The following is a 280,307-nucleotide window of genomic DNA, read 5'->3' on the forward strand; positions in this document are numbered from 1 at the left end:
TGTTCAGGCTGGTGAACTCATGAGCTCAAGTGATCTGCCCACCTCGGCCTCCCAAAGTGCTGGGATTACAGGTGTGAACCACCATGCCTGGCCAATACATTTCTTTAAATTAAAAGCTAAGAGCTAGAAATCTTTATTTTAAATAAATGTTTATTTTTTGTATTCCTTAAAAACAAAACAAAAATCACAAGTTTAATACTAATCCTTTGAAACATTTTACATCAAGCAAAGCCATCTTACTCAGGCAGCAAGTCGGTCTGAGTTCTCTTCTGTTTGCCAGATGATTCTCAATAATTTCCGCAAACAGATTCTTCTTCAAGAGATTATATGCAAGAGATAAAAGCTGGCCAGCAACTTTATGAAAATAATGTGAGCCATAGCAAAAGAGGTCCATTTTCTCAACTCGAGCCCCATGCCATAATCAGATTCATTAGCAAACGGCACAAAAGTCATCATTTCCTGAATGGGAGAAAAGCTTTTAGTCTCTCCTCATCACTTACAGCCTCAATTATTGTCTTGCAAATTCTCTTGAGATCAGTGGTAAAAGGCCTAGAAATCCAAGTCTGCATGTACCAAAGACATTCCTTGCACAAATTCTTTCCTGATCTCCCAAAGGACGCAAGTATAACTGTTACGTGAGGTCAGACCTCATGAGGCTTTGACTCCATGGGCACAGGTTTAGGGCCTGGTCATTTAGCCCTGCAGATCTGCCCCATTGACAGCCTAATGTCGAGAGATGCTGGACTGCTGAAAACTGTAGTACCCTACGTGAATTTACGAGACTGTACTGGAAAGCCAATTTAGTCATTTACAGTGAGAAATATAACTGTCAAGAATGATTGGAAATTCTTGTAAGTCTTCACATTCTTTCCTTAATAGGGAAGCATAGTTGAGAAAATCTAATTACATTCAGGAGTTTGCTTAATAAAAAAGGAATGAAATGGAAGAAGAGCAACATAGAGTCCTCAGAAATATTTTAAGCAGACCATGGTAGCCTGATTAGTCACCTTCTTCCTTTAATAGCTATCAAAGATCAGCAACCTTTTTCTGTAAAGTGTTGGATATTCTGTATTTTCAGATTTTGCAAGCCATCTCTGTCAGAACTACTTAACTCTACAGTTGCAGAGGGGCGTGGGTGTATGTAAATGAGTCGGCGTGGCTGCATTCTTACAGGACTTCCCCTGAATATCATGCAGACTATAGCTCCGTGGGGGTGACCAGATCTCTCCCCTGCACAGTCTGAAGATGACACATTCTTACTCTCAGACTTACTTTCTTCATTTCAGTAACCTTTAATAATGTCTTTAAGCTCTGAGACAAGAGAAAAATTGATCTGATTGTAGTTCTGAGTATCTGGGTTAGATAAAGAAAAATATCTTAAAGTCCATAGTTAACTGGCTTCCAAATCATACTGTATGGAAAGTTATTTGGGAGTTTTTTTTTTTTTTTTTTAAGACAGAGTCTCACTCTGTCACCCAGGCTGCAGTGCAGTGGTGAGATCTCGGCTCACTGCAACCTCTGCCTCCCGGGTTCAAGTGATTCTCCTGCCTCAGCCTCCCGAGTAGCTGGGACTACAGGTGCACGCTGCTACGCCCAGCTAATTTTTTGTACTTTAGTAGAGATGGGGTTTCAATGTGTTGCCCAGGCATGTTGCGGACTCCTGAGCTCAGGCAATCCACCCAGCTCGGTCTCCCAAAGTGCTGGGATTACAGGCGTGAGCCATCGCTGCCGCCTGGGAGATTTTTTTCATAGAGGCAATGGGCATACAAATGATGAATGTAAGTTCTTGTGTCTTGTTAGAGAGTAGATATTCTTCCTTCCTTCATCCTTCTTCCCTCCTTCATTTCCTTTCTTTCTTCTCTAATGGTCTCCTTCTTAAGCCTCTGAATTTCCAGTCATCATTGTTAATGTCTTATTTGTCTTTACTCTAAATGTTTTACAGACCTTTTGAGATACATTACAAGCATCTGGTATACCCAGTTTTCCTTTGAAAAGTGGTTACAGCATTTGTGATCACTGGGAGAGAAAGGTTGCCAGTGTCAAATACGCACTTGTGTTGGGCTGGGAGGTACAACTGGGGAGCTGTCTAGCAGAGATAATGTAGGCTCCATCTGTAGGGAATGCATCCTGTCCACCCTGAAGATGTCTGTGCCAACAGTTACCAAAATGCTTCCCAGACTCTGTTTCAACCCCATTAGAGGGCAAGATGCTGTTTCTATATGATAAAGTGAACTATTCTCCTTTCCCCCTAGTGTCACAGAGCCCAAAATCCAAGACAAAGCAGATTTTTAGAGGAATACCATATGGTCAGATAATTCAGGAATGGTAATTGCTCCTTTTTCTAATCCCCAGGAGTCCCCAGTATTGATTCCATAAACCTGCTTGCTTGGGATTTTATCCTGGGATTTCCCAGGATATATTTTTAAACTGCTTACTCCCTTTTACAAATTCATGTCATATTGATCCAGAGGACTGGCTTCTTACAGATATCTAGCCCCAGTGAGAGTCACAAATCTGAAGGGGATTGAGACCACTCGTGTGTTCATTGATGGGCCAGGTGCTCTGAACAAATGAAGTTTATTCATTGAAAAATATATATTTTGGCCAGGCACGGTGGCTCACGTCTGTAATCCCAGCACTTTGGGAGGCCGAGGTAGGTAGATCACAAGGTTAAAAGATGAAGACCATCCTGGCCAACATAGTGAAACCTCATCTCTACTAAAAATACAAAAATTAGTTGGCCGTGGTGGCGCGAGCCTGTAGTCCCAGCTACTTGGGAGGCTGAGGCAGGAGAATCGCATGAACCCTGGAGGCAGAGCTTGCAGTGAGCCGAGATCATGCCACTGCACTCCAGCCTGGCGACAGAGTGAGACTCTGTCTCAAAAACAAAACAAAACAAAACAAAACAAAACAAAATATATATATATATTTTATACCTGCTACATGCCAGGCATTGTTCTAAGTGGTAGGAACCCTGCTGTTAATGAAACAGCATGTTTTGCTTTAATGAAGCTTATGTTATGTGAGGTGGGGAATGAGGAATGACACAAAACAAATAAATATACAATGAGTCAAGTAGTGATACAAGCTATGAAGAAAAATACAGCAGGACAAAGCAGGTAGAGACCATTAGAAGTAGGAGGGGTTTCTAGTTAGTTAGCAGGGTGCTGGGGGAAGGCTTCTCAAATATGGTGATACTTAAGCAGGGACTTCAATGTAGTGAGAGAGGAAGCCATGTGGGTACAGTGTGGATACAGGGGGAAGAGAGGCCTGGGCGGAGGAAACAGCGACCACAAAGCCCCTAAGGGCTGATCTATCTCAATTGTACCCTCAGGATTTTAATTTATGGTGGCTGAGTGACAACCTGGAGAGGTTAATGCCATTGAAAGAAGAATTTATTACTTATAGTTTCTGAGAGGAGGGGGCAGGCCAGGCCACACTGGGCCATGTGGGGAAGCAATAGGTGTGGTCAGGAGGCAGGAGCAAGGGGAAAGCATGGTTTAGAGCCTTTATTGGCATTTTTGCAAGCAAGGCAAGGCAAGGCAGGGCAGGGGAGATTGCTTAGGAATGTCTAGTTTAAGTAATGTCACTGAGCTTTGGGCTATAGGGGTTGTCTTTAGTTGTCTGGTACCTGGCTCTGGGTGATTTAAAGCAGGGGAAATCCTGGTGTGGTTTGTACAAGTTAGATAAGAAGGTGCTTCAGAGTATGGGATCTGGATCACAGGGGGAATGGAAACAACTTTGGCTATTAGTCTGACACTGTTAGACAAATATGGAATCTAAGAAAGCACAGTTAGAATGTGATCATGTAGGGCCTTCCGGATCTTGTTAAAATTCCTACTCTGTGCAAGCTGGATACTCCTGGGAGGGCAGGAATACTTTGCTCACCACCAACCACAGTGAGTAGAGTGACAGCCATGCAGGGGAGTGCCAACTGCTGGTGCTCAGTTTTTGTTAAAATTCCTACCTGCTTCCTGACTTCTGTTATGCTCTATCCCCGTGGTAATTTGTACAAGTAATTATAAGTTTTATCTGACTAATTTTGGCCTCCTTTAACATGCTTTGCCTTTTAATTTATATCCTATATATGTTATTGTCCCAACAAAAATAATAGTGGGACTTGTACCAGTGAACTTTCTAGAAAAAGATGTCTGTTGATCAAGATGTCAGGAAGAACTTATTCATTTTGTTCTGTCATTAATCTTTCATTTCATGGAAGAATGTTTCATGAGATTGTTGCTTACTCACGCACAAGGACAATTTGAGGTTCTTTCTGTATACTTACAGATACTTAAAAATTGAAGAGCCTATCTCATAGCCTAGCTGTCTTTGTCTTCACTTCTTTTCACTGCAATTGAAAACTACAGCAATTACTTAATACAGGGAACTGGAACAGCAAGAACTAACGTTTGAATCATAGAAAATGAAAATATTGCTTCCCACTTGTTGCATTCTAGCTTATTTAGTCTGAAAGCTAAAAAGGCAAAATAAACAATGTTTTCCAGGAGCTGTCTCAGTTCAGATGACAAGGAAATGTCAGTTGTAGATCTAGTCACAGAAAGACCAGAATTTCATTCATTCAGCAAATATTTATTGGGCATTTGCTGTATACCTGGCACACATAGGACATAATGCTGAATAAAACAAACTTTGTCCTTGCCCTCATGAAACAGAAGTCTAGTGAGGGTGACTGACATTTTAAAAAACAAAACAAAACACCTAAGTGCATATATAATTACAAATTGTGATAAGTGTCATAAAAGAAAAGCAAAGAGAGGGAAATATAATTTAGACCGTAGAGGAGATAGCTAAGGAGATGTCTTGGAAGACATGTTTTTTGAACTGAGCTCAAAAGATGAATAGGAATTTCCACTTACCTATTGTTGCATAATAAACTATCCCAAACTTAGTGGCATATAACAATACCATTTTATTATGCTAAAACATTTTTAGGTCAGAAATTCAATGAGGCATGGTGGAAATAGCATATCTCTGCTCTATAATGTTTAGAGTCTTAGCCAGGAAGACCTGAATGTCTAGGGCTAATGCAAACAGCTGGGGGCTGGAATCATCTCCAGGCTTCCTCACTCATATTTCAGGTGCTATAGTGGGCTAAATAGTGACTCCAAAATAATATTTTCAACTCCTTTTTTTTGAGATGGAGTTTCGCTCTTGTTGCCCAGGTTGGAGTGCAATGGTGCGATCTCGGCTCACTGCAACCTCCGCCTCCCGGGTTCAAGCAATTCTCCTGCCTCAGCCTGTGGAGTAGCTAGGATTACAGGCATGTGCCAACACACCCAGATAATTTTGTATTTTTAGTAGAGATGAGGTTTCTCCATGTTGGTCAGGCTGGTCTTGAACTCCCGACCTCAGGTGATCTGCCTGCCTTGGCCTCCCAAAGTGCTGGGATTACAGGCATGAGCCACTGTGCCCTGCTGTTCAACTCCTAATCTCTGGTACCTGTCAATGTGAAATACTTATTTGGAAAAAGGGTCTTTGTAGATGTAATCAAATTAGATTCTCAAGATCATCTTGTATTGATGGTAGGCCCTAAATCCAATAACTGGTGTCCTTAAGAGAAAAGAGAAGGATATTTGAGTAGAGGAGAAATGTGAAGGAGAAGGCAATATGAAGACAGAGGTGGAGGTGGAGATTGAAGTAATATGTCTATAAGCCAAGTGTAGGGGAGGAAACACCTCTTCTACTCTCTTAGGTTCAGAAGCTGAGGCCTGCAAATCAAACTTGGAGAAGACAAGTTAACATGAGAAAAAAAACACAGAGTTTACTTATGTGCACAACATGCATGCATGAAGGAGAACTGAGTGATAAATAACTCAAAAGGGGTGGATAGAATTTCAGGCTTATATACCATTACCATCTAAACAAACAGCAATGGGTTTATTGAGAAGTGACAAGACAGGAAAAGGGATTTGGGCTTCTAGAGTCAGTAATTTGTGGGAAAATAAATATATGGAGGAAACTTATGGAAGATAAAGTTTGTTTGTGCAGACAGAAATCTGTCTGATGTTCTGTCTCTGGTGATAATGGTTGTTCTCCTCCTGATATGGTGGCGGTGCGGGGCCAGGAGGGGCGGTGGAGGGGTGCAGGGCAGTGGGTCGTAACACCTTCAGAAAGGGAAATTTGTACGCTGCCTTTAGGCAGAAATAGGGAGAATAGAGAGCTCCTTTTGCATCTGTTGTGTCTCAATTGCCTTCAGCTCAAAATTATCCTTATGTCTAAGTGGCATGTTTTGGGTGGCATATTCTGATTCCCTGCATAAGGAAGGTTAAAGATTGCCAGCTACCACCAGAAGCTAGGAGGGTATGGCACCTGCTATCCCCTCCCAACACTTTGAATACACACTTCTGGCCTCCAGAACTGCAAGAGAATATTTTAAGCTACCAGGTTTGTGGTAGTTTCTATGGTAGGCCTAGGCTGGGATGCAGCAACTACATGTGATCTCCTGTGTGGCTTCAGCTGCACGCAGTGGGGTGGCTGGGTTCTGAGATGCAGCTTCCTGGGGCCAAGTGCCCCAAGAGTATGACCTTCAAGAGGCCAAGGCAGAAGCTGCAAGGCTTTGTCTTACCTAGCCTTGGAAGTCACATAATGTCACTACCACCATTCAGTCACAAGCCCACCCAGATTCAAGGAGAAGGGATAGAGACCCCATCTCTCAACTGGAGGCATGTCAAAGAATTTATGTTCATGGTTCATAGCCACCTCAAGGAGTTAGCCATTTGGGGAAAGCAGTAGAGTAGAGCCACATTAATTAATTTAAATTAATTAAAATAAAATAAAAAATCAATGCGTCAGTCACACCAGTCACATTTCAAGTACTCAGTAGTTACATGTCTGCGCTGCCATATTGGACAGCACAGACATAGAACACTTCCATCATGGCAGGCAGTTCTACTGGACAGTGCTGCCCTAGACAGAGAGAACAGCATGGACAAAGGCTCTGAGTTAGAAAATAACTTGGCTCGTAAGAGGAACAGAAAAAAGCTGGCTTTGGCATCATCCTGGTACCAAAACCTGGCAGAGATACAACAACAAAAAACTTTAGGCCAATATTCTTGATAAACATTGATGCAAAATCCTCAACAAAATACTGGCAAACCAAATCCAGCAGCACATCAAAAATCTTATTCACCATGATCAAGTAGGCTTCATCCCCAGGATGCAAGGCTGGTTCAACATATGCAAATCAATAAATGTGGTTCATCACATAAACAGAACTAAAGATAAAAACCACAGGATTATCTCAATAGATGCAGAAAAGGCCTTTGATAAAATTCAACATCCCTTCACGTTAAAAACTTTCAATGGCCAGGTGCGGTGGCTCATGCCTGTAATCCCAGAACTTTGGGAGGCCGAGACAGGCAGATCACCTGAGGTCAGGAGTTTGAGACCAGCCTGGCCAACATGGTGAAACCCTGTCTTTACTAAAAATACAAAAATTAGCCAGGCGTGGTGGCAGGCACCTGTAATCCCAGCTACTCGGGAGGCTGAGGCAGGAGAATTGCTTGAACCCGGGAGGCAGAGGTTGCAGTGAGCTGAGATCATGCCATTGCACTCCAGCCTGGGTGACAAGAGCAAGACTTCATCTCAAAAAAAAATTTGTTTTTTCAATAAACTACGTATTGAAGGAACATGCCTCAGAATAATAGGTGCCATATATAACAAACCCACAGTCAATACCATACTGAATGGGCAAAAGGTAGAAGCATTACCCTTGAAAACCAGCACAAGACAAGGTTGCCCTCTCTCATCACTCCTATTCAACATAATATTGGAAGTTCTGGCCAGGGCACTCAGGCAAACAGAAATAAATAAAAGGTATTCAAATAGGAAGACAGGAACTCAAAGTATCTTTGTTTGCAGAGACATGATCCTATATCTAGAAAACCCCATTATGTCAGCCCAAAAGCTTCTTAAGCTGATAAGCAACGTCAGCAAAGTCTCAGTTTAGAAAATCAACGTGCAAAAATCGCTAGCATTCCTATACACCAACAACAGGCAAACCAAGAACCAAATCACAAACGAACTCCCATTCACAACTGCCACAAAAAGAATAAAATATCTAGGAACATGGCTAACAAGGGAAGTGAAGGACCTCTTCGAGGAGAACTACAAACCACTGCTCAGAGAAATCAGACATGACACAAACAGATGGAAAAACATTCGATGGTCATGCATAGGAAGAATCAGTATCGTTAAAATGGGCATACTGCCCAAAGCAATTTAGAGATTCAACGCTATTCCCATTAAACTACCATTGCCATTCTTCACAGAATTAGGAAAAACTATTTTAAAATTCAAATGGAACCAAAAAAGAGTCCAAACAGCCAAGGCAATCCTGAGCAAAAAGAACAAAGCTGCAGGCATCATTCTACCTGACTTCAAACTACACTACAAGGCTACAGTAACCAAAATAGCATGGTACCGGTACAAAAACAGACATATAGACCAATGGGAAACAATAGAAAACCCAGAAATAAGACTGCACACCTAAAACCATCTGATCTTTGACAAACCTGACAAAAACAAGCAATGGGGAAAGGATCCCCTATTTAATAAATAGTGCTGGGAGAACTGGCTGGCTATATGCAGAAAATTGAAACTGGACCCCTTCCTTACACCATATAAAAAAATCAACTCAAGATGGATTAAAGACTTAAATGTAAAACCCTAAACCATAAAAACCCTAGAAGAAAACCTAGGCAATACTATTCAGGACATAGGAACAGTCAAAAATTTCATGACAGAGACATCAAAATCCATTGCAACAAAAGCAAAACTTGACATATGACTAATTAAACTAAAGAGCTTCTGTACAGCAAAAGAAACTATCAACAGTGTAAACACACAGCCTACAGAATGGGAGAAAATTTTTGCAATCTATTTATCTGACAAAGGTCTAATATCCAACATCTGTAAGGAACTTAAACAATTTACAAGAAAAAAACAAACAACCCCATTAAAAAGTGGACAAAGGACATGAACAGACACTTCTCAAAAGACAAACATGCAGCCAACAAACGTATGAAAAAGAGCTCCACATCACTGATCATTAGAGAAATGCAAATCAAAACCACAATGAGATACCATCTCACACCAGTCAGAATGGTGATTATTAAAAAGTTAAAAAACAACAGCTGTTGGTAAGGTTGTGGAGTAAAAAGAATGCTTTTACACTGTTGGTGGGAGTGTAAATTAGTTCAACCATTGTGGAAGCCAGTGTGGGGATTCCTCAAAGATCACAGAGGCAGAAATACCATTCAACCCAATATTCCCATTACTGGGTATATATCCAAAGAAATATAAATCATTCTATTATAAAGACACATGCATGTGTATGTTCATTGCAGCACTATTCACAATAGCAAAGACATGGAATCAACCTAAATGCCCATCAGTGATAGACTGGATAGAGAAAATGTGGTACATATATCATGGACTACTATGCAGTCATAAAAAGGAATGAGATTATGTCCTTTGCACAACAAGGATGGAGCTGGAGGCCATTACCCTTAGCAAACTAATGCAGGAACAGAAAACCAAATGCCGCATGTTTTCACTTATAAGTGGGAACTAAATGATGAGGACACACGGAGGTGGGGAGGGAACAATACACACTGGGGCCTATTGGAGGGTGGGGGGTGGGTGGGTGGGAAGAGGGAGGGGGATCAGGAAGAAAAGCTAATGGATGCTGGGCTTAATACCTGTGTGATGGGAAGATCTGTGCAGTAAACCACCATGGCATACATTTACTCATGTAACAAACCTGCACATCCTGCATATTGTGTACCCCTGAACTTAAAATAAAAGTTGGAAATTAAAAAATAAATAAAATTTCAATGTGGAATCTGAAATTATATAAAAATAAAATTTTTGTATTTTGTTAAATTACAAAAAATAAAAAAGCTGGCTTTAAGGGCACATTCTGTGGCTGTATTTTGCTGCTGTATGCCCAGTGCCTAGCATATAAGGCCCTCACGAGATACTTGTGGAATGAAAGAATGCATGCAAATGGCTCAAGTGTACCAAGTGTATCAAGCTGTGTCTCTTTAGAATTACATATATACAGGCTGGTATAGTGACTTTATAATAATCAGAAACCCAGGCTTTTAGTTGAGGTTTCCACCTCGTTATCCAAGATATTTGCTTTCCAGCCAGTAGAAAGAAAAGGGAGGAGAGCTGCCACCCTTTGTATCCAGGATGATCTCTTCTTGAAATCCTTGATTTAATTATATCTGCATGACCCTTTCCCCAACTAAGGTTATATCCACAGTTACCGGGGGTTAACACTCGGACATCCCTTATTTTAAGAACATGTCTCAGAAAGTTGCACAAAAAACTTCTACTACATCCCATTGGCCAATACTTCTTACATGATGACACCTGCCTTGCAAGAGAGGCTGGGATATGTACTCTTTATCCTGAGATGCACACGCTCAGCTTAAAAGGAGGGTTCTATTATGCAAGAAGGAGAGATGAGACATGAGGAGCAGTAACAATTAATCTCTGACATAGTTGTTTACACATACGCATTTCCCACCAGACTAGAGTTCCTGGAAGAGAGGGAGCCGGTCTTACTCATCCTCAATCCCCAGCACCTAGCGTGGTTGCTAGCATCTAATAACTCATCATCACTGATTGTGTGCTGAACTGCATGCTTGCTCAGATTTACAGTTGTTTTTGAATCCCAACATCTTTTTCGGATTTATTTCCTGGAAGCCACAGCTTTTTTCCCCTCCATCTATTGGAAGCATGAAGAAATTTTTCTCCAGTCTTCACCCTGAGAATTTGGTGGGGCCCGTGGAGATACAACAAAACCTGGGCTGTGTGCCCTAGAACTGGGGCATCTGGAATTTTTAACTCAATACTGCCCACAGTGAGCGTTCGGAAATTTGCCAATTTCAGTTTCAGTGCTCCTACCTGTGTGCTCCAGATGTGGGCTTCTATTCTTGTTAAGTTGGGATCCTCTTTATTTGCCTGTGTCTCCAATTTTCAGAGTGAGGTTTGTCCTGTGATTTCAATTTTCTGATAGATCTAAGAAAAGTATTGGTTTTCAGTTGGTTCAGCTTTTTTTCTTGTTGAGAAGATGCTTTAGGAAGGGGGTGGATTGGCAGGGACAATAGAGAAAAGGGAGAGCAAAGGTGAGGGACAGCGAAGGGAGACAGGGCATGCAGAGGAACAAAGACCTTCCGGAGCCAGGACCTCCACTTTCCCGTGACCATGCTTCACCTTTCGCCCGCCAGGGATTCATCCGCTGGCCACCCAATTCCTGCTGCCACTAGAGCCTCCAATGGGGTGGTTTTCACTGATTATTCATTAGAATCTCCTGGGAGCTCCTACGAATCCCTGCACCTAAGCTTACCCTAATAAAAAGCAGCCTAGAGGGTTTTAATATGTAGCAGGTGCTGAGAAGCAGTGATCTAGATTCTTGTGTTTTAAAGAGGGGTGGGTCTATGGACCAGCAGCATTGACACCACCAGGGAGCTTGTTAGAAATGCAGCACCTCGGCCGGGCGCGGTGGCTCACGCTTGTAATCCCAGCACTTTAGGAGGCCGAGGCGGGCGGATCACGAGGTCAGAAGATCGAGACCACAGTGAAACCCCGTCTCTACTAAAAATACAAAAAACTAGTTGGGCGTGGTGGCGGGCACCTGTAATCCCAGTTACTTGGGAGGCTGAGGCAGGAGAATCACTTGAACCCGGGAGGTGGAGGTTGCAGTGAGCCAAGATGGCACCACTGCACTCCAGCCTGGGCGACAGTGCAAGACTCCGTCTAAAAAAAAAAAAAAAAAAAAAAAAAAAAAAACAAGTAGAAAGGGAAGGATATTGATTTTCCAGGAAGCGAGGGACCTGGGATAAAAAGCTCAACCTACCCTATTGAAAACTACTTCCATAAAGTAATCAAGGAAACAAGAGTATTTATCTTATTAATCTTAGAGAAGAAACCAACCTGAAGTAGGACTAAGACAGGGAAATCCTGGAAGATTCTTTGAGACTTTACCAAATTAAACGGCTTAAGTTCATGTGCCTATATTGTGTATAATACACATGCTGAATTTCTTTTACACTGAAGTGAAATTAACTCTGCTCTTTAAATAAGGGGCAAGTGCCATAAACTGAAAGAATCTTCGTGGGGCATCAGCAAAACCAGAGAAAGGAAAGCTCATAAAGTCCAAGGGTTTGGGTTTTTGGAGCACATTTTATTTTACATTACCAGAGAATCAACATCTAGTAGTAGCATAATACAAAATGAAACACCAATCTATTTAAAACTCATGTAATGGGAACTGTATTTCAAAAATGATAAGAAAACAAAACAGGAGATTTAGAGACCAGTCGATATAAATGTATAAAAAGCCCCCAAAACTCTCATTTCATCATCAATGCAAACAAAAATCATTTATAATAACATACATAAGAATACATTCACTTACATTCACAAAGTGGATTATCATTTTTATTTTCCATGAAATATGTCAAAATATATGCAAGTATATTTTCACATTCTGAAGGGCAAGATAAATCTTCAAATTTAAATATGTACATTTCACTTAAATTAACCAAAATATTAAAAATAGCAGCAACACTGGTCTTTAAATACGTCTAATATCACAAGAGATTGTTCACACAATATAGACTATTTTGGTAGCTCTTTCATTATTAATATTGTTTAATATCCACATACAGTTTAGAAACTCTAAGGTTCTGGTCTGATCTCTGAATAACTTAAAGTCTAGATTCAATAAATACAAAGAATAATTATAAAACACAGACTGCAGGACATTCTCAAGACCAGGGAGGAAATCATACCCAAAGGTTTTAGGGAAGAATCAGATATGAAGGCGTAAGGAAATCTGTAGGATTTCCAAGGCAAAAAGGTGTGATCTGACAAGCTCCCTGAAATGTTAACAGACTGAGTCCAGAGAAATATGTGTATGTCTCGAAGGCACTTTCTCCGCTTCATCCTTCCATGTTCCCTTTGAATACGGCATTTAAGTGATGAACAACTTTGGAAATTTCCCAAAAAACAGGGGATAGAATCATTTCTCACCAGGAGGCAAGACACTGGATCAGGAGATTATTTGTTTTTCAGCATTTACGTTTATTCTGATGACCAAAGGCATAAAAACCAAGATTTCAACAGGATTTTGTGTATTTCATCCTAGATGGTGGGAAAAGTATTTGTAGTCCCATTCTCAATGTAAGTCACTGTACCAACCTGTAACCGTATTGGCTTAGAAAGAAACCCCAAATGGGATTACGGGAGTTTCCTCAGATCTGGATTTGGTTACAGAAGTTGCCCCTGTGACTGGGGCCTCTTTTTATATTTCAGTAGTTTTTCAGAAAAGGTAAATGTTTAAGTCTTTCAATGAGGTTGGACCTTTGTTTGCCTTATACTACTACAGGTATCACTCTCTGACACTGAAATGTCAATAGTTTGTACCTATTTTTAAATCACTTCATATACTATTTCAATCGATTCTCACACACAAAAAAAAAACTTGTGTGGAAGCAAGGATAGGCATACAAGTGCTCATTTCAAAGATCTGGAAAACTGACGTTCATAGAGACCAAAGTGACCTACCTGTCCATGGTCACACACGAGTGAACGGGTATGGATCTTTTGCAGAACTTAGCTGTATACAGTGTTTACTTATTTTGAAGAAGGGGGCTTGGTAATAGTTATTTCTGAAGAATGAAGTAATTTGAAGGGGCAAATAAAAAGGGAGAAAAATGAGTTCAAGAGAAGGGAGTGAGAAGTGGTGTCAGTTGGCAGTTAGTATTATGAACTTTAAAATGAGCAAAGTGCATTTCACATTTAGAACATAAGACATTTAAAAAATATGTAATACTTAAATCTTCCAAATTGTCCTATTTTGGGCTTGATTTACTACATCTTTAAATATAATATCTGAGGCTACATCTTTATTTAATGAGGCTGCTATTGAGACATATGATGACCAAGAAATTTTTACATGAGTTCTACAATTTCCCAAGAGACTGGTGAAAATGTTATTGCCTATTCTCAGAGCCACATTCTTACCCCATTTTACTTCTAGAACAATTCCATTATATATATTATATATATAATATATGTATATATGTATATATTATATATATATGTATATATGTATATATTATATAACATAATGTATAAGTATATATTATATATTATATTATATATGTAATGGAATTTTTCTATATCTAATATATAACATAAATATATATTACATACATATAAAATATATATTTTATATAGATTACATGTATAAAAAATATATTATATATATATATTTGACTCATTTGGTGGTTTTCTCAAGTGTGGGTTTTATAAAATATCCTTAATGAATATTCTTGCTGTGTCCTTAGGAAAATTAGCTTTTTTCTCTCTGGAACTAAGCTGAGAAAAAGACTTCAAGAAACTTAGAGCTTTTATCACTTTAAATCTGGATTCCAGTTGAACAGTTGCCAGAGAGGAAAATATTTTAAATGACTATAAAAATTAATTTAGAAAGCTGTCATATTTCACCCAACCTTTTCAAGAAAATTTAGTGACTCTTAGCTTGATAGTTCCATACAACAGAGTTATAATGATTCCATAGAAAGTATTCCATTGTAAAGAAACTTATCTAGAATGATAACTTATGAATTGAGGACTTAGGCCTAATGTTCTGGTGTGTGACACTTGGAGCTATTGGTCAGTTCTTATTTTAAATCAGTAAATGCATTTTAAAGAAACAGTTGAATTAAAAAGGAGGCCATTCATGATACTGTTTTGTAACATGATAAAAATGTTGTATAAATCCCTTCGCTCCTCTTTAGGTACTACCTGTCCCAACCCATATCCTCACCCCCTTCCTTAACTTTCATACACTATAAATGCCCCCCAACAGTCTTCTCAACCCTGAATTGACCAAGTAATGCACCAAAAGGCAGATTATGCTTTGGCAAGCAGGAAATTGGACTATTCTTTGAGATTTTTCTGAGGTAGTAAGTCTTTCCTCCTCTGCTCTAATGGTTAAGAAATGTCTTGGAAGCTGAGCTAAGAGACAAGTGGAGTGTTGGTCACAGTACTTAAGCACTACTCTGAAATGGGTGGTTCATATGATCGGATGATTACCACAAACTTCAGAAGCTTCTTCAGTAGAATCCTGACTATTACATGGAGAACTTAAAGATACCGAGGTTGCTATGATGAGGATAAGCTGCAGTCTCTAAAAAAGTGCCTGTCATACAGTTAGGTGCTCAATAATGTTTGATGACTGACTGAATGTTTAAGATCTCTGATTTAGCTCAGTGAGATTACAAGCAAAAACAAACATTAAAAAAACCTAGCCAACTGCAGGCTAATAACATCAAAGGCTAGATCACTTTCCCTTGTGTATGGAATTTTGGACACCTTTTAAAATATGGGAGGACTGAGTTTAAACAGTATTGGGCATAGTGTAGTATTCAATTCCATACTGACTCCATTTATCAGGCACCCTCTTATTTCCATCCTGATTTTACTATCATGATGTGGTTGTGAGATTTCTATCCATAAACAACTTTTCTGAGGACAAAGTGATCCAGTTTCTCTGTTGTTCTTCAAGCTTTTCTGCCAAGCATTTAATCAAGATAGGGTCCACCTTAGAATCAAATTTATTAGCAAACCAGTGTCCATCTTTGATAAGCCACCTTAATTCTGCAGCTCCATAAATACACACACTTCGAAGGTGAGATCCAGTACAACCGGGATAGAAAAAGCCTTCATAGTAATTCCATTTGACAAGGCGGGTCTTACTCTGCAGATCAGACACATCCTGGGCTGATCTGGAAATCTCCCCAGGTATTCCTGGAACCCGAATCAAGGTAGCCCAAAAGTGCTCATCAGGAGAGTATGTGTCTTTAGACCAGGCAAAAAAGTCTTGAATGACGGAGTTGTTGAAAATATATTTAACAAATGCTTGACTTAAAACAAAATAAGCACTGCCAACAAATATCTGAATGTTATGGGGGGGTGCTTCCTTGGAGATGTTTGTCCTTATTGGTAGTTTCACATATTCATAAGGCACCCGTCTAAGTTCATGATGGTAAGTGAATCTTTCCAATTTACTGTTTGGGGGTTTCACTGTCTCCAACATATTTGCTCCATTGAGTTTTTTCAACTCTGACACTAATTCAAAATTTGACTTCAGGGGAAAATCTTGCCCACACAAGTTGATAACATATTTCCACTGGACTGAAGACTTCAGAAGGTCCGACAAGCAATTTAAATCAGCTTGGAGTCTGGAAATGTGGGCATATTCCACAGCCTCTAATTTGGAAGCAATGAAAATATTGGAGAAGCACTTAGCTAAATTGTTCATGGCAACTTTGAAGGTATCAGGTGCCTTACGATCATAATGGATGCAGTAAATATTGTGCTGGTTGTATATAGCATGGATAAGCCTTTCAACCATAATTGCATCTTTGTGGACAACCAAAGAATAGGCTATTGGGAAGCTTTTCTCCTCCTTTGAGACAAGCTTTTGAGCATAACCTCTTAGAGTCTGATAAATGTCACAATCACTGGTCATTGCCACAACATCATCATCCTCCAAGTCAATGATGTCCCTTCTTCTTATTTCCAGACTCTTGCCGATTTCCAAAGGCTCCTGTTCATAGATACCCGAACAGTTAACTTCATACCTGACTTCATCCTTAACGTGAGTGTATCTGTTTCTTACAAAAGGCGAGGTACTTAGGGAGTACTCAACCAAGTAAATGTCTTTTTGCGGAAAGAGTCGTCTCACATTTAGAAGCTTTAATAAGGAGAGCAGCCATAGGGTTAAAAACAGGATGAAAACTTTCTGCTGCAGGGTATGTTTACAATAACATTTGAATATCTTCATTCTGTAAGAGGAGAAAGAAATAATCCAGTTGGAATATTAAGAGAAAATCAGGTCAGTTTATCCAAAATCTACTGGGCGCCTACCACATACTAGGCAGAATGCTGGCCCCAAAGATGAATGAAACAACGTTTTTACCCTTGAAAGAATCCAGAAATAAGGAAATGGAATCATGAAGAATGGTGGTATTTTGGGGTATTCTGTGTTAACTATACCTAATTTTGACAGATGTTGGTTTCCAAATAGAAGCGAAGGTAATGTAAACTCCTAAAATATAAATATAGTGTGTCTTGTATTGTCTGCATTTCTGCTTAGCATATTTGAGGAGGGACTGCTCTGGTTTGGGCAGAGGTCTAGAGAACTGGATGTCATCAAGAGGGCATCAGAGGTGCAAAGGACTCACCTAAGGCCAAAAGGAACATTCGTCTTGATTCTACCTCCAGATCCCGATTAGATCCAGGTCTGAAGTTAAACAAGGAAAGCGCAGGGAACCCCACGTTCAGAAAGAAGGGTGGTGGGCAGACACCTAAAGGAGCTAGACTAAGTACTAGAGACTGTAAAATGTATAGATAACAAAATTGGGTAAACCTGCATATCTTCCTTATTTTTTATTTTGTTAACACCCATTTCCACACAGGGATTAGCAATTTAGCCCTTAAAATAAAAAGGGCCTGATTTTTCACTGACAGTAGTAGGTGGGGTATAAAAACTACCTTGGGAGGGGGGGCAATTTGGCATACCTGTCAGTTTTAAATGTACTCACCCTGAAGATCCCCTGTGTGTGCAAAGTCAAGCATAAGGAGGTTCCCCACAGTGTTTTGTATTCAGGCAAGACAGAAAATCTCTCAAACATCCTTGAACAGTGCATTGATTAAATTACATCCATGCTATAATATGTGAAAAGGCCTGAGACCAATCTGCATGTACATGCCAATGGGGAACAATCTCTAAGATATACTGTGAAATAAAAATAAGCAAAATGCAGAAGCATGTCTAGTATGCTTACATGTCTATACATACAAAGAACATACACTAGCAAACTTTTTTCTCTTTTTTTTTTTTCAGACGAGGTCTTGCTCTGTCACCCAGGCCAGAGTGCAGTGGTACAATCATGGCTCAATGCAGCCTTGAACTCCTGGGCTCAAGCGATCCTCCTGCCTCAGCCTCCCAAGTAGCTGGAACCACAGGTGTGTGCCACCATGCCCGGCTAATTTTTTCTTTAGTAGGGACGGAGTCTCACTATGCTGCCCAGGCTGGTCTTGAACTCCTGGTCTCAAGTGATCCTCCTACTTCAGCCTCCCAAAGTGCTGGGATTACAGGCATGAGCCACCACCCTCAGCCTATACTTTTTCTTAAAGGACCAGATAGTAAATATTTTTGGCTCTGCGGGCCATATTGTCTCAGTCATAACTACTCAACTCCACCCGTTGTGGTAGGACAGCAGCCACAGATTATATTTCAATGAGTGGGTGTGGCTGAGTTCCAATAATACTTTATTTACAAAAACAGGCAGCTGGCTGGATTCAGCCCACAGCTGTAGTGTTTCCAAAAGGATATTGTATCCACATAACACTGGTAACAGGAGTTGCTTTGCAGGGTAGAGTGGGGAAAGGACTGAGGACTGGGGCCTAGGTAGGAGGATTTACTTATCACTGAATATCTTTTAGTATCATTTGCATTTAAAAATGATTGTATTACTTTTTCAGATGAAAACAGGCTGACTAGGAGGAGGGTACAGATGTACTTATAGGGAGCAGCAAGAAGGGCGGCCCCGGAAGTACTAGCCCAAGGTTGCAGGACAGGAAGGCTGGCAGAGCTTCCAGGGCAACTTCAGGAGGCTCAGATACTGAGAACTGGTGGGGTCTGAGCACCCATGTGCAATTTTCTAACATATCTCAATAAACCTTAAACGGAAGACAATCATTGTATCCAATTTCATTCAAGAGAATTGCCAAGAACTTGGAACCCAGTTTAATTTTGTAGATTTCATCTATACACACCAATTGACAAAACTCTCCCCTGGGAATGAGATCCCACCTTCCTCATTCATCTCCACTTAAATCCCCCTGTTTAAAGAACCACACCTTCACCACCATGAACTGTACCGCAGAATCCCGCCTCTTCAGCCACATCTCGTCTCTCCTCTGTGAACTGCCCCAGGCTCCTATCCTCAGCTCACTTCTCTTCTCCTGCATACTTGCCCCCTGTCTCTAGATTCCACCTTCCACACTGATGCCTCTCCATATTCCAACACCTTTTCCCCTAGCCCTCACCTCTTGCCCAAGCCTCAGAGGTGAACCTCCAGTTGCTGGATGGACATCGCCACCTGATATCCCGCAGGCACTCAGCCTCCACGAGTCCAAAACTGAACTCGACATTCTCACCTCACCTGCGCCTTCTGTCTCAACATGTGGCGAGACCATCCACTCATGGCCCATGTTTGAAACTAGAGTTACCCAACTCGTCCATTTCACTCATACCCATGTCAACATATCACCTCATAAATGTGCCTCAAATCCATCCTTTCTTCTCCATCCCCACTGCCAAGTCCAGACAGCATCTTTACTGCATCAGCACCCAGGTTAAGAGACTCCTGGTCAGGCTCATAGCCCGGGGTCTATTGACTGGTCTCAGCTTTTTGCTCCTTCAAAGCACACTGAACAGGGTCCCATCACTCAGTCTCAAGGCCAGGGTTCTTGCCAGTTGTTCTAAAGCCGTGGAAAACTGTCCCCACCCGCGACTGACACACAAGGCAACTCACTGCAACTCCAGAAGCCTGGGCACATGTGTAGAATTGGGTGTTGTGGTACAGTAGAAGACTAATCAATCCCAAATAGGGGTGTGTGTGTGTGTCATTGTCTTAATTCATGGTTATTAGGCATAAATAGTATGTACCTTACAGAAATGGCTAGAATTGGAAGGGGTCTAACTCAAAGTAAATTTTGGCTATTTCTTTTCTCACTTTATTAGTGAATGGAGTCTCTAATTAACATAAGCACTTCCCCCTGACACCACAGTGGTAAAAAGACCTCACATTCTAAACAGATTTACCAAGTCTCCCAGAGTTGTCATGTCATTTAACTATCATCTTCACACTTATATAGAAAAGACAAAGGCCAGCTCCCTGCCTTGTCACTCATTTCCAGGGCCTCTTCTGCATCCAGGCATCCTTGCCCTTCCTGAGAAGGCCTGGGGCACACACGTCCTGACTCTAGCCCGGGTTGGGAGAGTCTGAGCTGGGCAGGAGGCCATGGTTGCCTGCCCAGAGATAGGTCACAGGACATCCAGGGAAGGAAGAGGTGGGAGGCACCCAGTGAGAAGTCCTTAGGAAACTGGCTCAGGGGCCCACATCTGAGAGCCAGGAATGAGAGTGAATTTCAAAGAAAGAAGGGTAGGAAAATGGGACAGCCCAGGCATCTCACTTTCTGATATGCCTTCACGCAGGGCATCTTTAAGGGGGAGAGTTTGTTTGTCTTGGGCTCAGCCTTTGATATCCTTTGAAAGGAGCAGCCCTCTCTAATATTACCCTGTCCCAAATCAAAATAAAACCCCTTCACCTGCTTACCATGGCCAGAAATCCCTTTATTTATTTATTTATTTATTTTTACTTTAAGTTCTGGGATACACGTGCAGAATGTGCAGTTTTGTTACATAGGTATACATGTGCCATGGTGATTTGCTGCACCTATCAACCCATCATCTAGGTTTTAAGCCCCACATGCATTAGGTATTTGTCCTAATGCTCTCCCTCCCCTTGCCCCTCACCCCCCGATAGGCCCCGGTGTGTGATGTTCTCCTCCCTGTGTCCATGTGTTCTCACTGTTCAACTCCCACTTATGAGTGAGAACATGCGGTGTTTGGTTTTCTGTTTCTGTGTTAGTTTGCTGAGAATGATGGCTTCCAGCTTCATCCATGTTCCTGCAAAGGACATGAACTCATTCTTTTTCATGGCTGCACAGAAGTACCTTTAACTGAAAAGCATTCCTTTCCCCAAAGAGGTGCGTAGGTGCAAAGCCACTTGGTATGGAATTTCTGTCAAATCCTAACAGGGGATGTTGGCCTCTTCCCAGCTGCAGTGGGCACTGATAGTGAGGGGATGCTGGCAGGAGGTTGGACAGGACCACCGGTCCCCAACCTTGGTTCAGCTGGCTTTGGCTTCCTCTGAAAAGAACATCTGCATAACACCCTTGAGCCCCTCCCATTGGACTCTACAGGGGGTAACACCCCCAGGGCAGCACAGCCCCAGGGGACACAAGTTGCAGGGGGTGGAGGTGTGCTGGCAGAGGCCCCGGGCCTGGAGAAATGGGAACCAGCTCCTGAGGTCTGACCAGAGTCAGCTGGGCTAAGGCTGGCTGTCATGTTGGCCACATGGTTCCTAAGAGACCAGGCTAGCAATGTCACCTTCTGCAAACACTGCACCCAGCACTTTCCCTCTTAAAGGCTTATGGGCAGGAAGCAGGCAAGTGTTTTGCTGCCAGGAAGTGGTCTTACAATTACATTACAAATAATGCCTCACCCACAGGAGAAGCAGTATTTCCCCTTTTACCTGTCTGGGTAGACAAGGAGGTCTGACCTGTTGTGGAGTTTATTGCCACATAGGCACAAGTTCCTAGTGATGACAGAACTGAAAAAGCTGTAGCAAGGTTTGATGGCTATAACTCAGGTGAAATATGGTCTATAATAATTCAGTAAAAACCTACTCCTCACTAAAGTCCCAAAAGGGATGTTGAATAAAGCATTTCCCCCAAACCATGTTCTTCTCCCCACCCATCCAGGCATTGTTGGAGCCCTCAAGGAAGCAGCAAGAACACAGAGGTGCACCCCAGCTAAGCGGACATGACCGCATTCAGGGACATCCCAGCTAAGTGGACATGACCGCATTCAGGGACACCCCAGCTAAGCGGACATGACCGCATTCAGGGACACCCCAGCTAGGTGGGCATGACCGCATTCAGGGACACCCCAGCTAAGTGGACATGACCGCATTCAGGGACATCCCAGCTAAGTGGACATGACCGCATTCAGGGACACCCCAGCTAAGCGGACATGACCGCATTCAGGGACATCCCAGCTAAGTGGACATGACCGCATTCAGGGACACCCCAGCTAAGTGGACATGACCACATTCAGGGACACCCCAGCTAAGCGGACATGACCGCATTCAGGAACACCCCAGCTAGGTGGGCATGACCGCATTCAGGGACATCCCAGCTAAGTGGACATGACCGCATTCAGGGACATCCCAGCTAAGTGGGCATGACTGCATTCAAGGCTAAATGGCTACAACCATTAGCGGCTCTTCAACTAACTCTTCTTACCTTGGCAATTAAAAAACCCAGGACTGTCAAAGAAGTACGGATGCTTCCTTTCCCAGGGAAGAAAGGGGAATGGTAAATCAAGAATGGAAGGAAGGAGACTGAGGAGAAAAGGACTGAGTAAGATTGAGTTTGGGGACCAAGAATGCCTGCGCTTTTTTCAGGAACAGGTTGTGGGGCACTGGGGAGAGAGGAAGAAAGGAGCTGGGCTTCAGGATGCCACACACCTTGGGCTTGAGTCCCTGGATGAACTCTTAGTAGCTGTAAGACTTTGATCAAACTATTTAAGCTCTCTGAAGGCCAGTTTTCTTGTTAAAAATGGGACTGGACTGCTCTAGGAAAACGTGGCCCAGATTGCTTTTTAAAGCGGCTCCGTGATCCTGTTCCTCCTTACCGGGCGTGACCTCCCAACCGGGGTATCCAGCTACCCCCACGCTGGTGCTTTCTGGCTGACAGAGATTTCAACCTCCCTGGGATGGGCAGGCCACCATCTTTGCTGCTTTGCAACTTCACTGTTGATACCTGCAGGTACTGGAAAATCTGAGATGATTAGGGACTTCATGGCTTCTTTAAAGATCCTGCCCAGACCTGTGGCTTACTGTCCTGTTTTTCAATCTACCTCCTATTTCTCCACAAAGCCTCAACAAAGTCAGTATTTTAGAATTAGTGCCCGAAGGCCTCCATTTAATGCTCTTTGTTAATTTTATGTATATTCATCCCTCAGTATATGCAGAGGATTCATTCCAGGGACCCCGTGCATACCAAAATCTATGCACACTCAAGTCCCACAGTCAGTCCTGAGGAACTAGGTATGGGAAAAGTTGGCCCTCCATACACGTGGGATTTGCATTCTGCAAATACTACATTTTCAATTTGTATTTCCTTGAAAAAAAAAAAAAACACCTGTGTATAATTGGACCCCCTGAAGTTCAAACCTGTGTCGTTCAAGGGCCATAATGTAATTATTAATAATGTAGAATCACTCAATAAAGAGTTGTCACTAGGTGCAGTAAGTACTCTAGACGTAATTCAATCCCCTCAAGAGATCGATGAGGTAGGTACTACTGTTATCCCTCTTTTATAAGAAAGGAAACTGTAAGGCAACTAAACAAATGCCCAAGGTTACAGTTCTAGAAAGTGCTTTAAATGGAACCTGAACCCAGAGAGTCTTGCTCCAGACTTGCACTTTTAACTCTTTATGCAATACAGTCTCTCGGAATATAAAGAAAAAATTCTCCGTATTTCCCGCAACAGTTTTAGCACTTGACTAAATTTTCTCATTACTATGTCTTCTCTACATGTCCTAGAACAGGAACAGGAATGGATTCCAAACATGGTCGAGGAGATCTTCCACCCTGTTTAAGAGATGATTTCCATGGAGAATGAGCCTGGAGGAATGCTGGGTGAGGAATCACATTCCGTTTCTGCAGTCAGAGGCTGAGCCCGATCAATGAGCTAATGAAGAGCTTAGTCAGTCTTCCAGCTCATAGAATCAATTCCAGGAAGAGAAAGCAAGCTCATCCTGAGGGATTCTGCCATCAGTTACTCCTGTCCCGTATCCTGTCACCGATGACTTTATCAATTCATTTGTTCTTATAGTTATCTGTGACACCATTTAAGCATAGAGAATTGCTAATTGTTTTAGAAAACTTTCTGGGCGAAATTTCTCTTCATGTGGAGAATATTCCCTCTTCAGGCCACCTTAAAGTTCTTAAACTTTGTATTATTGAATATCAGTTTGAGAAATAGGATATGAAGAGCTTATTGATTTAGAAATGTCAGGGCTTTTGCTTCTGTCTAAAGCCTTACTAAGAAGAATCATCAGTTAAGACGATCAATATAAAGACGAACTCACTAAAAAGCATCCTGATCTAGTTGAATAAGCTAACATTCTGCTACTGCACCTCCTTGATTTCAATGAAGTCACTGATTCTCCCTTGGTGACTCGCTCATTGCCAAGCCCAGGGGATGTTCTGGAGTGAGAGCATTAGGTGGGAGGATGACTCAGTCAGATGCGGTTCCTCAACACTCCCACAGCACTCCAGGAGTCATGCAGGGGAGCGGAAAGACAAGTTGCTTGCCTAGATCACCTTACATTCTTACTGTTCTAGAGGAAAGATTGCAAAAGCAAATAATAATCAGATTGTAAGCAGGTAAACATAGCAACTATGCAAAACACAAGGAGAGGTATGACTCGGTCAGAAATCCAATACAAATTGAGGACGAGCATTTCTCAAATAATAATAAGATATGGTCTCTAAAAGGAAAAGATTTTCTATTCTCTTTTTATAAAGTAAACACTTTCAGGCCAGGCACAGTGGCTCACACCTGTAATCCCAACACTTTGGGAGGCTGAGGCAGATCAGCCTGAGTGCAGATCACCTGAGATCAGGAGTTCGAGACCAGCCTGGTCAACATGATGAAACTCCGTCTCTACTAAAAATACAGAAAACTAGCCGGGCATGGTGGCGCACGCCTGTAATCCCAGCTACTTGGGAGGCTGAGGCAGGAGAATTGCTTGAACTTGGGAGATGGAGGTTGCAGTGAGCTGAGATCAAGCCAGTGTACTCCAGCCTGGGCAAGGCAAGATTCAGTCTCAAAACCAAAAAACAAAAAACAAAACAAAAAAAAACAGAAAAACAACATGGCACATGGATACACATGTAACAAACCTGCACATTGTGCACATGTACCCTAAAACCTAAAGTATAATAATAAAAAAAAAACAGAAAAACAAAAAAACCCAAACCACTTTCATTAAAAAAAAAAAAATCAGAAAAGTCCAAAAATGAAAATAAAGCTCACTAGGGGCCCATCACCTGGCAATAACATTTTGTAGACAGTATATCCTTCCAGACTGGTTTTAAGAAACATATTTTTTTTTTTGGCTTTGCTTTATAACAGGCTCACTATATAGGCACTGTCTTATCTGTTTCTTTCATTCCACAATATATTATGAACAAGTCCTAACCAAAACTGGGTCTGTAAATTATTACAGAGTAAACAAATCCTAACAGAGGTAAACATACTTTTCTACAGGAAAAAAACCATTCAAATAATAGAATTCATGTATCTAGGTCTTCTCCACCAATGCTTAATAAACCCACAGTTCCTGAAGAAGCCCAGAAGTGCAATATTAAAACTGGAAATAACTTTATAGGTGATTGAGCCCATATTTCTTCTCTAAATGTGTCTAGCGATCATTTAACCCCATCTCATTCCTGGGGTGCTGGGTATACCTTTCCTCCTTTACATTTGTGTCTTGGTTCATTCCTGCTGCTATAATGAAATATCTTAGACTGAATCATTTAGAAACAATAGGTATTTATTTCTCGCAGTTCTAGAAGCTGGGAAATCCAAGATCAAGGCACAGATTTGGTGTCTGTTGAGGGCTGCCCTCTGCTTCCAAGATGGTGCCTTGCTGCTGTGTTCTCACATGGCAGAGGGCAGAAGGGCAAAGGGGGGGAGGGGTGAATGGGCTCCCCCAAAACATCTTTTATAAGGGCACTAGTCCTATGCCTTAGGGCTCTATCTTCATGATTTAATCACTGTCTAAAGGCCCCACTTCTTAATACTCTCACACTGGTAATTAAATTTCAACATATGAATTTTGGGGAACACATTCAGACCATAGCAATATGTGTCCATCCAACTGCTCCCTATCAAGGGATTGGACAGAGGAGGGATGCCCAACTGCCCCTATTCAGGTCCCTTATGGTGGCATTCGGTCCAGCCTGGCTCCACTCTCCACTCCATGGAGACTGCTCTGGCTAAAGTCAACAAAAGCCTTCATGTTGCCAGAGTCAGTGACACATACCTGTCCCTTCCTAATGATCAATGCTAAGAGATAGCACTATTTCCATGATCTTATTCACTGTTTTTTTTTTTTTTCAGACAGGGTCTTACTCTGTCACCCACGCTGGAGTGCAATGGCACAATCTCGGCTCACTGCAATCTCTGTCTCCTGGGTTCAAGCGATTCTCCTCTCCTGCCTCAGCCTCCCCAGTAGCTGGGATTATAGGCACCCGCCACCACGCCTGGCTAATTTTTTTGTATTCTTAGGAGAGACGGGGGTTTCACCATGTTGGCCAGGTTGGTCTCGAACTCTTGACCTTAGGTGATCCACCTTCCTCGGCCTCCCAAAGTGCTGAGATTACAGGCGTGAGCCACTGCACCCAGCCTCTTATTGTTCTTATCTTATACTCAGTTCAATTATTCTATACTCCATTCAGTACATCTACGAGATAGGTACGATTATCATTATCCTCATCTTTCAGATTAAGAAATCAAATCAGAAGATAAATAACTTACCTTAGTTCATATAGCTAGTATATTGGAGGAGCAAGGATTTTCAACTACGGTCCAATTTTCAACTATGGTCCAATTTCAGAGCCTAGACTACTAACCACAGCTCAAGACTGCCTTTCCGATTTCCTGGCAGTAGTAGAACCTGTTCTACATCCAAAATGTATTTCAAATCCACCCACCTCTCTCCATTCCATGGGAACCTCTCTAATCCAAGCTAGCATCAACTCTTGCCTAGATACAAAATAACCTTACCCGGTTTCCCTTGCTTTCCTCTAATCCATTCTCTGTGCTGTAGACAAAATGATTTTTTAAACATACAAATCAGATCACTGCCCCTCCCTAATCCCACTCCCTACATCTAAAACCCTTCACTGGGATTTCACGTCACGTAGAATAAAATAAGAAATCCTTTTCATGGCCATAAAGGCCCAGACAGTTCCCATGGCTGCCTTACTCTACGAGTTCATCTTATTCTACTCTGTCTTTCTCATAAAACTCTAAGCAACACCAGCTTTCTAAGAGTTCCTAGAACATCCTAGTCTCTTCCTTGCCTCAGGACCTTTGCACCTTCTGTTCCCATGTCTAGACTACTTTTCCTGGATCCTAGCATGACCAGCTGCTCTAGGAAAAGACATAGCTTTTCCTCAGGTCCTCTCTGATAACTTTTTTTTTTTGAGAGAGTCTCACACTGTTGCTCAGGCTGGAGTGCAGTGGCGCGAACTCAGCTCACTGCAACCTCCGCCTCCCAGATTAACCCTTCTTAAATCTCTCTCCTATCACACTCCTTGTTTTCTTCCGAGCACTTGCTACAAGGAGCAGTTACTTTACTTGCTTATTACCTGTCTTAAGACAGAAACATAAGGTCTTTGAAGGCCGCACTCACTACTTTACCCCCAGTACTAAAGACATCCATACCTGGCACAGGGTAGTTGCTCAATGGGACAGAGTCAGAAGACCTAAGTTCTAGTCTGGGCTCTGCTACCAAAAATTCTTCAAGTGACCCTACCGTATCACTTAATCTTGGCAAGTCTTTCTTTCCCGTGTGTTAAATGGGATAATGTTTTTTCTATCCCACAGTGCAACTGTGAAAGTCTTATTATGTAATGCATGTGAAAGCCATGGGGAAAAAGACAACTTTGGTATGCAAATGTCAGGTATGAGGACCTCCACAAGAGGAATGGTTTCTTGGGAAAACTGAGAAAGAGTCAATATAAGTTGGTTTTATTTTTCTAAAACAGTATGTTCATTATTCCCTTCATTCTGACATTCTAATTATTATTGGTTTTTCGCTACTTGACAGCACCCTTTTTTGTTAATATCTGGAGTATAAATTGTCCATAAGTTTCAGAATTATGTAGACAAACACCTGTCTTGGATTTTGAGAGCCAGGTAGAAATGTAGTTAATCTTTAGAGTTGTTTTTTACCCCAATATGCTCCATATTTTTCAAATGATTAATTACCAAAAAATTTATTTAAAAGACAGCCAAGAGCACATGCAACCAGTTTCATGCAGAGTTATGATAGGCTAAACGTGGTCTGTAAGTTTATGTGTTGCAAAAGCTATAAGCTTTTCCTGTAAGTTCATTATCTTTTACAGGCAATTCTCCAGGTATTGCAAAAGTGCAATGACTTGTTCTTGCATCCCTGTTTGCCAAAGCCATCCCTAAGGACCATGGAACCCACAAAGCAGTACTGAGGATTCTGCAGCAATGTGAATACACAAACACACCCTCACACAGGGCCTTTGCCAGTCCTCTGTCACTCAGATCAAACATCAGTGAGACTGGCTCAGCTCAGTGAGTTGAGATGCCCTCATCTAAAGGAGCTCTGTTTGATGTTCCTGCGGAATGTATGACAATTGACAGCTTTCTCTCTAGGCCTGCAATTATGAATGTCATCATCTTCCTTAAATAAAGGACTACTTTACCTGCAAGATTTGGTGAATAGAGACCTAAAGGAAAACACTGAGCATGAAAATAATTCTATCAACCACCTCTACAGATTATAATTCTTCTAGCTAGAAACTTTACTGGGGCCTCTCACATTTGGGCAGAAATAAAGGACCTGTAAGATTACATGGGAAATGAGCAACCCACATCAGGATGTACATACCCAGGCATAGACCTCTCAAGGTCATTGGAAATCTGGGCCGTAGCAATGTAACAACAACAACAACAACAACAACAAGCGCAGAATTCAGCCACGGTCACACCAATTGGGAAACAGTAGACTTGATTCTGGGCTTTATTTCATCTGGTCCACAGGGCAAATATCAAAAGCTGATTGTGTGTGTATCTAGCTGGGCAAAGCTACATGGCTAAAAAGTCTTTAGCAGGAAGTGTAAAGGGCCACATACAATGAAACTGAATGAAAAGTTTTTGTTTCGTAATAGATTGTGACCCTCAACAGGGAGTAAAACATTAACAGTTTTTCTCTAAAGAAAATTCTAAAAAATATCAGAAAATTAAAAAAAAATCAAAAATACTTATGCCTTCAAATTTCAGTTTGATGAAAAAGCTCACAGGAAATGTTTGCTTCTTTTTAGATATAAAGGATTATGAAAAAGGGGTGAATGAATGCATTAGATCTTTGCCTCTCAAGCTTTATCAAAGAGGTTTCATTCCTTCTTGGGATCCCCGTCTTCTCTGCCCTTCTCACTTAGCTTGACACAACATAAAGCCAAACTACATTTTATGTTTCATGTTCTAAGTTAAAAATATGGGTTGACATTAAAATCCTACAAGAAAACTTAGGCAATACCATTCAGGACATAGGCGTGGGCAAGGACTTCATGTCTAAAACACCAAAAGCAATGGCAACAAAAGCCAAAATTGACAAATGGGATCTCATTAAACTAAAGAGCTTCTGCACAGCAAAAGAAACTACCATCAGAGTGAACAGGCAACCTACGGAATGGGAGAAAATTTTTGCAACCTACTCATCTGACAAAGGGCTAATATCCAGAATCTACAATGAACTCAAACATATTTACAAGAAAAAAACAAACAACCACATCAAAAAGTGGGCAAAGGACATGAACAGACACTTCTCAAAAGAAGACATTTATGCAGCCAAAAAACACATGAAGAAATGCTCATCATCACTGGCCATCAGAGAAATGCAAATCAAAACCACAGTGAGATAACATCTCACACCAGTTAGAATGGCCATCATTCAAAAGTCAGGAAACAACAGGTGCTGGAGAGGATGTGGAGAAATAGGAACACTTTTACAGTGTTGGTGGGACTGTAAACTAGTTCTACCATTGTGGAAGTCAGTGTGGTGATTCCTCAGGGATCTAGAACTAGAAATACCATTTGACCCAGCCATCCCATTACTGGGTATATACCCAAAGGACTATAAATCATGCTGCTATAAAGACACATGCACACGTATGTTTATTGCGGCACTATTCACAATAGCAAAGAGTTGGAACCAACCCAAATGTCCAACAACGATAGACTGGATTAAGAAAATGTGGCACATATACACCATGGAATACTATGCAGCCATAAAAAAGGATGAGTTCATATCCTTTGTAGGGACATGGATGAAACTGGAAAACATCATTCTCAGTAAACTATCGCAAGGACAAAAAACCAAACACCGCATGTTCTCACTCATAGGTGGGAATTGAACAATGAGAACTCATGGACACAGGAAGGGGAACATCACACTCCGGGGACTGTTGTGGGGTTGGGGGAGGGGGGAGAGACAGCATTAGGAGATATACCTAATGCTAAATGACGAGTTAATGGGTGCAGGAAATCAACGTGGCACATGGATACATATGTAACAAACCTGCACATTGTGCACATGTACCCTAAAACCTAAAGTATAATAAAAAAAATATATATGGGTTGAGAATATTTTGGCTTCTTTTTCTATAAAGTAGAAAAACTGAATTGAAAAACATGTCTGTTTTTGAAAATGTGTATTTATTGCACTAGAAAGAAAATAACTTTCTCCACCTAATATCTACATGGTATGCTTTTTTCCCCCTCAGAAATTTCTGGAAGCATTTATTTTGGTATTATAAGGCTAACTCCATATTTTTTAACTGGTCAAAATTAATTCCTCAAAGATTCCATGGCTAGCTGAAGAGGTATGGGTGACTGATTTCTAAATGTGCATTTAAAGTAGAATCTCCAATGTCCATCGCAGAGGCAGCACAGGGATAAACAGACGTGAATCAAGGGTATTGATGTCAGAAATGGCTTGAGGCCAGACCACACTCTTCATGAATGGATTAGACACCCTGAGTTTAAAATCATCACCCTTAAAACCCTGAGTTTTAAGTCATGAGAAGAGCTTGTTTGTTTTCTGGTTCTTCCAATATGGTGGGGAGCTCAGCTGGAGACTTCAACATGCTTCTGCACTTCCACTGAAAAACAGGACTGGCAGCTCTTGGCATGACTTCATCATTTAGCTAAGATCTGTGTGTTTCTTGGCTTAAAATGTACATATTGCTCTCAGATCTTGTGTGCATATTAGACACAATAAAATTAAGACTCGGGAATTCAAAAATTAAGTTAAAAGGATGGAAGAAATAAAAATCTGCAGTGCTTGGGAAAATTCCGCCACAATAGGAATTTCAAAAGCAGAGATTTCAACCTACCGAAAGTCAAATCTAGAAATGATTCCAGAAAGCTCGCCAACTGCCATCTCCTACAAGGATCCCTTCTAGCCATAGTTTTAATTAAGTTAACAGGTCTTTCTCAATATGTAGGTTTTATTTCAGGTTAATAAAAAGTAAAAAGATTGTTTAGTTTACTAAGTGTCTAAGCCAACTTATATGTCAACTGTATACAAAGCAAAAGTGAAAACCAGACTCTTCAGATTTTCCAACAGATTATGATGTTAAAACAGTATGGTCTGGTGCCAGCATAAAGAGAGATCTGTGGGATAAAATCCAGAAACAGATCCATGGGTAAGGGTTTTATATATGGCTCTGGTAGACAGCCAGTTGCCTTCCAACATCCATCCTCTCTTCTTTACTAAGAGAACACTATATTGTTGGCGGAAGAAACACGTCTCTTGAAAAGACTTTTCTCTAACTTCTATTGTAGAGGAATAAAATATAATGTGGGATTTTGGGAAAGTTTTCCTATAGGGGACTGATTCAGGTAGGAGGTACGCCATTTTGTTCTTTCTTTTGTTCTTCTTCCACTTTTCTGCCTGGAACTCCAATATGATGGCTAGAATTGTTGCACCCACCTTGAGACCATGAGGAACAGACCAAGAGAATAGCAGAGACCTCAGCCCCCGTATCCTCAAGCCACTGAACCACCACCAGCAAACACCCACTTTGAATTCCTGTTACATGAGAAAAGTAAGCCCTTATATGCTTAAGCAACGTGCACTTTGAAAGATGACCGTAGGAAAAGGAAATGCTTAACCAACATATACATACGCATGTCCAGGAGCCAAATTAAATTTAAACCAGATTAAAGTGGCTACTTACACAACAGTACGTTCCTATATATAGCCAAGTGCAAAATAATGTGTCTTAAATGATGCTGAACTTCTCATCCATCTATATTTAGAGGCAGATGGAGGCTTTAGGTAAACATCTGAAGGAAAGCAGATGCCAAGATTTACCAAATTAACTCTGATGTTGGCAAGAACTGTGCAGTCTGCTCACCATGCCTCAGTTAAGCACTCTTCAGCTGATGGCAAACTTCCTCTGTGTATGGTTTCTAGTCACAGGCAGGGTACAGGTCACATAATCCCTGAAGGTCACCTTGCAGGTGGGCTGTCTTCTTGAGAGCTTGTTATGTAACAGGGGACTTTGGAACCAGCTTTTCAACAAATAGCTATGAGTACCATGTAGATATCCACTCAACAAGTGCCATGTTGAATAGTTCTGAGCCACCCCCTGAATGTGCCCCTTTTCCCTCCCCTTGCTGCCTGACCCCATTCCTCTTCTTTCTGCCCCACACTGGACCCCCTCCATGTTACCTTCCTGCTTTACTTCTGTGTGTATCATACAGGTTTAGAATTTAAAGCCAATGGTTCTGAACTGAAGTCCTGAGTCTGCTGCTAATAATGTCATTAATCTAGTAGCCTTCCGCCTCCTCATCTGTGAAAGAGGAACAAGGGCACTGACTCACATGGTTACTGCAATGACTAAATGAGCTAATGCACTGGGCACATTTTGGCAGGAAAAACAGCCTGGCACAGGGCTGGATGATGGTAAGGGATCAAAAGCATTTGAAGCAGCCAAGTGTCATTGACCAGTGGCCATTCTGTAAACAAGCACTGGGCTTCAGCTTCAGCATGCTACGTACACTCCCGCACCCAGACACCATCTCCAAAGGCAACAGCCACGGATTTCCGCTGGGTAGACTGGTACAGAAAACACATCAAAGGCTTCCACGCTTCTCATGGTCAAGGAAGAATCAGACAAAGGCCAACTTGTACTATTTTTACAATTTTTCTTCAGGTTTGACATTTTTTCAAAACAAAAAATTGATTTTTTAAAAGAAGAGAATCATAGGGATAATGGGGAGAGGGCAGAATGAAAGTGCTCTAAGTCTCTGCCTCCTATTAGGATTCAGGCAATACATTTTTAGTAGCACGGTTTTGAATATTTTTTAGGTCTAGTATCATTGCTGTCTTCTTGCTATAACCTATACTTTCCAAGTATTATCTGGTTCACTTCTTTGTTATAAAAATAACTTTTCTTGTTTCTTATTTATAAATTAGTTCATGAACATATTCTTTTTTTCTATTATGGTGGTGAAATATACATAACATTTACCACTTTAATCAATTTTAAGTGTACAGTTCAGTGGCATTAATTACATTCATATTGTTGTGCAACCATCACCACAATCCATCCACAGAACACGTTCATCTTCCCCAACTGAAATTCTATACAGATTAAACACTAACCCCACAATATCCTGCTTCTGGGCCCTGCCAACCACCATTCTACTTTCTGTCTCTACAAATTTGATTACTCTAGGCATCTATATCATAGGAATCATACAATATTTGTCCAATATTTGACTGGCCTATTTTACTTAACATGTCTTCGAGGTTCATCCATGTTGTAGTGTGTGTCAAAATTTCTTTCCTTTTTAAGACTAAATAATATTCCATTGTATGTATACATTACATTTTGGTCATCCATTCATCTGTCAGTGGATATCTGCTTTGCTTCCACCCTTTCAGCTATTGCGAATAATTCTGCTATGAACTTGGGTGTACAAACACCTGTTTGAGTCCCTGCCTTCACTTGTTCGAGAATATCCCCTATATAAACCTTACATTCTTAGATATCCAATTTCTATCCTGGTTGCCCATCCATCCCACAAACATTTACTGTGTGCCTACCATGTGCTAGGGAGGCACTGTGTTAGATTCTGGAGAGATACAACTAGAAACTGTACTGCCTGGAGGAATGCAGAGAGAAATAAACAGTGAGGTCCTAGGTGACTGATAACACAATTCAAGAAATCCCAGTTATTTTGTCACATTTGAATTCCTTTTCTATAGAAATTCTCCAGAAAAGACAAGTCACTAGCTAGCATTTGGAAATGTTTTTTTTACATTCAGGGATTTTCTTGCCATGATGTTGAATTGACGTTCAATTCAATGAATGATGTTCAATTCAATGTTCAACATCAGTTGAAATGATGTTCTTTCTTTCTGAGGATCTCTTCTCCAGTTCTGCATCCCATCTTTCCACTCTACAATCCTTCCATTAATGTTTTTTTCACATTGTAACTTTGCAACCTAATTCGTGTCTACCTTGTGTATCACTCCATTTCTTTCTCCTGACACATCTGCCATTATGTCTCTCTGAATTTGCCAACCTCAGAGGAGGGCAGGAGGGTTGCTGGAAAGGCTAAAGGAAGAAGGAACCTGGTAGAAGGTGATGGCTGGGCAGAGTGAGCTCCTCTCTGTTCCACTGAAGTAGAATGTGGGGGTGTAGAGAAAGGACACAGCACAAATATTGCAAATGTGCTGCAGTGACACAGAGGGCAGAGAAGGAGGAAAAAAAGGAGCCTTGGCAACCACAGGAACTCTGCTAGGTGTTGTTCCTTCTGGTCCTGGGCCGAACTGTCCACCCTCTGCTACAGTCTGAACGAGCTGCTCTCTCGTGGACCGTCCAGATCTTGTAGATGACCATGAGAAATGTCAGGGCTTGCAGACTCTTTGGAAACAGGTCTAACCTACCCAGGAGCAGACAGGCTGACTGCACAAGCCCGGGCACATCCAAGAAGCAATTCTCCAAAGGGTCATCCTTGCCAGTTTTCCCCTTAATTAGATTAGAAACCAGAAAACCCAGAAAACCAACAAGAGAAGATGGGGTTGCACAGGGGAGGGAAATGAAAAGCAATAAAAGAGCTAGAAGCACAGAGGATTCCTGGGGAAGGAGTTAAGAATAGGCCACTCCAAAATATGCCACTCTGATATTGACTTTTGAGTTAAGGGCACTTGCAAAATAGCAGGTACAAGACCACTCAGCCCTTCGTGCTGTTTCTTAGAAGCAGGAGATGAAATCCTTATGTGAAATGAGAAAGTTGACAGACAGTCTACTTAACAGTCTCATCAAGGACAGAAAGTTGTGGCCGAGAAAAATTTGTACAAACTTTGTTACACAACCCGTATCTCCCTAGCTGCTTCTCCCAGTTAACTACCCTAGCCCAGGCCGCTTTTTGCCTTGCTACATTTTCATAATTTCCTACTCTTTCTCCAGTCCACTATATAAGTGTTCAATTCTCACTGCATCTCTGGGGCTTCATTTCCTTATGCGGGCTCCCCTGTCACATAAAACTTACATTAAATAAATTTGTGTGCTTTTCTCCTGTTGATATTTCTTATGTCAATTTAATTCTCAGGCCCAACTGAAAAACTGTAAGAGTGCAGAGGTAAATTTTTGCCTTCCCTACAACAGAGATTTACTTGAGACTACAGAGAACTTTATTACTACCAGGTGCTTTTTCACTTTTATTTATTTATTATTGATTTGCTTACTATGGCAAGGGAGCACATGGCATCAAAAGAGGTTTGGAGGCATTTTGGAGCATCTTGGAGGAGGAGAGTGGCTGGATTTTATTGAGATGTTGAGGCTTGGTTTAAGGCTGGAATTTCACTGTGGGTGGGGTTTGGGGGGAGGCTTGACTTGGATTGGGTAAGGATCATGATCCAACAGTTTAGGACTCCAGGTACTTTTTCATGCTCTAGAAACCATGGCTAAAAGCATTCCTACCACAAAGTTGTTCTGCCTTTTGCCTTTAAAAACAATTTTCTGCAATTATATTACCTAATTGTACTCCTTTAAGAATCATGTATGAGCAACATTTTAGGTTTTTTTTTTAATATTAAATAACCTGAATCTCTTGGTTAAATCTAGACTTTAGCACAAAACTCTTAGGTTTTAGAGCTTGGGGGAGATAAGTAAAGCAGAGAGAAAATACAAGGCACAATTTTTTGCTTCCTATTATTTTGAAGCTTCTGAATTCATCTTAATCTGACTATAAATAAACTGAAACTTACCTTTGTGTCACCTCCAAAGAAAACCTCAGGCTGATGGTATAAACAGCACAGGGAAAGGAACATCACCGTCAGTTACCGAGGAGGTGCTACAGATGGCTGTCCTGGGACAGTGACCGAGGATGCAGTTCTACAACATGGGCCCTATAAAGAGAAACCATGTGCAGGAGGACTTCAGAATAACAGTAATTTAAATGCAAACAATGATTGGACTGATGACAACTATTCCTCTCATGTTAACCCAGAAGGATTGCAAAAGATGCCAAGTTTTTGAGCCTCATTAACTGTGAGGAAGGCCTCTAAGAAAGATGCTCACATTATTATTAACTCCTCAAGCAGGATATCAGCACCCAAATTGGCAAAGGACACAAAGGTGAGACTCAGCTTATATGGAAAATAACAGAAATAGGAACGAAGCAGATTACTTGGATCTAGTAAGATAAATTTTAGCAGAGAGAAGTACAAAACTAACACGTGCAAAAAATTAACTGTATTCGTTAATTGAGAAACGTGGTTCATGGAGAATTGTGGTTCGTGGAGAAACGTGGTTTGACAGAGCATCTCTAGAGGCTAGTTCAGTGTTTTGGCTGACCATCCATTTGGCATGAGTCACAGTTTGGTTCGAGACTGTCAAAAGAAAACAAAATGCAGCAAAACAAAAACAAAACCAAAACCATCGCACTCCTGGACGGCACGCGAACCACAAAGCTGCAGATGCGAAAGCTGAATGCAGGGTGCGAATCCCTGTTTCTATGAATAGTACCACCCAAAGAGGAAGGCATTTCCACAGTTTAGACCTTGGGACTAAGGAAGGGACCACCCCACTCTGCTCTGTCCTGAGCAGACACCCTGAGAAATGAGTTCGTGTCTGGCTACATCCCTCTGCTGGATAGTAACTGATGGAAGTTAAGCAGCCCAGTGAGAAGCTAGTGACCACAAGACAGACATGGAAAGGTTAAGGCTGAAGAAGTAATGACTCAATAGAGGAGTGAAAGCTGGCTCTAAATATTTAAAGAACTTATTAAAACACAAATTGCTGAGCCTCACGGGTTCCCAGGTGGTGCTGATGTGGCCGGTCCTGAGGCCACACTTTGAGAACCGCTGCTCTAAGTGACAAAATTGTAGTTTGTTTTTTTAATACTCTGTAGTTCTAAGATTCCACTAAGACCCGATGGCCTATTTCTCAGTAAAGCCACATTGGGAAGAATTCACTGTTTTTGAAGCCTCACACATTTGTGATTAAGAGTATGTTCTTTCTAACATTTCATATCGCTTAGCAGAAATTCAATCTTTCCTTTCTGCCACTTAGTGTTTCTTATTAGTTCAGCTTCATAAAGCAGACTTCTGTTTCTGCTTCATTTTCTGGCATCTTATATGGTAGACATTTTTCCTCTGGTCTTCTTCCACTTTGCCTGTATTTTTCTGTTATGTTTAGCAGATCAAACTTCATAACATATTAAGCTGTGAGCTACCTTTATCAATGATATCTGGCTCCCCACATCTAAAATAGTAAATACTGATCCAATCCTGTCTCCAAATGCCCACACTGAGCCCACCATCCCCAGAGATCTATTAGGATGGAAACGGCTGCATTCAATTCCTGATTAATTTTCTCTTCTCTTATATACTTGAAGCTTCAGTCTTTAGATCCCACAAGGAAAATTACAAGCATATGGGAATGCATATAACTGACATGCAAAGTCATGCAAATTAATACAAAACATACATCTCTAAATTGCTTGAAAAAAGTCTGTAAGCCTCAATGTTGATGTTATTTGCTTTGCTTCACTACATTCTGGCAAGCAGTGACTGGATCCTTTTATTACAGTTAATTTTATACAGCATCGAGCACCTGACACTTGTTGACACATTAAGTGGAAGGTGCCTTGCCTTGTGAGTCAGGCAAATGGGATCCTGGCCTTAACTCTGCCATTCCTTGGCTATATGGGCTTGGATAGGTTCTCAACATTCTCTAGGTTTCAGATTCTACAACCAGAAATGATAGAAATGGCATCATGATAATAAACCCACCAGCACTAAGGTTTACTGAGCACTTTATGTGCTTGCATAATGCACACAGGCAATCCTTACAACAGCCCACAAGGAGGTGCTGTAGAGCACGTACTCCTTAGGTTTGGTGCCATTTCAGAGACCAGGAAAATGAGACAGGAATGTCAGGAAGCTTGGGCCCGGTCCTAAGCTAGGGAGTGACAGAGTCAGACCCAGGAGCTCAGCAGTCTCACTGCGAGGCCTTGCTCTTAGCTATGCTGCGTCTCTGTTGCGTGATTATCATCCATGTTTCTCCTAAACATTACATTTGTATGATCTGTGAAGTAAATCACTCACAGTCACACGTGCTTTAAAACACTGTTTCTGTAAGATGTTGACAGTTTACATTATATGAGCTTGATATCAAAATACCATCGCAATCCAAGGGGGAGGGGATCCAGACATCCTGTGTGTTCAGCTTCTCCTTCCAACTCGCTCCATCGCATTCACATGTCTAAGGCTCCCTCATCTTAAAGTACCTAGCCCTCTGTCCCACCTCTCACTCTGGGAGCAGCTTCCAGTCCTCAGACACCACCGCCTCGCCCCACCCCATCCACCCCAGGATTCAGACCCCACCCTTCGTACAGAGGACCACGATCTTTGGAGAGTCAGCCAGCGAGTGCACTATGTGGCCACTCGGGAAGCCATTCCACTTAGGAGCCTCGAAAGCTGCCCAGACTCAATAAAACCAAACTTGTCTTTCCTCCTCCAATGTTCCCTGTTTCCGTAAATAGCAGCACCCAAGCTTAGAGGGAGTCACGCTGCACTCTCACACCCTACACAAAATTCATCTGCTCTCACACCCTACACAAAACTCAGCCCCAAGTCACTCCAGGGCCGGCCTTGAATCCGCTCACTGTGTCATCCCTACTGGTACGACCTCAGTCTCAACTGCCAGGCCTCCTGCACCCTCTGACCCAGCCCTGTCTACTCAGGGGCTCCTCAAGTCCATTCTCCACGGGGCAGCTGGAGTTTTGCTTTGCTTTTAATCCATATCTCATCTGCGTACTATCAGGTGTGAAACTGTCCTGAGGATCCACTCGCCACAACGCCCCTTGGCATCACCTGGCCGTGGTATCTGCTGGCCTCCCCAGTGCCATTCTCCATCCTCCCCTCAAGTCATACTAAACCTGTCTTTTCTTCCAACTCTCAGGCTCGCCTCTCCTCTGGTCTCAGCACACACCATTCCCGGGGATGGGAATACTCCCCTTTCTCCCCTCTGCCCTCCCCCATGGCTGCTTAGTTTACACAGCTCCCACTCATCCTCTAGCCCACCTTCAGTCTCCGCAGCAAGGCCTCCTGCCTCAGCACAGATGCAGTGAGCTGCAGCACATCTGCGCCTCACAGCAGCCAATGTGCCTGGTTCACAGCCAGTGCTCAACACAGGTGGACTGAAGAACTCACTTCTCAGCCTTGCTTTGCTCATTTTTACTGTCTCACTGCTTTCTTCCCGCCTCGTAGCCTAAGAAGGAAATCCCCCGAAGCTGACTCCGTTTTACCTCTCTTACGTGGTGCTGTGATAAGCCCCAGGTCACCAGGTCATGCTCCCAGCACCCGTGGGTCAAGGGTGAGGCAGAAACAGCACCGTCAGGTACAGGGCCCTCTACCTGCTCTCTCTCCCCCTCCCTTCCTAGAAAACAACCATAGGTCCTTCAAAGTCAGTTTGGGAAGCACCTGTATTTATGGCCCGCTTATCTTGAAGGCACTTGGCCAGGTGCCAAAAAGTGCCAACTCTGATTGCCCAACTATGCCATTCACCCCTACCTACCTCTGTGCAGGAGATGTGACATTTAGCAAATCAGTATAAACTTTTTCCCCCAAAGAAAAGAGTATAAATCTTCTCATCCCACCACCACCCCGCAGCAGGAAACCCCTTTCAGTCCCTCCAGAGAAAATTCAGCGGCCGCACAATTCCTTGACTATTGTTTCTCTCCTGATACCAGAAAGAGATAAATCAACAACACATCTTAATTGGTCATTTCTCACACAAAATTGGATCCTTAGAAAGTGCAACATAGCATATGCTCTCTATAATGATTCACTTTTTCACTTTTAAAGATTTTACTTCCTTAAGAGACTATCAACAAAAGCTGTCAGAATGAACTGTTAGTTTCTAGAATGTTTTAGGCTTATTGATGCTTTAATAGGGGCATGTTTTATGAATGCAAGATCAAAAAAGGGGACTTCTGTCTACTCAAATGAGACAATTAAACGCATTATATTAGCCCCAACTCTGTTAATCTTCTGGTTTGTTGTTCTTCCATTTTTAAAGAAAAAAAAAAAAAAAAGAAAAAGAAAAAAGGGAAATTTAAAAGTGCCCCAAGGCCAATATCGCCTCTCTGCCTGCCCAGCAAGGGGACAATACACTGTTTCCCAGGCTACGTGACTCGGAAAACTTCCCCGTCAGGGAAAGCTAAGTCTTTAAATGTACAAAACACCCACTCGCCCCGTTTACCTAGCACCGTTTCCTACGTGAAGACTGCAAATGGACTCGAGCGTCCCGTTTCTCGGCTCGGATCCCAGAAGCTCCCGACCCGCTGTGGTAGGCACCGCCACCTCGCAGGGGGACGATCCCGGCCCGCTCTGCAGTACAAAAAACTTGACCTTAAAAAGCCCAGAAGCTGGTCTCTGAGAAGGGCGCGGCCTGGGAAGCGCGGCCCGCAGCTTCCGCCCCCAAAGAACAACTCGGAGGCCCCCTCCAGCCCTGGTTGCCCTGGCGCAGAAGCCGCGGTAGCAGTCCTGTCACGCGCCCCGCGTCCCTGTCCTGAAGCCCAGGGGCGGGGGCTCGGGCAGCATCGCTTGTCCCCTCTGGTCCAGGGCTGCGGAGAAGCGGCAGGCGGCTCCGAAAGGCGAGCGTCAGGAAGCCGGGCTCAGTAGCTCCCCCGGGCCCCCAGCGCCCCGCAGCAGCGCGGGCCAGGCTGGGCGGCGCTGGGCTCCGAAGGGCGAGGACGGCGGGATGTCCCTGCTCCCGGCAAGGGCGCGCCCACGAGCCGCTTCTTGGCACTCGGGGAGAGTCCCGGGAAAGCCCGGCGCCGGCGCGCCCGCGACTCCAGCCTGGCGGCTCCGCTCAGCCCGCGAGCCCAGGAAGCCGGCGCCGCGGCCCGCGCCCGTTATCCAGGACACGCTCCGCGCCCACCGCCCTTTCCCCCTGCTGGCCTCGGGGAACTTCCCCGCGTCTGGCCGGCGTCTGCTAGGCGCGCGCCGGGGTCGCCCACCCTGCCCGTGACGCTGTGTCCGCCTGCCGCGCGCTCTGGTTGGCCCCGGGGCTCCTGCAGGCGCGGAGAGAGGCCGGGGTTCAGCCCGGTTCCCCGCGCACCTCCGGGAGGGCGCCCCCGCCTGCCACCTGGAGATGGACGCGGCGCCGAAGTTTTCCCCGGCGGGAAAACGAAAGTCGTGAGGAGCAGAGGGTCGGGGCGTCCCGGCGGAGACGAGGCTGAGACCGGGTTAACATCTCCAGCCCCAGGCGACCCTCGCTCCCCGGCGTGGCCAAGCCGACTTACGAGAGGGAGCGGGGCAGCCCCGAACGCGGGGTCCGTGCAGCTGCGGAGGCCGCCCCGGCGGGGGCCGCGGGTTGCGCTCCGGGCTCCCAGGCTCTCCGCGGCGGCTCGCTCTCGCCCCGCTCCTCCGTCGCCTGCCGGGTAGCCGCTCTCGCCCGGCCCGGGGTGGGAGAGCGCTGAGCGGCCCCCATGACGTGCGGCGAAAGGAGGAGCGCCTCCGCGCTCCCGCAGAGGGAGCTCCCTGCCCTGCGCTCCCAGTCCCCGCGCCGCGCTTCGGACAAAGTTCCCAGGCGCGCGCGGTGATCTCGGCTCTCCGCCACAGCCCGGAGCGTCATCCACGTTCGGTTCCCTCCCACATTAGACAAGAAATCTGAGGTCAAGAGAGCTAAGTAACTTGCCCAAAGTCGCTCACAAGGCAGTGACAAAGCAAACTTACATCCGCGGCTCCTTTTTTCCCCCTGAACGCCGGGCTCTGCGGAGGCTCAGGCCCTGCAGGAATCGCCCAACCAGACAGAAGGCAGCTCGCTCTCATGGGTGAGACGAGGAGTGTCCCACGCAGCCGCGAGAAATATTATCAGCAGCATGGGAAGGTGGAGCTTTTTGCCGAATAACTAGAGTGCAAAGTTGTTTTTCAAACAGTGCCTACATGCCAAAGGCTTGCTTTTTATCCTCAAGCGAGAGTGAGGGTGGCGGCTGTGCGGACGCCAATCGGGATCACCAAATAAGTGCACTGGAAAGAAAGCACACAGCTACTTAACCAATTGGCTGACATCAAGGACTTGGCCTTCCGAGCGGGTTCTTGTGAATATGCTAACTTTGTAATGCTTGCTGTTCACGCACTTCCAGGAGTCTCCCGCGAGGCTCCACGTCCTTTCGGGGCCGGGGGCTCCCTGGGCTTGCCTTTCAGGGCAGGGAGTGGCACCAGACAAGTCAATCCCCTTCGGTTTGTTCCTTTATCCCTTGCGTCAATCAGTGTTGACTGAGGGCCTGCAATGTGCATGGCTGTTGGGTGGGGAGCTGGGTAGGACCTAGGACCCAATGAGTCTCAAAGAGGGAGGGTCACATAGGTCCCCGTATGCTTTACTCTCAGAATCTGGAATCTGCCCAAAGCAGTAGAGAGACTTTGAGTCTACCCCAGCCCCCACGCCTTTTTAAAAACTCCCTGTGCTCAGAGAACAAGTGTTTTAATATTCGTTTTACAGACGTACTTTCAAGCAAATGGCCAGCTTTGCCTTCATTTCCTCCCCATGGGACCGCCTCTTTCTGGAATAATAATTTACAATTCCTGGGTCTCCCTCATTTGCACATGATGATGGCGATAGTCATGATGGTAAAAACAACTAAGGCTTCTATTATCCACCCTGGGCACTCTTCTAAGCAATTTATGCCGATTAATCTTTCAATCCTCACAACTTTATGAGGGAGGTGCTATTTTAATTCTGATTTTACAGATGACGAGAGGGAGGCAAGTGAGGTGAAATAACTTGCCAGTAAGTGGGTGGTCTGTCTGGTGTCCATCCTCTTAACCACTGAGGTCTCCAAGACTGGAATTCAAAGGGACCACCAGCCATCATTAACCACAGCTTACACATCTCAAACAAGCCATGCTAGGAAATACACGCACTTCCTCCCAAAGAGGTCAATTTTATTATTTTGCGTATATCATGTCATAAAGTGGATATCCATTCACTCACTTGCTCCTCTATTTCCAGCTTCCAAATCAACTATTTTGTCCTAAAGCAAACTATTTCTTAAAAACCTATTCATCATAAAGTTTGCAATTTTTGTTTTGGATTGTTTTATTCTCAGACCATACCCAGCTGTTTCCCTCTCCTTTCTACTCACTGCCTTAAGTTACGCTCTTTTTTCTTTTTTTTTTTTTTTTTTTTTTGTGAGATGGAGTCTTGCTCTGTCGCCCAGGCTGGAGTAAAGTGGTGCAATCTCGGCTCACTGCAACCTCCGCTCCTGGGTTCAATCGATTCTCCTGCCTGAACCTCCTGAGTAGCTGGGACTACAGGCGCACACCAGCATGCCCAGCTCATTTTTGTATTTTTGATGAAGACGGGTTTCACCATATTGGCCAGGCTGGTCTCGAACTCCTGACCTCGTGATCTGCCTGCCTCGCTTCCCAAAATGCTGGGATTACAGGTGTGAGCCACTGCGCCTCGCCAAGTTACTCTCTTTCATCCCTTAAAACCTTGTTGTAATCGGCCCTGCAGCTCTTCTGAAAGTGGGTTGCCCAAAGATGGTAGTGGCCCCAGAATGGTTTCTGCCACACTGTAAGCATGCTCATTGTGCTCATCATTCCTGTTTTATTCTCCTAGGACTGCCTAACAAATACCACTGACTGCACAACTTAAAACAACAGAAATGTATTTCCTCATAGTTCTGGAGGCTGGACGCCTGAAATCAATGTGTTAGCAAGGCTGGGATCCCGCTGTGCCCCTTCCTAGCTTCTGGTGGTTGCTGGTAATTCCTGGCATTCCTTGGCTTCCAGCTACATCACTCCAGTCTCTGGCCTTTTCCTGTGTCTCCTCTGCAAACACATTTCCCTCTTCTTTAAGGATACCGGTCATTGGACTTAGGGCCCACCCTAATCTAGTATGACCTCATTTTAACTTGATTACTTGGCAAAAACCCTATTTCCAAATAAGGTCACTTTCACAGGTTCCAGGTGGACATGAATTTTCAGAGAATGCTGTTTAACCCGGTGAAATCTCCAAAAGTCATTGTTAATAAAACATATTGCCTGAGCTAAGGATGCAAAGAGGTGTAAGTCACAGTCCCTGCCCTCCAAGAAACTCTAGTTACAGAAATAGTCCTTGCACTGAGAACATAAAGACGAGTCACTAAGAGCCAACTAACTGGAGCCAAATGACAATCTAGGGACCAAATGGCAGCTGTACACAAGGAACTCAGCCAAAGGGGCACAGTCACTGAGGATACGGCTACAAGACTTCACTCAAAGGTGAGGGTGATTCAAACACATTTGTGAGGGAAAAATTGAAAAAGCAAAGAGAAATAAGGAGAGCTTATCAGAAACACAGCTCCAAGGGGAAGAGTGTGCCTGGCAGAATTTTACTTCTTGAGTTTCATGCAGAAATGAAAGACTGAAGGGATGCAAATACCTACCATACTGAGTATAAGAACATGGTGAATTACTTTTACTGTACTGATAACATGCTGTAATGCCATAACAATTAGCATGCTTTAAAGTGCTCTCTTCATTGAGCACAGTGGCTCATGCCTGTAATCCCAGCACTTTGAGAGGCCGAGGTGGGAGGATCCCTTGAGGTCAGGAGTTTGAGACCAGGCTGGCCAACACGGCAAAACCCAGTCTCTAGTAAAAATACAATAATTAGCTGGAGTGGGGGCGGCACCTGTAATCCCAGCTACTTGGGAAGCTGAGGCAGGAGAATCACTTGAAACTGGGAGGTGGATGTTGCAGTGAGCTGAGATCACACCACTGCACTCCAGCCTGGGTGACAGAGTGAGACTCCTTCTTAAAAAAAAAAAAAAGGGCTCTGTTCTTTCAGTAATTTTATTTGATCTTTATGACAATCCTGGGTGTCATCAGAGAAAGAGACATCATACTTTATAACCACGGATCCCAAGCTCAAACAGTCAAGTAACTTGCACAAGTCAAACAGCAAATCATTTGTAGAGTTGATATGAAGCATATTTGCCTGGATATTCCTCAGCTAGGACTGTCTGCAGGATGTTGGCTCGTGGGCCAGCCTTCCATTATTGATTGCATTGTTTTTGGTCCAAAGAAAGCATTTAAAGAAAAAGAGAATCCTGCAAGAAATGGAAAGTTTTTCTAAAAGCTACATGAATCTCAAACTGGAATTGTGAAAAACCTTCCCCAGACATCTGAACTGGTTTCATTAAACCTTCTGAGGATTTGCAGGTATACTGAAGTCTCCTTTAGGCCTTCAGAGACTTAATAGGATCTAGTGGGCTTCTGCAGAACTTCACTGATTATCTTAAAGAAATAAGGGTTGAATGAAACTTTGAGGGCACTCAGAACACTGAGAAGTTGAGGGGAAGCTGAGTAAAAAACAAGAAACTACATTACAGGATGGTATGCCAGCAGAAATTGACAATTAAAACTCAGCATCTGATCTCACCAATGTGTAAAGTTATACACAGACGACCAGATCTTGGCATGTTTTGAAAATTTTCTGATAAGAATCTGCAACTATGACTAGCAACGGAAAGCAAGCAGGAAGTCTAGTGTTGGGCTGAGTATCTGATGATTTAATGTGTTTCCCTGGATTTTCCTTTGCTTAGCAAGCAGGTAACTTGCTGAATCTTCTGCTGGCTGTCTTTAAAAGTATATTTAAGCTTGAAATGCTTTTGATTCTAGTGTGATTCACTGAGTCTTGGTTGTGCATAGTGCTACACTGGTTGCTATGGGAGAGTACAAAAATATAAAAGACAGTTCCTGACCAAAAGAAAATCCCATCTAATTCAGGACACATGAGACATATAGAATAAAAATTATATAAGTGTGGTCGCAATGGAATTTGTAAGCAGTTATTACTCAGTTCTCTGTTCAGATGCAACTTCTTGAAAACAGGCCCTCCTTGGCTACACTTTTTAGAACAACAGCCTTTCCCACCTCCACATCACCTGTTGGCCTTTTTCCTGCTCTGTGGTCTTTATGACACTTATTACTATCTGAAATTAAATTGTTGTTTACTCTGCTCCTAGACATACTATCTCTGAGGGCATGAGCTTTGTCTTATTCTCTGCTGTATTCCTAGCACCTGAAGAAATGTTGGGAACATATTAGGTGCTCATTAAATGGTTGTTAAATAAATGAATAAAATACATATTAACCAATTGAAAATGGACTAAGATAGCTTGGATTAATGCTCCTCACAATTGCCTGATAAGACTCATCTAGGCATTTGGAAAAAAATTTGCTACAGGTTCTGATTCAGTAAGCCTAGAGTGGGGCTCAGGAATCTATAGTTTTAAGACATATCCCAGGTGATTCTTTTAATAGGACTGTCTGGGAAACATGCATTACTACAGTAATAGAGGGTTGGTGGGAAAGAAAAGTGAATTGATAACAGCAGGTTGCAGAGGTCAGTGGCTGCTCATTGCAATTATCTGGAGGAGATTTTAAAAATACTGATACCCACTCCAGACCAATGAAATTAGAATCTCTTAGGTGGGGGCAGACTTGGGCAGGGTATTAAAGCCCAAGGCAGAGCCCTTATGATGTAATCACCTTTTAAGGGTTCCGCCTCTCAACACTGTTGCATTGAGGATTAAGTTTCCAATACATGAACTTTGGGGAACACATTCAAACCCTAGTCCCTGGGACTACTGATGCTCAGACTCATTCTCAAAGATTCTGCTGTATTGGATATAAGGGAGTTGTTTTTCTTTGTGTGTGTGTGTGTGTGTGTGTGTCTGTCTGTCTGTGTGTGTGTGTGGCAGAGAGAAGAGAGAGAGAGAGGCAGCAGTGTTGCTAATTAGAGGTTTAGAAAGAAAGAGGAGAGCCTGGCCCGTAAAATCTTCATAATAACAACAGCTATCATTTATTGAGCAGTCACTATGTATCAGCCACTGTGATGCCTGCTTTGCACAGAGTACCTCATTTAATCCCCCACAGAAACTGTAGGAGGGAGGCACATTGGCAGCCCCATTTACAGACATAGGATGAGACTGGGGAGGATTACAAGGTTCTATGACTAGGGATTGGTAGAGCTGGGACGTCAGCCTAGAACTTATACTCACATCCTCTGCCAAAAACATGTCTGAAGAGAGTGTCAACGAGGAGAAATTCTCCGTGGTAGAGGTCACGTCCAGTCATTTTAAGCTGTTTGCTGTGCTGTGTTGTGCTATAATTCTTTCCTCTTTGCCAGCAAGCTTTAAGCAAAGCTTGTTCCACATCAGCTGGCATGGATGGTGCTGTGGGGAAAAAGGAACCAGGTGGGGTGAGGTTAGCATAAGGCAGAAGGTTGGAGGAGGTGGTGAGAGCACTAGAGACTGACAGCAATGCCCAGGGACCAACCTGACCGGCAGGCTGATGGAGAGTTTCATAGAAAAGCAGCCATAGTGGGAGAATGTAATTTCTTGGGGAAAATGTAGATAAATGGGGTATAGGTACTAAAAGTGGGGTGTTAGTGGATTGTGAGGCTCAAGTCATCCCACAGGGCTTCTGAAGGAAAAGACAGTCCACAATTCCAGAGGGCTAAGGCCTCTCTGGGCTTGCATTACTACATATAAAGTCATTTGTGTCACAGAGCTGGGCTTTTCTAAATTTTACTATTTTTTTGTTTATCCTGGATTTTGGGTGGGGCCTAAGACACATTTTCTTAAACCTTTTCATTTCTATCATCAGCATTTCTTTTGAGGCCATTTTTACACAAAGAAAAATAGTTTTGACTTTGCTCTATTTAATCATTTCATGACAGTTACTGTGTAGGCAATAAGGAACAGAGAACAAAAAAGCTATGCTGAGATAAAGATGTGAGGTTACTGGTGAGGCTCACCCACCAGCTAGGCAACTCGCCTTACCACTTCCTTGCCTCCAGCTTTGAAGGATAACATAGAACCTCATATCTCAGCCAAACTGCCATACGTCATGGAACTTTAAGATGTCTTGAGAACAGCCAAAAACATAAATGTTAACTGCTTTTAACTTTTAGAATACCAGTATTGACATTACAGCTTCGAATGTTTGCATCTACCATTCCTACTTTAAAGCTTAAAAAGCATCGTAGCCCAAATGAAAAAAATAGGAACTTAAAAATATGTCCAGGAATTGAGAAGTTAGCCACAAATCCTGAACTAGGGGCTAAAGTCGAGGCAAGTTGATTTGACATGGCCTCAAGTTCTGTTCCTTTTATTTAGATGGCTAAAAAAAAAATTAGGGACATAAGAACATTAAAATGAAGTTTAAGGAGAAATGAATCACATTTCTTGGCTTTTACATGTTAAGAAAGATGTATCCCTGGTTTCTTTAAAATAGGCGTCAACAAAATGAAATGAGAAAAAAATTGGAGAGGGACTCCAAAGAAACACATGCAGAGCTGATGTGCTCTTGGCCTTCAATAGCACAGAAAATCCAAACGGACTTAAAATCCAGGCCCATTGGGCGCATGCATTCACTTAAAAGCAACAAGCTAGTTTCCAGTGCACACTGAATTTGAGAAATATCTCAAACAGAATAAGCTTTGAATAAAGCTTTTTCTTTTTTCCTGGAATGCACCAGATTGAAAAAGAGAGAGATTCAAGAGCAGGTACTAATGTGTTTATATTAGAACTTATCAGTGAGGCTTCTGCATTCCATTTTCTCTCAGTGAATTTATGTTTATCTTTTTAGAGACAGGGTCTCACTCTGTCACCCATGCTGGAGCACAGTGGTGCAATCATAGTTCACTGTAACCTCAAATTCCTAGGCTCAAGTGATCCTTCTGCTTTAGCCTCCCAAAGGGTTGAAATTACAGATGTGAGCCACCCAGGCTTGGCCCTCAATGAGTATTTCTGTCTGCCCTGTATGCCTTTCATTCATTCAAAGGAAGCAAAAGTTGACTTCCCCAGCATGTATAAGTGGAAGGAATCAATAGGGCAACCATTACTCAGAATGATGCTGACACTGTTTTAATAATTTAACATATATTTTGAGGTAAATACTTTTGGTTAAGCAAGAGACATACATAGTGCCTAACAGCATGAGCTCCGATGCCAGATTACCAGGTTTGAATCCCTGCTCCACCATTCAGTAGCTGCTATGTGGTCACATTACTTCATCCTGCACCTGCTACCTCATGTGCAAAATGGGGATAATAATAATCTCCTACCTTTTCGTCGTGGTGAGGATTAAATGAGTTAATACATCAAAGGTGCTTATAACAATGACTGGTATATATAAGTGCTCAATAAATATTAGCTCTTAACCCAAACTTCTCCATCCTCCCTCCCCCATTTTGTTTCTGCTTGCTCATTTGTTTTTTTAACTGGCAGAGTCTGGAATTTGTGCAGCGGATGGCTCACCTACACATGTGCATGTACTTCTCTCAACCAATTAAGGTAACACCACTTCCCTGGCTAGAGAGGAATGGTAGGTGGTACAATTCTGGCCAATGAGACACAAGTTTCCTGGGGTTAGGGTGTGTTCAGGGAAGGTTTCTTTCCAAAATAAATGTCTTGGAAAAAACGTCTAATTCCTTATCCTAATGATGCTGTTTCTACATGTATAATGACCTGTAACAGCGCAGCCATCTTGGCACTGTGAAGGGACCAAGAAGAACGGTGAAAACAATAATGACATTGTTGAGTTGAAGACTTAATCAACCCTGAAGTTCCTGCCTCTGGATCTGTTAAATGAAATGATAAATTTTCCTTATTTCTTAAGCCATTTTGAGTAGGGTTTTCTGTTATTGTATCTGAAAACACTAACTGGTTGATATTTCTCGATCACCTACTATGTTCAAGATATTTTATAGGGAATACAAAGTGTAAAACCCTGAACCTGATCTCAACAAGTTTTTCAGATACACGAGGTAGATAAATCATAAACAGAAAACTAGTAATGTCAGTGATATGGTTTGGATCTGTGTCCCCACCCAAATCTCATGTTCAATTGTAATCCCCAGTGTTGGAGGTGGGGCCTGGTGGGAGATGATTGGATCATAGGGGTGGTTTCTAATGGTTTAGTACCATCCCCCTAATGCTGTTCTCGTGATGGAGTTCTCATGAGATCTGGTTGTTTAAAAGTGTGTGGCACTTCCCCCCACTTCCTCCTGCTCCCACCACGTAAGACATGCCTGCTTACCCTTTGCCTTCTGCCATGATTATAAGTTTCCCGAGGCTTCCCCAGAAGCCAAGCAGATGGCCAGCATCATGCTTCCTGTACAGCCTGCGGAAACGTGAGCCAATTAAACCTCTTTTCTTTATAAATTACCAAGTCTCGGTTATTTATTTATTGCAATGTGAGAACAGTCTAATATAGCCATGCAGTAAATGTTAAGTGCTTGGATTGGGATGGTCTGAGAAAGCAACACAGGTGGTCATATCTGAGGAGAGGCCTCAAAGAATAAGAAAAACATAGATGGGCAGAGAGAGGAGGGAACATTCTAAGTAGGGGAAATAGTGTAAACAAATGTAGGGAAGAGTTAGGGATTAGTTTGCTAGGGTTGCCATAACAAAATACCACAAAATGGGTAGCTTAAAACAAGTTTATTTCTCATAGTTCTGGAGGTGTGAAATCCAAGGTCAAAATGTCCACATGGTTGATTTCATTCTGAGGCCTCTCTCCCTGGTTTGTAGATGGCTGCCTTTTTGTTGTGTCCTTACATGATCTTTTATCTGTGTGCATGTATCCTGGTGTTCCTTTGTGTGTCCCAATTTTTTCTTCTTATACGGATAGCAGTCAGATTGGATTAGAGCCCACCCCAATGACCTTATTATAATTTATCTTATTGTTAAAATACAGTCACAGTCTGAGGTACTAGGGGGTAGGAATTCAAAATATGAATTTTTGGGGTACACAATTCAGCCCATAACAGAGATGAAAAGGCAGTTTAAGGTCAAAGATTAGAAAGCATTGGGAGGTAAAGTTGAAAGGTTATGTTAGGGCCAGATAGTTAGGTAATCTTGAATACTGGGCCTAGATTTTACTTTTGCAGCAGCAGGGAAGCAACATAGATCTTTAAGAAGAATAATTTGGCAGCAGTGTGTCACAGGTGTATAATAAGGGAAAGAGTGGGAGTATGAAAAATGGGTTAGGATTGCTGCTGCATATAGTCCAGACAGGCACTGATAAGAACTGAACTCAGGAGAGGAAGTTGAAGGGATTGAATGAAAGAGAAACTGAGAAAGAAAAGACAAGATGTATGTTTTAGTCTGTTTTCTGTTGCTATAACTGAATACCTGAGACTGGGCTATTTATAAAGAAAATAAATTTGGTTTTTATTGTTCTGGAGGCTGGGAAATCTGTGGTCTCAGGGCCACATCTGATGACAGCCTTCTTGCTGGTGGGGACTCTCTGGAGCCCCGAGGCAGTGCAGGGCATCATCACAAGGCAGGGGAGTTGACCGGAGAGAGCCAACCTGGCTTTTTATACAGACCCACTTTTGTGATAACGAACCCACTCCCATTATAACCCATTAATCCATTAACTCATGAAAAATTAATTAATTTATTATTAATGAGGCCCGGCCCTCATGACCCAGTCACTTTTTTTTTTTTTTTTTTTTGGAGAGGGAGCTTTGCTGTCGTCCAGGCTGGAGTGCAGTGGCACGATCTCGGCTCACTGTAAGCCCCACCTCCCGGGTTCACACCATTCTTGTGCTTCAGCCTCCCTAGTAGCTGGGACTACAGGCACCCACCACCACGCCTGGCTAATTTTTTATATTTTTAGTAGAGACGAGGTTTCACGGTGTTAGCCAGGATGGTCTCGATCTCCTGAGCTTGTGATCGGTCTGCCTCGGCGACCCACTCACTTCTTAAAGGCTCCATCTCCCACCACTGCTACACTGGGGATTAAGTTTCAACATGAGTTTCAGAGGGAACCACCAAGCCATAGCAACGTATGTTTAGAATTTTCCAACAGTCAAGCCAGTGGAAGCTGTGCCATTATAATTCAGCTTGTAAAAAAAAGAAGTATTATCATTTAGGGCTTTGAGGCCTGGAACATAGGGGCTCCAGCTTTCTAACACTGAGGACTACCTGTTTGAAAAGGAATAGGCTTCCTTTTTGGGTATGGAGTATTCCAGAGATGTTCAAAAAATCAGTTTTATAAAAAGGATAAAAGTACCATGTAGGAGATTGATTAGATATTTTTCATCTATGGTTTAGGGTCAGAAGCCTAAAGCTTTCATTTAGAACCCAGAGTAGGTAAAACATGTAGCTAACATCCTAAATTTCTCAGTCTTCTCACAGAGATAATCTAGGGTAAGGTAGTTCTCTCCAACTCTGGTTGGAGTAGACCCTTTTGTTGTTTAGTTTGGGCAATGCTCAGCATGCCCAAAGGGCAATGGATGTTATTTCAGTCACCAGTTGGTATATAAAATAGAGTAAATGGGCTTGGGAAATTAAGAATTTAATCACCAAAATGAAAACTTAGAATTACAAGATCTTTTGTATTAAAAACTTAGCGTATATGACTTTCATAGATTCTAATCACTAGACAAAATGCCTGTTTTAAAAATTATTATCTTAAATTTTTTTAATTACAAAAGACGTGTGCCTAATTTCTTTTTGAAGTTGAAAGTAAACTATAAAAGTACCCTTTCATCCTCCTTAGTCTAGCTTCCTTAGGGATAGGCACTATAAACATTTGTATCTGTAGCATTCTAGAACTTTTACTGAACATACCCCCACCTCCACCCCACACACATAGAAACACACATTTTTTGAGCTATTTATTAAAAAGTATATATTATATATTTATATATAGTATGCATATATAATATACTTTATCTACATATATACCAGTATATGTGTATATATTATGCATGCGAAGGTGTATAATTTTTCTTTAATAAACCAGTACTTGCATTAAACATTGTCCAACAATTTACATTTTATTTATATATATAATTTAATTAGTACATATATTCTCAAATGGCTCATATTTTAATTATTTTCTTAAATAATAAAGCAAAATACAGAATAAAGTCTCATACAGATTATTTAAGAATTAGAAAAACAGGCACTCCAAGGAAATTATAGTGAAACAATACAATTTTCTGTTGGTTCTCAAATATAACAATATGTAGGGTTATTCTATCCTGAACATTTTCACTGGACTCTTGAAGGAAGAAAAATAAAATGATTTAATATGTCTTTACACTTTTATTAATAGACAAATATTTCCAGGTATATATAGTCAAAAGTAGGTCTTTTTCCTTGGTTCTCCAGCCCCGTAATTTATTTCTCCAGAGGCCACTGTTAAGCAGTTTCTTATATATTCTAAAGACGTATCTTAATGTTGGATACATTTAAAATAAGAAAATATTCAAAAAGCAACACCATATCACCACCCACCAAAATCACTGGACTTGCATGAGAGCAGGCACACCTCATTTTATTGCTCTTTGCAGATATTAATTTTTTTTTTTTTTTTTTTTTTTTTTTTACAAATTGAAGGTTTGTGGCAACCCTGCATTGAGCAAGTCTATCAGCACCAATTTTTCCAACAGCACATGCTCACTTCGTGTCTGTGTCACATGTGGGTAGTTCTCAAAATATTTCAAACTTTTTTGTTATCATTATATCTGTTATGGTAATCTGTGAGCAGTGATCTTTGATGTTATTATTATAGTTGTTTTGTTCCGACAATATTGAAGTTAGGCCAGTTAGTAACCCTATAATGGCCTAAGTACTCAAGTGCAAGAAAGAGTTGCACACCTCTCACTTTAAATCAAAAGCTGGAAACGATTAAGCTTAGTGAAGAAGGCATATTGAAAGCCGGGATATGCCTAAAGCTAGGTCTCTTGCATCAAACTCTTAGGTAAGTTGCGAATGCAAAGGAAGAGTTCCTGAAGGAAATTAAAAGTGTTACTCCAGTGAACACACAAATGATAAGAAAGCAAAGCAGCCTTATTGCTGAGATAAAGTTGGAGTTGTCTGGATAGAAAATCAAACTGGCCACAACATTCCTTTAAGCCAAAACTTAATCCAGAGCAAGGCCCTAACTCCAATTCATGAAGGCTGAGAGAGGTGAGGAAGCTGCAGAAGAAAAGTTTGAAGCTGGCAGAGGCTGGTTCATGAAGTTTAAAGAAAGAAGCTGTCTCTACAATACAAATGCAAGGTGAAGCAGCACGTGCTGATGCAGATGTCGTAGTAAATCATCCAGAAGACCTGGCTAGATTATTGATGAAGGTGGCTATGCTAAACAGATTTTCATTATAGATTAATCAGCCTTCTATTGGAAGAAGATGCCATGTAGGACTGTTAGAGCTAAAGAGGAGAAGTCAATGCCTGGTTTCAAACTTCAAAAGACAGGTTGACTCTTGTTAGGGACTAATGCAACTGGTGACTTTATGTTGAAACCAATTCTCATGTACCATTCTGAAAATCCTAGAGCCCTGTGCAAAATCTACTCTGCCTGTGACCTTTGGAACAATAAAGCTTAGATGACAGTACATTTGTTTGTTTACAGCATGGTTTACTGAATATTTAAAGCCCACTGTTGAGATGTGCAGCTCAGAATAAAAGATTTCTTCCAAAATATTACTGGAGTACTTTTGACTTTCAAGTCTTATTATTTAAGAAATATATTTTGTAAGACTACAGCTGCCATAGACAGTGATTCCTTTGATTGATCTGGGCAAAGTAAATTGAAAACCTTCTGGAAAGAATTCACCATTCTAGATGCCATTAAGAACATCTGTGATTCATGGGAGATCAAAATATCAACCTTAACAGGAGTTTGGAAGAAGTTGATTCCAATCCTCGTGGATGACTTTGAGGGGTTTAAGACTTTAGTACAGGAAGCAACTGCAAATGTGGTGGAAACAGCAAGACAACTAGAATTAGAAGTGGAGCCTGAAGATGTGACTGAATTGTTGAAATCTCATGATCAAACTTGAATGGATAAGGAGTTGCTTCTTACAAATGAGCAAAGAAAGTGGTTTCTTGAGACAAAATCTACTCCTGGTGTGGTGATGTGAACATTGCTAAAATGACAACAAAGGATTTAGGGTATTCTATAAACTTAGATGATAAAACAGCAGCAGGGTGTAAGAGGGTTGACTCCGATTTTCAAAGAAGTTTTACTGTGGGTAAAATGCTATTGAAAAGCAATGCATGCTACAGATAAATCTTTCATGAGAGAAAGAGTCTATTGATGTGGCAAATTTCATTGTTGTCTTATTTTAAGAAATTGCCACAGCTACCTCAACCTTCAGCAACCACCACCATGACTGGGCAGCAGCCATCAACATCAAGGCAAGACCCTCTACCACCAAAAAGATTACAACCTGCTGAAGGCTCAGATGCTCATATTCTTTGGTAATATTCTTAAACTAAGGTGCATACATTGATTGTTTTAAGATCTGCCTTTACACACTTAATAGACTACAGTATAGTGTAAACATAACTTTTATAGAAACTGGGAAAAAAAAATCACCTGACTCCCTTTAGTTGACATTCACTTCACTGCAGTAGTCTGGAAGTAAACCTGCAGTATCTCTGAGGTATGCCTGTTATGTTTATTGCAATTTTGACTTCTATACTCAAAAGAAAGAGAAGGGATAAATAAGGCCATGGAGCCAAAAGCTTATTTGGGACCCTGGGGTAATGAAAGACAAGGAAAGAGTAACTTGGCTATCAAAGGATTAAGAGAGACCCTTGAGAAAACTGAAAAATCTCTTAAATATATCTCTTTTTTAAAAAAAGTCTTCATGATAATGTAGCAAAAGTCAAAGGTGAAGTATGTTCTATTTTAAATGATCAGACTCCAAATCAACACTTGATTCATTCTTTGTTCCAAGACTTAACACAGCTACAATCCTATCTACACTAAATTTTATGAAATTTAAACCTCCTTCATAATTTTACATTTTGATTTTGAGAAAAACTTCACAGGAAATGTTAAAGGTATTAGGACTTTAAGTTCTTAAGGGATTCGTTTAACCTGGGCCTTTTTAGGACCAATTATCCATGGATTATGCTTACTTGTATCCTCATTTCCTTAGGGATCAATTGTTTTTTATACAAAGGTAGAGGTGTTGATTGAAAAGTTAGTTTTAAATTTATATTAGTAAAAAGAAAGCCAGAGAGCCAATCAATATGGTCTAGTTCAAACGTGCCTTTATTTCAATGGCAAAAAAGCATTGATCTTATATAATTGTTGAACAGTTACATACATCTTAAGAACAGTAAACATACATCTTAAATAGCAACTCATATAGTGTATGTTAAAATAGTCCCACCAGATTATACAAGATGAAATATAAATGTTTGTTGATAATTTGAACAAATACCTAATAAAATACTAAGAAACCAAGGTTTTAGAGTGTTAGTTCCTCACATTCCACACAAAACTTCCAATGCTGATCCATTATGTGGCATGGGAGAAATTCTTGATCACTGATTAATAGTATTTCATTTATTTGTAGATAACGTGGGATGCTTTGCATTGACTCTCTGGAAGTTCCTATTTAAAGAAGTATCAACAAATTAAAAACTGCCTTCTGAAATTTAAGATGTAAATTTTGCTATTACAAATCCTAGAATCCAATCAAGTCTATGTGAGAGCACACATAACAGGTTTTCTGATCAGGACCTTTTCCCTCAACCTATTTTCTGTACTCAAGACAAAGCTATGAACCAGCATTGGCTGATCTTGGGAAAGAGGGACCTGTTTGAAGTTTAAAACATCAGCAGAAAAAGGATGGTGGAAGCTTCTGAAGGTAGTTGTACAAGCTCCTCTGTGCCTCAATTTCCAATAAACGGAGAATAAAACAGTTGTATTAAGTGAGATTTTGCATGTGAAATTCTTAGCATACCGTCGGGCATATAGCAAATAATAAATACTAGACGCTATTATTATTTAGTACTAAAAAGAGTATTAGGCTGCAAGATTTCTAGTCCTGCCTCTGCCACAAACTTGGTGTGGGATCTCAAGCAAGTCATATGGCTTTTCCAGACTTGCATCTCTGAGATGTGAGAGGTGTGATGATGAAGAGGGTTCCTTTTGGCTCTGCCAGTCTAAGGGGCCAATGGTCCTAAAACTGGTTTCTGCAAGCTCCCTGACAGTGTGAGAGATATTTTTTTCTCTGAGATTGGCTATATGAGCTGTACATCATTCAGCAAGTTGAATCTTATTCCACAGATAGCAATAATATGAGTGTCACCTCTGTATGGCCAACCCTTTCTTCATACTCGGCCCACATGCTTCTGGTAGAGTTGTTTTCAACCTCCTGATATGCTTAGATCTACACCAATGAGTGAACAGGTATAGATTCAGGGGTCAGAACATATCCCATTCAGAGGGAAGTGACATGCAATGAGTTTTTTTTTTTTTTTTTTTTTTTTTTGAGATGGAGTCTCACTCTGTCGCACAGGCTGGAGTGCAATGACACGACTTTGGCTCAGTGCAACCTCTGCCTCCGAGGTTCAAGTGATTCTGCTGCCTCAGCCTCCCAAGTAGTTGGGATTACAGGTGCCCACCACCAGACCCAGCTAATTTTTGTATCTTTAGTAGAGATGGGGTTTCGCCATGTTGGTCAGGCTGGTCTCGAACTCCTGACCTCAGGTAATCCACCCGCCTCGGCCTCCTGAAGTGCAATGAGATTTTTATTGGGTATTTTGGCAAAGAGTCACATACAGAGTCTTCTTTTTTAGACTTGAACCTGGAAGCATGTAGCCCTGGGATGATGAGAAGAAAGGCTATTAGGATGGAGCCAAAATGAGGAAATGGAGCTGAGAAATGGAAAGCAAGAGAAACTGGCGCTCTGTCATGCTCTTTGAACCCTGAATGAAACCTGAAGATCTGTTCCTGGTCTTTCATGTAAATGAGTCAATAAAATTCGTTTTTGAGGGGTTGAGGCCGGTCTGATGTGGGTTTTAAATCATCACTTATGATCCAAAGAATTTAAACTTTTTTACACATGGTCCATATGTAAACATAGTAATTCCCTTTTTAGGAGCTTTGTTTCATAGACTTCCGGAAACAAGGTATCTCATAAAAGTTAAGGAACATTTTTTTTCTTAGGAAAAACCCATAGAAATAAATCTTTACATATGAATTTAAATTATTTTCATCAAAGTTAGCCTAGTTTCATCATTTAAACACTATTACTTAACACTAGTCTTTTCCTCTATAAGGTACTGTCCCCCACTTTAGTTATGATTTGAAAAACTTGCATCTACCATAATTTGTTTATAATTCATAATTTATTCCTCACTTTTCACTATTCAGGCATGTGCCAATACTTCTATAGGACTGATACTCAGAAGCATAATTACTGAGTTGAGGGGTCTGTAAACATTTTACATTTTAAGAGGTTCTGCCAGAGTGCCCTCCCAAGTGCATCCTTTTATACTACCACCAACAGTATTATGAGACTATGTGTGACAATACCTGTTCTTTTCTTCCACATCTTTGCACATACTGAATATTATCAGTCTTTTTAAGTTTTGCCATTCTGATGTTAGAAAAATTTGTCTACTATTTTCATGGGCATCTTCCTGATTAGTATTTAGCATAAGCATCTTTCATATACTTAGCATCCATTAAAGTTCCTAGGACTAGGAAAGTGTCTATTAAAAATTTTGTCTGGGGCTGGGCGTGGTGGATCATGCCTGTAATCCCAGTACTTTGGGAGGCCAAGATGAGTGGATCACCTGAGGTCAGGAGTTCAAGACCAACCTGGGCAACATAGTGAGACCTTGTCTCTATAAAACAAAATTTGTCTGCATTGATTTGGTCAAATATTAATCAGAGCATGGAGCTAATTAGGTCAGGAATTTAATATCTGTATGTATCAAGATTCTGTTCCAAAACTGTATTCCTTAGTTCAGTGGGCACCTTCAGTGGAGCATAAATGTTTCCTTAAATCTAGTGTTCCAAGTAAAACACAGTTAAAAGCTCATGTTTTGGTAACAGCTCTGAAGTATCTATACGCTTAAATATTTAATTCAGCCACTGCTTTAGAGAACCACTGCTTATAGTTCTTATTCTATGAAGACTAAAATGAAGTTTTGAGGTAACTCATTTTTATAACTTTTCAACACATTAAATATTTTAATAATGTTTAGTATTTTAATTATATTTAATATTTAATAATATTTAAAAACATATATCATTATTTAGCAACACATTGAAATGGAAGTAGCTGCAATACTTCTTATTATCACTTTCCACAATGTTATACAAAACTGCCAGCAAAATCAACAAGATCATAATGCCTAATTCAAGCACAGTTTAACTGACATCTGAGAAAAGCTGTTTTTTTTTTTTTTTTTTTTTTTGAGGTGGAGTCTCGGTCTTGTCACCCAGCCTGGAGTACAATAGTGCAATCTTGATTCACTGCAACCTCTGCCTCCCAGGTTCAAGCAATGCTCTTGCCTCAGCCTCCTAAGTAGCTGGGATTACAGGTCCCCACCACCACTCCCGGCTAATTTTTTTGTAATTTTAGTGGAGATGGGGTTTCACTATGTTGGCCAGGCTGGTCTCGAACTCCTGACCTCAGGTAGTCTGCCCACCTCGGCTTCCCAAAGTGATAGGATTACAGGTATGAGCCACCGCGCCCGGCTGAAAAACTGTTCTTAATAAAGCATAGCAGAAATGATTAGGGGTAGGGCAGGAATCTTTTGACACCATGGCACCGGCAGTTCCTAGATGTGGTGCCAAAGGTGCAGAGCAGGGAGGCCTCTAGCTAAGAGGGTACGCACAAAGCCCCATCACTTTACACTTGTGCTCTCTTATAGTCTTTACTATAAGATTAACCCTGAAATTCTACTAAAAAGAAGTTCTTGGCCGGGCGCAGTGGCTCACGCCTGTAATCCCAGCACTTTGGGAGGCCGAGGCAGGCAGATCACAAGGTCAGGAGATTGAGACCATTCCTGGCTAACACAGTGAAACCCCATCTCTACTGAAAATACAAAAAATTAGCTGGGCATGGTGGCGGGCGCCTGTAGTCCCAGCTACTTGGGAGGCCGAGGCAGGAGAACGGCATGAACCTGGGAGGCGGGAGGCAGAGATTGCAGTGAGCTGAGATAGCACCACTGCACTCTGGCCTGGGCAAAAGAGCGAGACTCTGTCTCAAAAAAAAAAAAAAAAAAAAAGAAATTCTTAAGTGGTCTAATGTATACAAAATAACGTAGCAGAGGGCCTGGCACATGGCAGACGATCAACAAATATTTAATTTTCTTCTCTTTCCTTTCCTATTGGTAGATATATTATCTACCTTATGAGTTAGGTTAAAAGAGTGTTAATCATGATACCAGAGTGAAAAAATTATGATTAAAAAAATGAAAAAAAATCGAGAGTGGTAAATAAGAGCTGAAATAAACACCCTATGCACTGTTATCAGGTACCCATATTTGGGTGTTCAAGGTTTAAAAAGTGCTTAACCACATAAAACAGAAGCACCTGTGGATGTTTGTGTTTTATTATGTATACTTTTACAGAGAAATGACAAAGCATAATAACAGAACTGAAATGAAGAAAACTCTGTCATTAAAGTCATTTATTTACAACAGATTATCAGTAGGACTATTTTATCAAATGGACCATTTTATTAGGAACAAAAAAATAGCCTATTTTTTTCTGGAAAAGCATGTACTATTTTCAAATGAACAAATGATGTTAGGTTGCCATGAAAGAAAATATAATTAGTAAATTATTATAATGATGGCTTGGGAAATAAAAAACTTCAGGTGATACTTTTATTCTTTTGCTTAGATGAATACAGTTAGCTTAATGTGTTTTGAGTATCTTGGTACTATGGTGACAGGAAACATAAATATATAAAATTGGTTTTCCTGATAAATAATGAAATGTGATCTATCTTAACAGAATTAAAAAAGAAATAACTTTGTGAAAAATATGTCAATACGTCCATACCTAGTGATAACAAATAATGTAGAAATTTGGAAATGCTTATTTTTTTCCCTTCCAGTTTATACTGAAATATCAGTGAGGATTCACTCAATAACAGAAGAGGAACTATAGCCAAATAGGCAAAAAGGAGAGAGGCTTGGGAGGAAGTTTTGAAATTTCAAGGGAAAATGCCCCATAGACTCACTCCATTTTAAAACTTAAAAGGACTTATAGAGATCATGGATGGTTCAGAGGTTTCATCAAAATTTCATTTTTAAAGGTTTGTGTTTTTATGTTTAAAGTCTTTAATTAGAAAGAACACATACCTTCAAATGTGTTAGTATACCACATTTTAACACTCTGGAGTCCATCAATGCATTGACTTGAGTTACCAATTTAATTAGTTTTTGTATACAATTCAGAATAAAGCTTTTCCATCATCTCTGATTCACTGAAGTTGTAAGATGGCAAGATTAAAAATTTTTATCATTTGTCTTCATGATTCAGGATTTTCTTGATACCACATGTCCGAAATGATATGTAAACAGATTGGATATTGAGGCTTCTGCTATTTGTTCTATTGAATGTGAACAGATATCCTCTAATTCAATAAGTTTAGGAAATACTGATTAACAAATTTAAATAGAATTCTTTATGATTTCTCATAAAGAGGGAGAGGGAGAAGAAGAATGAGAGGGAGAATTCGCTTTTAAATTTCTGGCTGAGAAAATGTGAAAGGCCGTAAGGCCATCACTCTTTTTTTTTTTTTTTGAGACAGAGTTTTGCTCTTTGCTCTTGTTGTCCAGGCTGGAGTGCAGTGCAGTGGCATGATCTCGGCTTACTGCAACCTCCGCCTCTCGGATTCAAGCAATTCTCCTGCCTCAACCTGCCGGGTAGCTGGGATTACAGCATCTGCCACCATGCCTGGCTAATTTTTTGTATTTTTAGTAGAGATGGGGTTTCATCATGTTGGCCAGGCTGGTCTTGAGCTCCTGACCACAAGTGATCCACCCACCTTGGCCTCCCAAAGTGCTGGGATTACAAGCCTGAGCCACCGCGCCCGGCCAAGGCCATCCCTCTTATATTCCACAATTAGGAACAGTAAATTCAGGTCTGGGCATGGTGGTGCATGCCTGTAATCCCAGCACTTTGTGAGGCTGAGGTGGGCAGATCACTTGAACTCAGGAGTTTGAGACCAGCCTGGGCAACATGGTGAAACCCCTTCTCTACAAAAAAAAATTAGCTGGGCATGGTGGCACATGCCTGCACTCCCAGCTACTTAGGAGGCTGAGGCAGGAGGATCACTTGAGCCTGGGAGGTCGAGGCTGCAATGAGCCGAGATCGTGCCACCACACTCCAGCCTGTGTGACAGAGTGAGATTCTGTATAAAAAAAAAAAAGAAAAGAAACAGTAAGTTCAGATAAAGGAGATAGTATTAACTAACCAAAATCCCATTTACTATTTGTTAAATTCTTCACCACAAATTCCATTATAGCCTACAAGATCTAGGTATGTCCACCCTTAAGACAATCAATTAAAGTAAATCCAGTTTTAAAACAGCAATTTTTAAATCACGTTCATGCTTTCATTTACTTATTCATTCCTTTATTCAATGAGCATTTATTGGAAAGGTATGGTGTGCCAAGCATTGAAGAATACAAGAAGTAAGAGTTCATAAAAGTTCTCTGAAATCAAAGATCTTCTCAGTCTATCAGGAAATAAAGATGATGTAACCAGCAATTATTTATAATATGGAGTGATATGCATAATATTTGACCATCTATTTGATTTATTTGCACAATATGTAGAATCTAAACACTTATAAAAGTAAATGGAAATGAATATTTTCTTTTTTTTTTTTTACCTTGTCCAAATTTTGTTTTCTCAAACATTGATTTGTTTGGTTCCTGTACTGGGTCATCTAAACAAGCAACTTCTGAAAGTGAAACAAAACGTCAGTAATAATTTTGCTGAATTAGGGGACTGCTCTGGTCAAATCAGGATGATGGTCACCCTACCAATGGGAAATATAAATAGCTCTTTCTTGACATTTTAGGCGAGATGATTTAAAAAATAAAATAATAAACTAAAAATAGCTCTTCCTAGTTCCCCTTATTCCCCAAAAACAGTATTCTAAAAATTATGGTCATCAAAAAGCATAAGAGAACAGATTATGTTTGTAACCCGAGGTAGGCTGATGAAAGCCACACAAAATTATCATTATTTTTTAGACTTTCTGGTCTCTACAGTGTCAGAGCCATGATTTCCATGATGATATTTTGATATGCAGAAGAGGGAGAAAGATTCTCTCCTGAGTGTTTTTCTTGTAATAGGGTTAGAGAGTTTTACATTGTTCTAACTTGCCAGGTCTCTGGGTTTCTGTCAGGTACCACAAAACCAGCTACAGAAGAATTCTAATTAAGGAGATTCAAACAAAATTCCAACAGCAGCCTACAGAATGCCAGCAGGGCCCCTGCCTGTAGATTCTTAGGTCCAGACCAAGGTAGCAAGAAGCTGGTTGGCACACTGCTACCTCCATGGTTCTTAAATTAACATTAAAATTTCCTTTCCTTTTTTTTTTTTTTTAAGACAGAGTTTCACTCTTGTCACCCAGGCTGGGGTCCAATGGCACAATAACATAAAATATTTCTGAAATATCTAATGGAAAGAAAAATCAGGATTTGTGAAAATAAATAAATAACAGGAAACTGTTTATATTACAGGCAACAGAAGTAGCAGTTCAGAACCCATTTCTGATTTCATGCTCACTTAAAAGGGAGATTGTGTGCCCTCTGAGGAAGGAGATGCCTATCTAGGGTTGGAAATGCCTGCCTAGAACTAGAAAATCTGAGGAACAGATGACCTTCATGATAGAAGGAAATACTTACTGCTCTGCTTCAACTCTTAGGTTAAAAACCAGAAGAAGAACGCATTTGGTTTGGTTTTGCTTCAAGTGTGTGTTTGGGGCGGGTGGCGGGGAGGAGGCAGAGACAGAGACAGAGAGAGAGAGAGAGAGAGAAAGGGATGGAGCAATGGGGGCGGAGAGAGAGAGAGAGAGGATAGAGTACTTTAGCAATTCCAATTCCACCCTCAGGAATCAAAGTAAAGGGGTGAATATCAAGGACTGTCAAATTATTATCTGCACAAGAAATTAAATACTGTTAGTCATCCAAAGTCTATAGTCAGGCTGGCTGTGTAAGAGTCACTTTAAAAAATTCAGATTACTGGGCCTTACCCCATGATTTGATTAGGTAGATTAGATAGGTAGTCAGCTTAGGAACCAAAGGCCATGAACTACTACAAGAACTCCTTTCAATTTCTTAAGCCCTTTAACTTCCCCACAGTTATTAATGTTACCTGTTTTAATGTTACCAGTTATTAATGTTGTCTGTTTCCCAAAAATGATGAAAAACACTTTTGAGGCTGTCTTCAGAAAACTGTGGAGAATGCACCCTATTAATGGAGCCAGTTTTTATGACAGAGGAGGATCCTGAGAAATTAGGGTAAAAAAGTTAGGAAAGGAATGTAGTTTCAATTATTGGGGCTTGTTATAGGAAAGGAACAGTCCCAGGGAGGCCCTGGGTAGGGACTTGGTGATAGAAACCCTGTTTAATTCTTGGCCCTGGTTATCACAGTATCATCATTTTTTGTTTTGTACCTCCTCTCTTCTGTATTGTCCCCAAATGGTCAAAGACAGGGATACTAGGAAAAAAAAGAGGGGATGCTGTAGCAAAGGAGGGTAATATAACTGTAGTTACGGCTATTTTTCAGAAATGTGTGCTGCCTTTTTCCAGATCATTTCAAAATCTGCTGCTCACTGGTGAAGACTACATTCTCTTTAGTTTTCTCAGGCTAAAGGCTATTCCATCTGATAAAGGGTATTAGTTTACCCTAATAAGCAAAGATTTATTTTAATGCCTATTTTTAGAAAATAAATAAGACCAAATCATATCTTCAGAAAGAAAAACAACACTCATTTTTTTCCTTTTATATGACACTTAGAAATCTATCCAAAGTAAGTACAGCATAGATTCAGAGAAAGGAATTGTGAGGGATGGGGTCATTTCTTAAATTCTCCTAGAATTAACTAAGGTTAAAAATTGAGTGCTATAAAACAAACAGAAAATAACAAGTGTTGCAGAGATGCAGAAAAACTGGAACCCTTGTACATTGCTGCTGGGAATGTAAAATGATTCAGCTGCTATGGAAAACAGTTTCGCTGTGCTTCCTATATAGAATTACTATGTAATAAATATTGAGTATCCCTAGTCCAACATGCTTGGGACCAGAAGTATTTTGGATTTTAGATTTTTTCAAATTTTGGAATATTTGCATATACATGAGATATCTTGGGGATTGGCCCAAGTCTAAACATGAAATTCATATATGTTTCATATATACCTATACACAAATCCTGAAGGTAATTTGATCCAATATTTTTAATAATTTTGTACATGAAACAAAGTTGTTTTTTTTTTTTTTTTTTTTTTTTTTTTTTTTACTTTTTGACTTTTATTTTAAGCTCAGGGGTATATATATAGGTTTGTTATATAGGTAAACTCATGTCACAGGGGTTGTTGTACAGATTATTTTGTCACCCAGGTATTAAGCCTAGTATCCATTAGTTATTTTTTCTTATCCTCACCCTCCTCCCACCCTGCACTTTCTGGTAGGCTCCAGTGTCTGTTGTTCCCCTCTCTGTGTCCATGTGTTCTTACAATTTAGCTCCCATTTACAAGTGAGAACATGTGGTATTTGGTTTTCTCTTCCTGTGTTAGTTTGCTAAGGATAATGGCCTTCAGCTCCATCCATGTTCCTGCAGAGGACATGACCTTGTTCTTTTTTATTTGTCATGATATTGAACCAACATTGATGGGGGTAATTTTAGGACGTTTCATAGACATTTCCAAAATATGTCCAACCTGACAATGACACAATCCTGGCAAGATTTTAAGGATAGGCCATGGACAGGAACTGAAGTCTCACTGCCCCTTTGTTATTATTAATTTTTTTTGCACACAAAACAATAAACACTTTCTAAAAATACATACAAACAAAAAGATGCATATCAAACATATTAGGAAGGTTGCACATGGGAAGATGGGGAATAGAAATGGGGGGTGGGAATTAAAGAAAATAAATGAGAGAGGGACTTTGTATGGATCAATGATAATAACTCAATCCTCTATTTGACAAAGAAGAAGGAGAAGGAAGAGGAAGAAAAAGAATGTAGGATAAAGGATCAGAAAGGGAGGAAAATAGAAAAAATTAGAGTATGACTCCAGGGTAGACCTGTTTTGTTGTCACTGGGTTGGTTGGTTGGTTTGTTGTATTTTTCATATGTTTCGCCATGTTGGCCAGGCTGTTGTTGAACTCCTAGCCTCAAGTGATCAACCCGCCTTGGCCTCCCAGAGTGCTGGGACCACAAGCGTGAGCCACCATGTCCAGCCCCCACATTGTGTCTGGCCTCCGTGGTAGACCTCCCAGACGGGGTGACCGGGCAGAGGTGCTCCCCATATCCCAGATGGGGCGGCCGGGCAGAGACGCTCCTCACTTCCTAGATGGGGTGGCGGTCGGGCAGAGGCGCTCCTCACTTCCCAGACGATGGGCGGCAGGGCAGAGGTGCCCCCCACTTCCCAGTTCCCAGACGGGGGAAACAAAGTTTTGACTGTGACTTGTCACATGAGGTCAGGTGTGGAATTTTCCACTTGTACTAGTATGTCAGCACTGAAAAAATTTCAGATTCTGAGATTTCAGATTTTGGATTTTTGAATTAAGGATGTTCAACCTGTATAATAATTCTACTCCTAGGCACACACCTAAAAGAATTGAAACCAGGTGCTCAAACAAATATACATATGTCTATTCATAGCAGCACTATCTCTAATAGCCAAAAAGGGGAAAGCAGGCCAGGCCAGGCACGGTGGCTCACACCTGTAATCCCAGCACTTTGGGAGGCTGAAGCGGGCAGATCACCTGAGGTCAGGAGTTTGAGACCAGCCTGGCTAACATGGTGAAACCCCGTTTCTACTAAAAATACAAAAAATTAGCCGGGCGTGGTAGTGCGCGCCTGTAATCCCAGCTACTCAGGAGGCTGAGGCAGAAGAATCACTTGAACCCAGGAGGCAGAGGTTGCAGTGAGCTGAGATCGTGCCATTGCACTCCAGCTTGGGCAACAAGGGCAGAACTCTTGTCTCAAAAAAAAAAAAAAAGTCCAGGGGTAAGCACCCTAATGCCCATCAAAGGATGAGTGGACAAATTATGGTATATCCATATAATGGAATATTATTCAGCCACAAAAAGGAATGAAGTATGGATACATGCTATGATGTAAATGATCCTCAAAAACATTATACTAAGTGAAAGAAGTCAGACAAAAAAGGTCACATACATTGATTTCATTTATATGATATACTCACAATAAGTAAATCCATACAGACAGATAGCAGACTGGTGGTTTCCAGAAATCGGGAGGAGTAGAGAATGGGAAACAACTGCTGAGTGGGTACAGGGTTTCTTTTTGGGGTGATGAAAGTGTTTTAGAATTATATAGAGGTGGGTGGTTGCATGACATTGTGAATTTACTAAATGCCACTGAATTGTTCACCTTGAAATAGTTAATTATAATGATTGTTAATTTCACATCAATGAGAAAAAAGACAAAATAAAATGAGTGCTTTTCCAGTAGGTTTTGGTGTTTTTATCCCACAACGAAGAAATGAGTATTGTTCTGTACATACCTGGAAGACAAGGTTGATATTGCTGAGGTACTGAGTTTGGTTCTGGAAGTATGGGTGCATCCTCAGAAACATACTTCAAAAGCTCCTTCCCAAGATATGTTACCTGCACATAATTAAGCACAAAATTTACAAATCATACATTCTGTAAGAAGGAAATACACTTATGTCCTGAACATTGTAGTTTTTATAAGGTTTTGATTGTTGTATGTTGTGGATTAGCAAGCTTCAGTCCATGGCCAAATCCCACCTGCAACCTTCTTTTCTGTAAATAATGTTTTATTGGAAAACAGTGATGCTCATTCATTTACTTAACATCTATGGCTGCTTTCATGCTATAACATAATTGACACAGACCACACGTCCATGAAGCCCAAAATACTCACTATGTGACCTTTTACAGAAAAAAAGGTGTTGACCCTTGTTGTGTGATATTAATTCACTCACCTATTCACTTATTCAACAACTATTAATCCAGCACCTGCTACTTTATAAATTTAAAATTTTAATGTTACATTAATAAAATTAAGCCATAAAAGTAATGGTACTTTTCAAGAAATCACATATTTAACTGATTAAATTAATAACATTTCAGGTCTAGACATCCATTTTTTTTGGTGGTTTGTGAACTTAGCTATATCATTATCAGTGCAAATGGTCAGAGCTTAGAAATATCTACACACAAATAGGCAGGGCTGAGGCAGAACTGGTAAATTCTGCCAGAAATGTTCTGGGCCCAAGGGTCTTTGGGTTCTTTACTCTTAGCTTTAGGAGAATCTATTAACATACCTCCAGAGGTTAGTTCACTGTGGGCAAAGCATCAAGATTCAACTTGAACATCCCTTCCTCCAGGATGCCTCCCTATAACCTCTAGTTTCAAGTAATGATCCTCCTCTAGGTTCCCAAAGCTTCTTTACTCATATTGCTGTCATGGTACTTACCTCGTATAAATGAAATTACGTTTTAATACGTCTGTTTCTATTAAACCGTAAGCTCCTTGAGGACAGGGTCTATATCATATTCATTCGAATACCCTCAGCAGTTCACAGAGTGCCTGACGATACTGGATAAAAGAATGAAGTCCCGGCTCCTTTTCTTTTCTTTTAATTTTTTTTTTTGAGAGAGTCTCACTCTGTCACCCAGGCTGGAGCACACTGGCATGATCTTGGCTCACTGCAACTTCCACCTCCTGAGTTCAAGCAATTCTCATGCCTCAGCCTCCCATGCCTCAGCCTCCTGTGCCTTAGCCTCCCTAGTAGCTGGAATTACAGGTGTGCGCCACCATGCCCGGCTAATTTTTGTATTTTTAGTAGATACAGGGTTTTGCCATGTTGGCCAGGGTGGTCTCAAACTCCTGACCTCAAATGATCCATCTGCCTCGGCCTGCCAAAGTGCTGGGATTACAGGTGCGAGCCACTGCGCCCAGCTGTGAAGTCCCAACTCTTAGGCAAGATTCTCAAATTCCCTAAGCCTCAATTTGTGTTTGTAAAAAAAGTGCCTCCAGCTTATTAAATTGTTATGAGGGTTAAACGAGATAATGCATGAAAAGCATCTGGCATACTGTCTAGCACATTCCGAGTACTCAATAAATGTTACATTGAACAGAGTGAGAAAGGTCTAGGGGATCTTAAAGGTACAGATACCCTTTGGACTCAATCCTATGACCAAACAAAGCCTGGCAATGAAAATGGAACAGACCTGGCCTACTCAATGTGTCAATCCCTTCTCACTTGCCGTAGAAAGTAGAGGAGAGGCCCCTGAATGCCATTTGTCAGTTCTCCAAACAACTAGTTATTGGAAACAACAGATTTTGTATGTGTTATGCCCTGACAATGTCCAACACATCTCATAAATCCATCAAAGTGCAGGCACAGTATGTTCTCACCTGTATCTCAGACTTTAAAAATATTTTTATTAGTTGGTGCTGGGCAATATAAAGTGACTTACATATTCCACTGCAGGTACTTCAGACAAAGAACACAGTTTTAAGAATATCCACCAAGTCAAAAATCTATTTTCCATTAGGTAGGAGTGATTTATTGAACAGGTTAATGAATAGACCTCAGAATGAACCGACACTAGATCACTTCTAGAAAATGTGCATTTCATATTAGTGTCATGAAAAACCTCCAGTTGGCTAAAGCATAAGGGCAGTCATTACATTTGTGTATGACTCAAACTCTGAATCCTGAACTAAATCTCTCTGGATTCAAATCTAGCTCATATGCCTACTCTGACAGAGGCATGGTAGGAAGAGCTGAAGGCTAAGTTCTTAGGCTCTTGGACAACATAGCCTCCAGTGATCTCAGCAACTTCACTGTCCAAAACCCATTTTGATGAAGGGCAGCTGATAGGATGCCAGATGAGAACATGTAAGAGAGATGGAGCTTAGTGTAAGGCATGTTCGGTGAGGATATCTGTAGGTTGTTGTGTTCTTGCTTTGCTAAAAGGTAGAACTGGAGGGGTGTTTTGTCCTAAGGCCACTGATGCTTTCCCTGAAGCTCCTACAACACTCCATTATTCCTTAGAAATTAGTCTATGCTGATTCTCCAATATCATACTAGGGAAAAAGTAGGGAGTGTAGAATGTTTGTGTGTGTGTGTGTGTGTGTGTGTGCATGCATGTGCATAGACACACATGCATGTTTGAGGAAAATAGATGACTCAGCCAGCCAGTATTCTGGAAATGTAGTTAATGAGCCAAGTGAAATTATTAATCAACTTTATTTTGGTAACGTCTTTGGAAGAAATAAAGTGCAGTATTGTCATTATTAATTGCCATAATAAATATTTCTCTACATCTTATGTACTAATATGCATCAAAAAAGAATGAAACATAACCTGCCTTTGCATATACTTCCCTTTTGGGACTCCATTTTATTTGAAAGTATCAGCGCATTTTTCATATGCCTTCAGAAAAACCATTTGTTGGTATTGACTAATAGAAATCTGTTTGTGGATGACCGGGCATGGTGACTCATACCTGTAACCCCAGCACTTTGGGAGGCCGATGTGGGGGGATCCCCTGAGGTCAGGAGTTTGAGACCAGCCTGGTCAACATGGTGAAACCCCGTCTCTACTAAAAATACAAAAATTAGCCAGGCATGGTGGTGCACGCCTGTAGTCCCAGCTACTTGTGAGGCTGAGGCAGGAGAATCACTTGAACCTAGGAGGCAGACGCTGCAGTGAGCCGAGATCAGGCCACTGCACTCCAGCCTGGGCAAGAGAGCAAGACTCTGGCTCAAAAAGAAAAAAAAAATAAAGAAAGAAAAGAAATCTGTTCATGGATGATCAAATAACTACTTTTTTTTTTTGAGACGGAGTCTCACTCTGTCGCCCAGGCTGGAGTGCAGTGGCGCAATCTCGGCTCACTGCAAGCTCCGCCTCCTGGGTTCACGCCATTCTCCTGCCTCAGCCTCTCCGAGTAGCTGGGACTACAGGCGCCCGCCACCACGCCTGGCTAATTTTTTTTTTTTTTTGTATTTTTAGTAGAGATGGGGTTTCACCGTGATCTCGATCTCCTGACCTTGTGATCCGCCCGCCTCGGCCTCCCAAAGTGCTGGGATTACAAGCGTGAGCCACCGCGCCCAGCCCAAATAACTACTTTTATTCCATTGCAAGTTTTAAGAAGTCAATCTTGCAAAAATTTTTGCAACCTACTCATCTGACAAAGGGCTAATACCCAGAATCTACAATGAACTCAAACAAATTTACAAGAAAAGAACAAACAACCCCATCAAAAAGTGGGCAAAGGACATGAACAGACACTTCTCAAAAGAAGACATTTATGCAGCCAAAAAACACATGAAGAAATGCTCATCATCACTGGCCATCAGAGAAATGCAAATCAAAACCACAGTGAGATACCATCTCACACCAGTTAGAATGGCCATCATTAAAAAATCAGGAAACAACAGGTGCTGGAGAGGATGTGGAGAAACAGGAACACTTTTACACTGTTGGTGGGACTGTAAACTAGTTCAACCATTGTGGAAGTCAGTGTGGCGATTCCTCAGGGATCTAGAACTAGAAATACCATTTGACCCAGCCATCCCATTACTGGGTATATACCCAAAGGACTATAAATCATGCTGCTATAAAGACACATGCACACGTATGTTTATTGCGGCACTATTCACAATAGCAAAGAGTTGGAACCAACCCAAATGTCCAACAACGATAGACTGGATTAAGAAAATGTGGCACATATACACCATGGAACACTATGCAGCCATAAAAAATGATGAGTTCATGTCCTTTGTAGGGACATGGATGAAACTGGAAAACATCATTCTCAGTAAACTATCGCAAGGACAAAAAACCAAACACCGCATGTTCTCACTCATAGGTGGGAATTGAACAATGAGAACTCATGGACACAGGAAGGGGAACATCACACTCCGGGGACTGTTGTGGGGTTGGGGGAGGGGGGAGGGACAGCATTAGGAGATATACCTAATGCTAAATGATGAGTTAATGGGTGCAGGAAATCAACATGGCACATGGATACATATGCAACAAACCTGCACATTGTGCACATGTACCCTAAAACCTAAAGTATAATAAAAACAAACAAACAAAAAAGAAGTCAATCTTACAAAGTTTCACTGCTGCAAGAGGAGTAGAAGGAGGAAAGAATAATTGCTTTTTATCTCAGGGTGGAAAAAGAGCAAAGAAACCAATAAAAAACTGTAGGTTTTCTTTTAAATTCATTGTAACACAAACTACATTGTGGCTAAGAAAATAAAAATATTTCTCAAATAAAATATTTCTTTAAAAATTCATAATATAAGACAGAAAGTAGTTTCAAAGTGCAAAAACTGCCTTGGAAGAGCTGTTTCTATGAATGATGATGCAGGTAAAGCTCACCTTCACGGTACCAACCTCCCCATTCCAGACTCTTTTTTCACACTCCCAACACTCTATGTAGCTAGAGGCAAGAGAAAGCCCTTCACGTTATTTATATTTTCAGGATCCAAAACTCCTGGATATTTGTATTTTAAAAGAGGTCACATATCTAACCATCTCCTTCTTCTTTCTGTTCTAAAATGTAGCTGAGTAGAAGCTAGGTTCATAGGTTTAGGACACATTGAGAGTGTGAGTAATTGACAGAATAAGGCTGTCTGTCAAGATGAACAATTTCCATCAGTTTCTATGCTCCCACCCCAACCTTTCCATATCTTGATATTCCTAATCATGATGGTGAGAGGAGTTGTTCTGGAAAAGTATGTGTGGCGGGTCAGGGGAACCACAGAAAAAAGTGATCACTAAATCCGAAGGAGTAGAAAGGGTGGAAATAAGGATAGAAATTCAGGAGGCATCCGGATGGGAAGTATGTTTGCAGAAGAGATCTGTCTAGTGTTCCTTGAAGCACTGCCTAAAACAGCAGCCTACTTTTCATCTGCAGTAATTCACTGTTGAGTATTTACAAAAATAAACCATCATTTCCATTCTTATGATTCTTACGATTTTCATCCTGCAACTGTATCACAGAAAGGCATTTTTCCTGTGGAAGTGGGCAATAGTTGCTGCACATGACTAAGGCTTTGCATACATTCATAAAGGTGGCTAGACTGTACTGTGTGCTCTTTTGAGTTCAGAGCAACCTGTTTCTAATGAAAGGAATGTGTGCCTCTCTTGTGCCTTTATATATACAGAAAAGAATGTACAGGGAATCAGAAGATCAGGTTCTAGTCCTGGTTCTGGCTGGCCTCAAGGCTAAATCAGGTCACTTAACCTCCCAAACCTTTGTTTTCACATCCATGAACAGAAATAATAGTTGATCTTCCTGCCTCATAAAGTTGTTGCGTAAAACTGCTTTATAAATCAAACAGTGCTATTCAAGCTCCACAATTGCTACGTTGGAAGGGTCTTTAGATATCACCTAGCACTACTTATTTTATACATAAGAAAGCTGAAGTTCAGAAAGGTGAAATGGCTTGACCTAGATTAATCATTCTTACTGAGGCTGCACATTAGAATTGCCTGGAATGCTTTTTCAAATATTGCCACTTGATCCCCACCTAGATATTAGATCAGAAGTTATGGGCTTAGAGTCTACTAGGCACTAGTGGTTTCTAAAGGCCCTCAAGTGATTCCAATGTGATTGAAAACCATTGCCCAGATAATATAACTTATAAAGAGTGGAACCAGGAACTAGCTTGGTCTGCTGCCTCCCACCCACAAATCACTCGGCCACACCAGAATGTTGTCCAACGGCTGGGAGGCTGCAGAAGAGAAGTCAGTGATGCCCTCTGTGAGTAAGCATCAGGATTTCCTTGGCAAAGCTGTTCAGCAACTGCTTGGGTTGGAAGTTTGAGTCATCTCTGCACCTACTGGCTCTGTCACCCTGTCAGATACAAGGCAATACCTTGTTTTCTGGCATTCCTTGCCTGACCACCAACCACTCCTGGTCCCATACCACCCCCACCACTCTCAGAACTAGTCAGTAGAAATGTTCACATTTACCCATGTAGCAAAAAGCTCCTTTCCTCAAGAAATGACTGAATTCAGGAGTTACTCCAAGACAAGAAGAGGCAGAGGTTTCTGTGGTAAACTTTAAAAGACTTTAAAAGAGCCTTTTAAATATTGTAAAGAAAATCACTAGGATAATGTTTCTCAGCTTGGGGTATTTACTAGAAGTACATCAGTGCCCATAGTAATTTTTAAAATTCTATTTTCACTTTTTTGATAATCTAAAGAAAATAAGCCTGTTTAGATAATCTGTAGGAATAAGTTATATCTGATAATTGTCCTAATTTTAGTGCCCACATTTGCATGTAGCTTCACTATCACATAGGTGCTAAACAGTATAACTCTAACTGACATGGCTATGAGAAAATGCTAGAGTCAATGAGATATGTAAATGAGGCATTAGTACAGAGTAAGGGCCAAATGATGTTACAGCCAGCTATTCAAAGGCAGGAAATAACAGTAGTTCTAATGGAGAAACAGAGTGGGCAAATGGAGTCATCACCAGGCACACTGCAGCACACGCATGTTGAGCTCAAAAGAACCTAAGCTACAGCATTCAGTATGCTATCTGTCCTGTGAGCAAAGATTCAGTTTCAGCCAAACAGTATAATCTATCATAAGTTTAAGAAACCTTGTAACAAAAAGGGATTTTCATGGGCAAGATGCTAATTACTAACATTTAGATATGAATTAAGAATCCATGGAAAGGATTGGGTAAAGGGGCTAAGACGAACTGAAAGCAGATGGCCTGGTGACTCCAGGAGTGGGAAATAAAAACAAACTTTGGGAAAAAGTCAGACAGACCATATAGCAGATAGAATCCAGAATGTGCTGATGTAAGTGAAGGAACTGAAACAGTGCTAGATACACTTGCCAACGAGGTCTAGAAGACTAGAATGCAGAGTTGGGGCACAGAGTCTGGGACACAGAATATAGACTTTAGGGGCACAAAGGGGACTGGGAGGGAGAGTGGGCAGACCTGGGTTAAACAAAAAAGAGGAGAGAAAGCTGTGCTTCCTATTACTGGTACACTGAGGTTTACTGTAATAGTTAGTAGAGGTTGAGTGTATCTTCTAGTCTTCGAAACAGTCATGGCAGATGTTTGAAGATTCAGACTTTCCTGAAGAATCATTTTAAGACTGTCCCTGAAGTCTGGAGGTGGATGAACACTAGACCTCAAGAATATCAGTCATTACTGGGCTTATAACTCAGAAGCCAGAACTGAGAGGGAGGTTACTAAGTCTAGGAGGTCTAAATGAAAGTAATTCATTTTGAAAGGCTAGCAATTCATGGATAAGGACATGTTCAAACATAAAAATACATGATAATATCTGAGGGTTTTAGGCCTCTTGCCAATTTCTTTTGTATTTAGGAGATTTTGCTTTACTTCATTAGAATAATAACATGTATTAACTAAGTTACCAATACACCAATGGTTCCAAATTTTCCATACAGAGTTACAAAGACCTGAAATCCCTTGGGAGATCAAATGGGAAGATTAAAGGCATTAAAAGTTCTGAGACTAGATAAGGAGTAAGAAAGGGAAGGTGCAGTCAGCTATGCAACCATGCCCATGGGGAATTCTGGCAAATAGGACTTGTGGGAGAAAGTGATGTGTTCATTCTGTGACATGCATGTAGCATGATATGCATATAGCATATACAGAATGAACACATGAATACAAAACTAGCTTGGAGATCTTTCAGATTTCCTTAAAAAATACTTTCATCATAAAAATATGTACTTTTCCATTTGAATATGAAGTTAAAGATAAACTTAAGAATGACCCACCTTACTCCAAGCATAATTCCAGGTCACATAACTGTTGCCTCCCAGAAGATCCTTCAGCCAGGTGACTGGGTTTTTATAAATCTGACCACTTTCTACCTTAAGTTTGCCATTCAATAAAATACTGGCTTTGTGGGTAGTCTCCTGAAGTGAAAAGTAAAACAAAAATTAAGGTCAAAAATAGCTGAAATATGTGAACTTTTGCTTCTGGCCATGACAAAGTAACAGGGACCAGATATACCCTAACACCTGATGTATTTTTGTATATAAATTTAATGTATCTAGAAATGGTCATAAGGGCATGTAGCAAATGATGAACCATCTAGTCAACAAAGTCTACAAAAATCGGATTAAAAAGGTGAGAGTCTATGGTATTTGAACCAAGACTGCATCCTCCCTCCCCACTCCCAGCTCTGTGAAGTAGAGACTCCATTCTAGATTGCTGTAGTCAAGACTACAGGGCTCCCTGTTACAGGGCTGTCTTCCTGGGAGGGGCATAACTTCAGCATTTCTTATCCTGCCCCCAGTTATTGTTGCTAAGACTAAGTTGCCAGCAACTATAACCCAAGGGTGGAGGCTCCCTTCTCCTGCCCAGCTCTGAGTGGTGAGACAGAGGCTCCACCTTTGGCAAGGCACCACAGAGAATGCTGGGATCCCGATCACCCTTGCCTTGGCTTGTAAGGTGGTGGTTTTGAGAGGTGACAGCATGCTGGCAGTCCTCACAGCCCTCGCTCGCTCTTGGTGCCTCCTCTGCCTGGGCTCCACTTTGGCGCCACTTGAGGAGCCCTTCAGCCCACTGCTGCACTGTGGGAGCCCCTTTCTGGGATGGCCAAGGCAGGAGCCCGCTCCCTCGGCTTGCAGGGAGGTGTGGAGGGAGAGGCACCAGCGGGAACCGGGGCTGCGCGTGGCACTTGCGGGCCAGCTGGAGTTCCAGGCGGGTGTGGGTTTGGCGGGCCTCACACTTGGAGCAGCCAGCTGGCCCTGCCGGCCCCGGGCAATGAGGGGCTTGGCACCCGGGCCAGCAGCTGCGGAGGGTGTACTGGGTCCCCCAGTAGTGCCGACCCACCGGTGCTGCGCTCGATTTCTCACCGGACCTTAGCTGCCTTCCCGTGGGTCAGGGCTCAGGACCTGCAGCCTGCCATGCCTGAGCCTCCCACCCCTTCCATGGGCTCCTGTGTGGCCCGAGCCTCCCCAACGAGTGCCACCCCCTGCTCCACAGCGCCCAGTCCCATCAACCACCCAAGGGCTGAGGAGTGCGAGTGCATGGCATGGGACTGGCGGGCAGCTCCACCTGCAGCCCTGGTGCGGGATCCATTGGGTGAAGCCAGCTGGGTTCCTGGGTCTGGTGGAGATGTGGAGAACCTTTATGTCTAGCTCAGGGAATGTAAACACACCAATCAGCACCCTGTGTCTAGCTCGAGGTTTGTGGATGCACCAATCAACACTCTGTGTCTAGCTGCTCTGGTGGGGCCTTGGGGAACCTTTGTGTCCATACTCTGTATCTAACTGATCTGATGGGGACGTGGAGAACTTTTATGTCTAGCTCAGGGATGGTAAACGCACCAATCAGCGCCCTGTCAAAACAGACCACTTGGCTCTACCAATCAGCAGGACGTGGGTGGGGCCAGATAAGAGAATAAAAGCAGGTTGCCCCAGCCAGCGGTGGCAACCCGCTCGGGTCCCCTTCCACACCGTGGAAGCTTTGTTCTTTCGCTGTTTGCAATAAATCTTGCTACTGCTCACTCTTTGGGTCCACACTGCTTTTATGAGCTGTAACACTCACCGCGAAGGTCTGCAGCTTCACTCCTGAAGCCAGCGAGACCACGAGCCCACCGGGAGGAACGAACAACTCCAGATGCGCCGCCTTAAGAACTGTAACACTCACCGTGAAGGTCTGCAGCTTCATTCCTGAGCCAGTGAGACCACGAACCCACCAGAAGGAAGAAACTCCGAACACATCCGAACATCAGAGGGAACAAACTCCAGACGCGCCACCTTAAGAGCTGTAACACTCACTGTGAGGGTCCATGGCTTCATTCTTGAAGTCAGTGAGACCAAGAACCCACCAATTCCGGACACAGTTTCACATTGGGAGAGGCAAACGGAAAAGACATGAAACTACTGCCTCCCCTCTACTGAATGCTCAGCTCCTAAAGCAAGGGTATCACTTGAAAAATCACCTTTGTCCCCACCCTCAGCTCCAGGGCCATGGCTCAGGCATTCTGCCTGAGAAGAGAAGCAGGCCTTAAAACAGATAGCTCCTAATCTCGTCCTGAAGAAACTAACTTCATTTGCAACAGAGCATGAAGAACTTCAAGCTCAAGGGCACTATCAGAAATAGTAGAAGTTGTGGTAAAAGGCAATTGTGAGTAGACTGGTAGATTCATTCGTGATGTAGGCTAAGCTGTAGGCAGGCAAGTTTGCAAGAGACAACTGGGAAAAGAGCTGGAAGGAGCCTTCCTAGGTTCATAATAAACTTCAAACACTGACCTTGGGAACTATCCCTTCAAAGGAGCCCACCTTTGCTTGGATTAGTCTGTAGAGCAATTTGTCCCCCTAGGACATTGTTGAAAACAATAAAACAGTCAATGGGCAATAAGTGGAGCTTAAGAGCCATGGGTGGTCAGGGAGGTCAGGGAAAGAGGTGGCCAAGGCTTTAGGCCCTGAGGCTCAACATTGGAAGTTTAGCACTGAAGTGGGGACTTCACTAAAACAGACTTCACTAAAACAATCTAGCCGGTAATTAAACAAACAAGTAAATAGCAGTAAGAAGTCCAAGAGAAGGTGGGGTAGAGTTGCTACAATGCATTGTCTAAAATGTCCAGTTCCAACAAAAAGTTATGAGACATACAAAGAAACAGCAAAGTATGACACACACACTGGGAAAAAAAACAGACAAGAGAAGCTGCCTGTGAGAGTGACCAGACACTGGATTTAACAAAGACTTCAAAATAACCATTATAAATATGTTCAAGGAACTAAAGAAAACCATAATTAAAGACATTAAGTAAGGAATGATGACAAGGTCACATCAAATAGAGAATATCAGTAAAAAAGAAAAATTTATTTAAAAAGAACCAAATAGAAGTTATGGAGTTGGAAAGTAAAATAACTGAAATAAAACATTCACCAAAGAGGCTCAACAGATTTAAACTGGTAAGAGAAAGAATTAGTAAACTTGAAGACATTGATACAGAGTATGCAAGACAAAGAAAAGAGAATAAAAATGAAAATGTCTCAGAGAAATATGGAACACCATTAAGCATACCAATATATGCATAATGAAGGAGAGGAAAAAGCAGAAAAAATATTTGAAGAAATATATGTCTAAAAACTTCCCAAACTGGCCAGGCACGGTGGCTCACGCGTGTAATTCCAGCACTTAGGGAGGCTGAGAAATGTGGGTCACCTGAGGTCGGGAGTTCGAGACCAGCCTGGCCAACATGGTGAAACCCCTGTCTCTACTAAAAATACAAAAATTAGCTGGGCATGGTGGCAAGATACTGTAATCCCAGCTACTTGGGAGGCTGAGGCAGAAGAATTGCTTGAACCTGGGAGGCGGAGGTTTCGGTGAACTGAGATTGCACCACTGCACTCCAGCCTGGGCAACAAGACCAAAACTGTGTCACAAGAAGAAGAAGAAGAAAAAAAAAACTTACCAAACTTACTGAAAAGCATTAATCTACACATTCAGGAGGCTCAATGACTCAAGTAGGATAAATGCAGAGATCCACAGACACACAGTAAAAATATCAAAAGTCATAAGACAAGGAGAAAATATTAAAAGCAGCAGGAGAAAAATAACTCATCATTTACAAGGGAAACTCAACAAGATTAGCAGCTGTGTTATTATCAAACAATGGAGGCCAGAGGCAGTGGAATGACATATTCAAAGTGTACAAAGAAAAAACTATTAACTAAGAATCCTATATCTAAGAAAACAATCTTTTAAAAATGAAGGCAAAATAAAGACATTCCCAGATAAACAAAAACTGAGAGACTGAGAAAATTGGTTGCTAAGAGATCTGCCTTACAAGAAATAATAAAGGAATTCTTCAGGTTGAAAGCCAATGACCCTATAGGCTAATATGAATCCACATGAAAAAACATACAGTACCAGTAAAGGTAATTATGTATTATAAAAGACAGTATAAATGCATATTTCTTCTCTTTTTGTCTCAACAGATTTTAAAAAGCAATTATAAAAAACAATAGATACAGAAGTTAGTGCTGGGCCTATAACTATAGAAATGTAATATAGTTGCCAACAGTAGCACAAAAGAGGTAGGTGGGAGCAAAAGTTTATTGGGCTAAGGAAATGACTCCACATGATAACTCAAATCTACAAAAATAAATGTAACAATCCAGAAAGGATAAATAAGAAGGTAGGTATAACAAAAGCTATAAATATGTATTGCTTTCCTTTCTTCTATCAGCTTCTTTAAAAGTCACAAAATTTTATAAAGCAATAATTATATCAATGTATTGTTGGGTTTATAAATTTATAAACATAATACGTATAACAATAATATCATAAAAAGGAAAAGGAATAATGCTCTACAGAAATAACATTTCTATATTTTACTGGAATTAAGTTAGTATGAATCTGAAGCTGATTCTGATAAGAGAAAATGTATGTTGAGTCCTAGAGCAGCTACTGCAGGCACAACTCAAAAAATATGATGAAAAAAGTCATTAAAGAAATTAGAATTCTACATTGGAAAATATTCACCAATTGCAAAAGAAAGCAATAAAGGAAGTACAGAGGAACAAAAAGATATGAGGTATATTGAAATAAAAAATAAAATAGAAGACATAAATCCAACAATATTAATAACAATATGAAATGTTAATGGATTAGACAACTTAGTCAAAAGGCAGAGATTATCAGACTGGACTAAAAAAATAAGACCCAATTATATAATGCATATTGGAGACAGATTTTAGATTCAAAGAGACAAGTAAATTGAATGTAAGAGGATAGAAAAAGTATATCATATAAACCGCAACCACAAGAAAGCTAGAATGGCTATACAATGTCAAACAAACCAGATCTTAAAAGAGAAATTGTTACAAGAGATGATGGGGGACATTTTATAATGCTAAGAGGCTCAATGCATCAGGAAGATATAACCATTATAAACGCATATGCACTTAAAACACAAAACAGCATGAAAATACATGAAATAAAAATTAACAGAAATGAAGGGAGAAATAGCTCAACAGTAAAATACTTCAATATCCCACTTCCAATACGTATGGTAGTCCCCTCATCTGTAATTTCACTTTCCATAGTCAACAGTGGTTTGAAAATATTAAATAAAAAATTCTTGGCTGGGTATGGTGGCTCACGCCTGTAATCCCAGCACTTTGGGAGGCTGAGGCGGGTGGATCACAAGGTCAACAGATTGAGACCATCCTGGCTAACACAGTGAAACCCCGTCTCTGCTAAAAATACAAAAAAAAAAAAAAAAAATTAGCCAGGCTTGGTGGCGGGTGCCTGTAGTCCCAGCTACTCGGGAGACTGAGGCAGGAGAATGGCGTGAACCCGGCAGGCAGAGCTTGCAGTGAACGGAGATCATGCTACTGCACTCCAGTCTGGGCCACAGAGCGAGACTCTGTCTCAAAAAGAAAAAAAATCCTGAAATAAACAATTCACAAGTTTTAAATTGCACTATGTTCTGAGGAGTGTGATGAAATCTCACACTGTCCCACTCTATCCTGCCCAGGATGTGAATCATCTTTTGTCCAGAGTATTCACACTGCATATGCTACCTGCCCATCAGTCACTTGGTAGAAATCTAGGTTATCAGATTACAAGGCTTGGGTTCGAGTAATCTTTATTTAACTTAACAACATCCCAAAGCAAAACAGTAGTGATGCTGGCATACTGTTATAATCATTTTTTTTATTATTATTGTTAATCTGTGTCTAATTTATAAATTAAACTTTATCATGGGTATGTATATATAGAAAAAAACAGTATATACAGGGTTTGGGACTATCTGTGGTTTCAGGCTTCCCCTAGGGTTCTTGGAACATAGCTCCCGCATATAAGAGGGCACCACTATATAGATCAAACAGGCAGAAGATCAGTGAGGAAAAAGAAGACTTTAACAAGGCACTATAAACCAATTAGACTTAACAGGCATCTATAGAAAACTTCACCTAACAACAGGAAAATACATATTCTTCTCAATTGCACATGGAACATTCTCCAGGATATGAGCTAAGCCATACAATAAGCCTAAAAATTTTTAAAGAACCGAAATAATTTACATTCCCACCAACAGTGTAAAAGCATTCCTATTTCTCTGCAACCTCGCCAGCATCTGTTATTTCTTGACTTTAATAATCGTCATTCTGACTGAAATGAGATGGCATCTCATTGTGGTTTTGATTTGCATTTCTCTAATGATCAGTGATGTTGAGCTTTTTTTGGTATGTTTGTTGGCCACATGAATGTCTTCTTTAGAGAAGTGTCTGTTCATGTCCTTTGCTCACTTTTTAATGGGATCATTTGTTTTTTTTTCTTGTAGATTTAAGTTCCTTGTAGATTCTGGATATTAGACATTTGTCAGGTGGATAGATTGCAAAACTTTTCTCCCGTTCTGTAGGTGGCCTGTTCGCTCTAACGATAGTTTCTCTTGCTGTGCAGAAGCTCTTTAGTTTAATTAGATCCCATTTGTCAGTTTTTGCTTTTGTTGCAATTGCTTGTGGCGATTTCATCATGAAATCTTTACCTGTGCCTATGCCCCAAGTAGTATTGCCTAGATTTTCTTCTAGGGTTTTTACATTTAAGTCTTTAATCCACCTTAAAAAAATTTTTTTATTATACTTTAAGTTCTAGGGTACATGTGCACAACATGCAGTTTTGTTACATATGTACACATGTGCCATGTTGGTGTGCTGCACCCATTAACTCGTCATTTACATTAGGTATATCTGCTAATGCTATCCCTCCCCCCTACCCCCACCCATGACAGGCCCCAGTGTGTGATTTTCCCCACCCTGTGTTCAAGTGTTCTCACTGTTCAGTTCCCACCTATGAGTGAGAACATGCGGTGTTTGGTTTTCTGTCCTTGCGATAATTTGCTGAGAATGATGGTATCCAGCTTCATCCATGTCCCTACAAAGGACATGAACTCATCCTTTCTTATGGCTGCACAGTATTCCATGGTATATATGTGCCACATTTTCTTAATCCAGTCTATCATTGATGGACATTTGGGTTAGTTCCAAGTCTTTGCTATTGTGAATAGTGCCACAATAAACATACATGTGCATGTGTCTTTATAGCAGCATGATTTATAATCCTTTGGGCATATACCCAGTAAATGGGATGGCTGGGTCAAATGGTATTTCTAGTTCTAGATCCTTGAGGAATCGCCACACTGTCTTCGACGATGGTTGAACTAGTTCACAGTCCCACCAACAGTGTAAAAGTGTTCCTATTTCTCCACATCCTCTCCAGCAACTGTTGTTTCCTGACTTTTTAATGATCACCATTCTAACTGGTGTGAGATGGTATCTCATTGTGGTTTTGATTTTCATTTCTCTGATGGCCAGTGATGATGAGCAGTTTTTCATGTGTTTTTCGGCTGCATAAATGTCTTCCTTTGAGAAGTGTCTGTTCATATCCTTCACCCACCTTTTCATGGGGTTGATTTTTTCTTGTAAATTTCTTTAAGTTCTTTGTAGAGTCTGGATATTAGCCCTTTGTCAGATGGGTAGATTGTAAAAATGTTCTCCCATTCTGTAGGTTGCCTGTTCACTCTGATGGTAGTTTCTTTTCCTGTGCAGAAGCTCTTTAGTTTAATTAGATCCCATTTGTCTATTTTGGCTTTTGTTGCCATTGCTTTTGGTGTTTTAGTTATGAAGTCCTTGCCCATGCCTATGCCCTGAATGGTATTGCCTAGGTTTTCTTCTAGGGTTTTTATGGTTTTAGGTCTAACATTTAAGTCTTTAATCCATCTTGAATTAATTTTTGTATAAGGTGTAAGGAAGGGATCCTGTTTCAGCTTTCTATATATGGCTAGCCAGTTTTCCCAGCACCATTTATTAAATAGGGAATCCTTTCCCCATTTCTTGTTATTGTCAGGTTTGTCAAAGATCAGATCATTATAGATGTATGGTATTATTTCTGAGGGCTCTGTTCTGTTCCATTGGTCTATATCTCTGTGGTTTTTTTTTGTTGTTGTTTGTTTTTTTGAGATGGACTCTCGCTGTGTTGCCCAGGCTGGAGTGCAGTGGCACAATCTCAGCTCACTGAAAGCTCTGCCTCCCGAGTAGCTGGGACTACAGGTGCCCACCACCATGCCCGGCTAATTTTTTTGTATTTTTGGTAGAGATGGGGTTTCACCATGTTAGCCAGGATGGTCTCGATCTCTTGACCTCGTGATCCGCTCATCTCGGCCTCCCAAAGTGCTGCGATTACAGGCATGAGCCACCGTGCCTGGCCTATATCTCTGTTTTGGTACCAGTACCATGCTGTTTTGGTTACTGTAGCCTTGTAGTACAGTTTGAAGTCAGGTAGCGTGATGCCTCCAGCTTTGTTCTTTTGGCTTGGGATTCACTTGGCGATGCAGGCTCTTTTTTGGTTCCATATGAACTTTAAACTAGTTTTTTCCAATTCTGTGAAGAAAGTCATTGGTAGCTTGATGGGGATGGCATTGAATCTATAAATTACCTTGCACAGTATGGCCATTTTCACGATATTGATTCTTGCTATCCATGAGCATGGAATGTTCTTCCATTTGTTTGTGTCCTCTTTTATTTCGTTGAGCAGTAGTTTGTAGTTCTCCTTGAAGAGGCCCTTCACATCCCTTGTAAGTTGGATTCCTAGGTATTTTATTCTCTTTGAAGCAACTGTGAATGGGAGTTCACTCATGATTTGGCTCTCTGTTTGTCTGTTATTGGTGTATAAGAATGCTTGTGATTTTTTCACATTGATTTTGTATCCTGAGCCTTTGCTGAAGTTGCTTATCAGCTTAAGGAGATTTTGGGCTGAGACAATGGGGTTTTCTAAATATACAATCATGTCATCTGCAAACAGGGACAATTTTACTTTCTCTTTTCCTAATTGAATACCCTTTATTTCTTTCTCCTGCCTGATTGCCCTGGCCAGAACTTCCAACACTATGTTGAATAGGAGTGGTGAGAGAGGGCATCCCTTTCTTGTGCCAGTTTTCAAAGGGAATGCTTCCAGTTTTGCCCATTCAGTATGATATTGGCTGTGGGTTTGTCATAAATAGCTCTTATTATTTTGAGATATGTCCCATCAATACCTAGTTTATTGAGAGTTTTTAGCATGAAGGGCTGTTGACTTTTGTCGCAGGCCTTTTCTGCATCTATTGAGATAATCATGGGGTTTTTGTCTTTGGTTCTGTTTATATGATGGATTACATTTTTTGATTTGCGAATGTTGAACCAGCCTTGCATCCCAGGGATGAAGCCCACTTGATCATGGTGGATAAGCTTTTTGATGTGCTGCTGGATTTGGTTTGCCAGTATTTTATTGAGGATTTTTGCATCGATGCTCATCAGGGATATTGGTCTGAAATTCTCTTTTTTTGTTGTGTCTCTGCCATCCTGGTATCAGGATGATGCTGGCCTCATAAAATGAGTTAGGGAGGATTCCCTCTTTTTCTATTGATTGGAATAGTTTCAGAAGGAATGGTACCAGTTCCTCCTTGTACCTCTGGTAGAATTCGGCTGTGAATCCATCAGGTCCTGGACTCTTTTTGGTTGGTAAGCTATTGATTATTGCCACAATTTCAGAGCCTGTTATTGGTCTATTCAGGGATTCAACTTCTTCCTGGTTTAGTCTTGGGAGGGTGTATGTGTCCAGGAATTTATCCATTTCTTCTAGATTTTCTTGTTTATTTGCATATAGGTGTTTATAGTATTCTCTGATGGTAGTTTGTATTTCTATGGGATCAGTGGTGATATCCCCTTTATCATTTTTTATTGCGTCTATTTGACTCTTCTCTCTTTTCTTATCAGTCTTGCTGGAGGTCTATCAATTTTGTTGATCTTTTCAAAAAACCAGCCCCTGGATTCATTGATTTTTTGAATGGTTTTTTGTGTCTCTATTTCCTTCAGTTCTGCTCTGATTTTAGTTATTTCTTGACTTCTGCTAGCTTTTGAATGTGTTTGCTCTTGCTTCTTTAGTTCATTTAATTGTGATGTTAGGGTGTCAATTTTAGATCTTTCCTGCTTTCTCTTGTGGGCATTTAGTGTTATAAATTTCCCTCTACACACTGCTTTAAATGTGTCCCAGAGATTCTGGTATGTTGTGTCTTTGTTCTCACTGGTTTCCAAGAACTTCTTTATTTCTGCCTTCATTTTGTTATGTACCCAGTAGTCATTCAGGAGCAGGTTGTTCAGTTTCCATGTAGTTGAGCGGTTTTGAGTGAGTTTCTTAATCCTGAGTTCTAGTTTGATTGCACTGTGGTCTGAGAGACAGTTTGTTATAATTTCCATTCTTTTACATGTGCTGAGGAGAGCTTTACTTCCAACTATGTGGTCAATTTTGGAATAAGTGCGATCTGGTGCTGAGAGAAATTTATATTCTGTTGACTTGGGGTGGAGAGTTCTGTAGATGTCTATTAAGTCTGCTTGGTGAAGAGCTGAGTTCAATTCCTGGATATCCTTGTTAATCTTCTGTCTCATTGATCTGTCTAATGTTGACAGTGGGGTGTTAAAGTCTCCCATTATTATTGTGTGGGGGTCTAAGTCTCTTTGTAGGTCTGTAAGGACTTGCTTTATGAATCTGGGTGCTCCTGTATTGGGTGCATATATATTTAGGATAGTGAGCTCTTCTTGTTGAATTGATCCCTTTACCATTATGTAATGGCCTTCTTTTTCTATTTTCATCTTTGTTGGTTTAAAGTCTGTTTTATCAGAGACTAAGACTGCAACCCCTGCTTTTTTCTGTTTTCCATTCGCTTGGTAGATCTTCCTCCATCCCTTTATTTTTAGCCTATGTGCGTCTCTGCACATCAGATGAGTCTCCTGAATACAGCACACTGATGGGTCTTGACTCTATCCAATTTGCCAGACTGTGTCTTTTAATTGGAGCATTTAGCTCATTTACATTTAAGGTTAATATTGTTATGTGTGAATTTGATCCTGTCACTATGATGTTAGCTGGTTATTTTGCTCATTAGTTGATGCAGTTTCTTCCTAGCATCGACGGTCTTTACAATTTGGCATGTTTTTGCAGTGCCTGGTACCGGCTGTTCCTTTCCATGTTTAGCGCTTCCTTCAGGAGCTCTTTTAGGGCAGGCCTGGTGGTGACAAAATCTCTCAGCATTTGCTTGTCTGTAAAGGATTTTATTTCTCCTTCACTTATGAAGCTTAGTTTGGCTGGATATGAAATTCTGGGTTGAAAATTCTTTTCTTTAAGAATGTTGAATATTGGCCCCCACTCTTTTCTGGCTTGTAGAGTTTCTGCCAAGAGATCCGCTGTTAGTCTGATGGGCTTCCCTTTGTGGGTAACTCAACCTTTCTCTCTGGCTGCCCTTAACATTTTTTCCTTCATTTCAACTTTGGTGAATCTGACAATTATGTGTCTTGGAGTTGCTCTTCTTGAGGAGTATCTTTGTGGCATTCTCTGTATTTCCTGAATTTGAATGTTGGTCTGCCTTGCTAGGTTGGGGAAGTTCTCCTGGATAATATCCTGAAGAGTGTCTTCCAACTTGGTTCCATTCTCCCTCCCGTCACTTTCAGGTACACCAATTAGATGCAGATTTGGTCTTTTCATATAGTCCCATGTTTTGGGGGGCTTTGTTCATTTCTTTTTACTCTTTTTTCTCTAAACTTCTCCTCTCACTTCATTTCATTCATTTGATCTTCAATCACTGATATCCTTTTTCCATTTGATCGAATGGGCTACTGAAGCTTGTGCATGCGTCACGTAGTTCTTGTGCCATGGTTTTCAGCTCCATCACGTCATTTAAGGTCTTCTCTACACTGTTTATTCTAGTTATACATTCGTCTAATCTTCTTTCAAGGTTTATAGCTTCTTTGCGATGGGTTCGAACATCCTCCTTTAGCTCAGAGAAGTCTGTTATTACCGATTGTCGGAAGCCTTCTCTCAAGTTGTCAAAGTCATTTTCCATCCAGCTTTGTTCCCTTGCTGTTGAGGAGCTGCATTCCTTTGGAGGAGAAGAGGTGCTCTGATTTTTAGAATTTTCAGCTTTTCTGCTCTGGTTTCTCCTCATCTTTGTGGTTTTATCTACCTTTGGTCTTTGATGATGGTGACATACAGATGGGGTTTTGGTGTGGATGTCCTTTCTGTTTGTTAGTTTTCCTTCTAACAGTCAGGACCCTGAGCTGCAGGTCTGTTTGGAGTTTGCTGGAGGTCCACTCCAGACCGTTTGCCTTGGTATCACCAGCAGAGGCTGCAGAACAGCCAATATTGCAGAACGGCAAATGTTGCTGCCTAATCCTTCCTCTGGAAGCTTTGTCTCAGAGGAGCACCCGGCAGTATGAGGTGTCAGTTGGCCCCTAATGGGAGATGCCTCCCAGTTAGGTTACTCGGGGGTCAGGGACCCACTTGAGGAAGCAGTCTGTCCATTCTCAGATTTCAAACTCCATGCTAGAAGAACCACTACTCTCTTCAAAGCTGTCAGACAGGGACATTTAAGTCTGCATAAGTTTCTGCTGCCTTTTGTTCAGCTATGACCTTTCCCCAGAGGTGGAGTCTACAGAGGCAGGCAGGCCTCCTTGAGCTGCGGTGGCCTCCATCCAGTTCGAGCTTCCCAGCCGCTTTGTTTACCTTCTCAAGCCTCAGCAATGGCAGACGCCACTCCCTCAGCCTTGCTGCTGCCTTGCAGTTCGATCTCAGACTGCTGCGTTAGCAGTGAGTGTGGCTCTGTGGGCGTGGGACCCTCCAAGCCAGGCGCAGGATATAATCTCCTGGTGTTCCGTTTGCTAAGACCATTGGAAAAGCGTAGTATTAGGGTGGGAGTGTCCCAATTTTCCAGGTACCATCTGTCATGGCTTCCCTTGGCTAGGAAAGGGAATTCTCCGACCCCTTGCATTTCCCCGGTGAGGCGATGCCCCACCCTGCTTCGGCTCATGCTCTGTGGGCTGCACCCACTGTCTGATAAGCCCCAGTGAGATGAACCCTTACCTCAGTTGAAAATGCAGAAATCACCCATCTTCTGAGTCGCTCACTCTGGGAGCTGTAGACTGGAGCTGTTCCTATTTGGCCATCTTGGAACCTGCAATCCTTTAATTCATCTTGAGTTAATTTTTGTATAAGGTGTAAGGAAGGGGTCCAGTTTCAATTTTCTGCATATGGCTAGCCAGTTCTCTCAGCACCATTTATTAAATAGGGAATCATTTCCCCATTGCTTGTTTTTGTCAGGTTTAAAGAAGGCATTCATATGGCCAACAAATATATGAAAAAAAGCTCAACATCACTGATCATTAGAGAAATGCAAATCAAAACCATAAGGAGATACCCTCTCATGCTAGTCAGAACAGTGATTATTAAAAAGTCAAGAGACAACTGATGCTGGTGAGGTTGCAGATAAATAGGAACGCTTTTACACTGTTGGTGGGAATGTAAATTAGTTCAACCATTGTGAAAGACAGTGTGGTGATTCCTCAAAGACCTAGAACCAGAAATACCATTTGCCCCAGCAATCCTATTACTGGGCATATACCCAAAGGAATATAAATTATTCTGTTACAAAGATACATGCACATGTATGTTCACTGCAGCACTATTCACAATAGCAAAGACATGGAATCAACCCAAATGCCCATCCATGATAGACCAGATAAAGAAAATGTGGTACATATAACACTATGGAATACTATGCAGCCATAAAAAGGAATGAGATCATGTCCTCTGCAGAGACATGAATAGAGCTGGAAGCCATTATCTTCAGCAAACTAACGCAAGAACAGAAAACCAAACGCTGCATGTTCTCACTTATAAATGGGAGCTGAACAATGAGAACACGTGGACACAGGGAGGGGAACAGCACATACTGGGGACTGTTGGGGAGTGTGGTCGGGGGAGGGAGAGCATTAGGAAAAATAGCTAATGCATGCTGGGCTTAATACCTAGGTTATGGGTTGACAGGTGAAGCAAACCACCACGCCACTCATTTACCTATGTAACAAACCTGCACATCCTGCACATGTATCCTGGAACTTAAAAATTAAAATTAAAAATAAATAAATAAATGTATCAGGGCAATTCCAGAAATACGAATTCACTTGCTAAGAATACAATGGTTGTGTCCCTCCATTCAGGAAGCTCAGCAAAACTCCATTTCCCTAATCAGAGCTAAATGTCTATATTATGTGACAGCAACATTTACTCACTTATTTATAACATTTGCATGATTTTAGAGAAAAAAATATAGAATACCTGTGTTTTGAATTCCAGAATGTTATTTCCTGGGTTAATTCTTCCTAGTAATATCAAATCTTTTATCTGAATACATTTCTTTTTAGGAGCCGTACTGTAGCTTAAAGGCTTTTTTACAGTATCTTGTTGCCCAGATCCAGAGGAAGAGGAGATCTGACTGTCATCTGCACATGGAACAACAGAAACTGATTTTTTAAGATATTGTTTCATCTGATGCACTGTTTCACTGCCTAAGACAGCAATCCCTTGATGTGCCAGGGATTCTGATGCCCCTGTAGGTGATTGCTGGGAACTTGTTTTTCTGTTTCCTCTTTTGGGATCATAATTGGAAAGGTCCTGATCACAAATAGTATTTGATGGATGGGCAGCATTTTCGGCAAGGACACTTGCAGTTTCTGAAATATTTAATTTGCCGATTACTGGGGAAGGAATATAGAATTCATGGTCTTTGTCTGTAGCTTCTGTAAGATCATTCTCTTTCTGTGAATATTCTGTTTGACCAATAAAAGCAACAGGTTGGGATGGTAATTTATTCTTCTCTGTGCCATATGAATGTCTGGATTTTGGAAAACCATCCAAGGTACAATCACTGACATTTTGTTTAGAACTCATGTCATTTCCAGAAAATTCTCCCCTTCTCACTGCCTCTGAATTTAGACAAATGTTGGTATTTTGGCTGTAGTTCCAAGTTTCCAGAGACAATTGTGTTTCCTGCATGCTTCCAGAAACAGGAGAAAGTGAACCTGATTGGGGATGCTCTAAATTTTCCAGACTAGTGACCTCTTGGCTGTCCTTTTCATTAGAGATTTCTGATCTGGGTGGGAGCTTCCTTAAACTAAGACAAGGCAATGATGTAACATTCTTACAGTTTTGAATTTTCAGGCTTATTTTTTTCTGTTTTTTTGCCACAACTAAAAGGCTCTTCTGTCTTGCAGCTAAGTTGGCCAATTGTTCTCTCAGGGCTCCATGCTTAAATGACTCTATGGATACCCTATAGGAAGAAACGGAAAGAGAAAAAATGCAATAACAGCAGAAAACTTTTTAAAGTGGTCACTTACAGGTTATAGATGCTTTGTCTCCAAATTTTAATGACTTTAAAATACACAAAACTATACCTGTGCAATTTACTGCCTTTGATTTTTTTAATCTGACCACCTGCAGCCTGTTGACACAAAATATTTCCTTTGAGAGAAAACTGATTCCTTTATTTAAGTAAGTGTGCCCTTTTTTTAAGGAGGTGACAGTAAGGTTATCAAGATTTTATATTCATATAATTATTATCAATTGGGAGTCAACTCTAAAAGACAAAAGTTGGATCATCCATCTAAACATCTATTTAGTTGTTGGTTGGAAGGTAGCAATTGATGGCTAAGGAGAGCCATCGTTCTTTAAATTTGGGGCTTGCTTACCTGTTTATTAGTAAGTATAATTTGAAAGTTCTATTCAGGTTCTCTTAGCTTTGGAAGAACAAGATTGTTTTGTGAATAATCATACTTCAGCTAGACCTGAGAAATGTTAGTTCCCCAAGTAATTACTGTAGTTGTATTTTGAACCTGTATGAAGACACTTCCAAGTCCAGAGGGACTACCCAGGAAAGCATTATTCTGTGCGTCTTCCTCAAACTGAATTTCTCAAGACCTTGAGGACTGAGAAAGAGGAAATGGCTTTTCACATCTTCATACTTTTGTCTTTTGATTATGCCCACCAATCCCACCCTGACCTTCAGATTATTGGACACTTTGTTTTCAGTGGTTCTCAAACTTTTTGGTCTCGGGAACTATTTGTACTCTTCAAAATTATTGAGGAACCCAAACAGCTTTTGTGTATATGAATATCTATCAGTATTTACTGTTTTAGAAATTAAAACTGAGAAACTTTTTAAACAAAAGAATACACAACACATTCTGTCAGGCTTTATTGTATATCATGTAGCGTCTGAAAAATTCCACTGTACATTCATGAGAGAATGAGAGCAAGACAGCAATAACATCTTAGTATTATTATTAAAAAATAGTTTTGAATTCACAGATCCTGTGAAATGGTCTCAGGAACCCCACCGTGGGTCCCTGGACCACAGTTTAAGAGCTGCTGTTTTAAGGAAAAGCAATAATATAGATACATCTTGCCTCTCCTATCAAGGTTTAGAGCTGATACTAAACTCCCAGCAGACTGGATGTTAAAAGAAGTAGTATACATAAGTGAAAAAATCAGCAAGAAGAAGGATTCAGATTAGCAAACAACTGGTAGCATAAAATGCAAAAGAAATACATAATATCAAATTTAAAACTATGTGAAACAAGGAGTTCAGACACAAAACTTTAGATTACCCACACCAAGATGTGAAGTCTTAAAGCAATATTAATAAGAATTTACATATTGGAGCTCCAATTGATCAGGAACTTTTGAAAATTCTAGGTATAGTACACTGAGTACACTGTTAACCACAGGACACTAAAGGAAATTCAAGCAAGCCTCTCCAAAGTCCCCTAAAATTACCCATATGTAGGTTATATAAGCTCACTGCTTTATATTGACAGGAAAACAAGGAGGAAACAGAAGGGAACTTGTGTTAGCTATTCACTAGAGAAGAAGGCAAAATGGGGATTAAAAATAAAAATAGAAAATTGATTTTTTAAAACAAGTTCAGAAAAAAATTGAATATGTAATAGACATTAAATGATTATAAGAGAAGAATATGTAAGGACATGTTTAGAAAATTGAATGTGAATAAAGAATAGGGAGTGTAAATAGCTAAGCCTATTAAAAACTAATAAAAAATAATGTCCAAACAAGAAAAAAACATGTAACATTTTTTTCACAAAAAAATATGAGAAGAGGTATATAACCAATATAATCAGGATAAAACTCTTTAAGGACCTTGAGATTTTAGAAATACAGTAAAACACAAAATTAGTCAACTCATCAACTGCTTAGAAGGACATTTGTAACAGCAAAAAAGAGACATTTTTTAGTGTAGAAAATTTGAGTGTGCTAAAGAAATAAATTTGTCTGTGGGATTCACAACCAGAAAGGCTTTCATAAAATTCTCCACTGTAGACAACTTTTTAAGATACTGAAATGTTCTTTTTTGACTATTCCAAGTAATAATGTAGAAATATACCTTTCTGGGAAGTATAATTTTCCACGGTAGTAACAGATTAGACAACCTCATAAAGTCATTTTTTGGCCCTAAGCAATGTTTGTATTCTTAAGAAATTCTAGACAACTATTGCAGCTAAAAATGGATAAATTCAAGAAACTCAAAAGCACTCTTTTTTTTTCCTTTTTCTACTCACCTGTATTTTTTAGCCAGATCATCCCTTTCTGCTTTCTGCTTGGCAAGCACATTATCCATAATCTTTTTTATCTTTAACATCTTTTCAATGTATTGTTCTAGAAACATGACAATAAAAAGTTAGCTAACTGAGGGAGAGTGAATGTCAAATTTGGTCATACGAGAATTAGCCCTTTTGTTAATTTTAAAAAGCCATTATTCCCTACGTTCTTCCCCAATATTAACGGCCCAGATATCTCAATTAAGCCTTATTTAACAATGTCAATCTACGGAAATGCCCTGAAGTATATAGATAAGAATACTGTAAAACAGTAGGCCAGCCTGAGTTCTAATCCTGCTGCCCCACTAAGTTTTGTGGGCCTGGGTATGTAACTTATATGGTTAGCTTTCTTACCTGTGAAATGAAGGTAGTAAAGGAAGATATTTTGTCTGTTAAAATTATTTCATTTTTTTTAAAATACAAAAGGAATACATTAACACTGTAAAATTTTTTCAAGCCATATAAATGTTTACAAAGATGAAAAGTAAGAGTATCCCTACTCACCCCACTGCTTCTTCTCTAATGTATTCAACCAAGGAGGTTATTGTTAATACTTTAGGGGTTTGTATGTTTGTAAAATTTGTGTTATATATTTATTATTTTAAATACTTACACTATATACAATTATACATTATATGCACTTAAAAATAGAATTTTTTAACTCTAAAAATAGAATCATGCTATCAGTTCGTGTTCTTTGCACTTATAATAACATTTACATTGTACTATATGATACCTAAGGTCACCTTTAGATCTTACAAACCACCATTACAATAATTACATAAATTTTCCTGACTTTCTTCCTTTGCTTTCCAAGTAAAGGCATAATGACCGTTCTCCCAACACAGATCCACATGATTACCCATAAATGTGGGTTATGTACAAATCCAGATTCCCAAGTAGAAAACTGAAAGGGTTAAATGCATATATTTCAATTCTTTTAGGCTACTTGTTATTTCTTTCACTTTTGGCTTTCTTTCTTAAAATTTTTCCTAATTTTTTGGACCAATGCACATTTTTCCAGTTAAAGTAACTTGAGAAAATCTGTGGTAGAAAATGGCATGAGGTTCAGAGGTAGAATTTGTTTCAGAAATTCCCTCAGCAAATCAGACAAATGATTTGATAAGTATTGAGTCATTGTCCTCAGAGTAGTTTCTATCGCCCTAATACTATGGCTAAGGATTAGTTTCACAATATGATGCATATGCTAACAAAGGGGGAAAATGTGTACAATCAATAAGAATTTAGATATAACTTTGTTCAGCAGATTTGACACTGTTTATTAAAAGACATTTTAAATTATCTATGTGCCCTGTCGTCCCAGCTTTTCCAACTGAACTTTAAACCATAGGTAAAAATAACATACTACAGTAACTTAAAATATTCTGTATGTTTCTATAAGAAACAACAGAAATAAATTTTACATATAATTTGGTATCACACACTTCTTTATCAAAGATGATATTAATCAATGGTATATTAAAGAGAATCTAGAATTGTACTAATATGTGTAAGATTTTAATACTTCATTAGACATTACAAATCAATGAGGATGAGAGAAATTATTCAACAAATAGGGATGAGCAATAGGGTAGTAATATGGGGTAAACCTATTCTATCCTTATCTTAAATACAGAAAAAAAATTTCCGATGAATTATGCATTAAAATACTTAGGGAAAAATATATAAAATGTTAACAATGGCAATTTCCTGCCTCGGTTCAGTTGAAGCAGTTCAGTTGAAGCAGTTCAGTTGACAACTGACAGAAAAGTGAGTGCAAGGTCTCTTTAAGAAAAATTTTCCTGACTTTTTAATGATTGCCATTCTAACTGGTATGAGATGGTATCTCACTGTGGTTTTGGTTTGCATTTCTCTGATGGCCAGTGATGAGGAGCATTTTTTCATGTGTTTTTTGGCTGCATAAATGTCTTCTTTAAAGTATAATAATAATAAAAGAAAAGAAAAATTTTCAAAGAAATGTACAAAATGGGACTCATTACTCAGATCCCTCAGCCAGATCAAAGCTATCACAAGTGTCAGATGTGTAGGAGGGTGAGTTTGAAAAAAGATTTCTTTAGAGAGCAGTTGCTCACCTGAGTGGGCATCTGCATATTGAGCAGCAAGAGTAAGGGGTAAAGAGGCTTCTCTTCTTTACCTCAAGCCTAATAGGGTAAGTTCCTCAAAATATTATTTAGAGAACGTAACTGAACTCTAAGTTGATGTGACAATGAATTGGTATCTGGCTTCCTTCTTGAACACATAGAAATCTTGAAAAATGAGGAGCTACCACAGCAAGGCCAAAAGAAAGTTGCTGCTGAGCTGAGAAGTAATTGTCTTCCTTTCTAACAGTGGGCCTGAGGTGCAAAGATCCTGACGACTTGTTGGGAAGCCTGCCCTGTGACCCTGCCTATGAGGGCTTCCATCTGAGAGTGAGAGTCTGTGTAGGATGGTCCATCAGAAAAAAAAATAGAAGCTGAGAGAAGACTTAGAGGGCATAGGGAAAGGGCACTGTGTATTGCCCGCATTGTAGGAGTTCCAGCCTGATGGACCACAGAGAAATTTCAGAAGAGTCTTAGAAAACTGCTCTCCAGAGACTGAGTTTTAAACACCTGTCAGGGAGTGGCAGAGCCAACCACAGTCAGTAATTAGTTACCATCCAAGAGCTCTAGGGTCCCATTGCCTTACCTCTCCTTCCTTAAGGGCAGTAAGACAAAAATAAAGGCATCAAGATTATTCAATGTATTGGTTATAATATAATAAAATTAAACTACAAAAACATGGGGGTGGTGGGGAGAAGTTCCTAATTTTAGAGGCATTCAAATAAATAGAAAGAGGCCGATGAATTTTTACTATACAGAATTTGTAATTGTATATATTTAAACAAAAACTAACACACATTGCAAAGAAAAAGATAAGTGGCTGAAAAAGTATTTGCAGCAGTTATGGTAGAAAATGGGTAAATAATTGTATTATATAAATAGGCTCCACTTGATGAATAAACAAAGAATAGAAACAGTTCTCAAAATAGGGAATAAAACTAGTGAAAAAGCACCACTGGGCCGGGTGCAGTGGCTCATGCCTGTAATCCCAGCACTTTGGGAGGTCGAGGTGGGCAGATCACAAGGTCAAGAGATCAAGACCATCCTGACCAACACGGTGAAACTCTGTCTTTACTAAAAATACAAAAATTAGCTGGGCATGGTGCATGCGCCTGTAGTCCCAGCTACTCGGGAGGCTGAGGCAGAAGAATCGCTTGAACCTGGGAGGCGGAGGTTCCAGTGAGCTGAGATCACACCATTGCACTCCAGCCTGGTGACAGAGTGAAACTCCATCTCAAAAAAAAGTACCACTAATAAGCAACATGGCAAATGAAAATATCAGGCATATTTTTCTTATTAAACTCATAAGGTTATTTAAAATGAAAATACTGATGCTACTAGCAGTGTACACAAAGACACTAATGTGTACACTGCTAGTAGCATCAGTATTTTCACTTCCAAAGTGAAAATTAGTAGTATCTATAAAATAGAATTTATCAATATAAATCAATAGATTTAAAATGCTTATATAATTTGACCCAATAGTTACAATTCTGTTAATCTTTCCTAAGAAGATAATACATCTGGAAAAAGCTACATATTGTAGAACAGCAAAAAATTGGAAATCAAATTTTCAACAAAAAGGGAAAAATTCAGGAAACTGTGGAACATTTATTAAACACTAAGAATGAAGACTATGAAAAAAATGCAAAATTACCATGTATATCATGGTCAAAACTATGTTTTTAAGAGTTTTATTGAGGTCTAAATTGCATTACTATGTTCTTAGACAAAAAAATATGTGGGGAGGGGGGTCTGGAAATAAAACAACAAAATATTGTGGTGGGACAGTAGCTAATTTTAGCATTTTTCTCTTTTTCTCAAAGTATATCTGTATGACTTTCATAATGAAAAAATTGTAAACTTGGAAAAATCATCTTGGATGCAAAAGACATTACAAATAGTAAATGAAATAAATATACTAACTGTACATTTTTGTTTGGGGGTATGAATTATTTTATATTAGTTTCCTCCAAACATAACATGTACCATCTTAGGCCAGGACGAAAAGTAGAATGTGCAAAATTTTAAAGGAGATGATTTTTTTTTAAAGGCTATACAAACATGAGTTAGGACAAGAGATGAACAATTATATCCTGCTATACAAAAGGTTGATGAGGTACTTTAAATTACCTTAGTTTTAGCTACTACTTTTAATTAATTTTTACATTCACAGATCTGAATTTATCAGGAACTACTTTCCTGATAAAATCATAACTCAAAAAATACATATGCGAGTCATCAAGGGCTTGCATATATTCACTGAAGTTTGAGAAATTAAGGTTATTAGCTCAGGGATCAAAGTCTAATGTGCTATTTTGAATCTTCAGTGTTTTGAAAACAGGAAGATATCTTTGCAGTAAGACATCCATCTGTTATATATGCTCTTCTCAAAGTAGGAGGATTTGCTTACCTTGTGTCACTGCTGCACCACCTTCCACTGCACTATTTCTGATCTACTTTTAAGGGTTACCATAGCTGGGTGAAGCTGACAACCCACAGGGTAACATAATCTCATCTCTTGTCACAATCTTACATTTTCTGTCATAGGATTATCTAAACATATCACTGGTACAGCTTATCTCTGATCATAGTTCTGAATGTCTCTCAAATTACTCATGCAGCACTTTGCATCTAGAAGTATTTTTTTTTTTTTTTCTGAAACGGAGTCTCGCTCTGTCACCCAGGCTAGAGTGCAGTGGTGCGATCTCGGCTCACTGCAAGCTCTGCCTCCAGGGTTCATGCCATTCTCCTGCCTCAGCCTCCTGAGTAGCTGGGACTACAGGTGCCCGCCAGCATCTAGAAGTATCTTTAACAACACAAACTACTGGTTTGCATCATGATAAAATCAGCCTTTTAGCTATCATTACAAGTCTACTTTAGACTTACTTTTTAAGTAAGTCTACTTTTAATGATATTAATAATTCCTAGCACTTTAAATCCTCTCACATAAAAATAGAAGACCACTTTTTCAGCCTTTGTGAGCTTTGAAATAAATATGTACCTTAAGAAGATGATGACCTTGGGTATCTGAAAATATCATACTTGAGTATGAGTCTATATTTACCTGCATCTTCAGGGTTTCTTATTTCAAACTCTAATAAATATTCTTGTTTTTCTTCTATATCTTGTAGAATGGCACTGAGGGTCTGATGCTGTCAGATAAAAATATTTGAAACTTCATTATAAAGGGGTAGATATGCTCTCTGATATGCCATTGACAAACACAGAGTAAATAAAATACTAAAGAAAGTGTTCCTAAAAATGCTCATTCCTCTTTATGCTCAAAATGTACTCATACATTGTATAAGCTTAACTGTATAAATGTTGCAGATTTGAACAAAAACAAACAAATATATTTTGAATTATGTAGTAGATCTCCTGGAAAATAGAATGTAAAAGTAGCAATCATAAGAAATCAATTTCTTACTGACTTCTGTTGAAACTATAGGTGTAGGCGAAAAATAAATCACATAATATTGAAAGTGCATATATATAACAAGTTCACTTTAAGGCCTTATGACTTTCATTGCACACTATTAAAATCTTATACATAATTTTAGAAATACAAAACACTATGCTCTCAAAAATTCACAAAGGGGACTTAATACCACTCCTACATGCCCTTGTCAGTACTAATCTTCCTGCCTGGAATGCTTTCAATTCACTCTGCCCTGATCCTTCTCTTTCCCTATGAGAGAGAGAATTGTGGAGTGGGCTCTAGAACCAGACTTTCAGGGTGTAAATCCTAGCTTCACCTCTTCCTATCTTGGTGACTCCAGCAAGTTACTTACCCTCTCTGTGCCTGAATTGTATAACACATTAAAATGCTACAGACAATGTCAGCACAAAGTAAGAATCCACTAAATAGTGAATATTATAATCATATAAAACCCATCTCATACAGGAAACTTCTGACTTATCCAATCTATGCTGATTTCCTTTTTCTCAGAGTTAAGAAATTCGGTGCTATGTAATTTAACACTAACATAATAATGTCTTATACATTATATTTCCTCATCAGGACAATGAGATCTTGTAGACAGAAGCATGCCTTTTATATTTGTATATGGTTTCAACATTGTGGGTTCATAGCTATTGCTCCATTAATGATGACTGATGGATTGACTCATATTACCTATGCTTTAATATACTCTCCATACACATTCATTTCTAAAACATGTAGGTCCTCAAAGCCTTCTGAAGTATGTTGCCCTGAAATTTTACTTTGGTGCCCACAAAAGATATTTTAAAAGTACATAATAAAATAATGTAATTATTTGGTAAAGCAATCTTCCTGCTGTCATTTATTAAATGCATCAAAGTGAAATTATAAAATACAAATATAAAAAACAAGCAAAAATAAAAACAACACTAAGGTTTACCGCTTTATACAGTGAATGATTTATGGTTATAAAAGCAAACAAAAGTCCAGAATTTGTGCCCAGGCTAAGCTCTATCCACAGATTAGGATAAAGAAAACATCTTTTGGCGCCAACTTTCCTTTCTGCTTTGCTCATATTGTAGATGTACTCAGTCTTGGACACTATGAGCCAAGACTTACCCAAAACAAAGTTTCATTGAGGATGCTACCTTAGTTAAGATTTTGTGTCCAGTAAAGCTTTGTGTTTTTGTCCAACTAAGAATTTCAATCAATATGTATATCTTATTAAGTAACTGCTATGTTTTTTTTTTTCAAAAGCTACCTTTACATGATGAGTTTCGCAGCAAAGTTTATTACTATAAACCATATGGGATCGAGGGCAGCTAAACCAGGCTGCTTAATCCCCTTCTCTGTCTGGATTCCAGAATCTTTTCTACATCCTGTATCTCCTAGACACTTATGGAAGTGAGTGAAGACACATTTATGACAGTGGCAGTGTCTATGGACAAGAAGTATCCAAAGAACTCTAACTAGGTATAAAGGATAGCAGCTACTCCATAGTTCTGTATTCAAAGCAGATAATTGAGAGTTAACCACACAGCATAACTTCCAGCCCATTCTGTTCACTATCTTATCTTTTATAATAAAAAATTTCAATCTTTGTATCATTAAAATGGAAAGTACTGCCATTAGCCAATAACTAACTGGCTGGCTCAAAGAATGGCATTTTCTAAGATGAAGAACAAAGTAATTTTAACTTCACTCACCACAGAAAGGCTTTTGCTTGATCTTTCTTGGTGTGAAAGGGAAGATGAGTCAATAGTTTTGCCATCATCACAAAAACACTGTTTATGTCTTTTAGACCGGACAGCAGGAATTTTTTCTTTAAAAAGTAAAATTAGAAAATATAATAAGAATGTGCAAAAATATAGTTTCATTTTTCAGTTTTAATGTGATGGGGATGAGGAGGATAAGTCAAGTCTACAACTATTATAATATTTTAATCAGCACTCATCATCATCATTAATTGGCTACTTATGGCTAGCATTTACTGAGCACTTGTCATATGCTGGGTGCCAAAAACTTTCCATAAATCATCTTATTTAATCTTCATATGAACCTGTGAAGTAGGTAGTTTATTATACCAATTTTACAGAAGAGGAAAGTGAGGCTTAAGGGGTTCAAGAAGTTGCCCAATGTCACACAGCTAGAACTGAAACCAGATCTTATCTGATTCCAAAGTCCATGCTCTTAACCAATATGACTTGATTAATTGCCTCTGTAAAGTTCTCTTGGACCTTACTCCCATTCTGGAGTCCCTTTCTCTATATTATCATTGTACCCTACATTCTTCATCCTTTGGGGTACCTGATCAAGGAAACAAGAAACAGTAGATATGTGGGAATATATCTATCACTTTATAATAGATCTATCAACAACTCCAAATGCAAGACTTCCCTGATAAGCTGAGCTAATCTAAATCATGGGAACTTTCAGGTATAGCTGTGAAGAGGGACAGTGAAATGGCTGGGCCTTTAAGAAAGACCCTGACCCTGTGGACTTACTATATGGAAGCAGGCAATGAAAAGAGGAACTTTCTATCACTCTTGACTTTGACCTATCCATGATTTAGCCCACTGGTGAAATATAACACAATGAATATCCTTAGCTCTGACCAATTATATCAGTAATTCTTCCTTGGAAATCAACAGTTGGTAAGGATGTTGGTAGGCTAGGGGAGAAGTGTGTGACACAATTGCTCTCCCCAGCATTCTCCCTCATGGTGAGAATAACATTCCTGAGTATCTTCTTCTATGAGTCAAGGTTTGAGCATGAGGGAAAAGGAAGAACAATTCCCTGTCCTCAATACTTAATAAAATATAAAGTATTGCTAGAATGGTTCATAAAATTTTGCCTGATTGTACATTCCCCTGAAATATTCTTTTCATTGTAATATATATTATGCATATACAAGTAGATTTCCTTTAACAAATTAATATGCTAGAATACTAGATTCTTTAAAAGTTGGCATGAATCCAACTGATGTATGAATCATTACAAATTTTGAAGTAATGGAATCTTACTTGCAAAAACTTCAGTATAATGTCACCCTTTTCCAGCTCTACTACAACTAAACTGATCTGCCTGGCTTCAATTACATCTCTAACTCAAACCCAATGTTAGGGACATTAATGTTTGCTTGATGAATGCTATAGGTTTCATTTCAACATGTAACTCCAATCCAGCAGGATCATGTGATCTATAAATTAAACCAAATTTTAAATGCCAATTTCTAAAAATAAATAATGGCTTTTGAAGAGTTTAATAAACATAGGACACATCTATCCCAGTTATGAAACAATTTACACAACAAATCAGAAGATTTTCCTAAGCAGAGATATAGCTCTATATAAAATAGCAGCAATATTGATATACATACCATTGACTATAGCATCACTCTCATCTCTATTAACAGTCTCAATAGCACCATAAGATCTTAGTAATTCTTTCATTTTTTCATCATCTGCTTCATCCAAAGCACTCTTCTGTTTTTGATCTTTTTGATTAGGGTTTGCTCCATTTTGTAGTAGAATCTCAGCTGCCTACAAAGTATTTTTTCAAAGTTATCTCTACAGACACCAAAGATGAATAATTTCTGTTTTCATCACAAACACCACTGCCAAGCATTAAAAGCTATCAAAAGAACGTTTTCAAACTCAGGTCAAGAAAATTTTTTATTAAAATTGATGCGGCAATTGCAAACTAATCCAATTTGAACTGATTAGTCCTCACAAGAGAACCAAACACAAAGACATGAAAGTACAATATGCTGCCTTCATTGCAGTAAGAAGTAGGCATAGGGAGGTTCAGTTCTAGATCAGTACTGCCCAGTAGAATTTTCTGTGATAATAAAATGTTCTATATCTGCTCTGTCCAATAAGGTAACCACTAGTCACACGTGGCTTTTGAGCATTTGAAATGTGGCTAATGTGACTGAAGAAATCAATTTTTTATTTAACTAATTTAAATTTAAATAGCAAAAGTACCTAGTAGCTACCATATTGGGCAGCACAGATCTAGATGTTGTGCAGATTAAGCCATTTGCATCTTAATGTGGAATTTCTGAAACCCAGAAGGATTTAATCTATCTCTCTAACACAGCCTCTTGTCTTTCCCCAAGCTGCTGGAGGATAGGGTAGAAAAGTGGGCTAAGAGTTGCTTCAGGGCTATATTACAAATAACATTATAAATTGTGATTAGACATAGTTGAATAACATTCTATTTGGACAATATTTTATGTACTCTACTTGTTCAGGACGTTTTATGAACTAGCCTAGAAACCTAATACCCATTTTAATATTCTCCATACAGAAATATGTGTCCTAAATAGCAAACTTAAAAAAAAATAATTTCAACTTGTATTTTAGATTCAAATGATATATGTGCAGGTTTACTACATGGGTATATTGCATGATGCTGAGGTTTGGGGTATGAATCATCCCATCACCCAGGTAGTAAGCATAGTACTCAACAGAGAGTTTTTCAGCTCTTGCCCTCCTCTGTCTCTCTCCCATCTCGTAGTCTCAGTATCTACTGTTCACATCTTTATGATCATGTGTACCCAATGTTTAGCTTGTGCTTATAAGTGAGAACATGTGGAATTTGATTTTTCTGTTCCTGCATTAATTCACTCAGAATAATGGCCTCCAGCTGCATCCATGTTGCTGCAAAGGACATGATTTTGTTTTTGTTTATGGCTGCATAGTATTCCATGGTATATGTGTACCACATCTTATTTATCCAATTCACCAATGATGGTCACCTTGGGTGATTTAATGTCTTTGCTATTGTGAATAGTGCTGCAATTAACACACAAGTGTATGTGTCTTTTTGGTAGAACAATTTGTTTTCCTTTGGGTACATACCCAGTAATGGAATTGCTAGGTTGAATGGTAGTCCCAAGTTCTCTGAGAAATCTCCAAACTGTTTTCCACAGTAGTTGAACTAATTTACATTCTTACCAACAGTGTATAAGTAAGTATTCTCTTTTCTTCACAACCTTACCAGCATCTGTTATTTTCTGATCTTTAAATAATAGCCATTTTGACTGGTGTGAGATGATATCTCATTCTGGCTTTGATTTGTACTTCTCTGATGACTAGTGATACTGAACATTTTTTTCATATGCTTGTTGGCCACTTGTACCCTAAATGACAAACTTCACAGAATATTAAAGATAGAGGGAAACTTAGAAACCCCACCATTTTCGCTAAAAGGAAACTAAGGTCAAAGAGGATGTGATATTTTGGGAGAAAAAAATGTCTAATACAAATAAGGTTGCTCTGAGTAACTCTTAAATTGTGTGTTAAAAATAAATTTATAATTGACCAAAGCAAAGAATGGTTACTAACTAGATTATGGTATAAGTCAGCCAGGAACAGTGGTTTATGCCTGTAATCCCAGCACTTTGGGAGGCTGAGGAAGGAAATTGCTTGAGCCCAGGAGTTCGAGACCAGCCTGTGCAACACAGTGAGACCTCTTCTCTATAAAAAAGTAAAAAATTAGCTGGATGTGGTGGCACACACTTCGAGTCTCAGCTACTTGAGAGGTTGAGGCTGGAGGATCACTTGACCCTGGGAGGTCGAGGCTTCAGTGAGCTGTGATAGTGCCACTGTACCTTGTCTCAAAAAAAAAATTATAGTATAAGTCAATTAGTGAAAAACAATGATCCCACTTGCAAGAGGCAAGCAAGTAACTTACCACTGAAAAACTTTCTAGTTAGGAAAAGATGGTCAGGATTTTGTTAAAATGGAGACATACTATATGCCAGTGCATAAAGTATGTTTTTAATCTTTCTGCTTATGTCCGAGGATAAAGAGGCAGATAAATTTAGGAGCAAATGGGCCAGTAGAAATTATTAAGGATAACCTCTTAGTTTTTCTACTAGTCTAGAGGTAGCATAGCATAAAGAAAAAACCGAACCAAATCACAAAGACGCAGAAGAAAAAAATGAAGAAACAAAGAATCCATAAAACAACTAGTGATAACAACATGACGGGAAGAAAACCTCATGTATCAATATTAATCTTGAACATAAGTGAATTGAATGCTCCACTTAAAAAATATAGATAGGCAGAATGGATTTTTAAAATGAACCAACTATATGCTGCCTGCAAGAAACTCACTTTACTGGTAAAGACACATAGACAAAAGATAAAGGGTACAGTGGCTCACGCCTGTAATGCCAGCACTTTGGGAGGCCGAGACAGGTGGATCATGAGGTCAGGAGTTTGAGACCAGCCTGACCAACATGGTAAAACCCCATCTCTACTAAAAATACAAAAATTAGCTGAGTGTGGTGGCATGCGCCTATAATCCCAGCTACTCAGGAGGCTGATGCAGGAGAATCACTTGAACTCGGGAGGCAGAGGTTGCAGTGAGCTGAGATTGCGTCACTACACTCCAGCCTGGTGACAGAGTGAGACTCTGTATCAAAAAAAAAAAAGATAAAGGGGTGGAAAATGGTATCTAATGATGAAGGGTAATATCAATTCAACAAAAGGATATAATAATATTAAATACATATGTACTCAACACTGGAGCACCCAGATTCATAAAACAAATGTTACTAAACCTAAAGAAAGATACAGATAGCAATACAGTAATACTGGGGCACTTGAACACCCCAGTCCCAGCACTAGACAGATCACTGAGACAGAAAATCAAGAAAGAAACACAGGAGTTAAATTGAACTTTAGACCAAATGGACCTAACAGACACTTACAGAACATTCTAGCCAACATCGCAGAATGTACATTCTTATCATCAGCACATGAAACATTCTCCCAAATAGACCATATGTTAGGCCACAAAACTAGCCTCAATAAAAATTGAAAAAAATTGAAATCACATCAAGTATTTTCTCAGAACACAAGGGAATAAAACTAGAAATCAATATCAAGAGGAATTCTAAAAACTATACAAATACATGAAATTAAACAACACACTCCTAGATAATTTTTGGTTCAATGAGAAAATTAAGAAAGAATTAAAATAATTTTTGAAACAAATGAAAATGGAGTCAGAATATACCAAAACCTCTGGGATATAGCCAAAACAGTGCTAAGAGGGAGATTTATAGCATCAAATGCCTATATCAAAAGAATAGAAAGATTACAAATTAACACCCTAACATCATACCTCAAGGAACTAGAAAAACAAGAAAAAACCAAACCCAAAGCTAGCAGAAGAAAAGAAATAACAAAGATTAGAGTAGAACTAAACGATATGGAGACCAAACCAAACAAAACAAAACAAAAACAAAGGATCACTGAATTGAAAAGTCAGTTCTTTGAAAAGATAAACAAGTTGATAAATTGCTATCTAGACTAACCAAGAAGAAAGAATATCTAAATAAACATAATGAGAAATGAAGAAGACATTGTAACTGATAGCACAGAGATACAAAAGATCATCAGACTCTACCATATACTCACAAACTAGGAAACCTAGAGGAAATGGATAAATTCCTGGAAACATAAAACCTCGAAAGACTGAACCATGAAGAACTAGATATCCTGAACAGACCACTAAAAAAAATCCTCCCAACAAAAAAAAAGCCTAGGTCAGGATGAACTCACAGTAAATTCTATCAAACATACAAAAAAGAACTGGTACCAATTTTACTGAAACTGTTCCAAAAAAAACTGAGCAGGAGAGAATCCTCCCTAGCTCATGCCATGAAGCCAGTATCACCCTGACACCAAAGTCTGACAAGAACACAAACAAACAAAAAAAACTACAGACCAATATCCCTGATGAAGATAGATGCAAAAATCCTCAACAAAATACTAGCAAACTGAATCCACCAGCACATCAAAAAGATATCACACCATGACCAAATGGGTTGTATTCCAGGGATGCAAGGATGGCTCAACATATACAAACCAATAAATGTGGTTTATTACATAAACACAATTAAAGACAAAAATTACATAATCATTTCAATAGATGTGGAAAAAGCATTTGATAAAATTGAACATCCCCTCATGATAGAAACTCTCAACAAACTAGGCATAGTAGAAAAAAACATATCTCAAAATAATAAAGGCCATATGCAACAAACTTATGGCCAATATCATATTGAATTGGGAAACGCTGAAAACAATTCCCCTAAGAACTAGAATAAGACAAGAATGCCCACTTACACCACTCCTGTTCAACTTAGTACTGGAAGTCCTAGCCAGAGCAATCAGGCAAAAGAAAGAAAGAAGAGGCATCCAAGTTGGAAAAGAGGAAGTCAGAAATAATTTATTTCTGTTCACTGACAATATGCTTTTAAACCTAGAAAACCCTAAAGACTCCTCAAAAAATTCTTAGGTTTGATAATTGAATTCAGTAAGCAGTAAGATTTCAGAATACAAAATCAATATTCAAAAATGAGTGTCATTTCTATACACCAATAATAATCAAGGTGAAAACCAAATCAAGAAGGCAATCCCATTTACAATAGGTACAAAAAATAAAATAAAATACCTAGGAATATAGTTAACCAAGGAGGTGAAAGAAGGAAAACTACAATACGGATGAAAGAAATTGCAGGTGACATAAACTAATGGAAAAACACTTCATGTTCATGAATCAGAAGAATTAAAATAATTAAAATGAGAATACTTCCAAAACAATATACAGATTCAATGCAATTCCTATCAAAATGCCAGCATCGTTTTTCACAGAATGAGAAAAAAACCATCCTAAAATTCATATGGAACCAAAAAACAGTCTGAATAGCAGAAGCAATCCTAAGCAAATAGAACAAAGCTAGACAGAGCACATTACCTGAATTCAAATTATACTGCAAGGTTATAATAATCAAAAAGCATGGTACTAGCATAAAACAGACACATAGATCAATGTAAAAGAATAAAATAATAGAGAACCCAAAAATAAAGCCACATATCTATAGCTAACTGATCTTTGACAATGCTGACAAGAACATACACTGGGAAAAAGATATCTTTTTCAATAAATAGTGTTGGGAAAATTGGACTGCCATATGTAGAAGAATGTCTCTAATCATATAAAAAAATCAAATATAGACAAATCAAAGACTTAAATTTGTGATCTGAAACTATAAAAATTCTATAACAAAACCTAGGGAAAACTCTTCTTGACATTTGTCTAGGCAAAGAATTCATAAGACCTTGAAACCATAAGCGACGAAAACAAAAACAGACATATGAAACTATATTAAACTAAAAAGCTTCTGCATGGCAAAGGAAATAATAAAAATAGTGAACAGACAACCTGCAGATTGGGGGAAAATATTTGCAAACTATGAATCCAACAAGGACTAATATCCAGAATTTACAAGGAACTCAAACAACTCAACAACAATAACAAAACAACAAATAGCCCCATTAAAAAAACTGGCAAAGGACATGAATAGACATTTCTTAAAAGAAGACCCACGAATGACCAACAAGCATATGAAAAAATGCTCAACATCATTAATCATCAGAGAAACGTTAAAGCCACAATGAAATACCATCTTATGCCAATAGAATGCCTATTATTAAAAAGACAAAAAACAACAGATGTTGATGAGTATGTGGAGAAAAGGGAATGCTTATACACTGTTGGTGGGAATGCAAATTAGTACAACCTCTATGGAAAACAGTATGTAGATTTCCCAAAGAACTAAAAGTAGAACTGCCATTGAATCCAGCAATCTCACTACTGGATATATACCCACAGGAAAAGTAATCATCATATTAAAAAGATACTTGTACTCAAATGTTCACTATAACACTATTCACAATAGCAAAGACATGGACTCAACCTTAGTGCCCACCAGTGGATGACCGGATAAATAAAATGTGGTAAATAACACACACACACACATGCGCATGTGCGTGCGCACACACACACACGCACACGCACAAAATGGAATACTATTCAGCCATAAAAAAGAATGGGATCATGTCTTCTGCAGCAACATGGATGGAACTGGAGGCCATCCATGTTGTTAAGTGAAAACAATTCAGGAACAAGTCAAATACTGGATGTTCTCACTTATAAGTAAGAGCCAAATAATGTGTACACATGGACAGAGTGTGGAATAATAGTCACTGGAGACTCAGAAGGGTGGGGGTGGGAGGGGGTTGAGGGATGAGAAATTAATTAATGAGTGCAATGTACACTATTTGAGTGATGGTCACACTAAAAGCCCAGAATTTATCCCTGCTCAATATATCCATTTAACAAAACTGCACTTGCACCCTTTAAATTTATACAAATATATTAAAAAAGAAAAATACCCTTGTTTTAAAGCCAAGCACAAAACTCACTCCTGGTACTTACTAGCTACATCCTTGGCCAAGTTACTTATCATCTCTAACTTCATTTTTATTATCTATGAGAATTAAATAGTGAGCCCTTGTAAAATGTCTGGCACATAGTAGTCACCTAATAAAACTATCTCCATAATACCCTGCTTTCTTTTAGAGAGTGAAAAGACAGCAGATAATGGCATGTGAAAAAGTATTCTGCAAAGACTTTTGAGAAAATCTGCACTTGTACACCTTAGCGAAGTCTGAGTAAAGGTATGAAAAGATAAAATATTTTATTTTTCTATTTATTTAGATTTTATTAAGATTTTATTTATCTGTTTTTAAAAGATGGGGTCAGAAACTACCTCAATCCAGTAGTTTCTAAGCCTGATTGATCAGTAAGATCATTTGTTGAATTCTTTTAAAACACAGATTCCTGAGACCATCCTGAGATTAATTTAGCAAACTGGAGATGTAGGCCTTAATCTGCAGAAATTTATTTCAAACATTATATGGAGGAGACAGAAAGTGAATTTCAGAGAAGTAAACTTCTAGAGTCTTAAAAACATATGCTGTATTAATAATGACTGTTCTGCCAATGTGTTAAGATGAGGCCTTCTCTAGGCCTCGACTTTAATATACAAAAAAAGATTCACTTAATGTATTAATTTGGAGAACACAGAGAACTCAGCTCAGAGAGAATGGGACCCTGAATAGTGTTTTTCAGTAATAGTCATCCATAGGAAAAGTCTAAACAGCAACAGGGTAACAAGGCACTAAACAGGAACAGCTAAAGCTAAAGTTGGGAGGGAGCTCCAGGTAACATGATGGAGTGGGCCTGAGGGCCAAAGAGATTGGCAAAGATTATGTGACCAAGAAATAGGCCTTTTACCTGCTAAAAAAAAAATCAGCCTTAGTGAAGTGATCACGACTACCATGATGACTTAGAGACATTCTACCATCACAAAAAATCCTTTCTGCCCCTCTGCAGTCAATCACTTACCAAGACTCTTTGGTCTCTGGGAACCAATGATCTGCCTCTATTGCTTTACATTTTGCTTTTTGTAGAATTTCATATGAATGAGCTCAGAATGCAGTTTTTGTGTCTGGTCTCTTTGACTTAGCATGATGATTTTGAGATTCACTCATATTGTTGTGTATATCAACAGTTTGTTTCTCACCTGTAATCTCAGCACTTTGGGAGGCCAAGGCGGGTGGATCACCTGAGGTCAGGAGTTCGAGACCAGCCTGGCCAACATGCTGAAACCCCGTCTCTACTAAAAATACAAAAATTAGCTGGGCATGGTGGTGCATGCCTGTAATCCCAGCTACCTGGGAGGCTGAAGCAGGAGAATTGCTTGAATCCGGGAGGCACAGGTTGCAGTGACCAGAGAACATGACACTGCACCCCAATATGGGTGACAAAACAAGACTCCATCTCAAAAAAAAAAGTTTGTTCCTTTTAACAACTTATTCATTTACCAGCTGATAGACATTTGGGGTCCCTTCCAGTTAGAGGCTATTATGAATAAAGCTGCTATCCACATTCTAGTACAAGTCTTTGTGTGGACAAAAAGCTTTCATTTTTCTTAGGTAAATAAACACCAAGGGGTGGTCCAATACTTTGTAAATATGTAATATGTTTCAGGTAATAAAAATTGCCAAATTGTTTTTCCAAGTGTACCATTTGGCATGAAAGGGATAGAAAATCTATTTAATGAAATAATAGCTGAAAAGTTCCCAAGTCTGGCAAGAGATTTAGACATCCAGACACAGGAAGCTCAGCAATCCCCAAATAGAGACAAGTTTTAATTTTACATATGATGAAAATTAAGGGTTCATTTAACAAAATGGAAATCCAAGGATTTCAATTCCATTTGCTGAAAGAGTATACTTTCTCTACTGAATTGCCTTTGCACCACTGTTAAAAATCAACTAATTGGGAGGCTGAGGTGGGCAGATCAACTGAGGTCAGGAGTTTGAGACCAGCCTGGCCAAAATGATGAAACCCCATCTCTACTAAAACTACAAAAAAATTAGTTGGGTGTGGTGGTGTGTGCCTGTGGTCCCAGCTACTCAGGAGGCTGAGGCAGGAGAATCACCTGAACCCAGGAGGCAGAGGTTGCAGGAAGCAGAGATTGCGCCACTGTACTCCAGCCTGGGTGGCAAAGTGAGACTCCATCTCAAAAAAAAAAAAAAAATCAACTGAACACATATATGAGGGTCTATTTCTCAATGCTTTTATTTTGATCAATTGTTCTATAAGTAAAACTCAGTGCTCCTGAACTGGGGATGATTTTTGTCCCCTAGGATAAATTCAGGAATGTCTAGAGACATTTTTTGGTTGTCACAACTAAAGGATATGGGTGCTTCTGGCATCTAGTGAGTAGAGGTCAGAGAAGCTATGAGACATCCTGTAAGTACAGGACAGCACTCTTTAAGAAAGAAATATCCAGCCCCAAATGTCATTTATGTCAAGGTTCAGAAATGCTAATCTAACTTATGCTAGTAACATACTGTCTTGATTACTATAGCTATGGAATACATATCTACACACTATAGGTAATATAAATCCTCCAATATTATTCTTTTTCAAATTTGTATCAGCTATTTTAAGCTATTTTGATTTCCATATCAATTTTAGAATCAGCCTAACAATTGCTACAAAAATTCCTGTTAAGACTATTGTATTCGTACTGAATCTATAGATCAATTTGGGTGGAAATGACATATGAAAAATACTGAGTCTTCTAAGCCATGAACACAATATATCACTTCATTTATTTAGGTCTTCTTTAATTACTCTCAGCAATGTTTTGAGGTATTCAGTGTAAGGGTGTAAAGGTCTTGGACATATTTTGTAACATTTATCCCCAATTATTTAATATTTTGATATAATGATAAATGGTATTTTTAAATTTTCAACTTCCAATTGTTCATTGCTGGTATAGACAAATACAATTGAGTCCTTGTTAGATTCACTTATTAATTCTAGTAAATTATTTTATCATGTCATATGAAATAGCAGTTTTTCATTGTCATATTATATGAAACAAAGACAGCTTTACTTTTTACTTTCCAAATACATGTGCATCTTTTATTTATTTTTCTTCCATTACTGCACTGGCTAGAAACTTCAGCATAATATTGATTAGAAGTGGTGAGAGCACTGCATGTTCTCATTCATAAGTGGGAGTTGAACAATGAAAACACATGGACACAGGGAGGGGAACATCACACACTGGGGCCTGTCAGGGGGTGGGGGACTAGGGGAAGGATAGCATTAGGAGAAATACCTAATGTAGATGATGGGTTTATGGATGCAGCAAACCACCATGGCACGTGTATACCTATGTAACAAACCTGCACATTCTGCACATGTATCCCAAAAGTATAATAAAAATAAAAAAGAAGTGAGAGCAACATCTTTGTTATGTTCTTGGTATTAGGGAAAAAAATTCCGCCTTTTACCACTAAGTATGATGTAATCTGTAGGTTTTTTGAAGGTGCTGTCTATCAGATTGAGGAAGGATATGTCTATTCTTGGTTTACTGAGCTTTTCTTCTTTTAATCATGAATGAGTGCTAACTTTTTTGAAGTGCCTTCTCTGCATGTATTGAAATAAAGTAGTTTTTCATTTTTAATCTGTTAATTTGGTAAACCACACTGATTTTGAAATAATAAACTAATCTTACGTTCTGGGACAAACTCCATTTGGTCATGTAATATTTGTATGTATATATTACTGGATTCGACATGCTAATATTTTAAGGATTTTTGCATCTGTGTCCTTAAAGGATATTGGTCTGTAGTTTTGGGTTTTTGTAACGCCTTTGGCTGGTTTTGGTATAAAAATAATACTAGCCTTATAAAATCACTTGGGAAGTACATCCTTTTTACTTTTCTGGAAGAGTTTGTGTACGGCTCATTTGTTTCTTCCTCAATTATTGGTAAAATTTATCGGTGAAACTACCTGCACCTGGAATTTCCTTTTTGAAAAGGTTTTTAAACCACCAACTCATTTTCTTTCACATATATAGGGTTATAAAGGGCTATTTTTTTTCTTTGTGGGTAAGCTTTGGTAGGTGCATTCAAGGAATTTGTCCATTTCATTTGTTAAATTTATTGGCATAAGGTTGTAACAATAATCCCTTTTTAACCTTTTATTTTCTGTATGATCTATAGCAATGTCCCCTAATTCTTGATATTAGTAATCTGTGTCTTCTTTTGGTCTTGTTTAAAATCTGGCTAAAGGTTTATAAATTTTATTCGTCTTTTCAAAGAATAACTTTTGCATTTGTCAATTTTCTCCATTGTCTGTTTTATATTTCATTGATTTCTGTTATCTCTACTTATTTTGCTCCTTTTTTGTTTTTCAAGCTTTGTAAGGTCAAACCCAAAGTCACTGAATTTATATTTTTTTCTAACATAAGCACTGAAGTTTTAAATTTCCATATAAATACTAGTTTCATTAAATCCCATAAATTTTGATATATTAATTCAGTTCAAAATACTTTCTAATTCCTCTTGTGATTTCTTCTGTGACCCATGAGTTACTCAGATGTATACAGTTTAATTTCTAAATATGTGGGGATTTTCTAGAAATCTTTTGGTTACTGATTAGTCATTGCATTTCATTTTGGTGAAAGAACATACTTTGTATGACTTCATGTATCTTGAATTTATTAAAACTTGTTTTATGGTCCAACATGTGGTCTATATTGGCGAATGTTCTGTAAGCTCTTGAAAAGAATGGATTTTCTGCTATTGTTGTTGGCATTTTCAATAAATGTCAAGTAGGTAACATGGTTGATAATGTTGTTCAAGGCTTCTATATCCTGGGTGTATACTTCACAAATCATTTATTAAAAGAATTACAGTCTCCAACTTAATTGTGAATTTGTTTATTTTCATTTCAATTCTATTTATTCATGTATTTGAAATTTGTTTTTCTGTGCACACACTTTTAGAATTGTTATGTCTTTCTGGCGAACTGTCCCCTTTATAATTATGAAATATGACTCTTTATCCCTGGCAATATTACTTGCTTTAAATTCTACTTTGTCTTATGTTGCTGTATTTGTCTGTTTTCACAATGCTATAAAGAACTGCGCAAAACTGGTAATTTATAAAGGAAAGACGTTTAATTCACTCACAGTTCAGCAGGGCTGGGGAGCCTCAGGAAACTTACGATTATGGCACAAAGCAAAGGCGAAGCAAGGCACCTTCTTCACAAAGCAGCGGAAGGAGAATGAGCACAGGAAGAACTACCAAACACTTATAAAACCATTGGATCTAATGAGAACCCACTCACTATCATGAGAACAGCATGGAGGAAACTGCCCCCATGATCCAATTACCTCCGACTGGTCTCTCCCTTGACATGCGGGGATTATGGGGATTATAGAGCATTATAATTCAAGATGAGATTTGGGTAGGGACACAAAGCCTAAGCATATCAGTTACCAAAGCCACTCTTTCTTTTGATTATTGTTTGCATAGCACGTTTTTCCATAAACTTACTTAATTTACTTATAACTTATCTGTGCATATGCACAGAAAGAGAGAGAAGAGAGAGACAAAGACAGAGAGAGAGAAAGAGAGAAAGAGAAGGAGAGAGGGAGAGAGGTTTGTTTTTTTTTCTTTTTAGAGACAGGGTCTCACTATGTCGCCCAGGCTGGTCTTGAACTATTGGGCTCAAATGATCCTCCCATCTCAGACTTTTGAAATATTGGGATTACAGGTGTGAGACACCATTCCTGGCTATGTGCCTTTTGCTTAAAGTGAGTTTCTTGTATGCCACATTTAATTGAGTATTGCTTCTTTATCCAATGTATCTCTGCTTTTTAATTTGAGCGTTTAGGTCATTTACATTTAAAATGATTATCAGTAAGGCTAGGTTTAAGTCTACCAGGTTGATTTTTGTTTTTAATAGTCTCATTTGTCTTTTTGTTACACCTAGCTGGTATCTGCTACAGAATTGATTGCTTGCTTGGAGTGTAGGGAGAAACTCCCACACATGTGGTCTCAGAAGTCTTCTGTGTTGACTGTTGTTATTGAGAGACTAGGAAAAAACATAGGTTGAGTTCACATTTTTTCCACTCACAATCTTCCTTGACATCATGATGCAAAAATCAACTGTGAGATAAAGGATGTCCTATGTGCTGTCATACAACTTTGCCAGAAAAATTAGGCCAATAAAACAAACTTTATTCAGTTTATTGCTATTCTAGAAATTAGTACACATTTCAATTAGAACCTAAATATAACACTGTTTAGAAAAGAGTTAACATACAAGAGTTGGCCATTAGTTGGCACCTGTGAACTTGGATTGTAAACAGTATACTACACTGATAGAAAACGTTGCCTGATAAGGGTAGCTCATTGTGCTTAAACTGTCTACACAAGTGATGTGGTTTATGCTTCTGGGAGTTTGGGATTTTGGTATGTGCTAGGCAAAGGGTGCCTACAATAAAATCTTGAGCACTGAGTCTCTAATGAGCTTCCCTAGGTGGAACCAAAACATATATGTTGCTACATTTTCACTGCTGGGGGAAGATTAAGCCCTGTGTGGCTCTTCATGATGAAGACAGCATAAGAAAACCTTCAAATTGATACCTCCAGGTTCTACCTGTGTCTTTTTCTCTTACAATCTGGATGTGTATCCTTACTACAGTGCTGTAATAAATCTCAGCCGTGAGTACAAACACAATAAGTTCTGTAAGTCCTTCTAACAAGTCTCCAAAGGTAGGGGTGAAGCTGGTGACCTGCAACACAAATACTATAAGAAAATTAACTTTCTTTTTGTTTTATGTGGCATTCCTCAGAATAATGTCGAAAAACCTGATTTTCCCACTATGAAACTTTGATCGTTATTTAAGTGGTTTCACTTTATTTTATTTATTTATTTATTTTTTTGAGATGCAGTCTGGCTCTGTTGCCCAGGCTGGAGTGCAGTGGCACGATCTTGGCTCACTGCAAGCTCCGCCTCCCAGGTTCAGCCATTCTCCTGCCTCAGCCTCCCAAGTAGCTGAGACTATAGGCACCTGCCATCATTCCTAGCTAATTTTTTTTTTTTTGGTATTTTTAGTAGAGTCGGGGTTTCACTGTGTTAGCCAGGATGATCTCGATCTCCTGACCTCGTGATCTGCCTGCCTCGGCCTCCCAAAGTACTGGGATTGCAGGCGTGAGCCACCGTGCCTGGTAAGTGGTCTTTTCCCTCTACAAAAAACCAGCAGGTTCATCACTTTAATAATTCTGTTTCCTTTCTTCCATTTTGTGACCATATGATCTTGATAATTTGTCTATTCTTTTTAAATTTAAATACTGTAAAGGCCAAAGGACTTCTAACATGGTTTGGCTTTGAGTCCCCACTCACATCTCATGTTGCATTGTAATCCCCAGTGTTGGAGGTGGGGTCTGGTGGGAGGTGATTGGATCATGAGGGTGGTTTCTAATGGTTTAGCCCCATCCCCCTAGTGCTGTCTCTTGATAGAGTTCTCACAAGATCTGGTGGTTTAGAAGTGTGTAGCATCACCCCCTTCCCTCTCTGTCTCCTGCTCCACCATGTGAATAAGTGCCTACTACCCTTCACCTTCCGCCATGATTTTAAGTTTCCTGAGGTCTCCTCAAGTCATGCTTCCTGTATAGCTTGCAGAACTGTGAGTCAATTAAACCTTTTTTCTTCATAAAGTACCCAGCCTCAGGTAGTTTTTTATAGCAATGCAAGAACAAACTAATACAGCTTCTTTTAGCCAAAAGAAGCCACATTGGACATTAGCCCACCCACTCTGGTATATTCTTAATCATTAATTCACATCTCTTAGCAGATCATAAATTCAATAATAACATCCTCCACATGGCTATGTATAGGCTGAAAATAGCAAGAATATCCTTTCACAAAATTAAATTAAAAAGTTACCAGGCTCTTAAAATATCTAGAGATAGATAAATAGGTATCAATGAGGGATCCAAGGAATTTTTTATATTGTTTTTGATGGTTTCCTTAACTATTTTTTCAAACCAATAATTATTACTGAAGAGGTTCCAAGATGGCTGAATAGGAACAGCTCCAGTCTACAGCTCCCAGCGTGAGCGACGCAGAAGATGGTTGATTTCTGCATTTCCAACAGAGGTACCGGTTTCATCTCACTGGGGCTTGTCAGACAGTGGGTGCAGCCCACAGAGTGTGAGCCGAAGCAGGGCAGGGCATCACCTCACCCGGGAAGCGCAAGGGGTCAGGGAATTCCCTTTCCTAGCCAAGGGAAGCCATGACAGATGGTACCTGGAAAATCGGGACACTCCTACCCTAACACTGAGCTTTTCCAATGGTCGTAGTGTGTCCAGAATTGGTGGGTTCTTGGTCTCTCTGACTTCAAGAATGAAGCCGTGGACCCTCGTGGTGAGTGTTACAGTTCTTAAAGATGGTGTGTCCAGAGTTTTTTCCTTCTGATGTTCGGACATGTCCAGAGTTTCTTCCTACTGGTGGGTTCTTGGTCTCGCTGACCTCAGGAGTGAAGCCGCAGACCTTTGCAGTGAGTGTTACAGCTCTTAAAGGTGGCATGTCCGGAGTTGTTTGTTCCTCCTGGTGGGTTCGTGGTCTCGCTGGCTTCAGGAGTGAAGCTGCAGACCTTCACCGTGAGTGTTACAGCTCACAAAGGTAGTGCAGACCCAAAGAGTGAGCAGCAGCAAGATTTATTGCAAAGAGCGAAAGAACAAAGCTTCCACAGTGTGGAAAGGGACCTGAGTGGGCTGCCACTGCTGGCTCCAGTGGCCTCCTTTTATTCCCTTATCTGGCCCCACCCAAATCCTACTGATTGGTCCATTTTAAAGGGAGCTGATTGGTTCATTTTACAGAGAGCTGATCAGTCCGTTTTACAGAGAGCTGATTGGTCTGTTTTGACAGAGAGCTGATTGGTGCATTTACAAACCTTTAGCTAGACATAGAGCGCTGATTGGTGCATTTACAATCCTTTAGCTAGACACAAAAGTTCTCCAAGTCCCCACCAGATTATCTAGACACAGAGTGCTGATTGGTGCATTTACAAATCTTTAACTAGACAGAGTGCTGATTGGTGCATTTACAAACCTTTAGCTAGACACAGAGTGCTGATTGGTGCGTTTACAAACCTTTAGCTAGACAGAAAAGTTCTCCAGGTTCCCACCCAATTAGCTAGACACAGAGTGCTGATCAGTGCATTTACAAACCTTTAGCTAGACAGAAAAGTTCTCCAGGTCCCCACCCAATTAGCTAGACACAGAGTGCTGATTGGTGCGTTTACAATCCTTTAGCTAGACAGAAAAGTTCTCCAAGTCCCCACCCATTCCAGAGGCCCAGCCGGCTTCATCTCTCACTGGCACTCGCCATGGGACTTTGCGGCACCTAGCCTGGGCACTCCGGTAGCCCAGAGGGAGCACATACCAGAAAACCAAGAGGAAAAGAGGGGAAGTGAAAAAGAGATGGAGACCGGCCATCTTGGCCAATGACCCCACGAAGAGGGAACGGTGGTCCACGCACGAGACCCAGACTCCTATCAAGCCCAGCAGGCACCGGCCGGCTGCACCGAGTGCAGGGTCTGCCAAGCCCACGCCTACCCAGAACTCACACCGGCCCGCGAGCACCGTGCACAGCCCCAGCTCCCACCCGTGCCTCTCCCTCCACACCTTCTCATGAGCAGAGGGAGTGGGCTCCATGCTAGGCCAACCCCAGAAAGGGGCCCCCACAGTGCAGCGGCAGGCTGAAGGGCCCCTGGAGCATGGCCAGAGTGGATACTGAGGCCGAGGAGGCACCGAGAGCGAGCGAGGGCTGCTAGCATGTTATCACGTCTCATTAGCAAACGGCACACCAGGAGATTATATCCTGCGCCTGGGTCAGAGGATCCCACGCCCACAGAGTCTCACTCATTGCTAGCACAGCAGTCTGAGATCAAACTGCAAGGTGGCAGCGAGGCTGGGGGAGGGGCGTCCGCCATTGCTGAGGCTTCAGAAGGTAAACAAAGTGGCTGGGAAGCTCAAAATGAGTGGAGCCCACCGCAGCTCAAGGAAGGCTGCCTAACTCTGTAGACTCCACCTCTGGGGGCAAGGCATAGCTAAACAAACGACAGCAGAAACTTCTGCAGACTTAAACGTCCTTGTCTGACAGCTTTGAAGAGAGTAGTGGTTCTCCCAGCATGGAGTTTGAGATCTGAGAATGGACAGACTGCCTCCTCACATGGGTCCCTGACCCCCAAGCAGCGTAACTGGGAGGCAGCTCCTATAAGGGGCCAACTGACACCTCATACTGCCGGGTGCCCCTCTGTGATGAAGCTTCCAGAGGAAGGATCAGGCAGCAACATTTGCCATTCTGCAATATTGGCTGTTCTGCAGCCTCCGCTGGTGATACCCAGGCAAACAGGATCTGGAGTGGACCTCCAGCAAACTCCAAACAGACCTGCACCTGAGGGTCCTGACTGTTAGAAGGAAAGCTAACAAACAGAAAGGACATCCACACCAAAACCCCATCTGTATGTCACCATCATCAAAGACCAAAGGTAGATAAAACCACAAAGATGAGGAGAAACCAGAGCAGAAAAGCTGAAAATTCTAAAAATCAGAGCGCCTCTTCTCCTCCAAAGGAATGCAGCTCCTCGCCAGCAATAGAGCAAAGATGGACAGAGAATGACTTTGACAAGTTGAGGGAAGAAGGCCTCAGATGATTGGTAATAACAAACTTCTCTGAGCTAAAGGAGGATGTTCGAACCCATCGCAAAGAAGCTAAAAACCTTGAAAGAAGATTAGATGAATGGCTAACTAGAATAAACAGCATAGAGAAGAAGACCTTAAATAACCTGACAGAGCTGAAAACCATGGCACGAGAACTACATGACATATGAACAAGCTTCAGTAGCCCATTCGATAAACTGGAAAAAGGGTATCAGTGATTGAAGATGAAATGAATGAAACGAAGCGAGAAGAGAAGTTTACAGAAAAAAGAGTAAAAAGAAACGAACAAAGCCTCCAGGAAACATGGGACTATGTGAAAAGCCCAAATCTACATCTGATCAGTGTACCTGAAAGTGACGGGAGAATGGAACCAAGTTGGAAAACACTCTGCAGGATATTATCCAGGAGAACTTCCCCAACCTAGCAAGGCAGACCAACATTCAAATTCAGGAAATACAGAGAATGCCACAAAGATACTCCTCAAGAAGAGCAACTCCAAGACACATAATTGTCAGATTCGCCAAAGTTGAAATGAAGGAAAAAATGTTAAGGGAAGCCAGAGAGAAAGGTCAAGTTACCCACAAAGGGAAGCCCATCAGACTAACAGCAGATCTCTTGGCAGAAACTCTACAAGCCAGAATACAGTGGGGGCCGATATTCAACATTCTTAAAGAAAAGAATTTTCAACCCAGAATTTCATATCCAGCCAAACTAAGCTTCATAAGTGAAGGAGAAATAAAATCCTTTACAGACAAGCAAATGCTGAGAGATTTTGTCACCACCAGGCCTGCCCTAAAAGAGCTCCTGAAGGAAGCACTAAACATGGAAAGGAACAACCGGTACCAGCTGCTGCAAAAACATGCCAAATTGTAAAGACCGTCAATGCTAGGAAGAAACTGTATCAACTAATGAGCAAAATAACCAGCTAACATCATAATGACAGGATCAAATTCACACATAACAATATTAACCTTAAATGTAAATGAGCTAAATGCTCCAATTAAAAGACACAGATTGGCAAATTGGATAGAGTCAAGACCCATCAGTGTGCTGTATTCAGGAAACCCATCTCACGTGCAGAGACACACATAGGCTCAAAATAAAAGGATGGAGGAAGATCTACCAAGCAAATGGAAAACAAAAAAAAAAAAGGAAGAACTGCAATTCTAGTCTCTGATAAAACAGACTTTAAACCAACAAAGATCAAAAGAGACAAAGAAGGCCATTACATAATGGTAAGGGGATCAATTCAACAAGAAGAGCTAACTATCCTAAATATACATGCACCCAATACAGGAGCACCCAGATTCATAAAGCAAGTCCTTACAGACCTACAAAGAGACTTAGACTCCCACACAATAATAATGGGAGACTTTAACACTCCACTGTCAACATTAGACAGATCAATGAGACAGAAAGTTAACAAGGATATACAGGAATTAAACTCAGCTCTACATCAAGTGGACCTAATAGACATCTACAGAACTCTCCACCCCAAATCAACAGAATATACATTCTTCTCAGCACCAGATCACACTTATTCCAAAATTGACCACATAGTTGGAAGTAAAGCACTCCTCAGCAAGTATAAAAGAACAGAAATTACAACAAACTGTCTCTCAGACCACAGTGCAATCAAACTAGAACTCAGGATTAAGAAACTCACTCAAAACTACTCAGCTACATGGAAACTGAACAACCTGCTCCTGAATGACTACTGAGTACATAACAAAATGAAGGCAGAAATAAAGAAGTTCCTGGAAACCAATGAGAACAAAGACACAACATACCAGAATCTCTGGGACATATTTAAATCAGTGTGTAGAGGCAAATTTATAGCACTAAATGCCCACAAGAGAAAGCAGGAAAGATCAAAATTGACACCCCAACATCACAATTAAAAGAACTAGAGAAGCAAGAGCAAACACATTCAAAAGGTAGCAGAAGGCAAGAAATAACTAAGATCAGAGAAGAACTGAAGGAGACAGAGATACAAAAAACCCTTCAAAATATTAATGAATCCAGGAGCTGGTTTTTTGAAAAGATCAACAAAATTGACATAATAATAGCAAAACTAATAAAGAAGAAAAGAGAGAAGAATAAAATAGATGCAATAAGATAATGATAAAGGGGATATCAGCACTGATCCCACAGAAATACAAACTACCATCAGAGAATACTATAAACACTTCTGCGCAAATAAACTAGAAAATCTAGTAGAAATGGATAAATTCCTGGACACATACACCCTCCCAAGACTAAACCAGGAAGAAGTTGAATCTCTGAATAGACCAATAACAGGCTCTGAAATTGAGGCAATAATTAATAGCCTACCAACCAAAAAAAGTCCAGGACCAGACAGATTCACAGCCGAATTCTACCAGAGGTACAAAGAAGAGCTGGTACCATTCCTTCTGAAACTATTCCAATCAATAGAAAAAGAGGGAATCCTCCCTAACTCATTTTATGAGGCCAGCATCATCCTAATACCAAAGCCTGTTGTGTCTCTACACAACAAAAAAAGAGAATTTTAGACCAATATCCCTGATGAACACCAATGCAAAATCCTCAATAAAATACTGGCAAACCAAATCCAGCAGCACATCAAAAAGTTATCCGCCACGATCAAGTGGGCTTCATCCCTGGGATGCAAGGCTGGTTCAACATACGCAAATCAATAAATGTAATCCAACATATAAACAGAACCAAAGACAAAAACCCCATGATTATCTCAATAGATGCAGAAAAGGCCTGCGACAAAAGTCAACAGCCCTTCATGCTAAAAACTCTCAATAAACTAGGTATTGATGGGACATATCTCAAAATAATAAGAGCTATTTATGACAAACGCACAGCCAATATCATACTGAATGGGCAAAAACTGGAAGTATTCCCTTTGAAAACTGGCACAAGAAAGGGATGCCCTCTCTCACCACTCCTATTCAACATAGGGTTGGAAGCTCTGGCCAGGGCAATCAGGCAGGAGAAAGAAATAAAGGGTATGCAATGAGGAAAAGAGGAAGTCAAATTGTCCCTGTTTGCAGATGACATGATTGTATATATAGAAAACTCATCGTCTCAGCCCAAAATGTCCTTAAGCCGATAAGCAACTTCAGCAAAGGCTCAGGATACAAAATCAATGTACAAAAATCACAAGCATTCCTATACACCAATAACAGACAGACAGAGAGCCAAATCATGAGTGAACTCCCATTCACAATTGCTTCAAAGAGAATAAAATACCTAGGAATCCAACTTACAAGGGATGCGAAGGGCCTCTTCAAGGAGAACTACAAACCACTGCTCAATGAAATAAAAGAGGACACAAACAAATGGAAGAATATTCCATGCTCATGGATCCAAGGTATTTTATAGATTCAATGCCATCCCCATCAAGCTACCAATGACTTTCTTCAGAGAATTGGAAAAAACTACTTTAAAGTTCATATGGAACCAAGAAAGAGCCTGCGTAGCCAAGACAATCCTAAGCCAAAAGAACAAAGCTGGAGGCATCACGCTACCTGACTTCAAACTATACTACAAGGCTATAGTAACTAAAACAGCATGGTACTGGTACCAAAACATGTACATAGACCAACGGAACAGAACGGAGCCCTCAGAAATAATACCACACATCTACAACCATCTGATCTTTTACAAACCTGACAAAAACAAGAAATGGGGAAAGGATTCCCTATTTAGTAAATGGTGCTGGGAAAACTGTCTAGCCATATATAGAAAGCTGAAACTGGATCCCTTCCTTACACCTTATACAAAAATTAATTCAAGATGGATTAAAGATTTAAATGTAGACCTAAAACCATAAAAACCCCAGAAGAAAGCCTAGGCAATACCATTCAGGACATAGGCATGGGCAAGGGCTTCATGACTAAATCACCAAAAGCAATGGCAACAAAAGCCAAAATTGACAAACGGGATCTAATTAAACTAAAGAGCTACTGCACAGCAAAGGAAACTACCATCAGAGTGAACAGGCAACCTACAGAATGGGAGAAAACTTTTACAATCTACCCATCTGACAAAGGGCTAATATCCAGACTCAAAAGAACTTAAACAAATTTACAAGAAAAAATCAAACAACCCCATCAAAAAGTGGGTGAAGGACATGAACAGACACTTCTCAAAAGAAGACATTTATGCAGCCAACAGACACATGAAAAAAAGCTGATCATCACTGGCCATCAGAGAAATGAAAATCAAAACCACAATGAGATACCATCTCACACCAGTTAAAATGGCGATCATTAAAAAGTCAGGAAACAACAGTTGCTGGAGAGGATGTGGAGAAATAGGAACACTTTTACACTGTTGGTGGGACTGTAAACTAGTTCAACCATCATGGAAGACAGTGTGGCGATTCCTCAAGGATCTAGAACTAGAAATACCATTTGACCCAGCCATCGCATTACTGGGTATATGCCCAAAGGATTATAAATCATGCTGCTATAAAGACACATGCACACATATGTTTATTGTGGCACTATTCACAATAGCAAAGACTTGGAACCAACCCAAATGTCCATCAATGATAGACTGGATTAAGAAAATGTGGCACATATACACCATGGAATACTATGCAGCCATAAAAAAGGACGAGTTCATGTCCTTTGCGGGTGCATGGATGAATCTGGAAACCATCATTCTGAGCAAACTATCACAAGGACAGAAACCCAAACACCGCATGTTCTCACTCATAGGTGGGAACTGAACAATGAGAACACTTGGACACAGGGTGGGGAACATCACACACCGGGGCCTGTCATGGAGTGGGGTTAGGGGGGAGGGATAGCATTAGGAGATATACCTAATGTAAATGATGAGTTAATGGGTGCAGCACACCAACATGGCACATGTATACCTATGTAACAAACCTGCACGTTGTGCACATGTACCCTAGAACTTAAAGTATAAGAATAAAAAAAGTAGATACTTTAATTAAAAATATTTTATTGTAAAACAAATAGTAACAATAGAAAAAATTATTACTGAAGTCTATATTGCCTATGGATAACAGTAAGGGTTTTCTCCTACGCTTTGTCAAACAGAAAGATGAATGTAAATATCTGAAGAATCTTAAGGTCGAGATTTGAAAGTCAGTGTCATTGAAATAATGACCCTCGTAATCTTTTCTTGTGATATTTTTACAATGGCTGCTTGATAAAGAAAAACAAAGGAGAAAAAGATACAACAAACACCCTGAAAACAAATGATTCATGTTTTTACCCCTAACCCACTGAGAAATTTTGAGTTAAAAAAATCTAGCTGTCACACGTATCATCACTATAATTAGACTCTTCTGTGCACAACAGCAAATTATCTTAGACAATTAAAAATATAATGTATTAGATTTATGGGTTGTGTTTACTTTTACTCTCTTCTGACTTGCATGTATTTTGTAATGAAGAAATAATGGAAAAATGATTAAGATACACAGATTTTCTAATCCATATATATTATTGTACCTTCATTTGTAATTTGAAGCAGGTTTTAAAAAAATCACTTGTTTTACAGAATCATTTTGGTTCTCAGTTTAAAATATCTTCATTTTCTTCATTCATTTTCCTAAGAAAAAGTAGTAAGATCTTAATGTGATGTGCACTGTACCTTTAAATGATTGTTTGCAACAGCATCATGTAAGGGCAGAATTCCATCTATATTTTCACAATTAACCTTAGCACCAGCTTTTAATAACTCTACAATTATATCAATAGATCCTTCATTAGATGCCTCATGAAGTGGTGTCCAACCTAAAAAAAGAAAAAGAAAAAAAAAACCCTGCTTCATGCAAATCAATACTCATGTAATATCTGTATTACTAAAGTTTTGTTGCATTAATGCAATATCCATATTGATTCATATGTATATACTAAGTATTGAACAAGAAATAATACTAAAAACTATGGACTTAAAATTTATGTTTCATTTTTGAAAACCAATTGGTCTCATCACAAATATTTGTTGATATAAGTGCCAAAGCAAAAGAGTCACAGAATGCAAAACATAATGAGAGTAAATACTACTCATTCTGATTTATTTCAACTCAGATATTAAAACGTCTGACTTTCCTATGTGTATCTTTGCATTGCCACATTTCTCTTTAAAATGAACCCTGGTTTAATTAACCTTTGACTTTTTCCCTGTGGAATTCTTCAGAGAAGATTCTTTTGTGCTTAAGCAAAACGTTAGGTAAATTTTTCATAGTTTTAGAATAAAAATAAAGAAAGAGAGAAAAAAGGAACAGTATAAAAGGAGGAGAAAAGAGAAGAAGGGATAGGAGAATGAGAAAATTCTGCATTCTCACCAAAGTTACAGGACAAACTTGAGGCTTCCAAGGAAAAGGCCTAACTCCCTTTACTCCCCATTCTGTCTACCCTCTCTGATGCTCCCAAATGGATGTTAAAAACTGTTTCAAAGGAAAAAGGTCTTTTAACAATGATAAATCTTAGTATTCAACTAAACGCTAATATAATATAAAAAAGATTGTTCAAAGTTATCACTTACATATCAGCCAGGAACAAACTGGAGGGGGCAGGAGGTGTTGAAATGTGTAGTTCAGTGAGTTCAAATTATAAAGGTAATTAAATTAAAAGGATCCAAACCTGCATTATCGTTTAGATTCACATCTGCTCCAGATTCTATCAGGGCTTTCACTAGGGACAGATTTCCTCTTCTGGCAGCTAAATGAAGCTGGCTTTCCCCTCTGGCATTCCTCTTGTTGATCCCACCTGTTTTCATTCCTGTAAATTTGCCAAACAAGAGGTTTATTTTCTGCCAAATGCTGATTGTTATAAAAGATCTTAGAAAATACATAACAACTTCCTCAAAATACCGCACTACACAGAAACATATATCAATTAATGTTATCATTGCTGTTATTGTTTTAATATATAATTTGTGAAGAAATAATAAGCATCTAAGCACATTACTTTGTATTCATTCTAGCAGTTGATTAATTACTCTATCAAACACTTGATTAAAACAAATTAACTTGCTTCAGTTCTATCTACACTCATCTAATTCTCAGTAGCCCTTTAACAATGAACAGTATTTTTCTTAAGATAACTGAGATATTATAAAAAATCATCTTTCTACAGACATTCTGTATCTCAGTGGGTGTATTCGTGATCACATAGGTGCCAAGTAACAAACTATGTCCTATGGTTTTCTATTTTTCTTTCACAAAATGTGCTGTACAATATCATTAACCAAAGGTTTTGTTTTTTAAATCTTCCTTGCAATACAAGTTAGACAGACTTAAGTTGGAATTAAAAGTAATGAACTGATCATGTTTTCCCCCTATTTCCTGCCAAAACCATGCTAAAATGACAGTAAAAGAAATTTTAAAGTACCATATAAAATAATAAAAGAGGAAACAATAAAGGACAAAGACTTCAACAAATTTGGGGGGATTAGAAAGTCAATGATGGAGAAGAGTGAACTGGCTTGGCAGAATGGGGAATGCTCCAACACAAGTGCCTGCAAAGGGAATTGTAGAGAGAGAGCCAATCTGAACTCACACACTCCACACTTGGGGAAATGAGGCACTATGGAAGGCAGGTGTGTGGAACGGTGGGGGTGGGGGCTGGGCAGTTGGTTAATATCTTTTATATAAGATCTTTTACATAGAAAAGTTGGGACTCCAAGTTTCCTTCCCCAACCCTCAACTGACTAGCAACCACTCCTCTTATTCCAGATCTCCAACCCAAAGCCAGGAACTTGAAGGTTTGTTTTCTATAGAAACCGCATCAGGGCCAAGCACAGTGGCTGATGTCTGTAATCCCAGCATTCTACTAAAAATACAAAAATTAGCCAGGCATGGTAGTGGATGCCTGTAATCACAGCTACCCTGGAGACTGAGGGAGGAGAATCACTAGAACCCAGGAGGTGGAGGTTGCCCTGAGCCAAGATTGCACCACTGCACTCCAGCCTGGGCAACAGAGATACACTCCATCTCAAAAAAAAGAAAAAGAAAAAGAAAAAAAGAAAGAAAGAAAGAAAGAAACTAACTGCATTAGAGAAGCTTCAGACTGAGATGCAAAGCAAAATAAAGGGATAGGGTGATGAAACAGAAAATATTAGTTAAATCAGTGGTATCGGCACCATGGAGGAAACTTGTTAGAAATGCAAATTCCCCAGTCCACTCCAAACTTACTTTGGCGGACAGACTAAAATGGCTCCTAATGATCCTCACCATCTGGTATTTATGACTTTGTGTACTCTTCTTCTCTTGAATAGCTTGCTTCTAACCAATAGAATATTTCCACATTGAGGGTATTTCATTTAACTGATTAGGTTAAAAGAGATTGTAACATTTTCTGTCCTGCTAGCAGACTTGCTGTATTGCCTTCAGCTTGTATGCTTTGATGATGCAAGTAGCCATGTTGGAGAAGCCCACCCAGCAAGAAACTGAGGATGGCCACCAGCCAATCACCAGTGAGGAACTGAGGCCCTCAGCCAACCATCCTCAAGAAATTGAATTCTGCCAACAATCACATGAGCCTGAAAGTGTATCCTTCCCTAGCAGAGCCTTCAGATGAGATCCCAGTCCTGGCCAACACTTTGCTGCCTATGAACAATTCTGTTAGAGGTCCCAACAAAGCCATGCCCGATTCCTGACCTACAGAAAGTATGAGATAATAAGTGTGTAATAGAGACAACTAACACACCTACTGAATCAGATTCTTTGAGGGTAGCGCCCAGCAATCTGTGTTTTAACAAGCTTTTCAGGTAATTCTGATGCAAACTAAGGTTTGAGAATCACTGCATTAAACTTTGGGACAATCTTCTTGCTCTACTTCCTAAATGTCATCAACCATGCATATGGTTTCAGGGCAAGAGATAAAAAGATTAGAGAACTGTTCTCTAAAAAATGGATTCTTGGGTTATATGAATCACAGGGAAGAATGAGTCTCATATATCTTTTCCACTGGCAGCCAGACAAAAACATATTGCTCTTTAGAGATTAGCAATCCAAAATTCTTTACTGGAAGAATTAAAAACTTATGTGTGTGTGTGTGTGTGTGTGTGTATATATATATGAGAGAGAGAGAATATATTTGAAAATTATATCTAAGATTGCAGGCCTGCAGACCGCAAGTTTGAATAGAAAAACCTCTCCCAGCTGGGCACAGTGCCTCACACTTGTAATCCTTGCACTTTGGGAGGCTGAGGCAGGAGGAGTTTGAGACTAGCCTGGGCAACATAGGGAGATGACATTTCTTAAAAAAATTTAAAAATTAGCGGGGTGTGGTGGCATGTAGTCCCAGTTACTGAGGGATGCTGGGGTGGGAGAATCATGTGAGCCTGGGAGGTCAAGGCTGCAGCGAACTGTGATTGTGCCACTGCTCTCTAGCCTGGGTGACAGACAAGACCCTGTCTCAAACAACAACAACAACAACAAACTCTCCCAATAATTCTTACTGTGGATGGTATAAATTCTTGTTCCTGGTGTGTTTGTAGCAAAGAAGGTAGCCATGTAATATATATTTTGGAGCAAAAACTCAAAAACTTCTCAATGTTACTAACATAAGTTTGTACAGCATTTGACTAAAAATGTAAAATAACAAAATCTGACAGAAATTCAAAAGGAAACAAATAGTACTCATCCTAAACCTCTTCAAAAACTCCACTGTAGTTTGGAATCTGATGTTACTATTAATAAGTATAATGCTATTAAATACTTAGATTTCTCTCCATTATGTGACCAGTTTTTTCTTCTCGGAAGCTTTCAGGATCTTTATTCCTGTTCTGAAATTTCAGTGAGGTGCCTTGTTCACTGTACTAGACACTAAGTGGTACCTTCAATATGGAAATGCTTATCTCATTTCTTGTATTCTTTCTTTAATGATTTCTTCTACTGTTCACTTGCTGTTCTCCCTGGATTTCCTGGAGTGATCTTTAATTTTCTTATCTTTTCTCTCCTATTTTCAGCTTTTTCTTTTTTTGTCCTTAGTAGACTTGTAAAGCTTTGCCTTGTAACCCTGCTGTACATATCTATATATTATCTATTTATTTAAATTTCTGTTTTCAACAACTAAAAGCTCTGTATTGTTCTCTTATTGTTCCCTCTTTTCTATACCTTTTTGGAAAAAATATTAGATGTTTCTTGATTCTTGTATAGTTTCTGTTTCTTCTGGGTTCCTTTGGTCTGCTTAGTTTACTTTGATATCTTTCATATCAGTGTTTTCTGCAAATACTTGTTGATCCTTGACTATCTGTTCATTCATATTTTAGTGAGGAAAACTAAAATCCTAATTGGACATCTCTGGAGGGTGAGGGGAATGTGGCAGAACTCGGGCATAGTTAAATTCACTGTTGGGTGATCAGCAGGAGGTAAGCCTGCCATTGTTTTAGGGAATCCCAGATGTCACTATCTAAAATTCTTACCTCTGGAGCAGTACAATTCTCTGCTCAAGTGGCTTACAGTCTGGTGGAATAACAGACATGTTAAAAATTACATTTAAATATGATTAAGTGCTGCTAGAGAGGTGTGAAGTTTCCTGCGGTAGCTGTAACAAATTACCACAAACTGGGTGACTTAAAACAACAGAATGTATTCTCTCATAATTTGGAAACCAGAAATAAATATCAAAGTGTCAACGGGGCTGTACTCTCTCTGGAAGCTTTAGGAGAGAATCTTTCTGTGCCTCTTCTAGCTTCTGATGGCTGTCAGCACTCCTTGGCTTCCTTGGCTGTGGCTACATTCCTCCTTTGCCTTCATCTCATCGTTTCTTCTGTGTGTTTCAAATCTCCCTGTGTTTCTCTTATAAGGACACAGTAATTAGATTTAGGGCCCACCTGGATAATCCAGGATGGTCTCCTTATCTTAGGGTTCTTAACTTAATCACATATGCAAAGAAGGTAATAGGCATGTTTTTACTATATAAGGTAATAGTGACAAACTACAGGGATTGGGACAGGGCATGTTTTGGCGGGGCCAGCATTCAACCCACTATAGGAGGTATGTATAAGAAGGATTTCAGTTTACATGAGAGGGGGAAAATGAAAGAATGTTCATAGAGAATGCCTAATTCAGTGTCCTTCCTACCTCTTAACAGACAGTATGTAAATCAACATTCAGCGAATAATGTTTAACCTGAAGTGGTCCAGCCTATTGTTTATGACAGAACTGTCTCCAAGAACTATCAAAGGATGCTTGGCTTGTCCATACTGTGAAACACGCACAGTTCACTCATCTGACACAACACAAACTAATGGCTATGTTTCTTTAATTTCCCTTATGTTAAAAGGGCTGAATGGAAGTATCTAAAGAATCTGACACATTTCACGCCTCTTGTCCCTACTGAATATTCTTGCTGTGTCTGCAGTTTACCTTGTCTCCTCTAATATAATAAACTAGAAGTCATAGACAGAAATATGACATGAACATATTTACAGATTATTGGATTCTCAAGTGGTGCCTTAACAACAAATATCATTGAAATATTCATATAAGTCAGTGAATAACTACAAAAAGAAACAATATATCTGAAAGTTTAGAAATTCCTTGAAGTAGAGTGAATTGCTGGGCTTGATTTTGTAAACTTTAACCTATACAATTATAGGAATACAAACCTAGGTTGCAGGTAGTTTTTAAGAAACTTTGTCTTTTTCTGAAATTCTGACCTGTTTTGTGTTCTTGGCTATTAGTAGGCATGTGAATTTCTGATTCCGTTTTTTCTTTTATCTCCTCACAATTTCTTATAGTTATTTCATCTCCACTGATGTTATTAGTTAATTCCTCATCTGAAACAAACATTTTACAATATCAGTGTTGTTGTTCTCCTACCTGGTTATACAATTAGAAAATAAAATTTCTGATTTTTTAAAGTTTCTGTTCCACACTAGACTGTTTAAGGAAATGGAAGCTTTTAAAAATGTTTTTATGTAACAGACAAAAAGTTTGCTGGTTGCAGCTCTGATAGGAATATAGTAGATAGTTGAAATGAATAGACCTAACAATTTCCTGCTATCAAAATGTTGTTAGGTTTCCTGATGCTAATTAAAAAGCAACAGAAAGAGTGATATAAATACTGTTTATTCAATCAATGGGGAAAGCATTCCCTATTTAATAAATGGTGTTGGGAAAACAGGCTAGCCATATGCAGAAAACTGAAACTGGACCCTTTCCTTACCCTTAGGGGACAAAAATTAACTCAAGATGGATTAAAGACTTAAACATAAGACCTAAAACCATAAAAACCCTAGAAGAAAACCTAGGTAATACCATTCAGGACATAGGCATGGGAAAGGACTTCATGAGTAAAACACCAAAAGCAATGGCAACAAAAGCCAAAATTGATAAATGGGATCTAATTAAACTAAAGAGCTTCTGCACAGCAAAAGAAACTATCATCAGAGTGAACAGGCAACCTATGGAATGGAAGAAAATTTTTGTGATCTATCCATCTGACAAAGGGCTAATATCCAGAATTTACAAGGAATAAATTTACAAGAAAAAAACAAACAACCCCATCAAAAAGTGGGCAAATGATATGAACAGACGCTTCTCAAAAGAAGACATTTACGTGGCCAAAAAACATGAAAAAAAGCTCATCATCACTGGTCATGAGAGAAATGCAAATCAAAGCCACAACGAGATACCATCTCAAGCCAGTTAGAATGGCGATCATTAAAAAGTCATGAAACAACAGATGCTGGAGAGGATGTGGAGAAATAGGAATGCTTTTACACTGTTGGTGGGAGTGTAAATTAGTTCAACCATTGTGGAAGACAGTACAGTGATTCCTCAAGGATCTAGAACCAGAAATACCATTTGACCCAGCAATCCCATTACTGGGTATATACCCAAAGGATTATAAATCATTCTACTATAAAGACACATATACATGTATGTTTATTGTGACACTGTTCACAATACCAAAGACCTGAAACCAACCTAAATGCCCATCAATGATAGACTGGATAAAAAAATGTGGCACATATACACCATGGAATACTATGCAGCCATAAAAAGGGATGAGTTCATGTCCTTTTCAGGGACATGAATGAAGCTGGAAACCATCATTCTCAGCAAGCTAACACAGGAACAGAAAACCAGACACTACATGTTCTTACTCATAAGTGGAATTGAACAAGGAGAACAGATGCAGAGGGGAACATCACACATCAGGGCCTGTCATGGGGTGGGGGGGCTACTGGAGGGATAGCATTAGGAGAAATACCTAATGTAGACGATGGGTTGATGGGTGCAGCAAACCACCATGGCACGTATATACCTATGTAACAAATCTGCACGTTCTATACATGTATCCCAGAACTTAAAGTATAATAATAATTATAAAAAAAACTACTGTTTATTACCATCAGTCAATATCAGCTTAGCAACCATCTTTGATAACATCATTTTGACTTTCAAAGTAATCACTATTACTTAACTACTAGGTTTAGTGGCATCCCAAAATATGGCCCACATATCCTCATTCTTCTTAGTTTGGCCATCGGTTGAATACAATTCAGTTGGAAATTTCTATAAAAATAAGTAAATCTATAGGAAATATGTACAGATTAAGCAATATTACTAATACCTGGTTTGTGAGAAATTTCCTTCTTTTCTCTTTGACTAAGTTGTGAGATGTCGGCCAGTTCTTTACTCATATTGTCAGTGGAACGAGAATCTGTATCATGTATAGCCTCACTTTCTAGATGGTTTTGTCTCCTTTTTTCAACTTTAGTTGTTTCTATTACTTGAGAATGAACAACTATGGATAAAGGCTCATTTGAATAAATTATTTTTTGGTCTCTGTCAATGTAATTCCTTTCAGTGTCACAATTCTTTGCCACCTTTTCCACAATATGTGTATCTGTTTGATTCATTAAAAAAGTTGGTGCTCTGGGAATATAATCCTGTGGCTTTTTGAATAGCTCCACATGATTAGTCAACTTTGAAACCTCATGTGTCGAAAGTGTTCTCATACAAGCCAGGGAATTTTGCTCAGGACTGCCATGTGAGTGATCAAAAGAAGGTCCAAATATGCATTGTTCATAATTTGCAACATGTTCAGAAGTAACTGCATTATCTGAATGAGAAAAATTAACAGCTTCCTGTTCTGGAAGCGCAGTTAGGCTGACTGCTTTTAACTCATTTTCCTGTGAAAGATGATCTTCAGAAAGTAAAAACTGTTGAAAACCCATTTCTTTTTCATTTGTTAAATTCTCCTTAAAATTATAGTGTTTTTTGCCACCTGTAGAACACAACACCTTTTTAGATGTTATAGCCTTCTCAGAGGTAGAGCAATCATCATCACCATCATCATTATCAGAATTTTCCTTTACAAAGGATAGGAAAGAATTTTCCCATTTGTTAAATCTCTCATCTTTTGGGACCAAGTTACTGTTTTCATGAGATTTATAAAGTACATGGTGTTGTTCCTGGAGAGTGTGAGGCTGCTTATCTGTAGTAACAACTGCTAACTTGATTTCTTTATGTAATGAAAGTCCTGGGAAAGAAATAGCTTCAGTTTGGTCAACAGATTCTAATTCCAAGCATTGAACTTCTTGACTATCTGACAAATCCAGGTTCTGGATGTGTATCTCTTTGGAAACTGAACAAGCCTCAGTACTGTTATCTAATCCATTTTTCAGGCTTGACAGAGTTAAGCTAGAAGGTTCACACGATTCTTCTGGAAGGTCATTAAGGGTTTCTGGAATATGCTGCTGATAGGTAACCAATCCGTTTATTCTCCTGGAAGGAGAGACAGCTAGTGTCTTTCTTGGGTTACAGTCTACATCATCTACTTGTGTCCTTTTATGTTGTGTTTTTCTTCTTCCTACACCTTTTGGCACGTTTGTGTTGGGATCTTTGACGTTATGGAGATTGCCCTTTCTGAGTCCTGTAGAGTATATCTGGTTAAGAGTTGATTGTTTATGCTTGGATTTACCAAATTTTGTGTTTTCGGGATCTTTTTGGTAATATTCATATACCTCTTCTTTATTTATAAATAAACTCTCTTTGCTTCCTTTATTGACTTTTACATGTTCCAGCTTCTGTCTGTTGGAATTTTCATTGTAAACATGCCAAATGTGACTTTTAGAACTGAACTTTGGTTTCTATAGAAAAAAATATATATTTAGCTTTAATTTTCAGCAGTAGTACTATATCAATTCAATCTGGATTATTGATAAATCAGCCATTATTTGATTCAAATTATTATTTTCTAATTCAATCTAACCACAGATCCTGCTGGGATATAGCCAACCTGATATTTCAGAAACGTAGACTAATAGAAGAAAGGCAAATGTAATAGATTTAGGCTCAGTATGTATACTAATCTTTATTTTCTACTGTAGATTTTAATTCCTTCTTGCCAGTATTTTAGCACTACTAATCTTATTAAACATAATAAAAAATTTTAATCTACTTAATTTTTATAGGCTTTTAAATTAATCAGATCAAAGTTTCCTTTACAAGGAAACTCTGTGTTGGTGTACATCTTTTGTGTCTAGTGGATTGGTGCTATTCCTTTGAGCTGTAAACAGCAAGAGAAAATCAAAGAAAGCAGATTCCAGTAGTCAGACTCTAAACTTTACAAGAAGCTTTACACAAATGCTTTAGAAACACTCTCCTCTCCCAATTGTTACATAGGTGGAGCTAGAATTAGGGGTTTCTTCTTCTAGTATCTGGGAGAACTATGGGATGGAAGCAGAAAAATTGACTTAAAAACAGCAAGACAGATATGCTCTTCAACTGGTCTGTATGAAAAAATTATTACGGGCTGCTAAGATTAAAACAGGAACACAGCTTCCTCTCCTTCACCACAACTCAAGTACCAGATGAAGAGTAACTGGCCACGATGTAAAGTTTGAAGGGATGGGCTAATACCTTTCACTCCTTCCTGTACTGTGCTTAGGCCACAGGAAATTAGACATGGTTGATAAACCTTAAGCTCCATAAAGAGGAGAAGGAAGGAAATGGTTACCAATATATTAGCGTGCCCAGATATGCTACAAACTAACAGCCCAGAACCCTCTGATTCTCATGCAATTATTCTGGTATCTTAAAAGCAAATGTGAAGTCACTATTACTAAAGCTTCAGCAGTCTTTCTCTTCCCTTTGACAATCTGTAAAACAACCAGAAGTTACATCCCTATAAAAATGTTTATTACTAAACATAGATATACCTTGTGTTGGTACACATCGTCTGTGTCTAGTGGGTCAATGCTACTCCTTTGAGCTGTAAACAAAAAGAGAAAATCAATGAAAACAGCTTCTAGTGTTTACACTTTAGACTTCTAAAACCCACCAGTCCTTTGCCACGAGAAAACCAAGTGGAATAAGTGAAATTATGCAAACATTTTATATTAAAATTGGCACATATAACATTCCTATAAGTTCCATATTAGAAATCAAATACTATCTTAAGAGAGCTAAAACATTTCTATAGGGAAAGCAAAACAGATCTAACAAAATAATTAATACTAAAGATTGGCACTAAACTCAGTATTTATTTTCCCCACAGATATATCCAGATATGACCTCTTTATTCAATAGATTATGTAACTGTGTGCAAGCTACTTTTATAAAGTGAAAAATTATTTTATAATTAATTAGATTATCATCTCCTAATATGACTGTTTAATAAGGTCCTAATTGAATGCTGCATTCTCTTCAAAGCAAAACATACACAGATGGAAAAGGCCAATCATCTTGTGAATGCACAGGGGGAAAAAGATTATTTTTAAAAAGCCTAAGTTGATAATAAAAGGAATGTATTTTAGTGTCTCTTCATAGCCTCCTTTACATACTGAAAGTAGAATTAAAGTTAACTATATACGCATTTGGCTACAGAAGATAAAAACCTAGGAACAATAGCTTACACACAGGAAATATTCAAAGAATATTTGGCAGAGGAAGGAATAAATGAATGAACATCTTGTATGTGATACATAACACAAATTTCCCTAAATATAAGATAGAAATGTAAAATATTTTAATGAGGATGTAATTCGAAAACAGAGCAATTTAATTTATTTCTTGGGGATAACTTTCATGATAGCAATCAAATTATGAGCTACATACTGAAGTCTGACATTGATTCATTCACATTATACAGGTGAAAAAGTCAAACATAATGTCCTTTTACCAAGCAAAAAGGTGCTATTCCTTTGGAGCACCGTCTCTGGGGACTCACTCCAGAGTTTCAGTCTTGATTCTCATCTGTTTACCAGCTGGCTGACCTTGGGCAAATTTCTTAATGTCTCTGCCTCCATAAAATGCCCATAAATGAAAGCCAGTAATAGTTTCAACCTTATAGAATGGTGAAGATTAAATTATATAATCCATGTAAAGTGTTTACATGAATCCTAGGTATAGAGAAAGTGCACCATTATTATTGTTATTATTATTTTCTAAGAGCAAAAGGACACTATGCCTTCTCCAAACCTTTGATCTTAAATAAAAGAGTAAAAAAATCATATTTTCCAGAAACCACCCTGCAAGGGACATGGTTCCTAAGAGAATCTGGAAGGAAGAACAGGGCTTTATTTTCTCTCAGTTTTAAGACTTTACATTCCCTAATACAACCAACTTAATACCCAGGTATAAATTCTGAGGTGGTGATATTTGGTGATATAGCTATATTATTTTCCCTCTGCCACTCTGAGTTCCCACAATGTACCGGGTACTGTGTTGAGATATTTACACATATTAACTTCAGTCCTCACATTAACAATCCCACAGGTATACAGGTAGATGCACAGATATTATAAACCCAAGTTTACAGATAAGAAAATTAGGAATGTTAATTTACCCTATAAGCTTTACAGCCTATGAGGCTATAAAGTTAGGACGGAACCCTTGTCCTACATCAAAGTAGATATATTTTACTTTAAGCTAGAAAAGCAGCAAATATATTTTATATGAGGAAAGTTCTTTATTCATCATTTCCATACTTGAAAGCTCTTCATCTGAACTTAAAAATGAATACTCTGTTTTTATTTCTTTATTTAAGTGAAATAATATTCTCTATTTACATACAAATCTTCTTTACTTAAGTAACCTAATTTTGAATTCATATTGAAAAGTAGGCTGATAATTAATCATGGAATTTGGAAGTTCAAACTTAAGAAATATTCAAACCATCTGGTGAAGCATGATAATGCAACCCATCTTAGTAAATTATCTCACAAAGGAAGAGTGGGAGCTTAGTCCTATGGAGAAATGTTTGGGATTCCTTTACATGAAAGAAACTTCACTGGGTAGGAATAGATTAAAGTAGGCACTGGTGAACAGGGGATTCTGGATTTGGAGAAAGGACTAGAATGCTGTAGGAAGCATTCCCAGAAGAGCAAAACAATGCATGTCGTAATTATTTAAAATAGAGAAGTCAAGCAGTTAAGCAGATTATCAAAGCAATAATTTAAAAATATACTTTTGCCTCCAACTGAATTTTATTTGCAATTTTCCATGTAGTTTAAAATGTTAACACGATTGTTTTAATAATTTATCTTAATGTGCTTTTATAGACCTGGCTTCAACAAGTTACTGTCTGTCTCACTTCTCATGCAATTTGGCTACTTGGAAGGAAGTTTTTTGCTCTAATGAACCATTAATTAATTACCTCCTGGTAGCCTTCAATTATCAGTGAAGTTTTCTCTTCACTATAAAAGTAGAATATTTTGATCCAGGACTTAGTTCTTAGTCAATAGCATTCAGACAACTGCATTTCTTGATCAAGTATATGATTTATAAAATAAGTGTCCATAAAATAATAAAATAGATCCACTAACCCTAAAGAAAAACTAGTTTCATGACTGGTTGTTAGATTGCTCAACTGCACCTGATTTTCAATAACAGACACACCCAACAATAATTGGAAGAACTGTTTTATAATAAATAGAACCCAGCTCGGAAGGAGATTGATATGGTTTGGCTGTGTCTCCATCCAAATTTTATCTTGAATTGTATCTCCCATAATCCCCATGTGTCATGGGAGGAACCCAGCGGGAGGTAATTGAATCATGGGGGCAGGTTTTTCTCATGCTGTTCTCCTGATAGTGAGTAAGTCTCACAACATCTGATGGTTTTATAAAGGGCTGTTCCCCTGCACTTCTCCTTGCTGCTGCCATGTGAAGAAGGACGTGTTTGCTTCCCCTTCCGCCATGATTGTAAGTTTCCTTAGGCCTCCCTAGTCCTGCAGAACTGTGAGTCAATTGAACCTCTTTCCTTTATAAATTACCCAGTCTCAGGTATGTCTTTATTAGCAGCATGAGAACAAACTAATACAGAGATGTACTTTAAATTTCATTTAAAACCATTTAGATCAGGAAAAGATCTTTTCTAATAGACTTATCAAAGGGTTTGTGTTGACACTTAATCATTAACCAAGATAGATATGTAATATCTGTCCTGTTATCCTCCTGGACATGAAGGAGCCTGGGTTATGTGTCTTTTTTATGTACTCTCATAGGGCCTGAGCATTCTTTTATCACATTCTTCATCGTAATTGCTTGCTATCCCTGTTTCTTATTCATTTTGTATTATTAGGCTCTGGCACTATTTAGTGTTTGATATATAGCAACCCTGATAGAACGAATGAATGAATGAATGACTCTCCACAGAAAATAAATTCCAGTGGAGGTGGTTAGAGAGGATCTGTTGTTTTGCCTGCCCAGCACATAACCTCATAGGCAGCTCTCTGAAGAGAGATACCATTGGTTCCTGCTGCCTAGATCCCTGGAGCTGCTTTTATTCTTGACCTTTCCAAGGTCTGGATCTTCAGCTTTTCCTTTAATTCTTGAGTTGTTCTGTCAAGAAACTCCCTTTTCAGCCTTAAGTTGATTACTTGCCACCAAAGAACTTTGAATTTATATTTGTATCAAAGAAGTGACAACAGCCACAGCTGTATTATTCGTCCCCAGGAAGACACAGAGCTGTAGCAGAGGATAGGTTTCCACTGCCAGCCTAAGTTTTGTTCTATTAAGGGAGAACTACAGGACATGTAGGGAGGCCCACTCACTTCATGGTGAGAAGGATTTTCAGATTAAACTTTCCTGCGCACGAAGGGGGAATTGCAAAGGTAGAAGCCTTTGTTGTTAAGATAATAATATATAAAAGCCTTTGGGAGGAAATATCTGTTGGGGAAATTTTTTATTAAAATACAGTTTAATAAATGGGAATGAAGCACATATAGATCTCTTGAATGGAAAGAATTTGTTTTTGTTTTTGTTTCAGAGGACTGACAATATTTATTCAATAAACATTTGCTGAATGCCTACTATGTACAAGACACTTTAATATTAATCAGTAGACAAAACAAAGATCTTTTCCTTCATGGAGCTTAGATTCTGGAGGAAAAAGACAGAAAATAAAAAATAAGTCAATTTTCTAATGCGTTAGGTAATAAGTGCTATGGGGAATGTCTAAGCAGAGCAGGGTTAGAGGGAATGGAGTGAGTATAATGATTCTAAAAATATATCCATATATATTAAGAGGTGGAGCTTAATTCTGCTACCTTTGAGTGTGGGCCAGACTTAGTGACTCACTTCTAACAAACAGAATATGGCAAAAGTGATGACATATCACTTTTAAGATTAGGTTATGAAAAGACTGGCTTTTGTCTAAGGTACATTCTCTTCCTCTTAGGTAACCTGCTCTGAGATAACTGCCAGGTTGTCAGCAGCCTTATGGAGAAGCTAATGTGGCAAGTAGCTAAAGCCTTCAGCCAACAACCAGCAATGATCTGAGTCCTGCCAACAATCATTTGTGAGTTTGAAAGTGGATCTTCCTGTCCTAGTTGCAACTTGAGATGACTATAACCTGTGACTCTCATCTAGAACCACTCAGTTAAACTGCTCCCAGAATCCTGACCCTCTGAAGCTGTGTGAGATAAAACATTTTTGTTGTTTTAAGCTGCTAAGTATTAGGATTCATTGTTACATACTGATAGATAACTAATACAGTGAGGGTAAGAAGGGGGCAGTTGCAGTATTAAGTAGGGTGGTCTAGGCCTCGTTGAGAAGGTGACATTTGAATTAAGACTTGGGGAGGCAAATCTAAGGAAAAGCAAGGAGGCCAGCATGACTGAAGTTGAGTAATGGTGGAGGAAAGTACTGGTAAAAGGGGTTAACTAGTAGGGTGGTCAGCTGATAACAGGAACTTCTAGGCTATTGTAAGGATACTGGCTTTTCTTCTAGATTAAAGGGAAAGCCATTGCAGAGTTCTGAGCTGATGAATGTAGAGTTGTTACCAAAAAATCTAACAAATGTATTAGAGAGTATAAAGAGTATGTCATATATTTAAATTATGTTTACATAGTTTTTTTATTGAAAACTATAGATCAAGTTATTTTGTTGTTCAATTTAATAGAGCAGCGGATGAGAAGGAAAAAGTATAGCCATAAGAAAATATTCTTAGGGAATGAATATAAATAAACCTGGCCATTTTCACTGAAAAGGATATAACCAAATTTAATTTACATCATATCATGTTACTTAGTCAAAGGATTTTAGGGAAAAGAAACAAATTTATAAAAGGTTTCTTAACTGTTTGCAATGTACAACCTGCAGAAAAGTATTACCTTTCTTTTTTCTTTTAGAGTCCTATGTGCATTTGCAAACAAGTCAGTGTGATTTATTAAAACGATGAAGAAAAGACATTATTGGATGGATTTTCTCAACACTCATAAGAAAATTAAATTTAATTTCTTTAATTCTAAATTAAATTTCTGTAACTTTACTGACGTGACAAATAGCTATTACAGGGCAGTTTCATCTTACCTGATGTAAGGCATTTTTGATGTTTAGGGATATATCTCTCAAGGAGACGCTTCATACATAAATCCTTGGCCTCATCCAAAGCACATTTTCCATCATCATTTCTAAATAATGGATCAGCTCCATTCAGAAGAAGTAACTCTGCCACCTAAAAAAAGGTTGCTTATGTAAGGGAACCCAGATTGAGGGTATATTACTGTGAACGTGTGCTAGCAGACAACTCCAAGTAACATCAAATATCTCTTTCGAAAACACAGTTTGGATTTATCTATAAATCCTTGTCCAATAAAAAAAGAATTATTGTAGTTGCTTCTGAATTTTAATTTGTTGATACATGAGTTTCTTCTCATTAAAAAAGACTAAAGGAAGAATGAAAGGGAGAAAGAGAAAAAGAAAGAAGGAGGGAAGAGAAGAAAGGGAGAAGGAGGTAAGGGGGATGGAAAGTGGGAAAGCAGGCAGGCAGAAAGGCAGGACGCAAGAAAGGCTGAGGTAGAAACATCAGTGGCTCAGCTGCTAGTGAAATGAAATTAGCAAATACACCAAGAATTAGAACTGGGTTCTGTAGTAGTAAATATAATTTTAACAGTTTCCAGGAGATAATTACATCTTCCGTTTATACCTGTGCTGCTGCTGCTCCTCCTCAGACTGTCGGTGAAAAAGCGGTCATTCGATTACTACTGTTACTACTTCTCAAACAACCTCCTCTATGCAGATCTCCCCGAGCTCCCCCAATGCCTCACCATCCACTGCTGCCCAGAGAAAAATGACTTCTCCTTCTTTTCACACACATATTACTGCCCAATATACTCCACATTATACTTATTTCTTTCATATCAATCTCTCCTAGTGTACTTTTTTCTAACTTTCTTGAGGGTGGGACTGTCTTTTTCTAAAATAATTTATTATTTTTCAACAGGAAATTAATGAATATGGTTCAAAATACAGAAGGCTCAGACGAAAATACAGTGCAAAATAAGTTTCCCTCCTCTACCCCTGTACTATTATTTTTTCCTGAGTCAGCCATGGTTAATTTATTTGGAATTTTCCAGCAATAGTCTAGTCCAATAGGTATGTATGTATGTATGTATACATAATATGTATGTATACATATTTTCTTACACAAATGGTCATATATTATTTACACTCTGTATTTTGCCTTCTTTCCCCCACCCTCCTAACAAGTCCTTGGAAACTGTTCCATATCAGTGTAGACTACACTTCCTCATTCTTTTCAGCAGCTAAGTAATAGTTTACTATATGAACGTACTATAATTTATTCACCAGTACCCTATTAGTGAATGTTTAAGTTGCTTCAAAGCTTTTACTACAGATATATGTCTTCATATTTCCAGAGACTATCTTAGTATCTTACGTGAAGTAAATACTAAAAAGTATTGTTTAGTAAAAGAATGAATGTAGGGCAGAAAGGATATGGTGAGTAGGCTTTAAGTAACATTATACTAAAAGAAGCCTAAATTTCCATGTTAATGTATGGAATGAGAGGAAGGATATAAATTTCTATCCAGTGTATGTACCTAAAAATTAAAAGTGTATATATATTTCCTTTTATAAGAAAGCATCCCAGGCTACTAAAGTAGTTTGAATCTTTCTCTCTTACCTTTGATATTATCTAGTTTGTGCCACTCACAAACACAACAGGTACATTTTCCTCATCTTCCTATAATAAAATGATTATCACAAATTTACATTATGTCAGTCTTTTTTTTTTTTTTTTTTTTTGAGACAGAGTCTCGCTCTGTTGCCCGGGCTGGAGTGCAGTGGTATGATCTTAGCTCGCTGCAACCTCTGCCTCCAGGGTTCAATCAATTCTTGTGCCTCAGCCTCCCAGGTGGCTGGGAAAAGGTGTGCATCACCAAGCCTGGCTAATTTTTATATTTTTAGTAGAGACGGGGTTTCGCCTTGTTGGCCAGGCTGGTCTTGAACTTCTAACCTCAAGAGATCCACTCGCCTCGGCCTCCCAAAGTGTTGAGATTACAGGTGTGAGCCACTGCGCCTGGCCACTGTGCCAGGCTTTTAAAGAAGATATATATCTCTCTTTTGAGATAATAACTAGGTGGTCTCAGGTATACCACATCGCTTTTGAAACTACTTTTTAATCATCTTGTACTCTGAGATGGGTGTGTATGTATCTGTGCATGTCCTTCTGGTGTATTAATGTTAATTCATGTTTAAAATCATAAAAGCAATATTTGCACATTGCAAAAAAAGTTAAAAATTACAGAAAGGTATTAAGTGGAAAGTCAAAGTTCTTCCGCACTTATTGTGGTAGGCTGAAAATGCCCCCTCATCCACCCTCACCAAAAGATATCCATGTCTTCATCTCTAGAACTTGTAAATGTCAACTTTATTTGGAAAAAAGACCTTTGCAAATATGATTAAGTTAAGGATTTTGAGATTAGGGGCTTATCTTCAATTATCTCAGTGATGCAGCCAAAATCAAGGAAGGCTGGCAGCCACTAGAAGCTGAAAGAGGCAAGTAACAGATTATCCTCTACAGCCTCTGGAAGGAGTCAAGCCCCAATGATACCTTGATTTTAGCCCAGTGATTCTGATTTTGGACTTCTAGTCTCTAGAGCTGTGAGAGAATAAATTTCTGTTGCTTTAAGCCACCCAGTTTGTGTTGGGTTATAGCTGTCATAGGAAACCTATACAGATTTGGGTACCAGAAAGCGGGGTGCTATTGTAACAAATACCTAAAAATGTAGAAGTGCTTTGGAACTGGAAAGCCTGAATTGTCTTGAACAGACATCTGGTAGAAATGTGGATGTTAAAGATCCTACCAGGGAGGGCTCAGGAGGAGCACATTAGAGAGAACCTGAATCATCTTAGATAATGCATATATCATCATGAACAGAATGTTGGTGAAAAAATGAGCATTAAAGGCATTATTGGCAAGGGCTCAGAAGGAAATATAGAACAAGTTTTTAGAAGCTGGAGGAAAGGTGTTCCTTGCTATATACTACCAGAAAGCCTAGATTTGTCCTGCAAGTTGTGTGAAAGCAGAACTTGTAAGCGCTAAACTTACAGGTTTAGCTGAGGTGATTTCCAAGTTAAGCACTGAGAGTGCAACTTGGTTTCTTCTTGGGGATTATAGTAAAATGTGAGGAGAAAAAGATAAATTGAAGAAAGAACTGTTAGGCAAAAAGGAACCAGAACTTGATGATTTGGGAAATTCTGTCCATCAAGATTGGAAAAGATGGTAAAACTTGCAGATTCCTGTAAGAAAAGTGTGCTTTGTAGAAAAGGCCAAGGGCATAGCTGGAAAACCTTTGTTAATGCTGAAGAGAGTAGGAATGTGACTCGTGGACCCATTCAACCATCTTAGCAGAAGCCAGAAATATAGGTGAGCCTGTGGAAATATCTGTGAAAGATCCTGTTGTCTAACGGCATGAATCCCTGATCTATGAAAGACCCTGTTGTCTAATGGCATGAATCCTTGTGACACACATAGTAAACTCACAAGGTTTTTTGAAAATGCTCTGTCTGCAGAAACGCTGCATCTTAGACTGAAAGAGACAGAATGAAATGAAGAACTGCCAAGATTTTAGAGACAGTAAATAGGTTAATGAAATTACTCACCTGCAAATGTATGCTACCCTTCAAAAGAAAAGAAAAGATAACACCAAGAACACAGAGTTAGCAATGAGTGAAGAATAACAGATGGCTGTGATATAATAGAGGCAGACTAGTCAGAAGCTTAGGAGATTAGTGAATAGATAGTCAAAGAGAGCCTGGCTAAAACTATAATCCATCTTGGTGGCCCAGAAGAATGTTGTGTATATCTAAGGCAATGTCCTTTGAGGAGATGCTAGAGAAGAAACTTCTGAGTTACTGGTCCCTGGCTAAATGTAGGCCAAACTCAAAACTCCCTGAAGAATGAACATAGTCTATAAGCCACACCAGATCCAACAATAAAATGTAAAAATCTGGAGGGAGACAAGATGGCCGAATAGGAACAGCTCCAGTCTACAGCTCCCAGCGTGAGTGACGCAGAAGACGGGTGATTTCTGCATTTCCATCTGAGGTACCGGGTTCATCTCACTAGGGAGTGCCAGACAGTGGGCGCAGGACAGTGGGTGCAGCACACCATGCATTAGGCGAAGCAGGGCGAGGCACTGCCTCACTTGGGAAGCACAAGGGGTCAGGGAGTTCCCTTTCCTAGTCAAAGAAAGGGGTGACAGACAGCACCTGGAAAATCAGGTCACTCCCACCCTAATACTGAGCTTTTCCGAAGGGCTTAAAAAACAGCACAACAGGAGATTACATCCCGCACCTCGCTTGGAGGGTCCTATGCCCACGGAGTCTTGCTGATTGCTAGCACAGCAGTCTGAGATCAAACTGCAAGGTGGCAGCGAGTCTGGGGGAGGGGCGCCTGCCATTGCCCAGGCTTGCTTAGGTAAACAAAGCAGCCAAGAAGCTCGAACTGGGTGGAGCCCACCACAGCTCAAGGAGGCCTGCCTGCCTCTGTAGGCTCCACCTCTGGGGGCAGGGCACAGACAAACAAAAAGACAGCAGTAACCTCTGCAGACTTAAATGTCCCCGTCTGACAGCTTTGAAGAGAGTAGTGGTTCTCCCAGCACGCAGCTGGAGATCTGAGATCGGGCAGACTGCCTCCTCAAGTGGGTTCCTGACCCCTGACCCCTGACCCCCGAGCAGCCTAACTGGGAGGCACCCCCAAGTAGGGGCAGACTGACACCTCACACGGCCAGGTACTCCACTGAGACAAAATTTCCAGAGGAACGATTAGGCAGCAGCATTCGCGGTTCACGAAAATCTGCTGTTCTGCAACCTCTGCTGCTGATACCCAGGCAAACAGGGTCTGGAGTGGACCTCTAGCAAACTCCAACAGACCTGCAGCTGAGGGTCCCATCTGTTACAAGGAAAACTAACAAACAGAAAGGACATCCACACCAAAAACCCACCTGTACATCACCATCATCAAAGACTAAAAGTAGATAAAACCACAAAGATGGGGAAAAAACAGAGCAGAAAAACTGGAAATTCTAAAAAGCAGAGTGCCTCTCCTCCTCCAAAGGAATGCAGTTCCTCACCAGCAATGGAACAAAGCTGGACGGAGAATGAGTTTGACGAGTTGAGAGAAGAAGGCTTCAGATGATCAAACTACTCTGAGCTACAGGAGGAAATTCAAACCAAAGGCAAAGAAGTTAAAAACTTTGAAAAAAATTTAGACGAACGTATAACTAGAATAACCAATACAGAGAAGTGCTTAAAGGAGCTGATGGAGCTGAAAGCCAAGGCTCGAGAACTACGTGAAGAATGCAGAAGCCTCAGGAGCCGATGCGATCAACTGGAAGAAAGGGTATCAGTGATGGAAGATGAAATGAATGAAATGAAGCAAGAAGGGAAGTTTAGAGAAAAAAGAATAAAAAGAAATGAACAAAGCCTCCAGGAAATATGGGACTATGTGAAAAGACCAAATCTACGTCTGATTGGTGTACCGGAAAGTGACAGGGAGAAAGGAACCAAGTTGGAAAACACTCTGCAGCATATTATCCAGGAGAACTTCCCCAATCTAGCAAGGCAGGCCAACATTCAGATTCAGGAAATACAGAGAACGCCAAAAAGATACTCCTTGAGAAGAGCAACTCCAACACACATAATTGTCAGATTCAGCGAAGTTGAAATGAAGGAAAAAGAGCAGCTAGAGAGAAAGGTCAGGTTACCTATCAGACTAACAGCGGATCTCTGGACAGAAACTCTGTAAGCCAGAAGAGAGTGGGGGCCTATATTCAACATTCTTAAAGAAAAGAATTTTCAATCCAGAATTTCATATCCAGCCAAAGTAAGCTTCATAAGTGAAGGAGAAATAAAATACTTTACAGACAAGCAAATGCTGAGAGATTTTGTCACCACCGGGCCTGCCCTAAAAGAGCTCCTGAAGGAAGCACTAAACATGCAAAGGAACAACCGGTACCAGCTACTGCAAAAACATGCCATATTGTAAAGATCATCGAGGCTAGGAAGAAACTGCATCAACTAATGAGCAAAATAAACAGCTAACATCATAATGACAGGATCAAATTCACACATAACAATATTAACTTTAAATGTAAATGGACTAAATGCTCCAATTCAAAGACATAGATCGGCAAATTGGATAGAGTCAAGACCCATCAGTGTGCTGTGTTCAGGAAACCCATCTCACGTGCAGAGACACACATAGGCTCAAAATAAAAGGATGGAGGAAGATCTACCAAGCAAATAGAAAACAAAAAAAAGGCAGGGGCTGCAATCCTAGTCTCTGATAAAACAGACTTTAAACCAACAAAGATCAAAAGAGACAAAGAAGGCCATTACATAATGGTAAGGGGATCAATTCAACAAGAAGAGCTAACTATCCTAAATATACATGCACCCAATACAGGAGCACCCAGATTCATAAAGCAAGTCCTTACAGACCTACAAAGAGACTTAGACTCCCACACAATAATAATGGGAGACTTTAACACTCCACTGTCAACATTAGACAGATCAATGAGACAGAAAGTTAACAAGGATATACAGGAATTAAACTCAGCTCTACATCAAGTGGACCTAATAGACATCTACAGAACTCTCCACCCCAAATCAACAGAATATACATTCTTCTCAGCACCAGATCACACTTATTCCAAAATTGACCACATAGTTGGAAGTAAAGCACTCCTCAGCAAGTATAAAAGAACAGAAATTACAACAAACTGTCTCTCAGACCACAGTGCAATCAAACTAGAACTCAGGATTAAGAAACTCACTCAAAACTACTCAGCTACATGGAAACTGAACAACCTGCTCCTGAATGACTACTGGGTACATAACGAAATGAAGGCAGAAATAAAGATGTTCTTTGAAACCAATGAGAACAAAGACACAACATACCAGAATCTCTGGGACACATTCAAAGCAGTGTGTAGAGGGAAATTTATACCACTAAATGCCCACAAGAGAAAGCAGGAAAGATCCAAAATTGACACCCTAACATCACAATTAAAAGAACTAGAAAAGCAAAAGCAAACACATTCAAAAGCTAGCAGAAGGCAATAAATAACTAAAATCAGAGCAGAACTGAAGGAAATAGAGACACAAAAAACCCTTCAAAAAATTAATGAATCCAGGAACTGGTTTTTTGAAAAGATCAACAAAATTGATAGACCACTAGCAAGACTAATAAAGAAGAAAAGAGAGAAGAATCAAACAGACGCAATAAAAAATGATAAAGGGGATATCACCACCAATCCCACAGAAATACAAACTACCATCAGAGAATACTACAAACATCTCTGTGCAAATAAACTAGAAAAACTAGAAGAAATGGATAAATTCCTCGACACATACACCCTCCCAAGACTAAACCAGGAAGAAGTTGAATCTCTGAATAGACCAATAACAGGTTCTGAAATTGTGGCAATAATCAATAGCTTACCAACCAAAAAGAGTCCAGGACCACATGGATTCACAGCCAAATTCTACCAGAGGTACAAGGAGGAACTGGTACCATTCCTTCTGAAACTATTCCAATCAATAGAAAAAGAGGGAATCCTCCCTGACTCATTTTATGAGGCCAGCATCATCCTGATACCAAAGCCTGGCAGAGACACAACCAAAAAAGAAAATTTTAGACCAACATCCTTGATGAACATTGATGCAAAAATCCTCAATAAAATACTGGCAAATCGAATCCAGCGGCACATCAAAAAGCTTATCCACCATGATCAAGTGGGCTTCATCCCTGGGATGCAAGGCTGGTTCAACATACGCAAATCAATAAATGTAATCCAGCATATAAACAGAACCAAAGACAAAAACCACATGATTATCTCAATAGATGCAGAAAAGGCCTTTGACAAAATTCAACAACGCTTCATGCTAAAAACTCTCAATAAATCAGGTGTTGATGGGATGTATCTCAAAATAATAAGAGCTATCTATGACAAACCCACAGCCAATATCATACTGAATGGGCAAAAACTGGAAGCATTCCCTTTGAAAACTGGCACAAGACAGGGATGCCCTCTCTCACCACTCCTATTCAACATAGTGTTGGAAGTTCTGGCCAGGGCAATCAGGCAGGAGAAGGAAATAAAGGGTATTCAATTAGGAAAAGAGGAAGTCAAATTGTCCCTGTTTGCAGATGACATGAGTATATATCTAGAAAACCCCATCGTCTCAGCCCAAAATCTCCTTAAGCTGATAAGCAACTTCAGCAAAGTCTCAGGATATAAAATCAATGTACAAAAATCACAAGCATTCTTATACACCAATAACAGACAAACAGAGAGCCAAATCATGAGTGAACTCCCATTCACAATTGCTTCAAAGAGAATCAAATACCTAGGAATCCAACTTATATGGGACGTGAAGGACCTCTTCAAGGAGAACTACAAACCACTGCTCAATGAAATAAAAGAATATACAAACAAATGGAAGAACATGCCATGCTCATGGGTTGGAAGAACCAATATCGTGAAAATGGCCATACTGCCCGAGGTAATTTATAGATTCAGTGCCACCCCCATCAAGCTACCAATGACTTTCTTCACAGAATTGGAAAAAACTACTTAAAAGTTCATATGGAACCAAAAAAGAGCCTGCATCGCCAAGTGAAACCTAAGCCGAAAGAACAAAGCTGGATGCATCACGCTACCTGACTTCAAACTATACTACAAGGCTACAGTAACCAAAACAGCATGGTACTGGTACCAAAACAGAGATATAGATCAATGGAACAGAACACAGCCCTCAGAAATAACGCCGCATATCTACAACTATCTGATCTTTGACAAACCTGACAAAAACAAGAAATGGGGAAAGGATTCCCTATTTAATAAATGGTGCTGGGAAAACCAGCTAGCCATATGTAGAAACCTGAAACTGGATCCCTTCCTTACACCTTATACAAAAATTAATTCAAGATGGATTAAAGACTTACATGTTAGACCTAAAACCATAAAAACCCTAGAAGAAAACCTAGGCAATACCATTCAGGGCATAGGCATGGGCAAGGACTTCATGTCTAAAACACCAAAAGCAATGGCAACAAAAGCCAAAATTGACAAATGGGATCTAATTAAACTAAAGAGCTTCTGCACAGCAAAAGAAATTACCATCAGAGTGAACAGACAACCTACAAAATGGGAGAAAATTTTCGCAACCTACTCATCTGACAAAGGGCTAATACCCAGAATCTACAATGAACTCAAACAAATTTACAAGAAAAAACAAACAACCCCATCAAAAAGTGGGCGAAGGACATGAACAGACACTTCTCAAAAGAAGACATTTATGCAGCCAAAAAACACATGAAAAAATGCTCATCATCACTGGCCATCAGAGAAATGCAAATCAAAACCACAATGAGATACCATCTCACACCAGTTAGAATGGCCATCATTAAAAAGTCAGGAAACAACAGGTGCTGGAGAGGATGCAGAGAAACAGGAACACTTTTACACTGTTGGTGGGACTGTAAACTAGTTCAACCATTGTGGAAGTCAGTGTGGCGATTCCTTGGGGATCTAGAACTAGAAATACCATTTGACCCAGCCATCCCATTACTGGGTATATACCCAGAGGACTATAAATCATGCTGCTATAAAGACACATGCACATGTTTGTTTATTGTGGCACTATTCACAATAGCAAAGACTTGGAACCAACCCAAATGTCCAACAACGATAGACTGGATTAAGAAAATGTGGCACATATACACCACGGAATACTATGCAGCCATAAAAAAATGATGAGTTCATGTCCTTTGTAGGGACATGGATGAAACTGGAAATCATCATTCTCAGTAAACTATGGCAAGGACAAAAAACCCAACACTGCATGTTCTCACTCATAGGTGGAATTGAACAATGAGAACACATGGACACAGGAAGGGGAACATCACACACCGGAGACTGTTGTGGGGTGGGGGGAGGGGGGAGGGATAGCATTAGGAGAGATACCTAATGCTAAATGAGTTAATGGGTTGAGCACACCAACATGGCGCATGTATACGTATGTAACAAACCTGCACCTTGTGCACATGTACCCTAGAACTTAAAATATAATAATAATAAAATAAAATAAATAAAATAAAAAATAAAAATAAAAAAATACAATGTAAAAATCTTTCTGATTCAGGAAGGTTAAACGCAATCTCTAACCAATCAGTAATTGACCACCAAATGGTCTTGAACCAAGGGTATTCTCTTGGAAACCAGGATAAAGGTAAAAACAAGAAAAAAAATTTTGCAAATAGGGTCACAAGACTGCACACTGTGAGGGAAATAGACTTCACAACTTATCAAACAAAGAAGCAACCCAAGTTGGGCATGTGGGTTGGGGGGACTCAGCATCCAGAGTTGCTATAATACATTATCTTAAACGTCCAGTTTTGGCCGGATGTAGTGGCTCATGCCTGTCCCAGTGCTTTGGGAGGCCAAGGCAGGAAGATGACTTGAGGCCAGCAGTTCTAAACCAGCCTAGGTAACACAAGCAAGATTCCATCTCTACAAAAAATAGAAGTAAAAATAATTTTTTAAAAAGCTGGGTGTAGTGGTGCATGCCTATTGTCCCAACCACTCAGGAAGCTGAGGCAGGAGGATCACCTGTGCCCAAAAATTGGAGGCTGCAGTGAATTATGATCACATCACTGCACTCCAGCCTGGGTGACAGAGTGAGATTCTGTCTCAAAAGAGAGAGAGACAGTGAGAAGGACAGAAAGAGAGACATGAAAAGAAACACTAAAGTATGACCCATACACAGGATAAAAAGCAGCCACAGCAACTGCTTTGAGAGGGCCTATATGTGCAGAAAGACACTCTAAAACAGCTATTATAAATATGTTCAAAGAGCTGATGAAAGCCATATTTAGAGAATTAAGAAAAAATATGGTGATAATTTATAAAATCCAGAATATTAATAAACAGAAAGTTTTAAAAAAATCAAATGGAAATTCTGGACTTCAAAAGTATAATAACTGAAAAGTAAAATTCACCAGAGGCCTCAACAGAAAGTTTAAGCTGACAGATAAAAAGAATCACTGAATTTGGAGAGATAGATTAATAAGATTACACAATCAGAAGAACAGATTTTTAAAATGAAGAAAAATGAATAGAACATCAGAGAAATATGGGGCACCATTAAGCACAACAACATACACATTACAGGAGTTCCAGAAAGACAGGAGAGAGAAAAAGCAGCAGAAAAAAATATTCAAAGAAATAATAGCTGAAAACTTCCCAAATTAGATGCAAAGCATTAATGCACACATCTAAGAAGCATAACATACTCCAAAAAAGATAAACACAAAGGGATATATATCTAGACATAATCAAAATCAAAATGTTAAAAGTCAAAGATAAAATCATGAAAGCAGCAAAGGAAAAAGAACTCATCATTTAGATAAGAACCCCAATAAAATTAGCATCTCACTTATTAGAAACAATGAGGTCCAGAGACATTGGCATGAGAAAGTCAAAATGCTGAAAGGAAAAAAAACTGCCAAGCAAGAATCTTATATCTAGCAAAACTATAAATAAAGGCAAAATAAAGATATTCACAGATTTAAAAAAAGCTGATAGAATTTATTGGTAGAAGACCTGCTTTAAAGGAAATACTAAAGGTAACTGGGCTGAAAGCAAGTGACAATAACTCAAATCCACATGAAAAAGCACATGAGTAATGGTAATTATACAGAAAATTATGGGAGATAATATGATTGTATATTTATTTTCCTTTATTCCCTTAACTGATTTAAAAAGCAATGGCATAAAACAATATGATATTGTATTATAAGGCCTATAACATTTATAAATGTAATATTACTTGACAATAATACCACAAAAGAGGCAGATCAGAATAAAGCTGAATTGGAGTAAAACAATGATACCAGTTGGTAACTTGAATCTACAGGAAAACATGCACACAACCAGAAATGTAAAATAGGAAGCTTAATAAAATAAACTCTATAAATAAATATTTGCTCTTCTTATCTCAGCTTCTTTAAGAGACATAAGACCATATAAAGTAATATTTGTAACAATGTATTGTATTTATAAAATATACAAACATAATATGTATAACAGTAATAAAACAAAAATAGGGAAAAATAATTCTGTTATGCAGAAACAATGTTTCTATATCTCACTGGAAAAAGGTTAGCATACGAATGAAGTCAGTTCTGATAACTTAAGATGTACATTGTAAGCTCTAGAGCAACCACTAAGGGCATAGCTCAAAAATATACTAAAAAAATCATTAAAGGAATTAAATTATTACACCAGAAAATATTCACTTAATGTAAAAAAAAAGCAGTATAGGTGGGGAAAACACAAAAAGATGAGATAGACTGAAAACAAAAAGGGAAATCGCAAGTTTAAATCCAACCATATCAATAACAACATTAAATATGAATGGATTAAACAACCTAATTAAAAGGCAGAGATGGTAAGATGTGATTCTTTTTAAAAATGTACTATCTGAGACATACATTAGATTCAAAGATAACAAACAAGATGAAAGTAAAAGGATGGAAAAACACATACCATGCAAATGGCAAAAGAGACCTGGAGTGGTGGTCTGGTTTGGCTCTGTGTCCCCACTCAAATCTCATCTTGAATTGTACTACCATAATTCCCACATGTTGTGGGAGGGACCCAGTGGGAGATAATTGAATCATGGGGGTGGTTTCTCTATGAACAGTGTTCTCATGGTAATGAATAAGTCTCATGAGATTTGATGGTTTAATAACGGGAAATCTATTTCTCTTGGCTCTCATTCTCTCTCTTGCTGCTGCCATGTAAGAAGCGCCTTTCCCCTTATGCCATGATTGTGAAGCCTCCCTAGCCACATGGAACTATAAGTCCATTAAACCTCTTTCTTCTGTAAATTGCCCAGTCTCGGGTATGTCTTTATCAGCAGCGTAAAAACAAACTAAAACAGTAAATTGGTACCAGTAGAGTGGAATGCTGCTGAAAAGATACCTGAAAATGTGGAAGCAACTTTGGAACTGGCTAACAGGCAGAGGTTGGAACAGTTTGGAGGGCTCAGAAGAAGACAGGAAAATGTGGGAAAGTTTGGAACTCCCTAGAGACTTGTTGAATGGCTTTGACCAAAATGCTGATAATGATGTGGACAATGAAATCCAGGCTGCAGTGGTCTCAGATGGAGATGAGGACCTTGTTGGTAAGTGGAGCAAAGGTGATTTGTTATGTTTTAGCAAAGAGACTGGCAGCATTTTGCCCCTGCCCTAGAGATTTGTGGAACTTTGAACTTGAGAGAGATTATTTAGGGTGTCTGGTGGAAGACATTTCTAAGCAGCAAAGCATTCAAGAGGTGACTTGGGTGCTGTTAAAGGCATTCAGTTTTATACGGGAAGCAGAGCATAAAAGTTTGGAAAATTTGCAGCCTGACAATGCAATAGAAAAGAAAATCCCATTTTCTGAGGAGAAATTCAAGTCAGCTGCAGAAACTTGCATAAGTAATGAACAGCTGAATGTTAATCCCCAAGACAATAGAGAAAATGTCCCCAGGGCATGACAGAGATTTTCACAGCAGCCCCTCCTATCACAGGCCCAGAGGTCTAGGAGGAAAAAATGGTTTCATGGGCCAGGGCCAGGGTCCCAATGCTGTGTACAGCCTAGGGACTTGATGCCCTGCATCCCAGCTGCTTCAGCCATGGCTGAAAGGGACCTATGTAGAGCTTGGGCTGTGGCTTCAGAGGGTTCAAGCCCCTAACCTTGGCAGCTTCCACGTGGTGTTGAGCCTGCAAGTACACAGAAGTCAAGAATGGGGTTTGGGAACCTCCGCCTAGATTTCAGAAGATGTATGGAAATGCCTGGATGCTCAGGCAAAAGTTTGCTGCAAGGGCAGGGCCCTCATGGAGAACCTCTGCTAGGGCAGTGCTGAAGGGAAACATGGGCTTGGAGCCCCCACAGAGAGTCCCTACTGGGGCACTACCTAGTGGAGCTGTGAGAAGAGGGCCACTGTCTTCCAGACCCCAGAATTGTAGATACACTGACAGTTTGCACCATGCACCTAGAAAAGCCAGAGATACTCAACACTAGCCCATGAAGGCAGCCAGGACAGAGACTGTACTCTGCAAAGCCACAAGGGCAGAGCTGCCCAAGACCATGGGAACCCACCACCTGTATCAGCGTGACCTGGATATGAGACATGGAGTCAAAGGAGACCATTTTGGAGCTTTAATATTTGACTGCCCTGCTGGATTTCAGACTTGCATAGGGCCTGTAGCCCCTTCATTTTGGCCAATTTCTCTCATTTGGAATGGTTGTATTTACCCAATGCCTGTACCCCCATTGTATCTACAAGGTAACTAACTTGCTTTTGATTTTACAGGCTCATAGGTGGAAGGGACTTTCCTTGTCTCAGATGAGACTTTGGACTGTGGACTTTTGAGTTAATGCTGAAATGGGTTAAGACTTTGGCGGACTATTGGGAAGGCATCATTGGTCTTGAAATGTGAGGACATGAGATTTGGGAGGGGTCGGGGGTGGAATTATATGGTTTGGCTCCGTGTGCCCAGCCAAATCTCCTCTTGAGTTGTACTCCCATAATTCCCATGTGTTGTGGGAGGGACCTGGTGGGAGATAATTGAATCATGGGAGAAGTTTCTCCCATACTGTTCTCATGTTATGTTTTAATGAAAAATCTACTTAGATACCACAGCCCAGGTGCTAGGTATGCTCATTGCTATTGGATGTTATTGCTTTTAGGTATTTTCAGTGAAATATATCCTTTTAGAAAGGAAAAAAAAATCTTGAGATCATACTGATATTTTCATTTCAGACTTCATTGTATAGATTTATGCTTGACTTTGGTTCTCTACCTACCTGTATGTCTTTTTTTAAGCTAAACATTTGTTTCTTAATACAGCAACTGAATTACCTATTTCTTTATCATCTAATATACTTATAATATTACTATTAACAATGCCAGTATTACTATTAACAATGAAACTACTAATGATGTTTATTTTGGTAGTTCTTTTTCTTAGAGTATATTCCATTAGGGATGAAGAGAAAGAATACTGTCTTTTGAAGTACAAGTTAAATATTCTTTATTTGAAATGCTTGGGACTAGCAGTATTTAGAATTTTGGATTTTGGAATATTTGCACTACCCTATGGGTATGATGCAGGCCTTTTTGACACTTTCAATAATATATTTATACCACAGAGAAGAAAATAAGCAAAAAATCCACAGTGAGTAATGCACATAGGTCTTGGCCCCATGTGGGGCAACGTGGGGAACCTGGTGTTGGTGTGTCTGGTCTGAACGTGTGCTACTTTATTACCCTTTGTGGATGTGCTTGCATGAGGGAATCTGGGCATGTCCAGAAAAGCTGAATTGCAGCTGAAGGGAGCTAAGAGGCTCTTTTTCTCTTAGGGTGACTGAATAAATTGTATGTTGTGTGCCAGTGTGTTGACTGCAATCATTACATGAAATCAGGTGTGAAATTTTTCACTCCTGGCATCATGTCAACACTCAAAGTTTTGGATTTCTGATTTTTTGGTTAGGGATGCTCAATCTGGACTTGAAAGAATTTTATTCTCTCTCCTACTAACTTCTTATGTAAGAAAGTCAGCTGATTCTAGAGGGAGAAAAGTACTTGAATCAATAGTACGATCAAAGGTGAAAATCCATGGGCAAGCTTTAAGTAGAAGTGTATTTCCTTAAGGAGCCTACTGTTTAAGCTAAATAAGTGATGATTGTGATGCTAGCCACTTACTGAAATTTCTCTTCCTGTTCCAGTTAAGAACCCCTGGTTAAATATGTCTATAAATTTAACATTCCTACCTCCACAGGTAGAGCCTGATTTCCCTCCTCAAGAGTGGAGGCTGGAGTTTTAGTGGTTGGCTTTTAACAAATAGTATACGGCAGAAATGACAGTATGTGACTTCTAAGGCTAGGTTAAAAAGTATTGTGGCTTCCTCCTTGTTCTCAATCTTGATTCATTAACCCTGAGGGATGCCAGTTGTCATACTGTGAGGACATTCAAGCAGCTCTATGGAGGGGTCCATGTGGCAATGAACATGGCTCCTGCCTATAGCTATGTCAGTGAGCCACCTTAGAAACAGATCTTGCAGCCCCAAACTTTTAGTTGATTGTGTTCCCAGTCAACATCTTGACTACAACCTCATGAGAGACCCTTAGAAAGAACCAACTCACCTACGCCACTCTGAAATTCCTGACTCACAGATACTGCAATATAAATGTTTATTATTATTTTAAGTTTTGTGGTAATTTGTTAGGTAGCAACAGATAACTAATACAGAACCTAAATGTAGGTTTAAAGTAGGTGGACACTCACTGAAAGTCATTTATTACTCTTTGGTGAGGAGAGAGCTTTTTAAAGGGAGAGAGTACATAAGCAGGCGTCAGAATTCCAAGTATTGGGCTACAGAGGAATTGGTAAGTGTAGATAGTTGGTGAACGGACTGCCAAAGTATTAGTTACTGCCAAAGTAATGCATTCACTCCCTTGGGATCACCAACTGGATTTCCAGAAGAGTGAGGCTCTAGCTTCTGCCTTTTCTCTTCCTCCATACCTTTTTCTCATGCTCCTTGATCCTGAATTTGACACAAAACCTCCAGAGATAAACACCACAGCTCTTATAGCAACCTCCTTATAAAACTATTTTTCCTGAAAGAAACCAATGCATTCTGTATTTTCTTTGCTGAACAAAATGTAAATATCCAGGCATAAATTCTTTATGTTTTGCTTGTATATGGCTTGTATATGAATTATAGATTTAATTGTATCTACCATTGCTTTCAATTTCCCTAGCTAGCCTTAAATTCCCAATGTAAAATAGTTTGAAAGGTAGAATTTTTAGATTGCTGTGTCTTAATAATTTTTACGGGATTTGACTTGTATTGTCCCTGTGATATGTATGGCATTTTTCTCTCCAAGACATTTTATAGCTTTTACAATTAGATTGTGTCCTTTGTTGTGATTCAATGTCTTATGCTTTCAGAGTTGTAATTTTTTGTACCCACTTCCATGGTATGGACCATGTGATCACAAAGGTTTAAAGTCCAAATATTCCAAAGTCCAAAAAAAATTCAAAATCCTAAACACTGCTAGTCCCAAGCATTGCAAATAAAGAATATTCAACTTGTACTTCAAAAGACAGTATTCTGACTCTTCATCCCTAATGGCATATACTTTAAGAAAAAGAACTACCAAAATAAACATCATTAGTAGTTTCACTGTTAATAGTAATACTGGCATTGTTAATAGTAACATTGTAAGTATGTTAGATGATAAAGAAATAATTCAATTACTGTATTAAGAAACAAATGTTTAGCTTAAAAAAAGATATACGAGTAGGTAGAGAATGAAAGTTAAGCATAAATCTATGCTATGAAGTCTGAAATGAAAATATCAGTATAAACTCATGATTTTTTTTCCTTTCTAAAAGGATATAGTTCACTGAAAATGCCTAAAACCAATAACATCCAATAGCAATGAGCATACCTTGCACCCAGACTGTGGTCTCTAAGTAGATTTTCCATTAAAACATAACAATTTACAGAAAGTATGTGAAGAAATAAGCTAAATAATACCACAAAGATAAAATGGGCCAAAACCAACAAGTAAGCCACTTTTTTCAACAAATAGGAGACATAAAAACCCTAAAATATAGAAAGGACTGTTGTAGATTAAAACACATTTAAGATACATAACAAATACATATGATGTATGGAGCTTGATGTATTCTAATTCAAATTAAAACTTTCTATAAAAACACATATTTTAGATGACCTCAGAAATTTGAATATAGACTGGATGTTAAATGGTATAAAGAAACTTAACTTTTATTAGGTGAAATGATATTGCGAGTATGAAAAACTTTTTCTTATCTGTTAGAGGTGTGGGCTCAAGTATTTATGAGTAAAATAGTATGATGTCTGGGATTTCTTTAAAATACTCCAATAACAAAATCAGTTCATGTTCTAGCCAAACAGTCCAGAGTTCTACCACATAATATAATGTCTAATCAATTTTCACAAGAGAGTTTACTGAAAGGCCAGGTGTGGCATCTCATGCCTGTAATCCCAGCACTTTGGGAGGCCGAGGCGGGTGGATCACTTGAGGCCAGGAGTTCGAGACCAGCTTGGTCAAACTGGTGAAACCCCATCTCTACTAAAAATACAAAAACTTAGCTGGGCATGGTGATACATGCCTGTAATCCCAGCTACTCAAGAGGCTGAGGAACAAGAAGCGCTTGAGCCCAGGAGGCAGAGGTGGCAGTGAACCGAGATCACGCCACTACACTCCAGCCTGGGTGATAGGTGGAGACTCTTGTCTAAAACAAAAACAAAAACAAAAACAAAAACAAAAAAGAGTTCACTGTAGACACACATAAAATGAACAATCACCATGTCTGAGGCCTATTTTTTCAATATATGTGAATCCCCAAATCAATGCCAACAAACTGCTTCAACTCAACATCCCATACACTCACAGATTACAGGATACCTCAACTAAAAACTTTGTTAAAGTTTTGATAGATTATTTCAATGCCATTGCCTTCACCTACTAACAAAGTAAACCTAATAAAAGAAAAATAAAGGTTAGTCTGGCATGACTTGTTCTTAGTGATGCCTATGATTCCCAAAGAGGACTACATTCTTGCCTATGTCTTCCAACCATATATTTAATAACTTGTTGCACATTTTCTAAGGAACAACATTGAGCTGGTCATTTGTAATTCTCAAATTCCAACTTTTCCACTCTTTAAAAAATGTATTTATTAACAGTTTTATTAAGATGTAATTCAATGCCACACAGTCTATGTATTTAAAGAATATAATTCATTGTTTTTTAGTATATTAAAAGGGTTGTACAACCATCACCACAATCTAATTTTGGAACATTTTCATTCCCCCTAAAAGAAACCCTTTAACCATTAGTTGTCACTCACCATTCCCCACCCTCTAGACCCCCCATCTCTAATCTGTCTGCATAGATTTGACTATTACAGATATTCCAAATTAATGGAATCTTAAGATGTGGATTTTTTTTTACTGCTTTTTCACTTTTAGAAAATAGGATATTATCTTTTAGTATCTCTCCAATATAACAATTAAGACCTGTAAGATAATATATTCTAGTTCCTTCAACGTTCCAGAATGCCTAAAGAAGCTCACACTCCTCAGGTAGTTGGATAAGCATTGGGTTCCCAAGGCTTCCCTGTTTGACATCTTTACTCCTGTGACACCAAAGGCATTTGAGCAATCCAATACCCAGGGCCTAGGCCATTTCTTTGATCATCTTTGCCTCACATCACACCAACTACTGGTTTCAGCTTTTAATTTTCATGACTGTTCTCTAGACTTCCACTCCTGTCTTATCATTCTCTTCTTCTCTCACCACTAGTCAGGATATGCCATGGTGCCAAGAGCGTATGAACCACAGGCAGATTGCAGGATGACAAGAGGGAATGCAGTAAGTGGGGAAACTGGATTCTGGGAATAGAGGCCTGTGTCTTTGGTTCCTTTAACATCATTGAAGGAACCAGAGATTATTTAATATATGCAAAGGCCAAATAGGAGATAGCCAATGCTAGACTGTGAGGCAGAAATGGATTGGAGCCAAGTTCGAAGTGGGGCAAAGGAACAAATAGGAAAGAAAAGAAGAAAAATTAAAATGCTCAGGGCTCACTTTACTCAAAGGAAGAAAAGACTCTTGATCAGTATAGGTCAGCTCTGGGAAGTGAGGGAGCAAATGGGCTATGGGGTTAGACAGAAGAAGTGCTTTGGCATGAAGTTTCTCTGCTTCTGACAAAGGATTCACACTGTCACATGTCCAAGCCTGCATTCTTCTGGCCATTAAACTGGATCCTGGGAAGAATTCTCTCCTCCTAGTCCTCTAAACTATATGCAAAAATGAGCACCCATCACCAAGATATACAATATCAAACAAGCAAACAAACAATGAAAAACAAACAACAAAGAAAACTGCCTAAACCCTTCTGAAGTACTGTTTCATACTATGAAGGAATATGCCCTGTCTATTCCCATGGCTCCCAGCAGCCTTCTCCACCTCTGCCTGTGTTAGGCATTTCTTCTGGAAATAGGCAGAAGAAATCTTCTTGATCCCAGATGGTTAATACCCTTTCCCATCCTAGAAGTTTTTAAACCCAGAGGCAACTTCCAATAACTGAAATGAATAACAAGATATCTTCAGCAAGTGCCTCAGCCCTGCAATGTTGTTCCGGGGCCAGAAAAAATGCGTAGTAAGCTAAAATAAATATGGTTTCTGAGATAAACCATGTATACTAGAATTCATAATCTTAACGTTACCATTTATTGCAGTTACTATTAACCAACTGGTATGCAATTATAGTAGTCTGATATTTTAACCTGCAGTACGGCTCTGCTGATATATCCTGGCTGATCATTAAGCTGAACTGATCAGAAACATTATCCTGCCTTAGGCCAATTATGAAAGTGACACTAGACTCTATAAAGCTGTAAACCTCCTATCAGGACTGGACATAACTGCATAACACTTTATAAGAAGGAAACATTCTTCGAAACCCTATAAAGCACCATATTAAAGGAGTTTTAAAGGAGAACAAGTTGAAAAAAATACTATGTAACCAAAAAGCTCTGTATGGTTATTAAAAGTAACATGTAAAATGACACCTATCATATTACACACAACAAACTCATCACACAGTAAAATTTCATTATAAATTCTAAGTATTCATTAGCAGAATGAAATTAAACTAAAATTTCTGTATGTTTTTCTATTGTGTGGTCCCAGAGATATTTAATACTTGCAAAATATATTATTTGTTCTGCAAATAAAAGCATCACAGTACCTTATAATGTCCATTCATCACTGCATCATGTAGGGGAGTAATCTGGTACATTCCTTTGATATTTACATCTGCTCCACCTTTTAATAGTTCACTTGCTGTCTGATAAAATCCTCCTACACTAGCTTCATGAAGTGCTGTCCAACCTATCATACAAAAAGATATGGCATTTGTTTATATTTGGCATCTTAATAATGTTTTGTGCTTGCCCTTAAAAAACAACTTTGATTCTAAGTTGTTTCTTTAAAAATATTTTGATTATATGAGTCAAGATAGTATCACCTGAAAGCACACTGTATTATTTGGTAGGTTCAATAAACCTGAAGGACAAATCAAACTCCTACCCCTCAACTCTGCTGTGCAAAAATGTGAAAAGAAACAAAATATTTGAAAGTAATCCTGACCTCTCCAAATAAATAGGCTGTGCAGGAGTCATTATCAACTCAAAGAGAATGCTGGTTGCAGGCTGCTTTTCTGCAGAGATGAGGGGAGAAAAGCTTTATTTCTAGTTCAAGGTACTTCCATTAAAGTATCCAGCTGGCTGGACTACATATCACTCGATTCAAAAGGATATATTCATTTTTTCTCCTTCTTTACAAAAAGCTATTTATAGTAGTTTAACAAATCACAAACTGCTCCAAGAAAACCAGTCATACAGGCAAATATTCTTTTTCATTGTTGGCCAAAGACAATGGTATAAGTTATAGATATTTATTAAATTCCAATAAATCATATTACAGATGTAAGAAAACTTTAAAGTTGCATGTCAAAAGAGAATTTCACTAGCTCTTCTCAGAACACTCATTATAAAACAGGGATTACGAATCTCAGCTTATGTTTCTTAGTTGTTATGAGTTTCACAGAATGTTTACCAGCATCCTTGGCCTCAACCCACCAGATGATAGTAGAAACTCCTATCCTAGTTCTAACAACTAAACATGTTTCCAGAAACTGCCAAAAGTCCCCTAGGGAAGGGGTGGGAGCAAAAGCACTCCAGTTGAGAACCACTGCCTCAGGGAAGGAGTTTCTCCTATAGTATTAATTACTAAGTTTTGAGGAAGAAATGAAGAGACCCCAAAATGGTAAATATATAGTTAATAAGGTCTTTTCCCTATAAATTTCCTTAAAATGAATATGGCTTATTTAAAGCAAAAGTTATAACATTTATAATGTCTGTAGATATGATACATATGATAGCTATAGTACAACGGATATGGGGAAATAAATGGACTATATGTATTCAATGTCCTCATATTTCATATGAAGTATTATAATATTAACTCTAAGATGACTGTGAAACATTAGAGGTGTACACTGAATCCCTAGAGTAACTATGAAAAAATACTGCAAAGACAAAGAAAGAAACAAAAAACAGATTAAGCACATAGAAAACAATTAGTAAAATGGCAGACTAAATCCAACCATTTATGTTAAATGTAAACTGACTAATCACGCTAATTTTCAATTAAAAGTAAGACTGTCAGAATGAATAAAAAAAGCAAAACTTTCTGCTGTTTACAAGAAACATAGTTTATTTTTGTTCCAACTTTTCTTTTAGGTTAAGGTTGTACATGTGCAGATTTTTTAAATGGGTCAATTGTGTGTCACTGAGGTTTGGTGTACAAATGATCCCATCACCCAGGTAGTGTGCATAGTACCCAATAGACAGTTTTTCAACCCATGCCCCACTCCCTTCCTCCTCCCATAAGTAGTCCCCAGTGTCTACTGTTCCCATCTTAAGAAACATGCTTTAAATATAAAGACACAGATAGGTTGAAAATAAAAGGATAGACAAAGATACAGTAAAAGGATAGAAAAAGATATAGTAAATAAGCAGTAAACATAAGAAGGCTAGATGTCTATATTAATATTATATATAGTAGAGTTCAAGATAAAGTATATTACCAAGCAATAAAGACAGACATTTCATGATGATGAAAGAGTTAATTTATCACAAGACATGACAATCACAACTTTATGTATCTAATAACAGAGCTTCAAAATATAAGGAGCAAAAACCACCGGAATCAAAGAAAGAAACAGACAATTCCACAATCACATTTATGAGGATTTTAACATCTCTCTAAAAAAAATAGATCAATGAGACATAAAATCAATAAAGATATAGAAGAGCTGAACAACATTATCAACACCTTTACCTAGCTGAAATTTATAAAACATTACATCCAACTAAAGAATAAACATTCAAGTGCACCTGGGATATTCAACAAAGGAGATAATATATTATGCAATAATCATTTCTCAATAAATGTAAAAAGATCAAAATCATGTAAAATGTATCCTTCATGTTCTTTTTAGTCAAATTAGAAATCAATAACAGAAAGTTATCCAGAGAATCCCCGAACATTTTAAAATTAAACAATTTCTAATATAATCACTGGATCAAAGAAGAAAGCATATGAGAAGTTAAAAATATTTCAAACTGAATTACAATGAAAATAAAACATATAAAAATCTCTGAGATGCAACTACTAAAGTAGCTCTTAAAGGTAAATTAAAGCTTAAAATGCTTATATTAGGGAAAAAGGTACAAAATCAGTGACCTCATTTTCTACCTTATTAAAGCTAAAAGAACAAAGATAACCAAAATAAGTAGAAGGCAGAAAAAGAGGAGAAATCAATAAAGTATAAAACAAATAACAAAGACAACTAAAAAAGCCATAAATCGATTCTTGAAAAAATCAATAAAATTGAATAATACAACTAAAAAAAACCCACAACCTACCAAAACAAACATAAGATGGAATACAAAATCTGAATAGCCTATACCTGTTAATGAATTTATTATCAAAACTCTCCTACAAATAAAACTATAGGCCCAGATGGTTTCACTCCTAATTCTGTCAAACATTTAAGAAAGAAAAAAAAAAACCTCAATGTTAGACAAACTCATTCAGAAAACAGAAGAGGTGAGAAGACTTCTTAACTTATGAGGCCGGCATAATCCTGATACCAAAACCAAAGGCATGATAAAAATATTATAAACCGATAATTATAAATCTATAAAGATACATTTTTAAAAATCCTTAACAAAATATTAGCAAATCTTGATTAAAAGGATCCAGAAAAAAGCATTATCCGCCCCCAAAAAAATCACGGACGAAAGAATTATCCCTCCCCCAAAATTATAGGCCAATGTTACTCATGAACATAGATGCAAAAACCCTTATTATAGCACATCGAATCCAGCGATATATAAAAAGAATGATACATCATGACCAGATACAGTTTATTCTAAGAATGTAAGGTTGGTTTAACATTTGAAAATCAATCAAGCTAATTAACCACATTAATGAAATAAGAGAGAAAAATCACATGGCCATATCAATAGATGTATGAAAAGTACATGAGAAAAGTTAGCATCTACTTGATTTTTAAAAAAAAAAACTCTGCAAATTAAGAATAGGCTCCTCGATAGAGACACAAAGAAACCTTAAAAAAATATGAATCCAGGAACTGGTTTTTTGAGAAGATCAACCAAATTGATAGACCACTAGCAAGACTGATAAGAAAAGAGAGAAGAATCAAATAGATGCAATAAAAAATGATAAAGGGGATATCACCACCGATCGCACAGAAATACAAACTACCATCAGAGAATACTACAAACGCCTGTACGCAAATAAACTAGAAAATCTAGAAGAAATGGATAAATTCCTCGACATATACACCCTCCCAAGACTAAACCAGGAAGAAGTTGAATCTCTGAATAAACCAATAACAGGCTCTGAAACTGAGCAATAATTAATGGCCTACCAACCAAAAAAAGTCCAGGACCAGACGGATTCACAGCTGAATTCTACCAGAGGTACAACGAGGAGCTGGTACCATTCCTTCTAAAACTATTCCAATCAATAGAAAAAGAAGGACTCCTCCCTAACTCATTTTATGAGGCCAGCATCATCCTGATACCAAAACTGGCAGAGACACAACAAAAAAGAGAATTTTAGACCAATATCCCTGATGAACATTGATGCAAAAATCCTCAATAAAATACTGTCAAACCGAATCCAGCAGCGCATCAAAAAGCTTATCCACCATGATTAAGTCGGCTTCATCCCTGGGATGCAAAGCTGGTTCAACATATGCAAATCAATAAACGTAATCCATCACATAAACAGAACCAACGACCAAAACCGCATGATTATCTCAATAGATGCAGAAAAGGCCTTCAACAAAATTCAACAGCCCTTCATGCCAAAAACTCTCAATAAACTAGGTATTGATGGGACATATCTCAAAATAATAAGAGCTATTTATGACACACCCACAGCCAATATCATACTGAATGGGCAAAAACTGGAAGCATTCCCTTTGTAAACCAGCACAAGATAAGGATACCCTCTCTCACAACTCCTAATCAGTGTAGTGTTGGAAATCCTGGCCAGGGCAATCACGCAAGAGAAAGAAATAAAGGGGATTCAATTAGGAAAAAAGGAGGTCAAATTGTCCCTGTTGCAGATGACATCATTGTATATTTAGAAAACCCCATCGTCTCAGCCCAAAATCTCTTTAAGCTGATAAGTAACTTCAGCAAAGTCTCAGGATACAAAATCAATGTGCAAAAATCAAAAGCATTCCTATACACCAATAATAGACAGAGAGCAAAGTCACGAGTGAACTCCCATTCACAATTGCTACAAAGAGAATAAAATACCTAGGAATCCAACTTACAAGGGATATGAAGGACCTCTTCAAGGAGAACTGTAAACCACTGCTCAACGAAATAAGAGGAGACAAACAAATGGAAGAATATTCCATGCTCATGGATACGAAGAATCAATATGATGAAAACGGCCATACTGCCCAAGGTAATTTATAGACTCAATGCCATCCCCATCAAGCTACCAATGACTTTCTTCACAGAATTGGAAAAAACTACTTTAAAGTTCATATGGAACCAAAAAATAGCCCACAGAGCCAAGACAATCCTAAGCAAAAAGAACAAAGCTGGAGGCATCATGCTACCTGACTTCAAACTATACTATAAGGCTACAGTAATCAAAACAGCATGGTACTGGTACCAAAACAGATATATAGACCCACAGAACAGAACAGAGACCTCAGAAATAATAGCACACATCTGCCACCATCTGATCTTTGACAAACCTGACAAAAACAAGAAATGGGGAAAGGATTCCCTATTTAGTAAATGGTGCTGGGAAAACTGGCTAGCCATATATAGAAAGCTGAAACTGGATCCCTTCCTTACACCTTAAACAAAAATTAATTCAAGATGGATTAAAGACTTAAATGTTAGACCTAAAACCATAAAAACCCTAGAAGAAAACCTAGGCAATACCATTCAGGACATAGGCATTGGCAAAACTTCATGACGACAACACCAAAAGCAATGGCAACAAAAGCCAAAATAGAAAAATGGATCTAATTAAACTAAAGAGCTTCTGCACACGAAAAGAAACTACCATCAGAGTGAACAGTGAACAGGCAACCGACAGAATGGGAGAACATTTTTGCACTCTACCCATCTGACAAAGGGCTAATATCCAGAATCTACAAGGAACTTAAACAAATTTACAAGAAAAAAAACCCCAACAAAAAGTGGGTGAAGGATATGAAGAGACACTTCTCAAAAGAAGATATTTATGCAGCCAACACACACATGAAAACATGCTCATCATCACTGGTCATCAGAGAAATGCAAATCAAAACCACAATGAGATACCATCTCATGCCAGTTAGAATCATGATCATTAAAAAGTCAGGAAACAACAGATGCTGGAGACGATGTGGAGAAACAGGAACACTTTTACACTATTGGTGGGAGTGTAAATTAGTTCAACCATTTTGCAGGACAGTGTGGTGATTCCTCAAGGATCTAGAACTAGAAATACCATTTGACCCAGCCATCCCATTACTGGGTATATACCCAAAGGATTATAAATCATGCTACTATAAAGACACATGCACATGTGTTTATTGTGGCACTATTCACAACAGCAAAGACTTGGAACTAACCCAAATGCCCATCAATGATAGACTGGATTAAGAAAATATGGCACATATACACCATGGAATACTACGCAGCCATAATAAAGGATGAGTTCATGTCCTTTGCAGGGACATGAATGAAGGTGGAAAACATCACTCTGAGCAAACTATCACAAGGACAGAAAACCAAACACCACATGTTCTCACTCATAGATGGGAATTGAACAATGAGAACACTTGAACACAAGGCAGGGAACTTCACCCACTGGGGCCTGTCTGGTCAAGGGGGTGCCTGGGGGAGGGATAGCATTAGAAGAAATACCTAATGTAAATGACAAGTCAATGGGTGCAGCACACCAACATGGCATATGTATACCTATGTAACAAACCTACATGTTGTGCACATGTACCCTAGAACTTAAAGTATATAAAAAAAAGAATAGACTCATCATTCTGATAAAGAGCATATATAAAAACCTATAGTTGAGGGAGGAGCCAAGATGGCCAAATAGGAACAGCTCCACTCTACAACTCCCAGCGTGAGCAACGCAGAAGATGGGTGATTTCTGCATTTCCATCTGAGATACTGGGTTCATCTCACTAGGGAGTGCCAGACAGTGGGCGCAGGACAGTGGGTGCAGCGCACCACGCATGAGCTGAAGCAGGGCGAGGCATTGCATCACTCGGGAAGCACAAGGGGTCAGGGAGTTCCCTTTCCTAGTCAAAGAAAGGGGTGACAGACGGCACCTGGAAAATCAGGTCACTCCCACCCTAATACTGCTCTTTTCCGACGGGCTTAAAAAACGGCAAACCAGGAGATTATATCCCGCACCTCGCTCGGATAGTCCTATGCCCACGGAGTCTTGCTGATTGCTAGCACAGCAGTCTGAGATCAAACTGCAAGGTGGCAGCGAGGCTGGGGGAGGGGCACTCACCGTTGCCCAGCTTGCTTAGGTAAACAAAGCAGCCAGGAAGCTCGAACTGGGTGGAGCACACCACAGCTCAAAGAGGCCAGCCTGCCTCTGTAGGCTCCACCTCTGGGGGCACGGCACAGACAAACAAAAAGCAGTAACCTCTGCAGACTTAAATGTCCCTGTCTGACAGCTTTGAAGAGAGTAGTGCTTCTCCCAGCACGCACCTGGAGATCTGAGATTGGGCAGACTGCCTCCTCAAGTGGGTTCCTGACCCCTGACCCCTGACCCCCAAGCAGCCTAACTGGGAGGCACCCCCAAGTAGGGGCAGACTGACACCTCACACGGCTGGGTACTCCCCTGAGACGAAACTTCCAGAGGAACAATTAGGCAGCAGCATTTGTGGTTCATGAAAATCTGCTGTTCTGCAGCCTCCACTGCTGATACCCAGGCAAGCAGGGTCTGGAGTGGACCTCTAGCAAACTCCAACGGACCTGCAGCTGAGCGTCCCGTCTGTTAGAAGGATAACTAACAAACAGAAAGGACATCCACACCAAAAACCCATCTGTGCATCACCATCATCAAAGACCAAAAGTAGATAAAACCACAAAGATGGGGAAAAAACAGAGCAGAAAAACTGGAAATTCTAAAAAGCAGAGTGCCTCTCCTCCTCCAAAGGAATGCAGTTCCTCACCAGCAATGGAACAAAGCTGGACGGAGAATGAGTTTGACGAGTTCAGAGACGATCAAACTACTCTGAGCTACAGGAGGAAATTCAAACCAAAGGCAAAGAAGTTAAAAACTTTGAAAAAAATTTAGACAAATGTATAACTAGAATAACCAATGGAGAGAAGTGCTTAAAGGAGCAGATGGAGCTGAAAGCCAAGGCTCGAGAACTACGTGAAGAATGCAGAAACCTCAGGAGCCGATGCGATCGACTGGAAGAAAGGGTATCAGTGATGGAAGATGAAATGAATGAAATGAAGCGAGAAGGGAAGTTTAGAGAAAAAAGAATAAAAAGAAAGGAACAAAGCCTCCAGGAAATATGGGACTATGTGAAAGACCAAATCTACGTCTGATTGGTGTATCGGAAAGTGACGGGGAGAATGGAGCCAAGTTGGAAAACACTCTGGAGGATATTATCCAGGAGAACTTCCCCAATCTAGCAAGGCAGGCCAACATTCAGATTCAGGAAATACAGAGAACGCCACAAAGATACTCCTCAAGAAGAGCAACTCCAAGATACATAATTGTCAGATTCACCAAAGTTGAAATGAAGGAAAAAATGTTAAGAGTAGCCAGAGAGAAAGGTCGGGTTACCCACAAACGAAGCCCATCAGACTAATAGTGGATCTCTCGGCAGAAACTCTACAAGCCAGAAGAGAGTGGGGGCCAATATTCAACATTCTTAAAGAAAAGAATTTTCAACCCAGAATTTCATATCCAGCCAAACTAAGCTTCATAAGTGAAGGAGAAATAAAATACTTTACAGACAAGCAAATGCTGAGTGATTTTGTCACCACCAGGCCTGCCCTAAAAGAGCTCCTGAAGGAAGCACTAAACATGGAAAGGAACAACCGACACCAGCCACTGCATAAACATGCCAAATTGTAAAGACCATCAAGGCTAGGAAGAAACTGCATCAACTAACGAGCAAAATAACCAACTAACATCATAATGACAGGATCAGATTCACACATAACAATATTAACTTTAAATGTAAATGGGCTAAATGCTCCAATTCAAAGACACAGACTGGCAAATTGGATAAGGAGTCAAGACCCATCAGTGTGCTGTATTCAGGAAACCCATCTCACGTGCAGAGACACACATAGACTCAAAATAAAGGGATGGAGGATGATCTATCAAGCAAATGGAAAACAAAAAAAGGCAGGGGTTGCAATCCCAGTCTCTGATAAAATAGACTTTAAACCAACAAAGACCAAAAGAGACAAAGAAGGCCATTACATAATGGTAAAGGGATCAATTCAACAAGAAGAGCTAACTATCCTAAATATATATGCACCCAATACAGGAGCACCCAGATTCATAAAGCAAGTCCTGAGTGACCTACAAAGGGACTTAAACTCCCACACAATAATAATGGGAGATTTTAACACCCCACTGTCAACATTAGACAGATCAACGAGACAGAAAGTTAACAAGGATATCCAGGAATTGAACTCAGCTCTGCACAAAGTGGACCTAATAGACATCTACAGAACTCTCCACCCCAAATCAACAGAATATACATTCTTCTCAGCACCAGATCACACTTATTCCAAAATTGACCACATAGTTGGAAGTAAAGCACTCCTCAGCAAATGTAAAAGAACAGAAATTATAACAAACTGTCTCTCAGACCACAGTGCAATCAAACTAGAACTCAGGATTAAGAAACTCACTCAAAACCGCTCAACTACATGGAAACTGAACAACCTGCTCCTGAATGACTACTGGGTACATAATGAAATGAAGGCAGAAACAAAGATGTTCTTTGAAACCAATGAGAACAAAGACACAACATACCAGAATCTCTGGGACACGTTCAAAGCAGTGTGTAGAGGGAAATTTATAGCACTAAATGCCCACAAGAGAAAGCAGGAAAGATCCAAAATTGACACCCTAACATCACAATTAAAAGAACTAGAAAAGCAAGAGCAAACACATTCAAAACCTAGCAGAAGGCTAGAAATAACTAAGATCAGAGCGGAACTGAAGGAAATAGAGACACAAAAAACCCTTCAAAAATTAATGAATCCAGGAGCTGGTTTTTTGAAAAGATCAACAAAATTGATAGACCACTAGCAAGACTAACAAAGAAGAAAAGAGAGAAGAATCAAATAGATGCAATAAAAAATGAAAAAGGGGTTATCACCACCAATCCCACAGAAATACAATCTACCATCAGAGAATACTACAAACACCTCTATGCAAATAAACTAGAAAATCTAGAAGAAATGGATAAATTCCTTGACAAATACACCCTCCCAAGACTAAATCAGGAAGAAGTTGAATCTCTGAATAGACCAATAACAGGCTCTGAAATTGTTGCAATAATCAATAGCTTACCAACTAAAAAGAGTCCAGGACCTGATGGATTCACAGCCGAATTCTACCAGAGGTACAAGGAGGAACTGGTACCATTCCTTCTGAAACGATTCCAATCGATAGAAAAAGAGGGAATCCTCCCTAACACATTTTATGAGGCCAGCATCGTGCTGATACCAAAGCCTGGCAGAGACATAACCAAAAAAGAGAATTTCAGACCAATATCCTTGATGAACATTGATGCAAAAATCCTCAATAAAATACTGGCAAACCGAATGCAGCAGCACATCAAAAAGCTTATACACTATGATCAAGTGGGCTTCATCCCTGGGATGCAAGGCTGGTTCAACATACGCAAATCAATAAATGTAATCCAACATATAAACAGAACCAAAGACAAAAACCACATGATTATCTCAATCGACGCAGAAAAGGCCTTTGACAAAATTCAACAACCTTCATGCTAAAAACTCTCAATAAATTAGGTATTGATGGGACGTATCTCGAAATAATAAGAGCTATCTATGACAAACCCACAGCCAATACTATACTGAATGGGCAAAAACTGGAAGCATTCCCTTTGAAAACTGGCACAAGACAGGGATGCCCTCTCTCACCACTCCTATTCAACATAGTGCTGGAAGTTCTGGCCAGGGAATCAGGCAGGAGAAGGAAATAAAGGGTATTCAGTTAGGAATAGAGGAAGTCAAATTGTTCCTGTTTGCAGATGACATGATTGTATATCTAGAAAACCTCATTGTCTCAGCCCGAAATCTCCTTAAGCTGATTAGCAACTTCAACAAAGTCTCAGGATACAAAATCAATGTACAAAAATCACAAGCATTCTTGTACACCAATCACAGACAAACAGAGAGCCAAATCATGAGTGAACTCCCATTCACAATTGCTTCAAAGAGAATAAAATACCTAGGAATCCAACTTACAAGGGATGTGAAGGACCTCTTCAAGGAGAACTACAAACCACTGCTCAATGAAATAAAAGAGGATACAAACAAATGGAAGAACATGCCATGCTCATGGGTAGGAAGAATCAATATCATGAAAATGGCCATATTGCCCAAGGTGATTGATAGATTCAATGCCATCCCCATCAAGCTACCAATGACTTTCTTCACAGAATTGGAAAAAACTACTTTAAAGTTCATATGGAACCAAAAAAGAGCCCCCATCGCCAAGTCAATCCTAAGCCAAAAGAACAAATCTGGAGGCATCATGCTACCTGACTTCAAACTATACTACAAGGCTACAGTAACCAAAACAGCATGGTACTGGTACCACAACAGAGACATAGATCAATGGAACAGAACAGAGCCCTCAGAAATAATGCCGCATATCTACAACTATCTGATCTTTGACAAACCTGACAAAAACAAGCAATGGGGAAAGGATTCCCTATTTAATAAATGGTGCTGGAAAAACTGGCTAGCCATATGTAGAAAGCTGAAACTGGATCCCTTCCTTACACCTTATATAAAAATTAATTCAAGATGGATTAAAGACTTAAATGTTAGACCTAAAACCATAAAAACCCTAGAAGAAAGCCTAGGCAATACCATTCAGGACATAGGCATGGGCAAGGGCTTCATGTCTAAAACACCAAAAGCAATGGCAACAAAAGCCAAAATTGACAAATGGGATCTAATTAAACTAAAGAGCTTCTGCACAGCAAAAGAAATTACCATCAGAGTGAACTACAGAGTGATCTACAAAATGGGAGAAAATTTTTGCAACCTACTCATCTGAGAAAGGGCTAATACCCAGAATCTACAATGAACTCAAACAAATTTACAAGAAAAAAACAAACAATCGCATCAAAAAGTGGGCGAAGGACATGAACAGACACTTCTCAAAAGAAGACATTTATGCAGCCAAAAAACATATGAAAAAATGGTCATCATCACTGGCCATCAGAGAAATGCAAATCAAAACCACAATGAGATACCATCTCACACCAGTTAGAATGGCCATCCTTAAAAAGTCAGGAAACAACAGGTGCTAGAGAGGATGCAGAGAAACAGGAACATTTTTACATTGTTGGTGGGACTGTAAACTAGTTCAACCATTGTGGAAGTCAGTGTGGCGATTCCTCGGGGATCTAGAACTAGAAATACCATTTGACCCAGCCATCCCATTACTGGCTATATACCCAAAGGACTATAAATCATGCTCCTATAAAGACACATGCACACATATGTTTATTGCAACACTATTCACAATAGCAAAAACTTGGAACCAACCCAAATGTCCAACAACGATAGACTGGATTAAGAAAATGTGGCATAGATACACCATGGAATACTATGCAGCCATAAAAAACGATGAGTTCATGTTCTTGGTAGGGACACGGATGAAACTGGAAATCATCATTCTCAGTAAACTATCGCAAGGACAAAAAACCAAACACCGCATGTTCTCACTCATAGGTGGGAATTGAACAATGAGAACACATGGACACAGGAAGGGGAACATCACACTCTGGGGACTGTTGTGGGGTTGAGGGAGGGGGGAGGGATAGCATTAGGAGAGATACCTAATGCTAAATGATGAGTTAATGGGTGCAGCACACCAACATGGCACATGTATACATATGTAACAAACCTGCACATTGTGCATATGTACGCTAAAACTTAAAGTATAATAATAATAAAATTTAAAAAAAGAAGAAAAAAACACCTATAGTTAAAATCATGTTCAATTGTGAAATGTGCTGAAACACTGAAAGAGGCAAAAACTAATATACAGTGAAAAATATCAGAACAGTAGTGGCATCTTGAGAGCGAAGAATGACTGAGAGAGGCATGAGGGAACTTTCTGGGATAGTGTATCTGTCAACATTCATCAAATGGCACATTTAAGATTTGTAGTTCATTATATGAAAATGTTACCTCAGAAAACACACACACACACACACACACACACACCACACACACACACCCACCCACCCCTGTACTCTAATAATATTCATGCTGGGGTGTTTAGTGATAAAACACACTGTTGTCTATAATTTCTTTGAAATGCATCAAAATAAAGATGGATTGATGGACGGACAGAGAGATTTCAAGATAGATATGTATCTGATAAAATATATATGTAGAATCTAGATATTAGGTATATGGATAAATAGGTCACGTGAACTTTTTGAATATTTTAAAACTACCTATATTTAAAATGTATATACAAAAATGATTTCTCCCAAATATTGTTTCTTATGGAAGGTATGAATTCATTGCTGTTTAGATTCTAGAACCTGTGAAACTTTGCTTACCAATATGTACACTGGTTAACTTGATTATCTATCACAGGTCCCAGTTAGATGGGATGAACAATTAAGTATCAGAAACTCAAAAGTCATTAACTTTGGAATGCAGATGATGATTTTCCTCCTAGAAAACTTCCTTTCCTTGTCTAGATTTTGCTCAAACTAGAATAAAAATTAGTTTCCTAAAGAAGACGAAAATGGGCCAGGAGAGGTGGCTTACGCCTATAATCCCAGCACTTTGTGAGGCTGAGAAAGGCAGATCACCTGAAGTCAGGAATTCAAGACCAGCCTGGCCAACATGGTAAAACCCCATCTCTACTAAAAATACAAAAATTAGCCAGGTATGATGGCAAGCGCCTGTAATCCTAGCTATTCGGGAGGCTGAGGCAGGAGAATCTCTTGAACCTGGGAGGTAAAGGTTTCAGTGAGCCGAGATAGCGCCATTGCACTCCAGCCTGCATGACAAGAGTGAGAGTCCAACTCAAAAAAAAAAAAAAAAAAAAAGCCTAAAATGTCTACTATAGAAATGAGAAAATAACCACAACCAAATATTACTTTTCTCCTTGAGCCCCGAATGACTGAAAGATAAGGTAAATATAAAAGCAAACATATGGCTTCCAAGGAAAAGCCAGTATCCTATTTTAAAGTTACTGAAGAAAATTCCCAAAGAAAACAAGATACAAGTGTGAGTGATCCAAAGTCAATGATGGGGCAGGGGGAGGAGGTGCTTAAAAATGAATCCCCAATATCCCTGATGAACACAGGGGCAAAATCTTCAACAAAATACCAGCAAACTGAATTCAACAGTACATTAAAAAGATTATTCACTATGATCAATTGGGATTCATCCCAGGGATACAAGAGTGATTTAATATGCACAAACCAATAAATGTGATATATCACATTAACAGAAAGAAAGACAAAAACCATATGATCATTTCAAAAGATGCAGAGACAGCATTTGACAGAATTCAACATCCCTTCATGATAAAAATTCTCAACGAATTAGGTACAGCAGGTATGTATGTCAACACAATAAATCCCATATATGGGATTTATTTTCACCCATAGCTAACTTCATATGAAACAGGGAAAAGTTGAAAGTTTTTCCTTTAAGATCTGGAAAAAGAAAAGAATGGCCACTTTCACCACTTCTAGTTAGTATTGTACTGGACATCCTAGTGAGAGAAATTAGGCAAAAGAAAAAAATAAAAGGTGTCCAAATGGGAAAGGAGGAAGTCAAATTGTCCCTGGTTGTGGATGATATGTTCTTATATAAAGAAAGCCCTAAAGACTTCACTAAAAAACTGTAAGAACTAATAAAGTCAGTAAACTTTCAGGTTACAAAATCAACACACAGAAAGTAGTGTTTCTATATGCTAAATAGTGAGCTATACAAAAAAAGAATGCAACAAAACAAACCTACTTATTATAGCTACCAAAAAATAAAATACCTAGGAATAAATTTAACCAAGGAGGTGAAAGATCTCTACACTGAAAACTATAAAACATTGATGAAACAGATTGAAGAAGACACATATAAATGTAAGTGTATCCCATGTTCATGGATTGGAATAATTAATTCTGTCACAATAATCTACAGATTCAATATGATCTATAGATTCAATGCAATCTCTATCAAAATACCAATGACATTCATCACAGGAATAAAAAAAATCCTAAAATTCGTGTAGAATCACAAAAGACCCCCAAACAGCAAAAGCAACCTTGAGCAAAAAATTTTCAGAAAACAAAGCTAGAGGCATCATATTACCTTACTTAGCTCTACTAATGAAAAGAGTATCATATTGACATAGAAATAGACACACAGACCAATATAACAGAATACAAAGCCCAGACATAAATCCACGCATCTACAGCCAACTGCTTTTCAACAAAGGTTCCAAAAATACACACTGGGGAAGAAACAGTCTCTTCAATAAATGGTGCTGGAAAAATTGGATATCCACATGCAGAAGAATAAAACTGGTTCCTTATTTTCAACACATACAAAATTCAACTCAAAGTGGACTAAAAACTTAAATGTAAATACTGAAACTGAAACTACTAGAAGAAAACATAGGAAAAATGCTTCATGACACTGGGCAATAATTTTTTGGACAAGACCTTAAAAGCACAAGCAACAAAATAAAAAAAACAGACAAATGAGATTACATCAAACTAAAAACCTTCTGCACAGCAAACAATCAACAGAGTCAAGAGACAACCTACAGAATGGGAGAAAATATTTGCAAACCATGCATCTGACAAGGGGTTAATACGCAGAATATATAAGAAACTCAAACAACTCAATAGCCAAAAAAATAATAATAATAATTCCATTTAAAAATGAGCAAAAGACCAACACGTATACGAAAAAAGTGCTCAACATCACTGACTACCAGGGAAAAGCAAATCACAACCACAATGATGTATCACCTCATTCCAGTCAGAATGGCTATTATTAAAAAGACAAAAGATAAGTGTTGATGAAGATGTGGAGAAAAGAGAACCTTTACGCTTTTGGTGGGAATGTAAATTAGTACAGCCATTATGAAAACCAATATGGAGATTCCTCAAAAAATTAAAAATAGAACTACCATAACCAGCAATCCTACTACTTGGTATATATCCAAAGGAAATGAAATCAGTATGTCAAATATATATCTAAATTCCCATGCTCACTGTAGCACTATTCACAATAGCCAAGATATGGACTCAACCTAAGTGTCCATCAACAGAAGAATGGATAAAGCAAATGTGGTGTGTGTATACAATGGAATACTATTCAGCCATAAAAAAAGAATAAAATTATTTCATTTGCAACAACATGGAAGAACCTGGGGGACATCATGTTAAGTGAAATAAGCTAGACACAAGAAGACACATACTGCATGTTCTTACTCATATGCAGAATCTAAAAAGTTGATCCTAAGAAACAGTGAATAGAATAGTGGTTACTACAGACTGAGGAGAGTGGTGGGAGGGGAAAAATTAGGAAGAGACGGTCAATGGGTATAAAGTTGCCATTAGAAATGACGAATAGCCAGGCGCAGCGGCTCACGCCTGTAATCCCAGAACTTTGGGAGGCTGAGGCAGGTGGATCACAAGGTCAGGAGATCGAGACCATCCTGGCCAACATGGTGAAACCCTGTCTCTACTAAAAATACAAAAATTAGCTGGGCACGGTGGCGGGCGCCTGTAATCCCAGCTACTCAGGTGGCTGAGGAAGGAGAATCGCTTGAATCTGGGATGTGGAGCTTGCAGTGAGCCAAGATCACGCCACTGCACTCTAGCCTGGCAACAAAGTGAGACTCCATCTCACACACACACACACACAAAAGAAAGAAATGCAGAATAAGTGATGGTGTCCTATTGAACAGTTGGGTGACTACAGTCAGCAAAGAAGTATTGCATGTCTCGAAATAGTTAGAAAAGGGGATTTTTAAATGTTCCTAACATAAAGAAATGATACATGTTTAAGGTGTTGGATATGCTAATTACTCTGATTTGATCATTACACAACATATACATGTATTAAAAAATCACATTGTTCTCCATAAATATGTATAATAATTATGTATGTTTATAATATACTATATATAATACATATAATTATAGTTATTTGTTATATAATAATTATGTATCCATTAAAAGTAAAAAATGGTGTCCAATTCCAGAAAAAACAATGACTGCTACCTGAAGTGAGACTTAAAAAAGGATGACTCAGTTGGGACGAATTATCAGTTTCAGGGTTGAAAGAAGTTCCCAGTGTTAATAAAGCCAGAAGGCGCTTTATTCTGCAGAGAAAGCCACTGAAGACCATAGAAATCGCTACAGATTACAGAAAGAAGTCAAATGTAACAGAGAATTTTCCCTCCCCTAAGGATTGTGCCTTCTGCATTGTAAAACTACCCCTCCAAAATAAAGATGGAACACATTCTACGACAGATCTTTTATTACCTCCCAAATCTGCAGGTTGGGAGATCCCCAAAAAAACTTATTTAAAAAAAGAAATTGGAGGAAATCTCTTTAAAAAAATGAATATAGTTATAAATTTCCTTCAAAGAGAATATAACACATTTTTTAAAAAGATTTATAATTACAATAAAATTTGCTATATGCTGTAGTGTAGCCATTGTTAACACTCACAGAAGTATAAAGTGCACTCCTTTCTACATTACATAGTCCTAAACAGTTTTGTCTCTCATATTTTATGTTGTCGATTTCTTGCTTTGTTATTGACTTAAACTTCAGGCTATCATTAATACCCTGGTCTGGGCCAACCTTTCTTTTTCAGTTCTAATGTGTTACAGGTATAGGAATCAGAAAGAGTTCTGCATAAAATAAAGCTCAAGGCATTGATCTCAGAGGTTTTTGGCAAAAATTTAAAATGTGATCTATTTTGAGTATTCACAGTTTTTTTAGCCTACTTCATGGCTGTCACCTTTGCTTTTGGAAAAAGAATTACTGCTCTTTCTGAGCTCCCTGCAATTTGTTTTTTGTTTTTTTTTTGAGACGGAGTCTCGCTCTGTCGCCCAGGCTAGAGTGCAGTGGTGCAATCTCGGCTCACTGCAAGCTCTGCCTCCCGGGTTCATGCCATTCTCCTGCCTCAGCCTCTCCGAGTAGCTGGGACTACAGGCGCCCGCCACCACGCCCGGCTAATTTTTTTGTATTTTTAGTAGAGACGGGGTTTCACCGTGGTCTCGATCTCCTGACCTCGTGATCCGCCCGCCTCGGCCTCCCAAAGTGCTGGGATTACAAGCGTGAGCCACTGTGCCCGGCCTGCAATTTGTTTTTTAATCACAGACAAAAATATCATAAAATGCAAATGAGGACTTATAAAATTCAAAATGTTACATATAAAAGACCACTGGTCCACTATTACATTTTGTTCATTTCTCACAGGGCAGTGGGGCTTTTTTTAAATTGTACCACAAAATAAGTATACTTAAATCTTCCTACTAGAGATTATTAATCTTTTTGTTTTCACAGCATCTGGTACATAGAAGGCATACTGTAAACGCTCACTACATTGAACTAACATGTTAAAGGTCATATAGCTGAGAGAGTGAGTGTGTGTGTGTGTGTGTGTGTGTGTATGAGACAGAGTGTGTGTGTGTGTGTTTTGGGAGGCAAAATGATAGTTGCATTTTAAACAAACATTGCAGGTGATTCTATTGAAAATGGAAACACTGTGGAAACACTGTTCTCTGTAATTTTGTGGGATGTGGTAGCCAGAAATAAAGATAGAGCTAAGATGCAAAGTAAGAAGGAAAAGTAGAGAACAAGTGAGTTCAAAATACAGGAAAATACGATAGGGATAAAGAATTCATGAAGGTCACAGAAGTATCCAGGACAATGAGGAAAAGGTATATATGAACTGGCTGAAGACAAGAAGGGAACAGCCACTGAAAATGTTAACACTGGCACATTTTAAAAAAAGGCTAATACAAAGAAACATGTTAAGAGAGGCTTGGGAAATCCATAAAGTCAAAATTGGCTGCATATAGGACTACTCTTGAACTCAATGGGCAGACAAAGAATACCAACAGAAAGAACCACATATCTCTTGAAATCAAGAGTAAGTGCTGTGGCTGGCAAATAAGGATCCAAGGTTGAGGGTTATAACAGGGCTATAACCTGGGTATGACATTTAAAATAATATCCTGTTAAAATCCTGATTGTAGTGTAAACCCAGGCTTTGCTAAGGTAAAGTACTGGAGGTGCACTTGAAATCACCTGCTTGTCCATGGATTTTATTGTGCCATCTCTGTGCACCATAAGACTCTTTGCAATGTTTCTAAACTGAGCAAGTTTAGAAACAACATGAAAAGTATGGACACCCAAAAGCATCATCCAGGCTGTCCAAGTATTGTACTTAAGTCAGTGTATTAAGTACTTAAGTACCTTTAAGGAATCACTCTTCCCTAGCACAACATGTCACATTCTACCCACAGGGAACATTGTACCAGTGACCCAGCCTTGCAGAAATACTGCTCTTTCTGAGCTCCCTGTTCCAACCTCTGTACTTCTTACTGTATTCTTTCCATTTCCCTGGCCACTGCTCCTGCTGTACATCTACCATTTCATCATGAATTTTCCCCTATAGCTCAGTGCACCATCAGCTTCTTCCAGTGTTTGACATCATTTCTCCTTCATTCAAGGCTGAGTCTCATAGTAACAATGACCATGCAAAGCCAGCCCCAGGTACCTTCTGGATGCCACTGCACATAACCCACCTGGCACAATCTTTGAAGGAGAAACATAATGCTCTTCTCCTGCCACCCAGTCTTCTCACCTTGCCCTCTTCGCTGAAAGATAATGGTGATGAGCTACTTAAAGAGGAAAATGACCTGAAAGCCTTCTGTTTGGAACTTACCTTAGGCTCACTTTGCTATACTTTTCTAAGAGTGATTCAGCTGAAACTACAAACCACTCTTAAGATAACTGTGGGTGGTAATCCTAACTTACCAGCATAACTTGGCTGATTAACATTTCCACCTTTTCTTATACAGTGATGAACAAGATCAGCATCATCGTGCAGAGCAGCCTTATATACTAAGTTCTCTCCAAAAATGTTTCTCCGGTTAATGCTACCAAGAGATATTTTGTTCACTTTCATTTTTTCTGAAATGAGGGAATGAACAAAAGAAAAAAATCATTATTTGAATATCAGAAGGAACAAAGATTACAAACCACAGATTTCAAACTACAAACTTCACGAACATAGGTAACAGGATTAACTTAGTCAATAGTCTAGAAGTGAAGTATATTATATTATGAGAATATTCATGTATTAACCCAACTATAATATTATCTACATACAAAAAGGAAAAAGAGACAAATGTCACTAGTTTTAAAATATTTGAAGTAAACTATAAAACAGTGTATGTTGATTGAAAACCCATGAAAGGTGCATATATGAAAAGACTAACAGATAATCTTCTTAAAAGTTCTGGTGAAAAGGATTATTTAAACCTAGAATAATATATTATCAAATTTAATAAAATGTTATATTACCAAATGTCTTATAAAACCATGAGGGGAAAATCTCAGAGGCATATAAGATACAAAAACTAATCCCAGTGAGACTGGAAAAGGGAATGCGAAATTCTCTTTGCTAAAAATAAATTAATGAAATTAAGCAGAGAACCATAGCCTTGATCTTTGCAATTGTTTTTATTTACTAAGCCAGAAATGCACGATTAAAATACTTTTCCAGAAAATGTATATCAAGTATCAATTCTCCACTGTGCCTCCTAAAATACTGAAGCTCCTCATTTACATGTTCCAAATCCTGTCAATTTGGAGGGCAATACTCATTTGGATTTTCTGAATTTCAGAATAGCTTGATGATAGCTTTTCCAATTTTTATCTAGCTATCCTGCCCCATCCTAAAACCTTACAAAGGTAACTGAGTACTGCAGCACCTTTCTTAATGCATATCAACTGCCTTGCTGTTTGACTCCCTTGATTCAGTCCCGCTGTATAACAAACCAAACTGCTGAACTTTGAGTCTACCTTCTTGTATACCAGACTACAAAGCATTCTTTTCCCACTAGACAAATTGCATGCTTACCATAATCAGAGCAGTCTTTACTTCCAAATCTGCCTGTGCCAGTTGTACTTGTTATATTATAATTATGTAATTTTCTGATCTTAGGGGGAAAGCATTTAGTCTTTCACAATTAAGTATAAAGCTGTATGATTTCTGTAGATGTCCATTGTCAGGCTGAATTCCTAGTTTGCTGAGAATTTTCACCAGGAACAGATGTGTTAGATGTTGTCAAATGTTTTCTATGCATTTATTGAGATGATCATATGGTTTCTCTTTCTTAGCTTGTTAATATAATGAATTACAGCTATTGGTCTTCAAGTGTAAAACCAATCTTGAATTCCTAGGATAAACACCACTTGGTCATGATGTATTATATAATGTTGGATTTGATATGCTCAAGTTTTGTTTAGAATTTTTTTTTTTTTTTGAGACAGGGTCTTGCTCTCCATATTCTTCTCCAGGGTATTGCCCAGGATGGAGTGCAGTGGTGCAGTCATGGCTCATTGCAGCCTCAACTTCCCAGGTTCAGGTAATTCTCCCACCTCAGCCTCCTGAGTAGCTGGGACTACAGGTGCACACCACCATGCCCAGCTAATGTTTTGCGTTTTTCATAGAGACAGGGTTTCGCCATGTTGCTTAAGCTGATCTCAAACTTCTGGGCTCAAGCGATCCACTCACTTCAGCCTCCCAAAGTACTGCGACTCTAGGCATGAGCCACTGCGCGTGGCCTGTTTAGAATTTTTGCATCTATATTCATGAAGGATACTTAGTCTAATTTTCTGTTCTTATAATGTCTTTGATTTTGGTATCAGTTTAATGATGACCTTATTAAAATGAGTTGAGAAGTGTTTCCTCATCTTTAATTTTTTGGAAAAATTGTGTGGTGAACTGGTATTATTTCCCCCTTATATATTTTGTAGAATTCACCTCTGGAGGTGTTACAGACTGAATGGTGTCCTCCCAAAACTCAAACTTGAAGTCCTAGACCAATAGGACTGGATTGAGGTGCTTATATGTGTGTGTGTGTGTGTGTGTGTGTGCGTACTTTTTTTTCTGTGAACTGCTTGTTCATGTTCCTTATCTATTCATGCTCTTTTTACTTTTTTCCCCCAGTTTAAAAATTTTTAATTAATGATTGTTATTATTATTATCTGACATGTAAAAAGGGATACTTATTTAATGTATACAATTCAATATACTTGGGGACAAGTATATACCCATGAAACCATCACCACCATTAAGGCCATGACATACATGATGCTAATATTTCTTAGCTATTTGATATTTGATTCTTCTTTAGGGTATATTTCTATACCATTTTTTTAAATGTATGTAGTTAATTTTATCATTCTTTAAAAGAATTTTTACCATTCTTTTAAAGGTATGTAGTTAATTTTATGATTTTAAACTCAGAAACCAAAAGGATTTAAAAAGACTTTTTCCACACCAAGGTTACAGCAAGATTCACCTACGTTTTCTTCCACAACTTTTATTTTTCATTTAAATCTTTGATCAATCTGAAATCAAAGTTAGTGTAAGGAATGTTATGGAAATCCAATTTTGTTTGTGTTTTCCACTGCTTATTGCTTAGTCTTTCTTTTCACCACAATTTGAGATGCCATCTATATTACATATCTGTCCCATATCTCACTGTAGCTGGCTTCTACATCTAAACTCTCTGTTCTGTTTCACTGATTTATCTGTCTATTCCTGCTCTAGTGTCAAATGACTTTAATTTCTGTAGCTTTCTAATATGCTCTCATATTATGGAGAAAAGGTCCTGCCACTCTAACTTTTTGCTTTTATTTTTCAGAATTTTCTTGGCTAGTCTTTCATATTTACTTTTCTAGGTGATATTTAGTATTACTTTGAAATTTTCTCATAGCTACTCTCTATCCCTGTAAAAGCAATACAAAATAAAACAAAAAAATTAGCAAATAAATAAAAATCTGTTTTTGATGAGGTCCCATGCATTTCTAGAATAATTTAGGGAAAACCTTCTTACAATGCTGAATCTTTCTAGTCAAGAACAAGGTTCTTCTTTCCATTTATTTAAGTATTTTTTACATCCCTCAGTAGAATTTTTAAACTCTCTTCTTATGATACGTTTCTTATTAGTTATAAAAGTATATTCTTTTTGTAACAATTATAAATGAGATAATCTTTTACACTTTCTAACAAGTTATACATACATATATGTGAAAGGCATTAATTGTTGACTCTAGCTTATCGCATTTTAAAAACTTTTTCTTTTGAAATAATTTCAGACTTAAAGAAAAGTTGTAAAAATAGAGCAAAAGACTCACCCCTTGTTAACAATTTGCCATTGACTTTAAACCATTCTTTCTTCCAGATACGTATGCATCCAGACACATGTATATATAAAAAGTAACTTTTATACAACATGCCCTTTTACTCACTAATACTTTAACGTATATTTCTAAGGACGAAGATGTATGCTTATATCGCTGCAGTATTATTATCAGATTCAGAAAAGTTACCTCTGATACAATATTATTTTTTCATCTACAACCCATATTTCAGTTTTGCCAATTGTTCTACTATCTATTATTTTTTAAACAATGTTTCTAGATTCTCTTATTGCTTCTGAGAGTTTTTTAGTTCAATCTTTTGGATGTTATAGGAACACAGAAATAAGATCTAAGAATAATAACAGTTGTGCCTTGTCCTTTCCTTTATTCCTCCTGATATGCTTTTTCATAGCCATATGCTAGGTTAGTCACACATGTAAATTTAAAAAGAGGTCTGTAACTACTCTTTCCAAAGCAGAACTATAGAAAAAAGTACTAACCTATGAGTCAGAAGTTCAGGATCAATTCTCAATTATGCTACTAATGAGCTGTATGATTCTGGCAAAGGCCTTACCCTATCTGAAATTCAGTTTCCTCATCAGTAAAATTAGAAAGTTGAGAAAGATAATTTCTGAATCCTTTCTACCAATTCTGTTTCTGTAAAAGAAATAGAAAAATACTCAAAATATGCATCACCTTTTTTTCCTGAAAATTTTTCATTTTTCCTGATCTGTTTTCCATTCTTGAACCTGGCTGAATGCATATTCTTCTCTTTACCATCAATCATTAAAGCCGGATCCTGCATTCTTGAAAAACAACGTATTTTTTAAATGGCTATAATGGTTTTTACAAACATTCACAGAGAATTATACCAATTTTTGAATACAATATTAAAACTCCAGGGTATTTTACTGAGCTGTTCTCAAGTGGCGTGGCAGTTTTAAATATGTAGATGGTTCCTACAGATAATTCTGCAGCAGGCATGCCAGTCATCACAGCTTCTAGCCCTCTCTTTGCGCTACCTGTGGGTTTCTCTTCCTTAGGATTAGTCATCTACAAGTGTGAGTATTCTGAATCTCCTGCTCTTCACTCCCCAAGTTGGCATGCCACTATCCACTCTATTCATCCTCTAGAGAAAAAGATGCTGGCTCTTTGCAAGGAAAAAGCCTTGCTCTGTGGTATGGCAATGATAGAAAACTGCAAAATAAAAAAAGCAGTAATATAAAAAATGAAGCTCTTTCCCCTGTGTTAACTGTATACTGACCCTGATGTCCCCAAGCATATAATTATCTATAAGTCTATAGCACACCTGGAGAAAAAGACATAATTTCATTGCATACCTGAAATTCTGAGCTGAAGAGTTATTATTTGTTAGGTCCTCACAGCCAAGGATTTTTGGTAAAATCTTTTCTGGCATCTTATACATGTGATCTGAGTACTTTGCATCTCTGCTTACTTTCAGTTTTTCTAGTCTGGATGATCTCCTCAACACACAGGCAGTTTCCTGATCAGAGCTATTTGTCACTGAATTTGAATTTCTCTTATTACTTAGTGGTTCACAAGAAGTGATATTTTGATGAGCCAAAGTTTGCAATCCAGATGGATTTGGGTCTTGCGGAGTCTGCAAATATGTAAATACAACCACAAAAATTACAACACTGCAAAAAAATTAAAACTATAAGAAGTTAAATTTTGTCTTGACCTTTGATTAAATTAAAATGCCTATTATAGGATCCAAGTACAAGAATTCATAGACGTATGTGGACATAATGAAAGATTTTATAATAATGTAATAAAGGACAATGCAGACTTAAAAGCTTAAGAGCTTAAGTAAAAATGATTTTGATCAATATTTATCTTGAAAATTCAAGGGCAAATCTATGGTCACTCTAGGAGTTTTAATTTTGCAAGATATTGGGAATGTAGAATGATGAGAGATCTACAAAAACATTAGAAATGTCACACTAAGCTAGATCAATGGACTATTCAGCCTACGGTTTTATTATCTGACAGCAGCAGTAAGTGATATTTTGTGGAACAAGATAGTACATAACCTCCATTACGTTGACTTTAAAAGGTTAACAGTGTATCAGGAATTGTTCTTTCCCTTAATAATTCATTATAGATTTAACTTCCATGAACATATATATTCTTTATATGTATCATCTAAACCTTTCTTCAGCTTACTTACACGTCGGTCTTGCAAAGCTTCTCAAGGTAACAAGCTCCATATTTTTATTACAGCTGAGTAAATGAGTATATTATTTGACCTGTTCTAAGTAAGTCTCCTTTCTACTTAAGAGGGTTTATTTTTTCTTTGCTTTTGAAGACTTGCTAAATTCATATTCACTGTATTAATACCAATCATAATTTCCTACACTTTATTCATATTCCCTCTTTTCATATTAGAACATTGCAATGTTTAATCTTCATGCCCTATCTCCATAATTAGTTTCTCTTTTTCTGGTTTTTAAAAAATCCTATGTCAGTTTTGAGATTTGTTAAGCAGAACTTCATGTAGTATTATTCCAGGTATGTATGCTGCAGCACGAGCTCAGCATTTTGTTACATAAATCTTCACAAGGATGTTCACAGAAACATTTTGGTAATCGGAAGATAAAAAGAAAAGAAAGAAAACAATCCAAATGACCATCATTAGTGAATTGATTAAATAAATTACAGTATATTCACACAGTGGAATACTATTCAGCAAATTAAAAGATTTAAGTAGTGCTACATTTGCTGACATTGAAAGATAAACAAAATATATTATTACATTTAAAAAATAAGTTAGAAGGCATTATATATAATATAATCCCATTAGTATAAAATGAACTAATATAGAATATGATGGAAATAATTGGAGAGAGATACACCAAACTGTTAACAGTGATTATCTCTAAAGAGTGAAACTGTGGAGGATATTTGTTACTATATTATTATATAATTCTGTAAGGTTTAAAATTTGTTTTATAATGAGAATGCATTATTATTATAATCAGGGAAAAACAATAAAGATTATTTTTAAAAACAAAGAAACTGTCAATATGACAAAGGGACTTTGTGAGTGATAGGCCACTACAGGGCCTCCAGGCATAATACTACAAGAATTCTAAACCCGAAGAGCTATGCCACCTGACAGTATTCTCATAGAAGGCAAAATTCTGCTTAAGCTAGGCATATTTTTTCCCTCCCCTGGCATCCCAACTGCATATATTCTATGTCAAAATGTAAATTAATGTGGGGTATTCCATCAGTACTCTGCACCCAGGTAGATATAGTGATTTTCTAAGCTAACAGAGAAAATTTTAGTAAAGAATTCTTTCCTTCCTACATATAAGCAATCTAATGATATGTCTTCTCAGGCCTGTTGGGAAGAAATCTTTCTATTTTGACTTCCTAACTCCTCGAAAACTCTATCCTAGGAACTTCTAAAAAGATCACTCTATGCTTCCAAGTCACAAAGTATCTTCTGGGTGTTGATATTTGGGTAGATTTGATTTTAACACAATGAAAACTTGTTGAAGTTTAAAAGGCAAAATCATAGACTCATATTTTCAGCTACTTGCTCCACTGAAAGATGCTTGTCCTATAGCTCAGCTAACTTGGAACCATGTTCAAATGGTGGAGTAGAACAAAGAAATTCAAAATTCACCTCTGCTATTTGTGTACAATCTTCATTGGTCTGAGACGTATTGAACTCTGCTTCTAAACATTCATTTCTAGCAATGAGACTGCTACCTCCCTCTTTTCTGTGACAGATAGTTTCCACCTTGGCTTCCGACAATGTGTTCAGGGCTTCCAATAACTCAGCTGGCAATGCATCATCCTTTGCATTTTCTAGTAAATCTCTATGACATGCTGACCAGGCATTCAAAGGTATTGATATGCAACTAAGAGAGTCACTCAATGGGTTCATCAATTCTTTACGATCAAAATCACTTGCTAATTCAAACAATTTTTCCTCCTGGGTGCTTTCTGGTGATGTAAGTAACCTTTCTAACGCAGACACAAAGGTTTCAAGAGAGCTTTCTTCATCCTTAGTTTCTTCAGAATTCATGGTCAATGTGACTTCCTTTCTAGGCTCAAAAAATGTATTTGGTGCTGCTAAGATCTTCTCTGGCTCTATTAATGATGTCTCCTTTACAGCAACTGTATCAGATACTGTAATAGCAGTGCCTGAGAGAAGGCTAACTTCAGGAGAATCTCTGCCTTCACTTAGTTCCTGTGTATTACAAATAGAAATTACATCATTACAGCATATATAATAAAGTATTTAAAACGAAAACTTTATAGTTTTATAGTTTATCTTGTCTGTAAGCTGCCCTCAAAATTTATCACCAACTTTCCTTCCCTTCCATAAATAAAGGGAATACTCTTTATTGCTTTCCTGTACCAAATCACTAATTACTGAAAACATGGTTAAACATTTAATAATAGACCAAGAACATAATTGGCTGGACCATAATTATGGATGGCAAATTATTCATCTAAGTTTAAATTATCTGTGCTAACAGAAGAAGCAGAGATGGCATGGATAGTTAAATTAACAGATGATCTCAAAGCTTCATAGCCATTAATGGTTTTAAAATTCTTTCTTGCCAAAATGTCCTATTTGATTTATAAAAATTATTAACTAGGAATAAAATTTCACCTTCTTTTTATTCCCCCACCTTTGTAGGAATAAGTAAATGTGGAGTAAAGAGGCCAAAGGACAAGAGGTCAGAGGGAAAAGGTGGAGAAATGAGGGTACAGTTATGTATAAATATTACAAGTCCTAGCTGTAAATGAATAGCTCTGAGTTGTGGTTATTTTAAGCAAAAAAACCCACAAAACTTAACATTTCTAAATGACTATTATTTCTCTAAGACATCACCTTAATAGGTTATACCTGCTCTCACAATGTTTCTTCTTTTCTTTTCTTTTTTTTTTTTTTTTGAGATGAGGTCTCACTCTGTCACCCAGGCTGGAGTGCAGTGGTGCCACCTCAGCTCACTGCAACCTCCGCCTCCAGGGTTCAAGTGATTCTCCTGCCTCAGCCTCTTGAGTAGCTGGGATTACAGGAGCCTGCCACTATGCCCTGCTAATTTTTTGTACTTTTAGGAGAGACAGGGTTTCACCATGTTGGTCCAGCTGGTCTCAATCTCCTGACCTCAGGCGATCTGCCCGCTTCGACCTCCCAAAGTACAGGGATTACAGGCATGAGCCACTGTGCCCAGCCTCACAATGTTTCTAATACTCAAAATATTGTTAGAATCCCTCTTTTGAAATTGCTTTCAGAATGAGTTTATAAGCCATTCAAGAAAATAATGTGCTTTAAAGGCACTGAAAAATTTTCGAACACTAAATACTTTTTATCGGCCTTAAATAACAGAATGGGTTTCAATGACTGGTTTTTTCCAAAAATCAAATCCACCATACCTTTGACAGGATGTGCTGTAATTTGTAAGCCTTCTAATATTCTAATCTGGTATGAGTGAGAGAAGCAAAACCACTTTATTCTTCCTCCTGTCCTTTTCTACCTGCCACTGTACTTTGTATATATTAATAGCGTACAGCACTTAAGAAAACATATTTATTTGTTAGTAATGCTAACTATAATTTTCTCAGAAAGATAAAAGGAATATGCAAGAAATTCAAGAACCAGATCCTACTCACTCTCTAAGTCTCAGTTCAATGCCTCTCCACTATTTGAAGTCCCTGCACCAGGTATAATAAAGTATATACATTGGGCTCTGTCTTAAAGCAATTTATTTCTAACTTAAGATTCAAGACATAAATACCTAGGACATTAAATAGAATACAAATAATGTCATAGAACACTTATGAAATCAAATGAATGGCATAAACTAGTATATATCAAGCAGTTCCATTTATAACCACAGAACCAGCCCAAACTGGCTGTACTTTGTTGGTAACAGAATGTCAAGTCATCTTGCAGGTATAACAGAGCCAAAACTGCAAGTCATGTAACGCAGCGAGAGCCTTGAACCAAGAAGACTGAAAAATGACTCCCCCTTCTCCTGAACCAAAAAGACTGAGAAATGACTGGAACCTGACCACTGGTACTCTTTCTGAAGCAACAGGTCTGCTGGCCAGAAAGATTTGGTATTAAAATCTGCCTAAATATACCTTACTGTAAATGGTCAAATTCGAAGCCTTCTAATCAGACTCTGCCAAGCCAACATTCCTAAGTCCTTTCCCTTACCTTCTGCCCCCTTAAACCTGTTCCAGACCCCAAATAGAGGACACAAATTTGAGCTGCCTCTCCTGTCTCCTTGCTGGCCTGTCTCACAATAAAGCCTTTTTTCCCCTCAAAAGCCAAGTGCCACAGCACTGGCTTCTATGCACATCAGGCAGCAGATCCATTTGTTTGATAACATAAAAAGCCTAGTGTCCTGCAAAAATGAGTTTTCTGGGGAAGAAAAAAGTGGAGGCAGTGGAGGGCTTTCATGATTCTTTGAAAAATACTTGGTGGAGCAAAGTTAAACAAGTTACTTTGCAACAGGACTTTCCAAACCATGTGCACTGGGGAACTTTAGGACACAGTGTTCTCCAAATATTTTTGTTCAAAAAAATCCTTCTCCTCAGAAGATCTATTAATATTACAGAGTACAAGTGATTTAGAAAAATGATATTGTCAGTAAATAATGAATGCTAGAGAGGGAACAATTACTTTGGTCAAGATTGCCAGAATTATCTGAAATAGGTCCACAGAAGAACAGGTACTTGAGCCAGAAATTAAAGATTTGTGAAGGAGTAAAAGAATGGAGGAACACACACTTACTAGGCACCAACTAGGTGCCAGACACCATGAACCATCATTGCTCGGTCCTCACAATACCTGTAAAACAGCTATTGCTGTCTCCATCTTATAGATATAAACAGTTATCCTTGGAACCTAGACCTATCTGGTTTCCAAATTTTATGTAATTTCCCATCTTCTGGCTCCTGATTTGAGCAAAAGCATGAAGGCAGGGAAGTGTAAGGTGTGGCTGAGATAAAGTAAGCTACAGGGACAACCTGGGAGAGATGCCAAGACCCAGGGTCTACAAAAAAATTAAAAGAAAAAAATTAGCTGGTTGTGGCAGTATGGGCCTGTAGTCCCAGCTACTGGGGAAGCTGAGGTGAGAGGATCTCTTGAGCCCAGGAATTCAAGGTGGCAGTGAGTTATGATCTCACAACTGTACTCCAGCCTGGGCAACAAAGTGAGACTTCATCTCACTGGGGAGGTCTTTGATTGCCTAGTATCCCTGAGGAAAGCGTGAGTTCATTGTAAGCAGAGCCAGTCTTATAGTCCTCTGATTCTCCATAGCACCAAGCACAAAGCAAATCCAAAGCAGGAAGGAACTTTGCTACATTATCTCAGAAACTAGTTTGATAACAAGTTATGTATTTCTACTCTAGATAAAAAGTAAGAGACTTACAGTACTGGATAAGAGACACAGATCAAGAAAACACTTTCATTAGCAATAAGGAAGAATAAATATGAAAGAGGTGATTAGACAACAATAGATTTCTATCTACCAAAATGGTTTAGTAGATGAGGGTGAGGGTCTAAATGAGCTTGATACTTTAATCGACATAATTTTTAAAAAAATCTAAACTCATAATCTACATAGTTAATTTCTGTTATACAGACCAACCTTTTCTATGTGTGGCAAAACTTCAGGACTTTCAGCCTCAGGCCCTAGAAAAGAACAATGCGTTTTCATTCCAGTTTTATGGAAGCACTAAAAACATATCTTCTCAGTTGACATTTCATAATCATATAACTGAAACTCCCTCAGTCAAGTGACACATCATATATTTTATTAATATTAATATTACATAAATTTATTAGTATAAAAATATTATTTTGGAAATGAAATTATAAAATTCTTGCATTTCTTAAAAAATATTTTATATAGCTCCAAAAAAATTGTAACTATTTGGAATTATTTCAGCTAAAAACCAAGAACTCTATTTTGGCTGAATTATACTAAGTACAGCATTTGTAACTACATAAGAAAAAGACTATCTACTTTCTCAGTGTCATTATCTCTTCCACTACAGGTACTTAGAGCTTAAATGAACTCATGCTGTCTGGAGTTAGGCATGAAAAGAAATGCCCCTTATAGGGACCAAAAGGACAGAGGGTCATCCTAGACAGTATGGAGGATTGCTGCATTGCCTCTGTGACTGCAAATTCACTATCTACTCTCACCCTGCCCCCTCTCAGCCAAGCTGGCAAACAGCAATTCACATCCAAGTTAGGTTAAAGGAGGATCTGGAAAAAAGATAGTTCTCCTCCGTTGTTCCTTTTACTTTCTTTCTTTTCTTTCTTTCTTTCTTTCTTTCTTTCTTTCTTTCTTTCTTTCTTTCTTTCTTTCTTCTCTCTCTCTTTCTTTCCCTTCCTTCCTTCCTTCCTTCCTTCCTTCCTTCCTTCCTTCCTTCCTTCCTTCCTTCCTTTCTTTTCTTTCTTTCTTTCTTCTTTTGAGATGGAGTCTCGCTCTGCAGCCCAGGCTGGAGTGCAGTGGCACAATCTTGGCTCACTGCAACCTCCGCCTCTGAGTTCAAGTGATTCTCCTGCCTCAGCCTCTTGAGTAGCTGGTATTACAGGCATGCACCACCATGCCCAGCTAATTTTTGTATTTTTAGTAGAGGCAGGGTTTCACCATGTTGGCCAGGCTGGTCTCAAACCCCTGACCTCAAGTGATCCACTTGCCTTGGCCTCCCGAAGTGCTGGGATTACAGGTGTGAGGCACCACTCCCAGTCCATTTACTTCCATCATCAAGACCCAAGTATTCTGGCCAGGCACGGTGGCTCACGCCTGTAATCCCAGCACGTTGGGAAGCCAAGGTGGGCAGATCACTTGAGGTCAGGAGTTTGAGACCAGCCTGGCCAACAAGGTGAAATCCCGTCTCTACTAAAAATACAAAAATTAGCCAGCATGGTGGCACACACCTGTAATCCAGCTACTCGGGAGGCTGAGGCACGAGAATTGCTTGAACCTGGGAGGCAGAGGTTGCAGTGAGCCGAGATTGCACCACTGCACTCCCGCCTGGGCAATAGAGCAAGACTTCGCCTCAAAAAAAAAAAGAAAAGAAAAAAAGACCCAAATATTCTGACACACTTGAGTAGGAATTCAGAACTCACTGGAATTTCAAGCATACATCTGAGTCATTCTTTTGGTTTCTTTTGATTAGGTAATGTCTACATAGCTAAAGTAAAAGGAAGTAATTATCTACTGAACCTCAAAATGCATTCTCATAAGCAAGACAGGTTTTTCAGGGGGAAAAAGAAGCATAAGTATTCTTGCTGAGCTTCACATCCTAAAAGATAATAATAATAAACCTGTTTTTTTCCCTCATGTCACCTTTGCAATTTAATGATAAAACGCTATGAAAATCAGTTAGGAGAGCTAAAATCATGGCATATTACTTGCTCACAGCATGATAAGCAAAAAGTCATAAGAATAAATAATTTCTTATCCTTGGTTTAGAATTATTCCTGTCAACAAGTGACAACATATTTCATTGTGTGTATCTTACTTAATATTTTGTATCTCTACTTGCTTAAAATTTTAATACCAATGAAAGAAACATTTTAAAATAATAGATACATCTTCAACTATCTTTGCAAGAAGAGGTTTTTCTAAACAAAATTTCAGATATTTGGGGGATTAGAATTCAAAAACAGAAAAAGAGATTTCACTTTTCTTCCTTCTCTGAATCATAAAGAAACAACTCTCATAGACATTTTCTCCCATGTTGTCTTTAATAACTTCATCTTCAAAACTATAAAGCAAAAAAAAAATAAAATTCTAAGGCTCCCAATCATCTGAATGGACCCCTCTTGGCCATGGGCATTCCAAAGTTGGTTCAGGCCTTGAAGGGAAGAAAGGGTCACACATGCCTCATTACACCCTCCCCCTTTTGGAACTGAGGAAAAGCCATCCAGCGTTAACATCAATACAGACGTTAAGTCTGTTAAAAAAAACTTTTATAATCTGCTCTGTCTGAACCCTGCTACCTGCAAGCTTCATCTGCGTGATAAAACTTTGGTCTCTACAACCCCTTATCATAACCCAGAGATTCCTTTCTATTGATTCCAGGTCTTTAGATAATAATTCTTTCAACCAATTGCCAATCAGAAAATCTTTGAATCCACCTATAAACTGGAAGCCCCCCGCCCCCACCTTGCTTCTGGTTTGTCCCACCTTTCCAGACCAAATCAATGTACTTCATCTTACACATATTGATTGATGTCTCATGTCTCCCTAAAATGTATAAAACTAGGCTGTGCCCTGACCACCTTGGGCACATGTTCTCAGAGTCTCCTGACGGCTGTGTCACAGGCCATGGTCACTCATATTTGGCTCAGAATAAATCTCTTCAAATGTTTTACAGAGTTTGACTCTTTTCGTTGACAAAATGATCATTCTTTTATGCCAACAGTTACTATTTTAAAAACTTAATAAAATATTTTACAGCAATTTGATTACCATATTAAAAACAAACACATTTAGAAGGAATTATCTTTTCTAACTACAAATTTTACTTTAAAGTTTTACAAATACATAAAGAACTCTTGAATTTTTGTCTATCCTTTAATAAATCATTAAAAGAATTTTCAAATTTTCTACTTTCACTTTAGAGAGGCAAAATGTAATGGTATACATGAGAAATAATTCTAAAGCATCAAATTCAAAGAAAATGGCCAGAGAGCCTGGTTTAACTTATACACAAAATTTAACTTATACACAGTTGTTTTAAGGCCAAAGCTATTACATTTGCTTAGGATAGTTTGCTTATCTTTATCTTTCTAGGATTTGATTAGAATTTACCCTTTGAATTGGGACAGAGGTCTGTATTAGAACACAGTCAACTATAAAAGCTAACAATTTAATAATTTACTTGTACGTGATTTAACCTATAGTCTGAAATTATAATAAAACGAGCTTCTTGTTCTGAATACTCTGAAAGAAGTAAGGCAAGAGAGAGCTGCAATGAAGTGCCAGAATAGAACTACCAATTCTAAGGATCTCTAGTCACAGCAGCTTTAGGGCAGCAAGAAACACACAAAGCAATAATCCTGGTGCATGTGGCACTATTTTTTATTTTTTAGAGATGGGGGTCTTGCTTTGTCACTCAGGCTGTAATGCAGTGGCACAATCATAGCCCATTGCCACTTCAAATTCCTGGGCCCAAGGGATCCTCCCAGCTCAGCCTCCCTAGTAGCTGGGACTATAGGCATGCACTACCTCACCTGGCCATGTGGCACTTTTAAAAGAACAGCCTATGAGACTTGTGACTCAGAAGTTCAAGGAGAGTGGTGACAACAGAGCACAGATGCCAATGGCATCACAAGGCATTAATGGCTGGCACTCAGGAGGCCAAATGGGCAGGAGGTTGGAGTTATGGGAATATAGGACATAGTGGAACCCTGTTTTAAAATAAATACTAGAATTGGGTATGAGAAAAAAATAAATTTTTGTGTAAATATTGATGACACCTGTTATAGTCAAAACCCAAAGGAGAGGCTGGGCGCAGTGGCTTACACCTTTAATCCCAGCATTTCGGGAGACCCAGGTGGGTGTATCACATGAGGTCACGAGTTTAAGACTAGCCTAGCCAACATGGTGAAACCCTGTCTGTAATAAAAATACAAAAATTAGCCAGGCCTGGTGGCATGTACCTGCAATCCCAGCTACTCAGGAGGCTGAGACAGGAGAATTGCTTGAACCCGGGAGGCGGAGGTTGCAGTGAACGGAGATTGTGCCACTGCACTCCAGCCTGGGTGAAAGAGAGAGGCTCCATCTCAAAAAAAAAAAAAAAAAAAAAAAAAGAAAAGAAAAGAAAATACCCAAAGAAGAAAAAGGAATGTCCACGGCATGATGTTATCCATGACACCTCTGTCTCAAATTGTTCAATACATCCTCACACACACACACAAAAAAGACTTCAACCTCTAAGATGACATCATTATAGCTTTATAAACATGACTTTTTGTTTAATCTATAACTACATCTTGTAAAAAGTGCTAAATAAGTTTTTACTAAATTTGGAGATTATGTTTGGCATAGTCTGAATTATATTAGGCCATTTGATATTTATTAAACTTTTTTAAAATCACAAAGTCTTTTATATTTAAAGAGGAACATTAATTACCACTTGTACTTACATTTGTTTAATGGTCAATTTATTAAACTTCTATATCTAAGACATGAAAACTTGAAAATTACTATTTAACATTTAAACATTGATAACAAACTTAAATTTCCTTAAACAATTTAAACTAAAAATTTGAAATAATTTTTTATCATTTCAAATATATAAAAGACTACTGCTCTTAAACTAATTCTAAAATAACAGTATCATTGTTGTAATTCATTCTTCTTTATTTCTATACTTGTTCTTATACCTTTTTAACATTAAAGTAATACTTACTCTGATACCTTCCCAGCGTTACAGATTACCTGATTTTTTTTGTTAGGGTATGGGATTATTTCTCTCAAGATTATTCCAACCTGACCAGCCAATTATCTGGATTTACTTATAAATAAATACCTTAAACTTCACAAAGGTTATTTTTTGTAATCTAATGTTTTGTCCCAGAATGCTTTAAGTTTTACTTGGTTGGTGTTACAAAAGCTTTTGTCTTGTCATTTATTATGTACTGATATGTTACGTAGTGTTATTAGAAACTTATTCCTGCCATTTAGTATCTTATCATGATAGGCAGGGCCATCTAAGGCTTTTATTTACTAAGAGATAAGGATCTAGTCTCTGCAGAAAAGTCTCCTTAATTGGATATCAGGTTAATTTGTCATCTGGGGACACAGACCCCACTTTATATATTTTATGTGTCACTGCTGGTACTGTGTGGTGGGCCTTCCTTTCCTTGGTACAATTCTTACTTTTTCCAGGACTGCTTGACTCTTTCCCTACTTAAACAGTGATAAACAAAAATATCCTATGTTTTATAAATAGATATGTATTTAATTAAAAAAAAACAAAATGCACAGATACTAACAGGCCCCCATTTCTTAGTCATTGAAACTTTCTTTTTTGAGATAGGGTCTCATGCTCACCCGCGCTGGAAACATGGCTCATGCAGTCTCAACCTCCTGGGCTCAAGCTATCCTCCCACCTCAGTGCAGCTGAGACTATAGGCATGCACCACCATAACTGGATAATTTTGTATGTGTGTAGCAATGGGGGTCTTGCTGTGTTTCCCAGGCTGGTCTCGAACTCTTAGGCTCAAGCAATCATCCTGGCTCAGCCTCCCAAAGTGCTGGGATTACAGATGTGAGCCACCACATCCAGCCCATTCTTAAACATCCTGCTATAGTTGTTTTTCTTTTTGTACTGAGACAATCTTTTGTACACTCTTAACATTTTTTTGAGTATCATTATGAACTCATGGTCTTTTCACAAACTTATTTCCATGAACTCTAAATTACTGGGTTTTTATCCCTACTTAATTTATCAGTTTGGCCAGTTTATCACAGTTTGGCCACAGCACCACTGAGCTAACCATGTATCCTCCAGCACTGGCCCCAGACATCCTTGAAAGCATCCTTGCTTTTCAGTAATAATTGTATGTTCAGGCTCATCCTGATATTGTCATACTCCAAAATGGATCAGCTACCCTTTAAGAATCCCTGGTTTATTTAGCATTCACACCCTTAGCACCCATATACCTGGTATATAGTAGGATTAATAAGTATTTGTTAAAAGAATAAACAATATTAAAGACCAAACTCTAGACAGTAAAAGTACATGTAAGAGCTGGTGGTGGGCAGAAGTGGTACTGCTTTGTTGTTGTAGCAACAGAGCAAGAGAAGACAGAGCTTTTTAAATTTATCTTTCCAAAATGTTACCATGTCCTTGTATCCTTTTCTTATAATACTAGGTATCATTGAACACTACAAATCTTTACTACACTGTGACACAATATACCTGACATTCACTCTGGAGGAATCATTGGTAGACACTGCAAAGAGATAGACAGCTATCCTCTAATACAGCTCAAACCAAGGCAAAACTGGCCTGTGTGACTGCCAGTCAAGAAAGACATGAAATTCTTATCAAAAATCTTATGAACATAGGAAACAAACTTTGTTTTCAAATTTCAGCCCCCAAATCACATTTTGAGTGGCAGATACTAATGGCATCTGAGCTGCTACTCCCATAGGTACCTCTGTGAAGCATGATCCAAGTCAATAGCAACACTGATTTCATATTTATAAACGTATAGTAAGCCAGGCTTAGTAGAGCATGCCTCTAGTCCCAACTACTTGGGAGGCTAAGGCAGGATAATTTGCCTGAGCCCAGGAGGTCAAAGCTAATCTGAGCAACATAGCAAGACCACATCTCTACCAAAAAAAAAAAAAAAATATATATATATATATATATATATATAGTTGACCAGCCTAGTTGTAAATAAATGTATATCTAACTAAGTCTTCTATTTTTAGGCAAAGACTAATTTCCTTCATATGACTCTACCATGAAAACATACCTCCAATATTTTGGTGGTTCAATGAAAGTCCAGACTGGCGAAACGACCCAATGAACATTGAACAATTTTTTCTAGTCCTAAAAAATCAATTAATAAAAATAAATTTTAAAGTGAAAGAAAAAAGTGTTTCTCATTCAAATACAATTTAATTTTTCTTTTTCACTTAAAGGGCTTTACAAATAGGAAAATTTTTTTGCTATATCATTCCAATTATTTTTACAATTATTACCAATTTGTTAACATTTTTATTTCAAGTAACTGCAAAAATGAAGGATAAAGCTGAAAAAATAATAAATGACCTGAGGAGTATATACAAGCTAAACTACATTTAGGTCTAAAGGTGACTTTGGAAGTGACTGTTTGCCAAAAAGGGGTAGGAAGGTCAGGGAGAAAATGGTCCTGAAATATGTAGTTTTTCTATCTACATCATCAAACACACTGATAGTTTGTCATTACAGTTTTAGATGTAAGTGAGAGTCATTAATGATAAATTTTTCCAGGCATTACTTATCATTCTTGTATTTCACAGCAGGCAAATAAAAGGTAGGGAATACCGAAGGTAAGAAGTTAAAAGCAAAATAAGGGTCATGCCTAATCTGCAATTTTCATCATCTGCCCTGTGATAATTAAAAGCTGATTAAAGAAAGGCAATCAGCTAACTATATTTTTTCTCAGCCTAATTTACTGCATAAATGTAATCAAGATACCTTCCTTTTAAAAAAAGTGCCTCTCATTTCAGCTGTTTTAAGAGCAGTTTTTAATGCAGCAGGCACAGCTACTGGAGTCCTATGCAAGAATAATAAATTAAGCATTCTCTCCTATCCAAAAACAGAAGTGATCAATATAAGCTGTCTTCAAATAAAAATGAAACTATTCATGTAGAATGATAATTTTTGAAGCAAATAGAAAAGAATGCTGATTTTTTTTTCCTAAAGTGTGATTCTTTAAGAACAAGCTGAAAACAAAATAAAATCATGGTTTGAGTTAACAGAATTTTTTCCCTTAATTGCAGGAGTATTTAAGACATAGTCTGAAAAAAGAGGAAAGCTTCATCTAAATTATTACAAATAGCTATTTATGTTAGGTAAGACTACAAACAACCTAAATGTCCAGTAGTAGAGGAACAATTAAATGAATTATAGTAAAGTCAGTAATACAATAAGGTATTATAAGGTCATCAAAATTCACATTTTTAAAAACATTATGACATAAGAAAATAACTTTGATAAACTATTACTTAAAATTTAAAAACAGGATACAAAACTATCTGCAAGATGATCCCAATTTTGTAGAAAGTATGAACAAAAACAAAAATATAAATAAAGCCTAAAGTAAAATGTACCAAAATGTTAACAAATGGTTCTCTAGGCAGAGAGAATATGGATGCTGTATTAGTCTTCCTTAGTCTTTTCTTTTTTCTATTTCTTTAAATGAACTTATAATGTTGGTAGCTGGGGCAAAAGGGTTATTTTACAACAACAGCAGTTTTCAAACTTTTTGATCTTCAGACTTCTTCATACTCTTAAAAATTATTGGTGTCTTATACTTATTTATATCTACATATTAGAAACTAAAATGAAGAACAAAATTAAATATGTATAAATTTTTAAATGACAGCAATAATCCAGGAACATATTAATATATTTTTATGAAAAATTATCTTTTCCAAAATGAAAAAAAATTAGGGAGAAAAGTTGCAATTTTTGACATTTTAAAACATCTCTTTAACGTGTGGCTTAATGAAAGATGACTATCATCCTATATCTGCTACTGCATTCAATCTGTTGCCATATATAATTTTATTTGAAGTATATAACAAAAATCTGGCTTCACACAGATATGGAGTTGGAAAAGGGAGGAGTATTTTAATAGCCTTTTTGCATAATTGTGAATATTGCTTGGGTACAGAAAATAATACCCCAAAATACGACACTATGGCAAGCTGAGTACTCTGAATTAAAGAAAATTGAAAGGCCTGAGAAATAAGCTTCAGAACCAAGGTCTCCATCTGACCTTCCCCCTCACCCCCACCCCATTTCTCTGATCTTTTTTTTCTTGAAGCACCTGAAGGGACTCTCTCCAGAATTTCCTTATCTGACTAAGAAAGCTTCTTGAAAATACAAAATAAAATGGTCTCAAAATCCCCTCCCTAGGAATCTCATTAAACAACCAGGGAAGATTAACTGTCAGAGAAAAGACTAAAAGTCTCTAAGGCCAGGACAGGACACCATGTCCAGACAAATTCTTTATCTATTCTTCTGACAGCAGCTCCAAGAGACTACCCAAGACTTTATCTGCCTAAGACAACCTTTGTTCAGAGTGAAGTTCTGTCTCTCATCTTGCCATCAATTCCCCCAAAACTTAGAGGAACTTGTCCCAGGCCATTGTTTTTTGGGCATATTCATTTCCCCTGAAAATCATTTACTGCTATATCCTCCATCTCCTCTTCCCCTATGAAGAATGGTATATAAACATCTGGACCTCACTGGGTTATTGGGTAACCACACTCCTGTGATTTTCCCCCATGTACATTAAATAAACTTTATACGCATTTTTATTCTATAAATCTTTCTTTTGTCTGTTCATTTTCAGCAAACCTTCACTGAGGGTAGAGGACGCTTTCCCCCTCTACCCCTAAAATATTCTTTTTCAATATTACAGCAAAATTATTTAATCAACAATACTTTCCTAAAAGGAAATGTAGGAAACTCAAACAAAATTAATGAACTTTTTGCATTCTATTACATTAAAACCCATAGTCTATCTTGCACTTTTGAATGGGTCTTTTACCTTTACATGATTTTGTAACATCATGCATTGGTCTTTTAGAAAATACTTATGCACTGAGTTATGTACGTTTTCCTAATGTTGACACATTTCATTATAAAATATCAAAAAATCACCTCTCAAGTTAAAAAAAAAGGTGAAACCAGTTTTCTTCCAATGCTTACAACTCAAACAAGTGCACAGGCGTTTTATTCAAGATAAACACCATGGCTGCACACGGTGGCTCATGCCTGTAATCCCAGCACTTTGGGAGGCCCAGGCAGGTGGATCACTTGAGGCCAGGAGTTCAAGACCAGCGTGGCCAACATGGCAAAACCCTGTCTCTACTAAAAATACAAAAATTAGCCAGACAAGGTGGCACACACCTGTAGTCCCAGCTACTTGGGAGGCTGAGGCACAAGAATTGCTTGAATCTGGCAGACAGAGGTTGCAGTGACCCGAGATCGCACCACTGCGCTCCAGCCTGGATGACAGAGTGAGACTCTGGTTCAAAAAAAAAGATTAATATCACATATCAGTATGCACAGAAATGCTTTAAGCATACTTTCTATTTCATCACACAGAATATTAAAAATATATATACTTAAAGGTGGAGACTTACTAAAATTAATAATTTTCCTGCCTCATCAAACACAAATTGTGTTAAGTGAAACTGGCTTCTTTTTATTTTTGTAACGGAGAGCACATATCAGTGAAAAAACACAATGACTACTAGTATTCTTTGGTGCCACTGCCTTGGTTCCTATTAAGACTCCAGCATTTTACCCACCATTACTTTAGCACTATTGTGCAAATGTAAATACCATGAAATAGGCAACTAATGTGTTAGTATTATTATGAAAATAGTTTTGACCTCACAGACCCTTTAAAAGAATCTCATGGACTCTCAAAGTGTTCACAGACCATACTTTGAGAATCACTGTTTTAAAAGAACTGAAAGGATCGTTTCTTTCCTTCCTTCCTTGCTTCCTTCCTTCCTTCCTGCTTTTCTGCTTTCCTGCCTTCTTGCTTTCTTGCTTTCTTTCTTGCTTTCTTTCTCGCTTTCCAGACAGAGTCTTACTCTGTTGCCCAGGCTGGAGTGCAGTGGCATGATCTCAGCTCACTGCAACCTCCACTTCCCAGGCTCAAGCAATTCTCATGCCTCAGCCTCCTGAATAGCTGGGATTACAGACGCCCATCAACACGCCAGGCTAATTTTGTATTTTTTATTAGAGATGGAGTTTCACCATATTGGCCAGGCTGGTCTCGAACTCCTGACCTCAGGTAATCTGCCTGCCTCAGCCTCCCAGAATGCTAGGATTACAGGCATGAGCCACCACGCCCAGCCGAGTTTCTTAAGGTATAATAAGTGTATGAAGTCTAATTTCAATAAGTTTTACAAAGCCTTCATGCCATGCTTTTATTTATTTGCAGCCCCTTCATAAATTTGCACCTTCAAGCTATGCTTTAAATTCGCTTTTAAAATAATAGACAACAAAGTTAATCTGATTCAATGCCTTTTATGAAATAAAACTTATCTAGAATGTACGTAAAATAACATATTTTTGCTACAAAATGGGCAATTATTCAAAAATATACAATAATTCTAGAACTCTTAAAAATGAATATTCATCTTAGATGTGCAAAATGACAAAAATACCTACAACATAATGAAGCCAAAAATTAGTATACTTACTGTAACAGAGCTTGATTTCGTTCTGTTTCATCTTGAGACTGCTAGGAAAAAAAAAAGTTTTTTCTAACTGATAAGTGTTAATTCAATGCAGCAAGCTAAAAAAATTAACATTTAAAGTAATTTTTGTGTTATTCTTTCTTAGCTTCTTTTTATTGTGGTAAAATACACATAACATTTACTATCTGTACATTTTTAAGTGTACAGTTCTCTGGCATTAAGTATACTCACACTGTTATACAACCAAGACCACCATGCACTTCCAGAACTTTTTCATTTTCCCAAACTGAAACTCCATGCTCATTAAACACTAACTCCCCACTCCCCTCTCCACAACCCATGGCAGCCACCATTCTGCTTTCTGTCTTTATTGATTTACTACTCTAGAAACATCATATAAGAGATATAAAATTTTAATCGTTCTGTGACTAGCTCATTTCACTTAGTATTCAAGGTTTATCTATGTTGTGGCATGTATCTGCATTTTCTTCCATTTTAAGACTGAATAATATTCTACTGTATGTATGTACCACATTTGGTTTATTCATCTATTGATGGACACTTGCAGCGCTTCCACCTTTTTTGGCTACTGAGAATAATGCTGCCATGAACATGTGTGTACAAATATATCTATTCAAGTCCCTGCTTTCACTTCTTCAGCATATACAATCAGAAGTGAAATTGCTAAATCATTAAGGTGATTCTATGTTTAACTTTTTTAAGGAATAGCCATACCATTTTCCACAGCAGTTGCATCATTTTACATTCCCATCTGCTATGTACAAGGGTTCCAATTTCTCTACATTCTTGCCAACACTTGTTATTTTGGGTTTTTTTTTTTTTAAATAATAGTCATCATAATGAGTGTAAAGTGGTATTTCATTGTGATTTTGATTTGCATTTCCCTAATGATTAGTGATACTGACCATCTGTTAATTGGCCATTTTTATATCTTCTTTGGTGAAATGTCTATTTGAGCCCTTTACTCATTTTTTAATTCAGTTGTTTTTTTTTCTGCTGTGGAGTTGTAAGAACTCTTTATATATTCTGTAAACCACACATCATTTGCAAATATTTTCTCCCATTCCATAAGATGCTTTTATACTCTGTTGATGGTATCCTTTGATGCTCAAAAGTTTTTAATTTTCATGTAATCTAACTTATCTATTTTTTCTTGTTGCCTGTGCTTTTGGTGTGATAACTAGGAAATCATTGCCAAATCCACTGTCATGATACTCTTCTTCAACGTTTTCTTCTAAGAGTTTTATAGTTTTGGCTCTTCTGTCTTTATTATAACTCCTTTCCACACAAAAAAGTAGAATTTAAGTGAAGAGAAGGAGAAGTGTTCTTTTTTTATTCCTAGTTTTTTCCTCTTCATTAATATGTGATGATTCTGAACAGCCATTCTTGTCCAGTTCTGAGTTTTAGTATTTCCCCTAAGGACCAGAAATTATATGACCTCTGTGTTACAGTGTTAAATACTAAACTGAGCAGGGCACAGTGGGTCACACCTGTAATCCTAGCACTTTGGCAGGTCAACGTGGGCAGACAGCTTGAGCCCAGGAGTTGGAGACCAGCCTAGGAAACATGGTAAAACCCAGTTTCTACAAAAAAAAAAAAAAAAAAAAATTAGCCAGGCATGGTTGCCCATGCCTATAGTTCCAACTACCTAGGAGGCTGAGGTGGGAGGATCACCTGAACCCAGGGAGGTTGAGGCTGCAGTGAGCTGTGATTGCACCACTGCACCCCAGCCTGGGTGGCAGAGACCCCATCTCAAAACTGATTCTGCCTAATTCTTAATTCACATCAGAAAATATGAAGTTGTTGTGTCCCTTTCAAAAAAGATAAAATAGACTGATAATATGCTTCCATCTTAAGAGTTCACAACCTACTGGCTTTTGTCACTTTAAAAGGAATCTTTACCTTTAATATGTTGTCAGCATCTAACAGCTTTAGAAAAAGACTTCTCTTTAGGGGCCCTTTATGTTTGTTTCTATGATCAGTTATAAAGCTCTCTGAAAATAAAGCCATTAGGCTGAACTTGCAAGCATTTTCATGATTACACTAATACAATACAGAGCTAATGCCACTGAATACAAGTGGGGGCTGGAGATGTTAATTCGTTAATTAACAATATGCAAATCATATCAAAAAATACAAATAAACCAATGTGATAACCTCAACCTTCTCCAATTAATGCTTAGTATTATGTACTGATAATGCATCCCTAAACACCCCAAAGTTACATTAGTTTCACATGTATATACTTCCCAAGCAGGCTTTACAGAGCTAAGAGGCCAGAGATAAGAAATGTCGAGAGACAAACCCAGAAACTCCCAAGAATTAATTAAACAGGGTATACTTACACACTTACAAGATATTTCTGAGTCTCTGCAAAGTAATTTTTCAAATATTTGTAATATTCACTTCATTTATCTTACTAAAGGACCAGTGACTTTTTCTGTTGAGGACTAATTATTCACTTGACTCTACCTACATAAGGTTCTACACTGAACTCCTGGGCTCAAGCTATCTGCCCATGTTGGCCTCTAGAAGTGCAAAAGGTAAATGCAAAAGGTAAGAAAGCAAATAGGAAGGAAGGTTGCTCCTGACAGCCGAATTTTTTCCTCCTCTATAGAGAACTACCAACCAAGAGCTAATGCCATTGAATACAAGTAGGGGCTGGAGCTGTTAATTTGTTAATGAACAAATGCAAGAATACATGTCAATCAGTTTTTTCATAAGAAACACAAATTGGCATCTATCTTTTTAATACATGTGACTGAACCTTCCCCTGTCTTTACCCCACTGCATTTTGACAAGGCCATTAAACTGTAGAGTTTTCTTGTTTTTTTTGTTTTGGAGCTAGGATGTGAGAGGTAAGAGAGGTTAATTGTGTTAATTTAGAGGATCTAGAAAAGAAGCAAATCTATTTCTATATCCTCAACCAAAAAAGCAATCTCTTGCTATCTGAGAACATTCTCTTTCACTGATTCATGGATAACTGGCAGTGGAGTGGAATAAGTCTGGCTTGCCGGATCAGCCCAACCAATCCTGGCTCTCCGTGACACACTGAATGTCTTACACAAACTACCTTCACATTTGGTAGACCAGAATAGTAGTTACTGGTATTCAATAAGTGTTTGAAGTACCTGGATGAATTGCTAACAACATTTGCTTAAGATATCTTTCTTTCAGAGTGAGGTACCCAAACTTGGTCACGTATATAGATATTTAAAAATATTTCCAAATATCCATACAATTGCCTTTTAGAGGGTTCCCTCTGGACATATGGTACCATCTGTGTACTGCTTCAGTATTCTTAAATGTTGACATCCACTCACTAGGATCTAAACACAACTTAAAAACACAGTGATTTAACCACTGAATGAGAATTGTCTTTACTCCAGCTAAGTTAGGTGCTAAAGCCCCATTTTCATCCTACTTCTTCCCAGAAATATTCCTAAGTCATTGCAACTTCTGAACAGAGACAGCAATTTTAGGAAGCAAGTCAGGATGAATTAAAGAGCCAGGAAAAGTATACCATTGGCAGTAGTGATCAGCTCAGTAGAGTCAGGGGTACCTAACTTTAGAAAAATCACATTGTGTTTGAGTAGCCCAGCAATTTATTACTCAGTGAGGCAGCTAGTAAGAGAGAATGCTACCTGCCCACTGGGGCTTTAAAAGACCATGCAGTGCATAATCTCTCCATGAGCTCTGGCCTTGCCAGCCCTGATCCTTCTTCTATTACACACTCATCAAACAAGCCTGTGGTTATTTATTTCCCCTTCAAGGTTTCCTTTAATGCTCATTTTAACTGATTCTCTCTCTGAATCTGGATAAAGGTAGAAGACGGAGGCTGCAAAAGGGAAAAGGAAAGTGAGATTCAAGTTGTATTCACAACTCTCAGATAAATAGTTCTGAGGTAGAAGAAGCAGCCTACTGGTAATAATTGCACAATTCAATTAATCATTACTGCCTGTCAACAAGTATCTTCTAGATGACCAAAAACTGACTATGAGACCAGTGATGCCCACTGTATTAGTCAGGATCCTCTAGAGAAGCAGAACCAATGGGATGTGTACATATGTAGAAAGAGTTTTATTATAAGGAATTGGCTCCCACGATTATGGAAACTAGCAAGTGCAAATATGCAGTGTGAACTGTCAGGCTCGAGACACAGCCAGCCAACTGTATAGTTCCAGTCTAAAGGTGAACAGGCAGGGAACCAGAACAGGCAATAGTACAGATGAAGTTTAAAGGCCAGCAGGAAATCATCTGGGAGAACTAATGGTGCTGATAAAATCTAAAGACGGTCTGCTACAGAATTCTCTCTTGCGGGGAGAGGCAGGTCTTTTTGTTCTATTCAGGTCTTCCAACTGATTAGATGAGGCCTACCCACATGATGGAGGGCAGTCTGCTTTACTCACGTCCACTGACTTTAATGTTAATTTCATTCAAAAACACTCACAGAAATATCCAGAATAATGTTTGACCAACTATCTGAACATTCTGTGACCCAGCCAAGTTGACACATAAAATGAATCATCATGCCCCCCTAATTTTGACATACCCATGTCTCCATTATCTCTCCAGGCATATCACTAAACTCTCCAAACAAACCAAAATCTATTCATGTAACGTTTTAAAACTGCTTGCCATATAGCATACATGTAAAGAACCAGAAAAGGAATTTTATAAGACCCAACAAAAATGAGGAGTATGAAATATTTTTTAAGATTGCTGCCTACATTTAAAAAAATTAATATGACATACATCAAATCAAAGATCTTCTATTTCTTCATTGTCTGTTCTTATTTAAAATAGCTCATCATTTCTAAAATAGTATTCTTCAAAGTTGAAATGTCGATATTGGTATTTGTGAATCTGGGAAGAATTTATTTAGAAACCTGTTTCATAATTATTTAGAATTTACTTAGAAATCTAATTCCAGTTGCAAAACAACAAATTAAAAAAACACTCTGAGAAAGTGCCTTTTCAGGTATCTCAATTTCTTTATCTGATAAAATCAGTTTCTCTCATATAGTTAAATTTCAAAAGGTTTATTTTCATAGGATAAAACAATGAAAGAAGCAACATTTATCAATTTAGAAAATAGCATTAATTAAAATTTGCTACAGATGTGCACATACTGGGATTACATTGCCTTTTACTGTAGACAAAAGTAGGATATAAAAGAATGTTAAAGGAGGTATCTATTCTTCCAATGAAAGTTTTTCAAAAAGAAACAAATATCCAATACTTCACTTATCCTTCTTAATCTAATTTTACAAGCCCATACTCAGCAGATGGCTAGTTTACTATCTGATGATAAAGTTTTGAAGAATGTTAACGCTTCAAGTCCTCTAAAGCAATTGTTCCAAGCTGACTGAATATTAGAAGTTAATTGGAAGACTTTTGAAAACTGAACATTCCCAGGTTCCACCCACGTATGGGTCTGAGAACCCATATATTTAAAAAGCTACCCAAATGGGTCTGATAATCATACTTTTTAAACCATGTTCTGAGGTACAATACAGTTGCTGGTACAACAATCACATAGCAAATGTTTCTGAAGTAAATTGAAAGAAAAATAATTATTACCTCCTATTTCACAATTACTGAAGCCAGAGGAAATAAATATTATTTTTTCTGAACTCAGAAGTTACAAAATTAATTTTTAAATGAGTTATTAGAAGCCAAATATAGATCTCTCAATTTCAAGGAAAGATATTTGGTGTTAAATGTTTTGCTTTTTATCAGAGATCATTTATTTGATACACTTTCCTAAGTATGATATTAAGTAGACCTTCACATTAACTTTTGGGAAATGCTGTCAGTTTCTGCTACTAAAATGTATGTATCTTTCCTTCCATTCCTTATCTCTGGTTAGCTAACTTATTTATGCCAAGGTGCTAACAGAATCATCCCTTACTTTTCCCCATGACATTTGCTTTAAAAAAAAAATTGAGATTTTTCTCTTTGATGTAGGTGTTCAGTGCTATAAATCTCTTTCTTAACACTCCTTAGCTGTGCCCCAGAGATTCTGGTATGTTGTGTCTTTGCTCTCATTAATTTCAAAGAACGTCTTGATTTCTGCCTTAATTTCATTATTTACCCAAAAGTCATTCAGGAGAAAGTTGTTTAATTTCTGTGTAATTGTATGGTTTTGAGCAATTTTCTTGGCCTTGACTTCTATTTTTATTGCACTGTGGTCCAAGAGTGTGGTTGGTATGATTTCAGTTTTTTGAGTTTGATGAAAATTGTTTCACGTCCGATTGCAGGGTCAATTTTAGAGTATGTGCCATGTGGCAATGAAAAGAATGTATATTCTGTTGTCTTCGGGTAGAGAGTTCTGTAGATGTCTACTAGGTCCATTTGGTCAAGTGTTGAGTTCAGGTCCTGAATCTCTTTGTAAATTTTCTGCCTCAATGATCTGTCTAATACTGTTGGTGTGGTGTTGAAGTCTCCCAGTATTATTGTGTGGGAGTCCAAGTCTCTTCTTAGGTCTCTAAGAACTTGCTTTATGAATATGGGTGCACCTGAGTTGGGTGCCTACAGATTTAGGACAGTTAGGTCTTCTTGTTGAATGGAACCCTTTACCATTATGTAATGCCCTTCTTTTTCTTGCTATGGACTAGGGAAGGGAATGTCCCTCTTTGTCTTTTTTGATCTTTGTTGCTTAAAGGCTGTTTTGTCTGAAATTAGGATTGCATCACCTGCTTTTTTCTCTTTTCTATTTGCTTTGTGGATTTTTCTCCAACCTTTTATTTTGAGCCTATGGGTATCACTGTATGTGAGACGGGTCTCTTGAAGACAGCATACCTCTGGGTCTTACCTCTTTATCCAGCTTGCCACTCTGTGCCTTTTAATGGGGACATTTAGTTCATTTATATTCAAGGTTAGTATTGATATGTGTGGATTTGATCCTGTCATGTTGTTAGCTGGTCATTATGCAGATTTGTTTGTGTGGTTGCTTTATACTGTCACTGGTCTGTGTACTTAAGTGTGTTTTTGTAGTGGCTGGTAACAATCTTTCCTTTCCATATTTAGTGCTTCTTTTAGGAGCTCTTGTAAGGAAGTTCTGGTGGTAATGAATTCCCTGAGCATTTGCTTGTCTCAAAAGGATCTTCTTTCTCAAATTAACAACTAAACATCACAACTAGAAGAACTGGAGAAGTAAGAGTAAAGCAACCTCAAAGCTGGTAGAAGACAAGAAATATCCAAAAATCAGAGCTGAACTGAAGGAGACAGAGACATGAAAACCATACAAAAGATCAACAAATCCAGAAGTTGGTTCTTTGGAAAAAATTAATAGGACAGATAGAATTCTAGGTAGACTAATAAAGAAGAAAAGAGAGAAGATCCAAGTAAACAATTAGAAATGGCAAAGGAGATGCTACCACTGACCCCACAGAAATGCAAACAGCCATCAGAGACAACTATGAACACCTCCATGCACATAAATCTAAAATTCCAGAAGAAATGGATAAATTCCTGGACATATACATCCTTCCAAAACTGAATCAGGAAGAAATTGAATACTTAAACAGACCAATAATGAGCTCTGAAATTAAATCAGTAATAAACAGCCTACCAACTAGGAAAAGCCCAGGACCAGAGAGATTCACAGCTGAATTATAACAGATGTACAAAGAAGAGCTGGTGCCATTCCCACTGAAGTTATTACAAAAAATTGAGGAGGAGAGACTCATCCCCAACTCATTCTAGGAGGCTAGCATAATCCTAATACTAAAACCTGTCAGAGCCACAACAAAAAAAAGAAAACTTCAGACCAATATCCTTGATGAACATATATGCTCATCAAAATCCTCAACAAAATACTAACAAACTAAATGTGAATTAGCACAACAAAAAGCTAATTCACCAGGATTGAGCAGGCCTTATCTCTGGAATGCTTCAAGATATTCAAATCAATAAATGTGATTCATCACATAAACAGAAATAAAAGACAAAAACCACATGATTATCCCAACAGATGCAGAAAAGGCTTTCAATCAAATTCAAATCCCTTCATGTTAAAAACCCTCAATAACCTAGGCATTGAAGGAACAAACTCCAAAATAATAAGAGCCACCTATGACAAAGCCACAGCCACCACCAAACATCATACTGAATGGGCAAAACTTGGAAGCATTCCCCTTGAAAACCAGAACAAAATAAGGATGCCCTCTCTCACCACTCCTATTCAACATAATATTGGAAGTCCTGGCCACAGCAGTCAGGTAAGAGAAAGAAATAAAAGGCATCCAAATAAAAAGAGAGGAAGTCAAACTATCCCTGTTTGCAGATGACATGCTTCTATATCTAGAAAACCCCATAGTCTCTGCTCCGTGAGCTGATAAGCAACTTCAGCAAAGTTTCAGAACACAAAATTGATGTACAAAAATCAGTAGCATTCCTATACACCAAGAGCAGCCAAACTGATAGCCAAAAGTAACACAATCCCATTCACAATTGCCAAAACTACAACACCAAAAACAAACAAACAAGCAAACAAACAAAAAAACTAGGAATCCAGCTAACTAGGGAGGTGAAAGATCTCTACAATGAGAATTATAAAACACTGCTCAAAGAAATCATAGGTGACACAAATAGAAGAACATTCCATACTCATGAATAGGAAGACTCAATATCGTTAAAATGAGCATGTCAACCAAAGCAATTTACAGATTCAATGCTATGACATCCTTCACAGAACCAGAAAAAACTATTCTAAAATTCATATGAACCAGAAAAGAGCCCGAATAGCCAAGGCAATCCTAAGCGAAAGAAAAAGCTGGAGGAATCACATTGCCTGTCTTCAAACTGTACAAAGCTACAGTAACCAAATCAGCATGGTACTGGTACAAAAATAGACACATAAACCAATGGAACAGAACAGAATGCCCAGAAATATAGCTACACACCTATGACCATCTGATCTTTGGCAAAGCTGACAAAAACGAGCAATGGGGAAAGAACTCCTTATTCAATAAAAGGTGCTGGGATAACTGGCTAGCTATATACAGAAGGTTGAAGCTGGACCTCTTTCTTACACCATATATAAAAATCAACTCAAGATGGATTAAAGATCTAAATATAAAACTTAAAACTATACAAACCCTGGAAGATAACCTAGGAAATACCATTTTGGACATGGGAACTGGCAAAGATTTGATGATGAAAATTCCAAAAGCAATCCCAAGAAAAACAAAAACTGACAAATGGGACCTAATTAAACCAAACAGCTTCTGCACAGCAAAAGAAACTATCAACAGAGTAAACAGGCAACTTACAGAATGGTAGAAAACATTCAACAGGCAACCTATGGAATGGAGAAAATGTTTACAAATTATACATCTGAAAAAGGTCTAATACACAGAATCTACAAGGAACTTACACAAATGTACAAGCAAAAAACAACTCCATTAAAAAGTGGACAATGGCCAGGCACGGTGGCTCACACCTGTAATTCCAGCACTTTGGAGGCCAAGGCGGGTGGATCACCTGAGGTTGAAAGTTTGAGACCAGCCTAACCAACACGGAGAAACCCTGTCTCTACTAAAAATACAAAAAAATTAGCCGAGCATGGTGGTGCATGCCTGTAATTCCAGCTACTCAGGAGGCTGAGGCAGGAGAATCGCTTGAACCTGGGAGGCAGACACTGTGGTGAGCTGAGATCATGCCATTGCATGCCAGACTGGACAACGAGTGCAAAACTCCATCTCAAAAAAAAAAAAAAAAAAAAAGTGGGCAAAAGACATGAACAGACACTTTACACAAGAAGACATATACGTGGCCAACAAGCATACAAAAAAATGCTCAATGTCACTAATCATTCAGGAAATGCAAATCAATGTGATACCAGCTCACACCAGTCAAAATGGCTATTAAAATTTAAAGAATAACAGGCCAGCTGCAGTGGCTAATGCTTGTAATCCCAGCACTTTGGGAGGTCAAAGTGGGCAGATCACTTGCAGTCAGGTGTTTGAGACCAGCCTGGCCAACATGGCAAAACCCTGTCTCCACTAAAAATACAAAAATTACCCAGGCATGGTGGCACGTGGTGGAATACTACGCAGCCATAAAGAAGAATGAGATCATGTCCTTTGCAGCAACATGGATGGAACTGGAGGCCATTATCCTTAGCAAACTAATGCAGAAACAGAAAACCAAATAACGCATGTTCTCACTTACAGGTAGGAGCTAAATTATGAGAACACGTGGACAGAAGGAGGGGAAAAACAGATACTGGAGCTTACTTCAGGGAGAATGACGGGAGAAGGAAAAGGTTCAGAAAAAAAAACTGTGGGGTACTATGCTTAGTACCCAGGTGATAATAATCCATACACCAAAAAAATTGATTCTCAGAAATCTACATGCAGTTTGAAATGACATAAAATCAAAATCATATTTTAAAAGACAAAAAAAGTAAAAATTCTTTGTGTGTATGTGCATGCACACACACATACATACATTCACACACATAAGATAACAGAAGTGTCTTTTCAGTGGCCTATATCTCAAATTATACCATACAGGCTATATCTTCTTCACAAGTTTAAGAAGAATCCCTAATATAAAATGGAGATGAAAATCATAATTATTACATCCTATTTTAACCTCTGTTCCTCTCATATCTGCATCTCTACCAAAGGGTGAAAAACATAAGAGGTGTAAGAGTGGACAAAAGAAAACACAGTTCACTTTTGAACAACACAGGCTTGAACTGTGTAGGTTCACTTATACATGAATTTTTTTCAACCCCTGCCGCCCCTGGGAAAGCAAACCAACCCCTCCTCTTTCTCTTTTTCTTCCCCAGTCTACTCAATGTGAAGACGATAGGATGAAGATCTTTATGATGACCTACTTGCACTTAATGAATAGTAAATATGTTTTCTCTTCTTTATGATCTTCTTAACATTTTCTTTTCTCTATCTTACTGTGTTGTAACAATATAGTATATAATACATATAAAAGAATATGTATTGACTATCAATAAGGCTTCCAGTCAACAGTAGGCTATAAGTAGTTAAGTTTTGGGAGAGTCAAAAGTTGCATGTGGATTTTTCACTTCACAGAGGATTGGCATCCCTAACTCCCAAATTGTTCAAGGATCAACTGTATTTTAAATTCTCCCTTCTAAAACAATTGTTTTCATCAAAGTTGCAACAAAGAAATAGAATGACTGGTTAAGAAAGAGGTAAAAATTAATAAGAAAAGAGGAAAGCGCAAAATAATAGACAAAAAGAATTATCATTAGTAATTTGCCACTCTGAGTGACAGCATTTCCAATTTTTAATGAGTATGTATTCAATCAACACGCCACACACCTGTAATATTGTATCCTCGCTAAGAATAGGCATCATCTTATTTTTATTCATTTGCTCTTGCAGATCCTCTCTGAGCTTAAATCCAAGTTGAATCTCAGGAGAAGGCATGCCTAGAATGAAACATAATCATAAATCATTTGCAACAGTTTTATTGCTCTGCTTTGACAACGGCCCATGAATTTTATAGGCATGCAAAATGTTATCAAGAATCATCTAGTATATCATAATTTCTTTTTTTATTTCTTCTAAAAAAAATGGGATATATGTGCAGAACGTGCAGATTTGTTACATAGGTATACGTGTGCCATGGTGGTTTGCTGCACCTATTGATGTGTCCTCTAAGTTCCCTCCCCTCACCCCCCAACTCCCAACAGGCCCTGGTGTGTGTTGTTCCCCTCTCTGTGTCCATGTGTTCTCAACGTTCAGCTCCCGCTTATGAGTGAGAACATGCAGCGTTTGGTTTTCTGTTCCTGTGTTAGTTTGCTGAGTATGATGGCTTCCAGCTTCATCCATGTCCCTGCAAAGGACATGATCTCATTCCTTTTAGTGGCTGCATAGTATTTCATGGTGTGTATGTACCATACTTTCTTTATCCAGTCTATCATTGATGGGCATTTGGGTTGGTTCCATGTCTTTGCTATTGTAAATAGTGCTGCAGTAAACATACATGTGCATGTGTCTTTATAGTAGAATGATTTATAATCCTTTGGGTTTATACCCAGTAATGGGATTGCTGGGTCAAATGATATTTCTAGTTCTAGATACTTGAGGAATCCCTGTACTGTCTTCCACAATGGTTGAACTAACTTACATTCCCACCAACAGTGTAAAAGCATTCCTATTTCTTCACAGCCTTGACAGCATCTATTGTTTCCTGACTTTTTAATAATCACCATTCTGACAGGCATGAGATGGTATCTCCTTGTGGTTTTAATTTGCATTTCTCTGATGATCAGTGATGTTGAGCTTTTTTTCATATGTTTGTAGCATATCATAATTTCTTAACTGCCACTTTTATGTGTTAATATTTTTTAATTATTAAGAGGAAATACATATACTACACTGAATGAAATAATACTTGATATTTATTTGTCTCAGGATGAATAAAGGCAATCAATATGCATAGAAAGTACACGGACTTAAACACCACTAGAATAACTTAAAAATTCCTTTTTAAATTCATTTTAGATCGTTTTTTGAAACTCATAATACTAGTACATAATCCAAAAGAGCCACAGTTTTTGTTTCCAAAATGGCAAACTGAGCCCATATTTTTTAACCTTCCAAGTTCATAGAAAAATATGCAAAGAAATTACTAGATTTTTGGTTTTTGAAAATCTGAAGCAATAATGGAAAGGAAAGGAATATAGAAATATACCCCCTATAGATCAAAAGATAGGAATGGATTCAAGGAAACCCAAACAGTAGTAAACAGCTTGTTATAGACTGAATGTCTGTGCACACCCGCCCCAGCCAAATTCATATGCTGATACCCTAACCGCCAATGCGATGATATTAGAAGGTAAGATCTTTGAGAGGTAGTTGGGTTTAGATGAGGTATTGAGGGTGAAGCCCTCATAATCCCTCCTGAGATTAATATCCTTATAAAAAGAGAGAGAAAAACCAGAGCTCTCTCTCCCTGAGCACAAAGAGGAGGTCATGTGAGCACACAGCAATGTAGCAGCCATCTGCACAATCCAGGAAGAGGGTCCTTACCCGAACCAAATCTGCCAGCACCTTGATTTTGGATTTCTCATCCTCCAGAACTGTGAAAAATAAATGTCTGTAGATCAAACCATCCAGTCTATAGTATTTTGTTATAGCAGCCCAAACTGACTAAGACACAGCTTATCACACAACACAGGAAAAGGAAGAGATGCCTCAGAAATAACTATATATATATATATATATATATACACACATTTCTTCCATTAAAATTCCAGAAAACCACCCAGTTCACAGAAAATCCCACTAACAAAAGTTGGAAGAAGGTAAATTGGAAGAACACTGTGATTAAACTGTCATACTGCATTGAGCTTGCTGTTTGTACCAAAGAAACTTAGGATGAATGCTGTGGCCAATTATGCTGTATAACAGGATATCTTCCCTACCATATATAGAAATATACTAAAGCTAAGGATGATAAAATAATGTAGTGATGAAATAGTCACAGAAATAGTCAAATAGGTCAATGAAACAAAACAATGAGTAGAAAATGGACATACATACACACATATATATGGAAATTTAATATATGACGATGGTATTTTAAACCAGGGCAACAAGATGGATTATTCAATAAATGATATTGGGAAAATTGGTTAACCATTTCAAAAAAATAAAGTTTGAGCCCTACCTTTCCCATATGCCAAAATATTCCAAACATTGAAAATATAAAAGCTATAAATATAATCAATGGAAATAAAGATTAAAAATGTATCTTTATGGTTTTGAGGTCACTGAAGTATTTCTAAGTCTGATAGAGAAAGAAGAAACCCTAAAAGAGAAGACCAACAGCTTTTACTACACAAAAACTTAAAATTTCTTCACTGCAAAATATATCATGAATAATATTAAAAGATAACCAGAAAACTGGGTAAAACTATTCACAATATATATGACAAAGATTTGCTATCTTTAATATATAAAATGCTCTTACAAATCAATAATAAAATGAAAATAATTTGGAGACAGATGCAGGCAGTTCACACACACAAAAATTATTAATTATCAATATTAAAATAGGCCTAACACTGGTATTCCTTGAAAATGCAAACTAAATCAGATACTTTTTATTTGACATAGACTGAGTTATTTCCTGCGTTGGTTATAGGGAGAAGGAGACATCTTTTTAGGGGGACATATATGTCAAGAGCTGAGCACAAAGTTTTAGAGCACAAAGTTATTCTAAGGAAAAAATCAGAAAAGCAGGCAAAAGTATAAGTATTAATATATTCATATTTTGTAATAGTATTGAAAAACATTAAATATCATTAATTCATTAAATAAGGTACATTCATACAATGGAATAATACATAGCAATGTAAAATGATGAGATAGACTCCAACATGGACCTAGTATCTCTTTTGTATACCAGCAGCTGGAGAAACTCCGATGATCGCCATGGTCAACAAAATCCCCAAGGACTTTTTGTTGACCAACGAGTCAATACTGAGAACAATGACCATATTAATTTGACAATAGTAGGCAGGATGGTCATACACTACAGTTTAGGATTAGGAGTCATACGCCACTTAGTAAACTAATGAAAGCCTATTGTGAATGACAGGGTTTGTCAATGAGACAGATCGGATTCCAATTTGACAGGCAACCAATAACACAAACACAAATGGTGGATGAAGATACAACTGATGTGTTCCAAGAACAGATAGGAGGTGTCTACTTAAAAGAAAATCTAAGACTCTGACATGTGGTTTCATGTGAGACCCAGCACATTGACAGCTGTAGTGGCTATGGTGAGAAAGGTGCAGAAGGCCTTCTGCTTGAGAAAGGTAGAGGGAAAAGTAAAGGGGACTTTGTCTTACATCTTAGGTGTGAGTTCAGCCACAGTGGGTAGAGCACCAGGCAGGCTTTTGGGATCACTGATTCAAGAAGGCCTTGAACAGCATTTCTGGACCTGCCCTGGGCCAGAGGGGAGCCCACTGCTCTGAAGGGTGGGTTCCAGACCTGACAGCATTCACCACAAGCTGACTGAAGAGCCCTAGGGCATTAAGTGAACACTGGCAGTAGCCTGGCAGTATTCCTCTTGGGCCTATGGTGGTGATGGCCATGGGGTGAGGCTCTCCTACCTATGGAAAGGGGAAGGAAGAGTGGGAAGGACTGTGTCTCATGGTTTGAGTGCCAGCTCAGCCACAGTAGAATAGAATACCAGGTAAATTTCTAAGGTTTTTGATTCCCATCTCTGGCTCCCAGACAGCATCTCCAGAACTGCCCGAGGATTTGGGGAGCTCACTGCACTGAAGGGAAGGACACAAGCCTGGCTGGTTTTGCTACCTGCTGATTGTAGAGCTGCAGTGAATATAGGTGGTAGCCAGGTAATGGCTACAGCAGGCCTTGGGCAAGACTCAGTATGGTGCTGCATTCAGGTCTGACCCAGTGGTGGTGGCTACAGGGGTACTCCAGGTCTGTCCCAGTGGTGGTAGCCACAGGAGTACTTTAGGTCTGTCCCAGTGGTGGACAGTATTACCCTGATACCACAGAATGGGAGAAAATATTTGCAAACTATCCATGTGACAAGGAATTAATAACCAGAATACCTAAGGAGCTCAAACAACTCTATAGGAAAAAAATATAATAATCGGATTTTAAAATGGGTAAAAGATCTGAACACACATGTCTCAAAAGAAGACATACAAATGGCAAACAGATATGTGAAATGGTACTCAACATCATGGATCATCAGAGATATACAAATCAAAACTACAATGAAATATCATCTCACTCCAGTTACAAATGGCCTTTATGCAAACAACAGGCAATAACAAATGCTGGTGAAGATGTGGAGAAAAGTGAACCATCATACACTGTTGGTGGGAATGTAAATTAGTACAATCACTGTGGAGAATAGTTTGGCAATCCCTCACAAAAACAGAAATACAGCTACCATAAAATTCAGCAATCCCAATCCTAGGTATTTGGGATTTTCCTTTCCAAAAGAAAGAAAATCGGTATATCAAAGAGATATCTGCACTCCCACTTTTTTTTAGCACTATCCACAATAACCAAGATTTGCAAGCAACCTAAGTGTCCATCAACAGATGAATGCATAAAGGAAATGTGATATATATACACAGTGGAGTACTATTCAGCCATGAAAAAGAATGAGATTCTGTCATTTGCAACATGGATGGAACTGCAAGTCATAAGTGAAATAAGCCAGGAACAAAAATACAAACTTCACATGTTCTCATTTATTTGTGGAAGCCAAAATCACAACAAATGAAATGAACTCATGGAGATAAGGAGTAGAAGGATGGTTACCAGAGACTGGGAAAAATATTGTGGGCTGAGAAGGATGTAGGGATGGTTAATGGGTACAAAAAAATAGAAAGAATGAATAAGACCTACTGTTTGCTAGCACAACAGAGTACAGTCAAAATTAATTAATTGTATATTGTAAAATAATAAAATATAATTGGATTGTTTGAAACATAAAGGATAAATGCCTAAAGTGATGGATATCCCATTTACCCTGATGTGATTATCACGCCTAAATATCTCATATACCCCATAAATATATACACCTACTATGTACCCACAAATTTAAAAATTAAAAATTAAAAAAAGAAAGAAAACCTGCTACTTGACTCCATAACTCCATTTTTACAGACCAGAAATACATTCTCAACTAGAAAACAATTTCATTCTACCATATCCTAATATAGTATAGTTTTCTTTATTCTTTCATTTTCCTTTCTCTATTCCTTTACTGCAGAGGTCCCCAATCCCTGGACCACGGACCGGTACCCATCTGTGGCCTGTTATGAACCAGGCTGCACCGCAGAAGGTAAGCAGCACGCAAGCCAGCATTATCACCTGAGCTCCACCTCCTGTCTGATCAGCAACAGCATCAGATTCTCATAGGAGTGCGAACCCTACTGTTAACTGCACATGTGAGGGATCTAGGTTGCTCACTCCTTATAAGACTCTAATGCCTGATGACCTGAGATGAAACAGTTTCATCCTGAAACCATACCCCCAACCGCCATCCTGGGAAAAATTATCTTCCATGAAGCTGGTCCCTGGTGCCAAAAAGGTTGGGGACTGCTGCTTTACTGCACATAAAGTAACTAGTGTATGTACACAAACATATTGCATTCTTTTGTTTTACTATATGGCCAGTGAAAGGTTTTGATTGACATCAAATGAAGTTGGGATGGAAAAAAACCCTAGTTCTGTGAAAATACCCACTTTCTCCATTAGTAGCATGCTCACTCAGCTCTTACCTTTATAATTCAGTAAGTTATTTTGCTCTATTTTAACACAAAAAATAACAACATAAAAATCCCTGCATGCTTTGACTGGAGAATTTTAATGTTTTTCATTTATCTTTGCAAAACCAAGGACAATTTTATAACTTTTTTTGTACGTAGCTGTTGAATGTAGAACAATCTGTCATTTAGTAGAAATAAATGAGTCTAAAAAATGATTGCTAGATAGTTTTCCTTGTGAATCATGGATCTTGTGCTTAAATAAACTTCTTTAACACGAAAGTAAATAAACAAAAGGTTGAAGTAAATAAATATAGACAAGGAAAAAACATAGAGTATGATACCAATTATGAAAAACGATATTTATAGTGGCATACAAAAGATTAGAAGGATATACAAATACTAAAGACTGGCAATCATTGGGAGTAGAATTATAGGGAAGAGTAAGGAACATGACCTTTCATTTTCTACATGATATAATTTTATATTTTAATATTTTTAATAACTAGCGACATAGTAAAGATTTATCCATTTGGAAAAGAAAATAAAAAAAACTTGGTTGGAATATTGAAACAGACCTCTAACTCCTTTCTAGTGGTACTTTATATATCATTAAGAAGGCATCCTGGAGATCAATATTACACACTGTCCCTTCCAATTACATGTGAGAAAATGCACTCCAAGATGAAACTTAACTTCCTACTTAGGTATCAGGTGAGATGATGTACAGTGAAAAGACTGTGAGCCATAAATACACAAAAGTTAGAAAACCTTTGTGGGTGTTTAGGAATTTTTTTTTCTATTTCACACTTATTTCCAGACATCCTCCACAAAAAGATTTTTTTAAAGGCTCACAGAAAGAAATCATAAAGAGAAACAACCTATCATTTAAGCAACTACTGCAGAATTGGTCTTTCTGAACAGTGACTATTAGTGATAGATTTTTCTAGAAATGTTTAAATGAACCTAGAAGCGGCCTCAGGAAGTTTGGTGAATTGGTAGAAGAAAGGCACGTTTACAGTGCATATTTACTAAGGATGTGTGTGCCCTAATTTTAATCTAGAAAAATAAGACTGGTTATTAAAAAGTATTATTTACTTTTACAAATAGATAGGTTCTAGGGCTAGGCTAGAGATGTAGAAGAGGAAAAAGGCTATATGGGTGACACTTCAATACCTCCGTTGCCCTTTCCAGGAATCTTAAGCATCTTCTGGAAGCTATGATCCCCAGTGCTGTCCCTAGTCTAACAGACCCTAATAAACTAAGTCTGTGTAAAATTAAGGGACAAGACTAAGGATGAAAAGAGAAGTTAATGAAATGGTGATCAGCAGGTCCTTGAATAACTTCATGTCAACATTGATTTTAAAAAATCAACTCATGCCTGTAATCCCAGCACTTTGGAAGGCTGAGGTGGGCAGCTCATGAGGTCAGGAGTTCGAGACCAGCCTGGCCAATATGGTGAAACCCCATCTCTACTAAAAATACAAAATTCAGCCGGGTGTGGTGGTGCGTGCACATAGTCCCAGCTACTCCCGAGGCTGAGGCAGAAGAATCGCTTGAACCCGGGAGGCGGAGGTTGCAGTAAGCTGAGATTGTGCCACTGCACTCCAGCCTGGGCGACAAAGCGAGACTCCGTCTCAAAAAAAAAAAAAAATACATCAATTCCCAGCAAGGGCCACTGTCTGTAGAATTTGTATGTTCTCCCCATGTTTGAATGGGTTTCCTGCAGGTACTCCAGTTTCCTCCCACATCCCAAAGATGTGCCTGTTAGGTTCACTGGCAAGTCTAAATGGCCCCAATACAAGTGCGTGTGTGTGTGTCTGTGTGTGTGTGTGTGTGTGTGTGTGCGTGCAAACATGCTTCAATGGACTGGCCTCCAGTCTGGGGTTGGTTCCTGCCTTGAGCTCTGAGCTGCCAGGATAGGCTTCGGTCATATTCAACCCTGAAGTGGAATAACTGGGTTAACAATTGTGTTACTTGTTTGTATTAATCTTTCTTAAATGTATGTATAGCTCACATTTATTTCAATGTTTACTATCAGAAGTGTTTTGGTGTTTGTTTAGAAGTTCAGTGATGTTCTTGTGACCAGAAATATGCTATAGAAACTTAACTGTTATTTATATCAATTAGCTTATGGTAAAATTGGTTTCCTTATAATTCATTTTACTTAAAGTCTCAGTTTCCAAGAACCTATCAATGACATTAAATGAGAACTTACTGGGAAACTAAAGGGACTACTTAACGAAAAGAATCATTCTCACCTTTGCACATTCCTCTTGTATCAGGATGCAGACTGAACTCAGATTTAAGAGATGTGTCTTGATCAAACAGCAACCTTTCAAATACCAAAAGGGAAGGCAGAAGTTGTTAATGTGTCTTAAACAAAGACTAACATTTTAACCATCATTTTTATTATACCAAAACTTGCTAAAATTCTTAGTTATACCACTATTAATCTTTCTATTTCAAAGTGTTATTTCAGAAATGTACATTTTGATTGAAAACACATCCAAGATGTAAAATAAAGACTCATCATGTTAATTTTACAAATATTCTGTTATTATTTTTTAATATTTGGGGGTAAGGGACAAATATCACTGTCCCTAGTCTAATAAACCTTAATAACTTTTTGAAGAGATAAAATGAGATCATTTGAGGGACCAGTGCTGGTGGGTTTTTTCCCTTCACATTTCTCTATACCAGAGAACTTGAAATTAATATCCCAGGATATCTGAGTATATATTTTCATAGTATGCACTGACAGAATTCCTTTATTTATTTATTTATTTATTTTGAGACACAGTCTCTCTCTGTTACCCAAGCTGTAGTGTAGTGGCATGAACTCGGCTCACTTCAAACTCTGGGCTCAAGAGATCCTCCTGCCTCAGCCTCCCAAGTAGCTGGGACTACAGGTGTGCACCACCATGCCTGGCTATTTTTTTAATTTTTTTTTTTTTTTTTTAGAGCCAGGGTCTTATCATGTTGCCCAGGCTGGTCTTGAACTCCTGAGCTTAAATGATCTTGCCTTGACCTCCCAAAGTGCTGGGATTACAGGAATGAGCCACCACATCTGGCCCAGAATTCCTTTAATTTTTGGATTTACTTCTTACTATGTTCAAGGGAACATCACGATAACAGAGAGAAGACACACAGTCCTTGCCCCTAAGAAGCTCCAAATCTAGTAAGGGATACAGAGCTATGAAAATAAGCATGATATGCCATGAGTATGCTATTAGGCAAACTATTTATCTTTTCTATTTAAATGGGCAGAAAATGGACAAAAGACTTGAACAGACATTTCTGCAAAGAGGAGATACAAATAGCCAACAAGTACAAGAAAAGATGTTCATCATCAGTAATCATAGGGGAAATGCAAATCAAAACCACGAGATACCACTTCATACTCATTAGGATGGCTGTTTATGAAAAATGAAAAATTAAGCCAGGTACTGTCACTCACGCTTGTAATCCCAGCTACTCAGGAGGCTGAAGCAAGAAGATGACTTGAGGCCAGTTCAAGGCTGCAGTGAGATATGATCAGGCCATTGCACTCCAGCCTAACAGTTAAGTGTCTAAAGTCAGACACTCAAAAAAAAAAAAACAACACACACACACACACACAAAACTTTCTAATGGTTCTCAGCATCAGAAAAATTGGCAATGAAAAGGACTCCAATCCTCAACTTTTCTATTATAACACACCCTCTGTGAGAGTGAGTACAGGCTCCTGCTATAAGAAGAAAAGCATTTTCTTGGCTCTTTTCTACTGACCATTACTAAGGATTAAAAATTCATTATTAGAATATGAATTATACCATAGCTATAGTGCATTTTTCCAAGAAGTAAACCATCTATCAATGTTCCTCCAAAAAGTAAAATTATCTATTAATGTCCCTAAAAGGGTAAGTTTACCTCTTAAAATGTTGTGAGGTTTTTTGTTTGTTTTTTTCTTTTCAGACACAGTCACTCTGTCACCCAGGCTGGAATGAAGTGGCACCATCTCAGCTCACTACAACCTTCACCACCCAGGTTCAAGTGATCCTCCTGCCTCAGCCTCCCGAGTAGCTGAGATTATAAGTGCCTGCCATCAGGCCCAGGTAATTCTTGTATTTTTAGTAGAAACAGGGTTTTACCATGTTGGCCAGGCTAGTCTCGAACTCCTGACCTTCAGGTCTCGACCTCCCAAAATGCTGGGATTACAGCTGTGAGCCACTGCACCCAACCAAATTTTGTGAGTTTTTTTTTTAAATTTAAAAATAACACAAAAGGCGTATGGAAGAATTTTGGGGGATAATGACACTATTCTATATCTTGAGTGTGATAGTTACACAATTATGTTCATCAAAACTCAGAACCATACACTCAAAAAGGTGAACTTTATGTAAATTCCTCCTTGAAGAGTGACAGAATATGCCACCCCAAAATAAGCCACTATGACATATGGATTACTCTGAGCTAAAGACAACTTGAAAAACAGCAGATGCTTCCCTTTTTCTTCTTGAAAACAGGAGATAAAAACTCCTATGTAAAAGATGCCCTCCCTGTAGAAGGAGAAAAGAAACATTTCTCAATAGCTAAGAGAATTCTATACAAACAGATCTTGTTAAAATAATTCTTATCTTCCTTTAGCCTCCCTACATAATTTACTTTTCCACAACTGCCTCTCTTTGTTTAACCCAATACAAAAGCACATAGGTTTTGCCATTTCTTTTTTTAATTTTTTCTTTTTCTCTTTTTTTTTTTTTTGAGATGGGAGTCTTGCTCTGTTGTCCAGACTGGAGTGCAGTGATATAATCGCAGTTTACTGCAACCTCTGCCTTCTGGGTTCAAGCGATTCTCTTGCCTCAGCCTCCTGAGTAGCTGGGACTACAGGTGCATGCCACCATGCCCGGTTAGTTTTTGTATTTTTAATAGAGACAGGATTTCGCCTTGTTGGCCGGGCTGGTCTCGAACTCCTGACCTCAAGTGATCTGCCCACTTCAGCCTCCCAAAGCGCTGGGATAACAGGCATGAGCTACCATGGCCAACCAGGTTTTGCCATTTCTTTGGGTCTTCATTTCCTTATGAGGACTCCTGTGTCCCATAAAACTTATTTTAAGTTTACATAAGTTTTAATATTTAAAGTATTTAATCTATTTCATATTTAATTCTTAGGCTTAACCAGGGCCCTATGAGGGGAAAGGCAGAATTTCTGCCCCTACTAAAATCTTAATTAAAAATAAAAAACTAATATAAATATGTTAATATCCTAATATGTAAACATAAAAATTTAACATTATGCCAATAAAAGTACCAATAAGGGCCGGGCGCAGTGGCTCATGCCTGTAATCCCAGCACTTTGGGAGGCTGACGTGGGGAGATCACTTGAAGTCAGGAATTTGAGACCAGCCTGGCCATCATGGTGAAACCCCATCTATACTAAAAATACACAAATCAGCTGAGCATGGTGGTGTGCACCTGTAGTCCCAGCTACTCAGCAGGCCCAGGCAAGAGAATGGCTTGAACCTGGGTGGATGGAAGCTGCCGTGAGCTGAGATCATGCTACTGCACTCCAGCCTGGGTGATAGAACGAGAGTCCATCTCAAAAAAAAAATAGTCCTGATTCTTTCCTAAGGAAATTATTTTTAAAAACCCCAACAATTTATGTTTAAGGAAATTATCTCTGAGTTATTTGCAATAACAAAAAATTAAAAACAAACTAAATGTTTTGTTTTAAAATCACATAATGCTTCAATAAATTATCCCTTTATCACAGAAAAATATCAATAATTTAGGGAAGAATTTTAATGATATTGCAAATGTTTAAAAATAATGTTAAGCGAAAACTGTAAACTTGTACAAATTGATTCAAACTTTGTAAAAGAATTATAGGTGCACATACAAAAGCCTACATAGAAAGCTGGAAGAAAATACACCAAAGTCTTAATATAGGTAGAATTAGATCAGATTTCTATCTCATTCATGCTTCTTTTTATTGCCCATGTTTCCTATACTGTTTCTGAATAGACAATATATTTATATGGTTCAAAATTCAAAAACCAGTATAGACTAGCCATGATTACTCATGCTCATAGTCCTCACTACTCAGGGAGCTGAGGCAGGAAGATCACTTCGGCCTAGGAGTTAGAGGCTTCAGTGAGCTATGATTGCACTACTGCATTCCAGACTGGACAACAGTGTAAGATCCTGTCTCCAAAACAAACAGTATAATAGGGTATGTAGTAAAATATCTCTCTGTCCCCTCAAATATAAGCTTTCTTTCCCACAGGCAACCAAGGTGTTTGATTGTTTTGTAATCCTTTCAGAGATATCTTCTAAGTGTACATATGTTGGAAGACAGAGGTAAAACTATTTTCTAAAAATAGAAGCACTGTGTCAAAGGGTGTATGTGTTTGTAATCTTGATAATTGAAATTTTTTGAGTTTTGTATTATAATTATGCCTTTCTTCCTCTACATTTATAAAAGAATCCCTTTCTGGCTTCTTGTAATACTTTTTGTTTTTTTTTTAACATTTACATCTTTGATTCATGGAATTTTTTTTGGAGTACAGTGTCAAGTATGGATTCAACTAAACTATTTTCTACATATATCCTTCATCATCCCAATATCATTTTTTGAAAAATCCCATCATTTCCTCGCTGGTTTGAGATGCCACCTCTGTAATACACTAAATTCCCATATGTATGTGACTTTATTTTGGGGGTTTTTATGCTGTTTACTGATCTGTCACTTTATGTGCCAGTATCATACTTAAAATATTTTATATCAGAAAATATTTTAATATCCTATAAGTCATTACCTCCTTATTGTTCTTATTTTTCAGACTTTTCCTAATTGCTCTTATTTATTTTACCATATAAGCTTTGGAATCAGTTGTCTAGTTCAACAGAAAGTCTTGCTGGTACTTTTATTTTTTTATTTTTTTTGAGACAGAGTCTCATTCTGTCGCCCAGGCTGCAGTGCAGTGGAGTCATTTTGGCTCACAGCAACCTCTGCCTATTTCTCATTACAACCAAAAACTCTGAATGATTATTTTTTAAAAACTACTTGAGAACCTTGAAGAGTAAACAATAGCAGGTAGATTGGGGACTGAAGTTGAAATCCGAATAACAACCCATTTATTGACGAGTTGCAGTTGTTTTCGGTTTTGTTTTTTGGTTCTTTTTTGTCTTTCAGCTTTGAACCATCCAGTGGGCACAGACAGTAAACCTATTTTTATCCAGAAGACCAAGGAAAATGACCTCTGCATGCCAGAAGGTATAGGGGAAAGCCCAGGGTTTTATGTTGCTTTCTCTCTTACCTCCCAGCCCTACCCCAAGGCTGGCCCTAGCCTCAGAGCAGGCACCAACCATGCCACCAACCATGGCAACTGGGGAACTTAAAACTCAAGAGAAAGTGTCTTTCTACCAGAGGAACTGGGAAAAGGGATCTGTATTGCCTGGAAAGTGTGGACAGAATCCCCCTTTTTTCTCTCTTTTCTTAACTCTGTGCTAAAGGCTGTCCCCTTTGTAAGGAACTGCTCTATAGTGAAAAGGCTAACACTCAAAGAAACCTGTCTTTCTGATCATATGAACTGGCAAGTGGGTATGATGAGGAAAGGGGGCAGGAGAATCCTGGAGAAGAGAGAGAGGGAAAGGAGAATCACCTAATTCTGTGTATGATCCAACTTAAGTCCCAGACACAGCCCTGAGCATGTATGAAGCAGACCTAGTGGCCTCATCCCTGCCCTCTTTTCCCTGTGTCTAGCACAGAGAATATGTTAGAGAAAGGTTTTGATAACCTGAAATACCGATTTTTTTGGATTCGTATAAAACTATTCGTTTCCAGTTTGGCAGGGACCAGTTTCCCCATCACACATTCTTTTCTTGAGAGAAACTGTTACCCATTTTCCTAGAACTGAGCTACAAGTCTCTTGAAGCAAAATAAGTCTCTTGAAGCACAATGCAGTTAAGTTCAGACCCGAGATCTTTTTTGCATGTGCAAAAAGACTTAAAGCCCCCAAAAGGAAAGCCTTTTGAAAAATGCTATAAAGCCACCTAGTACAAACCTCATTTTATCCCTAGCTGGTTGGGGGTAGGTGGGAACAAACTGTGTTTGCTTATTTACAAGCTCTCAGCTCAGGCACGGCTGACCCACAAGGCTCTGATCCTGCCCACAAGCACATGTTCTGGTCACGATCTCCACTCAGAACTCTGACCCCCTCAGAGGGCACCTGGGCCGCCCTGGCGTGAGGGTTCAGGCACTGTGGCCCTAATGATGGTCACCTTCTCCAGGGCAGCTCCTTTTCTTCCAGGTCGCTCTCCGTCACTGAACCCTCTATCACGGTTTCATCACTGTCCCAGTCTGGGGCCTGGACGCCTTCCTCCATCTTTGCCTCACATTCAAAGTCTTTTTTACCCTCCTCTAACTCCCTCTTGCCCGCAAACAAAAAAAACGCTTTGAGGGCCAGGGGAAATTGTGAATTAAAAATAAAAATAATATAATCGCAGGAGCCGAGACTTATCGCAGGGCTGCTGAGGAGGACGCAGGCGGCCGCGAGCGCGGTGGGGTCGTCGTCTGCGAGGCGGCTCGCGGGTCCCGCCGCTCGTCGCAGGCAGGGGGCAGCCGCTCGCCACACGTCGGAGTCCTGCGCGCGCTCGGCCCCGCCCCCAGCGCCCGCGGCCGGAAGTGGGCGGCCGCGCGCGCGCAGGCCTGCTCTGGGCGTGGCCTGCCGCAGCGTGTCTTTTTCACGGTTTCTCATTCTCGGTCGCTAGGCGTTGAGGGTACTGGGGTTGCTGCTGCAGAGACCAGAAAGGCAGGCGTGCCGCACCCAGAACTCAGACCGAGCCTACTTAACACTGTTGGCTGGGAGGGTGACCTGCGGTGCACCTGATGCTTGTGAGCCCCAGATACGGGAAGAGCTATCAGCTCCTGCCCGCCCCAGCAGCCCTGGCATCCTGGATCCAGAATGCGACCTTACACCTAAAGAGAGTTTTTGCAGCCCACCAAGTGCTTCCTTTCCCTTTAATCCCTTGACAGCCTCTCCTCAAGTGTCCTTTGAGGTAGACAAAACAGATAGGTTTATCAGAAGTTTTAGCTCATCAACTAATCTCAGTGATGTATTTTGCATTTGTTTTTTTTCTCTCAACAACGCTTTGGTTACCTGAAATACAGATTGTGCAGGAAAGGCAGGATAAATGCTTTGTTTTTTCCCCTTTTATCAATTTTTAGAATAATAGTAACGCCTAGCAACCTCCAAAAGTAGTCAATTGCGTTTTAATCAAGTACTAGAATTTTATATATTTGATGTGTTTCAGTCTAGTTGAACATTTTTAATTCAAACTAATTCAAAACAAAGCCAAGTGAGCTTCCACTTGCCAAGTGAGAAGAAGATTCAAGAAAAGACCAAGTCGTTTTCCCATAGCAAGTGTTTAGTATTCACCTTGGAGGCTCCAGCATCTAGCACATATGAAATCTAAGTTTTGTCGTAAATGGATGGAGCTAGAGATCTGACTTCCCAATTCATTGTCCTTTTCACTATATGCAGTAGGTTTGCCGTTATTATTATTATTTTGTGTTTTTACTATATATATTTAAGCCACTGCTATTTAAAATACTTGATTGGTGATTATCTTCTAAACTTAACTTGAGGCTGGCGGTGGTGGCTCTACCTGTAACCTCAATGCATTGGAGGCCGAGGCAGGAGGATTGCTTGAGACCAGAAGTTCAAGACCAGCCTGGGCAACATGGTGAGACCCCTATCTCTACAAAAAATTTGTTTTTAATTAGCAGGGCATGGTAGCATAGGCCTGTAGTCCCAGCTACTCAGGTTGAGGCGGGAGGATCGCTTGAGCCCAGGAGTTTGAGGTTACAATGAGCTATGATTGAGCAAACGCACTCCAGCCTGAGCAACAGAGTCATACCATGTCTCAAAAAATAAAAAATAAATAAACTTACTTGAATAAGTAACTTACTTAAATAAAATTTCTCGCCTCAACTCCGTAAATTAGGCAGAACAGTAATAAATATGCAAAGAACTAGACCTCTTTTTTATTTTTTTTTACAGTAGTCCATTTATACCCTACGTGTCTAAATCAGACCTAAATTCCTATCACCTTTCCTGCTCACCCACTGTTTAATTAATTCATTAGTGCATTCTTCTATGTTGCCCAAGCTGGTCTCCAACTCCTGGGCTCAATCCCGCACAAGAGGCCATTCCATGGAAGAGCGCACTCACTCACACACACACACTCACTCATTCTGAGACCATTTAGATAGGTCAATGAGCCTAACATACACATCTTTGGGATGTGAGAGGAAACCGGAATACCTGGAGGAAACATGCTGGCATGGGAAGAACATGCAAACTCCACATACACAGTGGCCCTGGCTGGGAAGTATAATAATTTTCTTCCCTCATCAATGTTGAAACACCATTGAAATAAATGTTATTCGAGGATCTGCTATAGATAAATTCACATTCTTCTGGGCCTGAAATTCATATTCTTTTTAAAAATGCTTTCTCTTTTGGCGGGAAAAAGTCAGTTATTTTTGCATCATCTATTCTCCTTTTATTTAAGAGAGTTGCTAAGATTTAAAGAATGAAAAAGAAATGGCAGAGATGAGCCTCATAAATGCCAGTGTGATTTTAAATAAACCTTTTTTTGTTTGTTTTTATAAAATCTAAAGTTTCAGTGCAGGACAGAGGTGGAAAAATAAACAGAAGATCTGTTTTAGGAAATCTAGGCTGCAGTACAATTCAAACTGGTTTAAGCAGGGTGAGTTGAGTCATGTAATTGAACCAAGGAGAGGTTTCCCAGGTATTTCAGGAATGGCAGGAATCAGGCACTGAAACTGTGTTTCAAAGGAAATAGAGCTCAGCTTTCTTTTGAATTAGTTTGAATTTTCAAATAGATTAAAACATCGCCGAATATGTAAAAATCTGTAAACATTATTATTAAAAAATAATAATTGGCTACTTTTGGAGGTTGCTAGACACCATTTATTATTCTAAAATTAATAACAATAAAGACTTTATCCTGCCTGTCCTATACAATTTATATTCAGAATAACCATAGTTAATGAGGGAAAAAAAATTTTTTTTTTGAGACGGAGTTTCACTCTTGTTGGCCAGGCTGGAGTGCTATGGTGCGATCTTGGCTCGCTGCAACCTCCCACCTCCCGGGTTCAAGTGATTCTCCTGCCTCAGCTTCCCAAGTAGCTAGGATTACAGATATGTGCCACCTCACCCGGCTAATTTTGCATTTTTAATAGAGACAGGGTTTCTCAGTGTTGGTCAGGCTGGCCTCGAACTCACTGACCTCAAGTGATTCATGCACCTCAGCCTCCCAAAGTGCTGGGATTACAAGCTTGAGCCACCACGCCTGGCCATGATTTTTAAGAAATGTAATTAAATTTTACTTGGTCTACTCCATTTGGGCTATAATCTTACAAGAAAAATGTCTTCTTGGAGAATTATTGTTGTAAAGGTGAATTTAAAAAAATTTTTTGATGTTTAAAAAGAAAAAGAAGGCTCATTATTTTGTGATTACACAATATATTTTGCTTTTATAATTAAGAGTCTTCCCTGCCTATAGCTTCATATTATTTATTTCCTATCCAGGTTACTTTAGATCCTAGAACTGTAAGAGATGAGACTTTCATGGAAGATTTGATTTATCATAACACAATATGAATCTCTAAGAGACTAAATCCAACAGCCACTTTCACCTTAGTAATATTTCTCCCCAAAATAAAGCTATATGAAATATTTCACCAAGTATTCCATGATAAGTATTTTAAAATACACTTTCCCGACAGGGCACAATGGCTCATGTTTGTAATCCCAGTACTTCGGGAGGCAGAGATGGGAGGATCACTTGAGCCGAGGAGTCTGGGCAACATAGAGAGACCTCCATCTCTACAAAAATAAAAATAAATTAGCCAGAAGTGGTGGCGCACATTTGACCCAGCTACTCAGGAGGTTGAAGCAGGAGGATCCCCTGAGCCCAGGAGTTGCAGTGAGCTATGACTGCACCACTGCACTCCAGCCTGTGTGACAGAGTGAGACCCTGTGTCAAAAAAAAAAAAAAAAATACACTTTCCAAAAGAATCATTTTCTCAAAGACTTAGACTTTTGTTTTTAAACAAAAATAAGTTACTAATCCATTAACCCAAGCAATTCACATGTTTGGCACAAATTAAAACTGTCATGTAAACTTTTTTAATGGATGGGAATAAGTATGTAACTGAAAAATCAGGATATGTGAAATCTTTTCTCAAAAACTACAAAATGTTGGAGCACACAAAGGCAAGTTTACACATGATTAAGTGTTGGTTTAGTATCTAAATTTGTTTTTATTTTTATTTATTTATTTATTTATGAGACGGAGTTCCACTTTTGTTGCCCAGGCTGGAGCACAATGGTGCGATTTCGGCTCACTGCAACCTCCGCCTCCTGGGTTGAAGCAATTCTTCTGCGTCAGCCTCCCTCATAGCTGGGATTACAGGCGTATGCCACCACGCCTGGCTAATTTTTATATTTTTTTAGTAGAGATGGGGCTTCGCCATGTTGGCCAGGCTGGTCTTAAACTCCTGACCTCAGGTGATCTGCCCGCCTCGGCCTCCCGAAGTGCTGGGACTACAGGGGTAAGCTACTGTGCCTAGCCCTAAATTTGTTTTTTGGCAATCATTATAGCTGATTCATATGTGTGGGGATATGCCACCCACAACTCCTATAGGCTGTCCCTTCTTAGTGCAGAATTTAATAAGTTCAATTTTACTTTAAAATGGCATAAAATAGATACAAAACACTTCAGAAAGTTGAAAGTACTGTAACCACCCAATGGGTTCTCCTTGCCTGCTGCCTAGACAGATCCAATTTATCAAGACAGGGGAATTGCAATGGAGAAAGAGTAATTCACGCAGAGCCGGCTGCCTCAAAATGGAGTGGAGGGCCATACCCTGAGGGAGGGAGGAGACCCAAGTTTTGTTATCACTCAAATCAGTCTTGCCGAGCATTTGGGGATCAGAGTTTTTAAAGATAATTTGGCGGGTAGGGGCTTGGGAAGTGGGGAGTGCTGACTGGTCAGGTTGGAGATGGAATCATAGGGGGTGGAAGTTAGATTTTCTTGCTGTCTTCTGTTCCTGGGTGGATGGCAGAACTGGTTGAGCCAGATTATTGGTCTGGGTGGTGTCAGCTGATCCATCAAGCTCAGGGTCTGCAAAATATCTTGGGCACTGATTTTAGGTTTTACAATAGTGATGTTATCCCCAGGAACAATTTGGGGAGATTCAGACTCTTGGAGCCAGAGGCTGCATGACCCCCAAATTGTAATTTCTAATCTTGCAGCTAACTTGTTAGTCCTGAAAAGACAGACTGATCCCAGGCAAGAAGGGGGTCTTTTCGGGAAAGGGGTGTTTTCAATTTTGTTTCAGAGTCGAACCATGAACTGAACTCCTTCCCAAAGTTAGTTTGGCCTACACCCAGGAATGAACAAGGACAGCTTAAGGGTTAGAAGCAAGATGGAGTTGATTAGGTTGGATTTCTTTCACTGTCTTAATTTCCTAAGTTATAGTTTTGCAAAGGCGGTTTCAGTACTGTGAAATTTCAGATGATAGCCTAATATAATTAGTATTTCCAAGATGAAAAACCTCTGAAGAATCATTAATGGCATCTGTTATTCTGGCAATTGATTAAAAGATAAATTATAACGAAGCCCATAAAATCAGCAGAGGATGATTGAAAAAACACTTGGCATTTCACAAAGGAGAATCAGAGGACTAGACACACCTAGAGGTAAATTATAACGACCCTCCCCACCCATGACTCCAGGATGCCTGCAAGATGTTGCTATTCTATGTGGTCTCTACTATTACAGTTATTCATTGTTTAGTCTATTAGACTGTAAATAATGTTTCTTTAGAAGCAGAAAGGGGCAATTGTTAAGAGGCAATAGCTATACACTGATATTCTGTCTCAGAAGAAATACCTTACAACATTGTGTAATTTATCATGATGTGAAAAAAACAATATTGGAACACAGACATTAAACTACTCTTATATATCAGGGTTTTGTAAGGATTCTTCGATTACTTTCCCCTTACAAACACAATGTAATGTTGGCATCAAAAATTAGCAATCAAAGTAAGAAGGCCATGACAGACTGTCAAAAAGAATTACAGACTCAAATGCAACAGCCTAGAGAACATGACATTGATTTTGTCAACTAGTTTAACAAGTTTGACACCTTCCTCCTTGCCTGCTTGTCCAGACAAGTGATACTCATTGATGGCCCGAATGCTAAAAAGTCTATATTTCAACGGCTTTCCATTTCCATTCCTCCCCACAGCTGGTCTTCTTCTGTGATAGTAACTGATTAAAACATTGGATTTTAAAACATACTTAACCTAACTCATAATTAAATAAATATACATTAAAACAGCCCATGACACATTTATTGGTTTATTTTATCTATTAGTCTGGCAAAGATTTTAAAAACTGATAATGCTCAGCACTGGCAATGATCAGGGAAAATAGGTGTTCTCATATACTCTTGGAGGGAGAACAGATGAGTTCAATCTTTTTTGGAGAGCAGTTTGGCAACATCTATCAAAATGTTTCACATGGGCCGGGCACGATGGCTCACGCCTGTCATCCCAGTACTTTGGGAGGCTTAGTCAGGTGGATCATTTGAGGTCAGGAGTTTAAGACTAGCCTGGCCAACATGGTGAAAACCTGTCTCTACTAAAAATACAAAAATTAGCAGGGCGTGGTGGCATTTGCCTGTAGTCCCAGCTACTTGGGAGGCTAAGGCAGGAGAATCGCTTGAACCTGGGAGGCAGAGGTTGCAGTGAGCCAAGATTGTACCACTGTACTCCAGCCTGGGCAACAGAGAGAGACTCTCTTAAAAAAAAAAAAAAAAAAGTTTTACATGTATATACCCCTAGAGATAGGCTTTCCACTTTTAGGAATTTATTCCTATATTAGCAATATGCTTGCACCAACTGCAAATGTGAAGTTGGAAACAAAGTAAGTGTTCATCATTAGGGGATTATGCAGTGAAATACTCTGCTGTCATTACAAAGAATGAAATACAGCTGTATATTAGGACATGTGTAGCTGCCCATGTTACCTTGTTTGCAGAATAAAGCAAAGAGCACAACAACAATGACAGCTCTGGAATTTCATACAGGAAAGGCTTAAGGATGAAATCTGCTTGGAAGTGAGGGCTCTGAAACTTCACCAAAGCTTGCATTTGAATAGAAAACACGGTTTTCACTTAGCTGCTTACATAGAATATTTGTGGCTTTATCTTAGATTCTATGTTTATTTGTGGTTGTTTAGGAAGGTTAAAGAGATACGAAGTTATAAATAAAGCCCTCCACACATACCAAGACACCACCTGATCCTGATACTGCAGAACACCACAATTTTTTTATTTCTTCTTTTTATTGAAGTATAATTGACATACAGTGAAATGCACAAATCTTATATTTTCAGTTCAATGTGTTTTCTGAGCCAGTCTATATTTCTATATTTATTTTGTTTAACAGCATACTGAACTCTAAAGGAAGAGAATGGGAGTTGTAGGTGGGAAAAAAAGGTAATTCAATAGCTTGAATCTTAAAAGTATAATTACTTAAACGTACAATTTACATGAATAAGACATAATAACAAGAGAAATTTTAATAATTTCTGGACTGATAAGATTGCCAAATAAATACATGATAATGGGATCTTTGTGTAGAACTGAAACAGCCATATAAACAGGTTTAGACTAATGTATTAGTAGGTCTGCCACTGTAGAAAAACAATACCAGCTATACCCACAAAAAATCCCAGCGACAAGTGATTAATCAGAATCTTCACATAGTAAAAAAATGCAGTTCAATGATTTTTGACTCTCTCTTTGTGCATGTGTATGTACACACACACACATAGACACACACACACTCAGGTAATCACCTAAGTACTTAAAACAAGATCAAGAATGTTTCCATCACTCCTGCCCTTTCCTCAAAATCCACCTACAAATGATAGTTTTTCATATAAATGGAATCACACTGTACGTATTTTTTTAAACTGGCTTCTTTTACTTAAAACATAAAAATGTTTTCGAGATTCGCCCACATTGTTTGCACCAAGTCATTCCTTTTTATTGCTGAGTATTGTTATATTATGCAAATAGACCAAATTTGTTCAGTGCATTCTCTTGTTAATGGACATATGAGTTATTTTCAGTTTGGACACTGTAATGAATAAGATTGCTATGAATATTCCTGTTGAAATCTTTTTGTGGGTGTATGCTTTCATTTCTCTTTGGGTACATAAATACCTGATGAGCAAAATTCCTGGTCATATGATAGGTATATGTTTAACTTTATTAAAAAGCTGCCATATAGTTCTCCAAAGAGAGGACCACTCCCAACAGCAATGTATGAAAGTTCCCTTTGCGTCATAACTTCACGAATATTTGGTATTGTCAATCTTTTAAGTGCCAGCCATTTCAATGGATATAAATAGTATCTCACTGTGGTATTAATTTGCATTTGCCTCATGCCTAATAATACTAGCAAATTTTTGTGTGCTTGTTGGCTGTCTATATACCTTTTGTGATGTATCTATTCAGATTTATTGCACACTTTTCCATTGGGCTGTTTGTATTTTTATTATTGATTTCTAACATTCCTTTACATATTCTGGACATGAGGCCTTTGTCAAATATCTGTATCATGAATTTTTTTTATTAGTCTCTGGCTTGTCTATTTTTTTTTAAAAGATGGGGTCTCCCTTTGTCACCCAGGCTGCTGGAGTGCAGTGGCATGAACACGACTCACTGCAGCCTCCACGTCCTGGGCTCAAGTGATCCTTCCACCTCAGCGCCCCACACCCTTCCAAGTGGCTGAGACTACAGGCACACACCACCATGCCTGGCTAATTTTTGTAGAGACAGGGTTTTGTCATGTTGACCAGGCTGGTTTGGAACTCTGGGGCTTAAGCAATCTGCCCATCTAGGACTCCCAAAGTGCTGGAATTAGGTGTGTGCCACCACACCTGGCCTCTTATAATATAAGTGTGTTTTGATGAGTAAAAAGTTTTAATTAGGATACTGTCCAATTTATCCGTTTTTTTTCTTTTATGATTAGTGCTGGTATTAGTTTCCTAAGGCTGTCATTAACAAATTGCCACAAACTGGATGGCTTAAAACAACAGATATTTATTTTTTATTTATTTACGTGTTTGTTTTTTAAGACAGAGTTTCGCTCTGTCACCAGGCTAGAACGCAGTGGCGCAATCTCAGCTCACTGCAACCTCCGTCTCCTGGGTTCAAGCAATTCTCCTGCCTCAGCCTCCCAAGTAGCTGGGATTACAGGTGCCCGCCACCATGCCCAGATAATTTTTGTATTTTTAGTAGAGACAGGGTTTCACCATGTTGGCCAGGATAGTCTTCGTCTCCTGATCTGTGATCCACCTGCCTTGGCCTCCCAAAGTGCTGGGATTGCAGATGTGAGCCACCGCACCCGGCCAACAACAGACATTCGTTATCTCACCGTTCTGGAGGCCAGCAATCTACAATCAAGATGTGGATGGGGCCATGCTCTCTCTGAAGGTTCTAGAGGACAATCTGTTCCATGCCTTTCTCTTAGCTTCTGACCTTGGCCACAATTCGTGGCATTCCTTGGCTTGTAGATGCATCACTCCAATCTCTGCCTTCATCATCACCTGGTGTTCTAGTGTGTTTTTGTCTCTGGGTCTCTCCTCTTCTTATAAGGACACCAATCATATTGGATTAGGGTCCACCTTACTCCACTATAAACTCACCTTAACTAATTACAACTGCAATGACTGTGTTTCTGAATACAGTCACATTCTTTTTTTTTTTTTTTTTTTTTTTTTGAGATGGAGGTTCGCTCTTGTTGCCCAGACTGGAATGCAGTGGCACGATCTCGGCTTACCGCAACCTCTGCCTCCTGGGTTCAAGCGATTCTCCTGCCTCTGCCTCCTGAGTAGCTGGGACTACAGGCGTGTGCCACCATGCCCAGCTAGTTTTGTATTTTTAGTAGAGGCAGGGTTTCTCCATGTTGGTCAGGCTAGTTTCGAACTCCCGACCTCAGGTGATCCACCCACCTCGGCCTCCCAAAGTGCTTGGATTACAGGCATGAGCCACTGCACCCAGGTTTTTTTTTTTTTTTTTTTTTTTTTTTTGGTCAGCACAGAGTCTTGCTCTGTCACCCAGGCTGGAGTGCAGTGGCATAATCTCAGGTCACTGCAACCTCTGCCTCCCAAGTTCAAGCGATTCTCCTACCACAGCCTCCCAAGTAGCTGGGATTACAGGCACCTGCCACCACACCCAGCTAATTTTTGAATTTTTAGTAGAGATGGTGTTTTGCCATGTTATCCAGACTGGTCTCGAACTGCTGAACTCCTGGTCCAGCAAACTCCAGCAGACCTGCAGCAGAGGGACCTGACTGTTAGAAGGAAAACTAACAAACAGAAAGGAATAGCATCAACATCAACAAAAAGGATGGCTATGCAAAAACCCCATCCAAAGGTCACTAACATCAAAGATCAAAGGTAGATAAATCCACAAAGATGAGGAAAAACCAGTGCAAAAATGCTGAAAATTCCAAAACCAGAATGCCTCTTCTCCAAAGGATTCCCCCCGCCTCAGCTTCCCAAAGTTCTGGGACTACAGGCATGAGCCACTGCACCTGGCCAAATACAGTCATATTCAGAGGCTTTGCAAAGGAAATAAATTTTGGGGAGATACTATCAAACCCAGTATAGTGTTTTTCGTGTCTTGGGTTAGAAATCTTTGCTTAAGCCAAAGTCATGAAGATATTCTCTTATTCTCTTTTGTTTTCTCCTGGAAGCACTAGGGTTCTAACTTTACACTGAGTTCTATGTATCTCAGTTTTTTTGTGTATGTAATGAGGTAAGGAACAAAGTTATTTTTTTCCCATATGGATATCCAGTTGTTACAACACCTTGGGTTAAAAAGATTAGCCTTGGGCAGCTGGCAAGATGGCCAAATAAGAACAGCTCCGGTCTGCAGCTCCCAGTGAGATCAACGCAGAAGGAGGGTGATTTCTGCATTTCTAAATGAGGTACCTGGCTCATCTCACTGTGACTGGTTAGACAGTGGGTGCAGCCCATGGAGGGTGAGCAGAAGCAGGGTGGGGCGTTGCCTCTCCTGGAAAGCACAAAGGGGCAGGGAACTCCCTCCCCTAGCCAAGGGAAGCCATGAGGGACTGTGCCTTAAGGGATGGTGCTATTCAGCCCAGATACTACTTTTTTCCCACAGTGTTTGCAACCCACAGACAGGAGATACCCTTGGGTGCCTACACCACCAGGGCCCTGGATTTCAAGCACAAAACTGGGCAGCCATTTGGGCAGACACCAAGCTAGCTGCAGGAGTGTTTTTTCATACTCCAGTGGCACCTGGAATGCCAGCGAGACAGAACCATTCACTCCCCTGGAAAGGGAGCTGAAGCCAGGGAGCCAAGTGGTCTGTCTCAGCAGATCCCACCCCTATGGAACCCAGCAAGCTAAGATCCACAAGCTTGAAATTCTCGCTGCCAGCACAACAGTCTGAAGTTGACCTGAAATTCTCCAGCTTGGTGAGGGGAGGGGCATCTGCCATTACTGGAGGCTGGAGGAGGAGTTTTCCCCTTGCAATGTAAGTTCAAACTGGGCAGAACCCATCACAGCTTGGCAAAGCCTCTGTAGCCAGACTGCTCTCTAGATCCCCACTCTGTGGGCAAGGCATCCCTGAAAAAAAGGCAGCAACCCCAGTCAGGAGCTTATAGATAAAACTCCCATCTCCCTGGGACAGAGCACCTGGAGAAAGGGGTGACTGTGGGTGCAGCTTCAGCAGACTTAAACGTTCCTGCCTGCCAGCTCTGAGGAGAGCAGCAAATCTCCCAGCACAGCAATCAAGCTCTGCTAAGGGACAGACTGCCTCCTCAAGTGGGTCCCTGACTCCCCTGCCTCCTGATTGGGAGACACCTCCCAGCAGGGGTTGACAGACACCTCATACAGGAGAGCTCCAGCTGGCATCTGGCAGGTGCCCGTCTGGGACAAAGCTTCCAGAGGAAGGAGCAGGCAGCAATCTTTGCTGTTCTGCAACCTCTGCTGGTGATACCCAGACAAACAGGGTCTGGAGTGGACATCCAGCAAACTCCAGCAGACCTGCGGCAGAGGGGCCTGACTGTTAGAAGGAAAACTAACAAACAGAAAGGAATAGCATCAACATCAACAAAAAAGGATGGCTATGCAAAAACCCCATCCAAAGGTCACTAACATCAAAGATCAAAAGTAGATAAATCCACAAAGATAAGGAAAAACTAGTGCAAAAATGCTGAAAATTCCAAAACCAGAATGCCTCTTCTCCAAAGGATCACAACTCCTCACCAGCAAGGGAACAAAACTGGATGGAGAATGAGTTTGATGAATTGACAGAAGCAGGCTTCAGAAGGTGGGTAATAACAAATTCCTCCGAGCTAAAGGAGCATGTTCCTTTTTTTTTTTTCAGTAAAGTTTATGATTTTTATCTCTTTTTTTATTAATTTTTTTGCACACAAAACAATTAACATTTTCTAAAAATACATACAAAAAAATGTGCACATCAAACATATTAGGAAGGTTGCACATGGGAAGACGGGGTATAGAAATGGGGGGTGGGAATTAAAGAAAATAAATGAGAGAAGGACTTTGTATGGATCAATGATAATAACTCAATCCTCTATTTGACGAAGGAGAAGGAAGAGGAAGAAAAAGAAAGTGGGATAAAGGATCAGAAAGGGAGGAAAATAGAAAAAATTAGAGTATGACTCCAGGGTAGACCTGTTTTGTTGTCACTGGGTTGGTTGGTTGGTTTGTCTGTTGTATTTTTCACGTTTCGCCATGTTGGCCAGGCTGGTGTTGAACTCCTAGCCTCAAGTGATCAACCCGCCTCGGCCTCCCAGACTGCTGGGACCACAGGCATGAGCCACCATGTCCAGCCCCCACATTGCGTCTGGCCTCCGTGGTAGACCTCCCAGACGGGGCGGCTGGGCAGAGGTGCTCCCCACATCCCAGATGGGGTGGCCGGGCAGAGGCGCTCCTCACTTCCCAGACGGGGCGGCTGGGCAGAGACGCTCCTCACTTCCTAGACGGGGAGGCGGCCAGGCAGAGGCGCTCACTTCCCAGATAGGGCAGCCGGGCAGAGACGCTCCTGACTTCTTCCCAGATGGGGTGGCCGGGCAGAGGCGCTTCTCACTTCCTAGACGGGGCAGCCGGGCAGAGATGCTCCTCAACTCCCAGATGGGGTGGCCGGGCAGAGATGCTAAAGGAGCATGTTCTAACTCAATGCAAGGAAGCTAAGAACCTTGATAAAAGGTTATAGGAACTGCTAATGAGAATAACCACTTTAGAGAAAACCACAAATGACCTGATGGAGCTGAAAAACACAGCACGAGAACTTTGTGAAGCATACACAAGTATCAATAGCCACATCAATCAAGTGGAAAAAGGATATCAGAGATTGAAGATCAAGTTAATGAAATAAAGCATGAAGACAAGATTAGAAAAAAGGAATGAAAAAGAATGAACAAAGTCTCCAAGAAATATGGGACTATGTTAAAAGACCAAACCTATGTTTGATTGGTGTGCCTGAAAGTGACAGGGAGAATGGAACCAAGTTGGAAAACGCACTTCAGGATATTATCCAGGAGATCTTCCCCAACCTAGCAAGACAGGCCAACATTCAAATTCAGGAAATACAGAGAACACCACAAAGATATTCCTGAAGAAGAGCAACCGAAACATACATAATCATTGGATTCACCAAGGTTGAAATAACAGGAAAAATTTTATGGGCAGCCAGAGAGAAAGGTCAGGTTACCCACAAAGGGAAGCCCATCAGACTAATAGCAGATCTCTCTGCAGAAACCCTACAAGCCAGAAGAGAGTGGAGACCAATATTTGACATTCTTAAAGAAAAGAATTTTCAACCCAGAATTTCATATCCAGCCAAACTAATCTTCATAAGTGAAGGAGAAATAAAATCCTTTACAGACAAGCAAATGCTGAGGGATTTTGTGGTGGTAACCAGGCCTGCCTTACAAGAGCTCCTGAAGGAAGCACTAAATATGGAAAGGAAAAACCAGTACCAGCCACTGCAAAAACGTAGCAAAATGTAAAGACCATTGACACGATGAAGAAACTGCATTAACTAATGTGCAAAATAACCAGCTAGCATCATAATGACAGGATCAAATTCACACATAACAATATTAACCTTAAATGTAAAAGGGATATATGCCCCAATTAAAAGACACTGACTGGCAAATTGGATAAACGGTGAAGACCCATTGGTGTGCTGTATTCAGGAGATCCATATCAGTGCAAAGACACACATAGGCCCAAAATAAAGGGATGGAGCAATATTTACCAAGCAAATGGAAAGAAAAAAAAAAGCAGGGGTTGCAATCCTAGTCTCTGAAAAAAAGACAGACTTTAAACCAACAAAGATAAAAAAAGACAAAGAAGGACATTACATAATGGTAAAGGGATTAGTGCAAAAAGAAGAGCTAACTATCCTAAATATATATGCACCCATTACAGGAGCACCCAGATTCATAAAGCAAGTTCTTAGAGACCTACATAGATACTTAGACTCCCACACAGTAATAGTGGGAGACTTTAACACCCCACTATCAATATTAGACAGATCAACGAGACAGAAAATTAACAAGGATATTCAGGACTTGAACTCAGCTCTGGACCAAGCAGACCTAATAGACATCTACAGAACTCTCCACCTCAAATCAACAGAAGATACATTCTTCTCAACACCACATCGCACTTATTGTAAAATTATCCACATAATTGGAAGTAAAACACTCCTCAGCAAATGCAAAAGAATGGAAATCATAACAAACAGTCTCTCAGACTGAGGTGCAATCAAATTAGAACTCAGGATTAAGAAACTCACTCAAAACCACACACCTATATGGAATCTGAACAACCTGCTCCTGAATGACTACTGGGTAAATAACAAAATTAAGGCAGAAATAAATAAGTTCTTTGAAACCAATGAGAACAAAGACACAATGTACCAGAGTCTCTGGGACATAGCTAAAGCAGTGTTTAGAGGGAAATTTATAGCGCTAAGTGCCCACAGGAGAAAGCGGGAAAGGTCTAAAACCAACACCCTAACATCACAGTTAAAAGAACTAGAGAAGCAAGAGCAAACAAATTCAAAGGCTAGCAGAAGACAAGAAATAACTAAGATCAGAACAGAATTGAAGGAGATAGAGACACGAAAAACACTCCAAAAAATCAGTGAATCCAGGAGCTGGTTTTTTGAAAAGATTAACAAAATATTAAACATTAAAATAGATAGACCACTAGCCAGACTAATAAAGAAGAAAAGAGAGAAGAATCAAGTAGACACAATAAAAAATGTTAAAGAGGATATCACCACTGATGCCACAGAAATACAAACTACCATCAGTGAATACTATAAACACCTCTACACAAATAAACTACAAAATCTAGAAGAAATGGATAAATTCCTGGACACATACACCCTCCCAAGACTAAACCAGGAAGAAGTCGAATCCCTGAATAGACCAATAACAAGTTCTAAAATTGAGGCAGTAATGAATAGCCTACCAACCAAAAAAAGCCTAGGACCAGACAGATTCACAGCTGAATTCTACCAGAGGTACAAAGAGAAGCTGGTACCATTCCTTCTGAAACTATTCCAAACAATAGAAAAAGAGGGACTCCTCCCTAACTCATTGTATGAGGCCAGCATAATCCTGATACCAAAACCTGGCAGAGACACAACAAAAAAAGAAAATTTCAGGTCAATATTCCTGATGAAGATCGATGTGAAAATCCTCAATAAAATACTGTCAAACTGAATCCAGCAGCACATCAAAAATCTTATCCACCACGATCAAGTTGGCTTCATCCCTGGCATGCAAGACTGGTTCAACATACACAAATCCATAAACGTAATCCATCACATAAACAGAAACAATGACAAAAATCACATGATTATCTCAATAGATGCAGAAAAGGCCTCCGATAAAATTCAACAGCCCTTCATGCTAAAAAGTATCAATAAACTAGATATTGATGGAACGTATTTCAAAATAATAAGAGCTATTTATGACAAACCCACAGCCAATATCATACTGAATGGGCAAAAGCTGGAAGCATTCCCTTTGAAAACCAGCACAAGACAAGGATGCCCTCTCTCACCACTTCTATTCAACATAGTATTGGAAGTTCTGGCCAGGGCAATCAGGCAAGATAAAGAAATAAAGAGTATTCAAATAGGAAGGGAGGAAGCCAAACTGTTTCTGTTTGCAGATGACAAGATTATATATTTAGAAAACCCCATCTTCTCATCCCAAAAACTCCTTAAGCTGATAAGCAACTTCAGCAAAGTCTCAGGATACAAAATCAATGTGCAAAAAATCACAAGCATTTCTATACACCAATAATAGACAAACAGAGAGCCAAATCATGAGTAAACTGCCATTCACAATTGCTACAAAAGAATAAAATACCTAGGAATACAACTTACAAGGGACATGAAGGACCTCTTCAAGGAGAACTACAAACCACTGCTCAAGGAAATAAGAGAAGACACAAATAAATGGAAAAACATTCTGTGCTCATGGATAGAAAGAATCAATATCATGAAAATGGCCATACCGCCCAAAGTAATTTATAGATTCAATGCTATTCCCATCAAGTTACCATTGACTTTCCCCACAGAATTAGAAAAAACTACTTTAAATTTCATATGCAACCAGAAACGAGCTAGTATACCCAAGACAATCCTAAGCGGAAAGAACAAATATGGAGGCATCACACTGCCTGACTTCAAACTATACTGCAAAGCTACAGTAACCAAAACAGCATGATACTGGTACCAAAATAGATATATAGATCAATGGAACAGAACAGAGGCCTCAGAAATAATGCCACACACGTACAACCATCTGATCTTTGACAAACCTGACAAATACAAGCAATGGGGAAAGGAGTCCCTATTTAATAAATGGAGTTGGGAAAACTGGCTGGCCATATGCAGAAAACTGAAACTGGACCCCTTCCTTACACCTTATAAAAAAATTAACTCAAGATGGACTAAAGACTTAAATGTAAGACGTAAAAACCATAAAACCCTAGAAGAAAACCTAGGCAATACCATTCAGGGCATAGGCATGGGCAAAGACTTCATGACTACAACACCAAAAGCAATTGCAACAAAAGCCAAAATTCACAAATGGAATCTGATTAAACTAAAGAGCTTCTGCACAGCAAGAGAAACTATTATCCGAGTGAACAGGCAACCTACAGAATGGGAGAAAACTTTTGCAATCTATCCATCTGACAAAGGGCTAATATCCAGAATCGACAAAGAACTTAAACAAATTTACAAGAAAAAAACAAATAACCCCATCAAAAAGTGGGCAAAGTATATGAACAGACACTTCTCAAAAGAAGGCATTTATGCAGCCAACAAACATAAAAATAAGCTCATCATCACTGGTCATTAGAGAAATGCAAATCAAAACCACAATGAGATACCATCTCACACCAGTTAGAATGGTGATCATTAAAAAGTCAGGAAACAACAGATGCTGGAGAGGATGTAGAGAAATAGGAATGCTTTTACACTGTTGGTGGGAGTGTAAATTAGTTCAACCATTGTGGAAGACAGTGTGGTGATTCCTCAAGGATCTAGAACCAGAAATACCATTTGACTCAGCAATCCCATTCATGGGTATATACCCAAAGGATTATAAATTATTCTATTATAAAGACACATGTACATGTATGTTTATTGCAGCACTGTTCACATAGCAAAGACCTGGAACAACCCAAATGCCCATCAATGATAGAGTGGATAAAGAAAATGTGGCACATAGACACCATGGAATACTATGCAGCCATAAAAAAGGTTGAGTTTATGTCCTTTGCAGGGACATGGATGAAGCTGGAAACCATCATTCTCAGCAAACTAACACAGGAACAGAAAACCAAACACCGCATGTTCTCACTCATAAGTGGGAATTGAACAATGAGAACACATGGACACAAGGAGGGGAACATCACACACCAGGACCTGTTGGGGGGTGGGGGGCTAGGGGAAGGATAGCATTAGGAGAAATACCTAATGTAGAAGACGGGTTGATGGGTGCAGCAAACCACCATGGCACATGTATAACTATGTAACAAACTTGCATTTTCCGCACATGTATCCCAGAACTTAAAGTATTAAAAAAAAAAAAAAAGATTAGCCTTTCCTCATTTAATTGACTTAGTGCCTCCACTTACTTTAAAAGCAATCATGCATGTTTCCTGACAGATGACAGCTGTCAGAGTTAATTATTGATAAAATATAATTAGACTATATTGTGGATGTCAATCTCATATCATCTGCATTAGGAAAAAATGTGAATGTGTGTTCTTTAGTTTAAAACATTAGGTGGTAGAAAATGATTATGAAAGCGGAGATGTGGCTCAGTCAAGGAAAGCATTAAACAAGATGAGGGAAGATTGAAGGAGTAGTTTTCTAGACAGAGAAGAGAGAAAGGCCATGCTAGGTATAAAGATTAACCACCATGGCACAGGCACTGAATGACATAAAACCAAAGCTGGCTCAACATTTGGAAGTGCATCCTAGCAAAGAGAAGAAGAATGTGATTTCCTTATGGCAGTTCAAAGTTGAGTCCTAGTTAATCATTATACAAGCAGTGAAGCAGTAGTCAGCCAATGCTGTCTGCAGTAACTGAGATGGGTTATTCACAGGCAATGCAATCACAACTAACATAAGCCCAAGTAGAGTGGGCATTATTTTGTTTTGTCTCCTTTCTCCTTCAACATTCTTTTTTTCCTTTTCTTTTTTTTTTTTTTTAAACAGAGTCTCACTCTGTGGCCCAGGCTGGAGTGCAGCGGCACAATCTCAGCTCACTGCAACCTGTGCCTCCTGAGTTCAAGTGATTCTCCTGCCTCAGCCTCCCAAGTAGCTGGGATTATAGGCACGCACCACCACTCCCAGCTAATTTTTGTATTTTTAGTATAGACAGAGTTTCACCATGTTGGCCGGGCTGGTCTTGAACTCCTGACCTCAAGTGATCCGCCTGCCTTGGCCTCCCAAAGTGCTGGGATTATAGTCGTGGGCCACTGGGCCCGGCCATCAACATACATTTTACCTTTTCTTTCTTAGTGCCCTCCTCCAACTCTCCACCTTTTACATGGTTCTCTAATATAATGTCTATATTGTTGAATGAAGGACTAACTCACTCTCCTTCAACTAGGGCTCTCAGAGAACTGAGACTGCTAAAACTTATTCTACACATTATTTCTTCTTTCCTGGTTCTCCTCCTTTTAGCTAATCACGAAGTCTGACCCTTCTAGTATTGGGAGTATGGGGAGGACAGAAAGATGGAGAGAGGAGGCAGAAAAGTTCTTACTAGAGTAGTGTCAATGGTGTACTGGAATCAGCTCCTAGTAGCTGGTAAGAACTAACTGCTAAACTTTCAGGAATTTGCAATTCAATTATTACATATAGCCATTAATGTATATAAAATTATAATTAAATAACTTGTATTTAAAATAAATGCAACAAATACTAAAAACTCATCACTTCCTAATTATTTTGCTACATTTTACTCTGGAGTCAGAAGAGGAGGAGAGCCAGGAAAGAAACAAATAATAATGTAAGGAAAGAACTTTAGAATATTTACACCACAAAAATCTTACAAATCAGGGCTTTCCTCCTAACAAAGATTCTTTGCTTAGCCAAACTTTAGTCAGGCTCCTGAGCCTTCCCCTAGGTCCATCTTAGAGAGACATCATAAAATCCAGTTTTAGCAAAGAGCCCTGCTAAGTCAGTTTAGCAAGAACTTTTCAGTCTTAATATCTGATCACCCTTGATATCTGATGAGGTTCCTCATCCTCCACTATTCCCCAGGTGAGGTCTGATCATACTGGCCTGTCTTTAACAAGAATATTGTTAGGTTGGCTTAGCCAGAATCTTACCCTTGATGTTTTACCTCTTAGTAATTTTCAATCCACTGACCCCACCCTGCTCCTTGGCTATAAATGCCCACTTGCCTAGGCTGTGTTCTGGGGTTGAGCCCAATCTCTGCCCCCACTACGAGACCTTATTGCAGTGGTCCTGAACAAAGTCTTCCTTACTGTGCTATAACACGTGTCACTGAATCATTTTTTTGTTTAACAACTTCCCCCTGGTTGTTAAACATTTACCAGCACACAGCTGAGTAGTATTGTTCTAAGGCAGTTTTGCACCCTCTGAGTCAGGCATTGGTTTAAAGCTGACTCTATCATAAGGAATTCTGTAATGCCTTTAGAGACCTGACCCACCACTGGTAGGTAATCCTTCACATTCAGTTCACCTGATCTGGGAGAATGTATATTCATTTTTTTTCCTTTGAGACATAGTTTCGCTCTTGTTGCCCAGGCTGGAGTGAAATGGCACAATCTCAGCTCACCACAGCCTCCGCCTCCTGGGTTCATGCGAATCTCCTGCCTCAGCCTCCCGAGTAGCTGCGATTAAAGGCATGCACCACCATGTCCGGCTAATTTTGTATTTTTAGTAGAGACGGGGTTTCTCCAAGTTGTTCAGGCTGGTCTCGAACTCCCGACCTCAGGTGGTCCACCCACCTCAGCCTCCCGAAGGGCTGGGATTACAGGCGTGAGCCAGCGCGCCTGGCTGGAGTTCCTGGATTCAAGCAAATTTCTTCCCTTAGCCTCCCAAGTAGCTGGGATTACAGGCATGTGCCACCATGCCCGGCCAATTTTTTGTATTTTTTAAAATAGAGACAGGGTTTCACTCTGTTGGTCAGGCTGGTCTCGAACTCCTGACCTCAGGTAATCCACCCACCTCGGCCTCCCAAAGTCCTGGGATTACAGGCATGAGCCACCTTGCCCGGCCTCAAAGATTCTTTATTTCATCCTTGGAATACAGAACACAAAGTCCATCTCCATCTTCCCTACTGAGAGCTATTCACCCTTTAAACTGCCCTATGAACAGAATTTAACCAGGCTGGTTCTCACTTGAGCATATTTCCTATGAAGCTTGTAAGGAATACTTGTTGCCTGAATAAATTCTGGCAGTGCACACTGATCATTCTCTTTGCTCTACCATCATGCCATTTATGATCAGAGCCAATCATAGTTTCTTATCCATTAGGTTTCTCAGGTGTGAATCAGATACCAGTCTTCTGTGTCCCTAAATGCAGAAGACACACGTCAAGCCTTCAAGAGATGCTACTGAAACCCCTTTCACTAGACTTGATTGGGGGAGAGAGACAAGTCATAGCCTACCTGCAGCCCACCTGCAGATTTCTCTAAATAAATCATCACAAAAATCCCCTGCACATCTCTCCTTTCCCAAACATTTAATATCCTCAGTGTAGATGATGGTTGTTGGTCATCCTGTGTTTAAATTGCTATAGGGTGGTTGATCTCACAATTAATTATAGTATATGATACCTATTGTTTCTTTTCTTTTTTTTTTTTTGAGATGGAGTCTTGCTCTGTCGCCCAAGCTGGAGTACAGTGGTGCAACCTCGGCTCACTGCAACCTCTGCCTCCTGGGTTCAAGCAATTCTCTGCCTCAGCCTCCCGAGTAGCTGGGATTATAGGCGCCTGCCACCACATCTGGCTAATTTTTGTATTTTTAGTAGAGATGGGGTTTCACCATCTTGGCCAGGATGGTCGTGAACTCCTGACCTCAGGTGATCCACCCGCCTTGGCCTCCCAAAGTGCTGGGATTATAGGCGTGAGCCACTGGGCCCGGCTTATGATACCTATTGTTTCTTGGTGTCTTATTCAAAACTTTCAATTTAACATAATAGAATATCTTTATAAATTCAGGACAAGGAGAGACTTCTTTTTTGCTTTTGTGGTTGTTTTTGAAACAGAGTCTTGCTCTGTTGCCCAGGCTGGAGTGCAGTGGTGCGATCTCAGCTCACTGCAACCTCCGCCTCCCTGGTGCAGCGATTCTCCTGCCTCAGCCTCCCAACTAGCTGGGACTACAGGCGTGTGCCACCACGCCTGGCTAATATTTTGTGGTTTTTTTTTAGTGGAGACGGGATTTCCCCATGTTAGCCAGGGTGGTTTCCATCTCCTGACCTCATGATCCGCCTGCCTTGGCCTCCCAAAGTGCTGGGATTACAGGCATGAGCCACCTCACTCAGCCAAGGAGAGACTTCTTAAACAAGATACAAAATCATCATACACACAAAAGAGTCAAGACTGATTAATTGCACACGAATCATGTGGTAACATAATGCCCTCCTGGGCCAGGTCTAAGCCATGACAGAAAATTCTTTTTTTTTTTAAATTAATATTTATTTTTAAAAAATAAAAAAATTGATAAATTGAACAACATGAAAATTAAGAACTTCTGTTTATCCAAAGACATCATTCTCTTTTCCAATTAGAAGATACTTAAAACACATATAACTAGGAAATGATTAAAATCCAGAATATATAAAGAATACATAGCCAGGCGGGATGGCTCATGCCTATAATCCCAGCACTTTGTGAGGCCAAGGCAGGTGGGCTGCTTGAGCCCAGGAGTTCCAGACCAGCCTGGGCAGCACAGTAAGATCCCGTCTCTACAAAAATTACAAAAAATTAGCCGGGGACAGTGGTGCATACCTGTAGTCCCAGCTATTTGGGAGGCTAAGGTGGGAGGATTGCATGAGCCAGGAAGGGTGAGGCTGCAGTGAGCCATGATTGTGCCACTGCACTCCAGCTTGAGTGAGAGTGAGATGCTGCCTAAAAAAAAAAAGAATATCAATAAGAAAAAGATGAACAACCCAGTAAAAATTGGGCAAAAGCCTTAAATAGGCATTTCAAAGAAAAAAAGATACATATAACTAATAAAAGGTGAAATTGGCCGGGGGCGGTGGCTAACACCTATAATCCCAGCACTTTGGGAGGCCGAGGCAGATGGATCACCTGAGGTCGGGGGTTCGGGACCAGCCTGGTCAACATGGCAAAACCCCATCTCTACTACAAGTACAAAAATTAGCCAGGCATAGTGGTGCATGTCTGTAATCCCACCTACTTGGGAGGCTGAGGCACAACAATCGCTTGAACTCAGGAGGTGGAGGATGCGATGAGCAGAGATTGTGCCACTGCACTACAGCCTGGGCCACAGAGTGAGACTCCATCTCAAAAATAAATAAATAAAAGATGAAATCATAGAAATGCAAATTAACACCATAATAAGATGCAATTTCATAATTAGCAGATTGACAGCAGTTTAAAAGTCCAAGAACACAAAGTGCTGGTTGGGTCACAGAGCAACAGGAACTCTTACACACCACTAGCAGGAATATAAAGAGATACGAGCACTGTGGAAGCAGTTAGGCAGTATTTCCTAAATTGAACATGCAGCCTACAACCTAGTGATTCCACTCCTAGAAAAATCCCTACAGGACACCAGGACACATGCACAACATTTTTTATAATAGCCAAAAAGTAGAAACAGCCCAATTGTCCTTACATGGAGGGAATAGATCTAAATATTCATCAAGAGGAGAATGGACAGATAAATTGCAGTACTTTATATGACAGGATATCTTATGACTGAGAAAATGAGTGAAGATATCAACATGGATGAATTTTAGAAACCATTCTTACAAAGTTTAAAAATGAAAAACTAAATAATGTGTTATTTAGGACCATTTGTTTGTAGTAAAACTTGAAATAAAAGGAATAAATTATAAACAAAATTTAGAGTAGCAATTACTTCTTGGGAGAGGCAGATAAATGGTATGGGGAAGAAGTCTCAGGGGACTCAAAAACATTAGTAATGCCCTCTGTCTTGAGTTGTATTGTGCATCACAGATGGATTTTTTTGTTATTATTCTTCATTGCTTCCACAGGATGAAGATATACATATAATATATAATTAATATGTTATTATGTATGTCAGTTGTAAAGTATATAACCGTATATAATATATACGATATAATTAATACTAATATACAATATGTTAATTTATATAGTATATACTAATTATATACAGTATATTAGTATTAATTATGTAGTATATTATATAGTCACCCTGAGTGGTGGGGTTCTACATTGTAATTTTCTACATTTCCCGTGAGCCGGGCATGGTGGCTCACACTTGTAATCCCAGCACTTTGGGAGGCCGAAGTGGCCAGATCACTTGAGGTCAGGAGTTTGAGACCAGCCTGGCCAACATGGCAAAACCCCATCTCTACTAAAAATACAAAAAATTAGCTGGGCATGGTGTCGCACACCTGTAATCCCAGCTACTCAGGAGGCTGAAGCAGCAGAATCGCTTGAACCTGGGAGGTGAAGGTTGCAGTGAGCCGAGATCGAGCCATTGCACTCCAGCCTGCATGACAGAGCACAACTCTGTCTCAAAATAATACTAATAATAATTTTCTACATTTCCCTAATTGCTTTAATATTAATGCAGTACTTTCATGATCAAAAGATGGTGATTTTTTAATAATGTCTAGTATGTTTGCACAGTTTTTTGAAATCTGATCTGAACCTTCAGTCTAGTTTCATGCTGTGGGAGGGATAATCTCTAAAGATTTGACATTGCTATCTAATTGACAAGTAGGTGTCAAAATGCTAATGCCCAAATTTCAACTATGCCAACATTGCCTTTATTTATTTATTTAATTTATTCAGTCTTGCTCTGTGGCCCAGGCTGGAATGCAGTGGCACAATCTCAGCTCACCGCAACCTCCACTTCCTGGGTTCAAGCAATTCCCCCTGCCTCAGCCTCCCGAATAGCTAGGATTACAGGCATGTGCCACCATGCCCGGCTAATTTTTGTATTTTTAGTAGAGACAGGGTTTTCACCATGTTGGCCTGGCTGCTCCCGAACTCCTGACCTCAAGTGATCTGGCCACTTCGGCCTCCCAAAGTGCTGGGATTACAGGCATGAGCTACTGTGCCTGGCCATTCACATTGCCTTTAAACATTCAGTATTCCTTAGTCAGTATTACTTCCTTCCTATCTTTTGAAGATATACTTCCCATTTTTATGTTGAGGTTTTTATCCTTAATATTTCCAACGTCTCTAAGGGTCCCTTGAACTCTGAAATTCAGTAACTCAGAAGCCTTGGATGAAAACTAAGATTCTTTTCTCCCTCAGCCCTTTAGCAACATCTAGTGGATATTTAGAGACAGGACAAGACAAACTTTTTCCTACGTAAGGATCAACCATACAGATGGCAAATTTGACTTAGCAAAAAAAAAGCTGTAGGTCTTCAAACAAAATCTCTCCTGTGATTAAGTAATTTGTTACATACATGGGTGTGTATGTAAACACTTAAGATAAAGTACAGCTGGCATTTCCTCATTTAGCCTGCTATAAACATAGACAAGAGTTGTTACTACACAACATAATGGGCATTATCATGAAGAACCTCATGAAAGATCTGAAGCAATAGTACCAGCACAGTGTGAAAACCTCCAAAAGCAAAAAGGAAGAACTTGCGTAGAATGGCATCTTTCAGGAACAGAAGTCTCTAGGCATAGAAGCAGAGAGTAACAGAGGAGAGGGAGCAGGAGGGGTGGGCTAGGGTGGGAGAATAAGAAGAAAAGAATAAAGCAAAATCATTGGGACAGATAGATTTATAGAATCCAGAGTTCTTATCCTAAGATAACTGCAGCTCAGTCATTGCTCACTTAACCAAGAGTAGGTTTCCCTTCATCATTCAAGCCTGCTCCCCCATAGATCTTTGCCATCTTTCCCTTTGACTTGCTGCATTACCTATCTTATCTCACTTTCACTGGAGGTTCTGGTCCTAGGTAGATGATGGCTGATAGCTGATGACTGAGAGAAAGAAGCTCCTAACTTGTCTGTAGAAGTAGATAAAGAAACTATGACTGCAACCTCTCCTATTCCCACCAAAACTTGAATCCTAACAAAAGCAGCTCTTTTCCTAGAAAGCTGGTAACACATTCCTAAAATTAGTTTGCATTCTCACCCTTACGACATAGGTGGAGACTCTCTCAACATTATCCAGTTTTAAGAAGGGGATGGCCTGAGAGTCAGGCACCCTGGGCTCTTTAGCCTCATTACTTTTTAACCCTATTATCATAGACACTTTAATCTCTCTGTGCCTCAATTTCTCTATCTACAAATTAGATATGATTGATCATTTCCTTGCAATTTTCATAGACAGTTCTCCATGATCAATTAACATTTATGAAAATGTTTTCCCCATAGAAAAAAAATCCATGAAGCCTAGGTAATAGTATTAGCATTCCCATGCACACCTATGAAACAAATACCTGTTTATGGCTATCAACATGTGGTGCTGGGCTGAGCTCCACACAAGTTAGGTAAACCCAGTCTTGCAATCTAGGACTATGTTGTTCCAATTTGGCTTATGACGGGAGAACATAGAACATTATTGAGGAATTTTTGAGGCAGTATGTTGGGGAGTCAGCAAATGTGAGTTAGGGGAAGGGAGGACTTGTCCTATCAGACATTAAAATACATTTTAAAGCTCTTTTGGTTAAAATATCATGATATACTGGATCAGGGATAGACAGATAGCTCACTGAAAGGTAATGGGGACCCCATAAACAGATCTATGCATATATGAAAATGCTTGGCAATGTAGATTAATAGGGAAAGTAGGAAATATTTAAGACACAATGTTGGAACCATTAGTTATTTGTGTATGAAAAATTGATTCTGGATACATACCTCAAACTGTACACAAACTCAATTCCAGATGGATCAATGAAAAAGTCAAATTTTTAAAAATTTGGAAGAAAATACAAAACATCTTTATATAATCTCAAGATAGAGAAGGATTTCATAAACAAGACACAAAAAACAAAATTCTTCAAGAAATTATTGATAAACTTTGCTCCATAGAAATTAAGAATTGTGTTATTTGTTATTGTTGTTGTTTGAGATGGAGTCTCTCTCTGTCACCTGGGCTGGAGTGCAATGGCATGATCTTAATGCAGCCTGTGTCCACTGAGTTCAAGCAATTCTTGTGCCTCAGCCTCCCAAGTAGCTGGGATTACAGGCGTGTGCCACCACACCCAGCTAATTTTTGTATTTTTAGTAGAGATGGGGTTTTGCCATGTTGACCAGGCTGGTTTCAAACTCCTGACCTCAAGTGACCTGCCCGCCTCCATCTCCCAAATTTGTGGGATTACAAGAGTGAGCCACCACGCCCAGCAAGAATTGTGTTCTTTGAAAAGACAAGGAGAGAGTAAAAAGGGCAATGCATAAACTGGCAGAAAATATTGCAGAACATATAACCAGGAAATTAATATTTAGGTTATATAAAGAACTCTTCTAAATCAGTAAGAAATCAAACAATCCAATAAAAAAATGGGCAAAGATTATGAACAGGCATTTCTCACAAGAGGAAGTATGAATAGTGAGTAAATACACGAGAGGGTGTTCAACTTTATTTTCAATGAGTAAAATGTAAATTGAAATTAAAAGTAACATCATTCCACGCTTACATATACCTAGATATATTCCCTTGGAAGCTTTTACACAGGCACATTAGGAGACAAGTTCAGAATATTCACCAGAGTCTTTTTTATTAACAAAAACTGGAAAAAAGTTTATTAACAGAAGAATAAATAATAAATTCTGATATGTTAATATAATACAACAGCTAAAATAAATTAACTACAGTTGTATCAATATAAGTGACTTGAAAACATAAAGTTCAGCCAAAAGGAAGGTATGGAAGAACATACCCATTTATATAACCTTCAGAAAAAAAAAAAAGACAAAGCTAGTACAAAATATATTGCCTAGGCCAGGAGCCACCAGTGGCTCACGCCTATAATCCCAGCACTTTGGGAGGCCAAGGCAGGCAGATCACCTGAGGTCAGGAGTTCGAGACCAGCCTGGCCAACATGGTGAAACCCCATCTCTACTAAAAATACAAAAATTAGCCAGGCACAGTGGTGCACACCTGTAATCCCAGCTACTTGGGAGGCTGAGGCAGGAGAATCACTTGAACCTGGGAGGCGGAGGTTGTAGTAAGCCGAGATTGCACTGCTGCACCCAAGCCCAGGTGAAACAGCAAGACCCCGTCTCAAAAAACAATTATACATATATATAGGCTAAAAAATGCATAGATCGTGGTAATATAATAGAGAAAAGCAAGGTGATAGCAGTGACAGTAGCACAGTTTTTCAGTCTCTACAAACGCCTACATAAAAACAGAGAAACTAGATGTTAAAACCAAAAACTCATTGGCAACATTTGCAACACAGCCAGGTGACAAGGTCTCTCTACAAACCTCAAAACACAAGTTGGTGAAGATAGGCACAGCCACAGACCTGTCTGGTCTCAGGGTGTATATAGGAGGAAGAAGAGGAAAACAATGGAGTTTCTAGTAGCCCTGAGAACAGGAAAGCTCTAAAATAGCCAAGAAATATTCACTGGACAGAATGGTGGGCCAATTTCAGAACAGCTACTAAACTAAGATAAGTGCTGTCCAATTCAATAAAGGTTAAATATAAAGGTCCGTGGTAAAGTCTGAAAAAAGCTCAAGTAGTCTGGGTCACATGAACTTGTAAAGACATCAAGCAAAAGTGCCTTACAGGACAAAGTTCCGTATGGTGGAGCAACTGCTAAAAATAGAAAAGAATAGAAATGCAGAATGCATCTAACAATATAAAAATGCTGTTTGAGAAAGCTTATTGTTTCAGTTTTTATATGTGTGTATTACCAAAATATAAAGTATACTTTCTTACAGTTGGTCCTGAGCAAAACTTTGAAACCATACTGCAATGGCTTTCCAAAGTCATCATCTTCTTCGTCTTGTTTTTTTGAGACAGGGTCTTGCACTGTTGCCCAGGCTGGAATGCAATGGTGTGAACATGGCTTACTGCAGCCTCAACCTCCTGGGCTCAAGTGATCCCCCTGCCCCAGCCTCCCATGTAGTTGAGACCACAGGCACTCACCACCATACTGGCTGGCTTTTTCATTTTTTGTAGAGATGGGATCTAACTTTGTTGCCTTGATCTCTCTTTGTTGCCTTGGCTGGTCTCAAACTCCTGGACTCAAGCAATCCTCCTGCTTCAGCCTCCCAAAGCGTTGGGCTTACAGGTATGAGCCTTGGTACCAGGCCCCAAAGTCTTCTTTTTTGTTGTTGTTGGTTTTTTTTGTTTTTTGAGACAGAGTCTTGCTCTGTCCCCCAGGCTGGAGTGCAGTGGCACGATCTCAGCTCACCTGCACCCTCTGCTTCCCAGGATTAAGTAATTATCTTGCCTCAGCCTTCCGAGTAGCTGGGACTACAGGCACCTGCCACCACACCTGACTAATTTTTATATTTTTAGTAGAGGTGGGGTTTCACCATGTTGGCCAGGCTGGTCTCAAACTCCTGACCTCAAATAATCCACCTACCTCAGACTCCTAAAGTGTTGGGATTACAGGTGTGAGCTACCACGCCAGCCCCAAATTCTTCTTAATTCCAATCTTTCTTACTCTGCCTTCAGAATTATGTTCCTAAAACTCTCATCTGGTCTTTTGTTTATCTCCTGTCATGGTCTGAGTGTGTCCCCAAAGTGTTCACGCATTGGAAACTTAATTATTCAATATGGCAGTGTTGGAAGGTATAGCCTCATGGGAGGTGTTTGAGGGTTCCACTCTCATAAAGGGATTCGTGAAGTTCTCGCAGGACAGGGTTAGGTCTTGAGAGTGAGTTTTCATAAAGCAGGTCACATTGCCTGCTTTGACTCCCCTCTTTACCATATGCTTGCCTGCTCTTCTGCTTTTCTACCATGTTATGATGCAGTATGAAAGCCCTTGCCAGAAGCTGCTGCCATGCCCTTGGACTTCTCAGCCTCCAGAATTGCAAACCAAATTAACTTCTCTTCTTTATAAATTACCCAGTCTCAGGCATTCTGTTATAAAGACAGAAAATGAACTAAGCCATCTACCTACAAATTTTCATGCCACCATTTCTCTAAGTGAGATCCTGTGCACAAAAATCAATGGGGATGCTCTGTTACAAATTCAAATAACTCAGGCCTCTTCCTAGACCTACTAAATCAACATCTGGGGTGTGATGCAGGAATCTACATATTAAACAACTCTCTCCACATATTCTTGGGCACAACTAAAGTTGGAGAACATTTAAGTCCTGTTAACTTAAGCATGACCCAAATAGGCCCCTACCTCTACTCACCAGGGATGCAGACACCATTAGATACAGGACAAAGATGTTTCTGTAGGAGATGGTAGGGTGAAGATAGGAAGAACTGGGGGTTATTTGTTGGTCTTCTCAACCAAGTTTTGGGTACCACTGCTTTAAAATGGATCTTGGTCAAATTAAATACATCAGAGAACTTTTTGGTTTGAGCAATAGATCCTGATGACAATGCAGATTCAGTTTCTATTTGTTCTGGCTTAGATCTACTCGTAGACACCATAACATATATCCCTCTATTTAGGGAGAGGTGCTGTGACAATCAAGTGTCCTGAGTTTGAAAGAAATGGGAATTTAAGGAACCAATGCAGAAATGCCAAGTAGCTTTTTTATACATTAGCCAAGAAAAGATGTAGAAAATAGTGAACAATCCTGTTGTGAGACAGAGGGGTGAGAGACATTCCCTCTCCCCATCTTTCCATGTTAAGATATCACACAAGCGAAGGTAATTTTGAGTCTTTGAGAGAGGGAGGTAGAGAGAAATGGTATTTTTCTTGAGTCCTTTCAGTGGGTTCCTGGTGCCTTCTATCAGTGCAGCTTGCATGACCCACCCCAGTTATGGCACCAACTTTCATATTTTGGTAAAGCACTTAAAAATGTATAATTAGTTCTGATATGTCAACTAACAAGAACTAATCACTCAGGAGAAATGCTCAACGATTTGAATTTTTAGCAAGCATTCCATAAGGATTTTATCATCATGGAAAAATCATCATTTTATTAATTTTTATCATCAATTTAGGAGACTGTGGCCTAAAAATGGAAAAGCTGATTAAGAGAATAAGCAATGTATATTTTTTGATTTCAACATTTTCCAGATCAAAATGAAGGCAGGTGTCCAAGTTGCCATTGCACCTTAGATTTGTACAGTTTGTGTGAAGTTCACAGGTCAGATTTATTGCATGATAAAAGAAGTGGCAGTGATGTGCTTATTTGTACTTGTATCTTTATTTGGTGCCTGCTAATGGTGGAACTCACCTTCTCCAAGTCACACCAGCTAGGAGCACAGCCAAGCAGGAGTCTTCCACTTAGCTCCTTCTGGCAAATTGTGTGAATCATACCCCCCACCATCAGTTAAAATCCCTTTGAAATAATAAAGGAAGTCACTGGTGTCCTTTGACACAGTGCCACAGATGGTGGCTTAACAACAGACATTTACTCTCCCCCAGTTCTGGAGGCACCAGAAGTCCAGGATCAGGGGTTGTGAGGACAACGCAGGCTCTGGGATTCTGGGCAGGACCTTCCTGGCATCTTCACACTTCTGGCAGCCAGCAATCCTTGCAAACCTCACTGTTCTCTTTATTTGTCTCTGCTGTTGGCTGCAGGATCCTAGGCCACTGTTTGACGTTGCCTGTCACTGTGTGGGCTCCACCCTAGATTTCTGAGGCCTTCTCAGGCTCCTGGTGTTGACTGCATAGATCTCCCCCAACCACAGTTTGGCATATCCTCTGTCTTTGACAGCCCCCAACTGTCACTTCACCCTTGTTATATTTCATAGATTTGAGAGTGGTATTGGAGGTAAAGTAGCACACTTTTTTTCTTCGCCAGTTTTCTGCAAATCCTTAGAAAAAGTAAGGTCAGCACATTTCCTGCTGATGTGGAAATTGCTGATCAATCCAGCAGGCTCAATCTTTTCAGACGAAGCTAAGGTGCCCTAATCCCTTAGGTTGAAGATGAGTTATTTTCCAAGAACTTCAATTTCTCAAGGTCCTCTGCCCCACCAGAGTAGGATTTGCTTGAACCTGCACGTTAAACACAGCTTATACTCATGCTCTGGGGCTCCCACTGTATGGAAAGTCTTGAAGAAGTTGAAGCAGAGGAGAGGTGTCATTTGTTGAAAGCTATCAAACAGCCAGATTACATAAAATTCTGAAGATATTTAGCAGGAATATTCTAAGATACTGCTACAAACACTATTTATTGAACAGAAATATGCCAGTTGCTTTACATATATTCAACCTTACAATAATCCTGCTAGGTAAATCATCTGATTTTACAGATGAGGAAAGAGGTTCAGAGAAGTTAAGCAGCTTGCCCCAAGTCATAGAAATAGAATTCCAAATACAGAACTCAAGAATTAAAAGGACTTTCCAGTCAGCACTGGAATACTGTAGCGCCCTTCCCCCTCAACCCCTCCACATTTACCCCACCCTCCAATCAACATATGAGTGGAGGAGAAGGGAAGGGCAGAATTTATGCTTCCTTTCAAGAGGCAGAGGGTGTTACTGAGCTGATCATGGCCAGTTTTTGCTTCCCAATCCTGCCAATCTATTAGGTCATCCCTTCTTTTCTGGAAAAGAGCAAAGGAGGGACAGAAAGAGTTGGGAGTATTATACTAGCAAAGCCATCTACACGGGGAAGGACATATCAGGAATAAAGAAAAGTACTTATCTCACCTCCCCAACAGATCTATTTCATCTAATATATATGCACACAAGTTACATTCATATGCAAAAGCTTTTAAAATAATACTGTAAATATGTTAGAAGAAAATATAGAAAAATATTTTTATAAACTAATCATGGGAGAGGTTTCCTGGAGCACAAATAAAAGCAGAAGCCGTAAAATGCTAATCCAAATTTCTGATTTTCTCCTTATAAGGAAATGGAAATCAGAATTTTAACTGGGTATACCCTGTGAGATAATAATTATCCAATTATTTATTTATTTGGATAGGCTGTTGGACATTGCGAAGAACTATAGTGAGAAGAGAACTTTTTGAATGTTAAAAGAAATGTGGCTTTATGTTATACACCAAATTAGATAAGCAGAGCCTTACAATTCTAGAAACGGTCTCATTATTGACATCCACAGATATGGTGGCAATAAAATAACACCTGTAATGAAAGTATTTGTCACATCTGAATTATAATTAAACTCATTTTTAGGCATCTTCATAATTAGGCATCAATGGGAGTAATTCACATAAGTTCTAGGGATCAATATTATTTTTGTGAGATGCAACCTGATATTTAGGTTTCGTCTTCTTACTCTATCAGTTCATTATTATCTATAATCAGTAAAAATTTCTATCAGTTACCATTGACATATGACAAAAAGCATCATCAACAACTGGAATTCCCTGGGCTCCTCCCTACTCATTAATGGCCTCTTCTTTGTGCTCTTTCTCCATACCCACTGTGGTAGGCAGACTTTTAAGATTACCCTCAACAGCCAGACATGGTGACTCATGCCTGTAATCCCAGCACTTTGGGAGGCCGAGGCAGGAGGGTTGCTTGAGCTCAGGAGTTTGAGAACAGTCCTGGCAAGATAGTGAGACCTTCTCTCTACAAAAAATTAAAATATTAGCTAGGCATGGTGGCACGTGCCTGTAGTCGGAGCTTTTTGGGAGGCTGAGGTGGGAGAATCACTTGAGCCTGGGGGTTCAGGCTGCAGTGAGCTGTGATCATGCCACTACACTCCAGCCTGAGCAACAGAGCAAGACCCTGTCTCAAAAAAAAAAAGATGACCCTCAATAATCCCCAACTCCTGGTACTCATAAATGTCCTCCCTTTGAGTATGGGCTGAACCTCCTTGAGTGTGACTCGTTTCTATGGATAAGATATGGCAAAAACAAAGGTATGTCATTTTCATGATTAGACTTCTATCCTGCCAGCACTATCTCTTGCTCTCTCGGTTGGCTCACTTTGATAACACCAATGTCACATTGTGAAATGCTCTATGGAGATGCCCATATGACAAGGAATTGAGGGAAGCCTCCTGCCAACAGTTCTGGGGAACTGAGGCCTCAAACCAACAGTTGGAGATAACTCAAATCTTGCCAACAACTACAAGTGTGCTTGGAAGTAGCTCCTCCCAGCCAAGCCTCAGAATGACTAAACCCAGCTGACACCTTGACTGCAGCATTGAGAAAGAACCTGAAGCAGAGGTCACAATATAATTGTAGTGGCGTCATCAGAGTAGCTACCAGCTGCCCTGCCTGCCTCATCTAAGATATTGTTTGCAAAGCCATTTTGTTAATTTCCAAAGAGCTGTAATTCACACGAGAAGTGACAGTCTGTAGTTATAACAGGTGAATGTGCAATAATCTGTTTTGGAAAATTACAGGCAGGAATACAAATAGTCTAAGTAAGTGAAAACCCAGCTTAGAGTTAACACACCTGTGAACAAAGGAAAACTGTGCAACTCTAAAAAAATCCAGGGGCCCATATCATCTAGTATAAACCCAGAGTCACACTTTTAAAAAGCCACTTAAGTACCCAAACATAATTAATAAGAGATTCCATTATTTGCTCCAGATGCTTGAAGAAAATTATAGGACCCAATGCATAATGCATATTGACTGTTAACTCTCTCCTCTCTGGAATCTCTTGCCTCGTGGGAAAGTTCAGAACTTCCCACACACTTAATTTCCAAACACTTTCTTCAGGCTTAGCTCTGAATAAATTTTATTTTCCCTCTTTCCATGGCACTACTACTTTCTTTCCTTTATTATTTAGATAACATTAGCTTTTTTACCAACAAACAAGAATCCTTTTTTGTTTGTTTTGTTGAGAAAGAAGGTAAATAAAAGGAAGAAAACTAAAGAATAGTAGGTTCTCCTGAACTGCATGTTAACAATAAAAATGTCAAAAAATTTTGTCTATTGGAAGCAACACTGACACTGTCCTGCTTCCATCATGGAAAAGTGTGGACAGAATGTTTTACATTCAGGGGAAGAGTTAGCACCCTAGGATAAACCAAAACAAACAACAGCAACAAAAAAATAGGAATACCCTGTCTGGTTCTTGAAACCTTGAGCCATTCTGGTAAGTTACTGACTCACTACTAAAACCTTATTGGCCTGGGCACTGTGGCTCACACGAGAGGATCGTTTGAGTCTAGGAGTTCGAGACCAGCTTGAACAACATAGCAAGATCCCATCTCTACAAAAAAATGTAAACATTCGTCCAGCATGGTTGTGCATGCTTGTGGTCCTAGCTACTCAGGAGGCTGTGGTGGGAGGATCGTTTGAGCCCAGAAGGTCAAGGCTGTAGCAAGCTATGATAAACCACTGCACTCTAGTCTGGGGAACAATGCCAAGATCCTGTCTCTTAAAAAGTTAAGTAAAATAAAAATAACTTTATTTATTCTTGGCTTTTTCAGTTCTGATATATGAAATTATACAACTATTATTAATCCATAGCCTCTTAGCTTGCTGTCCTTTGAGTAGACGTTCATTTCCTTGCTGAATAACCTGTAATAATTCTATCTGAAGCAGTTGCCTGGCAAGGGATGTCCATTCTCCTCAAGGTCTGCTCCCACTACTTGTTGCCACAAGACCCACCCTGGCGTTAGATTTCAGATTGTATCAGAAAGACAAATTGAAAGCTTGACACAAGAAGAAACAGCTTACTCTCCAAAGTAATTGCAAAATTTTGCTGTTTTATGTTGGCAGAAACCCAGCGAATATGTACGTGAATGAGTTCTAAGGGCATTTGACAAGAACAAAATGTAACACTGGGTAAGGCTAACTATATTGATATTGGTGTACTGACCATTGATTCTGGATTTAATAAATTAGCTCATACTACTACAAGTTGCTTTAACAGTTCACTGGATTTGTTGACTAAAATTTCAACTGAAGTCTGGCCTACATTTAATGAGGTTGAGATGCCGGAACCACCCTGAGATAATGTAAGTGAAAGCATTCAAAGGATTGGAGAAATTTGTTGAAGTAAATTATCATGTACAAAATTAATCCCTGCATTTTCCCTCTTCATCCACTGAGAGGACCCAGAGGATATGCAATTTAATAAGGCACTGAGAAGTAGATTAGTGAGGGGAGCACAAGCATCACAGAAAAGGAGGTGTTATCCTTTGTAGGTCAGTTAGAAAGATAGAAGATGGTGCTGTTGAGATTGGTTTCTTGATTCAATGAGGATAATGGATCCCAGAGTAGCACAGGTCAAGTGGCAGCACTTAATAGTCAAACACAAGGAGGAAGTGGTATCAAAATGTTCTGACCTACAAGAACCTTTGATGATGGTTAGTTGATCCCAGTAGGTAGAAACAAAATAGCCTATGAACATAGTCCTTATTCCATGTAACATGAAAAACTTCAGGTCTAGTGACTGGAGACCTGATCTGAGAGGGAAGTAAAGCACTAGGAACAGACAGAAGATAAACTATGAAAGGCAGAATTCTGAGATGATCCCAACGTTTCTGCCCTCTAGCATACATGCTTTGTATAAACCTTTAAGTGCAAGAAGAATCTGTGAATATTATGGGATACCATTCCATGACAATGTTATCATAATATGGCACAATTAATTTTTCCAATGTAATTAAGACTCCTAAGCAGTTGACTTTGAGTTCATCAAGACGGAAATTACCTTGCATGAATCTGAGTGGATCAGACAAGCCTTTTTGAAAGAAGGTCCAACAGAGCTGGAAGAAAACAGAGAGATCTTAAGCTGCAGCAAACACCCCTGCTAGTCTTAAAGAGGCAAAGTCCATGTTATATAAAGAGCCACATGACAGAGAATGGCAGGCAGGCCTTAGAAGCTGAGAATGGCCTCAGTTGGCAGCCAGAAGGAAAGCCAGAACCCCATTCCTACAACCCCAAGGGATTGAATTCTTTCACGTTGAACAAGCTTGGAATAGTACTATACACTACAGATAAGAGCTCAACCATGGTTAATGGTTTGATTTTAGACTTATGAGACCCCAAAGGGAGAATGCAGTTGAGGCTAATGCAGACGTCTGACCTATAGAATGTGAGATAATAAATGAGCTTCAAAGCTTAGTGGCAGCTCAGCGTTAGGTCTATAAAAAAAATTCAGTTATTATAGAAAATATTACTTAGAAAGTGAGAGCCTCTCATAATTCATTTCAATCACAGACAAATGCCAATAACAGTTGTGTATATATAAATTAGATACATGCCATTTTTAAATTTAGAAATGGGAGCATACTATATTATACTGTTCTGAAACTTAGCCAGGCGTGATAGCACATGCCTATAGTCCTAGCTACTTGGGAGGCAGGGGCAGGAGGATCACTTGAACCTGGGAGTTCAAGACCAGCTTGGGCAACATAGAGCAACCCATCTCTACTAAAAATAATTTTTACAAAATAGCCAGGTGCAGTGGCGTACACCTGTAATCCTAGCTACTCAGGAGGCTGAGATAGGAGGATTTCTTGAGCCCAGGAGTTAAAAGTTACAGTGAGATCTGATTGTGCCACTGTACTCCAGCCTGGGCAACAGAGTGAGACCTTGTCCCAAAAAAAAAAAAAAAAAAGAGTTGGCCAGACGAGGTGGCTCACACCTGCAATCCCAGCACTTTGGGAGGCCAAGGCAGGCAGATCACCTGAGGTCAGGAGTTCAAGACCAGCCTGGCCAACATGGTGAAACCCTGTCTCTATTAAAAATTCAAAAATTAGCTGGGTGCGGTGGTGGACACCTGTAGTCCCAGCTACTCAAGAGGCTGAGGCACAGAATTGCTTGAACTGGGGAGATGAAGGCTGCAGTGAGCCAAGATTGTGCCACTGCACTCCAGCCTGGGCAACAGAGTGAGACTTTGACTCAAAAAAAAAAAAAAGAGTATACCACATTAGAAAATAAAATGAAGCCCTTTCATGAACTTTGTCTATGAAAGGGAGGAAGGAGGGTAGTGTAGGAAAGAAATGTAGGATTAAGGAAGGATATTATATCTACACATGTAAATTTTAGAATGGTATCATGCTATATATATGTTTTATATGTTTGCGTATGTATATCTATACAAGAAATTGTCTTCCTCTCACCACCACCCCAATATGCCCAGTTCCCACAAAAATGAATAATAACAGCTAATGATTTATGTATCTTTCCAAAGTTTCTTCATGCATATACAAGGTAATATGTATTATATTTCTTCCTATTTTACACAATATATACTATATGAATTTTCTGGATTTTTTTCAAATAATATATCTTGGAGCTTTTTTTATACCAGCCCATAGAGGACTTGCCCACCTTTTAAAGTTGCACAGTATTCCACTGCATGGATGGACCACATCTATTTAACTAGTCACCTATTGATGACCACCTTTTGCTATTGTGAATGACACTGTGATGTATCATTTTGCCCACATGAAGGCAAGGCCACTGCTAGTCCATCAGTGCTGTGTTGAGTAACTCTTCACTCCACTTCCTGCCCTGCAGACACTGAGACAAGGACTTAGGTACAGTTAGTTTATTCAGAGGTGATTCCAGGAAACAGGAGTGAAGGAGTAGGGACAGTGAGACAGCAAGAAGGAGAAGCCAAGAAGAAGATGGGTTTTAGAAGTTGTCTGGAACCCCCAAGAACTATATGGAACACCCCAGAATTGTTCAGTGAAGGACAAAAGACTGAAGCATTTATCCAGGTTGCTCCTAGATGCATTAGTTCTCCCACACTTCCACACTGAATTTCACCCTAGGGAAAGCTCAAGAAAGACTACTGTCAGCTGATGCGAGCCTGAGCAACCGTGAAACTGTCCGCCGCAATGTGGCTGAGATCCAAGGTGGGCTGAAATATGTGATAGGGTGACCAGTCTTTGTGAAAATTGGAGAAAGGTGCCCAATCTGAGCAGAAGTAATCTTGCATTCTCACAGTTTGGTGGGTAGATAGCATCTCTGTGTGAATTTTAGAAAGGTTACTTTCTCTAAGCTCTTTACATCCCTGCCTCAGGGACAGGATATGCAGCTAGAAAAGAGAGCCCAGACTGGATTTCAGCTCCTTGGCCAAAGGCACTCAAGAAATGAGCACAACCATACTGTGTGCCCCTGGGTGCACATGCATCAGAGGACACATTTCTAAAATGTGTCACAGGTATGATCACGATTCTTTCCTCTACTCAGGACTTCCTCACATGTTTGCACTGATCAGGACTCAGTTAAACTTGGGACTCCGCTGCAGATCTCTAGGCTCTCTCTCTCTCTACTTCCTTCTCTCTGGTACTCAGCCTGCAAATTCTACCTACTTTTGCCTCCCCAAATTCCAACATTCCTCAACTCAAGGAGACCACTGGGCTCTATCTGGGTTTCTCCTTCCTGTGTCAAGCACGTACTCTGTTTTCATGCAGTGAGCTGGGACACTCAAAGGATTTACCTTTCTTGTTTCCTGTGTCTTCCAGATCACTGTTCTTTGCTGCCTGATGGTCAGTGCCTTGAAAATTATTGTTTTATATATTTGATCCAGATTTACAGCTAAGATGTGAAGGTAAATAGAGTATCGGATATTCCTTCTTGACCTGAAGTAGAAACCTCTACATGTGCATTTTTTTTTATTTTAATAAGTACTCCCCAGATTACTTTGCACAAAAGCTATACCAATTTTCACTTCAATTAGCAATGTGTAAGTGCTCATGTCTTCACATGCCAGGCACAAGGCAAAATGTCATCAAAATTTCTTCATACCCTGGGCCAGAAGGGAACCCTCTGCCTTGAAGGGAAGGACCCAGTTCTGCAGGATTCATCACCTGCTGATTAAAGAGCCCCTGGGCCTTGAATAAACATCAGCGGTAACCAGGCAGTACATGCCTCCAGCCTTAGGTAAGACTGTGCCATGCCGACTTCAGGTGTGACCCATCACTTTCCCAGCTGTGGTGGCCACCGGGAGAAACTCCTTCTGCTTGAGGAAAGGGGAGGGAAGAGTGAAGGGGGCTTTGTTTTGCTGCTTGGGTACCAGCTTGGTCACAGTGAGGTGGAGAACCAAGCAGGTTCCTGGGGTTCTCGATTTCTGGATGGCATTTCCAGACCCACCCTATGCCAGAGGGGAGTCCACAGCCCTGAAGGGAGAGACCCAGGCCTGGTAGCATTTACCACAAGCTGATTGAAGAGCCCTTGAGCCTTTTGTGCAGCCAGGCAGTGCTTGCCACAGCTTGGCATGGTGGTGGCCATGGAGAGAGTTACTCCTCTGCTTGAAGAAAGGAGAGGGAAGAGTGGGAAGGACTTTCTCCTGTGGCTTCGATGCCAGCTCAGCTGCATGAAAATAGATAGAGCACCAAAGAGATTCCTAGGGATCCTGACTCCAGGCCCTGGCCCCTGGACAGCATTTCTGGACCCACCCCGGGCCAAGGGAGTGCTCACCACCCTGAAGGGAAGGACATAAGCCTGGCTGGATTTGCCACCTGATGACTGAATTTTGAGTAAACATTGGCAGTAGCTAGGCAGTGTTTATCGCGGACCTTGGGCAAGACCCAGTGCTGTGCTGACACTGGGTCTGACCAAGCACAGTCCCAGTGGTGGTGGCCACAGGAGTGCTTGTGTCACCCCTCCCCCAGCTACGGGCAACTCAACATGGAGCGAGGGACTCCATTTGTTTGGGAGAAAGTAAAGGATAAGAATAAGGGTCTTTGACTACGAATCCAGGGAATTCTCTTGAATCTTACCTAAGACCAGCAAGGTGGTACTTCTATGAGTCTGCAAGAACCACAGTGTTACTAGGTTTGGGGTGCCCCCTAATGCAGATATTGCTGCAGTGACCAGACAATTAGATCACAATACTTAATTTCCTTTGAATACTTGGAAAGCCTTCCCAAGAAAGGCAGGTACAAACAAACCCAGACAGCAAAGACTACAATAAATACCAAAGTCTTCAATGCCCAGATATTGAAAAACATCCACAGAATCAAGACCATCCAGGAAAACATGGTCTCACCAAACCAACTAAAGCAGGCACCCAATCCTGGAGAGACAGAGACATGTGACCTTTCAGGCAGAATTTAATATAGCTGTTTTGAGAAAGCTCAGTGAAATTCAAGATAACATACAGAAGGAATTCAGAATCATATTATATAAATTTAACAAAGAGAGTGAAATAATTTAAAAATTCAAGCAGAAATTCTGGAGCTGAAAATGTCAGTTGTAATGCTGAAGAATGTATCAGTCTCTCAACAGCAGAACTGATCAAGCAGAAGAAAGAATTAGCAAGCTTAGAGACAGTCTATTTGAAAATACACAGTCAGAGGAGACAAAAAAAAAATTATAAAAAATTGAAGCACACCTACAAGATCTAGAAAACAGCCTCCGAAGGGCAAATCTACGAGTTACTGGCCTTAAAGAGGAGATAGATTAGGGTAAAAAGTTTATTCAAAGGGTTAATAATAGAGAGCTTAATTACTTACAAACCTACAAAAATATATCAATATTCAAGTATAAGAAGGTTATAGAACACAAAGCAGATTTAAACCAAATAAGACTAACTCAAGACACTTAATAATCAAATTCTCAAAGTCCAAGTGTAAAGAAAGGATCACAAAAGCAGGAAGACAAAAGAAATAACATGCAAAGGAGCTCCAGTACGTGTGGCTGCAAACTTCTTAGTTGAAACCTTACAGGCCAGGAAAGAGTGGCATGACATATTTAAAGTGCTGAAGGAAAAAAAACTTTTCCCCTAGAATAGTATGTCTGGTGAAAATATTCTTCAAACATGAAGGAAATGTGAAAGAAAAATATCTTGTGCCCCTACAATCACTAAGCTAAAGTGAAAAGTCAAGCTGGGAACCGCTTAGGGCAAACCTGCCTCCCATTCTATTCAAAGTCATCCCTCTGCTTACTGAGATAAATGCATATCTGGGCCAGGGGTGGTGGCTCATGCCTGTAATCCCAGCACTTTGGGAGGCTGAGGCAGGCAGATCACGAGGTCAGGAGATCCAGACTAACATGGCTAACACGGTGAAACCCCATCTCTACTAAAAATACAAAAAATTAGCCCGGCGTAGTGGCGGGCGCCTGTAATCCCAGCTACTCGGGAGGCTGAGGGAGGAGAATGGCATGAACCAAGGAGGTGGAGCTTGCAGTGAGCCGAGATCGTGCCACTGCACCCAGCCTGGGTGACAAAGTGAGACTCCGTCTCAAAAAAAAAAAAGCATATCTGATTGCCTCCTTTGGAGAGGCTAATTAGAAACTCAAAAGAATGCAAACATTTGTCTCTTATCTACCTATGACCTGGTAGCCCCCTTCCAGCTTTGAGTTGTCCTGCCTTTCCAGACCGAACCAATGTTCATCTTATATATGTTGACTGATGTCTCTTGTGTCCCTAAAATGTATAAAACCAAACTATGCTCTAACCAACTTGGGCGCATGTTGTCAGGACCTCCTGAGACTGTGTCATGGGCACGTCATCAACCTTGGCAAAATTAACTTTCCAAATTAACTGAGACTTGTCTTGGCTTTTTGGAGTTTGCATTTTGGTAACCAAGAAGGGATTCTGAGTGGAGGTTCCCCTGACTATTGACAAATCCCCTAATGGTGCTTGGTACCAACATGAGCTAACTTTATGGCTCAAACCAATAGGACAATTTGCTGAGGTCTGAGAGCACCTGCTCCAGAGAATTCCTGATCTCCCAAAATTTGGTTGAAATCTAAAGTTTATTTTGCTCTACAACTCGTTTTTTTTCTCTTCCATGGTCAAGGAAGGCAGGTAACTCCTTTATGAAGTTTGAGCTCACTTCCAAAGAGGAGATGAGGTTTTCTTTTTGTTTTTTTGTTTGTTTGTTTTTCCTGCTTCTAGGATGGTAGAGAGGGTCTTCAGCCTGAACTCCATCCCTAGGTAAGTAAGTGAATTGAGGTTTGTCTTGGATAAAGCTAAGATTAACAACCAGCTGGTCTTAATTTCTCCTTACCATTAGAACACTCAGTAATCATGTAAGCTGTGCAATCATTTGTTTTGCTTAACATTTTTTCTTATTGTTGTTTGTTTCTGTTTCTGTTGTTGTTTTGGTTTTTTTCCCAGTGGGTTTGAACTTCTGGCCTCAAGCAGTCTTCCTGCCTTGGCCTCTTAAAGTGCTGGGATTACAAATGCGAGCCACCATGCCTGGCTGGAAATTTTTTAGAAGAGGCTTGTAAATACCACCTAACTAGGAAGAAATGGGAGAAGTAAACCTAGAAATAGACAAGTCAGATGGGATTCTGTCCAATAAGTCAGGCAAATCAGGGTGAGAAATAGGGTCTTGAGGGTTTGACCCTCAGATCATAGTTGCTTGGGAGATTGCTCTCCTCACATACGTGTAATCAGTTTTCCTTCCTTTGGAGCACATGACACCTCTTCCTCTAATCCAGTTTACTTCCTCTTTTTTTTTTTTTTTTTTTTGAGATGGAGGCTCGCTCTGTCACCCAGGCTGGAGTGCAGTGGCACAATCTCTGCTCACTGCAACTTCTGTCACCGAGGTTCAAGTGATTCTCCTGCCTCAGCCTCCCCAGTAAGCTGGGATTACAGGCGCCTGCCACCATACCCGGCTAATTTTTGTATTTTTAGTAGAGACAAGGTTTCACCATGTTGGCCAGGTTGGTTTCGAACTCATGACCTGAAGTGATCCACCTGCCTCAGCCTCCCAAAGTGCTGGGATTACAGGCGTGAGCCACCACGCCCAGCCCCAGTTTACTTCTCAGACCATTCCAGTCTAATTCTACCTAGCTTTCTTAGCTATTTATAGAACAAGAACACTGGCTTGGAGGAAGGGGAGAGATGTCTAAGTTTTCTTGCAAGTCCAGCTTTCCTACTCTGCTCCTAATTAGGTTTTCTGTTTCTATGGCTGTGATTTCTCTATCTCCAGCTTGCTGTGTTTACTTCTCCCAAGCAACAGCTCAGTATACTTCTCAAATATAGTTTTCAAAACACATGGAGGAATCCACAAACTTCCGTGCATCAGAGTCCAATTTTCCTGCCCTCAGAAAGGCACACAGCTGTATACACAGCATGTTTTGATCACTGACAAGAGCTTTCTACCTGCCAAACACTTAAATTCATTAACAGTCATTTACTGAGAAGGGCAGGATGCACAGCACTGTTTGTCAATAGCCACAGTCTTCCCATCTTCTCACCACCCTAGGAAAGAAGCCTGAGGAGAGAGATTTCTCACACAGATGACCCCAGTCAAAAGCCAAAATACCTTGGCAAGAAGAAGCCAAAAAAACACTCCACTCCCTACAAATTCTGCATTTGGAGCTTCTCTGCAGTTTGCTAGACTGAGTAAATAGAGCTAGCAGCCAAAAATACATACCTATTTTTCACAGCCAGAAGAGGGACAACTCCACAAGTATTCATCTGTATCTGCCTTTGGCTCACTGGTTTTATTTCCACAGCTTTGGTTTGTGAGCGAACATCGCGCTGGCCTAATGCAGGTGGAAACACTTCTGGAATTGTGGGCCTAGGGAGGAGAGGTGAAGAGCAGGAAACACATCAGCACTTTTTCTTCTAAGCGCTTATGTCCCCAGAAGGCTCTGAAAATTTCAAGAAATTCTGTGAATTTCTCAATCTGTGGTCATCACTATATAAGCGGCCACAAATTAAAGGGGAAGTAATTTTGCAATTAGGTGTTTCTTGAAGTTCAAGTGACTAACCCACTTAAGGTAGGCTGAGGAGATTTGGCCATATCAGATGGTCAGACCCAAAATATCCAAGATCTGGTTTCTAAAATTAGGAACCTGACCCTGACACTCCTGCAGATTTGTTTAAGGTGTTTGAATGTTTTTCAGCAAATTGGTCAATTTGGTAAACGGGCTTTTGAAGAAATTACTTTCAGAGATATGACAGAGCCCAGTTTTCTCCTTGACACTGGATCCTTATTACCTACTCGGACCCTTAGTAATGACCCCATCCTGGGGTCTGACTCTGCCAAACCACACCAGCTCTTAGTCTACTTCTCAGGCCTCTGACCTCAGCCGTACAGCTGGCCAAAATCACCTACCTTAGAGCCATTTATCAACTTGCTTGCCATGACTTAAGCCCTTTTAACTCTTTATCCATAGCTGTCATTCTTGGTCTCTCCGAAGCATGCTCTCTTTCTTAAAGCTCACTGTTGTTCTGGATTCCATTACCACTGTCTCTGACTCACTCTTCCAAATCAAGGCTCCTATCCTCTGGCTGAGTAAGCTGGGAGGAGGCCTCTGCTGTCGCAGTGGGAGGCCTCCAGGGTCATTCTGACTCATCCTCTCCTTATTTTGTTTTGTTGGTATCTATCTCTGTGCTGCTTTCACTCACAAAACTTATGACATCAAATGTGTGCTATCTTTTCCAACATCACTTCACCAAATTTCCAACACGAGCTGGGATTCTACAATTCGATTCTAATACTATTTACCTGGAATTAGCTTCAGATCCCACAAGTTAATGAAGTGTAACCAAATGCAGTTTCGGCCACTTGCCGCTTGCAAAGTCAAATAACAAGGACAAGGAGTGGTGGAAGGAAAGTGACTTTATTACAGAGCTAGCAGTGGGAAAATGGCCAAGCTTTGTGCCTTAAAGAAACCATTTCAGGTAGGGCTCAGTGACTCATGCCTGTAATCCCAGCACTTTGGAAGGCCGAGGCAGGCGGATTGCTTTAGCCCAGGAGTTTGAGACAAGCCTGGGCAACATGGTGAAATTCCATCTCTATAAAAAATACAAAAATTAGCCAGGTGTGGTGGCATGAGCCTGTAGTCCCAGCTACTCGGGAGGCTGAGGGAGAAAGATCGCTTGAACCTGGGAGGTTGAGGCTTCATCAGAGAGAGGCCCTATCTCAAAAAAAAATCAAATTTTGAACAGAATGCAACGGGTTAAAAAGGGAAGCTTGCTATGGGTGGAGTGGGGGGTGGGGGACAGGCATGCTAAAGGGGCAAGAAGGTATGAGTCTGGTATTTTTTAGGCTTTTTTTTTTTTTTTGAGACAGAGTCTTGCTCTGTTGCCCAGGCTGGAGTGCAATGGCATGATCCCGGCTCACCACAACCTCCGCCTCCCGGGTTCAAGTGATTCTCTAGCCTCAGCCTCCCCAGTAGCTGGTATTACAGGCACCCACCACCATGCCCGGCTAATTTTTGTATTTTTAGTAGAGACAAGGTTTCACCATGTTGGCCAAGCTGGTTTCGAACTCCTGACCTCAAGTGATCTGCCCACCTCAGCCTCCCAAAGTGCTAAGATTACAGGCATGAACCACCATACCTGGCCGGCTGAAAGTGTGAGTCTGTTACAGGACTTGCTCTGATGATTTATCTTGGATTATTGCCCCCTATTGTGGTGAATGGGCTGGTGCCATTTCCACCACAATTGGGTTGTAAATTCACTGCAACCTTGAGGTAATCTCCTGGTAGGGGAGAATTCGGTAGGTGACTGGATTGTTTTAAGATTCAGTTCCTGGAATTTATAAGCAAGCATATCATTTGATAAGGGGGACACTGTGCTTGGTGGAAAGAAAGAGGGTAAAGTTTACCATTTTATTCTTAAGAAATTAAACACTGTCCGGGTGCAGTGGCTCATGCCTATAATCCCAGCACTTTGGGAGGCCAAGGGAGGGCGGATCACCTGAGGTTGGGAGTTTGAGACCAGCCTGGCCAACATGGTGAAACCCTGTCTCTACTAAAATTACAAAAATTAGCCCGGCGTGATGGCATGCATTTGTAATCCCAGCTACTTGGGAGGCTAAAGCAGGAGAATAGCTTGAACCTGGGAGGCAGGGGTTGCAGTGAGCCGAGATTGTGCCACTGCACTCCAGCCTGGGTGACAGGGCAAGACTCTGTCTCAAAAAAAAAAAAAAAAAAGTTAAACACACAGTAAGCGAGGAGGGAAAAGGAAATAAAAAGAGAGAGAGAAAAAAAAATTTAAATAGGATAATTTTGTGGCAGGATCAGTCCAACAAAACTACTACCACTTCAGATGCCAGCCACAAATTCCAGATTGTCACTGGTACTTCTCTCCATCTGGCTACAAATTTGTGGGTTTCCACAACCTCCTCCTGAGGTTTGATAATTTGCTAGAACAACTCACAGAACTCAGGAAAGTGCTTTACTTGCCATTACTCGTTTATTAGGAGGGATACAACAAGCAAACAGAGGAGATGCAGAGGACAAGGTAGGGATTTGGAGCTTCCATGCGCTCTAGGCACACCATTCTCCCAGCTCCTCATGGTGTTCACCAACCCAGAACTTTTCTAAACCCCAATGTTTAGTGGTTTTAATGAAGGTTTCATTAAGTAGGCACAATGGATTAAATAATTGGCCATTAGTGACTAACCCAGTCTCCACCTTCTCCTTCCTGCCTGGAGGTTGGAGTGCTGGCCTAAAAATTCCAACCATCTAATCGTGCCTAATCATGGTCTTTCTGGTGACCAGCTCCCATCCTAACACTATCTGGGTGTCCCCAGTTGCCAGTCATCTCATTAGCACATAAAATATGCTAGTAGGCTGGGGACAGTGGCTCACGCCTATAATCTTAGCACAGGGGGAGGCCAAGGTGGGAGGATTGCTTGAGCCTGGGAGATCGAGACCAGCCTCCTCAACATAGTAAGAACCTCATCTCTACAACTTTTTTTTTTTTAGACGGAGTCTTGCTCTGTCACCCAGGCTGGAGTACAGTGGCATGATCTCGGCTCACTACAACCTCTGCCTCCCAGGTTCAAGCGATTCTCTTGCCTCAGCCTCCAAGTAGCTGGGACCACAGGTGCATACCACCACACCTGGCTAATTTTTGTTTTTTTTTTTTTTAGTAGAGAACAAGTTTCACTGTGTTCACCAGGATGGTCTCAATCTCCTGACCTCAAGTGATCCACCTGCCTTGGCCTCCCAAAGCGCTGGGATTACAGGCATGAGCCACCACGCCTGGCCATTTTTTTTTTTTTTTATTAGCTGAGTGTGGTGGTGTGTACCTATAGTCCCAGCTACTTGGGTGGCTGAGGTGGGACAATTGCTTGAGCCTGTAAGGTTGAGGCTGCAGTGAGCTCTGGTTGTGCTACTGTACTCCAGCATGGGCAACAGAGCAAGACTCTGTTTCAAAAAAAAAAAAAAAAAAGAGCCAGTATCATTCCAAGGGATTCCAAAGGTTTTAGTTTAGGAGCTGTGTACCAGGAACAAAGACTAAATTTTCTTTTTAGTATATCATAGTATCCTGCAAAAACTAACAAACTCATCACCTGCTAAATTTCTGAAACTGGGGATACATACACAACACTCTATTTAAAAGGGCAGTTGTCTTCTCTGGGTTCTGGATTTGACAACATACAACCAGTTATCGCATATCAACATACCAAATTGCTTAAAATTGTATGTTATTTATACTTACATAAACTAAAATGTGCCATCCCTTTGCTCCAACATCTCCAGGGATAATCCCTATGCCACCCTCAGGCTGGCACTGCATGACCTGATCCCTCCTGTGCCCTGACTAGGAGTGGGCAGCTAACCCACACTGACCCACTTGACCTCTCACACATGCATTTGAGTTGAGGGATACAGAGACCAGCAGCTGGAAGCCGCATGCTATTAACAGCAGAGCTCTAATGAGAAGATCCCCAAACTCAGGCATCGAGGTCCCTTTCCTCCCTGAATCCTACTTATTTAACTTTTGCTTACACTTCATAAGATCTGGTGCTCCATTTCAGACTTCTACCACTCTAGGCGTTGTTTGCAGCAAACATAAAAGAGATATGTACTTCAACGTGGCAGATTCATTGGTTATCTCTTCCTTGCTGTTTTTCCCAACAGAGGTTAGAAAACATCAATATTCTATTTCTCTGCTTCTCTTGCCTTTAAGGGTGCTAGAGTTCTGGTCAAGGACACATACACAGAAGTCTTTGGAAGAAGTTTAGGGAAAGAATTTTTATCATAAATGAGTCAGGTGCAGCTGGTATGCCTTTTCACCTTATTCTTGATTTGAACTAAGATGTAATACTAGGAGCCTCAGCACCCACCTTGAAGCTATGTGGGAAAGGCCAACAGAATTGTAGAGGTGCTGTCCCTGACACTGTGGAGCTGCTGAACCAATGCCAGTAACCACCCACCTCCAGATTTCTTGATATGAGAGGGAAAAAATGTTTAAGCCACTGTGAGTTAGGTTCTCCATTCTCCATTGCCTGCTGCTGAAATGAAGAGTTCAAAAGCAATTCCTCCATTAAGACTGATTGCCCTCGTGCAAAGAAATACTTCCTGCTATTTAAGCAGTAACTCAAAAAGTAAAATTCACTAATTCTATGCTGCCTGCAACTATTTTCTAATCATTCCACATGCACTTCAATCCCACAAATTGAACTTCTTAATCATGGGAACTAAATCATCTACCTCATTTAAAATTTCCACAATCCCTGAGCAGGCTGGACAATTGGAAAAATGCTTTTAAAATTCTTTCCATAGGCACTAGGGCTCCAAATAAAGTACATCCCCAGAGTCAGTAAACAGTTTCAGAAAGTAATACCTTTGGAACTAAACAAACCAAAAAAAAAAAAAAAAAAAAAACCCTGTGATTCACTACAGGCAGAAGAGTTTCACGCTGAGAGAGACCTTATAAATGTGTGGCTGCAGAGAACAGTGTTTCATGTATAAAAACAAGGATAAAGCCACTTGGCAAAAGATAAAATTGTATTTACACCTCATACCATAAGAATAGACTACAAAGGGATCAGAAATGTTAATGAAAAGAATGAAATCAAACAAGAACTAAAAGAAAACACAGATAAATTTTTTATAACTTAGGTGTGGTGAAAGGCTAAGTATAACTCAAAATGTAGATGCAATAAAGGAAATACTACTTTTTTTTTTTTTTTTGAGACGAAGTCTGTCTCTGTCGCCCAGGCTGGAGTGCAGTAGCACGATCTTGGCTTACCGCAAGCTCCGCCTCCCAGGTTCACGCCATTCTCCTGCCTCAGCCTCCCGAGTAGCTGGGACTATAGGCGCCCGCCACCATGGCTGGCTAATTTTTCGTAATTTTAGTAGAGACAGGGTTTCACCGTGTTACCCAGGATGGTCTCGATCTCCTGACCTTGTGATCCGCCCACCTCAGCCTACTAAAGTGCTGGGATTACAGGCGTGAGCCACCACGCCTGGCCAAGGAAATACTACATATTTTTAAAACCACAAGTT

At 39.3% G+C, this 280,307-nt stretch overlaps 2 protein-coding genes and 1 long non-coding RNA gene across 4 annotated transcripts; 1 reads left to right on the forward strand and 2 right to left on the reverse strand.

Moving 5' to 3' along the window:
- Positions 1 to 14,328: 14,328 nt before the first annotated feature.
- Positions 14,329 to 16,891, reverse strand: GCNT4 (glucosaminyl (N-acetyl) transferase 4). Its single transcript, XM_003266071.3, has one exon. The coding sequence runs from the start codon at positions 16,889 to 16,891 to the stop codon at positions 15,530 to 15,532; it is 1,362 nt and encodes a 453-aa protein (XP_003266119.1). The 3' UTR covers positions 14,329 to 15,529.
- A 39,432-nt stretch (positions 16,892 to 56,323) lies between these two features.
- On the reverse strand, positions 56,324 to 230,673 carry ANKRD31 (ankyrin repeat domain 31). 2 transcript variants are annotated; one of them, XM_030798706.1, is made up of 26 exons: positions 230,552 to 230,673; positions 224,548 to 224,621; positions 216,336 to 216,445; positions 205,003 to 205,040; positions 200,541 to 200,617; positions 193,678 to 193,721; positions 189,687 to 190,256; positions 187,372 to 187,652; positions 186,728 to 186,837; positions 182,633 to 182,788; positions 162,947 to 163,089; positions 142,085 to 142,229; positions 136,490 to 136,542; positions 133,897 to 135,418; positions 131,924 to 132,094; positions 126,949 to 127,086; positions 125,954 to 126,096; positions 102,736 to 102,898; positions 101,063 to 101,178; positions 98,979 to 99,066; positions 93,774 to 93,870; positions 90,478 to 91,468; positions 76,086 to 76,226; positions 67,825 to 67,927; positions 62,949 to 63,020; positions 56,324 to 56,692 (listed from the first exon to the last, which is right to left on the reverse strand). In XM_030798706.1, the coding sequence occupies exons 1-26, from the start codon at positions 230,653 to 230,655 to the stop codon at positions 56,547 to 56,549; spliced, it is 5,796 nt and encodes a 1,931-aa protein (XP_030654566.1). In that variant the 5' UTR covers positions 230,656 to 230,673; the 3' UTR covers positions 56,324 to 56,546. The 2 variants fall into 2 exon arrangements, with proteins under 2 accessions (XP_030654566.1, XP_003266120.2); XM_003266072.2 differs by lacking the exon at positions 131,924 to 132,094.
- On the forward strand, positions 221,376 to 224,780 carry LOC115831250. The gene is made up of 3 exons (XR_004026778.1): positions 221,376 to 221,447; positions 222,828 to 222,844; positions 224,769 to 224,780. It is a non-coding gene; the product is annotated as an uncharacterized LOC115831250 (long non-coding RNA).
- Positions 230,674 to 280,307: the final 49,634 nt, after the last annotated feature.

Source organism: Nomascus leucogenys, chromosome 18 (assembly GCF_006542625.1).
Source record: "Nomascus leucogenys isolate Asia chromosome 18, Asia_NLE_v1, whole genome shotgun sequence".
In the NCBI taxonomy this organism is placed as follows: Eukaryota; Metazoa; Chordata; class Mammalia; order Primates; family Hylobatidae; genus Nomascus; species Nomascus leucogenys.

Excerpts from the sequence above, each read along its gene's own strand:
- GCNT4 (XM_003266071.3), bottom strand. The coding sequence starts at position 16,891 with ATGAAGATATTCAAATGTTATTGTAAACATACCCTGCAGCAGAAAGTT.
- ANKRD31 (XM_030798706.1), bottom strand. The coding sequence starts at position 230,655 with ATGGAGGAAGGCGTCCAGGCCCCAGACTGGGACAGTGATGAAACCGTG. Across the intron at positions 205,041-216,335 it reads GCGAGGATACAATATTACAG|TCTCAAGATGAAACAGAACG; the intron begins GTGTGTGGCGTG and ends TTTTCCTAGCAG. Across the intron at positions 132,095-133,896 it reads GGAAATTTCTCACAAACCAG|ATGAGGAATTAACTAATAAC; the intron begins GTATTAGTAATA and ends TGTTTGTTTCAG.